Source organism: Chelon labrosus (genome assembly GCF_963514085.1).
Source record: "Chelon labrosus genome assembly, chromosome: 1".
Classification (NCBI taxonomy): domain Eukaryota; kingdom Metazoa; phylum Chordata; class Actinopteri; order Mugiliformes; family Mugilidae; genus Chelon; species Chelon labrosus.
Genome location: NC_140337.1, coordinates 13,139,169 through 13,352,726, shown reverse-complemented (window position 1 = coordinate 13,352,726; position 213,558 = coordinate 13,139,169). Strand labels below are relative to the sequence as shown.

The window sequence follows — 213,558 nt, the reverse complement described above, 5'->3', positions numbered from 1 at the left end:
TCTAGTGCTGCCACAAACAGGTAAAACTTCCACTCATCCAACACTCGAGTTCATGACAAGATGTCTGGCATGATAAATGGACAAGCCCCAACTTCAACTGATAGGAACTCAAAAGCGCTTAGATGCTTTTAAAGTTGGAAGAAGATGCAAGAATATGTTTTTTTTTTTTCTACAAGATGAAAGTCCTGCGTTTAAAATATCAGGATATATGTAGTCGTTGTGGAAGAAGCGCATTTCTACTGTATTCTCTCGACTTATCTCTTTAGAACCAGTTGAATGTAGCCGACTGAGATAGAGCCAATTTCCAATGCTTTTAATTTAATTAATACTTACATTTCATGCACAATCCACACATAGTTCATCCCTATTCTGTACTTTTAGTATTAATACTTGTGTGATATAGTATTTCACCTAGGCAGGTAGAGAAGTAGCATACATTTCAACTCAAGTGAGATACAGCTATATAGAGATGTACAATTCTTGAGTGAATGTGCTTTGTTGTACTGTAGTGTCCTTGATATTTGCCGCCCTCAGATGAGTTCCATTCATCTGGACCAAAGGCTTGACGTTTAAGTGGTATCATACCGCTGCTAGGTAACTGTTGGCATCTAGAAGTCACCGAGGCTAACAGTTTAGCAAGCTAATGGCTAGTATAGGAAATGCTAGGCTGTAACAAAAGCACGATTTCGAGGGAATAACAATATTTTCATCAGACATACTGGAATATCACAAAGAAAACGCTATAAAACTCTCGGCCAGAGAGCACTACTGCGGTGAAACTGCTGGCATCTAGACGTCTCCGTGGCTTAAAGTTTAGCAAGCTAACGACCAGATGACTTAACGTAGAAAAGCAGATGCATAATCGTCAATGCCCCCCCTTTTTTTTCAGGAATATAAAATATGTTTAATAACAATATGTTAACTTAGCATCTACATCTACCACTTCTGAAACTGTTAGCAAACACCTCAACTCGTGACCTATGACCTTAGTGTCAGTTTTCATTGAGAAGGGTTGTAAATGCCGCATGAAGGAGGTGTCTCCTTGGTTTCTTCTTGTGAACCCAGCGAACATTTGAAGGCATTAGTACCGCATGCTTAATGTTAGCGTGTGCCTGCAGACGTCAGTGTTTAGAAGTACAGATGCGCTAATTGTAGCATCCTGGCATGTTAGCTTAAAGCACGGCTACAGTACCACTATGTAAATTATTATCTGGAAGCTGACAAACGGCAGCTGAGGCTGCTGGATGTTATCTGAGACCTTGCACTTCAGGCATGCTGAATTACAGCGTGACCTTTTCTTTGGAGACGCACTTTAAACTTGTTTGCCTGTGTGCAACAAAACATTACAGCCTTGAACTTTGGGACACTTGTCGAAGTTAATAAAGAGAAAAATAAACGGTCTATCTTGTCTTTCCCCTATGCGTATTTTAGTGCACATCTTTGTTGTTTGTGTTTTGATATTTAAAGAACTTTTTTTCATAAAATCTCTCTGATTATGTTTCTTAAGTGTTTTAGTGTTTGCTGTATTTGACATAAAGTGCTTTTAAGTTTTATACTGTCTGTGTAATTGTGTTAACTGGTCTCTGGAAATAGATTTTAGTGTATCTATGTAAGGATATGTAAGTTGTAGTATAAACTGTCAATCCAGCACAAAACTCTAGATATAACCGTTGTGCTGTCGGTATATACTGCAGGAAAAAAAAACAAAAACACATTGAAATGTGTTGTCATTTTTTAAGAAACACATTCTGTTGGCATAAATAAAGTAATTCTCTTCAAATTTTCTCCGTAGCGTCTCTGTTCTTTTCTGCATCTAGAAATTAAATTGAACTAACAGCTCATGCTGACAGGCAATAAATAACTTAGCACCTCTGTATGACTAAATGAATTGATTTCCCCAAGCGGTGACTCACCGGACACATTTAATTTTCTTCAGGTTGCAGACAAAACTGTGTTTTCTTCACGAAGCAGAGGAGATGTTTAATGTTGCGAGTGCTTTGTTTTGAATAAATTCTGTGATTAAATCTAATGAATCATTTTCTTTTTTTAAAGCGCATAAAAATCAATGATTATAGTTAAGTATACAGTACATATTTTCCATAATAATCTTCTTTTGAATCTCTCTGGCTGTTTTGTTTTAGATTTTTGGGACTTGATGTTGCATATAATTTACATGGTGGCTCACTGTAGTGATATTGGTCCTGGAATAATGTATCCGTCTGTTCCCTTTTGAATCCTGTCACTGAATGGAAAGGAAGTTTGATCACAGGTGCACTGCACATCTGTTCTCCATTCATTTCATTTCTGTGCATAAATGCTTGCCTTTTTCTCGAAGAAGTATAAGCTTTGCAAAACCATATTTGAAAAAAAAATATGAGATGGGCTATTGTAAGTTTGATGCTATTTGATAGTGAAGAGCTTTTTTTTTTTTTAGTCACACTCCAAAATCTCTGAAAGCGATTCAAACATTTGATATTCCACTCCAGCGTAGCATCTGCATTTTGGAGAGAATTCCTCCCCCTCCACTGACTCCTCTGACATCTGACTTTCAGATTCTACGCATGCTCTCGCCGCATGGGTTTTTTCTCTCCCCCTCAACTTCGGGGTCTGCATTCAAATGGTGCATTAATACCTTCAAACAATCATTGATATTCCACTGGGTACACCCGCGAGCCAATAAAGCAAAATGCTTTTGAAGGATATCGAGACACATCAGGAAGGATGGATGACCTCGCACAATCAAATCAGCATAATCAAATGAAGTATCCCAATATTACATCAAAGCCAGCTCCCACTGCGACGGCAACTGCACCACGATCAACAAGCTCAATCCTGTCGGGGGCGTCCATGCTCTCTCACAGAAATATTGTCGTTGATGGACTCGAGTGAATATACTTTGCAACTAATAGGAGGTTTAGTTAAATCTGTAATATTGTGAGTCTTTTAAATGTTCATGTAATTTGTGGTTAGCGTTCAATCAGTAAACATGAATGATTCCCACTGAATTGGGTATGCAGACCGCAACACTAATCTGTAATGCTACACAAAGATTTAGCACTCCTTTGAGAATTAATAGCGCTAGCAGTCAAGATAATTATGTGAGCGTCAGAATATATTTATTTTCTACATCAGTAATGTGGAAAGCTCATTTGTGCACAATAACTCTAGAAAGTGCTTTAATGTCAACTAAAATACACATTATTTAGAAATTTTTGTGCCCTCGCATCCAGCGAAAAATAAATCTCAAAGAGCTGAAGTGATAACTTTCAACTTCAACTAGTTTTAAATGACTGTGAAGAACTTGAAATACCTTTTTTTTTTTTCACCAAACATACATATTTAGTGATTAGTAATAGGAAATTATATTACTGATGTGCTATTATATTTCTCATGTTGATCCTGCATGTAAGTCTGACCCAACAGCGTTATCTATGTCACTACTATGTCATGCTCGACAAATTTAAAGAGTATCTGAACATAGAAATAGACAAATAGCCAGGGCTGTCATGAACACCATGGTGTTTTTGCAAGTACAGTCTTTTTGAGTTTAATCTTGATGTTAGTTGTTCAGTCTTATGCCTTCTGAAGAAACCCCACCCCCCTCTGATTGGACAGCTTCGATGTCCTGAACAGACCCTGTCCTTACGTGTTTGAGCTGAGCCATGTCTGCTACTGAAGTACTGTTTCATTGGTCGCACAATTAAAACACGCCCCCAAGTGCAGGATGAGTCATCAGTGTAAATTGTTTAAAATGATGACCTATTCAATTCCACTTACTAAAAAAACAATGTCACCATTAGGTCAGATATTAGCATAATCAGTTAATTATGGGTCAAATATAACATTAACACCTTCACATTGAATTTGATTTAACTGGGACTTTCAACGCCTTTAAAGATTTAAAATGATAAAAGTAAACGAAAGCCATTCTAGTTTCTGTGAACTAATCACACTCTCTGCTCTGGCGCTGAGCTTTAAACAGCTGCTTGGTTATAGTCCCAGCTGCACTATGAACGGCAATGGACCACCAAAGTGTCCCCGGGACACATGATAGATCACGGCGCGCAGTCCTGCGACTTGAACGTTTTACGATGCTAGGTGAAGACCGCGCCAATTGTGCCGGGGGTTGGAAGACGCTGAACTGTCAAATCCTAGTGGGGAGTCATTTATTTATTTTTATTTGGATGATTTATTTCCTGCGGAAGCACAAAAGGACCGAGCCAAGTAAATTAACTTTTGTCAGCGTTGTGATAAAACTGTCAAATTGCTTCCCACCACCAGCTGGCAAGCAATTGTATTACATAAGTAATTGTCAAAAGGAATGTCAAGAGAGGAGTGGATTGCTGGGTGAGTTTCTGTCAGTCTTTGCATCAGGGTTTACATCACATTCCTTTCTTTAGTTGAATAGACTTGTGGTGTGTTTAAACTACATTATAGTATGTGGTTGTTTTGGGTAATAACTGTGTAGATAGTGGAGTCATGCAACTTGGTTTGTTTCTTTAGGCTTATGTTTGCTGACATGGTCCTCACTTGAAGAACTGGACAACCCTCCTTAAAGTTAATAAGTCAGACATATGATGGTATTGTGCAAATCGCTCAAGCTATTATACAATAGGCATGAGTCATGCAACCGACACACTGATCCACACTAAAGCTTATCCCCACAACACCCCTTCAAGTTCTAGCTCCTCTCCTCTTCTTCATCTCATCATATGAATGCAGTGCTATTTCAGTTCAGGTTCTCGACAGCCAATTAAGCCGCCAGCGTCTGCTTTACGCTTCCACAAACTGATTGCTTATCCCTTGCTCTGATTGTGAGGGGTTACACAGAAAACCGTACTTTTGCGACTCAAATGGGGCTTTGATGTGAAAACAATCAGAAGAAGCGGTTTTAATGGCGGCACGGAATCACCGCACGTCTGAATAGGGAGAAGGTGTTTACAATGAAGTCTGAAAAATAGCTGTTTTCTCCGGCAGCTCATGTTGGGAGTTTCGCTGTTCATTATAATGGGGTGAACTCTAACAACGAAAGCACAGAGTACAGCCGGCTAGGGCTGGGTAATGGAGGTTTCTTGCTTTAATTCACTGACTGCTGCTAATTCAAGTTGTTCAGCAGTGTTGTGCTTTAACATCGCACTTAACAATACAAGACCAAAACAATAACCAACAACAAACACCAGTCTGCCAGCAGTCATTTTGATATGGAGGCTAATGGAAACAGAAATGTGTGTTTGGACAAACTTACGCGCGGCTGTTGTTAGTTTTAATTTGTTTTTTTGTCACATCCAGCATTTGGCTGATATTCAGCACTGCTGCATATTAAACATCAAAAGCATAATTGTACACTACTATAATATAATAATATACACTAATCAGCCACAACATTACGACCACTGACAGGAGAAGTGAATAACATTGACCATCTTGAGACAATTCAGTGCTCTGTAGGGAAACTTTTGGACGTGGCATTCATGTGGACGTTACTTACAGTAGACATGTACTACCCGCTTAGACCAGACCAGGCACCCCCACCCCATAGCAATGGCACTCCTTGATGGCAGCAGCTATCCCCAGCAGGATGCAGCCTGACACAGGCACACACAGAAAAACGGTTTAGGAACAACTAAAAAAACAAAAACATGAAAAACAGCACAAGGTGTTGACCTGGCCTCCAAATTCACTAGATCCCAAATCCACAGAGGCCCCTCCCCTCAACCCATAGGACCCAAAGGCCCCCTCTGACAACATCCTGTTGCCAGACACCACAGGACACCCTCAGAAGACCCATGTCCATTCTCTGATGAGTCACAACTGTTTTGGAGGCACAATATTAGGAAGGTGGTCATAATGTTATGCCTGATCGGCGTATATAATAATGACTGCAAAGTTACAGAGGGCTAATTCCTCATCTTGAACTAGCATGAGACATGAACATGAATATTCAAGATTTTTAAAGTGACAAACACAAGGATCTCAATTTTCTAATCTTTGAAGGCACATGTGGCAAGTGTTGACCTGTTTGTGTTAAGTGTTAAGCACAAAAAATGGTAGTTATTAGAAAGAACCTGTACGTATTTTTTGGCAGGTGTGTTCAATTTTAAAGCTCCAATCCAAAATGAAAGGGGAGGGCAGCGTGCCCTTCATTGTGATGCCTATTCCGCTCGCTTAATTAATGAACCTCTCAAGTTGTGCCTTTGAAAGTGCGCTCCTCATGTCTGTAATGTTAAAGCAAGCACAGATTCAATCGGGGATTTGGGGACAGATGTTAAAATGTCACTCCTGGTACGTACCTCAGCAGGAACAGGTGTTGCCGGGCCGCCTGGTAAATGGAGTCAACTTGCTGGGAGGAAGGGAAGAGGCTGTTTATCTCCGCGGCGCCTGGAGCTTCTGGACCAGCTCCACTTCATCAGGACCTGCGCAGCTCTGCCTGAAGCGGTAAGTGTGGCTCCACATCGTCAGTCATTTGACGGCACACTCGGGGGGGAAACAATAAAACGCCTTAGCGTGTGTGTTTGTCACAAACAGCGCAACCATTTGCTGCAGTGTTGACGGGCAGAAATGTCGCCGTCAAACGAATTTGTGTGGTTATGAGCTTAGGAAATGAACTTGGAATTAATCAAGGTGAGTTTGAAGTGATTCTAACATTAATCAACCTTTGCCAATCTGGTCCAACCCAAACTAATCAGCAGCAGGCAATGCAGCCCCTAAAGACTTCACAATTGAGCTTTTACGCTATTTTTCCGGCAAAGATGAATTGACTACCACTTTGTGCAATTAAAGGTCATATGGAAGTGATGAGTCACTTCAAAAATCAACATCTTAAAACCAAAAGATCCATCATGACTCATCCTGTATTCACAGCAAAGGTCCGCCGATTATAGTGCTCCTCAATATTGATAGCCTCACCTCTACCTATTCCTAGGTGACTCATTAGTCACAGAAGTAATGATATGTCATAAAAGAGCAATCAGTGTTCTGGATGTGAGTGATGACTGTGGCTTTAGACGTGCAAAGCTGTGATGCAGTACGCGTCCGATCGGGCCAGCTTTGATATTTGCAGCCGGGGCCGGAAGCATGGCCCCCTGTATCTACGTTGTCTAGAGGTAAACAAACAACATCCTGTCACTGAGGGTTTGACTCTGCATTCACCAAAGCATTATTTATTTATTTTAAATAGCCGAGAATTCATAGCGGCCATGTTGGACGTTTCATCAAAGCTTTATCATCCTTACACCAGACTCATTACATGGTTGCAGAGATGGCATAATAAAACGTGACTTAATCAAGACCAAGCAGGCCTCCAGAAAATTGGCTCCCCACAGCTGAATATGTGAAACAATCGGGCAGGGGCTACTGTTGTACTTAACCTCATCAAGGTCCTCGTTTAGGTGATGGAGGACACAGGCGCTGAGGCGAAGGGCTGCTAGGGGGCTGTTTGTTATTTTCAATTTATGCTTGATGAAATGACTCAGCAGTTTAGAGATAATTACAGCAGTACATTTTATTATGTCCCGCATTCTCATTCTGTATTAAAAGCTGAGCACGGTGTAATTGTTTTTCAATGTTTCCAGATGCCTGGGAGCTTTTTGGACAGCAGCGTTTGCTTCCTCCAAAAATCCCTTTTTCTCCCCCCTACCCACCACCACCACCACCACCACAACAGTTTCTTGCACTGAAAACTATCTGGACAGCGTTCGGCGCTGCACAGAATACACAGCTTCCACAATAAGCTGCTGCAGACACAGCCTCGCAAAGATTCAGGTTTCAAGTTTGAGCAGCAGACATTTGCAGTGTTTTTATGCTGGGGTGGAAATCTTCCCCGAAAGCTTTTCCGAAGTGATGTGTAAGTGTCTGTTTCTGTAATGGGCTATGCCATGGAAATGTTTCCATGGTAACATGGCAAAGGCGCTAGTACGGCTCAATGCCACTCTCTGGGGAGTATCTGGGGAGCTTCTGCTTACTGGGAAATGATGATAATAGCGCAGAGTGTTGGATAAAACTCAACTGGGGAAGACTAACCCCCTTCATATTGCAGTGAAAAGAGACGGCGTTCATCTCCTTTTGCAAAGTCTTTTGCCGGCTTTTTCTTTTTAACAGCTTCCCTAAGTGCACCAGTATGTTCTATCGCATGCATTTTTGTAGTTTCATGTATCGCGCACGGACAGACAGTGCAAGTAATTCTTCAAGTGTAAAGAAGACACAGTCATGCCGGTCAAACAGGCCTTTGGAGCGTCACCTGCTACAAAGTACAGCGAAATACGTCAGTGGGTGACAGCATCATTCTCCGTGACTGCTTTTAAATTCAGACCGACATGCTCAAGAAAATGTTCTGGGTGGAAGTGGCTGCATATTTTGTGGAAAACAGTTGAAAATCCTCATACAAAATTGAAACATCCATGCATAATTCCTCACGCGGTGGTCTTAGAAAGAAGCAGCTGCAGACTGGAAGTCTATTTGACCCGCTGACTCCTCTTGCTGGGAGAAACCTCGCCTCAAATCAGATACCTGTTTCTGCCCCACCGGCGCTCTGTTGCTCTTTTCCCGGCGATGAAATGCGCACAAGCGTGTGTGTGCGCGTCTCTGTGTGTGTGTGTGCCCGCGCTGTTCAGCTTTAGATGTCAGATTCCAAGCAGCTTAGAAAACACAGCTTTGTATTAGATCACAACTGTGCATAAATTACACCCATAGCGATTATTAGATGTGGAGAAAGACTGAAACTCTTTGGAGTTGAAAATGTCACATTAATTTCAAACACATTACCCCCTGCCGGAAGACTTAATGAAGAAGCCCATTAGAATGTCATACCTACTTACTTGTGAATTTTTGTCGAAAGTTTATTTGATATGTCTGAGTCAATTACCCAAAGTCTTTGTGATAAGAAACTGTTCAGTGGACCTGAACCTCCAGTTCTACTCGGGGAGCACTTGGATATTTTCTACACGGCTGTGCTTTGAATAATTTCTCGGCAGAAATTCTCTCCTCTGCTAAGGCACTCTATTTTCCCCCTGCCAGCTTAAAGGTTTTGTCCTTGACGTCACTTTGCAAAGTGCGCGCAACTGATATGGAATAAAGTCTTAAAGATGCGTTTTAAGGGGGAGCCTCGGCTGCTTTGGCTGCAAATAAAGAGACTGACAGGTTCGGGCAAAAATACAGCCGAGTAATGGTATCATGACTTTTAAATAGAACAAAGAGCAGTTTTCACTTTTTCTTATGAGCTCCATTTTCTGTTTTAATACTAATTTTATTCCACGGTGGAACAGTGTGGGAATATTCTTCATGGTTTAAAGGGATAATTTAGCATTGCACTTCTGTTAATTCTGGAAGAGGTTTTTTAAAGGTGAAAATGAAAGCAGCAGAGGCCAAGATATCCAGATTTTTATTACCCAGTGAGGGTTTAACCCTAAAAACGTTATATTTTTACCACACTAGAGTGGGATGGTATTCTGGTGTCGTCATGCACCACGTCACCCTTCTACCAGATTATCAATTTGGCAGTAAAGGCATTACTCTGATGGGCACGCACACAAGGGAAATCTGCTTCCCACACCCAACGCTCGTGTGCAGGCTGTGTTACCCACAAGGCAGCCAGCGTTATATACATGTGGTGGCCGCACTTAAAGGTGAACGCTAACACAGTTTATAAAGCGAGACAGCATGTACATCAGCAAAGCAAACCATCGAGGAGAAAAGTCCTGATTTTCTGAAATGAGAATGTTTTCGGAGCCTGAACCAGGTGGAGAGACTGAGGCGGAAAAATTGGTTCCAAAAAAAAGTGGGGTACTTCCATGATTTGGAACTTGTTCGGCTATAAATCATCTGACAGCACACCGGAGAAATAAATTGCAAAGGAAGCTCTGTGTGCCTGTGGCTTGGAGGAAGCACATCGCTGTTGGTAAGACAATGCTCAAACCCCGTAGCCTAAAATAAGTGCTGGAACAAGTACTGCGATTTTTTTTGTTGCAGTTAAAAGCAGTACACCAAAGTATTCATACAAACATATTAGCACCACAATAAACTTACCTGAAATAAAAGTCTTCATTATGAAGAATGGCACATTTCACAGTCGCAAAGGCCGTATTATAGTAATCAGTAATGCATTTATATATATGACTCTCTCTCTCTGTATAGATAGATACACCGATCAGGCATAACATTATGACCACCTTCCTGAAATTGTGTAGCTCTCCCTTGCGCCTCCAAAACAGTTGTGACTCATCAGAGAATGGACATGGGTCTTCTGTGGGTGTCCTGTGGTGTCTGGCAACAGGATGTTGTTAGTGGGGGGCCTTTGGGTCCTATGGGTTGAGGGGAGGGGGATCTGTGGATCAGGATCCCACAGATGCCTGATCAGTTTGGGATCTAGTGAATTTGTTCTTTATGTTTTTGTTTGTGTGTCTGTGTAAGACTGCATCCTGCTGGGGATGGCTGCTGCCATCAAGGAGTGTCACTGCTACGGGGTGGGGGTTCCTGGTCTGGTATAGGTGGGTGCTACATGTCTAAGTAACATCCACATGAATGAATGCCAGGTCTAGGAGTTTCCCAGCAGAACGTTGTATTGTCACAAGATGATCAATGTTATTTACGTCTCCTGTCAGTGGTTTTAATGTTGCTGTTAAAATTAAAGTTGTATTTTGGCCTTTTTATGCCTTTATTTGATACTAATACAAAAGATGATGTGTGTGAGAGAGAGAGGGGATGACATGCAGCAAAGGGAATAAAACCTGTAGCCTCAGTTTAAGACGCACCCAGTCAAGCAGGTGAGCTGTCAGGGCGTCCCACCTTAACGCATAATAATACATTTGTAGTTTATCAGTTCACCCTTTACATGAATGATCTAAATCTGCAAAGGGACGAGTAACCTCAATCTCCCCAGAATGCTCCTTACTGCTTAGACCCAGGTTTCTCATCAAGACAGCATGGCTGGAAAGGAATGAAATGCACTTTGGACCAATCAGAGCTGTTGCTGTCTGTAGTTACATATTTTTGGAGGTCACATCAGCTGATTTAATCTCTGAGAATGAACCAAAATTGCATTTTCTAATTACCTTTATTGTGGAAGCCTACACATAATTGTCATTCCTGTTTCTTAGGGAATAAACAAGTCCATTTGATTAAAATAATTTATCTGTCTTGAGATCTGTCCACTTACATTGGCAATAGAGAGAAATAAACTGATCGTTGTGTAAAATTGTAATACTATGCTAACCCAGACCCCAAGAGTTTATGAAGATTCATTCATTCACTGATGCTCCTTAAGTGATGAATGTGTATACAGTGTATACAGCTGTGTTCTGCTGGTAGTTCATACACTGTATAAACCTGCATCATACAATTTTTTATTTTTTTTTTGTACAATATTTGTGTTGAGTTATTGTGACAACGGGCCTGGTTGTGTTTTAAACTCCATCGCAGTCATTTTTATTTGTCAGCATCCTCGCCGCAGAGTTTGCCTCTCTGTGGACGTGCAACGTTTTATGTCCTCCTCAGACACATTGCAGGAGTGCTGGGACAAACACCGGATGAGTGACTAAGAAAACAATTCCCCAGGATATGCCTGTTGTCTCGCTCTTCCCCTCTCTCTCATGCTCTCTCTGTGTCTCTTTGGGGTTGAATCACATTTCTCTTGCTTCCCTCCGATGTGTCTCTGTCATATATAGGGGCATGGGCGCACGCACACGAACACACACACACACATATGCGCAGACATCCGCTCACTCCTCTGACACACACTCACACACACACACAGTCTGACAAATCCCCCCTTCTGCCAAAAAGTCGATAAATAAATGCATTGTCTCTTCACTTTCTGCTGTTGGCATCAGCCTGTCTAAATTGTCTGAGAAGGCAGTGGAGTGTGAAATTGAGTTCAGAACTGTACGCCGTGTGAGGTGGCACAAGATGAGCGTATGTTTGCTTATTTATTCATATTGCACCAGCGTTCAGTCGCGGGCTTGCAAGGAAGGGTCAGTTAAACACGTCGAGGTGTTGTCGGTGGAAATTTGACAAGTTTAAAGGAAGAAGCTTAGGCGACGGCTTTTTGCCCTTGCGAGGGGAGCAAGAGGTTATTCATCTGAGGGGTAAATGAAGCTTTAAAGTGAAAATGTGCGGTTACAATGAGTCCGGTTGCCTTTTTCTTTTTTCTGTCTTGAGCCCCTGGGTGCTGTGAACCAGGACGACTTCTTTTTGACAGTCGCTATCATTGTTCTAAATGCCACCTACACTTGCGCCCAGTAGTTGCATGCAAAGCAAAAAAGGTAATTTTACTTGAATCACTAGGTGGTGATTGAATAACTTCACAGTGATTTGCGCTCTTCTGTTTCTGAAAAGATGAATTTCTCTCCCAAAGCCGGAGAGTTCACGCGAGAATAATAGCACCTGCCCACACTAATTTGCCAAGAACAAATGATTTTGCTTGAGAATGTAACTTTTGTGCCGCTTTCCCGGAGATTTAATCAGAGGTATTACGCAAACCCTCCCCTCCTCGGCTCTTTCTCTTGCCATTCTGTGATGAATGTGTTGTTACCGGATGATGTATGTTTATAGATTGCCAGGGATAACTGCTGTTTTGAAGAGTTATAGCTTCCTCTCACATCACAGAAAGTGCCTTTGTGCGAAAATCATTCAGGGATTTCAGGTTTGTCTCTCAATTTCTCCGAGCACAACACATGATGAATGTGCATGTGTTTAAAAAGAAAACCCGCATCCCTAAACTTTGTTTCCAGACTTTTTTTTGGACAAGGCGGTTTGAATGTCAGTCCCCACTGCAGATTCTGGCACTTGGGGAAAAATGATTCACCTTTTCCCGTTTTTTTTTTTTTTTTTAAGATTAGCTGCACTGGTTGAAGTGTCCTTCACTGTCAACAGACTCCCCAGTATGGAGGTCACCCTCTTGGACGTTTTTATTTTGGAGTGACAGAAATTGGAAAGGCAGCATAAATTCCGTCAAAGTCTTTGCATTCTCAGCAGTACCTTTAAGACCTGTCCAGAGGTCACCTCACAGGAGCACCTACGTTTTTCTTCCCCAGTTTCACACACACTCTGTATGTATCTCCACAACACTAACACATGTCTCTCAGCATCAAAGCAATTAGCAGCATTTGCTGTATTCAGATCTGAGGGAAAGGCTGTGTCCGCCACTTTCAGGTCAGCAACTATGAGCGCTAACCTTCGCTTACAGGCTCCGAGGAGAACTCTAAATTGTTCTAAAGTTCTGGTGAGTAAAATGAATCACATTTGCATATTTTAATAATAATAATAATAATAAATTTTATTTATAAAGCACTTTACATCAAATATCTCAAAGTGTATATTTTTGCCATTTATTGCTTCTGCTGGATTTGATGTATGCTGGTGCGCAGCTGCAGCACAGCGGTGGCCGCAGTGAGTGAGAGGAGACTTTTTGAATCATCCTAATAGGCGGTTTATGCTTCTGCGTTAAGTTGCTGCAGAGGCTACGGCAACAACGCAGACACCTACGCAGAGCCTAGCGCCATAACTGACATGCCCCTCCCCAGAAATGCAACTACACGCCGCGGTGACGCCGAGTGCAAGAGCTGTGATTGGTCCGCTTGGTAGTAGCGTGTTTCTGCTTTAGTATTTCCAGTTGCTTCTCCATCTCTGCAATTTTTTAATTGATTGTATTAGATCAATAAAGAATCGGTAAGGTTAACTGAGGAAGTTTGGAGATACAGACATTTGTGTGACTTGAAAAGACAGCGCAGCGTTTGGGTGGCGTTGTTACAGAGCGAGCCAGACTGACGAGCGCACCAGTTTAAATGGCTCATACTGGCGTAGGCTACGTGCGTAGGTTATGGCATCTAGGTCCCGCAGAGGCATAAACTCTGCTTAAGGTTGGAGGGCATTGAAGACCTAGATGGAAAATGCACGGCCCGCCACTGCATTCTGAATAATATCCCAGTGAAATGAAAACCTTCATGTAACCATCTCGGAGGAATCAGCGCCTAATAACCATGTTAACACAATCAGATTGTTTCTCTGTGACTGCAGTACATTTTCCATTATTTCTGCGCATGCCTGATTGATGTGGTGTAAGCGGAAGGGACAGACATGTGGAGCGTGATTCAGCGTTCCACGGCGGCCAGAGCGACTTCGCACATGTCAAAAACGCCCTATTCTGAATTAAGTTTTGGGAAATGTGAGCACGTTCATCGTATTGTATCATTTTATTTAGTATCCTAGCAAAGAGTTTAAAAAAAAACAAAACACGAACCTGCAATTACCACTCATCGCCACAGGTGCCGCCAGTGATAACAAAATGAATATCGTCGGGATGCATCCTTAAATTCAGTCACTAATGTGTATTCCCTTCCTCATTAAACACTGAGCTTGAATTTAAATTCTGTTAGCCATCTTCATCACTTGGATAGCATGAAACCATACTCCCCATGGTGCCTTTAGAAAAAAAAAAACACTTAATGCAACTACAAGTCTCCATTCCCCTTATATATTTTATTTCTGATGTAGTTATTCTAATATTGAACATAGTGTACTGAAACTCCAGGCTGAGCCTTGACAGGCAGTGTGACCATGTCTAAATGAAAAAAAAAAAAAAATCTCATTTTATGTTAATCGCACTACCTCAAGGACATGTTGGCCTATTATCTACTTATAAGCATCTGCACCCATTAACTGAGTAAATACACAATTACTGTCATGCTAATTAACATGTCATTTGGACCTGTCTTTAATTCTCAAAGAGCTGCCATCTCCTGTTGCTGCGTTACTATGACATGGAAACTAGCGGGCTGCGTTTCGTCCTATAGAAGTCATTTGCCCTTTTCTGAAATGCAAAGCCATTTTAATGTGCTTAATGGTGTAATTAGCGGTTCTTTTAAAAAAAAAAAAAAAAAAAAACATTCAGGGCTCGACGCCTGTTTGATCTCCTCTGTCACATTGAATGCGGAATATATAAATCTTCCCTGGCTCCGGGCGAGCTGAGAACACGAAAAAATGTTAAGTGCATAATGAGCACGAGCATTTAAAGCTGTTGTTGGGTGATGCTCTTTAAGCATATGGTTGTATAATGTAGATCATAATTTGACTGATTTCATCTGTTTATCTAACATGCTATGCCGCTGGAACGTGAAATCAGTTTACCAGCGAAGCCTGCGATCTCTAAAACGATCCAGTGTTCGCTTCGACCTTTTGCTGTTCGTTAAAACTTTGAGTATGTGCTGCTGTGGAGAGTAGTGATGAAAGGGTGTCCATAGGTAATTATCTGTGTTTCTTCTCACCTCAGCTTTAAAGACATTAAATTTAAAGTCTAGTCTGTATTCTTTCGTGCGCCTTTGAGTCTCGGGAAGCCATCAGCAGCCAGACACTTTGCCATTATACCAGTCCCAGGCAGCAACTCCCTTGAAGTTTACTTGAATCAATATTTCAGCGCTGAATGGCAAGTTCGTCCTTAAACAAAAATAATTTTCCTTGACAACCTGGACAAGCGTTAAGCCAGTTAGAGGAGGTTTGCCCTCCTCAGAGCCCATTAAAAGTGCTTTAATGAGGGGAGAGTGGAAGGCAGCAGTGGACCCCCTACTGGCTTTTGATACAATGCACTGTCACCTCATTAAATCCTGATGATGTTCAGCAGTATTCCAGGACAGTTGTGAAGCCCATGTGTTACTCTGTGGACGCCCGGTCGCCATGGGGGCACTGCTGTGGGGGGGCTACGGGTACCAGCTGGACTTGGCATCGCAGCTTGGCCCTAGACGGTGATAATGGCCTCCCTGCTTCTTGTTCACATCACATTCTTTGTCACTTTAAACTGCTCTGTAATGGCCTTTATGGGCTGCCATGAATTGGGCAATAAAGAGAGGCATGTGGCAACCCAAACAGAATAGTAAGCAAGCTGGGATATTTGCTAAGGAGGTCTGTTCCCTAATGCAGTGGTCTACAGTCTTTTGCTGCCGTGTCTCCTTCATTTGTTTATGCTCTTATTTTACAAATTTTAAGACTTTATTTTGGCTGCCATATGTGCTGATGAGCATGACTCTTATTTTTTCATGTGTCAAATCTTTTTCCAACTTGTACTTCATGTTAGCTAACTTGCTAACAGTACACCTGTGCAGATTCTGAGTCATCCAGGTCAGGGTATATCGAAGGTAATTGGAAATTTCACCTCTCATCTGAAAGGCTTCTTCAGATCGAGCTAACTCGTAAAATGCCTCGGACATTTGCATCCCGGGGTCGCCGGGGTCGGTCTCATGTGAGTCATTGACCCACTCAGCTATCATTAATTCTGTACGGCAACATGAGTTGAGGTGCGAATTAATGTTATGCTGTCTGATCTGTTATCCTTCGTGAGTGTGATTAATTTTTATATTCGGTGGCAGTAACTTTCTATTCTGAGCTAACTAGAAATAAAGCTGCTGAAGTGTTCACTCCGCTGAACTTTCATGTTTTATTGCTTTATGACAGACTCCGAGAAGATTATATGTGTAGTGTTTTAGCAATCGGAGGAAATGATCTTTCAGGGGAAATGGATTTTGACAAAGTGATGCCTTAGAATCTCAATTTCCAGAAACAACAGAACCAGAACTTCCTACTTGGTAGCTCATGAAGGATTTTTCCCAAAATGGAAGTTTACAACATCAGCAGTGTCTAAAAACAGCTTCTCTACTTTTAGCAAGTATGCCTCGCGTGAAAATAAACCAATATCACGAAAGTTCATTCTGATGTTAACTTGACTTTATGTGCATTCTGCGTTTGATTTTGGCTTTGTGTGCCTTTCAATAAATAGCCACAATTCATACAAACACAAAGCCAGAATATGAAAATATAGAAGCAGCAAAGAAAATCTGGAGGAAGCCATGTTTTTTCACCACTTTGTGTAATGAGCATACAGATGTTGGTTTGAGTCATTTTGAGTTTTGAGAATCAAATGCAGCATCACCCCTCAATCGTCATCACTGGTGCTGCAGTTTGTTTTAAGAAGTGACATAATTAGTTAGAGATCGTCTGCATAAAGTCGAATGTTTTCAGCTGATTGAATACAGTGGATGGAAGAGATATATTTTTAGTTGCTTTAACATCTACTTAATATCTATAAAGTATGAAAAGGCAATTGGAAAGCACAATATATAAGATTACTGGTACATATAGACAATAGTGTTGAGATAATATTTAGATTTCTTGTTGGCGTGTTTTTATAAGTGGTCTGAATTGATATGTCTGTAGATGTACTGTTCTGTAAAAATGCTGCATTAACTCCACAAAACTATTTAACTCTTATCAGATCTTTGAACTATGGCAAAACCAATTGGGTAAAAATGAAGTAGACCTCAAGTATGCATTATATTGTCAAACTATCATCTGCAAGGTCAAGGATGAACATTTATGGTCAAGTTTGTAATAGTGCTAAGTTCTTATGATGTTACTGGCTTTAACTATTGTGCTTGTATGAATAAAGTCAGTGATTCTGTAGTTTAATTAATAACCCTAAAGGTTATTTCTCGGCAACGAGAAAGTCCTCAGTCACAATTGAGTTGTAAAAAAGCCAAATCAGAGAACGAACTGCACACCACAAAATGTTAGCACCTCAACATAAAACTACACGTAAACCTAACTTAAATCTAAAAGAACTGGCAAATAAAATCACACTTCCTATTCGCTTTGTTCTGAAACACGTCGTTCCAGTGCAGAAGCCTTTGATAAATGTATGTCTAGACAAAAGGAAGCAGTTCAGCCTCCCTGCTTTGGCTTGTGGACAATTTTTATTTCAAGTCTGTAAACTGTCCCAGCTCCTCGAATTAAGAGCTTCTGAGCCCTGAGCATTACCATTGCTGCAAACAAGCATGGGCAAATCATGTCACTGTTATGAGCCTACATTGTTCCTCAATTTGAATTAGTGCCTAAATGAAGCATTATGATACATGCGCGCAACCTCTTCGTTCATTATCCCGGGCTTTTCTGCAGTTGGTGTTGTTTTAATCACATTGAAGCATGGTTTAAGCAGAATAAGAAAAACAAACGGGGAAGCTAATTTTAACAGCCTTCGTATTTCGTTTGTCTCAACCAGAAGGTATATTTAAGGGCTGCTTGTATTTTGCCTGCGTGTTGAATACTGCGATGCTGAATGTCTTGAGCCTCTCTGGGCTAAGCAGCGTCACACTATAGACATGATAGAAATGTAATTTGTCTTCAACATTCGCACTTTGTCATAACAGCTCTGTTCGTCTTTTTACACAGCCCCAGACTGTATACACGAGGATATAATGAGGTATTGAAATACAGCAGGTGGATAAAAGGTAATAGAAACACAAGGCAATACGCTGTGTGAATATCATCTACCAAGTAAGGAATAGGGCCACCTTTCGCCTTCAGAGCAGCTTCATTCTTTCTGGTAATATCATACGAGTGTTGAACTGTGTGCACGGGGAAGCTGAAGCATCCCTTAGGAAGGAAAAGCTCCAGTTCTTTGAGTGATGAAGGAGGCAGAAATCTGCACTGCACTCTGCGCTCCAGAAATTCCCATAAAGGATTATTCCAGAGCGATCGGAGCGTTGGCTTATTTCCTGTCTCCCTTTATTGGTTTACATCACTTTATTTTTGTGTTATATTTGCCCCGATTTAGTGATCTTCCTTGCAGAAGGGAATGGTTAGAGCTGCTCCCAGCAGGGAAAGATAGCAAGCTGATGCTAGTCGTGTATAATTTGGTAAAGTGGGTCTGTTTGGGGACTGTGCAAACCGACAGAAGGCAGGTTTAAATGAAACCTCAGAGTCTTTTGGTTTCATTTTGTAATTTAGAACATGCAAATCACAGTTTATCAAACTGAAGTGAATGGAGTTGGGCTGAAGGAGAAAATTCAAACTGTTGCCGCAGTTTATTGTGCTAGTAATGCAATTTAGTCGTTCTTACTCATGACCTAAACCAAGTATGACACAGTTGTGACAAAATACCTGATTAACTTGTCTTATCTTACGCATACACACATCATGCAAATAATCTAACTTAAGCATTTAGTGACTGCCAGAGGGGGTCCCGTATATCGCTGCTATGGAGACTAGAAAAATAATCTGCACCCATTCCTTCATCTTAATTATGTGCAGAGGGTTTTGTAACGTGGTGGTGGTGGAGAAGAAAGGCAGTTTGTCTTTGGCCTGGCAAAGAAAAAGAGCTAAGTCGAGGCAAACGTAGACAGAGGGAATTTAAATGACATTACTTAAGGTAAAAAAAAAAATAAAAAAAAATGAAAGTTGCAAATTTGCCTTTTGGCTAAATTTGACACATTTACAGCATATTGATTTCACCGTGTGATAAATATATGATCAAAGTAAATGTTGAGAAAAATAAAGCGTAAACATACTTGAGCAATGAGTCTCAAAAATAACTACATGCCCTCAAGCTAATCTGTTATCGAGAGAGCCCAATTTCATGTTGCAAGGGTTGTTTTACTGCAAGAGCATGATGAATGAATCTTACGTCATACTGTACTTGTGAACCAGCAGTCAGTAACTTGGGGGAAGCTGAAACCTGCTAGCTGATTTAACAAACATGCTAGCGTACAGCGGCCTGTATTACACAACCACCAGACGCGGAGCAAGATTAGCATTCTTCTGGAGGTCAATGTAAGCACAAAGTCGACCTTCAAGTGGAACTCACGGCCTTGTGATTACCTGACAGGAAGTTGTGTGTACGAAAAGGTTGTCGTTCAAGTGTTAGCATCAGCTGCTAGTCCTGAGACCACCATTGCTGAGCAATTGAAGCTACAACAAGTTAAGCTAACATGCAGCTAACAGAATGCAGGAGCTGCGGAGTCACAGTGAAAAGATGAGGTTGTTGGGAACAGTTACAACACTTACAACACCGAAAACATGACAAGACACACCGTAATGAAGAGCGGTTCCTTCAAATGGGCTTTTCTTGTGAATATATTAAAAATAAAACCATTTGCAGGAGCATACATTCCTTTATGTCATATCTTTAGCTGAAATTTAGCTAGTTGCTAGCTGATATTGTTTTGTGTTGGGCAAGTAGCATATACAGCAGACCTGTAAATGGCTAAAACACTTGTCAGAACTGAGGGGAATTGGATATTTCTAATCGTCATTATGTTTCTTACCTACACATGGGTCTTTTTGCAGTGAACATGATGTGATCATTTAATTAAAAACATCAAATGGAAATGCTTTCAATAGCCTGGATGTTTTGCATTATATGCTTTTGGTTCAGACACTATTTCAATGATTTGACTCAAAAACTCCCATTAAAAATGTTTAAAGCATACATATACTGCATACTGTGTGTCGCCAGTCTGTAGGACCTTGATTAAATAAATTGGATTTTATTTTGGCTTCCGTGTGTACCATTTACCATAATATTGTAATGTCTATTAATTAATATTCATAGCTTTTTACAGTAGGGAGTCGTCTGCCTAATTTCCCAGTTTACAGGCATTAAACTGTCTCCATTTGACAACAGATTTGCCACGTTGGCATTTGTGGCAGCAAATACATGTGACTCTCCTTTTTTTTATTCTTATTGCTTTTCAGTCATCTGGACAAAGACAGGGAAGGAGTCATTTCTCATACCATTCTGCATGCCCACTTGCTCACTGTCACAAGCTCTGTTCGTAATTAGACTAGTATTACTGTCTGCCAAATTAGTGGTTGTTTTTCCTTCACAAGCTCCAAATCTTCATATGCCTACGTTTGCCAGTGTGAAACTGAAACCACTTTGTCCATACTGGGAGAGATGCATAATTGATATTGTGAATTTCACTTGAAATATGGAGCTTGGCTGAGAACCTGTTCCTGGCTGCTGGAGATTTGATAAGCCTCTTGCCCTTTTGTCAAGTTGAACAGACTGTAAAAGCAGAGAGATGTACCCCGGGGACCAATGAACAGCTAAACAGATGACATGAATCCGAGCAAGAGTTCCAATGAACTTACCTTGAACTAGAGGCGACCGGTGAACCATGGCCGTGCATGGATCTCTCCTTTCTCACCCTTCCTCCTTTCCTATTCCACTCCTTGACTATAACTACGCTCTCTGCTCCCCCACCCTATTTCTCTTTTTATTCATTTTCCCAGCTCTCTCCCTTCTGAGAAGGAGCCAAATGCAGTGGTAGTTCTTAAGCTAAAGTCACTAACAAGGCACCGTCACAGAGCAGTGCCACTTCACTGCTTCCCCATCATGTGGGATTTTGGTTTGAAAGACGGCAGTTCATTTTCCAACGTGTGGGCTTTCTCTCCTAACATCCCACCAGCTCTCTCCCACTGACCAGGAGTGTTCCCAAGCCACTGGTTTGATTTATCCACTCTGCTACGGCAGCAAGCAGAATATACCACAAAGAATAAAAATCCCTTCTACTGCTCAAGATAACCTTTGCTCTATTTTTTATTTCTGAAAGTATTGCACAATTTATATGTATCAGGGAGCTGGTGACTTTTTACGTGAGAGCCTAGTAGCTTGTCATGAATAGTTGGCGCAAAGGTGAGGCACTCTGCACACAGACACGGTAAAGGCTTGAATAATGTACCGCTACAGCATTTACAGCTGTACATGTGGTTTGAATATTCTCCCTATTTTTACATGACATGATCCTCATCCGTTCGGTCGTCCTTTTTTCATGAGTGCTTTACCAGTCCAAGGTCATTCTGACATTGTGTTGTTAAAATGTGCCATGCCTAACTGGTGGCTTTTATCCATGCAGTCCTTTATTGTGCATGTCTGTGGCTCTCCAACAGGGGGCAGTGTAGGAGTTCATAATGATGCCTCTTTTCTCTCTCAGCCACAGCCTGTCCTTTCAGGTACACAAAGGAGCTGGGAGGTATTGATTTTACATACATCACTGGTGTCTTTAAAATACTTTTCAAACACTCATAATCTCCATGTCTACTCTAAGTTTAAAAGAAAAAAAAGACAAGGAAATGCTGTTCAAATACAGGATTGCGATGCTGTGAATGTGGACTAATATTGACTAAAATGCCCTATACACCTTTCAGTCCATGCTTCTAAAATACATTTTCTATACTGTAATCTAACAGTGAATCCAGCGGATTGTGAAGATTACATTTCTATGGTTTAACTTGAGGCAGCTGGGATATTCTGTCAGTAAACCTGCACGAGTTGATGCCGCATGAAGCACCTTCAAACTTCCTCCTGAACTCCAGATCAATTTATTTACTTTATGTTATGTTTTGCTTCCTTTGATTGTTGAATTCTTCATACTAAGATTGATGTTGCTTGTACAGCAATAGGGAATTGGAGACTGAAACAGTCTCACGCATTGTGGGTAAAGATGTCTAAAAAGGGAATGCAAGGGTGTTTTAAAGTGCAATACCACTGATGGTCACTGGGTGTTGGCTCCAAAAGACGTCCAAAAGACCCCTATTTTAAAATCATAAACAAGAAGTACAAACTCAACAAGTTATTGTAATGTCTTTTGTTTAAATTCAACTCTCCTGATCTATATTCTGGTGCTCAATTTGAAAATATTCTCAAATATCCAGTAGATATTGGGTCATTGACGAGCCTCTGCAACAGTTTTATGCAGGTTGAGGATAATCATTTATATGATTATACAGTAAGTGACAACTCAAATCACTGTTGCTAAACAGATGTGATTGAGCATATGACCCAAAGATTAAAGTACTGTACAACTATAGTCTCGTTGTTATGGACTGGAGGTTTTTACAGCAATGGCAAACTTCTGTATTCAGTTGCTGCTAATGTAATATATGTAAATGCAGAATGGTGAACTGTCATTAGACAATAGCCAACAGATTGCCGCTAACGAAAACTGAACATTTCCCGCTGCTGTTTCATTATAAATGCATGCAGAACTAGAAAAACAACAAGTTGGCTTTAATTACCAAGCAGCTACATGAAATGCAACGAGTTTGTCAGTGAGCTTCGCACACACCATTACTGTTAATCAAAAAATGCATCTGTGAAACAAGACAATTAGCATTTTGGGCATTTTTTCAACAGCAGATTGGTTTGAAATATTGTCGGGAGTAATGGAACAAAAAGGAGCAGCCACAGTGAGCTGTTAGATGAAGAGCTGCAGGTAAACCGCTACCTCAGAAAGGTGAGCCCTGCTGTTTTCAGACTCATGTCAGCATCTCACATAATGATGGGCAAATGACTTATTTCATAAAACAACAGTAGTGCTGTCGCCAACAGTAATTAATTACTGATGTCACTAAATCAAACCAGATTGCAATATTTGAGGATGCCACTTTAACAATTGAACAACGAAGCTAGCTAATGAGAGAAACCTTTTTAGTGCCCAAAATAATATACAGTGGTCTCTAGGAAGGACTGCATGAGGAAGTTTGTGTTAGTGCTGAACCATAACTTTGAGTAAAATGTTAAATGTTAAAATGATCTTACCCTTTTTTTTTACCAAAAAAAGCTCAATAAACATTAGTTTTCCGTTTGGAAAGGTCATGGACACTTATTTAGTTTTTTTTTTGTTTTGTTTTTTTTGTCTGTTGACACCTGACTGATACTCAGTTGTCTGCGGTCACTCTGGTCTCTGTCTTGACATAATCTTGATGCTGGGCCTGGTTTTGATTCACAACGGCATCATGCAGGAGAACACTTCCCGAGATGATTTGTTGGCATGAGATTTCTACACCTGTCAGTGCTAATATTTAATGTAAGCAGTCCCTCAGGGTGTAAATGTCACACTTGTTTGCAAGTCCCCAAGTGTCTCGCAGTTTGCCGAATCCAAGGGGCAGACCCCAGAGGAATGTTGGACTGGTACAATATTTCCTCATAATGCTTCCTCGCGGGCATAAACAGTGTATTAAGAGAGATATTGTAATGCTTAATGATGAGTAATGAATAGATGATGAAGTATCACCTTAGCGTCTAGCAACTCATTGAGCCTCGTGTGCGCTGGAAGCTCGCTGCAATTATTAATCTAACGTAAATCGTAATTATGGACTGAGTGGTGAATGGAGTTTTCAGGGTGCCGCAGCAGGCAGATTATCCACAACCTCCCCATTACAGATTTAATTGATCTTAATTGTTGCCAAGTAACTTTAATCATTTACAAATAAGCGACTGCACACATTAGGCTACAGTAGCACCCGAGAGGAGCCTTTTTTTTTGTTTTAGAGTCACAGTCCTCAGAGTTTTAAAGCTTAAACACTAAAAAAAGTGCTTGTTCCGAGTTCTCCTATAAAGAAGTTTGTATGAGGGTAATGATCTAAATATCTGGGCTCTAACAGAATAGTGCGAGAGAGCAGAAAACAGTATTATGATTCCATTTTTAATCAGATTTGTGAAAATTACTTGCATCTTCTTGACAAGGAACTCTTGATTGAACTCTTGGTGTTTGTCAGAGGTAGATTTGAGAGTATTGTTGTGGTGTCAAAACTCAGTGCAAATGGTAAACAGTCTGCACTTAAATAAATGCTTTTCTGCCTTAGTGGTGCTCAGCCTGCTTTATAATGTTTAGCGTTCACACGCATACCCACACACCGATGGCAGTAGGTGCTCCCCCGCCACCGGGAGCAATTTTTAGCCGAGCGTCTCGCCTAAGGACACGCTGGCGTGCGGAGGCAACCACCGACCAAGCGATCAGCGGACAGCCCGCTCTGCCACCTGAGCCACAGCTGCGCGACGCTCCCTGTGACCGCTGCTAACATCACATCGCGTGCACTTCACCAGTTTCTGTCAACGTTGACTATGACCTGAAGCAACTTAACAAAGTTGTTCCAGTAGCTTAAAGTTCACATCAGAGGTGGCAGAGTGGGAAACTTTCATAACAATTAACTACGACAATTACAATAGCGCTTAACTTGATGATACAACTAAATCATATTGTCAGGAAATGAGACTGAATGCAGTATGACATTGTGTTTTTTTTGGTATACTGTATCCGACATTTTAAGCTCTGTGAGTCACTCTTTTTCTGACATATTAGATAGTATATGAGTGTGGGTATTGGCACACTGCCAGAGATTTAAGTTGTGTTCCTGGTGAAAGATTACTGTGGCCTCTCGCGGCAGATAATGCGTTATTTAGAGGCTGCGTCTCGGTGCCCCGATCACTCTCGCTATATGGATATACGCTGATCTAATTATTTCCTAAACGAGTGCAAATGACACAAAAGTTATATTGGTGAGTAAACGATCATATTTTATGCCAGAAATAAGGTCCAGGTTGTAAAAAACAGTAGTTCCCCTTTAATATATGAAATGAAAAGGCCTGATAAAAGGACGAGGCTACTGGACGCATTAACATTTTCAGTGATAATATGAAATTAGGAAGAAATCAATGTTTATAAATTCAAACTTATTTCTGAAAACGAGCTCTGACCTTTTTGAAAATTGAGTGTTTCTATGAGCCCGAGATGATGGTATCCTCTTCTCCCTGTACCCTCCATAGTCCAGCAGTCTAAGTTACCAACCTCTGGAAGCCAGAACAGGCTTGTTTAGTCTTGTGTTTTTCTTGCGTTTGAGCAAAAAGTAACTTAACAGAAGACGTCAGTAGGTTCTCTAATTTTAGACACTGAACCCATGCTACATGTAATTGTTAAAACATCATGTTGTGCATGTGCTTAACAGCTGAAATAGTGTAATGTGTCAGAGTATTAAATGTCAGTGAAGATTTTTAAAAAAAGAAAAAGTATTATCTGCACTGCAAATATGTTCCATGGAAATTAATTTGCCGCTGGCAATGAAACAAGTAATATCTAAAGGGCATTTATTTTTAAAAAAACACTGACGCCCGTCTCGACTCATCTGTTACTGTTTAAAGTGACGCTTTAAGACACATTAGAAATCATTACAGGTCTGTTTTGAAAATAGTCACCAGTGAGCAATTATAATTCCTAGAACTGGCTCTCTCTCCAAGTGTTTAGCTTACATCACTTTTTGTCAAGCATTTACTGGCACGATGCATCGTGAAAAATTTAGCTACTGTGGACTGACACTGCAGGGACAGAGTAGTGGGTACGGGCGGACTGGCTCGAGCACTGCTTCTCTCGACTTCCCGGGGCCACGGGAAGCTCCATTTGGGGGATTAAGGCCACACTTTCCCTTATCTGTACTGCAGAGTCCTCCCTTCAGCCAGCTGGTCCTTACAGATGAGATCTGGAGCGTACTGCCTCCGACAGCTAGATTGGCAGCTTATATCGCCCCGACTCCATACCTCTTATCCTGAGCCGTCTCATAATAGAACAGAAGGCAACAAACTGGACGAACTGAAGCTAACTAGTGTAAGCCCAGAATCCCCACGTTATCACTGAGACACAGCTAAAACAAAAAATACAATCCCTGCAAATACGGACAAGCAAAATCAAGTTAATTTTATTTACATATCTCAACATTACAAGAATATACAATACATATACAATACATACAATACGTTCTGTATTTAAACTGTTAAGTTATATAGGGACTAATTAATTGTCAATTTAAATCTTGACACAATGGAAGAATCCTCCATTCTTCTTCCTAAGTGGACAAATATACAGTAGTCATTGTGTTTATAGCACAGAGCAACATTATGCAATATGGACAATCAGGGTTATAATATAATTAAAAACCAAAACCAGAAAATGTTCAATAATGTCCCAGTCCTGCCAAACAGATAGATTCTCAGTGACAATTATCTTAACTGGTGTTGTGACAGCGTTGACAATGCTGCTTGTGGCAGGATACACGAAGGCATCGGGGCTTTCACCAGTGACAGTATAATAGGAATCATTTAACAAACAAAAAAGTCATTATTACATTTTGCACCTCTGTACGTGCTGCATTTTCAAAACAGCATTACGAGCAATTAAAGCACTTAATGGATTCTTCAAGCCATTAATGCAAATGCGTGCATTCAGATTAAAGGGATAGTTCACCCTAGAATGATATTTCGCTCATTATCTACTCACCCTCATGTTGACTAAGGGCTGGAAGAAGTTTCAGAGTCCTCCGTCCCTTCTCTGAGTTACAGGGGGTCTTGGTGTAGCAGTGCATTTCAATGCAACGGTTGTAAAGGGACACCAGAGCTCTTCGTAAAAAAACACACACAAAAAAACATCCAAATACCTCCATGATGCTCGTATGTAATGTCCGTCTTGTGCTGAAGCCCCAAATTGCGTAATTGTCCCGAAAAAAATTAAATAAGTCCACATTCCAAGCATGTTTGTAGCATTAGCTCCGAGTGTTGTTGTCCCGGCTCTTCCGCTGCCAGCGCGCATGCGCAAGGTTCGCACTGAGACTCGCTTCCTTGTTTACCCCGGCGAAGGACTAGAAGCAGCCCGTAATAGCCTGCCTTGCACCGGGACAACACTTTTTCGTGCAATTTTAGCCATGGCTCAATTCGCCGGGGTAAACAAGGAAGCGAGTCTCAGTGCGAACCTTGCGCATGCGCGCTGGCAGCGGAAGAGCCGGGACAACAACACTCGGAGCTAATGCTACAAACATGCTTGGAATGTGGACTTATTTAATTTTTTTCGGGACAATTACGCAATTTGGGGCTTCAGCACAAGACGGACATTACATACGAGCATCATGGAGGTATTTGGATGTTTTTTTGTGTGTGTTTTTTTACGAAGAGCTCTGGTGTCCCTTTACAACCGTTGCATTGAAATGCACTGCTACACCAAGACCCCCTGTAACTCAGAGAAGGGACGGAGGACTCTGAAACTTCTTCCAGCCCTTAGTCAACATGAGGGTGAGTAGATAATGAGCGAAATATCATTCTAGGGTGAACTATCCCTTTAACTCCGGAGCTGAATGGCAAAAACAAATATCCCGTTTTAGGGTTTTAGTTTCTTTACACTCATTCTCATGTAATAATGAGGCTTTAATATCTGTGTGTTTACCGGTGTTGCTTTAAAGTGGCTAATGGCTCGTCCAAGAGTAAATGAGTAAACAAATATTAATAGAGGCTTGTTTTGATGTATGAGAGTTGAAAACGTCTGGACGCAACGTGTAGGATTATAAAAATAGTTAAACATGTTGACATATTATCTTCATTTTGGCAGTTGCTTTACAACTTTTCTGTAGAGCTGTTATAATATGTTGATTTCAGATTTTCCTGTATCTGCAAAAAAACAAACTGAGGAGTGATATATCAAAATGAACTGCAGGAATTTAAAGGGGAATTACCATTTTTTACAACCTGGACGTTATTTCTGGCATAAAATACGATCGTTTACTCACCCATATAACTTTGGTGTCATTTGGAGTCGTTCGTCAGATATTTAGATCCACGTATAGTGGGAGTGACTGGGGCACCGAAACACAGCCTCTAAATAACGCATTATCTGCCGTGAAATTCGTTCATTTCACCAATATTTTGTTATGATACACTAGTGCTATTCCCTGTTGAGTCCATAGTTACCTGTTATCTATTCGCGGACGTGCAGCAGTTTGTTGTTCTTTGGCCAGCTGTTCCTCTCTCTGCCTCCGCATCCTCCTTTCAACGAGCTCCTCATCTGTATATTCTGGCTCAAAGCGGTAAGGACGTCCATCATAAACAAAGTCGTCGTCTACTACCTCAGAGTCGGAAAAATATTCAGCCATGTTGCAAAAAACTAGCAGTAGCAAATAACAGGTAAACAAGCCGGCGCTCAGAGATGACATCATCCAGGTCAGAGGTTAGTAGGTCAATCTACAGACCCCGGATGATGATAACAGGTAAGTCCGGACTCAACAGGGAATAGCACTAGCGTATCATAACAAAATATTGGTGAAATGAACAAGCTTCGCGGCAGATAATGCGGAATTTGGAGGCTGCTTTTCGGTGCCCCAGTCACTCCCACTATATGGATATACGTGGATCTATCTATCTATATCTGACGAACGACTCCAAATAACACCAAAGTTATATGGGTGAGTAAACGATCGGATTTTATGCCAGAATTAAGGTTGTAAAAAACAGTAGATCCCCTTTAAGGTAAATTTACCTTATTTTTCCTTTATTGTACAGCAGTAGTTAAAAGATACGGCAAAGGTTCCCGGCTAGATTCAAAACAAAGGCGTTCCAGTTCAATGTTGCTGTTTTAAACCCTAAAACATAAAAGGTTTCCCCTTAGAATACAGTCTATTAGGAAGCAAAGATACTGTATAACTCTCCACTTCAGCCTCTATAGCTATTTATATGTGCTATTTATAAATCCCTGTCTTAGTCATGAAATGGATTTATACTTTACAGTATCTTCCCCTCTCATCCGCTCTGCTGGCCTTCTCGTCTGCGTTGGAATTTACCTTTTGTGACTAAACTTGGGCTGTGCTGTCTGCGACTCCCTGTATGAACAGGTGGTGGATGTAGATGGTGTAATTCTCCTGGCACCGTCCAGCACAGGGGCAGTTCCGGGCTTTTCAGCTTCACCGCTGAGCCTCAGATGTCGTATTCATGCTTCATTTGTATACACACATATATATATATATATATCTTTGCCTGACATTGTTGTGTCAGTGTTTCTCTTCTGCTTCATCAATAGTTACTTCCTGACTTGTTCTGTAGATGACGAAGCAAATGAAAACTACGGCGCTTATTGCAGATTTCTTATCTCTTAGAACAAGTGCCGTCGCATTGCATGCAAATATTAAGTACTTTGTATTGTCCTGTTTAAAGTCCGTATAACTTATTCAGTTGGAAACTCAATTATAATGTGTTTAGATGTGTAAACCTTTTTTTGCTATTTCTGACTTGAAGGTTGCACGTATTTTTTTCCCTAATGCCCCTTATCTAGTGCGTCATTGCTTTGAAAAGTACACGGACACGTCACTTAAGAGTTTCACTAAGTGAATAAAATGGGAATTATCCAGCCTCCCTTTTGTGGTTTCTGTATCTAAAGCTGTGTGGACAAGTTCATAAATCACTCACTTAGCTAATGTGGATATCCTTTTTGGAGAAAATGACTATGGATTTGGCGGTGATGTGATTGTGGAATAAAAATAAGCACATTTGTCATTGTTATCATTCAGGCTGGTGTTGGTCACTGAAGATGGTATTCAGGAAATAATGAGACCCGGGGACTTAAATAGGCTGAGCTGGGCCAGCTGAGGTAAATAGAAAATGCACTTAAATTCAGCCATTACACGCGTTAGCTCTTCTTTTTAGGCGCCTCCGGTGCGGCTGGATGAATGGTTATGTAATGGAACATGTGAAGAAAAGGTCAGTAAATAATTTTAAGCACGCAGTATCCATAGGTGACGGCAGGAAAGATATCAACAAACCACCCCGAGATTACACATTTCAAAGGGCCGCTTCAGTCGGAGCCGCATCACCGCGCGCGATGCCGTCTACATCCAAGACGCTTTCAAGTTCTCACTTGAAAGAGGCTGGTTGGAGCTAATGTATTTGACAGTCGCATCGTTTGGAAACTAGAAGGGGTTGGCTTCTTAAAACACATCCACTGTCAGCGATTTTTAAACATTCGCTTCTGTTGCCTGTGGCAAGGAATAAAGTTTACCAGGAATTCTTATTTGTAGTATCAAATTGACGCGGCTCCATTAAACATAAAGATGATACAGAATGGATTTCTGTGTAGTAAATATTTGAAAGCTGTGTCAACCACACTGTTGGCGGGGAAATATGATCTGACACGTCAAAGGTTAGGGTTGGCTTAGGTTTTAGATTTAGCTTTCTCATCCTGGTTGCAGCAATAACCACTTTGTTAAGGTTACACCAACATTATTAGATATGAAAGCTGCTTGACATACACATTGAATATGTTCAATAAACCAGTTTCAGCTAATGGTAGGAAACAAGAAGCTATCCACAGCAGTGTGGTGCCTCACAGCAAGAAGGTTCTGGGCTCGAATCCATCGGCCGACTGGGCCTTTCTGTGTGGAGTTTGCATGTTCTCCCTGTGTCTGTGTGGGTTCTCTCCGGGTACTCCGGCTTCCTCCCACCATCCAAAGACATGCTCATTAGGTTAATTGTGGTTCTAAATTGGCCGCAGGTGTGAGTGTGAATGGTTGTCTGTCTCTCTGTGTTAGCCCTGTGACAGACTGGCGACCTGTCCAGGGTGAACCCCACCTCTCGCCTAATGACAGCTGGGATAGGACCCCAGGCCCCCCCATGACCCTTACAGAAAATGAATGAATGAATATTTCTTGGCCTGTCAATCCACCCCAACCTCCTCCTCTGCAGACTCTGACTGTGACAATGTTATGGTTTTTTCTACTTTGTCAAAGTACTAATATACATTTTTTTTGTATTAGTTAGTATTCTGCAACACAGTGAAAGTGATCCAATTTTCCGTTGAGCAAAAAGGAAGTCGTCTGAGAGGCTTCCGAGGATCAGGGTAAAGAGTTTAATTCATTCCGTAACAATGTGAACACAGGTGATCATTTTGACTTCCAGTTTTCATCATACAAATATTTACCTGTCTGACTATTTGTCTTGGAGTTATAAAATCCTAATGATACCGAGTACAATATTTCTCTTTCACTGCACTATGAAAATGACAGGGCACGGCCACTTTCTGTCGGCCCGTATGAAAATAAACTACAGTGACTTCCCCCCTCTAATGCCGTTCCCATGGGCCGCTGGAGAGAGGAGGAGGAGGGAAAAAAAAAAGTTTTGACAAAATCAAATTTGATACAAATTGCATTTGCTCCCAAGGAGGAGACATCGAAACCTTTTCGCAAGAATAAGCTGACAGTGATTTCATTTGTCTAAGCAGATAAATCATACATATTGAACTTGTCTCTCACGGCGTGTCAATGTTCAGACCTGATTTAATTTCCCATTTTCCGGGGGAGCGAGAAGCCATGCTTAAACATAGAAACTCGGAAGGTTACACCATTTCAGCATTTTAATTAGTCGCTTAGTTCACCTCCCTTTTTTTTTCGCGAAAAGACTTCAACTGAATGAGTAAGAGGCCATAGAAATGTCTTTCTTTGCCCACCTTGATCTGACAAAGTGACATCATGAATAGTCATGAACTGATATGTCTCCTCTGACATGAACTGACGTGAGTTATTTTCGTGGCACGGAGCATAGCTTTGGAAATGTATTTCATTAACTTGTGCATTCACCACATATCTGAAAGACAGTTACAAAATCTCATCTTTTGATTTATGTACGTCGACACAGGTTTCCGTTTTTTTTGTTTTTTTTTTACACTTGTTCCTCTCGTCTGGTCTAGTGGTTGCTCTCGGCATACATATGACTTTCCCCCAAGTGACTGGGGTTTGAGCTCCATTTGGGATCATTACTATTTCATTTTTACACTCGCTTTCAGTTGCTGCTTGTTAGGTCTAGCCAACGAGAGCACTTGGTTAGGTTTGGAAAAAGATCACGGTTTGGGTTAAAATACCACCTTGATGCAGGTGTGAAAGTCACTGCCTCACCTGAAATTCATTACTTTCAAAAAGAATTCACAGTCTCCCATGAGCCTGGGCTGCTTTTCCTGTCCAACGCAAACTTTTCAAATGACTTTAAATTTCAGATCACCTCACAAAAAAAAAAAAAAAAGGAAAAACTTAGCATATTCTTGTCAGTGACCTTTTGAAAGCTTGGACATCTGTGATAGCTGTGTGCATCCACTGCTAACTGTGACGGTATTGGGGGTTAAAAAAAAAAAAAGGAAGAGAGAATTCCAAGCGCGCCTGAGAAAACGCTCTGTGAATTGGGTGGGGTTGGTGGGTTCAAGTGCACCTGATGGGAGATCAATTGTATTGGAGTGCGGCACTAACACTTATGATGCTCTCTGCAACAGGGTGGGGGCGGCGGGTGCCATGTCTGACAAGAGGACAGAAGCAGTCACAGGAAAACGCGTCGATGAAAGACAAACCATTTGTGCCCACGACTGATTTCTGAAAGCTATATTTTACGGCTGCTATTCTACCAAATTGCTTTTGTGCGTTGGGGTGGCTTTTTAAATAATGCAATCGGTTAAAAGCTCTCTGTAAATGCTATGCTTGTATGGCGTGGGAAGCCGGAATGGAATTGAGTGCGTTTTTAGGAAAGAGGGTTATAATTTATGCACCATTGAAATACGGCCACTTTATGTTTTTCTTAGCCATTTTTATTCAATAGGGTTCGGCATGTACACAATCTGTTTGAAGATGAGTTCAGGGACCCTTTTGTCCAGTGTCTTTAATAACAGTCATTCACATGAGTCCGGACTGTGCGATAGTGGGGGGAGGGGGTTTAAGAGTATTATGATATGATGATGGCAACATGTGGCCTTTGCTTCATTTTGCCTTTTCAGACCAATTATTAAATTTCACACCGTTAGTAGAGCACCATTACTGACACGGCAGCGTTTTGTACAGTGCTAATACCGACGCTAAGAGCAGCACACATCTCCCTCACCTCTGCCTCCTCCTTTGTTGTAATTAAAAGCTGTAAGTGGCAGTTGTTAGCATGGTCACGCATTCGCCGGGGAGGCATAGCTCGTTGACCCCTCCCCGTCCCCGCTGCTATTGCTGCTTCTCATTGGAAAAACCCATGGCTCGCCCTCTGGATAATGGCTGACAAAATGATGGATCAGTTCTTCTATATTGGCTTGTTGATCCACAGTCACCCCTCCCTTTGCCCCCACCGGCAGAGTGGATATTGGCATTTGCCACTCAAGTGACTGCGTCCTCGGGTCCCATAACTGCTGATTAGTCAAATGAGTCCTGGCCCGTGGAATAATTAACATTCGGGTCTTTACTCTGTGGATGATCAAATGGCATAGAGGTGAACCCGGCGATGGGGATTGGACAGCAGGGGCCTGGCATCCTGGGAGGAGGGAGGCTGCAGTGTGATCAATGTTAATGCTATCCCAGGTTAACCTTAGCGTGCTTGTAAGTGGCTGCGCCGTGAGGTCGAGGGAGGGACTGGTGTCTGACATTGGACCTATCCTTTAATTGTCTATTAATTCATTTGTTTATTGCTTATTGGATCAAGGGGGTATTTATAGCAGCAAGAAGGGAGAGGGGCCACGTGTGTTTTTATGTCATGATGACTCTGAAATGTCACCAAGACTTTTTTCACGCTGGATGTTTGTAGTGACAGCTACAGTACATAGCAACATAGCAACATGGTTGAAAGGATGACAGTTACTGCTGCTGAACCCACCGGTTGGTGGACTGAAGTACCGGATGGATTCCTATTAAAGGTTTGCACAGATAGTCCTGGTTCCCAGAAGATGAATCCAAGTGATTTTGTTGTCCCTTCAGTTTTTCTCTGAACCTCAAATCTTTGGGGCACTTTGGCCTTCAGCGCCTTTGGTACCAATATCTGGGTTAAAACATCTGGAGATAGTTCCTCAGAACACATTTGGTACGGACATTCGTGCTCCCCTGAGGAGAAATCCTTTTCAATCTGGTGATCTGCCGACTTCTCCTACAGAACCCTAGGTCAGTTTACATTTGTGGTCCGACGTGAAATCTGTGCACAGCACGGCAGCGGCTCGTTAGACGATTTGGTGCAAACATTCAAGGTCTTTGTGAACTTTGGCGAACCCTGAATTTGTTGAACGCGGCGCCGTGACGAGCTGCTACCCCTAGCCTGTTTGATTTCTGTCCATTAGCGTGATAATTGTCATTTTAAATTACTTTTCAGCAGAAACTCCTCAAAGTGAATATTTACTTGTTTCCTCAGTCAGACCATTACTAGGAAAAACAAGGTATTTAAAGATGTCACCTCGGTAACACTGAGGCATCGGGTTGGCGGTTTTTCCTGTTGACATTTCACAACAGCAAACAATTAATTGCTCGATGAATATAATCCTTAGCTGCTTCCCTTAAATGCATGCAGACTTTTTACCTTATGCCCTCTTTTGCTAATCAAAGTAGGCTGATCTCATCCGTTTGTGTCATTGCTGGTGATGCATCACGTCTCTATTTCCAGGATCGTAGAGGAACACAAATAAACACGATGATCTCAACGCGATGAAGAACACAAAAAAAAAAAAAAAAAACCACAGAGGAGAAACTCAACCCTCCTCATATTGTAAACGCCGCATCTGAAAGTCGCTCCGAATGACTTGCAGGTATGTTTGAATTGGGCGTAGTATTTTTCATTTTGAAGTAATGAAATATTTAAGGGGCAGACAGAACTCCGTGCTACAAGCTTGACCTTCATAGCAGAAAGTCTGCCCTGTTATTACAGTATTTATATGGCCGCCCCAACCCGCGTAAGCGTGGATATAAAAATATTTAATTACTCAATTAACCGAGGTGGAATATGACCCTGTAGGAAACAGGTGAGGGAATAGGGCGCACGTGAGCAGATTCAACAATAGGGGGAAGCTCACAGAAGAAGAACCCTGCAAAGGAGAGCGTGACTTTAGTGTTATGTCGTATTATTAAGGTAATTTACATGGTGGCTGAGCTGAAGAAGAATATCCGTTAAAATCGAGCCATCATCCCGAGACAGTTCCCCATTGAGATGACACCTCTGAATTACGGAAGGATAATGGTGGGCTCAGTGGTCGGATACCAATGGATTCCTAAATGGATGAGAGCGCTGTATTGTTTTTCGGTCTGTGGACTGAGAACATTTTCTCTCTTTAGCTCTGTCACCGCACTTCACCTGTGATGTTATGGATTTATGGGTTAAGAGAACGTTCATATCCCAGACGGGGGGCTCTAATGTGGCCAGATTCAGTTCATTATCGATTGTTCTCCCTTTTGACCGCACCGAAAGCGTTCAAAGGAGTGATGAGGAAGGGATTACCGTCAGTGGTTCGGGATGAAACTTTCACGGGAGCAGTTTGCTGTTCCTTAACGCTCGAAGCTGCTTTGAAAGTAAAATTCGGAATTTACATTTTCAGGTTGCTTCTCTAACCGGTCTGAGACTGCCCCGTACAGAGGGTAGATAGTGTTTGTCTGAGAACTCACAAAGATGGAGGATTATTCTAACAGCTCACAATGCATGTCTAGTTATAAAAATATGCATTAATATACTGCAGAATCATCAAAACGTTGGTATCTTGCGACTATTTGCACCTTACCAGGGAAAAGAAAATCACCTAATGTGCTTTGAGTATTTGCAATTAATTCATCATAAAACACTTATTTATTTTTTATTATCAGGCAGCTTCAGTCTTTTACTCTGTATTTTCTGAAGTGCAACACTAGACATTGTGTTACTAAGTGCAGTTTATATTGAATTTTACAAAAGTATTTGACAGTGCGTGTCAAGTAATGATGATAAATACAAAAGCGCAAGAAACTAAAAAAAACTTAATTGTAATCTGCAATTCTACAGCAAAGCTCATTAGAGTCAAAGCTGACAAAAGTCACACTTTTCCCTTAGAAAACGTAGGATTATTTTTATTTTTAATTTTTTTCCTGTCTCGCTCCGACATTGATTAATCATCTCTTGAAGAGTTTGAAGGTCCATTCATAAAAAGGCGGCTCCATTCCGCAGACTTTATGGGAGAGATTAATCATGTTTTGATTTGTTAAAAGACTGCTGACTTGAAGTTGTCACAGCCTCCCATTTGATCATTTTTTTCCCCCCAAGCACACTTGTGCTGACTGCAGACAAATTCAAAATAAAATCTTTTATTTTGCAACTTTGAGTTAAGATAATAGTACACATGAAAAAGGGCATCAGTATACCTTTGTAATACTGGACATAGCAAAGAAGATGCAGATATTGGTGTGTTTCATGAGTAATGCCTAAAATTACATGTTTGGCCTAATAGTGGCACTATTAGAGCTGCTACATGGTCACTTTGATCAAATCCAATTACCGGAACAACAACAACAGTATTGGACACTTTTTGATGACCAACATTCATGTGGCTATGTGCTTTTATTGAGTTGAGTCCATGTAAAATCTCCTTTTTTGTTGCATGTTCGAAAAAATTTGCCTTGTAACTAGCTAAACAATGAGGATTAGGGATGTCCCAATCAAGTCTTTTTGCTCTCCAGTCTGATCCTGATCATTTAATATTGAGTATCGGCCAATCCTAGTCCCTGTTCTGATCTACCGAAGGGAACTACCGTTTTTTTACAACCTGGACCTTATTTCTGGCATATAATACGATTGTTTACGCACCCATATAACTTTGGTGTCATTTTTAGTCCTTTGGAAGATATTTAGATCCAGCGGAGCGCCCCGTATATCCATATAGTGGGAGTGACTGGGGCACCGAAACACAGCCTCTAAATAACGCTTTATCTGCCGCGAAACTCGTTCATTTCACCAATATTTTGTTATGATACACTAGTGCTATTCCCCGTTGAGTCCGGAATTATCTGTTATCTATTTGCGGTCGTGCAGCGGTTTGTTGTTCTTTGGCCAGCTGTTCCTCTCTCTGCCTCTGCATCCTCCTTTCAACAAGCTCCTCATCCGTATGCTCTGGCTCAAAACGGTAAGGACGTCCATCATAAACAGAGTCGTCGTCCACAACCTCAGAATCAGAAAAATATTCAGCCATGTTGCACAAAACTAGCAGTAGCAAATTACAGGTAAACAAGCCAAACGCCGCAGAGAGAGATGACATCATCCAGGTCAGAGGTTAGTAGGTCAATCTACAGACCCCGGATGATGATAACAGGTAACTCCGGACTCAACGGGGAAAAGCACTTGCGGCAGATAATGCGTTATTTATCCACTATATGGATATACGCGGCGCTCCGCTGGATCCAAATATCTTCCGAAGGACTAAAAATGACACCAAAGTTATATGGGTGAGTAAACGATCGTAGTATATGCCAGAAATAAGGTCATCCAATTCCACAAACTACTCTAACCCTATCTGTAATATTTATCATATTTTGATGCTACAAGGACATGGTTTGGTTTATGGCAGACCCAATACAAATAACTATATTAACTGGCTGAAACCCGATCTGATTATTTTGAAAATGCCTGAATCGGCCCCAATACCGATCTCCCGATGCCAGGGACACCTCTAATAACCATGATCTTTTTCTAAACCTTTCAAAACCAAAAGCAGTTTCTGTGCCTAAACCTCAACAAACGGCAACTGAAAGCATAAGTAATCATCCAGAAAGGAAGTAATAATAAGTCATCAATGTGAACAAGAGGTCAGACATGTCTAATGGATGAAGGTCTGGTGTTGGGCTAATGCCACTATCCACTCCTCCTCCTATGAAAGGAGTCATTGTCCGCCTGTATAAACAGCATATGTTGTTTTTGTTTTCGACCTATTCTGTCGTTTATGTATGAGGACGTCTTAGTCTAACTGGGGGTTGATTTCATGAAAACTGATCACAGCTTAAAAAGGAAACTCTGGTCCTGGATGAAAAATCAAGGAGGCTGCCAGAAACATTACGGCTAATCCTCTGGAGAGCTTGAGCATACCGTATTTCAGGGATATTGGGATCAAAGACGATATCATATCTGTTGGATAAACTTTCAGATGGATCAATATTGCCTAAGCCCTGATTCTTGGGCTTGAATTAGCCTGATAGTGGTACAACAGTTGTCATCATGGAAAGACATTCAAGACGTTTGTGTAGCCGTGAGGGGGTATGAACACCCTTATTCGTCTACACTAGCTTAGATATGAATTCCCAACAGTACAGTAAGAGCACCGCGGTCTCGTTTGTGACGGACGGTATCATGTAACCCAGGGCTTTGTCCAGGGTGACTGAAATAGCATTTCATGTTCATGCATCAAACCACAAAGTGTGAGAGAGGCATGATCAGGAATATATTAACGCTATCAATCCCTACATCTCCTTAGACCTTAGTACAAACAACGTGAGAACTAAACTCAAGTTGGGATGTAAAGCTCACATCTTGCATATCAATAGACTTCCTGGAGCGTCCTTTGCACATCCTCACCTTGGCCGGTCAACAAGAATGACATGCGATCGACATGTTTTCTTTAAAGAGCATAAAATACTACACATCTTGCAACTGCATATTCATAATAGGCCATGTCAAATATTTGCAAGCTAAGGCCAAAACAGTCAAAAGCTAGAAGCAAAGCTAAAGGAGATTTTGTGTGCGTTCAGTGTGCATCATACAGTATCCTTGCTGTTACATTTGGAAGGCAGTCTTACCCAAACCAATTTGTTCGGGAGGCCTAATGCCAGACAGCTGCGCAATTACACCTCAGCACAAAGCTAAGCCAATCTACTAAAGACAGTAATGGCTTGCATTGATATGCCTGTATCTGCCTGAACAGTACCCACACACTGAATTGTCAACATAATGTCACACTCACATCTCAGGTTGAGCGGTGAAGCATAGTTTTTTTTTTCCTCTCTCTCTCCAGCGCTTGTTACTTGATAATGAAAGCGAGATGATGGCAGTGAAATGCACCCATATTAATCTCTCAGCATTTTCTACCATGACAGCACAATTTTCAGTGCCTCCTCGAACGATCAGCCGCCTCAGTGTATATGTCCCTCAGAGCAGATGCAGACTGCGCTCACATCCACCAGATCCAATTTGGATATAATGTTTAACGTCTGTCATTGTGAAAACGGGAGAGAGATAGAGTATCGGTGACATGAAACAAACTTTGGAAAACATTTAACTTTTCAGGGTTTTTCTTTCGTTGCTGTAAGTGAGCTCACTGTTACAAAGTGTACTGAAAGTGTGCTTTCAGGGCTACTACACACACACATATATATATATATATATATATATATATATATATATATGATATTGGGGTGGGACTTGATTAAAAAAATAATCTAATCTCGATTAATCACATTTTAATCGCAAAACAATATTTGCCCCAGAAAGCAAAATTTTTCAATTTAAATGGATTAACAGCTGGGCTGCCGACACATCTTGTCCGTGCTCGGACCGGGACTGCTAGCACTAACAGCTCTGGCAGCAGCACCGTAGGGTTGAAGTGTTTTGGTGGTATACAAACTCCTTTTTTGTGTGTGTGTTTTTTGCACAATTTTCACAAAACCTCACTTTTATGAAGGCTTCCATCAGGTAGTTTTTTTAAATAAAACTTGCCTTCCATCAGTCCTAGCAATGTGTTTTCATCCAATTACTCCGTTTTGATAGCCGTTAGGGTTAGCCAAGCTCTGACGTGTGCATCAGTGTAATCGGTGTACCAGGAAACCATGCACTGACAAAAGTTCCACATTGTTTGTAATGCAAACTACGATTAAATGCATTTTTTGCACTACATTTTTTTTATTAATCGTAATTAACGTGTTGAAGTCCCACCCATATATATTTCAAATGAGAGATAGAGAAAGAAATTAGTCCAGAAAAGACTGACATTCTTTGGTTTTCCTTTTTGCATGAAGTTATTAGTTGAGGATATCAGAAAAACAAGTAATTTCCATGTCTGTCCTGATTACTTGCTGCTTTATTATTTGCTTCCACAAATTGAATGCAGTCCAAAATATAGCTCCACTCCTGATGAAACATTCATCCCTTTCCCTTTTAGAATGCACACTTTGTTCCAACTGGATTCACATTCTCTCTCATGGACTGTAGTAAACAAAATGATTAAGTCACACTCTCGCTATTCATCCTACATAGAGTTGTGTGCATGGACTGTATAGAAAAAGATGGACGACATACATAAAGATCGACCATTTGGGTTTCCTGAAAATCAGTTTTAAAGCTCAAGATGAGAGGCTCTGGCCATCGCTATCTTCAAAGTGCCTGACTCGGCCTAACCTTTGGCTACTTCAAAAAAAGGCAAAGAGGTGGACTCTTAGTGGGGCTAAGGCAGTGGGTGATGCCTAGGCAGGCCCAAAGCAACTTGTGACAGCACCCATCTTAAAGCAGCCACGCCCTAAATTATGCAAATTGTTTAGCTATAAGGTTATCATAAGAAATGCGTTATATAAAGTTATATAAAAAATGACCTCCCGTACTGTCATGATTGCAGAAATTACTGTAGCTATAGAGACCAAAACAGTTTTTTGTACCTGGTTGAAAACGTGTTTATTTTTGCTGTGAAGTTCTGCATTTTGACACGGAGGTCTATGGGGTTTGATTCGCCTTTGAGCCACCCTCAAGTGGCCATTCGAGGAACTGCAGTTTTTAGCACTTCGTATTTTTCATCCCTGGGGATGATATGATTTGTGATGACACGATGACTCACAATTCCAGTCTTCCAATAAAACCACAATAAAGGCACCACATTTGAGGTATGAAAAAGATTACATAGCCTATTCAAGAATCAGCAACAACAGACTGATGCCACTCACGTTGTTTGTCCAAAAAATAATGGAGGTCAAAACTGCTGAATTTCACTGTTGCACTGGGTGATATGTTCCTTCAAATGAGGATGCTCTTTATTTTTAGGTACCCCACATGTGCCACCTTATTAGCTGTAAACACTCACTAGAAAAAAAAGAAAAAAAAGCTCTCTTTACACCAGTCAAAGTAATGTTTACTAAAAATCTACAGAGCCCAGCTGTTTAAGAAAATTACATAACATTCGATGCATTTCTAAATATGTATGCAATTTATCTCTTCGGTGTGAACAGATGGGATTGGGAGTGTTGTTGCTACAGACAGGGTAAGGGCGACTGCAATCATTGATGATTTTAATCATGTTATGGGGGATTGTTGACTGTAAGAGAAATACAGACAAATGGGTTCAGGTCTCTCCAAGCAAGATAAAAACATTGACACGTAATGTAGCTGCAGCTTTAAGGACGTCACCCCAAGTTTGTTTGCCATATCGATAATAGTCACTAATTTTGTCTCTTTTGAGGATAATGGTGTTTCCAGTGGGATATTTACAAATTTCTACTAGGTTCTGCTGGTTTTTGCTATAGTGCGACACAAAACATCATTATAGCAGCTGGTGAGATACAGTAAGTGGCTAGCAAGTTAGTTTCACGACCTGTGCTGAGGTAGTTTCCCATTATTATAAAATATTATATCTTATTTTTCTGTGTTTTTTACATATGCGGCACATTTATTTCTCTACCAGTTGTCCAATTATTGCTCTTGTGACAAGTGTTGGATACAGTGAATGCAAGAAAAACTAATTACCGCAAGATTCCTCTCTACATAGGTAGATGAATGCGCTGCAAAAATAAACGTCTGAGAGCCGCGGGTTTGATTATGTAACACCACACAGCGAGGATGCTGATATGTTAGTATGCAAAGAGTTTAATCAGAATATATCCTGTTGAGACGAGTCAGTGTTTTTTTTCCCCTTTTAGCTTATTGCTTGCCCTTTTTGTTTCCTTACAGTCTAACCTGACATTGGATTGCTATAAACTGGAAATGACTGAGGCCTTTTTCAAAGCCGACCTTTTTGTGACGCTGAAAAGAGCAGGGTAAAGAGGCACTTTACGGCTTTGTCAGTTTGGAGCAACAGAGATACCTTGTATAGGGTAACAGCCGGCCGTGGTGTCTCCTTGAAAGACAACATATAAGTAGGACCAGCGGAATTACAATGCCCTTCTTCTCTCAAAGTATTCAAAGAATCAATAAGAATAAGCCATTTTGGACAAACAGCTTCTCACATAATCTCGCCATGGTGTGGTGTGCACGTATACGTCGAGGCCATGATTGGCTTTCTGTCTTACTCACGGGCTGAGATAAATGGGATGGGACTGCAGACATAAAGACAAGTCAGAGGAAGCAACAACAATAAAATCTACACCGTGGTTCTGTCTTTAGGTAAAGACTGGGCTTTGATATTTCCCATAAAGGTTGTCTGCCTTCCTCGGTTATCTCCTCTTCTTCTTACTCGGTCTCTTATTCTCACTTTAGCTTTCTCTCCCTCTCCACACCTTATTTCCAGGGACCATTTTCTGACAGGAAACATTACCGCCATTACAGATCACTAGATACTGTTCGCTGGATGTCAAAAGAATCAGATTGATCACATGGCACGACAGATGTGTTGCACTGTGGCAGAGGGGACAGTCAAATGGCAGAAAATAATAGGGTGCTTGCCAGGCCTGACAGATAACTTGGAGGAAGCCATACAATAGGCGAGCAACATGGCTGAGCTCCACAATGGAACAAGCAGGAAATGGCTTTGCATTTCAGTCGTCCTCTCATTTCAGCTGACATCTCAGATAGCATATGTCACACTGTAGAAAAATATCTATGCAAGGATACGGTGAATCACAGCTGCAGGCAGCCGGCGAACTCCTATTACAGGCAAACCTGCAAAATGTGCAGATATATGGGGGAAAAAAAACCTCCGTGGTTTATTTTCGGTTGCTTCCAACACAAGACGACTCCTTGATTTACGCTCAATTAGCTTTTAATTAGAAATCAATCTCATTTGAATAAAAACATCAATCCCCATTCAAAATAAGTAATTTATCTGCAATTACAAAGCCCATTAAAGCATAATTAGAGTTTCACACTAAAAAAAAAAAATAAAAAAAAATCGCATCAAGATAAAACAGAGCATTTCTAGGTTTATAATTTCAACGCGCGGTAGTGAAGTGTCATCTCCTCTGGTAAACGAGGCTTAATGGTGGCAAGTCATTAGAGCTTAGTCATGTATTGATTAGTGCCCCAGCAGAATATTAATAGGCAACAATGAAGGTTATTGATAGTTTGGGTTGTTTTATTTTACCATCGGTCAGCAGGTCCACCACGTTTTTTTTTTCAAAATGAGTAAAACTGTTTAAAAGATTGCCATTAAATTTTGACATCCGCTGTCCCCTGAGAATAGATCCTGCTGATTTTGATTACCCTCTGGCTTTACTGTAGCACTATTAAAACACTGATGTAATAAGTTTTGAATAAAATGGCTTGACAACTACAAGATCGATTTCCACAAAATCTGACAATATTAATGTTCCCCTTTAACTAGGATTGGGTGATACGGCCAAAACAGAAATTCTGGATCTTTCTGTCTACATAAAGTACATGAACTAAAGACAAAACATGAATAGTAGGGTATAATATAACCTAATATGCTGCCTTCCACCCAAATTTTGGGTTATGTAGTCATTCATAACAACTTTAGCTGAATATTCTTCTTCTGTAATAAAATGAAGCTGCCGGTGAAGAATGACATGAGAGCAGCAGCACATGCAGCTCTTGTTGTAAAATGAAGGTCAGGCTCATGTCAGGCTGAATAGTTGTGTCGGTCCAAAGATTTGTTGTTGTTGCTGAGTAAAACGGCGGCGGCAGCAATGCTGGCTGAACTTTGGGTAGAGACTGAAAGAATGGCGTAGCAGATACAAGCGTCTGAAATGCGGTTGCTCCGTAGGGCGGCTGCATTCAGCCTGAGAGACAGAGCTGCTGTTCCTTTGCGTCGAAAGGTGCCAGCTGAGGTGGTTGGGGAGTCTGGTGAGGATTTCTCGCTATGGAGGTTTACCTGGGTAGACCCAGAATTCGCTGGAGGGATTATCTATCTCACACCCTGAGATCCCCCAAGAAGAACTAGAATGTGTTGCCAGGGGAGAGGGACGATGGAATTCCCTGCTTAGCCAGCTGTGCTGTGACTCAATCTCGGAAAATCCGACGAGAATGGATGGATGGGTGGGTGGGTGGATTAAATACTGTTTGCTTTTCTTTACCTGAGTTTTGCTGGTTGTTGACACCGGTGTCTCAAAGGAAACTGTGACAGCCTACCTCTCTACAGAGAAATGGCTGCCGTTTAGGTGACAGCAGAGTGATGCATAATCACGATATTGCAAATTAGGCATTTTTCACATCTTTATCCAAAAACAAAAACTCAGATCAAATAAATTCAATATATTGTTTAGTTTATTTATTTATTTATTTTTTTGCCACCGCTACATAAAATATCCTGGAAATACACTAAATAGTATGCAACTTCAGTGGGAGTGACTGGGGCACCGCAACGCAGCCTCTAAACAACAAACCGCTGCACGTCCACGAATAGACAACAGGTAACTCCAAACTCAACGGGGAATAGCACTAGCGTATCATAACAAAATATTGGTGAAATGAATGAGTTTCACGGCAGATAATGTGTGATTTTAAAGGCTGCGTTTCAGTGCCCCAGTCACTCCCACTATATGGATATACGCTAATCTAAATGTCTTATGAACGACTCCAAATGACACCAAAGTTATATGGGTGAGTAAACGATCGTATTTTATGCCAGAAAATACGATCCTGAGGGAAACTTTGGAGGGAACCAGCTACTAGATGGTCCAGGTTGTAAAAAACGGTAATTCAACTTTAAGGCATTTTAATATTGTTACGTGCCAGTTTACGGAGTTCAGTACTCTGCAAGATGAAGTCATATGGCACCAGACTGACATAATGATAAGGACAAAATGAATTCATGATCAAACATCTAGAGTTTTGGAAAAAGTAAAAATGTATCAGCTCCAGTGTTTCACATAAGAATGTTTTTTAGTTCTTAGCTTTAGATGTCACAATATTTCACGTATAAAATAAATATGACCAAATGTGAGCCCAACACTTTCTAAACTGCTGCCAGGCGTGTAAATAAACATGAAAGAAATCTTTGTGGCAAATTTTATGACCATTGATTTCCATTGATGGCGAGATTAATGAACTGATTGTGAAATGCTTCACGCGGTGAGCACAGTCAATTCTGCGCAGGGCGTGAGATTGATCATTGTCTACAGTCCGTCTTCTAAATGCCTCGGTCATCACATCCAGTCTTGCGGAGCTTCTTGGACTGTGCAGTTGCAGCAGCAGCAGCAGCAGCAGCAGCAGCAGCATGTCCTGCAGTAAAACCCAGAGGCTTCTGCTCCGTGTGGGCGTTGGCGTTTCCCTCCCCTCCTGTCATAAAAAAACACTCAGCTTGCGCCATTTAACCTTGAGCTGTTTCTACCCGGGCACATATCACCTTTGCAGCCCCCTCGGCCACCGATATCAATCAAATCGTCCGCCGCGCCCTTTCGGATGATTCAGCAGTTTTGGGAGATTGATTGAATTTTATCTTGATTTCATAAAACATTTAGACAAACCAATTAAAGAGGTGGCTGACTGCAGCCACCAGCACTTAATCCATCATGCTGTCAAGGGGATAAAATCAGATTGACACTAATGTAGTCGATATGTTGGTGTATTTGCAATCTGGTACAATAAAGTGGAAGTTAATTAGAGTAACCCGAGGAAAGAGTCATGATTGCTTTGAAATGGCAGCACGTTCGACAGCGAGCCCGGATTGTTTCGGAGCACGAGGTGTACACTTTTAACCGCGTTTGTTTGTCGTGCCCAACTTCCTTGTCCCCTTTGACTCCACGCCTTCAATTTCAATGTATTCCACCTCTTAATGCAGCAAATCCCTTGCAGGCCAATGGCATTATGCTGCACTGCGGTCCAAATATTATAATAAGATGGATGCCTGCTGCACATTTTCCTGGAGCACAGGCTTCCTTGGTCTTGGCCTCCAACTGCAGGTGAAATACGGCATGGCCATTAACATGCAGTGGTTCTCCCCGGAGTTAACGGCGTACTCCCGCAGAACTCCTTCTCTCTTTGTTTTAAGGCAGCCTTCTTAATTACTAGCTGTCCCATTCAGGTTGTAAATGGCCCTTTATTGCCATTCTGTAATCAGAATAAATCCTCAAGCCTATTCACTGGCCTAATGCCCCTCCATTGATTTACAAATGACCCATGTATTATTAATCCAATGTTTTTCGCCGTTTTTACCCCATTATAAGGCCTATCTGCAAGTAAAGGGCACCTCACTACAGCTTATCACACATAACGGAGTTTCTCCACAAGTCTCTCCGAGGTCTGTTTCCCAAAATGATACGGCGGTTGTGTTGATAACAAAGAAGAGGCAAAGGGAGCGCCGCGTTATCAGTGCATCCCCCTGCAGTTAATACACAGCCTATCGCCTTCATCTGCAGTGCCCCTTTGTTGCGTTTTCTTCTTTGCTTTAACCTTTGTCTTTGTGCAAAGACAAAAGTACGCGGCGGCGTGGCTTTTAGGCAGGAAATTATAGCCATCTGCGGCGGCGGCGGCGGAGGCTTTTCCGGGGAATACAAACAAAATGAGACTTCAGCTGCTTTGATGAACGATATGGGGCTGAAATTTAGTGCCAGCCTCTGGGATATGTTTTATGAGAAGACCTTTTGATAATGGCTTTACATCTTCGTGCGTAACATCCCTCTTAAAGTCGCTATCTAATATTTTTTTACCCAGCGATATGAATTATAACTTCATGTCACGACCTGAAAAGGACACTAAAGGATGCCGGGGACATGGACGAAATGTGAAATAAAAGTAGCGCAGTCCAAAGGGAACTGTCATTAAAAACCAAGTAAACATCTCACTGCAGCTACAGTGTCACCAGCTCTTAAATGAAACCGAAGATGGGTATCTTGTAGATGTACGTTTTCAGTTCCTAAAAACCACTGGACCGACCAAATATGGGGAATGAAATAAGACATCTTTATTGACCCTTTAGTTTCACATTACGGCCCAGAATGAGATCATAGGAAAGATAGAGGCTCTGATCAATGCCTCAGTGGAGCACTGAAATTAATAAAAGTCGCGGCCGTATTGACAAAGCCTTTGGCAGATAAAGGCTGTCTGGGAAGCCAGTCAGAGATTTGTTTTTGCACGGGAGCTTTCCTATCAGCCTGTGCGAGCTGGCGGGCGTGTACACTCGCACCGCACTTTGACAGATAGTTTGACAGATTTAACGTGTAGCAAGAGGAGAAGGTAAACGCTGAGATTACAGAGCAGCAGGAGTCGAGGCGCCTCTTAATATCACAGAGTTAGATCAACTCCGAAAGCCATCATTAGCTATCTTAGCTCGTTATATAGCAGTAAGGAGGCGGTGTGGGACAATTTATATTGAGGCTGGTCTAAATTAGAAGGCAGTCTTCTGAGCTTCTATAGGAAATTACCATGACAACATAAGAGTTTTTTTTCTTCCACTATGTGACACAGAGGAGAATATGGAAATAGAATGGGATTAAAACAGAGCTTAAATAAGATGAACTGTTTTTTCTTTGAGGTTTCAACATAAGCCGAGATGCTCAGCAGTTGTCTCGTTGTGCAAGTAATGTACAGAAGCTGAATGCAGTCATCAATTCTAATCAACACGCTGCCTCAAGTCCATTGTGCTCACGGTTTCATCTCCTTCAATTACCACGGCAAATTGGCTCTGAAGCCTGGGAGTCAGCCGAAGCAGTTAATTCTTAATCAGCCTCGTGAAAGTGGGTGTGGCACGCGCCGGTCGCATGAACTCATTTATTATCTTTCGCGATATTGCATTTGACAGGCGAGCGTATTTAATATTACCTGCAGCCGGCGCGCCGTTTTCGGGGAGCACGCGTTTGAGGTGTTTGTTAATATTGCACACCACGGCTTGTTCAGGCGATGAATAAACAAAGAGGGCTCAAGGAACTTTTCATACGGAGAGCAAAGAGAGCAAAGACACTTTACATATCCACAATCTGTCAGAGAAATAAATAAATTACCCCGCTGCCTCTTCAAAAACAAACAGCTGTCAAAAAGTCACTCTGGGGCGCCTCGCACACACCTCTCTCCCCCTGGAAATCAAATCCCAGCAAAGAGGATTCTCTTATTGTATTCTAGTTTTCTTTATTGCTCCATTCCTTTGTATGTTTCCATCTTAGAACCAAATCAAGCAAATAACATCCTCGGAGCTGTCTGTGTTTTAATGTGATGTCTGCTGTGCGGCGTCTCACTACAGAGTAATCCTTCTTTAGCCCTAGGATGTGCCTGTGATCTCCGCTTTGAGAGAGCCAAGGAGACTCGGCAATAAAAATGTCATTATTATCATGTAGCACCTTCCGCTAAATGCAAATAACATAAATTAAGGGGGAGGGAGCAGTTTGTACACAAATAAAACAGTCAAAGATGTAAGCTCCTCTCTTGTTTTCTGCACAGCGGAGCGATTTGCATGTCCTCTGAGTCTGACTGCATGTCTGACTGCATGTCTGACTGCATGTCTGAAGCAGGAGGAGTTGCTGTCTGTGGATTATGTGCACCTTTACCTGCTAACATTCAGAAAACATTATATGACGGTAAAGCAAACATTCAGTGTATTTATTCTTCATTACAGATAGGTAATGTTTAAGTTATTACACGTGATATTTGCTTCTGCTATCTGCGTAATGTAATTTCCGTTTACTCTACACCGATCAGCCACAACATTAAAACCACTGATAACAGAAGTAAATAACATTGACCATCCTGTGACAATACAATGCTCTGCTGGGAAACTTTCAGACCTGGCGTACATGTGGATGTTACTTAGACATGTAGCACCCACCTAGACCAGACCAGACAATGACACTCCTTGATGGCAGCAGACATCCCCAGTAGGATGCAGACTGACACAGGCACACACACAAAAACCCTTTAGGAACAAGTCAAAAAACATTAGGAACAGCATGAGGTGTTGGCCTGGCCTCCACATTCACTAGATCCCAGACTGATTAACTATCTGTGGGATGATCCACAGAGGCCCCTCCCCTCAACCCATAGGACCCAAAGGCACCCACTAACAAGTTCAAGTTCAAGTTCAAGTTTTATTATAGCCATTTCAACAATATAACAATACAGTTGATAGGAATGTGTTTTGGTATGCTCACATGTAACACACATAATGACAACACAGCATCACAGTACTAAAGCCAAAAAAGAATAGGCACATAAATAGCAGAGGTAACAACACTTAACACACATAGAAAAAGTGCACGGTGTACAGAAGCAGCAGTAAGGTTGGAGGTAAACCAGGTTATGGAGTTAACTCATAAAGTGCTTAGTGCTTAGTGCATGTTCAGGTGGCAAATAGCTTGTGGATAGGTACTATCCCTAAAACGTGATGTTTTACATGTTATGCTCCTGAACCTTCTCCCTGATGGTAACAACATCATGTTGACACCCTCAGAAGACCCATGTCCATTCTCTGATGAGTCACAACTGTTTTGGAGGCACAAGGGAGACCTACGCAATATTAGGAAGGTGGTCTTAATGTTATGCCTCATTGGTGTATGCTCTGATATGGCACCATATGGGTGAAGAAGGATCCTCTGAAGTATTTTCTTATCTAAATCAGGGGTATATGTTGAATGGATTGTACATTTCCTGTGTCAGTTTTTGGCTATATGACTAAGCCCAGCTGCATGAAACAAGGAGGGCAGGCTAGTCAGTGGTCTTGAGCAATCCTTAGCGACTGCCCTTTAAACTACACCATAACCTGTTTAACAAACCTTTTCATACAATAACACAAGAAGAAGAGTTAGTTGCTTAAAGTTGATATTCCCAACAGCCTCATCATTTCATGATGCCTTAGCATTGTCTACATGAAGTAACCCAGTTGCTAGCTTGCTAAACGGTCAGGCCTCCACACGCCACCGGTTGCTTAGCAGCGGTGTTCTCATGACGTGTGGCTGAGGTTGCCACTTGAACGCCAAGCATTTTGTTTTGCATGACTTACTATTTTGTCACCACAAGCTCACGAGTTACATTTGAAGGCTGTTTTCTGTACAGCTAGAAGGTGAGAGTACGAATGAATGAAAAAATAAAGAAATCATTTTACGCTGGTTGGAAATCTAAAAAGGAATTAAGTGTAAGGGTCTATACAGCTTCCGAACATTTCTTTCTGTTACCTGTTTCCCATTAACAGCAACATTTCCTCTTGAGAAGTGGTAATTTTCAAGTGACTCAGAACAACATGTACAGTACGTGCACAAACTAATGCTCTAAAATAGAAAAAGAGAGCATCTCTTCTTATGTATTAACAAGGTTACACAATCGTGCCCAATTAGGCATCTCTGTATTGAATATGTGCTCGCTTTGACATCATTTTGTCCATTTTGTAATGTGCGCATGTCTAAAAGGTCACTGAGGCAGGTGACAGCACTCCGGGGCCTTCACTACATTACGCTGTCTTGCACTAAGGTGCTCTGCAAACACACTTCAATCCAGCCTGACAACATCATTTTCATCTGACATTAAGATGACTGCTGGCTCTCAGCGCTTCACACCTCCGCGTAATGAAGTCACCTATCCATGGAAATCTAGGCTGCGTGGAGTCTTTTCGTGTGCATCGTGCAGTGGAAAACGGGAATAATTCCGACACACTGGGCTGAATGAGCAAAAAGGTCAAACGGCCACTGAATATCTTGTAAACCAAGCGCTGTCTCTCTTTTTTTTTTTTTTTTTTAGCTCCAGCGCACGATTCATTCATTCCTTTATTTCCACGTTTATTCATCCAAGTACAGCAAGGGACAAATTTAGATAAGGCCTTGAGAAGAGGAGAACGTCATACTATAAAAATTACATTTGGATGTAATTCAGTTTGGAGCTTTTCCTGCAGGGAGTGGTGTTGTTTCTGGATAGAGAGGAGCGAATTAAAGGGATAACTCACTGATTTAAAAGAATCCGGGAGTGCTTCCCGTCCCCTTGAGGTTAAATAAAAGTGACAGAATACAGATAACAGTGTTTAAGCCCTGGGCAGATACAGTAGAATGCACTGTACTCCGCTGTCAACCAATGTACCTATTAGTCCTCCGTGAGAGCAGGAAAACCTGGGGGGGTTAGAACATTTGCTGATGCTTCCTGTCCTGGGTTTTTAAGGGTAAATCACCAGTGAATTTAAGCAGGTGTTCTCCGTCAGCCGTTGATGGCAAAACAAAAGCTTTTACATGTGACTGGGGTGTGGTGAGAGGTGCAACATGGTGCCTACACAGCAGGGTAGCAGCAGCAGCAGCAGTCCTCAGCCTGGTTTAATATAGTGTGGACGCCTTTTATAAGCATTTGGTAGTGAGCAACAAGGCGAACACCGTTTTAACTAATTATTTTTAGCAGAAGAGGCACATAACACAAGTAGCGCAGGTCAGTGTTTAATTCATATTAAGACCCTGCCATAGATTTATGTCTAATTAAATGAGAAAGTTATTTCTGGTTGTTGGTAATTGAAAATCTAGGGTCTAACCCTGTAGATGAATCACTCTCAATGCTGTTAAGTATTACACCATTAACTGAAAGGGATGCCAGTTGATTCCCTTAAATTTTAAATTATTTTTTTTTTTCATCTTAAAGCTGTCTGACTCTACAAGTCAAATACAGACTCAGTTAGATGACGGAGCTCTTTCGAATCTTGTATCTATTGCGTCAATTTAACGCATTTTAGCCAATATACGTGCTTGAATTAGAAAGTCCAACTCGGTTTACAGTCACTTATATCTTCAATTTTTATATACAAGAAGAACTTCCATCTTCGCCGTGACATGCAGCCCAGCGTGCAATGCGGGGCAATTCTCCAGTGTCGCTCAGTCGTGCTGCTTTTCCTTGCTGTGCTCTCCGAGCAGGCCGAGAGAAAGCAGCTCATACGGTGGACCTGTGCAGCGGTGTGTCCAGATTTCTGGGGACAGGAGGGTGGGCTCGGCCGTGGAGGGAAGAAGGCATCTTGAATTATGGATTTCCACTTATGCGTGCCTATTTCACGAGTTTAGGGACCTGGTTGTGGAAGAAAGTTTGGATTTAATTTTTAGACAGTGGCGGGAGGTTAGCACCTAGGCTGGTGAGCTCTCTTTCGGGGGGATGCACATCCTTTCAGCCTTGTATAACCACCCCTGCAGAGCAAGACTGATTACCAAATCACCAATGAGGCTTGAATGAAAGCATCGGCCTGTGTTATTCCATAAAAAATTTAATGCTTTTAATCCATTAAGGCATAAATTGTGGTTGTGAGGCAGAGATAGAATACAGATACAGACAGAATACGCTGTACACCGTGCAAAATCCTGATCTCACAATCGTAAAGATTGGTTTGGTTTAACAAATATGTAATTGTTTAGGGAATCAAGAAGGCGTGGTTTCTGTGTTCTGGCTCTAATGTGGTGAAACCTTCAGCACATAATTGCCTTTCAGACAAGATCCATTGTCCTTTAGTGTCATCTTCTCACTATTGGTGGTGGGAAGTAACTAAGTATGTTTATCCAAGTACTGTACGTTTATGCTACATTAATCTTTCATTGCACTTTTATTAGACAGCTTAAGACAGATTGATAAAGATTACCCCACTGGTTTCTAATACATTTTGGAGTCTGATTTCTTACAAAATGGGAGTGTAGTCTGGATCATATTTCAGGTTTTAATTCATTGTTAACAGCTCCCACCCTTTAAACATCTCACATGGTTTCATTTCATTAAACGTTCAAATTATCCAATATCTCACCAACAATAAAAATTCCCAAACCACATTTGTTATCAGACCGTTCCTTCTTTAAGCACAGTTTATACTCCCACAACGCAGAACTAATCCCGTAGGGGACTACGCCTACAAAATCATTTATACCTGTGCACCGGTGTGTCACAGTTGTTCCGTAATTATTCTGCTGAAACACTAGTTGGAGACTAGTCAGCTGTGTTGACTTTCTGTGTGTAAATCATTGCAAGAAAGAAAAGAGAGAAGACAGAGTGTTTAGGAGGCAGAAAGACGATGAATGTGAATTTTCTGTGCTTGTCCAGATGCTGAGACAAGTGGACAAGGAAATGCATTTTGGACCGGCATCACCTTGACGTTACGTATACCTAAATTTCCCGGTAGGTTCATGTTAGGCTGCGGCGTAGGCTACAGAACTTTGCCGTACGTAAGCGTCGCGCAAATATGAGTCAAGCTTTACTCTCCCAGAAATACTGATCCGTCACCTCTGTTTATACCCTAAAAGTGGACACAAAATAGCCCAACCTAGTCCACATCAATCAGCTACAACAGTAACGTGCTGATCACACAGTGATGCTTCAGTATTGACAATCTAAAGACGTCATATATAGTAATTTAATACTCACAGTGACCAAATTATATTTTGCACATGGGAACATACTCATGCTCCTTTACTCTAGTACACAGGTGTCCAACATACGGCCAGGGGGCCAAACCTGGCCCATGGGATGAATTTGTGAAAGTGCAAAAATTACATTGAAATTGCAATTTTTCTTAAGTTGTTCATTAAATGTAAACACTTTCATAACATACTTGTACTTCTTTGCACTAAAACAAAGGGAAACATTTGGAGTTACGCTATTGTGTTAGCAGTCCGGCCCCCTGGAGATCAAACTGGGCTGTATGTGGCCCCTGAACTAAATTTGAGTTTTACACCTCTGCTCTAGCAGATTTTCAGTCTTTTACTTGTTGTAGAGTATTTTCACATTTCTCATACTGGTTAATTCCATTCTTCCAACACCTTGTGTGAAAAGATCTGAACCACTCGGTCTGGTTCTTTTTAATCCTTTTGTCGCCCTTTAGTGGCAGTCAGTGCCGGTAGAGAGGAGAAACACTTAATGACGCTCCATCACTGACCATGGCATTGTCTTACTGGAAGAATCCCAACTCATAGGACTGCCTTACGGTGGAAAATGAATATTTAAGGAATTCAGCCATGCTTAGTACTTCCTACACCTGTTTGTAAGTCCTTTATCTTTTATCTGCAACCAGTTATTATGTGTACGTCTGTTTGTTGTAATTAATTATGGAGACTTTGGTTTCAGTGTAAACAGTATGTACACTTTACTGTGGTGCTCGGTATCACGAATGTTTGCTTTGCGTTATTTTATCCTCTGCAAGTTGCAGATAAAGAAATGTGCTGTGGCCTCTGAACTTGCCTCGGGGGAACATGGTAATAAATACTTGTTACATGCAGAAGAACAGTAATTAGCCTTACTGCTGACATGTTGATCTCCTTTACTAGTAATATTTAGACACTGGAACGTCAATTATGGCATTACAGCCTGCGCTTGTAGGCATGACATATGATATTTCTGAAACAATGCAATGAGTCTGCGTTACAAATGGTCATGAGCAAAAATTTAATTTCCAGTCTTGCGAAATGGATGGCAGAAAGGAATCGATGGAGAAAATGTGAAGAAGAGGGAAGGAAAATTCAAATAAAGTGGAAAAAGTTCTGGCACATCAATCCTCTCCGCCAGCTGTCGGAGGTGACATTTCATTAGTACACTTTGTCAATAGAGAAATCGTCTGCAGTGAAAGCGGTTGGGTGTGAGTAACAAGGACGAACAGAGACGTACAGGGGAAGAGAAAGCCTGTGGAGATGGGGAAAAGAGCACAGTCCTTTTTCATTAGACCCTTCCTGATTCCAGCTCCTGGAAATTACGGGCGCTCTGGATAAAGGCGTGAAGAGAGAGAAGGTGGGCGTCCCTCGTCCATTTTAAGTCTCTATCAATCATCCTCCCTTCGCTTTTTACCCCCTGCCGACGTGGCATCTCCAACCCACGTGTCTCTCTCTGCCTGTTCGGGGTCCAAGAAAGTTGTCGTTCATCCTTCCCTCCGCCAGCCAAGTGGCAGATACGTTTGAGGGAAAATCACCACCATAACGACTCCTGCCATTTCCCGTAACGTCCTCATCCATCAATTAAGAGGTTTTCCAGTAAGCGTGAGATGGATATGGCAGAATAAGGGCAGACTTTTTGATGACTCTAGCACAGTGGGAATTATGGGCCCAACCATTACCCCCTATAATCCCACCGGTAGCTGCAGGCAGGTTGAGACCAGAAGCGTACTATTGATCACAAGACTTGTCCATTTTGCACACGGCAATGGCTCGTTATCACTAAATGATTTTGAGGCCTGAGAGCACGGAGTGGTAGATTTTTCTGTCCAATATCAAATGCCGAAAGAGTCCGAGTGACACTGAAGCTCCAAACATTACATTATTACATTACAAACTTTTCCGTTGAACTTCTCCATCTAAACAACACATAATACTGTTTGTTACCAACGTGATTATGCATTTCCTTTTGCTATTTCGGTGGTCATAAAGCAGCAGTTGTGTCTGCTTTGTGATAATGGTTGTGTCGCCATTCAATCAGCAAAGACTAGTTGTAGTGTAGCTATGGCACCATTCATGAATAAATGAAGAATTTTGATTAAATTGATTAAATTTAAGTCATTTATCAAGCCAAAATACTCTAGCTCTTTATTTTCTTTCTTTACTTTTAACCCTGTAAATTGAATGTCTGGCTAAAGAAGAATCTGTCATAATAAGTCTGTTTACAACACCTTGTTTCCACTTAGCTCTGTGGATGTGCAAATGAGTCAAAAGGAAGTCCAGTCATTTCAAAGTGAATGTGTTCGTGCCACTCCCTCCTCCATTTCATTTTTTTTTTTTTCCAGTCTACAATTTGCCTCAGGTACATTGAGAAGATGAAGGGGTTTAAAACGGGATTAGCTAAGAGGCTAACAAGCTAGTTGCTATGTTGACAGTCAGACTGTGTAAACTAATTTAGTCAGAGTGCCTACTGAAAGCTCATGGTCGCTCACACAACAAAGTAATTATCAAAACACATTCACAGAACCTGAGACGTAGCTGGCAACCCGTTCAATTTAGCAAACCGGAGAAAGAATTTCTTTCCCAACGAAGTCATTTCAGATATGACCTACCTTGCGTTGAACACGAGAGGGCATAGCAAAACAAAACTATTAGGCGTAAATGAACTGATGAAAATACTCAGCCCAGTATGAGTGTGTTTTTGCTGTTGGAACTTGAACGTTGAATGAGGTCACACAACAGATGTTAGCCGGTGGTTAGCCGTTTCATTTTGCAATACATTGCATTAGGAACTAGCTCTAAGAGACATTACCAGCTGTATAGTTTAATATAACTGACTGTAACAGTATGCATGACTCCATCTCTCACACATTTATAACCATCCATATATTCAAATGGCAGCATCAAGCCGCTAAGTTCTACTTCCAAGTGTCCCGATCATTTTACAGCCTGCTTAGCCCATATTCCCCCAGCACTCCAGCACTGCCTTTGCTGTTAATAGTTCAACAGCGATCCCCGTTGACTTCTCCTAAACTGCCTGCGCTCAGAAGCTCGCGAGACGCACTTCATAGGCAGCAAAAGGGGGAGAAGTCGTCAGTTTTCAGTCTTTTTCAAGTGCAGAGCGGAATACCTTGAGGCTCTCACCGGGTGAGACGCCATTTCCAGATCGAGAATTTCCTCCTCCCTCCTCGCCTTTCATGTCGGTCCAAGATGTTTTTCTCTTATTTGCCCACCATGCTCCGCGGGGTCTGCATCATGCTGGGACACACAACATAGTAAAAAAATACAAAAACGAAATAATCATCATATTTTTTTTCTTTAAATGGCTGTGTCGAAAGCTTTAGTTTAAATGTTTAGGGTCTGGGACCTGGCGAAGGAGCTGAGTAAAGACACTGCAGATAATTAGATCTTCTGGGGTGAACAAACCAAGCGTTTTGGAACAACTGGTGCTGTCTAATATGTTAATTTGCATCACTTTACGGTATAAATAATAATTAAGTGGCTATAATCAGGATGAGTGTAGGAGATTTGTATTGTCCCTGAAGGACCCTTGGTTCTGAATATCTGTGTCCATTGATAAATGCCCTTTAGTCCTGTGTTTTTGTCGCCTCTCACTAACTAGTTGCTTCACTTAAAGAGATAAAGAAATACAGCATGAGGCAACAACAGGTAGGCGTAGCATTTTGAGTTGTCACCATTTTCCCGTATAATTAATACGGCAACACAGCGTAGCATTGTTTTCCAGCTATTCATTTGACTGTTGACAGGGAAAGAGATAAAAGCGAACGGTTCCAGTTATTAAAACCGAGAATTGTCGGATTGCTGTAGTCTCAACAAACTATTTAACAGCAGCATTAAATTAGAAATAGCTGTCAGGTCTTGTCATTGCACGGTGTACATTTACAGTGAAGGTATGAATCTCTTTCAAAAGCTGAAGGTGAGCTGCTCTTTTCAAATTGTTCTTGAAATTTCTCAGGCTGTGGCTCAATTTTTGCGACACATATTGTGGTGCAGTGTGACTGAAGTTTTACTCAACTGCTTGAGCGTCCTTTACTTAAATATGCGGTCCGGTGCTCTGGCAATCCGCATGTCTATTAGGGTTTGCCATTATTTGTTTCCTTTGTTATTGACGGACGCTGGATGGCCAAGTAATCTCTGCAAATCCTCAGATGTTGTCTACTTTCATCCACAGTAGGGGAATCAGGAGACCAGAGAAAGACTGACCAATGTGGGGTTTTAAGCTGTAAAGATGGCACTTTTCTTTGAGGCAGTCAGAATTATTCATAAAAGTTTTAATCAGCTGCATTTATGAAATGAGTTAGAACGCATATTGTTTTGTCAAGCGCTCTGACTTCAATTATCTAGCCAGTTCTTGATACGTTTTCTGTACCAATGATTTAGTCCATTTTGGGGCCTATACGGTGGAAAAGGCAGCTTGTGTAGAGTCTACAATGTTGTCACATTTCTACTTGTGCCCCTGTGTGTCGGCATTGTTCCATAGTTGGATTTTTGTGCCATTGTATATCTTTGTGTTCTTCAAACAATGCCATACTACTTTTCCAGAAATTGCTTCACTGCAGAAAGACTAAAAACAGTGGAGCAGAGGAGCTGAATTTTCTGTGCTTGCCCAGCCACCGAGGGAAATGGACAAGGAAATTAAATTTGGACCAGTCACAGTAGTTATGGTTTGCATCAAGTCAGACTACAACGATAACAATGGCGTAGGGTTGCGGATTACTCTGCAGCAGCATAAATCTTGCTAAGACATATTAAGGAGAGACTGCCTTTCTGAAACAATACTGAGGGTGAAACTCTTTTGTTTTAGGTTGTCAAAGTAGAACGATGACTCTGGTTCCTTACAACTTTTGTCTTTGGTCATATTTTCTATTTTAGACACAGACTTTATTGTCATTCAGGTATGCAACAAGTGTACACACAGAATGAAATTCAGTTGCATTGGCTCAGCACTGTATTAAAATATATAGCAGTATACTAGCTATGTATAAAAGTGGATATGGTGATTGCAAATTCTCGTTCAGGAGATGGACAGAGGGATGCACAACCATTAACATGCCATAGTGGTAGTAGCATACTAATCATTGCATGAGTAGTAACAGAGAAGAAATTACAGGGCAGGAGCTGAGTTTGAGAGGGAAGAAAGTAGAAGACAGGTGCTCAGTACATCATCCCCTAGCAGCCTAGGCCTATAGCGGCATAACTAAGGGATGGTTTAGTGTCACCTGAGCCAGTCCTAACTATAATCTTTAAAAAAAAAAAGACAAGTCTTAAGCCTAAACTTTAAAAGTACAGAAGGTGTCTGCCTCCCAAACCTACTCTGGGACCTGGTTCCAAAGAAAAGGGGCCTGGTAGCTGAAGGCTCTATCTCCCAGTCTACTTTTTTGAAACTTGAGGAAGCACAAGTAAGCCTGCACTTTGAAATCTCCGCGATCTACTGGGATGATATGGCACTATGAGGTATGAAATAAAGAGCAGAATATTTCCAGACTATGGAGGTCAGTGAGAGAGCCCAAAGTGAATGTGTCTCTAGTGCATAGGAGGGTATAGTGATTTAGTAGTTGATACCGAGGTAGTAAAGAGTTGAGTAGAATGTCCATTAAGTGTTCAGCAGTCTCATGACCTGGGAGAAAAAGCTGTTACAGAACCTGTTGGTCTTGCAGCGAATGTTTTATAAGCACAAAATTAATTGTTTGCAATCAGAAAACAAAGACAGTATGTATACATTATTAGCATTAACATCAGCTTTTCTTATCCTCTTTAAAAGCAGCAACAGGGGAAACTTAGGAGTAGGAGAGTCAGATCTTGTTGAGAGAGAGGAAAAGGTCGATTGTCATAAGTTATAAGAAGTCCACGTCCAAATAGACATCCTTAGAGTGTTATCTGTTATATCCACTGTTGCTTTATGGATGGCTAGCAGGGCAAACATCTCCTGATTGCATTGTTTGTTTCCCTTTTTAGGTATTTATTTAACAGTTTACCTGTACAGTGAACATAATATCAGGCATTATCTTAAAGTGATTCCCTGTAGTGTTGGTTCAAGCTCATCCTTGCAGTTTACGTTCACATTAGCATTCTGCTAGCTGGACTGCTAAATACATTGTTGTTTCTAGTGTCACAAGATTATTCAGTGTGCCAGTGTCCAATAAACCGGACCGCTGTTGCATCAGCTGTCTCTGCCCCCTCATTTTGACCACGGAGACACACATGTCACGGCCCATTATGGCGACTTAGCAAATTCCAGATGATGCATGTATGATTACAGCCAATCAGTGGTCCTGTGAAGTCGTTTATATCACAACCTGACATGACGAACACGTTCAGATTAACCTTCCCTTCAGAACTGACTCCCTTTATGCCCCGAGCCCTCTGCAGAGAGCTTCAGTCTCCCGAATGAATAGACTGTGTCTTTGAAACAAATGTGCGACTGGATAATGGAGGGACTGTGAAAAATGTTTCTCGGGTTTGCGCGTTGTGTTAAGCCACCATTTAAAGTCCTGTCAATACCTGCAGCAAAGTATTGATCTCCCGAGTCTTCCTGAAGGCCCAAAGCTTTACAGCTTATTGATAGATTATGTAGATTCACTTTGTGGTGTTTGGATGAGCTGTCCTGGCTATGATATAAGACCGCGACAACAGTCTCATCTATTTATTTGATCGGAGCTGATGTTATGAATTTAAAAACGGGCATGTTTGCTGCCATAGGCAAAGTACATAGTGATTTTAAACAAACGGCTGATGAAGAAGACAATATATACAGGCCCTCTGATTATATAGACTAAAGCGTACACTGCAGTGGTGCAGTTAGTCAGAAGGGATTCTGAGTTTCCTTCAAGTAATGCAGGTGTTGGAGCGTCTATGAAGGGCGAAACAGGATTAAGGAGTAAAGTAAATTGCTCTGTCACTTTGTGATGGGTACTGAGGCCGTATATCCCTGTGACATGCCTGCTACACTGACTGACTAAAAAACAGATGACAAGGTGTTGCTATGGAGACCTTAGCGAGGGAACCCGAGGCAGCCTATCCGTGGACAGTTTATGCAGACACTAGAATATCTATAGCACTGTTTAGTGGAAAACATTGGAGGAGGCCATGTTAAACAGTCTCTCAGAAACATTAAAACAAAAAAGCAGTGTTATAACACTTTGTCTCGCAGGTGACCATGACACCAAAGCAAATATGATAAATGCTACACATCGATCAGCCACAACATTAAAACCACTGACAGGAGAAGTAAATAACATTGATCATCTTGTGACAATACAATGTTCTGCGGGGAAGCCTTTGGACCTGGCATTCTTGTAGTACCCACCTAGACCAGACCAGGCACCCCCACCCCATAGCAATGACACTCCTTGATGGCAGCAGCCATCCCCAGCAGGATGCAGCCTGACACAGGCACACACAAAAACGGTTTAGGAACAACTCAGAAAAAATGAACAGCACAAGGTGTTGACCTGGCCTCCAAATTCACTAGATCCCAAACTGATCAAGTATCTGTCGGATCCTGATCCACAGAGGCCCCTCCCATCAACCCATAGGACCCAAAGGCCCCCACTAACAGCATTATGTTGCCAGACACCACAGGACACCCTCAGAAGGCCCATGTCCATTCTCTGATGAGTCACAACTGTTTTGGAGGCACAAGGGAGACCTACACAATATTAGGAAGGTGGTCACAATGTTATGCCTGATCAGTGTATCAGTGTTTCTATTAACTTACTGAAAGACAAATGACATAAATAAATCATAGACGGCTGCGTGATAGAGATGTAACAGGTCTCTGGTATCATTACGTCTAAGCTGTATAAAAAATCATGAGGTTTTCAGTTGTAACTAGATCTTGATCAATCGACTGATCTTCCACTATTACTGGTAGATACTAGGGTATCACCGATACATGACAGTCCGCATGATGCAATCAATCTCCCAGTTAGTTGGTCATTCGATCCACCACTTTTGTCCTGACTGAAATATCTCAGGTCTCCTCCGAACATGCACAAGTATTTTCCATGTGTTTTGGTCTTTTGTTCAGATGCAAACCCGGCTGCACTTCAGTGAAAATAGACATTTTGTATGAAGCTTGCTACACAAATTTTTATATAAAAGATTGACAAAAGCACAGTGACATCATCCGAGTTTGGCATTTAGCCGTCACTATCATGGTGTGTCTATAGGACCCAGAGATTGTGTTTGGGTCCGGCACGTTAAGCAGTGTCGCACTAGCTTCATTTTTTAGATCTGGTAGATACAGAAATAGTGTAGCCATTTTTTTCTATGTCTGTTATACATAAATGTACAGTTTTTCTTCCTCTATAATGAGCAGCAAATGCTTCAGAAAACACTATTTAGGTCACCCCTACATAATCTAACATCTCCACCATTGTTGGTAGTCTACTGCTTTTTTCAGGCTTCTGATTGCCCAACATGGCTTCAGGTTTATGTTCCCCTTTGTCTGTTAGAAATATGTCTATCCACGAACTTTCCAGCATACTGCTTATGGCTTAGCAGTGTTACTGGGGATGAATTGCTAAGACATTTTTCAATGGTGGGGACTCCATTATTTAGACTATGGTGTTGGGCCTGGAGCTACGGGCCTGGGTGTGACGCAGAACCATAAATCTAGCTTTAGCCTGTGTCTACAAAACAACTGAATGGATGAACTTTTAGTCAGTTGCATAAGAATTAATAGCCGGAAAATATTGTTCGTGAGTCAGCAAAGCTCATTTAAAAGCTCTAGTATAACGATTTTGTCAAATGGGAAAAGATCAGAAAGAATGGGGGACACTTTCCTCATGTTGTCTTGTAGCCTGCGGAGGTTAAGGATTCTACCTAACCTGTAGATTGAGCTTTTCACCACAAGCATCCCCTTGAATATATAACTAATGTTTGATGTTTCTTCCTCAAACTCTGAATTTCTGTGAGAGAAGCCAGAGCAGTGTATTTGTCCGTGTTCGTAACCTCCAAAAGTCAGCCATTACACATGTAACGGGCCTTCTTTTCATAGACAAGTCACCATTTTAAGACATTCTTCACAGCTTCAGGTGTACTTGCAGCAAGTGGAAGTTTGCGACACGTAAGCATGACCCACATAAAAAAACACAGTTTCTCTCTTCATTCCTCTTTGTTGGTAAAATGACCTAAAAATTGAATAATTCTGGAAACTATGCAAATACGCAAAGCAAATGACCATTATGATTATGCATCATTGAAATTCAGATGAAAAAGATGAAGCCCCTATTTTGTAACATCCATCAATATGGTAATTTTAACATTTACTCCCCCTGTTCTCCATTTCTTGGTTCTACACTCTGAGACTTGAAAGCACTGCAGCTGCTTGAAAGCGCACGGGCGCGAACCACGCAGTACACACAAACACACACTACTGCACCAGCAACAGAATGATGCTATTTAGGTAAAGTGGCCTTTTTTTTTCCTCCTTACCTACTTATTCTGGTATTAACATTCCAAAATATTAATCACTGAATTATCTTTGGCGCAAAGTTTCATTTAATTTGCTCCCGGCGTTCTGGTCTCTAGATAATCCCTGATGCTCAACCAAAGTATGCAAATAGCGGAGGAGTCTTTGTAATAATTAAAGGGGGGGAAAAAAAAGAAAAAACATAGTTTATCCTTTAACACAGAGTCTTTTCAAAGCATATTGTTGCCTAATTTGAACTGAGGAGACTCGGCAGTGACACTGTGAAAGACAAACTGCTGTTTTGTCACTCTTTGGGACATTTTGCCGTAGTGGATATCGGTTTTGATAGATTATTATCGGTTTTAAGATTAATGTGTCCACGGCGGAGAGAAGTCTGAACAAATATCAGGTTATCTGATGTTTATTCAGCAGGGAAATGGGTGTGACAAAGACGGATACATCCATTATTTATAAGGTAAATATGTTAAATAGGTGAATTTATTTGTGGTCTTTTTGCACCGTTGATTGATGGTTGGATGATATTATGTTGTCAAAGCATCTGTACGATAATATTAATTTATTCAATAGGGCATTACATTAAGTATGTTGGAAATCTGAGTTGATGTGGTCACAACTCCAGCAAGACTCGTAGAATAAGGAAATATAAATAAGCTTTTAAAGGAGAAATAAAAACAAAAATACAACTAAGTAAAAGTTTATCTCAAGGGGAAATGGATGAGGACTTCCCAGTTAATGAGACTGTGTTGTGATTTGTCGTAGTGTTGTAGCGTTTGGTTTCGGCGTGTCCCCTGGTCCTATTGAGTAAACTACTGCTATAGGCCTAGGCTGCTGAGGGGCTCCCATTGATGCTCTGAATCGTCTACTCTTTTTTCTCTCACAATGCACAGCGTGTCCTTAACCCTCTCAATCCTTGACTCTCTGCGAGTGTCTCCAGCCTGGATCTCCATGTTTCTTATCTGTGGAGCTGCATGTTTCTCATTTATGACCGTGATCCCACCAATCTGCTCAGTGTTCGTTGCTTACAGTTATCGATTCCCGCTCACATGTTTTCCAACCGGTTTATGATACCATATACATTTGTGAGGGACCTCTTATGTAACTACTGTTGTCACTGACATCGTTTCAACCCTTTGTGCTCTTCTTTATTCATGTAACAATAACACTATGAGCACACTGTATACCCACTAAGCGCTTCTACAATGAATAATTTAATGCAAGCTCAGTCCATTCATTTTATCCTTCAACAGTCTCCCATGTATCATGCATCAACTAGTATGTATGTATATATCCCACATACGTGCTCTATCAGGGTGCAATATATCTGTTTGATTCTGCTGCTCTCTTTGTCCTCTGCTCTATCTCTCCCTTTTGTTTCTGTCTCCATAGTCGGCGTCAAGCACGGAAATCTGTTAAAAAATATTTTTTTCTTGCCCCCATTGCCTTAGTGCTTGCTCCAGGTTCCTGGTTCTGTCAAGCATCTGAAGTGGATGTTATTTTGTTATTTATGCTATACAAATGAAATTTAATTTATTTTGATTTAATTAAAACAAATGCATCTGGAGTTTTCTTAAAGACGCCTAAATGACAAGCAGGAAGTTTAGATTTCTATTTTGGAACATCTGTGGGTGGTGCTCACCTGAAACTCACATGTCTAGGGTCAATTAACAATCCAATTAGTGTTTTTTATTTTTATTTTTTATGACTGGTGGTTCCCTAATCTCCGATTAATAGCCAGCAACATTCCAGATTCAAGGTGGCGGGTGGGATGCCATTTAGCTTTCTTTTAGATATACCATGACCTGGATGATTGAGAAGCGTAACAGGCAAATTATAGTCTATTATTAGCCGGTCTGCTAGTGGTCATGATTATTCGTTCTTCAGTATTTAACCAAAATTGACGCTACCCTTGAACATTCCTGCTTCTGTGCCAACAATAATGTACTAAAAACTACTTGACCATATACTAACCAACCTCTGTAGGTGCCACATTTGTTGATATGTATATATGGAAAGGTATATGGTTAGTTGTTTTACTTTAACCATGTTTCTTTATGACGCTGAAGATGTCAGTGTTCACTGATGTTATGACATACCCAAATAATATCAGAAAATTCAACCACTCTCAGTATCAGTGTTCCTAATATTGTGTAGGTCTCCCTTGTGCCTCCAAAACAGTTGTGACTCATCAGAGAATGGACATGGGCCTTCTGAGGGTGTCCTGTGGTGTCTGGCAGCAGCATGTTGTTAGTGGGGGCCTTTGGGTCCTATGGGTTGAGGGGAGGGACCGCTGTGGATCATCCCACAGATACTTGATTAGTTTAGGATCTAGTGAATTTGGAGGCCAGGTCAACACCTTGTGCTGTTCTTCATGTAGTTGTTCCTAAACCGTTTTTGTGTGTGTGCCTGTGTCAGGCTGCATCCTGCTGGGGATGGCTGCAGTCATCAAGGCGTGTCATTGCTATGGGGTGGGGGTGTCTGGTCTGGTCTAGGTGGGTGGAACACATCTAACATCCACATGAATGCCAGGACCCTCTGCTATAGATTTTATACATAATTGCTACATTTATTTTTACTTTTCACAATATTAATATGACTGAAAGGCACAATGTAGTAGGACATAAATGCCAAAATGAACTTATTTTTTATCCAACAGCGCTCCAAAGAAACCAAATAATTTGTGCAGTGTTGTCATTATAACAATATCACGGTGAAAAGACCCACATTAACAATGTATTAGTCGGTCTCTAAATCGCCCATTTGTTCCAACTGAAGACAAAATGTGTAAATGTCGTCTCCTTTAAAAAATAAAAATAAAAATGTTACTCAAGAAGGAATGAAGAGTGTTTTTGTTGGGCCTGAATTATACATATTTGGTTCAGTAGTGATTAATGCAGTGAATGAAGGAACATGAACATCCACACTAATGGAGGTCTCTGGCAGCATATTCTTTTTTCTTTTTTTTTTACTTGAATCAGTTCATTGTTGGTTCTCATGGAAACGACCAACATTTTCCTTCAACAACCTCAAAAATATAAAAACACTGAAAAACAAATCTCTAATTCACCAACAAGAAATGCAATAACCACATTGTTAAGGCCTACGATGATTTGGCTCAGTAGGAATGTAAACAGTTTAAGCCCTTATCCAAATGCATTATAGATATTTATGGTATTTTGTTTGTTCAGGATACCCATGCACTAGCATCAGGGCCGAGATGGAGTCATTTCCTGTCATAAAGAGAGCTTAAGTTTACGCTTCAAGGGACAGAACCAGCGTTTTCTCGCCGTTCATCAAAATAAAAGCGGCGATAAGGTAGAGTCCTGCTGGGAAAATTGTTGCAGGGCTCTCTGCGTCAACAACGCGCGGTTAGTTTTCTCCTCTTCAGCCTGACTAAAAATAAAGCTGAATTGCAGCCAGGGAAGGTCAGTATGGATTATGGAGCACCGCGCTCCCCGTGGAAAAGAGTTGTTTGTTGTCCGTCCCAATGTCAGATCGAGAATCAGGAGGGGAAAGTGCCTCTCTCAGCAGGTCCAGACTTCCTGTCAATGATAATCCGATGGAATGGCTGATCCGGGCTATATGGACCGAGGCCAGACTGGAGGAGATGAGCCAGAGAGCCTGGATAAAGCTCGTATAGTGCTCAGAAAGTGTCCAGGCTGATAAAACAAGTACAAGAAATTGATTGTTTACATAGATTGTATGCTGTGTATGGCCTCTTTTATTTAATTTTTTTTTTTTTTTAGTATTTCAAGATAATGCTGTTAAGCGACAGAACATTCATCAGTCAGTGTGTTCTGTGGTTTTAAGTAGGATTTAAATCTTTAAACTAAGTGATGTTAGGGTTTCTCTGCTTTGGAGAAAGCAAAGTATCTTGCACCCTTTCAGTCAGCTCAGGCAAGTAAGACTCATTCACTGTAGGATCACATCACAGCTCCAGGGTGAAGGCGACACTGACACCTACCGTGCCTCGCCTGTGGGGGACCAGCATTAAAGTCATTGATACATCCTCTCCAGTCGATTCTGAGATAGCCAACCAGAGTTGGATTTATATTAAGGAACTAAGGGAAAGACAAAACGATTCATTTCAGGACATAAAATCACACCAAGTGGAGTTTGTCAGAGATGCCCTGCGTTTGTCATGTCATTATGACGTTAGGAATAGCAGACCGATCTTTAACCAACGGGTCCAAGACCTGTTTGTGTGTTTTGCTTGTTAGACTGGCCCGGTAGCAGCTAGATTAATGCAGGAGGTTTGAGGCCCAGATGAGGTGCAGACCAAACAACCAAGTGTTTGTTCACCAAAAAAAAAAAAAAAAAAAAAATGACCATCACAAAACTTACGAGACAAATAAAAAATAAATCACTGTAGGCCATCGGTGGCATACGATCTGAGCTGCTGCAGCAGCACCGCCATCATCATCATCAATCATCCTCCCAGTGTGCATCGACTCCCTTTTATATGCTGCTACTATTCAACCCACAAACCCTACCAATCCACCAAAGCACTCCTTCACCATATTCATAATACTCTTCGAAGTAAATTACAAACACATATTCTTATACCTGTTATCACATTTACCACTACATTAATAACTTTATTTAAAACTATTACATACATCACATCCAGCCTGTTAATTTGAACAGGCTGGAGTGAACATTTGAACATGTGCTATCCCCCTTCTCAACCATTGACTTGGTTTCTCCCAGAAACTTTAAAAGGCATTCATGCCTCCTGGTGACTCTCTCAGCCCAAACACCTGAGAAAGGAGACCCAGCAGATGTAAGGAACTCGGAATATGGTTCTAAGGCAGAATGGTTCCACACTACACCACCCTGTATCTACACATTCTTTAAAGGGGAATTACCGTTTTTTACAACCAGGACCTTATTTCTGGCATAAAATACAATGGTTTACTCACCCATATAACTTTGGTGTCATTTGGAGTCATTTGGATATTTAGATCCGCGTATATCCATATAGTGTTAGTGACTGGGGCACCGAAACACAGCCTCTAAATAACGCATTATCTGCCGTGAAACTCGTTCATTTCACCAATATTTTGTTATCATACGCTAGTGCTATTCCCTGTTGAGTCCGGACTTACCTGTTATGTTGAGTTTCACGGCAGATAATGCGTTATTTAGAGTCTGCGCTTCGGTGCCCCAGTCACTCCCACTATGTGGATATACGCAGATCTAAATATCGTCCGAACGACTCCAAATGACACCAAAATTATATGGGTGAGTAAATTATCGTATTTTATGCCAGAAATAAGGTCCAGGTTGTAAAAAACAGTAATTCCCCTTTAAGGTTACTAAAGATTGCGCCATTAAAATATTAAACATTTTCTTAAAGATCTAATCAAATCTTCTCAACCAACGTGTGTTTCTTTCTTCCATCGAGGTCATAGTAGGACTGAAGCTAATATTTTGATTTTGTTATAGTTATTTTACTCCAATAAATGCCCAATTGGATGTTTTCAGTTGTCTTGAGTTGTCTGACAAATGGTTCAAATCCCAAACATGCTCCATTTATAATGATATAAAACTGGACCCAGTGAATATTCAGCACTTTGGCACAGACATGTTTCAAGGAATGCTTTTTCTTCATACAAAATGTCGCGTGGAGTTGTGCTTTAAAGGCCTGGAGCTAGTTGCTGCAAGACTGAAAGCTTTAGCAATATTTACACTTGCTAAACACAATCAAAAACCTTGACTACACATTACTTCTGCAGCCCACGGCTCATACTGCTGATGATGTGCGGGTTGGGTGGGGTGGGGTGACCAAGCAACTGATGACCAAGCAACTGATGACAAGCAGCTGATCTCATAGCCACAAAGCTGACATTCACGTAGATGTAGCACCTGTTGTGGAAAGAGCTTTCAGCTTGCGCTTTCAGTACCCCTCCTTCAGGAAGCCGGGTTTCTATTACCAGACTTTCACAAAATGAGGCGCCGAAAATTCACTGCGTTGATGCCGAGAAAGGAGGCTCACGTAATTGTGCAAGTGAGTCATTGAATAAATTACAGGATGTGCTGAACACCCATCGCTCAACCACAAGAACACAAACACACTTCTTAAACGCATTCTGAAGCTCGTCCCTTGTGTTCGTCTTTGTGTTGGATTGTTTGGCTTCCCACCATGACAGAGCATAAAGTTTCTAAAGTTAGCAAAGCAAAGGTGACCCCACCCATTTGTGTTCACCTCCGTGTGGTTTGGCCACTTAAGCAGCTGCAGCCTATTTCCTTGCAACGGGAATGAGAGCGCGTGTGAGTGCGCCCTTGACTAATGCAAATGCATGCTTGAGTGATTAAGTAGAAATCAATAAGTAAGCCTGTTCAAAATGAGACGGAATGATGTGCCTTATGGTGTTTCTTACTGTATAATAATCAGCAGCACAGCCACTTGTATTGTTGATGTTTGTGAGCAGAATTGTAAGAGGTTTACCGCAGTCATTATACAGCATAATAAAGCAACAGCAATGGTTGGTTACCTAATGTCCAGTGCCAATTTCCCACTCTGTGTATGTGCTTCATCTTCCCTGCACTGCATAAACAGCTTCAGCAATGTGATTCATTCTCGCGTACGAGTGTGCTCCACCATGTCAGATGAGACATGAGCTGTGTCCAAATTTGTTAATTCTCTCAATTCCCAATCCTCTTAGATGCCGTGGCGCTGTAGATTCTGTTGTTACACAATTGTGAATCGATTTACCGTCTTAATTTCTGCATCTGCATTGTGTTTGCTTTAGATCACTGCTTGGTTTTTACTGTCAGGTTTTAACTGAATTGAAGGTTAATTTAATATGAATATGAAAATACCTTATATATTAATAATTAATCCAGTTCAGGCAACAAATGACTGAATCACAATATCCTGCTTCTTGCTTTATTTCGTAATGAATATTCCTATTAAGCAAAGGTAAAATTACTTTAAACGTAACTAAATCTATTGCGTATTATTCTGAACGTCACACTTCATGTCCAATCCCAATGTTAGGGTTAGTGACTGCCCTAGGGTTAGGGTTAGTGACTGCCCTAGGGTTAGGGCAGTCACAGATCAGAGAAGATCTGTGTTCTCCGAGATGCTCGGAACAACTGTGCACCAGTATACCTTGAGGAATTGGTTTTGTTTTAAAGGCAAGGAGTGATCATACCGAATATCAATTGGATTTCGATTTTCCGCCCGTATTTCATGGTATTATTATGAATTCTTAAATCTGGAGTCCGTGGCAACCTGTGCTGACAAACTTGCATCAAAGTGATTCATGCCAACCAGCAATGATTGTTTGCAAGAGCTCACGTGGGATACAACCACAATGGAGACGGAGAGGCTTACAGTAGTATGGCCGAGAAAGAAAGTTACCAATGTAACTTGGGTTCTATGAATTCACCATTCTGTGAATTTCTGATTCTCCAGGTCAAAAAGAAGTTTGGTGTTCAGAGGAAGGATTGCAGTCTAAACAAGAAAGCGATTCCTGTTTCTGTTCCATTTCTCTTATGGATTAGCAATAAACTGAGGGACCTTAGACTGTATGTATACACCATGTACACATGCCCAGTGTGTAAGTGTTTGAGTAGTTGCTCACACTGTCAGACTGGAGAGAAAGTTATACACTGTAACTCTGATTTGGTTCAAAACTATTGACTGCATTATTTTTGAAAGCATCCCCACTTTACTTTTAGTGCCTGAAACTTTGCACAGTGCTGTATGTGTCCTCTGCTCGGCAAATGCTTAGGTCTTGGGAGTTTGAAAAATGGAGTGAGAAATCCAATATACAGCGGTATACACAGAGACAGTGTCTAGCGACGTGTTCAAATAGAAGTCTCAGAAATCTGCCTGCATTACTTGCCTACCGTGCTCTGAGTGTGGTGCCCTCATAGCACTGTTCTGTTTATATCAATGTCATCCATGATGGCAAAGAGGTTCAACATTATGACAGCCAGCCTAACTCCACAAGACAGCCTTTGCTATATTACCCTTCACCTGTGATGAGTATTGAAATTACACTGACCCATGATGACCAATCCTTTATGTCTGTTGTAATTGTACGTTCGCATTTCCTCAGGTGGCAGCTTTAATTGCAGAGCAAGAAAAAAAAAAACCTTGAAAGGACAAAAGTTGAAACATTTTCGGAAAGCAGGCCATTAATTATGATGTGCTGTAATTGCAGATCTTTGGGGCCGGCCAATTATAAGATTGAAGTGAAAGCTGGCAGCCCCAGATCCCCTGTGTTTTGGAAATAACTGACACTACTAACTATTAGATTGCCACTGCTGTGACACAGTCAGATCACATCAGATAATGTTTACCATAAATAGAGCCGGGGTTGGGAGGTTGGAAATGAACACATGTCACATTGCATGATAACTTCAGTGACTAATTACATGCAGTTGAAGTTTTCTACTTTGGGAAGTTTGCACAGGTTTCATGATACTTCCATGTTTGCCAAATGTGTGAAAAAGTTCACTGGTGGTTTTCAAATATCTGTTTTTTCCTTTCACTATTCTCATACATTTTAAAATTAAAATTTAATCAGCACAATTTTGAACTTTGAAAGGAGTCATGGACATAGAGTGAACATTACAATGAGATAAATCTGGGTAAAATTAGTGTTCAAAAATGAAAACTAGTTCATCTTTAGATGGGTAGGTAAAAATGACCCAGCTGGTGTGACCAAAATCTTTCAATATTTGTTAGTCACCCTAATTTTCAAACACCCTGCGAATTTTTCCTCATTCAAATTTCTACTCCATTTTACTTTTCAGTTAGTTTGTGAAAAACGGCCTTCAGCGGCCCTTGATCCCAAAGGACGTACATAGAGAGACTTCATATCCTTCGAGTCTTGAAATGCAACAAAACTGGGAAAAAGAAAATTGCTGCAAGAAAGAATTGCTCCACCACCAGAAAAGCTCTTGCACAATAATGGAAGCAATCTGCGTAAGCAGCGATGTTACCGATTGCAAGCTCATCAGGCTTATCATTGTTATGGGCCTATTTCTGTAGACCATTGACGCCTCTTCAGGTGTGATACATTATTGGTTGTTCCTCTGGAGTTGAACCACGTTTACCTTCACTTTTGTGCTTTTGTGTACTAGTTTTAATATTTGGAGCATTTTAGTGGTATCGTTTCATTCGTTTTCAAAAAATACTTCCATTGCATTTCAGATAGAATACACAATAACTGGTGTTGTGGAGGATTTTAAGAGATTTTAATGGTCAGGAAAGACTGAAACAAAGACATTTTCATGATGCTGGTGCAGAATTAAGAAAATACTTGAAATATAGATTAAAGTACCGGTTTTGTGACTTACCTAACACTTGGTATTTAATTGCTTAAGTATTAATAACCAGACCAATAACAGTGACATAAACACAATGCTGTAAATCCCACAGTTATATTCGTTCAAGTCTATCATGTATGACACAGATGTGTTGGCTTTGTGCTGCTTTGACTGCCACTGAATGAAAGCTTGTTGCAACTTCACTATGTACATTCATGATTTCTTCTTCTGGGATGTTTCTTTGTTGATTTCATACCCTTCAGACCTTCAGCACCTCCTTATTCTGTTTCCCCATGCTCTTCCCAATTACAATTCTTCAGCTTTCCTCAAGCTTTTCTCGTAGCTATGCACAAGGCTTTTGACATCCCCCATGTGACCTGACTTGGGGCCCTGCTCGCACCCTCCATAATGGGAATCAATCGTCCTCAGTCACTAAACAATTTCAGTGGCCTATTTTGAATTTCTAACGTGTTCAAAACGGGGTGGCCTTCGCTGGCTGATTAATTTGCCATTCATCTTTGATCTCGTATCGAATGGATTAGTTTACACACACCAATCCCTTACGGGGGATCAAACGCTGCCACCGGCCCTCCTGTCTTTTGCCGCTCCTTGTGAACACACATCAGTGACAGGGTGATGAGAAGGAGGCATGAGTGCCCTTTCCTCTACATCTTTGTGACCTTTTTAAAATTTGGAAATAGTGCTCTGGGCTCTCAGCTGCCAAGGTCGGGGTGTGGTGCTGAGAAATGCATTTAAAAGGAAGGCCTTGGTAGTACGTGTGGCCAGTGAGATAGAGGGTATGATGAAATTGCTTGGAAAACAATCCTCACAGTGAAAACACAATACACCACCCTCAAGCCAAAGAGAATATGTGGGTCTTTTCACTTAAATTTTGTCAGGAAGTTCACCCCAAACTATAAAGTTTTGCGCACAAAATATCTGCTTTCTTTCTTTTCTAATGTTTTATGGGTTTATTATATATATATATATGTGTGTGTGTGTGTGTGTGTGTGTGTGTGTGTGTGTGTGTGTGTGTGTGTGTGTGTGTGTGTGAACAAACACTTTTAAGCTGCAGACCTCTGGGTGGGCTGTACCCATGGCATGAGTTGAGTGATATTGAGAGCCACTGTTGCTAAGAGATATATGAACTCCTACGGTGCGCTACTGAATAGAGAGGCTTGGAAAATGATCTTTTAAACTGGCAAACATCATGTACTGCATGTAATTCACGACAGAATCCAGTCAGGATCAAAAAACTACTTGTCTTTCACTATCTACTAGCATAAAAATTCTTCCAAAGTAATCGTTTTTTCATTCACTCGAGGATAAGCTAACAAGAAAAAGCTAGCTCACTAGATTAGCAAAATGGCGGGGGTTGAAATAATTTCATGTGTATGTTCTTATACTATACCCCAATCAGGCATAACATTATGACCGCCTGCCTAGTTGTCTAGGTGGGTGGTACATGTCTAAGTAACATCCATATGAATGCCAGGTCCAAAAGTTTCCCCGCAGAACACCGAATTGTCACAAGATGGTCAATGTTATTTACTTCTCCTGTCAGTGGTTTTAATGTTGTGGCTGATTGGTGTATGTAATGATAATAAGGTTGAATCTAATATAATATTGTTTGCCCAAAACTGCAAACTACCTACACCTCACCTGTCCTGCTCAGCTATAGTCACCCTCTACCTCTTTGCCCATCTGTGAATTACCCAAGATTTAGGAGGAGTCAGGCACTGCCAAGATGGAGATGTCTGGAGCTACCACACCGAGCTTCAAAAGCTTTCCAGTCCACGGAAACAAAAATATTTATTCACACCCAGGAGAACACTAACGTAGGTGCAGCTAATTTGGTAATGAGTACACAAACAAGACTGTAAATAACGACTCCTTAGAAAAATGAGTCACTTGCCTTTATACATATGGCTAACTTGTTGTGTTGCTAACATCGTTAGCGCCCAGTATTGGATTTGAACTCGACCACTGCGGCTGTAAACACACAATCACCAGCTAATGTCGGTGCTGATGTTCCATTTCAGTGACGGAAACCGTGCCTCCCATGGCGGCTCACTTAAACACACTTGCCCTTTCAGCCCCACTTACCTAATAGCTGTCGGCACATTGATCAACCCCCATGCTGTCTGTCACCTCCCGTGTGCCGACCCTAGGCGCTGATGAGCTCGGACAGACAGCGCCTCTCGCTTGGCGCCCCTCGTAAGGTACAGGGACCCGTGACCTTTACGAGTTTGGATCACAATTTAGCGAAGATTAGCTGAGTCCAACATGCAAATGAATACAGAGAAAGGGCAGGGGAATCAATTTCTCTTTAGTTCAGATATTACTGTATCATCTGCGAGGAGGAGCACTGGGACAGAACAGAAAACAATTATGAAGATTTGAAAGCACAACGAGGAGGGCGTTGAGAAAAACCGAGATGGAGGGACGTGACCTTTTTAGTTTGGAAAGTAAAGTCTTTTAAGAACTGTGCACAACTTTTTAGAGCCTCTGAACAAACTGATAGGCTTGCAAAGATTTTAATTTATCTTCACATACGTTGGTTTTAGCTCTTAGGGTTAGGGTTATGCATTTTCTTCCATGCAATTAAGTCAATATATGTTCTCCTTCTGCATCATGTCAACTCCTTAATAAAGCACACCCCGCTAAAGCTGTTGACCTATGCCATGAGATGTCCTTTACACAGGCGTCATTTACATCCATAATCACAGCGTTCTCCTCTCATGAGGCCTTGCTCTTTAAATCCTCTGGCTAGGTCTGGATATCAAGCATTGATATGCTCTCCCCCAACGGCAAGGCAATACTTTTTAAACCAATTAGGTGGCCCTGCCTCTCAAGACAGCCCCATTGACAAGTAGCCAATGCAATTTCCATAACAGAGCGATTGGCACCCTCAAGGCCAGTTCCACAGCGCCGGGGAAGGTGCCGCCATGCATCTTGGCTTTGTTCTCATTTGGAAAGTTACATTACCAACCAGCCAAACACTTGCCTAGAAAGATTAGAGTCAGCAAAGTTTCCAGCTTTAATTGCCAGTCTGTAATAATGTCATCAATAAAACTCATGACCGGCTTGATGCGCATTACTCTACCAGTGGTGTTTCTCAAGGACACTTACCAGTTCGCCTCCATCTCCCAGCGTCTGAGAACACCGCGGCCCCATATTACAGCGACGCAGTGAATCAGCTTTATTGGATTACCTCCCAGCCTTGACCCAGCCTGTCTGTGGAGGAGGAGACCATCTCAGTATGGGAGCTCATCTCCCACTAAACTGCCTCAGCCTGACACTGTACTCCAGTAATGTATTACATCCTTCGGACTCTATGGTGGTTGTTTATGTTGATCTCTGATCGGGCTAAGTTGAGGTAAGGGATGTAAAAAAAAAAAAAAAAAACTCCAAATGAGAAGATGCAGAGGACAGATATTTTATCATTGAGAATTAGCCACACCAGTCACTGTCCACAGGCTCTTTTAGCATAAAATATATGGATTTAGTGATGCTTTAAAGGGGCAAATTGTAAGATTGTCAAAAAAACAAATGACTGTTGTCAACAGAATATGGATAAAAATGCCTGACCTTATATCAGGCATGTTTATATACTATTTAAATTGCAAAGATATCTACTTAGGTGAGCGGCACAGTGGTGTGGCGGTTAGCAAAACTGCGTGGGTTCTCTCCGGGTACTCCAGCTTCCTCCAACCGTCCAAAGACATGCTGGTTAGGTTCATTGGTGATTCTAAATTGGGCGTAGGTGTGAGTGTGGTTGTCTGTCTCTCTGTGTTAGCCCTGCAATAGACTGGCGACCTGTCCAGGGTGTATCCCGACTCTCACCCATTGAGAGCTAGGATAGGCTCCAGCCCCCCCGCGACCCTCCACAGGACATGCGGTTACAGAAAATGAATGAATGAATGAAGGAATATACTTAGGTTAACTTGCTAACTAGGTAGTGCAAACCAGTCATGTCCCGTAACACCACTTTGTACCTCAAGACTGACTAGTGAGTCAATGTATCGATCCAAAATGAGAGGAAGAAGATGTAGCTGTCAAGGGTGCATATTTTTATTTTATACAGTCTAGAATTTAACCAGAAAGAACAAGACATAGAACCGGTGTCAGGCAACACCAAGGCCTGGATACCTGGTCCCCGCAGAAAGCAGAGACTACATAGTTAGCAGATGATCTTGCAAGATGGTTGTTGGGCGATCACAGTTGTGCTTAAAGAAAAAACAAATCGATTCTGAATGAAAATTCAACAGTGCTTTTTGTAAAAGTTGATGTTTTGTTAGCCCGTCCATTCACCCCAACCTCCTCATTCTTTTCGGTGCTTAAATGACTGGTGCTGTGGATATTCTAACATGTTTCTCTTCAAAGACTGCAACCGCCTCGCCTGAACATTCATATATTTATTCACAGAGAATATCAAAAGAAGCAGCACACTTTTATACACAGGACAAAAGTGATTTTTTTTTTCTCTCTCTCTCCCCACAATAGACTCCTGTGCCAGCTCAAGTGAAAACGGAGCGCGCACATCTGGCGGAGTTGTCCCTTTTGTCGTGGATTGTCACGAAATGTCAAGATTCAAACGTGCGTTTTCTTCTCGGCGGTCACCCCCCCTGCCCTTTAGAAAGCCTGAAAACACACGGCAATTCACCAGCTCAGACCATCACCACGCGAATAGATATCAAGAGATGTTATCGCACAACATTTCAACCTTTTTGAAGTATCAAAAGCCTGCCTAAACATGTCTGAACACGCGGTTGAATTACTTAGCCCTGCCAGGACTCCACTGATGTCTTTGATGAGATGTGATATCCATGTAATCAATCCAGTGTGGGCTCCCCGTGCTCCGAATGCAGCTTGTGTCATAATTTCTATAGATATACTGTATAATCAGGGTGACCCAGACAGAGGGAATCCGGGGGGAGATGAATGTGCAGCAGATTTTACATGCTTTGTCCCTTTTTCGGCTTTATGATAAAAGCATGTGTTTATCAGTGGTGGATAGCAGGACGCCATATTAACAATACTAATCTAACTGAGCGAGGACTGTGTGAAAAACTAAACAGACGACAGTTTTTAGTCACATAATCTTTGACAGTGGTCAGGACTCGTCGCTCTGACACGGCCCCCAGACCAAAAAAAAAATAAAACAACTCTATTGAAAGTCATTTCAAAACAGCAGGAGAGCACTGTAACAAACTTTCAAGGCACCGTCAGCGGCGAGAGCTGCTGCATCCACAGTCTCGGGCTCTTCAATTGAGCCTCTCTAGTCACGTAAGGTGCGTGGGCGAGTGAAGGCTCCGGTTTCTACGTCTTCGCCGGCCTGTCGGTTTCATCAGCGGGTGCGCCGCTCTGTTACTCGACATCCTCCTCCAGAGAAGACACCTGCTGTTTTCATCTTGAAATCTCATGTCGGCCTGTGATCAATCACTCGCTGTCAAGAGAAAGCAATATTGATCCGTAGCCGTAGTGTTTGGCAGTTTTGAGTGTGTTGATTTCGCCGCAGCTTACAGTAACTTGGGGTTGTTCGTCGTTTGCATGCGGCTTCCTAGTATCAATCGCGGCAAAAATATCAAGAACTGACATGTCTAAGGAGCAAAAGCGTCGTTCGCTGCTGCTATCCACTGCTTTCCAGGTTGTGTGAAGACAGAAAAGTGTATTATTTCAGGTAAAAGCGACCTTCAGATGTGCCAAAGAAAGTAAGTAATAGAGGACGGCCCTAAAAGTGGGTGACTCTTCTAGCTAATGGTACTGTCAGTGGCTAATCACACTGTCAGCAGCCATTACCGTTAAGGTGACCATCTCTATATTCTGCTTTAGCCTGAACTTTAAAACCCTTGAATTCTTAGATGGACACAATTAGGCTAAAAAGTCCTCGCAGAGAAAAATGTACTGCATTTCAGTGCATCGTTTCCAGGTTATTACTATTTGTTTTACTATATTATGCTTCTTGTTCTCCTCGCCAGTTAATAATCAGTTTTAAATTTGTACTGCTCTTGGCCCCTGTGGGTAAATGTGTCCTGTACAGCTGACCCTTTGCTGCTATGTAGGAGCAGTATGCAGTCACACGGTGCCTCCTGGGGAGCAACTCCAGTTCTGAGGCCAGCGTCTTAGTCAAGGGCAAAGACCTAACATGCATGTCTTTGGGGTGAAAAGAAACTGATGCAGGCACGTGGAGAACATGCGACCTCCATATAGAAAGATCCCCCGAGGGGGGGTTCGTAACCCAGGACATCCTTACCGCGAGACGACAAACCGACGACCTTTTGTGTCACGCAGGGATATAAATGAGGATAAGAGAAGGACGTAGTAGCAGTTTTCTGTGGGCGGTTATGGTGTCATCACAGCTGACAATCAAGATTTTCATCCATAATTTGTGTCTGTGTGCGTGTGTGTGAAAGACGGTGAGAAATCAAATGAGAGAGACCACATGTATGTAATGACTAAGGAAAATGTCTTCACGATTATTCACTGTTTCCCAAAACTCAAGCCAGCATCAGTGCCGACGCTCTAATCGAAAAGATAATTATACTGTAATTACTTTGTCATAACTTGGGTCAGCCCTTCATGTTCCGTCTAGCGCCATCATCAGGTCAAAAGCGTTACATGTCCGATACCTTGGTTTCTGATCAAATACCCACACTTCACATTTAGTGCTAATTTGCAAATGCGAGCATGGACACACCAAAGCAAAATCTAAGAAGCATCGGCAACTAAGCCGTCACTGTGAACACGCCGCAAAGACGACAGCCGACAGCCGACTAGCACATACGTACGTACTCTTTCTACCAGCAGGTGGCAGCAGCCTGCGTTTGTCATTCAAAAGTGTAAACTGGTGGTTGATGGTTTTGAATTTTATTTAGTTAAAGTAGAGTTTGGCGTTTTTTCAAATTACTTTTTAGTGCTTTTTTGACATAAAACCAAAGTGCATTACTCTTCCGAAGACCGTGGCTTAAAGGTAGCCAGATTTAAATAGCGGTGGTGGTCGGTGGTCTGAGGTTTTGTCGCTAGATGATTTCTAGGCTTCAGCTGCAATGTTTTTTAAACTACTGTAAGCAACCTGGGTGGTCTTAGTTATTAAACTACACATCGATATTCGATTTGTGTACATGACCATGCAATTTCGTTGTACAGTGTTGTATAATGACAAATAAAGCACTTTAACCTTTACCATACAGATCTTGAGATGAAATAAAAGTAGGACTTGGTTGTTTAGTTTGCTTTCGTCACCCAAGTCTCTCTTCTCTTGCGCCGGTTCATTAAGCTGATCAGCCAATCGGAGAGGTCTCTTTATGACCGACTTGTTCCGCTGCCGATTCAATATGCTGAATTGGTTGAAAAGCCCTTCAAACAGCGGCAACGGTGCAGGACAAACTCCATAAACTAGGGGTCACGGATGGTGACCGACAGCCCATTACCGGCAAACAGCTGACGGTCTGCTCGGTGTGTCGGAGCCTGCCGGCGTACTGTATATATATAACGCCGTATTTATCGATACAACATACTTAAATAACACTGCTCGTGTTGACTGAAGCGTGTCTCCGAAACTATTTTGCATCCTCAACAGATCAGAAGAGCCAGCCCCAATTTCGAGGATGTGAGACGCTGTGTCAGATTTCTCTGCTCCTTTACAAGCCACATGAAAACAGCTTCTAAATAGATTCCTCTCCCAAATCCATGCAAATCAAACATGGCGGCTGTTGTTTGTCAGTATGCCGCCGTCCGTGGGCTCTTATTAATCTCTGTAATTTCGGCAGACATAAGTGGGGATGCTATCGTTTTTGTGTCACAGGCTGAGCGCTGGAACATCGGCTTATTGGTTATGGTTGAATTATTCATTTGAACCACAGGATTGCTGCTTGGCTATGTGGTCCATGTCAATGACTGTCTAGGGGATGACGGGCCAGAGTGCTGGCAACGCTGCAATGATAGGAGAGTGAAAATGATCCGTGCTCTTTCTGCTAACTTTTCTTGATCAGCAGAAATGCTACCCTTGTTTTTTTCTTTGTTTTTTTTTTACCAGCACAATAGATATTGGCCTCCATCCAGCTTTGCTTTTTTCATCACCGGCCATATTGCACAATAAAACATTTTCACCATGCTCAGATATCTGCTGATGAATTGATCTCTGCTGCCGTGGCAACATAGCAGTATGTCATGATGATGCATGTTTTGGTGGAATTGATCATCTCAAACCACTAAAGCTAAGGCAATTTATGTCAGCCGCCTGACAGCCGCATATATCCAAAGGTCTTCTTTGCACAGGAAAAGTTCCAGACAAGGTGAAACTGTCGCTGTCTCCGAGATGAAACTTTGATTGTGCTTGTTTCTTGTCATGCAATTCTCACTTCTGAAAGCTGATGCGCTAATAATAAGGAGTCTCGGGATGAAATGACAAGATCCTCTCTTTCTTTTGTCGCGGTAAACTCGGGTGACCCTTTTACTTTATCGGGAGAACATTTGGCAGTCGTCTGAATTCAGAACACTTTCTGAAAGGTTTGTACACCGATCAGGCATAACATTATGACCACCTTCCTAACATTGTGTAGGTCTCCCTTGTTCCTCCAAAGCAGTTGGGACTCATCATGGGCCTTCTGAGGGTGTCCTGTGGTGTCTGGCAACAGAATGTTGTTAGAGGGGGCTTTTGGGTCCTATGAGTTGAGGCGAGGGGCCTCTATGGATCATCCCACAGATACTTGATAAGTTTGGGATCTCGTGAATTTGGAGGCCAGGTCAACACCTTGTGCTGTTCTTCATGTTTTTTGAGTTGTTCCTAAATATGTTTTTCTATAAAACACCCACTGATCAGCTATACTAGAAATAAGGTGATAAATTTTGGGATAAAAGTTAGACAAGATTTAAACAGTCACCATGAAACCAACCAAGAAAGGCCCTATATAACAGAGTAAGTTTGCATAATACAGGCTGTAATATAAAACCCTTTCACAAACTAAATACTGTGTAGTTTCATTGGTATCCTCTAAAACATTTACATTGTGGGCTATGGGCTAAACCCACATCCTTGCAATAATCCATTAAGTCTGCAGTTGTAAATTTTCATACATGGATTTTTGTTCCGTAGCAGATTTTTTGTCGACGGTGAAGGACGAATTGGAGGCAAAGTCTCAAGACATTTGGTAACTGATTAATCATTTAAATAATTTATCAGGCGAAAATGTCAAACTTCATCGGTCCCAGCCTCTCAGTTATGAGGATTGCATTCGTTCATCTCCTTTCTTTGGCTTTTCGAGACAAATATCTTTTTTTTTTAAGGAAATAAATATTAAGACGTCAGCTCACTGCTTTTAATTACTTCTCTAAAAGTATAACTGGCACGCTAATTAAATAAGGAAGAAACAATCTTTAGATCAAACCACAAGCTTTCACGACCCACAAATGAACAGCTGATACCTGATTTAAAAAAAAAGCATTATTTGAGCAAAAGTCTTAATTACAAGTTAGTAAAGATAAAATGGTTCCAAATATATCACTTTTCCAGCCTGGTTGTCATACGATATGTATATTTAGCCATTATTTGTGCACAGCCAGTTCTGTAATGGACGTTCCACGTCGGTGCCAGACATGTTTGGCACCGTCCTTTGAGCTGATATGGAACTCAAATTCTACATGTTGACTAAACCGAAGGAATTGCTGGGCCCTTAAGCCCACCAATGATAATGCCAAATAAAATGTAATAGCCCTAGAGCCTATGATTCATGTCTTGATCCCTGCAGCTACATTAAACAAGCATTGATCGTCCCCAACGCCCACCCTAATCCTAATGCAAAAAATAAATACCGTGTAAATTCCCCCAGCAGATATTCCTCCGCTCTCTCCGAGAGACGGCGCAGAGTGCGTGCAATCAATACAGGCTTTTGGGTGTAAAATAACCTTTTGATGACCAGTGAGGAAATGCGAGCCATTCAGACCATTTCTCACATACCCTTATTGATTTCCCCATCTGTGTGTTGTTGTTTTTTTTTTTTTTCCCTCCCCCCCTTTTCCTCCCCTAGCTCCAACACGCCGCCACGGTCTCCTCTTTATTCGGCCGTTCGGCGGTAGTCCTCTTTCTTTACAAGCACACGTGGAGCTGTGAGTTTAACTGCACATGCGGCTGTGAACACAAGGCGCAGGGGGGGCTGAGCCCGGCTCCACCCAGTCTCTCTGCCCCAGAGGTTTTAAAGGTTAGTTCGGCTGCTTCGCTCGCAAATACGTCCCGCTGTGCTTACTCAGCTGAGCAACCATGGCTACAGTCCACTTAGTCATTTCTTCTCCTATTCAACGCTTTCAGAAATGTCGCTTTGTTTAGGTCAGTGGGGAGGGTGCAGCAGAAAGACGCCGGTCGCTGGCATTTTCCAACACCTTTCAACACCAATTCTTGAACGATACACAGTTTTAAAATGACAATTTCTGGCTTTTCTCTTTCTTATATGAGTTTCCATTTTGTACTCTATGTGTTCCACAAATCACACTGTTTTTTCTGTTATGTGTAATGATGCTTTACTGTTCCTTTTTTTCATTAAACCCCCCTTCCTGCATCCAAATATTTGAACCCACGCTCCCCGATTGTTCAATATATTTAATGAAGTATGGAAATAAATCTCCCCCTTACACCGAGGTAAGCAGACTCCTGCTGCACACTCAGCTTTCTTTGTGGACTTTGGCGGCGGCCAAATAAGATTTGTGCCCCACACCGTGGGCATTTACTTTGTCTGACGGCTTATTACCGTGCCCGTGTTGCGGCATAATCTACAATGGAACGGAAGGCAGAGATTAATTTGCTAGGTCGTTAGGTTAAGGGTAAAGTTATCACGGGGGAGGAGAGTCTATTGCAGATAAGCCAGTGGAAAATACAGATGATATAGAGTGAGTGAGGAGAAATAAAGTATGAGGGGAAAGTAGACGCTTTTGTTTTGCAATCTGAAACATAAGAAGGAGGGATTTGTTTTTAATGTAGCTTCTAGGAATAGCTGCAGATCATATCAGATTTTTCTTACAAGTGTGAAAATCTGCAGGTAAACTGATCAATTCCCTCATCACTTGGATGTGCTGGCGTACACGTGCAGGGTCCCTGACGTTAGTGTCTGAGTCGATATCAGCCATTGATTGTACATGCGAAGAGTGCATGAACCTTTGTTTGGGGGTAGGCAATGAAAACCTTAAGTGCCTCATGTAAGGCACTTAAGGTTTTCGGTTATCGCTAGTGTCACGACGTATGCAGGCTCCTGTTTCGTCAATTTGCGCAAAATCTTTTTTGGATATTATAGCTCATGTGTCTGGTAGCCTGTGCCGTACGGGGCCGCGTGTCTAGGACCTCTCCAGCACGTCGGCGGGCAGGGCGGGAGGAGCTTGGCTCTCATCTCTTGGCGGAGCCGTCCCTGCAGCAGCTGCTCCAAGACATCGTCATCACTCTCCCCATAACGAGCCCAGGGTGAGATGGGAAGGTTGGGCGGTAGGGGTGGGGAGTGCCACTCGGCATTGAGGGAAAAACCCTGCAGTGACACAAGCTGTCTGCATGGACACGTGTGAGCGCCAGACTTTCAAAGGCTCCTCAGGTGAGCCGGTAAAGTGTCCTCATTAATGGAGTTTCACGGAGCCTTTACTTTAGCAGACTTAACCTGATTCTTTCTATCTGTCTGTGTCTGATATCATAGCCAGGACTTATAGTTAAATGTCACATACTACACTGATGATCTCATTGTCAGCGTGAATACACAAGTGTCATTTGTAAACCTTTAACGGTGCTTGACAATTCTGCCACAACACATCATCATTTCATGCCCTCTCGCCTCCAGTCGTTTCATAGCGGGCGATGACGCCTAATCGGCCGCAATTGTTGTTAATCAATGCAAAGATCCCTACAATTTCTTAGCCGCAAACGCTTCTTTTCCCCGTCTTCCTCTGTTTCTGTGACCCAAGAACCTGGGCAGAGAAAAAGGCAATTAAGCTAATGCAGTATGGGTGTCATAAGGTTGTAGATATTTCAAGAGCAGAGCAATTTACCACTTGGAGAAAAAAAAAAAAAAAAAAAAAAGGAGAAGGCTTGCATAAAACATTCAGCTCTCTCTCGCAGATTTATTATGCTTTTAGTTGTGTTATATGTGATACAATTAGCGGTAGGTGCCAATAAGGCTCGCAGCTCAAGGACGTGGTCATCGCCTGGCCATCTGTCATTAATTGCATTCTCCCGTTATGCGGCAGGCGGGCGGGCGAGTGGGCAGGCCCAAGGGGGAAGAGTTGAGCCGAGTGTCACAAGGCACATCACACCACAGGTGTGGATTGAACATTTATGTCACTGTGCTTTAGTGAATAAAAAAAAAAAAAAAATAGGACGGTGGACATGTCCTAGAAACGGCTCCAAACTTAGGAACTAGGCTCCGAATGTTCCTCTGATTGCAATGAAACTGCGTGAGCCGATTCTTGGGGAATTTAAATGTTTGACTTTGGAGGGATTCAGAGAATATTCAGAGTTGATATCTTATATATATATTAAAAAATGGCCGTTTTATATTTATAAGAAACGAACAATGCTATCAGAAACAAAACTCCAAAAAGCCTGTCCAGTTGAGATTGAGACGTTGTCGTACAGCTTGCCCATTAGGGCCTTATCAGCTCATTTGGCTGTGTCATTTTCATTAAGAAGCAAATGGGTGCAGAACTGCAGAGGGCAGCAATGATATGTGCAAGGAAAGCCCCCGAGTGCCATGTTATCTGTGAAAAGGGAGGGGAAGACCTCGCCGTGGTGGTAACACGCAGCGGCAGCATCTATGACTTATGTCCGTGGAGCGGCCAAGTTGGCTCTTAATCTACTCTTTTTAATCAAGAATCTGGGTCTGGCTTACTTTATGGCCTCCGTTTTATGGGCTTTGCATTAGTGCGTAGTTTAATATCTGAGTGGGAACAGCGCCGCACAACACGCAGGGAATACAAAGCACTCGGATCTTATTTGTCCTGCTGCAGCAAATGGACGTGCTTTCTTTCTTGTTTCTTTCCGGAGAATGCCACTGATATCGGTGTTCCTAGTGCTTTTTAACAGCTTCTCTCTGTGCCCCAGCGGCATGACAGTAACACCCTTTATCAAGAGCTGTTAAGGTGCCCTGTGAAAATTTAAAAGCAGGTGTGAAAAGCATCCTATAGGTCAGATAAAACCAGTGTCAGAGGGATGTGGTCTACTCTTCACAGTCTTACTTGAGAACATTTTCAGTTAAAACATACTTTTCTTCAAGAATTGGAGCTGCCATGTCAAACACCGGGCTATACATTTTCTCTGTTCACGCACTGTGCAGTTTGCATTTGAGATTTAAATCATGTAAGAGCTGAAATATAGCGTAGCATGGCAGCTATGCAAGTTAAAGAAAATGCACAGAGTAGAAAGTACCTGCTAAAGACTACAGCGCATGAACTGACTGACTGAGTCCACACCCTCCAACAGCGTGTCACTGATGTTTGCAAGCTTAATGGGATTTGATCTAAATTTAGCAGGATCATGTCTCGCTTGTATTTAAAATTTGGATTGCAGATACCTGGGCTAAATTGCTACTTTTTGCAGCGTTCTGACAATGTGTCATGACAAGGAAGACTCGCTGCTGCCAAGAGGGACACGAGACACGGGGGTCTATTTTGGGGTAATCGGGAGGGGAACGCCACCGTGTGCCCCTCTCATCAATGAGCGCAAGTAAAAGCGAGATGGCACCCCGTGGCGCTGTTGAAGGACAGGTGGGAAGATGAGTTCCTGACACACTTTGGCACGAGTGCGCAAAACCGCTCGTCATGTCAGGGCTTGACAGCGTTCATTTTGTCGGTGGGGGTTTGACTTGACAGGCTGGCAGAGATGCAAATGATCATTTCCTGCTTTTTTTTTTATTATTATTATTTCCTCCATGAAAGCCAAAGGTTGGCAGGCGGATTTGCTTAAGCATTCGGGGCTGCAAGGCTGTATGTCTGGCCCATCTTTAGGTGGGCTGATGGACTCGTGATTGACAGGATTTTATGAGTGAATTGGCAGAGTACATGCAAACAAATAGACAAGGGGCAAAGTCAGCATGTTTGAAATCCTAGAGGCCTGGGAATCCTGCTTTTTTGGATTGACTCAGCATTTAGCAGAAAAGCTGGTGTTAATAACAGTGTTTTAATACATAGTCAAATGGCTGCGAAACTCAATATTCTCATCGCGCATTAATTCAATAAATGTGCAAATCTGAGACACATTGAGATGTAGGTGTTTCTTGAAGGGGGCGTAGGGGGAGATAAACGTATTTGCTAAAGGGGGTGCAGAAGAATGGGCACAGAAAGGGTCTGATGGGCTGGGGAGCAGGAGACTGGGATACACCATCTGGCCTATTCTGCATAGTCTCTCCATTTGAATTGCAGATTGGAGGTAGACAGAAATTTTGGAATGTGATCGGTGGCGGACCTCACGGGGAAACGACCAAAGTAGAAACAACAAACCGTTTGAAGGCCTCGATGCTAGTGACGAATGGTGACAAGCAGGAAAAAAACTACAAACACGTGACTTTTGTTTTTGCTTATTTATCCACTGCACACGTTCACCGGTTGCTTTGAGATGAATAAAAGGGCACGGAGAGAGTTGGGGTTGTAATGCAAGTCCACGTTTTAAGGATCGCACTATTTAAATGTAATTTAATATCAAAAATGTGCCTCCTACATGTGACTTGTGGACTCTTCCCAGACATTATGACAGTTCCCATACTGGGAACCGCTAAGGATGCCATAGTCGGCCACGATCATCAGTAATGAATGAATGAAATTCCACGTGAATCCATTTTAACCACTGACTTTTAATATTTAGAATCAAATCGGCCCAGCTCCATTAAAAGTTTGAAGTTGGGATGAAGTGAACACCAACGATCTGGAAATATAAATTAGATATCTAAAAATAATGAATTTCAAACTGCAATTCAATGACGCGCCCGACAAAGTCCAAAGTATTAAACATGCACAGGGTGCAGTCTTCCACAGTAAATAGCCTGTAACATTATTAATCTCTTTAATGCGGACCTGAATTATGTTGGTTTTATGTCAAATTAAATCTACATGAGGGATTCAAAACAGCTGCTCGGCGAGAACAGATGTCCACAAATACTGTCGCACCGAACTTTATTAGTCCAGGAAATTTCTCAGTGTTTACCGTCACCGCTAACGTGTATTTATACTCGGAGCACTTCATCAATTTAGTTTGAATGTTGTTGGGAAAAAAAGTGTGTAACCATCCTGATCCTGAAGGTTAGCAGCATTAGCACCTAACGATAATGTTGCTGTCTCACATGCAGTTTCTGGCCTGTGTTAGCATTTGTTTAGCATTAGCATGTGCGTCACACAGCTAGCTAAAACTGAGGCATCAGACATCTTTTTCGCAGCTTTAGTGTTCATTAGTACGTATGCCGCAGTTAGCATGGCTTTTTTTTCTGACTTGCATGGCGTAGGGGTGCGCTCGTTTTACAGTTTGTTACAGATGGTGGGCAACACCAAGGGAAATTAGAGGCTGCACCTGGTGGCACAACATGGTATTACAGAAAAACTATGATGCTTTTTCAGACTGTTACTAACTTTGTCTGCTGCTTAATCCATTTCCCAACCTCCGTTAGCATTTGAAAATGTTAGATTAGCATTAGCATAGGTTTCCGATAACTAGCTAAATCAGATGGCAGACGTCTTTTTCACAGGTTCAACTTTCGTCACAGCCGCAGTCAGCATAGTCAGCTTTTTTCTTATTGCCCCCATCTCTTATTCAGTGTCATAGATGTGCACTCGTTTCAGTTTATTTTAGGTGTTCGCCATCTCCTGGGACAACGAGAGGCTCCATCTGGTGGCAGAACATAGTATTACAACAAATCAATGATACATTTTCTGACAATAACACTCCATGTAACTTGTCTGCTGCTTTATCAATTATCGATTTATACATTTTTTAATTGATTAATCAGTTAAAGATGTATTATTAACATTCCTAGTTCTTACTGAACCATAGATGAGAAGATTAATGCTACATCATATCTCTGAGTGAAGTCGCATAGCACTGCATGGGAAGTCTGGTAGTTTGCTTGATTCGATACCGTTTAATTGTCACTGCAAAACTTTGGATGCAATTTAGGAAGCGTTAAGTTGGAGGCCCCTGTTTCTATGGTTATAAACTCCTGCACCTTTATCATTGGCCTTAATAATTACAACAGTTCCATTCACAAGGGTATTAGCTTCACTTTTATCTGAGCCGTGTGTGGATCCGAGACGCCCACATTGTGGAAAATTTCAAGGACTTCGTTTTACTTAACGCTTTAAAAATGTCGGCCGTAATGTGCAACTGTGGTCAATGTTTATGAACAACCATAAAGGCAAACTTAGTGTAGTGTCACAGCCAAGCTATTATACAATAAAAGTTAACGTCCATGAAGAGAGGAGAAGAGAGGAGAGGACAATGCAACCATTAAAGAGGAAATTACTGCTGTGTCACTCAAATGAATGCGGCGCATAATAACGACACTGTAGGTTTTAGTGTATGGGCAAATGCAGCACAAAACCAATCTGACAACATAGCTGTTTTTATACGAGCGGAGTGGGGAGACTGCATTTGGATCGGTTGGAAAAGACAAATGAAGAGTTCATACTGCGATTTCTCAAAAGTAAAACACTTAATAACACCCCAAGGCATCGAAAGAACAGATCTTTAGATTAGTTTTGAGAGGGAGCCAGAATGTATGAAACTCTCCAAACTTGGCCACTGACTCAGAGCAGACATAAGAAAAATCAATAAGAGCAGATGGCCTATTTTCCCTTCGTCTTGAAAACACATATATATAAAAAAAATCCCTATCCTCAAAGGTTAATGCCTGTTCTCTCGGCCCATGTTGGAGCACTTGAGCCTGGGGACACGAGGTCTGATGGAAACGGGGGAACTGGGAAGGGAGTGCACATGGTCAGGAACATCTCTGGCATTTCATCCTCCTGTGGAAGTGATGCAACGCTGCCCTGACATTACTCAGCCCTGAGAAGATGAATTAGGTGCACGCGGAGCCCGAGCCGTAATGCAGTGTCTGGTTTTTGAGGCCATAAAAGCGCCGCTGTATTGAGGATGAGAAGTGGATTTAGATTATACACACGGATTTACGACTGACTTATGAAAACACATTTAAAAATAGAATTTAAATGCTTCAACTCAGGTGATGCTTTTTTTTTAATCTGCGACCAACAGGTTTGTTTATAAAAAAATAAAAAGAAAACACTCTCAGCCTTCGAAGTATTGTTCGGCACTAAAAGCCATACACAGAGATAATGGAAAATTCCTGTTAGGTCAAAGAATATAAATCTTTTCTTGGCCTTGACCTAAAAGCTTTGCTGTATTTTAAGTTGCCTGCTTTAAGAGGCTGAAGTAATAAGAGACATTATCTGAATGAGTATTATTGGGTTCCAAGTAGGTTATGGCCACTTGATGTGGGTGGCTTTCATTAGGGAGAAAATACAGTGTAGCTGTACGCATCAAGTATTGACGGTAACTTTTTCTTCTCCCTGGTCCAAGGTCCTAGCTACTGTATATCTTTTAGTCAACCGTAACTGCATAAGAAGAGCTTTGCATAACATATTTGTTTGCTGATTGCATAAAGCATTGCATCCCACGCTTCCCAGTGGCAGGTCCAGACCACCTACTTGTTAACAAATGCTTTGGGGAATGGCACTTTTAAAAGAGCAATTATTAGGCACCTTCAGTGTGCAGGAAATTATAATCACCTAGATTATTTCAGGCAACGTGTCATAGTTAGAATTTTGATGCCCTGAGCTTTCTGGACGGAAAGAAAAGGCTCACCTGCAGACGGAGGCTGAAGAGCAGGATGACCCCAGAAAAGGACATACAGCTAGCTGCCACAGACAGCAGATTACACTTTATCACATTTAAAGGACTGGGACCTTGAAATAATGCACCTTTAATATAATTACCTGCCAATAGCGCAGGAAGGGAAAACACACACACATACACACACACACCCTTTGAGTGTCACCTCATATCTGTCCTGACCCTCGGTGAGCCACTTAGAATTTCTGCGGGCGGAAAATCTTTTGTCCTCCCAAACTTGATTTTCGTCTGAATTGGAGACCATAGGTGAAGCCAAGGCTTTCAATCCAAGACCCAACCATTTAATTAAGTCTGTTTCTTATCAGTACTTTTTGATAAGGTGTGTAGAATTGCTTCATAATGTATACTGATTAAGGAAAGTATGGAGAGAAAAGATAAGATATCAGAATAAAAAAAAGGTATTCCAGTTAGAAAAGCCTCATTCAATGTTTTGCAGATGCGAAAGAAATTAAAGGAAACATTATAATTTAAAATTTTAGGGACCTTCCAAATATAATTGTTTTCTTACCAGTCTCTAGGGCCGAAAGATGAAGCTGACATGAAAGTGCCAAAAATTGCAGTTCCTTAAATGGCCACTTGAGGCTGGCTTCAAAGGCAACTAAACCTGTCATGTTGACAGGCTGATACAAATAATGGTTTTGGCCGTCTAAAACAATCTTAAAGCCAAAACTTAATCACGATTAGGGCGTCATCTTCCTCTTCCTGAAATCTGAATTAGCTGGAGTTAGGCTAACATTGCGAAAACACCATGAGGGGGTGTTCCTCCATCTTTATGAACAGTCAATGACAACAAATAATATTTGGGCTGAATTGCCATTTTGTTTGGCTGGCTTCATTTTGCATCACATTGTGTTTTAGTTAGCTTAGCTTCTTGTCTAGGGTTAGCGTCAGGGGAGTATCATGCATCCATCCCAGTAGCTAGTTGGCGGAGCAACTAGCACATCCTGTGTCACTGAAGGAAGTTGTCAGAAGTGCGCTTGGTTGCTCCTGTGGCCCAACAATGTTGTCACAATGCATTGACATACCCTAAAGTACACTTCACAGTAGGAAGGTGAGATATTAAGACCCTGGACATCAGCTAGGATTTAAATCCATGCCTGTGTTTGCTTTTGTGTTTTCATTAGCTCATTTTATTGTCTAGAGTTAGCATCAGGGGACAGCTTTGTTTTTGTTCTGCCCTGACCTTGAATCCATCCAACCTATACAATTTTCACTTAATACAAAGGTGACAAGCAATAAAGTCTGTCAGTCTCAGCTGCTTGTTGCCTTTCTGTTGCTATTTTTCATGAAGTGTTAAAAAGCTAGCTAGCTGAGCCGCTAGCACATTATGTGTTATTGATGGAAGTGGTCAAAAGTGTGCTTTGCTGCACCTGTGGCCCAACAATGGTGTCACAATGTATCGGTATACCTGAAAGTACACTTCTACATCTCACGAGAAAGGTGAGATATTAAGCCACTGGGCATCAGCCAAAAGTATTTTTAGCTAGCAATAAATCAATCTCTGTTTTATGTATTTTGAAGTAACTATCCAGTTATAAGTATCTTGCTCCTAATATATACCTGGAGAACTTTATTTTAAAAGCCAGTATGTACAAAGTGAATCCTCCAACACTAATCAGGTCCTTTTAAACATTACCTTGCCAAGCTTCATGTATTTGCAACTGCTATTCTTGTTGAGACCAGCTGGATTAAAACTTCACTGGCTCTGTTGGTAATGGTCTGCATTAGCTCCATTATTGGAAACTATAAAACTCGGCAGAGGCTCCATCTTGTTAATATCAATTTCCTTAATGTTAAAAGCACTGAGGTAGATATCTAAGAGGAGATGTAGCGGAGAAACAGAGAGCGAAGGGGAAAAGAGATGTTCAGATGCAATGCAGCAAAGCGAATGCGTATCTAATCTGACACCTAGAACTCCTGGCTAATGTCTTGATAGGGCATAAGTGGATCATTTCTGCCCTCAGAAAATTTGCCCTAGTGCAGCTTGGAAGAAAGAAATTGAAAAATCCGTGTGCCTTTTGGCTGAACTGTGCCCCTTGTTCTTTTACTGTTCCTGCTATTTCTCCTCTGTCTCCAGCCTTATTGATTTCAGATTACAGCTGCTTTATGTTTCCCTGTATCCTGTGCTTCGTTACGGTGTGATACCTCACAATGCTGCATGGGATTCCGGCTCATCTGGCCAGAAAGTGCTGTTTATAGTTCTCTGTGGCATCGGTTCAAATGTCAACACAAATTCTTGCCCAAGTAGATGAAGCAGCGGGGAGGAGCATGGGCATCCATCACATCTTTGCTTTGTCACGACTGAAAGGAAAGTGTGTTGTCGGATGTTTAAGGTTACCCTGGTTCCCGGCAGCAGCACAGACGTCTCCGTTGTACCGTAATATCCAGCTTCTTTTATACTCTACAAGGTCAAGATAAACAAATCACATCTTTTTTTTTGCTATTTATAGAATCTTATCTGTGCAGCGGAGGTTAAACCACAGAATATTTGCCAACTTATTCCCCTCATGAATCTGCTTTGACATTGAAGTGAAGCTAGAGCGAATGCTTCATCAAGCAAGTGACTCACCCCTTAATGTATGCTTTCACATATAAATGTTTGACCAATAGATCATTTAGGAAACCGCTCCTTTTAGTATTCGCCGCAATAATCACATATAGGAGGTGAGAGCCGACAATGCTGCAAAGCTGCAAGTCAACAATTACCCGACGGATGGTGGAAATGACAGGGTAGACGTCAGGCGTTCCTGTGTCCCCACTCACCACGATTGATGAGTTCATTTATCCCTCCCTGGCCTGTCTTCTGCTTTTTCTCCCCTCTGTTGCTATGAAAATGAATAGCCCCGGTAAAATGGAGAAATTGTGCCCTGAAAAAAACCTGTCTTTACAATACCACAGAGGCATATTTATTTCATCTTTAAGGGGAGGTTTGAGGTCACCCTCCAGTCCTTCCCCAGTGACATTTTCCGACTTGACATTCTGTGACATTTCCAGTTAAATATTGCTGATATTCCTGCAGAGGAATTAAAAGCACGTCTAAAAGGGACACCGGCATTAAAGCTCTTTCTCTCCCTCTCTATCTTCCTCCCTCACTCCTTCCTCTCTGCCTCGCCGTCTCCTCTCCTCGCAAATACTCCCTCCTCTTCATGCAGCAACACGGGCTTACATGCACTACCTACTAAGTGTGGTTGACTTGCATCTCCAGGTATTAGAAGAAGTCTTTTTAATCCAAAAAGGATTACCAAAATTTCTATCACCCGGAATACGTAAGAGACAGACACAAAGTGTGCGAGTGGAGAAAGCTTATGATGCTATTTTGAGCAAAAAATTCAAAGATTAAGATGCAAGAACATGCCAAGAAGCACACGCGCAAGAGAGAAAAATAGCTTTATGTCCTACATACATATGGACTAGCTGACAAATAGGAAGAATCTAAATTCACTCTGCGGTGCTAAATCAGTGCATGACACAAATATAATCAAATGCACGTAGGCATTACTTTAGGGATACCGGATTAAACTGATATCTGAATTAGGTCATTGTTGTTGATCAAGTATAGCCTGTAAGTGTTCATTAAGTGAAGATACTTACAAAGAGATTAGTTGTTATTAGGACTGTTAATGCACTAGCTGGCTTAACTGAAAGAACTAGCAGCTTGCTAATAAATTACCTGGTTAGACTAAAGCGTAAAAGAGGTCAAATACAGCTCGTCTGGCACAAAATATGTCTTAAAGTACATAAATAACCCAAATATGGCAAGAATTGTAGTATTCACCGATCAGGCATAACATTATGACCACCTTCCTAATATTGTGTAGGTCTACCTTGTGCCTCCAAAACAGTTGTGACTCATCACAGAATGAACATGGGCCTTCTGAGGGTGTCCTGTGGTGTCTGGCAACAGAATGTTGTTAGTGGGGGCCTTTGGGTCCTATGGGTTGAGGGGAGGGGCCTCTGTGGATCATCCCACAGATACTTGATCTGCTCGGGATCTAGTGAATTTGGAGGCCAGGTCAACACCTTGTGCTGTTTTTCATGTTTTTTGAGTTGCCTGTGTCAGGCTGCATCCTGCTGGGGATGGCTGCTGCCATCAAAGAGTGTCATTGCTATGGGGTGGGGATGCATGGTCTGGTCTAGGTGGGCGAACATCCACATGAATGCCAGAATATTGTATTGTCACAAGATGGTCAATGTTATTTACGTCTCCTGTCGGTGGTTTTAATGTTGGGGCTGATCGGTGTATTGTTGATATGTCATCTCAACAGGCCCAACAGCCAGGCTAGCATATAAACAGATATGTTTCTTTATGAGAGTATATGTAATGAAAACCCACACTTAACTGCTGACAGGTCACCAGTCTATCACAAAGGAATGGTCAATTGGGATGTTAGGTCAATTGACAATCACCAGTTGACCTAACATCCATGGCTTTGGACTACGAGAGGAGTGGTAGCCAGAGTTCCTGGAATAAATCCATGCAATCAGTAAGAGATCAGTACCATTTTAATAGTCAACATGAACAAAGACCTTTACATCCGTGCACATGGTGAAATGTTAGAAAACAGAGAGGAGGCAGTGCAAATGGTGTGTTTTGTCCATGAGTCACTGGGCGTCTGAGCTGGCCAAGCAATTGTGTCAAACACCAAACCTCTGAGAACAGGTTCCCTACAATATAATGCAGCGAGTGAATAATGCAGAAGCTCTGTGTGGGCAAGTATGTGAACAATTATGGACACGACACTGCCCGTTGTCTGTATCAACACATGGTTAACAATCAAGCATATCTCTCAGTGGCAACGGTTCAGAAGTCCCTTAAGAGCTTCCCATCGATTTGTTAGAATATCAGATCTGAGAACCCTTAAAGCCGTTACAGACAGGTTATCAACACCTTTCTGATTTAACCTGTGATTCAAATGTTCTCCCACACTCATATGTATGAACTCATGCTACCGTTGCTTTAGTGAAAAGTCATAACACATGAACATAATAGGTATGCAAGAGACACACACGAGCAAAGGAAGACAAAAAAGCCTCACACACTATATTGCCAAAAGTATTCACCCATTCAAATAATTGAATTTGTGTGTTCCAATCACTTCCATGGCCAAAGTGTATAAAATCAAGCACCTAGGCATGCAGACTGCTTCATTTTGAAAGAATGGGTCGCTCTCAGGAGTTCACTGAATTCCAGCGTGGTTCTGTGATAGAATGCCACCTGTGCAACAAGTCCAGTCGTGAAAGTTCCTCGTACTAAATATTCCACAGTCAACAGTCAGTGGTATTATAACAAAGTGGAAGCGACTGGGAACGACAGCAGCTCAACCATGAAGTGGCAGGCTGCTATGAGGTGCATCGTGCGCAGATCGCCAACTTTCTGCAGGCTCAATCGCTACAGACCTCCAAACTTCATATGAAGTCTTCAGATTAGCTCAAGAACAGCGTAGAGAGCTTCATGGAATGGGTGTCCATGGCCGAGCAGCTGCATCCAAGTCATACATCAACAAGTGGAGACGCGTTCTCTGGAGTGACGAATCACACTTCTCCATCTGGCAATTTGATGGACGAATCTGTGTTTGCCGATTGCCAGAAGAACTGTACTTGTATGACAGCATTGTGCCAAGTGTTAAGTTTGGTGGAGAGGGGAGGTTATAGTGTGGGGTTGTTTTTCAGGAGCTGGGCTTGGCCCCTTAGTTCCAGTGAACACTGAATGCTTCAGCCTACCAAGAGATTTTGGACAATTCCATGCTCCCAACTTTGTGGGAACAGTTTGGAGATGGCTCCTTCCTGTTCCAACATGACTGCGCACCAGTGCACAAAGCAAGGTCCATAAAGACATGGATGAGTGAGTTTGGTGTGGAAGAACTTGACTGGCCCTGACCTCAACCTGATAGGACACCTTTGGGATGAATTAGAGTGAAGACTGCGAGCCAGGCCTTTCTCGTCCAACATCAGTGTCTGACCTCACAAATGTGCTTCTGCAAGAATGGTCAAATATTCCCATAAACATACTTCTAAACCTTGTGGAAAGCCTTCCCAGAAGAGTTGAAGCTGTTATAGCTGCAAAGGGTGGGCCGACGTCATAATACACCCTATGGATTAAGATTGGGATGTCACTTAAGGTCATATGCGTGTAAAGGCAGATGAGCAAATACTTTTGGCAGTATACTTATGATTTATTTAAAGTACCCTTGTTAGACATCGTTTGGATTGTGATTATGACTCAAATAAATGTCATACTTTTATTTAGTTCCGTATACACGATATTTAATGAAGAAATCTAATCTAGTCATGCTCCCTGTAGCTCTAATTTGGATTCTACACACTCCTCATGGAAACATTCTTCTAATTAGCTGGTTCATGTTTTAGTGTGTTTACTAGGAGGACTTATGGGCAAAGTTGAACCAGCCGCATCTTCTGGTTGGCACATGTTCAGTCCTGGACTGCGTGGTGGGATGTACCCGAGAAGTGAAACCTTTCATAATCTATTATTCATGTGCTTTGTGTAGTTCAGGAGCTAAGAGATGGGAAACCTGTTTGATAGTTTGCCAGGCTATGGAACAGGTTAAGAAATCAATTGGTGTACTTTAGGTGCTGTATCCAGGGGTTCAACAAGCAAAGACTGAACCAAAACAGTAAAGATGAGGGCCATAAGACCAAGACAACGAACTCAAGGTCTCTTAAGGCATTATTCTCTGTAGATTTACCAATTAGAGTAATCTAAGTAACCCCTTTCACATTACAAACAGTCATCTTACCAATAATAAATGACATATAAACATTGTTATCGACATAAATTGGTTCGGTGCATCTCGATTGTCACAAGAAACGTTTGCATTAACATGAACCTGTTGGAAGTTGGTCTCCAGCTCCATGTTGTGACTTGACTGTTGATCATTATGCTCTTTTTGTCCTTGGTGACAGCACCGGGCTCTGTATTCATCCCCGACTGATTCACGTCCCGTGTCTCCACACCCCACAAATCATTCACACCCATCGCGGAAAATCTTTCTGTAAATAATGCACGATAAATGTGATGAATATTATCCCATGCCCACCTATAAATCTTTGTCATTAGAGACTTTCCACCCCCAGCTAGATAAAGGAACGTGGCCTAGGTTCAGTGAGAAGAGAATTTCAACACTTTTAAATGCTTACTTTTATCAGTGTCCGAATTTTTTAGAGTCCGCAGAGGCGAGCATTTTTAACATTTGGACAGAACCGCAGATTCAGATCTTTGGCTGCAGATAGCAATTGATTGTAATCAAAATGTAAAGTAAGCCGGAGCTGTCTCACTAATGGATCTAATAGTTTATTTGACTGGAGAGGTGAATCAATCTTAAAGTATTGACCACGGGATCCTGAAGGATTAGGTACGGGCCAAGGGGTCGCAGGGCACACCAGCTTGTTTGTGGCAAGAAGGCCAGCGCTTGGATAAAGTCCTCGGTTCTAAGCAGTTTAGCATATTGAACGGAAATTAACCTTCCTCTGCGGGAGAGCCCAAGACAAGCAAATCCTCTTTCATTTGTTAATTCATTAATTAGGCCAGGAATGACAGGACTGCTAAAGCTGCTGCGATGCTCAGTTTGCAAAAGTTTGCAACAGACAAAATTCTTTCAGGAACTTAGGGAGCTGTTTACATGCTGCCAGTAGGAGGTCATTAATATTGAATAGGTTTCATTTTGAAATGCAAACATGGAAATTAAAGCGTTTATAGCCCCACTGTGGGAGAATCAACCGGGCTTGGCATCAGAATTATGTGTGCCTCCTCCGTTGCCAGGGTCCACTGTGAATATTTCCTTGAGGACAACGCTGGATCAAGCGCTCATGATATTGACACGGTAAGCATGGTGGTGATGGAGGGCCTCAGCAGTTAGTAGCCCTCTACGGAGCACAAACAATAACTTCTCTTGCAGCTAGTGTTAGAACCAATCAATGGCACAGTAAAAAAATAGAAAAGAAAAACGACATCCAGTGAATACAATATGGATTATGAGAGCTCTCAGTCTTCATCTCACATCCATAGGTGCAAATGCATGTGGCATATATTCTCAGTAAACGGAGACAAACCACCAGCAGGTCTATTTACGTGCTGTAGACTCTGGCGCCCGACCACGCAATCAACACAGAGCACTCGCTTCACTTTGCAAAAAAAATTCTAAGTGAAATTTTTGATTGTGCTATTAAAGAGGGCCCCTCATTAGGACTTGGCAAGGACAATTTGCATGCTCTAATCCACAGAATCTGAATGAGGCTCCAATCAATTATACTCATTATCCAGGCAGCTGATTGGTATGTGGTCAGACGTGCACCCTGTCGTGGCGGCGTCCACCGTTACCGGGCAGGCTAGCCAAACACACGCGCGCACACGACGGAGGACATAACTTCAACAGCTGGGCTTTCAAAGTAAAAGAAACAATGCATGTGCGACGGGAGATGATGACAAATTAATTAGCAATGTGCTGGTTCACCCAGGGCTTAGAGGTCAGAAGCAAGAGCTGGGAATGGCGTCACACCCGCTTTGAGTGCATACCAGTACAACATGTCAGAAAACCAAGTGGTCCCCAGACAGTAGTTGGACGGTACTGATTTACACAGAAATAGACTAAAATGCTAATGAACATTACTACAGCATTTACTACGGTTGTGCAGAGCATCTTGGATTTTGAAGTCAGAGTTGGTGAGGTTCTTCTGAGACGTTCCAGTCTAAATTTCCTGCTGGGAACTTCAAAATGAATGCACCATGATGCGTATATTTAAGCCAGTAAGCAAAAATGAGGAACCGTCATTTATTTAAATCTGTTCTTTGTTTTAGGTCTTGTAGACTGATATCTTTAAAAGTTCTTTAAAACAATATCCACACACGGGTGTTGTACAGTACTGTGCGTATGACTTATTTAATGACAAACAGACAGAGCTGCTAACAGACACTAGGTTACTGCAGTTTGTGTATTTGCACTTGTTGTCATGCTCTGTAGAATGAATCTCAGACCAGACCAAGTATTTGAGTTTTCTCTTTGATTCACAGCTAAATGTCTGTTTTGTTTTTTTTCTTTTTCTTTTTGCTGGTCGGAGAAAACGAGAAAATATAAGTTGGACCTTGGACCTTGGACTCTGTGCAACTGTGATGGACATTTTGATAGGCGGATCAGAGAGTGGGATTGCATAATAGCAATTCAGAGACGCACAAAATGAACTTTTCATCCATTCTTCTCTGCAGCGGCACTTTCGTCGTGATCACTGCCACTAATCGTACTTGAACTGAAAAACCGCGGCATAAGACCATTACGCAAGGTGTCACCGGTGTCTTTATTAGAACCGATGGCCTTGTTGCCTCTGTGCAATGTTAGGCTTGCATCACATGAAAGCACTGTACTACTTTGACAGACATACTGTGCAAGAAACTCACGGATCAGGGATAACATTATGACCACCTTCCTAGTATTGTGTAGGTCTCCCTTGTGCCTCCAAAACGGTTGTGACTCATCAGAGAATAGACATGGGTCTTCTGAGGGTGTCCTGTGGTGTCTGGCAACAGGATGTTGTTAGTGGGGGGCCTTTGGGTCCTATGGGTTGAGGGGAGGGGCCTCTGTGGATCATCCCACAGATACTTGATCAGTTTGGGATCTAGTGAATTTGGAGGTCAACACCTTGTACTGTTCTTCATGTTTTTTGAGTTAGATCACTTTTGTGTGTGTGCCTGTGTCAGGCTGCATCCTGCTGGGGATGGCTGCTGCCATCAAGGAGTGTCATTGCTATGGGGTGGGGGTGCCTGGTCTGGTCTAGGTGGGTGGTACATGTCTAAGTAACATCCACATGAATGCCAGGTCCAAAAGTTTCCCAGCAGAACATTGTATTGTCAGAAGATGGTCAATGTTATTTACTTCTCCTGTCAGTGGTCATAATTTTGTGGCTGACTGGTGCATAAGCACTGTAAAACAGAGAATTTACCAAACATATAACATGATATTACCTAATATTAGAGTATTTGCATGCAGGCATGCCTCAGAATGTGCTATTGTATAAGTCAGTATTATTTTTATCAGGGAATCTCTTAGCAGTGTTGTACTGTAACTGCTGGCAGACATTAAAAAGGTTACTCCCACCTACACGCTCTATCTCTGCTGTTGATGAGAGAATTCTCCCCGACCATGAAAAAGTTGAAATATCAACAACAATATAAGCAACATGTGTTTTTTTGTAGCTTCCCAGTAATCCCCCATTGGGCCTCCCCTAATAGCCAGGAGAAGTGCTCGCGAACATAGCATCCGCCGACACTTTGCCAACTTGAGGAATGCCTTGGCAGTTATTAGATAAGGCTTCCTTCCTCGTTGTGGTCGTAACCAGACTGCTTCCCTTGCCACCGGCACAGCTAGGCTGCGGGGCAATATTTGCTCTCATGAGTATCTCCAAGATCACGCTGCTATTGGCGGGTTAAACGACTGGACGGCATCCAAACGCACGGTGGCCCGCCGCAAATCAGCTCGGGGCCCTCTGGCAGATAGGCTCGCGAAGAGAGGAAGCTGCATTTTAGCATTTGTGGGAAGAAAAAAACAAATAAAACGAACAAGAAAAAACACAACACATCGGCCTCGGTAATCAATGCTGGATTAACCTCTCTCATCAGAGAGAGATATTTGCAGCCTCAATTTAAGCTACCCGATGCTCATGTTTTGTGCATTAAACCACAAATGCCATGATTGCTTTGCCCGTTTGCGCTCGTCTATAGAGTTCTTCTTGTTGACAGAGCTATTAGTCGGAGAGATACCACAAAATTTATCATAGTCACCCTGCGGTTGTTTCACAAATTCATCATTTCATTACTTTTCCACGGGGAGGGGGGGCTTGCGGAGACGCGGCGTGGTGGCGCGCGATGGCGTCAAATTCCCAGAAGAAAACAAAAGCACAGCGGCGCAGCCAGGGTGTGGTGTCGGTATATAATCTCCAGTAAGTGCCTAAACAAGAGCGGGAATTAATATGTAAATTCACGAGTGCTTGGTTAGAGGGCCTAAAAAGGTTTTCATTATATCTTGATCAGAAAGCCATTTATCTCAAGGCTCTCAATAAGTCTGGCCCCCTAATCTGCCGGACAGATAATTAATATCTGCTTATTGAGTAAATGAAAGTCATTATCTTGATTTCCTTGAGATAATTTATCTGTCTGTGCTTCACACTGAGGACATTTTATGGCGCGGGCCACTTTACCTCAGCGGGTATTGATTACACACTTAATATATGCTCTCTGTTTTGTTTTTTTAATCAGATATAAGGTCAAAGTAAAAAAAAAGTTATCACGCAAACGACATTCAAACAAAAGATCAGTAGAGATTCAGCAAAACTGTGAACGAACCTCCTCCCCAAATGCTCCTCCTTTCTTCCATCACACTCTCAAATGTGGATCTCAACTCACAGCACACATCAGGGCGAAGAAACCATGGCAACTGACATACATACATGCATTGATCGGCGCATCCGCTGACTACATATGAGCAGTTTATAAATTGTTTTTGCCGTGTTGCCAGACGAGAAAGAAAAGGCTGCGGCGGGGCGGGGGGAGATGTGTTTTTAAATGATGTCGTAATTACCGACTTTCACGTTGGAGATTAACGTAATAAATGCAGCCATGCTCAACTGGTATTTCGCAGCTCACTATCTAAATGTCACACACTGGTCTGCATGAGTGGTCAGCGATTCAAGTGATTCTTTCATCCGCTTTAAAGCTGATTTTAATGGGAACTCTGCGTGACAAATTTCTGCGGTGACTTTAAATGCATGAATATGATGCCGGATTGCCGTCGGTCGTTTTTCTGCTTTTGTGTACCGAGACTTTTAAACAAACAAGCCAAAAAAAGAAGCCAAGGATACAACTGGGGCTGCTCATTGTAATTCATCTCGTCTCACTGCCTTTTTGGCATTTGTGCGGCGTTTTATTTCAGATCACAGCCAAATCATGACTCCACGTTCTAATTTAGGCTTAAAAACAGGTATACTCACCCATAAAACATTCACAAGGGTAGTTTAAATATGTAACACCGTATCTCTTTAACATACATTTGTACTTTTATTCCCCCTCTTCTTACTCGTGGGATTTGGCTGTGCCGAGCAGAAGAGCAGCGAGTCTGTATCCACGTCCTGCTGTGAGCCCTGAGGGGTGAGTGGAGTCTGCGGTGCTTATCGCCCAGGTGGACATCCAGCCAGAGAAGCAGTCGCCTCAGCCTGGGCCAGGCAGCCCCATCCCCCCCCCCCCTGCTGGCAAGCCTCTGGCCGGGTGCCTTGGCGCGGCTGCTCCCTGTCGTCTGCCTCAGCGGGCGGGCAGCAGTCGGCGCTCAGTGACGGGGGTTGTCCCGCTGCCCAGCGGAGGCAGGGGTGGAAATAAAAGCAGTGTGACTTCTCATCTAATGGGCCGAGGCATTACCATGAGATTGTGCCACTGATGGTGCTGTTCACACTTGTGTTCAAAGCCAAGCAAACATGCAGCTGGTGGCTGTCAGGGTTGCGTGGGATTTTCACGCCTGGGGCTTAAATTTAAACCCACTGTACAATAGTAGCCATCGGAGCCGTCCTCCTTTAGCCTACATGTGTCCTATATTAATTCTGCAGACAGTTCTTTTTTCTTGAGCCCAGCCTGTACACTGTCAAACTAAATGCTTTCACGCAACTAGTTGCCAGACTGCTACGTACAATTTGCAATCACTTAAAGGACAGGCAACTTGATTTGTCATTGTCAAAGCATTCAGACAAACAGTTGGGTTAATCGGAAGGTATAAAGACCAACTATGACATGCAGAGACGCTAGTTATATAAGCTCAAATAGCAAGTTTGTAGATCATTTGCTCCAATCATTTGCTATTCAACATTGAGGAAAGAGCCTTGTATTTACCTTTAGATGTGGATGTAAGTGTTACACAAGCTGTGGTTTGGTTTTTCTATCACAAAAATCTTTATGTTTAGCAAAGGTAACTGTTGGGTGGTGTCAGTCCTCTCATCAAGAAACTAACGTCAAGCCATCAGGTGACCTGTTGAGCTCAAATCCTGAAAACAGCTGCCAGCAGCCAGAGGGGCACCGTCAGAGCATGCAAATCAAGCTATTATTTTGAGCCCCATGGAAAGAATAACAATGATGGCCCCCAGGTTGCTGCTTTTTGACATTTTTTGCAATGACAACCAAAATCCTGACTTTCTTTGAGGGTAAAAGTTGGTCTGGAGCCGCTCTGTCAGGAACTCATTATGCCCTGGAAAAGGTTCGCTGGGCTAGCCATGTTGTTGGGTGGGTTTTAGGTGGTGATGGACAGAAGAGTAACAGCGACATAGTTAAACATGTCACCTTAGCACCAATCGGTTGATTTTGTCTACAGCTAAATGGCTCTGATTGTTTTTTTTTTTTTCTTGTATCGAGTAAATCATGCCCCATAATCAAATCTGAGTTACTAAACCTATCTAGCTACGAAGACTATGAAGGCCCCCAAATGTATCAGAAATCCTGTTTCGGACTGGGGGATTGCACAAGTATATCTTTGTCTGGGCCCCTCAGAAACTAGGACCGCCACTGCCAACAGCTGATTAGCTGATATTAGTCTAATTTGCGTGATTTACACACAAACAGAAATGTAAAAACCAAAAAGATTACAGCACACGTTCAGTTTGGTGTGCTTTCGGAGAGGGCTAGCATGCTAGCTGTCGCTCTCCGTTCCTGGTCTTTATGCTAAGCTAACAACCTGGCAGCAGATCTCTGAAGCTCTTCTTGATCGCCTCGTCTACCTCTGCAGAAGAAATCTACAAGTATTTCCCAAAGAATCAAACTATTCCTGTAAAAAATGTCCAGAAAATAATGATACCCAGTGGTAGAACCGGTCCCTGCAACAAGATTGAGAAATCTGCCCGGAGTGAAAAGGCAAAAGCTAAACCAGTCCTGGAGCATTTTCTGTCACTTTGTCATCTCTGTCCTGTCTGCAGAAGCCAAAACCCAAACGATACCACAGCTTCCTAATAATTCTGTCTCTCTTTTTATTCAAACAAAGCAGTCTGAGTGTGAAAGAGAGGCTAAGGAAGATGAAGAAGAGGCAAGATGTCTGTGTCTCTTTACAAAGCTGATGTTTGGCTTCTCTAATGTGGAGGAGCTACAAGACATTTAGGATCTCCTCTGTCCTGTCTGCAGGGCCCCTCGGGGATAAAGGGTGGTGGGGGCTGGCAGCGATGGTGGGCAACACTTGCCGGAGACTGACAGGAAGCTTTATCTCGACATATCTGTCACTCACACGCATTAGACCTTCCCTCTGCGTTCGGGAAGCTGTCATGCCACGGTTTGCTGCTCGGCTCCTCCACGCCCCACTGCCGCCGCCTCCCCCCCCCCCCCCGTTACATAACCTGCCACCCCTATCACAAAGAGCCGTCACAAACCCAAGGCCTTACAAACACACAAACTGCACAGTCAATGAGATCCGACTGCTGTGAACGCGCGCCGTAAAGGGCGCTATAGAATATGTGGGTGAATGAGGTCCACCGCGGCGATAATACTGATCATACAGTGCCGGAGTCCAAAGCAATTTCCTCCTCTCTCCCCAGCACCGCCGTCTCTGTATCGGACATAACATCCTGAGACAGCGGAGATTGGTGGCCAGGATGCTGAATTTTTCATGAGGCAGGAAAGGTTAGATAAGATCCTCCCACGTTCTGGAGATAGTGCACTTACAGATCTGTCCTCGCGGCCGAATGGTAGAAAATAAATTTGCAAGGCTGAGATTTTGAATGCGACCCTGCATTTGAAAAGTAGATCGAGAGATTAAATGTTTCGGAGCTCGCAAGTGTCCAGACAGGTATTCAGTTCTCTACCACGCATTGTGGTACGTAGCCGAGCTTGTGACACAGCGAGTGTGGTGAAACTTTTAAGTTTGTGGATGCATAATAAAAACCTAACGCTAAAAGGAAAAAAAAAGGCAATAAAACTTCCCCCAAAACTTAACATTTTTGTCGTGTCACATTTAAAAGCCTATTTTCTCTGCCTACGAATTATAATAGGTTACTTGCCAATTACAGCAATTGTGTAGCATAAAGCAAATGTGCCTTTTCAGTTTAAAAAAAAAATGCAAGAAATAGCCACTTAAAGTAAAAAAAAGGAGACAGAATTCTGATTGTTGTGATTGTTATTATAATTTCTCATTTGCACTGAGGAGGCATGAAAAGAAATGTATAAATTGACCACAAAAGGCATAATAAGGCAAAACTGACTGAATGAGTAATGGTGTGGCTCAAACAATGGACGGTTCTCGATCAAGAAGCGATTTCCTAAAATTATTGAATGTATCGGATTAAAAACTGAGCTGTCAATTTAGTTTATTTTCAAAGTTTTGTAAAGCATTTCATTCCATCAACTTCTTATGACTTTGCTCTGTGATTGTAGTCACTGGGCCAAGAAAAGTTTGATAGCTGCTGCACGTTTCACAATGTTTTGTAAGAGAAGAAATACGTTTCTTTAAGAACAGAATCTCTTCCCCATGGTGATGCTTCTGTTTTACTCGAGATGATTTGTGGAGGAGAAGATTACAGGCTGAGGGACATCAACAAAGGCACACCAGGAAGAATCCAATACAGAAACGGGAGTTGGACGGAAAAAAGGCATGATGGTACGCTTGGTAAATGCTCACTTGGGCTTCCTCCAGGCGGATACATCTACAAATATTTCCATAATCACTGAAAAGCCCGGTGACTGCCAGGCCCAAAGCCCAGATGTAGCAGACAACATGTTTGAGCTCTTAGTCGTAAAGGTCAGTAGCTGCTTCTCAAACGTGGATAAAAAGCCGCTCTGCCATTTCAGTCACATACTCAACCACAGGTTGCAGTCTTTTTCGTGACAGGAAGAAGCTTCTTTCGTTCTCCCAGCCAACACGAGATAACATCAGAAGGCCGGAGGGGTGCGAATCGTGTGTGTCACTCAAACTTCCAAGCAGTTTATAGATCAGCCTTTACTTGGCAGTAACGTGGTGCAAATTTGGCCAGTTTGTTTTGGACCGCGCCGTTTAAGAGTTTGTGCGTGTGCATGCATCCGACGTAATTATCTCGCAGTATGAATGTCATATCCAGACACCTCTTTTCCTTGCCGTCGTACAGTAGCCCACCTAATCAGCTCAATCTCGGCTCAACCGCTCACTGCCTCGCTGGAGGCCCTTCAGTCGAGGACATGTTTTGACACGCGGGTCAGCACTAAATTAAGCTTGCATGACACCAGCAATAATCAAGAAATGGCATTCCATTTGTGTTAAACTCTGCTTGTTGAGCTGACCATTAACCGACTGTGACTCACCGCTTGTTTGGCAGCTACAATGGTGGGTGCCAACTCTTTTGCAAATAATGATTAAAGAACTTTTATTGGAGTTGAGCTTTTCATGTTGCCGGATAAAAATGACCTTTGAGTGCTTTTCAGAGCTGAAGAGTTGTCAAAGCATAATGTGGGAGGGTGAGTTGATGGGTATGTAATTTATGGGAACGCTATGAATTTGTTTTTCGCATTGGTGCCGGCAAAAAAAAAAAAAAAAAGGAGAAGAAAAAAATCTAAACTTTCTGTTTTCTCTGAGCCCAAGGAAGACAGCTTTTAATAATTCTGTTGAACCAGTCAGGATTATGTAGAATATGTGAGTTCAGTGCGTGGAGCATTTAACCTGAGCTCATTTTACCTTATTAAGGAGCCCTTTGATAATAGTTGAAACTGCCAAGTCAAGAACTGGTAAATATTCCCCAAGTGCAGGTATTCACCTCCTCTGACACCCAAGGACGTATTTCGGTATAAGCAGGCAGGGGAGCCGGGCGAGAGTCCGCACGACTCATTTCATGACCCATACAAATGTGCTTTGATAAATATGTATGTGTTAGTAGTGTTTTGTGCAGTCAGGCAAGGTTACTATACAAAGGTGAGCATTTGTAAATCCAGAACGGACACAGGTCAAGTTGTTGCACGCGGCGATTAGACAGTTTTCCCCGCGCTGAATAAAGTGACCTCCAAGAGGTTGAACTCCTTTGTCACAACCAAGGCAGCCCAAGGGAGGGGATGGATTGTACGTTAAATGAGGCATCGTACTTCAGTGTCTGCATTGGTGATGTGTAGCAGTTGGGTGTGTTGCTTATGAATGTGTTTCTTCTGAACCATTAAAGATAAATAAATGTGTATTCAAAGCAGTTCTATTTTACATCCAGTTTCAAGGTGGTAAAATATTGCTTTGCTTTAAACAATGTTTGTCAAATTTTGTATCCTTCGCTAGATCTCAACAGTTTACCCAGCTACGCATTTTAATCAGTGAATTGCTACGTTAATGAAGTTTAGAGAATAAGAGCCACTGTGAGGTTGTTGGGGTGGATGGGGGACATACAAAGCACTTGTATACCAGATGCACTGGTATGTGCAACAGATGCACTTAGAATTTAGATGAGAGAAATTGATATCATTTTCATAATAAATGTTTTTTTTTCACCTCAGAACCATCCCTTTATATCGACATTAGAAGCAGGTTGCCTTCCATGGAGTCCACTATGTTTCTACAGTATCCCAGAATGGACAAACCAAACACTGGCTCTAGGGTGGATGCATTTCTCACATTTTTGTTTCCACCCTAGGTTCTTCTACACGCTTAGAAAGGGAGGTTTAAGGAGAACTACCGCTTTTTTCAACCTGGACCTGATTTCTGGCATAAAAAACAATCATTTACTCACCCATATAACTTTGGTGTCATTTGGAGTCATTCGGGAGATATTTAGATTCTGTGGAGCACCGCGTATATCCATATAGTGGGAGAGACTGGGGCACCGAAACGCAGCCTCTAAATAACACATTATCTGCCCGCGAAACTCGTTCATTTCGTCAATATTTTGTTATGACACGCTAGTGCTGTTCCCCGTTGAGTCCGGAGTTATTTAAAGGCTGCATTTCGGTGCCCCAGTCACTCCTACTATATGGATATACGCGGCGCTCCCCTGGAGCTAAATATCTTCAACTCCAAATGACACCAAAGTTGTATGGGTGAGTAAACGATTGTATTTTATGCCAGAAATAAGGTCCAGGTTGTAAAAAACGATAGTTCCCTTTTAAGTGAGGCATATATGGCTGTTTGCAATTGGCAACCTCACCACTAGATGCCACTAAATTCCTGACACTGGTCCTTTAAGTCTGTATTTAGCCGAACCAAATTCTTTCTCTGACCATAACCAGCTGCATGAGTCATGAAGACGAGCGTTTAATAATGTTTGTACAATGTGACCGATAGGCTGGATATTTTTGATGGATAAAAAAAAAGTTTTCAAGTAAACACATGGCTAATGCGACTTGCCAAATATGTATAAATAATAGAAAAAGTTGTCCTTTAAAATTTCCCTTTTAGCTGTTATTACTGTTGCTTATTATAACACTAAATCCATGTATAGTTTGTTAAATTATCACAGTTTTCCCAGCGTATTTGTTGAATCAATTCAATGAGTCCAATTGTTATCTTAAGAAATACAAAAACCTTTCACTTTCACTTTCTAATTTTGGATATGATATCAAAAGACTGAATGACAAATTTTTTAAGCTCGTTCATAGTTTTGATGGTGGAACAGTAGCATTAGAACAAGCTTGCTGGCTTGTGATGAATTTCAAAACCATATTAACTTGATTTTTCTCAGCTCACAGCCTCCATTTAAATGGTTCTCGGTTATAAATCTATGAAAGCTGGTTAAGTTACTGTATTTACAAATTTAGTCTATTCAGTTATAAATGTTGAAACAAATTCAAAAACTGAAGTTCACTGTTGTCAGAGGAAATTCTACCTGCTTTCTCCCAAGCTTTCAATAACATCTGCTGGCCTGCATCTGTGGATAGTCATCGTGGTGATACTATAATATTAATATAGTAGAGTGTTCCAGTGTTATTTTAGCATCCACCGTCGTGTGTGACATCACCGAAGAGCGTTACTGTCTCTGATGTCACTATGGCAACACCAGTGACGTCATGTTGCCGTGTCATTCTGCGTGAGTCATGACTGACGGTAACTGCGCTGCACATGAATAATCTAACATTCCTGCGGCAGCTTTAAAATGCCACCTTAAAGTTAATGAAAGCACTATATATTCAGTGCATTGTTTATTCCATAGTTACATACGTGGTTATTTTTTATCTGTGGACAGAGAGGAGTGTGACTTTCCTTCGATCACATTGACAATACGTGGCCTTCTCAGATCCCACGGGGCTAATCACTACATTTCCCAGTGATGACTGCTTGGCTAAGCAGTTTTAATACACAAATCAATTTTGCATTACCCCCTTCTGGCTGTGAGTGCTCATAGTGTGAGAGGCATGAAAAATTGATGGGCCTTAGCATGCAGATTGCAACCCCAGTGAATCTTAAATCTGTCTGGGGCCTCTTTTATTTTTTTTAACAAGACAATGTCAAAGGGGTGAGTCGACTGTTTGTTTTGTTGGTAAAACTGTTGTTCTTCCTTTTCATTTGAGTAAAAAACAAAAAAAAAAAAAGCAAAGACAGCTGCTCCAGTGGAGAAATGATGTTGAGAGGCACAGCATGAAAAAGTACGAGATGTGAGGCGAACACGCAAACTGAAAAATATTTCCGTAACCCCAGATGACATTCACGCGCACAGACAACAGAAAGTATTCTTCCCACTTCTCGGTACCAAAATGTCATGAATATAATGACCAATATCTTAAAGAGCATTTGTTTTCACCACTTCAATTATATTGTGTCATTTGGCGCGCCGCTTTGTATTTGACCAACTGATGACTTGACTGCTGAAAGAAATTATAGCTCCCATAATTAGCTTTCACTATGAAATGAAGCTATCATGGGAGAGAATGAGGAAATTTCACACCTTGGAAATTAGATTTTGCAAGGTGCTGTGTCGATGTCCTTGAGTATAGGCACATCAAAAGCCTTTTTTTTTGTTCCACTCTCACTCAGTCCCCTCTTTGACAAATACTGACAAAAATCTGCAATGGACAGCAAATTGAACAGCAACGAGGCTTTTTGAGGATCTAACCGGCAAATTTGTTAATGTAATGATTTCATTCAGTCCTACGGTAGCACAAGAGAGCCCTTCGCTCAGTCCTCGCTTTTGAACTTTGGTAACGCAATTAAGTTTTTCTCAAGCACGGCTTTGATATTTTATTGTGCGAATTACGTCAGCATTGGATCACTTTAAATTAATTGGGAAGTTGTCTGACACACAGCGTTCAGGTAGTATTCATTTCCAACTAGTATTAGCCTGGTCCTAGTCTTCTTCACTAATATTGTTGATGTACTCCTTCTGCATTACTGCCTCTAACTGTTTATCACCAGAACAGCATGGATCCAGCATGGGTTTCTGCACAACAAAGACAAAATGCAAGGGTGGTATATGGAGTGTCCAAATTGTGCATTAAGCTTAAAATAAGATTAAAAATAAAGTGTGCAGATATAGTAAACAAAACTATAAAGCATGTCAAAGTCTGTCGTTAATATTTATTTAAAATAATATGAGCGTCAATCCGTGTTGGCAGATGGCTGAAGACTTGGACAGAATGCTCTGAACAGACTAAAACACAAACATGTTGGCACATGTTTTTTGTTCTATAGGCTGTTTGGAACCCTTTAGTGTGCTGGAAAAATTCCTTTGTGGTATAAATCGTGATTTGTTGTGTGCACAAATAGCCCGAGCTGGATGCATCCGACTCCAAAACGCACACCCTGTTTTCTCCATGTTGCTGCAAGACCTGACGGACCATTCAGGTGAATAGCATCAGTTCAATTCTCAACGCCTCACGCCTGTTTCGAACAATTGACCACAGAATCCCTCAGTTTCTATTAATTTTTTTATGAAGCTGAAATATATTTATGATATAAACAGACTTCTCAGGTCTTCTTCCACAGGTCTGCTCATACTGCCCCTAGAGTCTAAACTAAATGCAGAGAAGCAGCGTTTTTGTTTTTCTGCTCCACATATCTGGAACACACTTACAGAAAACTGTCACTGTTTTAAATCATGGCTTAAAATATTTGTTTGCCATTGCATATTATTAAGCTACTTAAGGGCATATTTACTCATATGTTGAATTTATTAAGTTTCCGATCAATCTTCATTTATATTTCCATCCTATATTGTATTTACTCTATTGAAATCTTATTTATGCATGTTTTATATTGTTCTATATATGTATTACATTCCCTTTGCATGTCATTAAGAGTCTTTTATATCTAGGTAAAGCATTTTCCACTGCCTTGTTGTTGAAAGGTGCTTTACAAATAAACATGCCTCGCCTTACAGTTTCTCTATGAAGAAGGGAGTTTGTTGCCATGACAATAGTAATGTCACTTCAGTGGCAGAGATGTTAAGATGGCGGGTGTGTTGCATTTCATATGCAGGTGCTATGCACAGAGGAGAAGTGATACAGATAATGGAATCAATTTCCTGTGATTTCTGAAGCAGAGAGCTCGCTGAAAAATAATAAAGGAATTAAATGAGCTAGAGCTAAACATCATCCACCGGTTACCGACGGCTATTTGACTGCAGATTGCTACTTAGGCGGCAGAATTGAGAAAAAGCCAGACTTTGCTTCCTTTCATTATTTGCTGTGATTCCCTATAAGCTTTTTACCTTATGAGCAAAATGCACAAGGGTTTCTGCATCTCTTTTCAGTTTAAGAATCGTAAGGAAGCGGGGTGTGTATTGACAACCATTGTTCTGGGTGGAAAGTTACTGGAAGGAACTGAAGGAGGGCCTTTACCCTGAAGACAAGAAACTAAATCACCTTGAAAACCCCCCCCGGGCTAAAATAAAGATCTGTAATTGACTCCACAATGGTGATAATGTTTCCCATTTAACGCATGGCTTAGTTGCAGGTCTTATTATTGCACATACAGTAGCAAGTAATCTGATAAGTTTGCAGCTGTATTCGGCCATCTGATAGTTTGTTGCGGGTCAATGACAATGATTTTTTTTCTTGCCATCTGCCTGCTCAATACTAACATGCTTATCTTGTACTTTTGACCCGCTCAGCCCTGAGACCAGAAGTGTCCACAGCAAAACAAGCATCTGTCACAGATTACATTTGGCACAGAAAAATAAATTCTCCGAAGGCTCGGCTGTATGCACTTTTCATTGAATCCGTTGTCAGCTCAGAGAGGTCGAAGCACGGAGCATAAAACGTAAAAAATCTTTTGGGTAGACAAAATACATTCACATTTATGAATGTGTATGGCTGAACATTTTGTTTGCTTAAACCTTCCCGAATTTACCTTTTATACAGTATTTGAGCTTCACTGCACACCAGTACCCACTTGTGCCAGGATCTGTCTTTACATGTCAGGCTGCATGCTTGTTGTTGCAGGGAGGCGTCCCTGCTGGATTTCTACATTTTAAGCAATGTGTGCTGAATGCATTGTTTGGAATTGCTTTCTCTGGCTGCAATACACAGTACAATAAATGTCTAAAATAAATTAAACATAATTATTGTCTGTGGTGCATTCCTTATTAAAGGTCAACTACCAATAAGGAGGCATAGATAAAGAGGGTAGAATTAAAGCTTCCCCTATCAATATTTTCACATTTTCTTTTTTTCAGCTTGCAGCTTTAATGTTTTGGTTTACTATGACCACTTTTAATCTACATTTTAATGAAAAAGTTCAGATCAAACCCCAGCGACCAAATCAGCACGCAAAGTTAGCAACTAGCTGCTGAAGAAAGTGAATATTGACTCTAAATTTCACTTTGTGTCTTCTGTGGTAATTTAAAAACTTGTTTGATATAAGGACGGAGCACAGCGCATCAGATGCTGCCTTCAAGTGGTGTTCAGGAAGTAACATCAGCCTTTAATTGAACTAGAACCCACTGATGCTAACAATTCAGCAAGCTAACGGGTAAGTAACCGAAATTCAACAAGCTGTTGAACATAGTCAGTCCCTCAGACGTATAAGATATAAACATATTAAATTAAGAAACTGAAGCTAATTCCAAAAAATATCAGCAACTCGTGAACTTCGAAGCTTTAAAACTCACTCTTCTCCAGAATTTGGTATAAAAGCTGACAAAATGTTAGCTAAAAACATTAGTAGCTAGCTAGATAGCAAGCTAGTAGCTAGCTAGTAGCTACCTAGCTACCTAGGTTTTACTATAGGATTGTTTCAGCACCCTGTACCAGCTAATGTGCTAGCAAACTAATGTGGGCAGCTAAAGCACTTGCAAACACAATAATTCCAGCTTTCTGATTTGTCCATATTTCACTATAGCTCAAGCTGTCAAAGCGTTTATTTAAGCAGCTACTGTATTTGAAAGTGCTTTGTGTTTCTACCGACAAAACCCCATTTTTCTTGTTGGTGTCTCACAACTTATTGCCTGTATCTACTTTTGTCTCCTTATAAGCTTAGTTCATTGGTTTGGCAGCTTAATTCTGAGTTTTTTACGGTGGCCGGTGGGTTTAAGGTCTTGCAAGCAAACAGTAACACCTTCATGCAGCACAAAGTCAGTAAAAGCCATGTTTACAGCTTGTTACTCTGCCACCTAAAGGCCAAAACCATCATTTGGTACAGCTTTAAAGGCAACTTTAGAATTAGGATGTTGATAATATAATAGGAAAAATCAGGCCGATAATTATAAGATTCGGAATATTCAATTTATGTCTTAAATTATAACTTATAATATTAATTCAATTCATTAATTGATTAATTTGTCCTGTGAATTGTCAGCATTAATTGTTCTCTCGTATAATAGATATGTATGGCCTTTAACTTGACAGCACTGATCTAATCTGATCTTATTTCACGGACTCCTCCTACATTATAGCTCTCTGTTTGTTTACACTTTTTGCAACCTTTTCAGTAATTCCATTAACTCTTATAACTTCTTTATAAGGCCAATATACCGAGCCCGGTGTCTGCTGTGTTTCCTTGTCTGTAACACTTTTCAATTATGTGTGCGGTATCTGGGAGTAGCTGGGGGAATCTATCTGCTTCATCCTCCTCTCAGACCAAATCCTGCAAGCGCCAATTCGGGGTGCTGCAATAAATTTAGCTCACCATTATGAAACACCGACTCATTTGGCTGCAAGGTGGCCCGGTCTCCCATCACTGGACAATCCCATTGATTGGACAGTCCTCTGAACATAATTTTAGACATGTTGAAAAGGGCATTAGCTGCCTGTGCAGGCTGTTCAAGGGAATATTAGTCCTCTACATCAACTCAAAGTGGCTGGTCAGCCAAGCAATTTTCTCTGGCTGTTCAGTGACAGTGAGCCACATTACGGTAACTTAATGTATGGCGGTTGCTATGTTTACAGCGTCCCCGCACTTCATGTGTCACTTCAGCGTGTGATTAGTGTGGCAATTAACAGTTGACACAAGTGACACTGTTGTGCATGAATTGCTTTTTTTCTTCTCCGTGTTTTTTTTTCTCCAGTTTAGTGCCTGGATTATCTAAATGATTTTTAAGCTAAATGAATGAGAGGTTTCAATTCTTTTATGCTTGGAAAATTGATTTTGATTGGCTTGAATATCCATCAGATTTCGTGTTTACTACATGAGTCAAAGAATATTAAATATTTAAAGATCCATGTTAGATCCATTGATTTCTTCATCTGGGCAGGCCTTGCCAGTAACAGCCATAATGGGGTTATAGTGAGCTTCATAGCTTTGCCCTCCATCAGTAAACCAGGGATTATCTTATCACATCATCAAACTGTGCATAGGGGACTGTATTGTATGGTAGAAAATTTCCATTAGCAACACGTACCTCAGTATGATTGTCCTATCAAAGGTGGTTTAAACAAGCTCCTGAGTTTCAACATATCTGCAGCAAAACGGCATGTATAACTGAATAAGGTATTCATTCATTCATTCATTCAAGTGTGTTTACCGCGGAAAGAGTAAAGAGCTATATGCAAAGAATACGCATCATAAATATCTGATTGTGTCTCCACTCACAGAGTGGCTGCTAGTCCTCCTGGATTCACATAAAATAAAGCTGGAAAAAAAACTAAATCAATGAGGTAACTGGAAAAACAAACCTAAATATACTTATTAGGTTGAAAATGAACTGATGTCCCAAAGGAAGTGATAAACAGCGGGAAAAAAGAAATACTGAATGAATAAATGAATCCAGTGAAGGAAAATTAGTCCCAAATAACCACTAAAATAAAAGTTATACAGTAATGAAGAGCTAATTAGTTTGTTTATAAGTATATAACCTGTACTTTCTCCAATAGTCTCGCTTTATCGAGAGCTTTTATACAAGAAAGGCCTTAGAATTGATTTCTGTTAGATAAGAATAAACCAGTTCAGTCACATAAAAGCAATCATCGAGACACGGTAGTTAAAAGGAATCCAGAGGAGTTTCAGTCCAGTGGGAAGGTGCAAAACACTAAAAGGTTAAAGGCTACTAAAGTATTTTGCTTTGATCGTCATTCTTAGTCAACAAATGATGTGTTTCCACGAAGAAAACTCTGCAGTTATACTTCTAAAAGGTCAATTCTCTCTTCCCTTTGCTTTCTGTGTGCACAGAGCGAAGCATTGTGAGAATCAATCCAACGCTGAGGCTGAAGAAACATGCTTGGGTTTAGTCCTCTAACAGGAGCAACGTCACGTCACCACTGGGTGAAGCCGATTGGTTGAAACTTTGACTTGAACCATGGAACCCAAAAAACAAACGAACAAGGAACAGGCACATTGTGTTGACATAGCAGCAACACAGTGACACACTGGAGTCTTAAGTATTAGCAATCATTTAGTGACGAAGCATTCCTAATACCTTCACAAAAAAGTTATCTATCTATCTATCTATCTATCTATCTATCTAAAAAAAAAGGAAAGATACATAGAGCAGTGATAAATCACTTGTCATAGCCATTTAGCATCAGAATTAATTAGAGAGAATACGTTAAAGTTAATCATTTGATTGTTTTTTTATGACTTACATATGTAGGAAATAATTATTTGTCATTAAAGTAGTCCAGCAGTCGGTTCTCTCTCTTTTTTTAATGTACTGTAATTTTTAATTCCATGTTAACTCTTCATTAATTAGCAGTTAGCTCCTGACTTGTTCCCATTCATGCGCCGCTAACACCAGATATTGAGCAGCCTCCCCCGTACAAAGGTTACGCATTTAACGTATCTGAAGCGTTTTAGAAGCCGGCCGAGAGGGATAATGCTGGTTGTGGCATGTGCTATATTTCTACGAGTGTGTGTTGGCAAAAGAGGGGCGATGTGAAGAGGGGAGAAGAAGAAAAAAAAAGAAAAACGGTGAAGGAGAATGGGAGAGATGTGAGTGGCCCATCTATGAAAGCGCCATTAAATTGTCAGTTATGATGGATGTTCCGCCTTTTCTGCATTAACTGGTACATTAGAAGTCATTAATTCTTCAGGATGTGCACTGGAGATCAGAGCCTCCCAGGGGGTCTCACTGCCTCGATAAAGCAGGGGGGGAGAGAGAGAGAGAGAGAGAGAGAGAGAGGGATGGAGGAAGAGATAAAGAGGGTGGAGTGCACTAGCTGGTAGAAGAAAGCCAGAGAGATACTTGCAGTGTGATGGCCGGTTTAGATTTTGATGCCTGTTTGGTTTATTTCAGTGGCCTTTTGCAGATATCCTACCGTGAGGGTGACTCTCCCTCTCTCTCTCTCTCTCTCTCTTTCTCTCATAGCCTCTAATGGACATCTGATAAGCAGCTTTTTGTTTTGACAAGGAGAGACAAAAAACACAATTAGCACCATTTACAGCATTTTTCCTCCTAGCGACAGATACGTCTCATTTTGTCTCCTAGAGCAGAAGGATGCTTTTAAGATCACGTACTATCCTCGTCCTCTCCTTTCACTCTGTTAGCTGCGGCTACGAGTGAAACCTCGAAAGATGGTAAACAGCAGCGCGGCACTGAATTATGTCTTATTATAAAGCGGTGCGTTATCAGAAAACAACAATTAGCTCGCTTAGATTTTCATAAGCATAGAGGTGGATGGAGCGGGATCAGCGGAGTCGCCTCCCTCCCAACGTCCTTTTGCAAATTGTCAAACCAGAAAACAACATTTCACTGCCAATTAAACAACAATTACTGGACATGGTGCACTTTGATGGGTGACTAGGAATTGCTCACAACATCGCTAATGTGTCTCTCTGACTCTCCCACACACGCGCGGGCCAAGGCAAACATCACGAAAAGCAATAAGACGAAGCAAACGAATAGAGATTGAGCATTTCTCCAGCCCGCCTTTCTGAGGGCAAACCAAAAACTAAATAACGCAACGCCCTCAGGATTTGAAATTGCTCCGAGGCTCCTTGAGATTTTATTTTTGTGACCTGCTCGGTACAAGAGCCACCCGGCCATCTGTTGTGTTTAAATGCAGTAAATATGTTGAATTAGGGGTCGACGGGGACAAATAAGGCAAGTTAGCGCCTCATGCCGGGCCGAAAACAAACCTCCCATCAGTGTCCCACAACCCCAGGTTCCAGCCGACTAAAACCAGCAGCAGGTATTTATCATGCCGCGACAGGAGGTCACAGGGAGGTGACACAACTATTGTTGCTATTCTCTGAATGTACTGTCAAAGTCTCCAGGCTGAAGGCAGAGTTGCTTTTTCTTTGGTTTTTTGATTAATGTTCCTTCCTCACTGGAAAAAAAAAAAAAAGAGCAGAAGAGAGTGAAAATTGCCATAAAGTTGGACAAAATAAGTTAAGTATGAATGAACTCTCAGGGCTTACCACATCAAAAACATTTATCTCAGGTTATCAATGGGCAAAAAGATTCAGTGAGCCATGTTTTGGCTCTCTACAGCTGACCTCACCACAAAGCTTACTAACCTGAAGGTCATCATTTGGTATAATATGTCTGTTATTTGAGAACAGCATGGCAGCCCCAAGTCTAATTCAAATGGCAACTTCCAGGGTTGAAAATGTCAAAGTGCCAAAAATTGCAGTCCCTTAAAGGGGAACTACTGTTTTTTACAACCTGGACCTTATTTCTGGCATAAAGTACGATTGTTTACTCACCCATATAAGTTTTGTGTAATTTGTAGTCAGTCTGGAGATATTTAGATCTGCATATATCCATATTGTGGGAGTGACTGGGGCACCGAAACGCAGCCTCTAAATAACACATTATCTGCCGCGAAACTTGTTCATTTCACCAATATTTTGTTATCATACGCTAGTGCTATTCCCCCCAGTCCAGAGTTACCTGTTATCATCATCCGGGGTCTGTAGATTGACCTACAGACCCAGGATGATGTTTTCTGACCTGGATGATGTCATCTCTGAGAGTCGCGCAACTGCAACCGTTGACTTGTTTACCTGTAATTTGCTACTGCTGTGGTTCATCCACAACCTCGGAATCGGAAAAATATTTAGCTATGTTGAAAAAAAATAGCAGTACTAGCGTACGATAACAAAATATTGGTGAAATGAACGACTTTCGCGGCATATGATGCGTTATTTAGAGGCTGCATTTCGGTGCCCCAGTCACTCCCACTATATGGATATACGCTGATCTAAATATCTCCCGAATGACTGCAAGGTATAACCCCGTGTTAAATTGCCCGAAAAAGACGGTTGTTCCGAGGTGGATTTTTTTTTTCATTGTTTTGGAGCAAACTTGCCATTCCCACTTGCCTCCAGTTTTCACTCGGGTAGGTGTACAAAGATTGAAGTTGGTATTAATCACTTTCAGTCTTCATGTTTGTTATTGTGTATGATTAACAATTCTTGCTCAACATGTTGATAAAAATGCCCACTTGGCCATTGACCTCTATTTTAAAATGGATTACGATATGTTTACAGCCTGGTTAAAAAAAAAAAAAAAAGCAGATTATAGCTAATTTGCCCATTCGTGACAAGCTTCATGCAGCTCACCAGATTAAATTATCTCACAGCCTAAAGTCATACATAATTACGGGCTTGTCGCTTTGCGTGACAGTTAGATAGTCGTTGTTGCTAGCTGGCTGACTAGGCGTCACCCGGCTTCACTCACTCTCCCCTCTCTTGGCCCATTTTTAGAATAGCTGGGAGCTGAGCAGAGCTGAGCGGGCGCTGCCAAGATGGCATCTACCGACACCACCACGCTGCGCTTCAAAACTGCTCCTCAGGAAACCTATGGCTGATGATTTGAACATTTAGATACAGTCCATGGCCTGGTTCTCCATTTAATCACTTTTGGACTTAAATCCCCAACTTATAACTCTAACTAAAGCAATTTCTTTGAACATTTTACTCTTTGTGAAAAATGCATACTCTCAATTGCCATATCCTTCATAGAGGAAACTCTTGAACCATCATACTATAATTTGTTTTACACTACTCTCTTGCTTTTTTCCCCCAAGATACAATTTTCAACATCAGTATATTAAGTGTATATTAAGAGGATGTATACACAGACTGTGTTTCTCACTTGGTTAGCCTATATGCAGATGGCTAAATCAAATTTATGGATATACCCAGAGCTAGTGCCTGGAAGTCAAAGACCAGCAGGGGGAAAAAAATAAAATATCACTCAATCAAGATGACATTTCATTAGTCACTGTACAAATTATTTCATTTTTATTTGACATGCCATCATTCAAATACAAAAACGCTGTTTAAATTTACACTGCCGGTACGGTAGCATATTTTCTACCAATTAAAATGTAAAGTCTGCTCACATTTAATTTTATTAACATAATGGCTGTGTTATACTGGTACATGTGCACGCAAATGGCAAGTACTGTTTTAATTAGACTGACTGCTTTTATTTTAATTTTGGCGGTCTCGGACCTCTGCAGTTCAAAGTGCCCCGATCATTAAAAATGGATGTTTGGTCGTCTTATTAGACTAATACAAGGAAAAGTTTGATTCACATCAGGCGATCAGACAAAAAGTGTGACCCGCTGTAGATCCATCTTGGCTGGAGACGCCGGTTCTCAACTTGTTATCCGACAACACTGCATGTACAAGTGTGCGCGTGCAGTAATTACGCTCCTTTCTCATTCAAGTGGAAGTTACCATTAAAATCCCCCGTATTACAAACACTGTGAGGCTTCAGACAACCATCACAATCGCTCATTCTCACCAGTGATAACAGCCTCTCTGAGTCACATTTTACTTTTGCTCTCATCAGCAGAAAGCCATATGGCCGAGAGCTCAGTGTTCCCACCTATTAAAATGTGTCAGAAATAGTTCGTATCTATTACGCAAGCAGAAGAAAAAGTTATCTCCTAGACCTAGTTTGACTGCACGCCACATGTGGATCTTTCTCCCCTCCTCTCCCACCATCTTGAATCTGCCATCTATGATTCAGTAGCAGCGTGTAAAAGGAGAGGAAAGCCCTCCCAGTGATCATGTGTTTGCCTTTATGGTTCCTGTCTGATGATGATCGTGGCTGACCTCGGGGGCGTTGAGCGTGCCGAACCTTCACTCCATTACTCCACTTCAATGCAGCCCACACATTCTGAGCTCAGAGTTGAATGGAGAGAGGGGCTCTCTAAGCGCTGAACCCTCCACTGAGCTGGCTGACCTGTGGCAGATTTCTCTCATCTCCCAGGACCTTCCTGGAATACACACTGGGCTTGACTAATTACTCTTAAAAACAAGTGGGATGTGGGTGGTTTGTAATTGGCAAGTGTCAGCATCCAGTGAAAGATCACTCGTCTTGAGGGCATGTGTGTCTGAGCCTCTCATTCATGTAGTCTCTCCTCAGCCGGCTGATTTCTATGCTGCTGCGCTTCCCCACTGTTTTATTCTGCACGCGGCGAATTTGTTTAAATCCATGATTTTTCTAATGGCAAAAAGACGGAAATTCAGGTTGTGAATATCCAGGGTAGGGATAAAAAAAAAAGAAAAAGCCTGTGTGAAAGAAAAAAGCACATTGTTGATTACAATTACAACCTGTTACAAACACTTTACATGCTGCAGAGAGAGAGGGGGGGGAAGGGACGGGCAGCTGTTTGAACTTATAGCTGCAAATTGGCCAGCCAGCGTGCCCGAGCGATGAGGAAAACATTGAGCTGCGGTGTGATCTGCGAAGTGAGTGGGTGGGATGCCATACATTACAAGTGGCATATCCACTGACAGGAGGCAGCCCGAGCAGGGCCACTCTGTTTCCAATTAGAATGCAGCACTAGCCACATAGTAGGTAGTAGTAATTATATGGACCGTGGTAAGGAAGGATTTTTCTTTTTGAAAAAAGATATTGCTGAATAGTCTTTTAGTTGGGGCTGGAGCACCTTCTTAGTAATCCAACAATACAGCTCCTCTGGGAACGTCTTTGTTTGCCCTATATTTGAATTGAAGTTGTTTTACTTGCAATGACAAGCAGTCGTATTGACGTTCACCGAAACCTCCTGTCCTGAGAACGTGGGACGCCATCCGTAGATAATGTGAAATCTGTTTCCCCACGCTGGACGCTGAGGCGGGAGCCGAGGCCGGCTGTTTAAGTCAGCGCTCCCCGGTTCATCGTTCTCAATAAAGCCGAGCGTCCGATACCCTTTTCAGGGACGAGGTGTAATTACAGTGCATTCAGTGTGATTATGCAGGGGCCGCGAGATGGCAGGCAAATAATAAAGGAGATTTCACTTTCGCTGTCACACGTCACGCTGCTGAATGACAAAAGGAAAGTTAAAAAGAAAAAAAAAAAAGAAGTGCATTTCAAAAGACGTATATGAGATATGCGGAGTACATCAAGAGCGACCTTAAACTTTTAAAGGGAAAGATATTGGAAATGGAATTATGAACTGTCACGGGCGAAACTAGTAAGTCATTTCCTTTTCCCCCCATGGCCATTCTTGGCCTTTGCAATGACTCTAATATTAGAAAATATTACTGCAAGAATTATTTTCTGACATTCAAATGTTATTGCTTCCACTGGAGTCTGTGCGTTGCTGCTCCCTTGTTCATTTGGTTCCTTGACAAGTATGACACGCAGAAAAAGACGAGCCTCGCTGGGTTTTTCTTTTGTTGTTTTTAGCCAGTAAACCTCACGCTGTCCTCCGCTGGCCTAACTCCCTGCAGCGTCTCGGACAGACCATAAACGCATCAATTATTGAGCGTCTCACTAAAAAGGTGGGGTGTGGGGGCATTAAAAATTTTATGGCCCGTCATTATGCCCCCCTCTAACACCACCGCCGACACACCTCAGCCTTTCGCTTTTTCCCTCAACGGTGCCTCTCGTCCTCTCTTGCAGGAAACGCCATGATATGGAGACATCTCTCAGGAGCTAAGTATTCCCACCACGCCCCCAGTCAATGCTCTCATCTTCGCTGGAGCTTTTAGAAGCTACTGAGCTCCGCTGGAAAACCATTAGAAAGCGATGCGTAAGGAGATTTTGTGTTGGGGAACAGTGCTGTTTCTTTGCATAAGTGGATTTATCTTCCTTTAAAACACATTCATTGGTCTTTTATATTTATTTTTATAAATATTATTTCATGCATTTATCCACACTTTTTTAAAAAAATAATTACTTTCTGTGGACGTGGTCAAACAAGCCCCAAGTCTGGGTTTTCAAAATGTTTATTTTCTGTGTACTGTTGTTCTTCTCTGTACATTGTTTGAAAGCAGACGTTTTCACATTAGCTGCTAGCTTAATTAAGTGTGGCTACTACAGGTTGTACAGACTAGTCGACTAGTCCGTTTGTCGACTTTACTGCTGTGCCATGACGCTTCAAGCATCATGTTGAATAGTCACTGATCACATGACTGTAAAAACATGGACGCCTCAAAGACGACAGGTGAGGAGCCCAGTGGGTTGTTGAGACAAACTAGCCGCAGTTCATCAAGTGTGTGGAAATACTCGACTAAAGATGAAGCCCATACTACTGTGACATGCAAAATATATAAGTCAGTCCTGATATACAACAGAAGTACTACTGCAATGCAGACTCATCTGAAAAGGCATCTGCTAACGCCAGCAGAGAACCGGTCCAAATCCTCTCGACAGCAGTCAGTTAACAATTTTACTAGACGTCCTGCGGTAACAGAGAGAATGAGGCTGCAAATCATTAATTTGATGGTGGATTTAATTATTATTAGACCTTTAGCTGCTATACACGTAAAAGGCTTCTGAGAAATATCTGAGTTTTTTTTTAACCCAGCTATACTATCCCATCTTCAAACATGCTGTGGAGCACCATTAAATGCTATAGATGGTGCTGATGTGCTGCCTGTTTTTATACAGGCTATACATATCTGTGCATGATTTGTCAGTTCTCAGCACATGTATTCAGGTCAAAACATAGATTTCATTGTTGGAAAGCATTATTTTCTACTGAGTTTTTATTAGTCATCAGCGACTAGACGGTGTCGACTTTCATCATATGATAGTCGGCTTTAAAAAATCGGAACTCTTGCTCCCCCTAGTGGCCACATCAGGCTAAAAATCAACGTTATTAACTACGAATAGTTGATAAGTAGTTTCTTTTTTTCATTATTGTTTATGAAAATCTGCTTAAACTCTATTTGAAACTCATACACAGTCAAATGTGACAACTAGAGTATATATCTGAAACCTTAAAAATATGGTGTTTGTTTCACTTTCATAGCAATGAAAACAGGCAAACCCTAAAACAAAATCTCCGAATCCACAACACTATCAGTCAGTCAATTATCATGAGTTATAAAAGACAAAATAACTGAAAAAATATACAGAAAACTTCCTAAAACGCTTCCTAGAATGCATGCAAGCAGACAAAATGTAGAAAGTGGAATCGGCCACTTTGCTTTATAAGTGTTCATCAAGCTGAACTAATTATGTAAATACTTGAGTGCCGGTGCATCAACAAGTCAAGCGGTAGTAATACAATGTTGTGTCTAGACGCAGCATTTAGGTTTTTCGTTTTTTTTATTTATTTGGAGGGGGGTTTGGTCGGTCAGACACTCAATAATTTATAACTGTTTTTCCATTTTCTCCTCCTTGGTGTTTTTGGCAAACAGGCCGTGCCAAAGTCATCTCTGTACATGTGTGATCTTCAGGTTTTATTGTGCTAGAGAACTGTGTGAAAACATCTTGCTGTTAAAAAACACACAGCCGTGACTCACTGCCGTGTTGTCCACACTGCCCAAATTAGGTTGCGAAGCGTTGTGTTCATTTGTCATAATTGCTAACGGTACAAACTGTTCCGCTTGTACTCAGATTACAGAACTTTCTCCTCCCTCGAGTTATTTGAGGTGAAACGGGAAGACATCGTGGCCGGCTTCTTCCTGCTGACCTGTCTTGACAGGAGGCCATTTACTTTCTCCTGGTAGGTGTCAAGTTTTCTATTTTTTGCGCTTCATGGTTTCTCTGTGTGTAACACTGTGACATGGTGGCCCTTGCATGCTCACTGGAGCATAACATTCTGTCGTTAGAGACAGCAGGACTTTGGTACAGTACCTGGTGTTTGACAGCTTCTCACACTGTCTCTGCATTTGATGACAGTGCTTTTGTGCAAGACGTTGGTTTTTGGTCTTCGGCACGCATACAGATTGTGACTGCGTGCCTCTTTGCGGGACCCCTACCCCCAGAAAAACTGTCAAATGTTGAGTTTTGTGAGGCGAGACTCGAAAACTCCCACTTCCACCACCAGGACTCCGGGACTGCATATGTTGGGGGTGGGTCTATACATATTTGGAGGAGGAGGATTCATGTGTGTTCCTTCTCTCCACAACCAACAGAGGCTTTTGTTTTCAAACTGTGGGGGCGATGCCTCCCCGAGCGTGCACTGCACTACCAATTCCCTCCAGAAACAGCCCTGCTAGTGCGTCGGTGGGTCAGGGGGATTCACCCAGCAGCTTGTCATGCCACAGCTTCCAATTACTTGTCTTTCACCCACCCATCCCTCCATTGAAGCTTTGTTTTATCAGCACCATTCCCTGAAACATACCTGAGCTACACCAAACCTGTCAGTCGAAGGGCTTTTAGGAGCCCACTTTGCCCTTCCTCTTCCTCTCTTGTAACTTTCCTCCCCCTCTGCCTCATTCCCAGAATCCTCCCCTCTACCTACACTGCCTGTGTGTCATCCTTCTGTTCTAATGAGAGGCAGGGATCAGCAAGGCAGACCCCTGGAGTTTGACAGAGCTACCTGTTGTGCCTCCGTATTTCTTCCTACATAGTTTGTTCTCTCGCTCTCTCTCCCTCCCTCTCTCCCTAAACACCAGAGCTGTCGACTCCTGGCAGTTTGATTCTAAACTGTTCCCCCATGTCGGCAGTAGCTGCCATGACAGAGAATAAAACGAGTGAAATGTAGAGTTTGTAGTGAACAATGTGAGGTTTGGCTTCGCCCCCTCTACATAGCGTGTGCAAGGCCAGAGTATTCTTTTTCTTTTCAGTCTAACAAAGATGTAGGGAAATAGTTGACACATTTTGTGTTAATATACTTATTTGCTTTCCTTCCAACACTATATTTATGTTGGTCTCATGCCTCCCATGTGTGTCCACTTCGAACAAAAAGTCTGAATTTCTGAATTCCTAATAGGAAATTTTCACTTCAACAAGTCTGATTTCAGACACAGAAAGTTTGAAGAACCTCACCAACCGTGACCTCAGAATCTAAGATGGCTGCTCCACGCATGTAGCCGTTGGCCATTTGCATTTCTGTCTATTTTTTGTCTCAGTAAATGAACTGTACACACAGGAGTGTCCAACATTTATCAGTACACATGTTGCCATGGTGTTTATATGCTTAGACTCACTGCTATCAACTGTTATTGCAACCAGTGGCTAACCTAGCTAGCAAGCAACCCCGCTGTGCTGCATCTTGATTTTCCGACTTGCGCTCGAATGGGGCCAGCTCGGATGTGACGTCATTCCCAGCTCCACCTGCTGAGGTAAATAAAATGAGTTTAGAGTTGGAAACAAGGGTGTTTGGCCTAGCTTAGCATAAACACTTAAATTAAAGGTAAATAGCTAGCCTATCCCTATCCCTATCCCCAGCATCAACCACAAACAATTGTTCTGACATATCTCCGTGTATGCGTGAGGAGATACTGTGTGCTTTAAAATGACAAATTGATCATTATTACTTTGAGTTGTTGCCAGGTGCATTTTTCTTTCTGTCAGGACTAAGCTAGTAAGCTAGCAGTATGCTGCTGCCACCAGTTTTCATGCTAAGCGAGGAGGAATGTGAGGTTTGAGATTGACGAGATTTAGAACAGCAGTTTTTTTAGTCAGCCCGGGACTTCCATACAGCACTACGGCTTTAGTGAAAGCAAGCTGCAACTCCTGATGCTGAAAAAGTAGGCCAACACAAATAACCACTGACTAAATGACTAAATCGCCACAGAACTCTATGGTAAAATTCCCAACTTTACAGTAGAAACAAGCACATTTACGGCCTGGTTATTTTCTCTGTATCATATTTTCCCTTTCATGACAAGTGTAATTCACCTGTTTAAATAATATCCAAGTTTAAAGTTATGCATAATTAAAAGACATGGCCACTTTAAGTAATAGTGAGTGGCCTCACAGGACGCTAGCTGTTTGCCTCGGCATCACCTGCCTGCCTCAGCTCCACCGGCGCTCCACGTCTTTTCCCATTTTTTTTTTATTAGCCAGGAGTTAGGAGGTGTCAGGCGCTGCCAGCATGGCGACAGCAATTCAGTGAGCACAGGGTTTGGCCTCGGCACAGGTACGATGGTACCAAACCTGGCAACCACACAAGATACAACATGTAAATACGATATCTTTACAGGAGCTGATAGAATGATTTTAACCTTGGACACAGCTAGACTTGTTAGTTTCTCATTGATACATACAAGTTAGGATGGTATCAAAAGGCTTTTTTCCACAAAGAAAAAATGTCATTGTCCGTATGCAAAAATCAAAAGCCAGATGTGCCCAGCTATCAGAAAAAGTATAAATACTGCTGTTTTGCAATAAAAAAACTCAAATTGTCAGCAATACACGTCTGTTTGTGTATGGACTAAACCAACAAGACACAGTTTTAGTGGTGTCTGTGAGCACTGTTTTCCTCAATCATCTCATCGCACTCAAAGCAAATTGACATGTTTCCACAAACAGTTCAGCTGTTAATTTTTGACTCCAGTCTGAAAACCGATCAGAAGAAGAGAAAAGTTGCAGATTAGCTGCAAACCAGCGTCGTGTAAGATTTGTCTTTTTGGATCAGGCTCTGTGTTAAATTCCTAAATGTCACCATTGCAGTGAGAAATCCCAAAGTAGCATGGAAGGCAAACAAACTGTAGGATTCAGTTCCCGCCTCCACGTATTCTTTCACACATCACACAGATTGAGAAATCCCTCCGCAAACTGTGGAGTCCCATGTGTACCGTCGAGCATAAAGTCGTCCGGGTATGGCCGAGAAAACACTACTATTTTTTGCGTTCAAATGTACAACTGTAAAGTTTTTTAATGGGGTTTTTAGCCCTGCCGGCTGTTACCATAGCAGCCATATAATAAGTGACAGAGAGGTTTTGAGCAGCAATCAGTGCGGTGCGCTGTTTAACGCTGGATATTTCCAGAGTTTATGCAGGTTTGTTGGAGGTCAAGCCAGATTATTATTTGACGCTGCATCAGCTAAACTATCCCATCTTTAATATTCCACATAATCAACACACATTACTGTATTGATTGTAAGAAATCTCAATAAGCTGGCAGAACACATTACTGCACAGTATCACGTGTATCAGTGACGCCCCAGAAAACTTTGCTTTATTTTCTTTATAATCTGTGATGTTGTTTTATTTCATTGAAAGTGCTTCTAATCAGATTAAAGAACAAAATAAGAGCTAAGATATTTAATTAGACTCATAAAATTGATTCAGAGTCAGAGTTAAATGCGTCTTTGTCCTTTGTGGCCATCGGTCTATGTCTTTTGGTTGCTCTGGCACATGTTGTGAGTCGCACCATGCTGCAAAACACAAAATGGAGAAGGGGAGGAAAGGGGGGAGAGGAGGCAGACACTGACTTCCCAAGCTCTCACTGTTCAGCTCACCGCTGTCAAGTAGGTCAATGCGACAGGCTTGACTGATTTCTCCTCTGTAGTGTTTTTGTTCAGGCTCTTTCTCCCACTAGGTGCCATGGTGGATTCACCTGTTTGATAAAGCTTACACAAATGCAGAGTGAGCTGCATGTCTGATCGAGTGCGGAAAGAACTCGGTGGGCTTCCTTTAGCCAAAGCAGATTATTCATTGACCTAAACACGCAAAGGAATTGGCAAATAACAAAAAAAAAAAAAAGGAACTTGAAAGACTATAATGAAGTTCATCTAAAGTTCATCAAATGCCACTGGACATGTGATGCTCTTTAAGCTTGGTTGCTTTTTTTAGGGGTAGATAATCTCCATGGGGACCAGCTGAGCCATTCTTATTGAAGTCATCTTCCCTCACAATTGTACATTTTGCAAAATGATGAGCGTAATGACTTGCACACTCCACTTCACGGGCCCTCTTCCTGCACACTCAGCTGCTTCAAAAAGACCACATCTGACTCATAATAGACCTCATTAGACTTGTATTGAATAAGCTCCGAGCCTGGCGTAACTTAGTCTCAGTGTTAGCTGCTTTTTGCCTCTCTGTGTATTCTCCATTAGAGAATTAAAGATTAATTGCCAAATTTCTCCAGTTTAAAGCATTGATTAATTACAGCGAGGATCGCTGGTGGATCCAGAAGATTAATGTCGAGAGATTTGCCCCTTTTAGATAGCTATTGATTTTGATTTGCTCAAAGATGCCTGTCTTCTCTTCCCAGGAGGGCGGAGGCTGCATGGAGCACAAGCAATGTGCCAGGCAGCTCTAAATTACATTTTGTGAGGCACGGCTTAAAATACGGGCGCTGTGAATTAACATTCACTTAATTGGGCAGCAAGTGGTTGTACTAAAGAGGTTACCAATGGCAACAAAGAATCAAATGCTGCATTACATAGAAATTGTCTATTCAAATCAGGCATTAGCAAGGCACAGATAGATTAAATGTAGCCTCGGTTACACTTTTGGTGTCAAGGGCCTCTTCCTCCTTCTTTTTGCTGAGTAGTTTGTGCGAAATTTCTCCTTTAAGATTCCATTCTTTGGATCTCCTGCTTGCGTCGTCTCCTGCTGCTCATGAACAATGCACGGCATACAGTAGCACAGTCAAAGATGAAGACAATTGCATTTTTTTTTGGTTGTCACATTTTTGCCGTTCAATCTCGGTCACAACAAATCTGAGCGACTGAAGCGTTCCATCTGTTGGAGACACAGGGTTCTTTATTATTTGCGCGCCACCAGTAGGTAGTCTTCCAAACACGGGATTACGCCCATTGTGATCCGCCTAAGCACACCGCATTAGCCATATTCTCATGAAATCACATGAAAGCCACTTTGAAACGTAGGATGCGTCTGATATTCCTGCATCAGGGGAACGCGTGCCATATCTGCCAGTACGTGATCTCGGATTCAATTATGGTACCATTTTAAATTAGATATCTTTGCTGTGAAAAAAAAAAAAATAAAAATCCCAGATTGCACCGCTTTGAAATGGAAAGGGAGTAATTCATGAGACCTGTGTGTGATCTGCAAAAAAGTGTTGTATCAAATGGATTCGCAATGCCAGTCTCTGTAGAGTATTCATCCTCGTTTTCAGCGCGAGCAGGTACATTTAACATTGCATGAGTATGGGGGATTGATAGGAGAGCATACATGAGAATGTGTTGATGGAAAATTGCAGATGCACAGCTGCTCCGAGTGTAAAATGAGAGGTAATGCTTGTATTTGGAAGCCTTGGATTTGGGCTCAACACGACTGAGGTTGACTGGGTGGATAAGAATCTCCCAAATATCTTTTCTTCTTCTCTGCCCCCTCTTTTTTTGATTCTCTGTTTGTTATTACTTCAGTGCTTGAATATAATTCTGCAATGACAACAACTCATGGCAACAACAAAAAAAAGTCTCCTCCTCTCTCTACAGGCTCTGACATAGCTGCAAGTTTCAAGTGGCTGTCTGCAAGGACCACCATCCCAAACCTGTTGAACTCAATCAATGTAGCTAAGATGGACCATTGGTTGCAGGTCACGTAAGCTATGTTGGGGGAATGTTTGTCTCCGTGATTGAGCTGTCCCCTGGGCTTACATTAATTGAGCTCCCAGTAATCACACGCAGGTCCATATGATCAGCGTCTGCAGCCCTGTAAAAGGTGGTTGAGATTATCCCCTGTCTGGATGTTCTGTTTCTCCACTGTAATAGAAATAGATTTTTGTCTTCCACATGTTGATGCCTAAACAGAGATGCTTCATAATAAACTTTTGGTTCAATGTTCAGTAAGGGTTTCAGTCTTTTGGATGGCAGCATAGGTTGGTAGGCCTTTGATTTGGCCTTGACTAAAATATCTCAACAAATTAATCTCAGACATTGATGATCCTCACAGAATGAATCCTACTGACTCTTTGTTTTGCCTGACATTTTCTTCAGCATCACTCGCACATTATATCTCAGGGTTTCACTTCCTAATCCATGTATAGTGATCTAATTAATGGACTGAGAACGTTTCTTTAATAAACATTCATGTGTTAGATAGTACATCCTCTGAAGATTCCTCTAGTACCTCAATGAGGTTGATTTCTTTGTTTTTTTCGAGTAACATTGCAGCAATTATTGGAGTTGGTTTTGATCAAAATACCAACAAACCAAATGACAGTAACATCAGCCTTAGCCAGGTATCTAATTAGCAAATATTAGCATCCTAACACTCTTGCCTAGGGACTACAGAATTGTCACTGCATTTAGCTCACTGATGTTAGCATTTAGCTCAAAGCACATTTATGTCACACAGAGCGTCTAGCTTGTAGTCTTGCTATTTGATAGTCTGAAGCTGTGCAGAACAAAAACCTACCTCCTTTTTTCAAATGCCTCAAGTTTGCCAACGAAATATTAATGGAACTATCAAGGTGTTTTTAGCTTGTCTCCTCTGTGTTTTCCTATGGCATCTCAATGAGGTTTTTCAACTAACATCACAACAGTTGTTTGATGGATTGCCATAACATTTTGTATTTGTGTAATTTATTACTTTCTGGATAATTTACCACAAGCAATTAATTTGTTAAGCTAAGCCATGCTTTTGATGCAATTAGCAAATGTTAGCATGCTAATACTCTTAACTAAGAAAGTAGGGATGTAACAAATTACCGATACGAATCGGAAATCGGTTTTGATTTAAAAGATGTGAGTGCATCGATACACAAGCCCCTGGACCGATCCAAATGTACCACGAACCGGTCGATGGCCCGATTACAAAGTTATGAATCGGGTTATTACCGTAATTTCCAGACTATAAGGCGCACCTGAATATAAGCCGCACCAGCTAAATTTTGGGGAAACTGATTGTTCCATATATATATAAGCCGCACCCGACTATAAGCCGCACCCAAGCCGCTGGTGTTTTAATGTTTAATTACCGTAAGGGTTTCTTCTACCACGGAGAGGATTGTCGGGACAGAAATGACTGTTTGGAAACGCAAAGCGTCCCATTATTTACATTTGAGAAACACAATAAATCTTTCAATCAATCGATCATCTTACAAACAGCATTCGTGCAGTGCACAAATAATACAACGGTGCGCTCCTAGCGTAGTGCAGTATAAGAAAAAACAAAGCTTACAACGCTTGACGAGGCAATAACGTTAAATGGCTAAATTTAATTTGTTTGTAATAGTGCTTGCCTAACACGGCAGCAAAAGTGCAGTAACCCGGCTGCTCAACAAAATAACCAGCATTTTTTTCGAAAACCGCCAACACAGCAGTAAAGGTGCAGTAACACGGCCGTTTACTGTATCAAAATAACCAGCCTACTATACCAGAAAAGTCAGCCAGATCGATCGCCTTTAACTTAAAAGCAGCTCTCGTACTGCATTTGTTTTGCTCTCGTTACCTGGCGCAAACTGTCTGTCTCGCTCCTGCGCTTCCATGATAGTGCGCCCCTGGTGACCGTTAGCTGTAAAAATCCATAATTCGTTGTATAAACCGCAGGGTCCAAAGCAAGTGACAAAAGTAGCGCTTATAGTCCGGAATTTACGGTATATCAGCAATACAGCTGGAAGCCCCGCTTGCTTATTCTCTTTCTCTCTCTCTTTCCCGCAAAAATCTCGCGAGACTCTATTAAACTTATCACTATGAAGGTAAACAATATCACATTTTTAGGATTGATTTTGGATCATTCATAATGTAAAATGTCTACTTTAAACAAGGAACTATATCGGATTACTCTCTAGGCAATTGAATCAGGTCAACTGGACTTGGTTTTTGTCTGTGTCTTCGGGCTAGTCAGACTTGCTGTATCTCTCGAACTGATGAAGCCACTTGGATAAGGAGCGAAACGTCTTCACAGACAAAAACCAAGTCCAGTTGACCTGATTCAATTGCCTAGAGATGCCTTTGACCTGGACAAATGAGAATTTGCACAGACTCATCGGATTACATCATATTGCACTGAATCGTACCGAATCGGATCGGATCGGATCGGATCAAATCCTACCGAATCGGATCGGATCGGATCAAATCCTACCGAATCGAATCGAATCGAATCGGTTGTTTTTAAATTGTATCCTTCCTGAATCGTTTTGTACCCCATGTATCTAGATACGTATCGAATCGTCTTATATTGGAGAGATGCACACCCCTATAAGAAAGGTCTTAAAAGAACAGCATTGCTACTGTCTGCTAGCTTACTGATTTTAGTATTTAGCTCAAAGCACCTTTGCCAAACAAAGCTGCCTAGGAGGAAGCTGCACAGAAAAAAATGCTCAGGTGAAATTTTCTGTTTTAAAATGCTACAAGCTTGCCACCAAAATATTGTTAAATGTAACCACCAACATGTGTTTAGGTTGTTGGCTTTTTGGTTGTAGGGTGTTGTTTTGGTGGCAGTATTCCAGAAAAGTAGCCAACTAGCTAATTCACAACTAGCTAACTCACAGCTAGCTAACTTACAGCTAGCTAATGCGTGTTTTTTTTAATGTAGCTTCCCTATTTTTTCTTTCTGTGGATGTATAACCAAAAGACATGTGTGTATTTTTCAGTTTCAACACTCTGGGAGTTAATTGTCATTTCCTAGGTTACAAAATACATTTACATTGATGTTACATGCAATCGTAACGCTTCTAAAATGTGTTTCTATGTTCAATCTGATCCTATACTGAGAGTACTCAAATATCAGCCTGAACAGTAAGTTATACCTCATATTTTGAGGACATGTTCAGAATGGACACCAGTTTATTTTTTTAAAAGGCTTCAGGACAAACTAAACTCATTTTTGTGTTTTGTAACTAAATAAATGGAGCTGAATAGAGAAAAGATAAGTGGACGGAGAAAACCATGTCTCTTATCTCTCTTCCAGTTGGTTACAGTTTAACATCAATTGAAAACAGATATATTTATTCTGACTGTGAATAAACTGATGTGAATATAGGGGACTCTGTTCAAGGCCTTGGACCAAAGCAAATGAATGAGGCAGTTCTCTTTGTCCTCTATGTATGTGCTACCAGTCACATCCCAATAAATCCCTTTGTAATAATGAATGAGATACATGCTTAATTCATCTTCCCAGTAAACCTGGGCGGTCTAATTTGTACAAATATTTCTATGGATGGAAGCAATTAACTGTATGATGCACAAAGGTGACACTGCAGAGCTAAATCATTCCTCAGATGGTGAACCAGAATAGGACTCAACATGTTTCTCTTTAGTTAAATTCATCAGGGCGGAGAAGCTATTACCTCAGCAAACTGCCACGACTGAATAATTAATCTTCCCATCTCTTGTTTGTTTGACCCGAATGTGTAACATCTATCCCTCGCTCTTTGCCTCCTAATGAAATCCTTTCTTTAATTTGAGAAAAATGTTGGCCCTTCATGTTTAGCCCAGCGAAGTCCTTGCTGACTCTTGATTTGTCTAATGCATAATAAATTGCAGTTATGTGGCACTTTTGGACTAGAAGGTCGTGGACACCTTGAGAAATAAGAAGAGGCTTTTCAAAGTAATACGTAAGTAAAAGTCTTCCTCTAAGAAAAGAATGCATTGTGAGAACTGGTGACTGTTCAGCTTGGACCGCCTTGAAGTGACACCGTTGCCACGTCAACGATTCTGTGACGTTGTCCTGTAAGTAGTGAACGGAGTATTCTGACCTTTTACTTTCATAAAAGTAGTGATACTGCACTGTAAAATACTACATTACAAGTAAAACTGAAACTCAGAGAAAGTGATAGTAGAACAGAAAATATCCCCCATAATCTTGCCTGTTAGATCATTATAGCATCCTCACTAACACATTGATTCATCTGTTTGTTCTCCATTAGTCGCTTTGGAAAACTAAACTATGAAGACGCAGACTTAGATTTTGTTATTGTCATTTAAAGCTATTCACCAGCAGTGCACATTAGATTGAAATTTCGTTTTGCTGACTCACACAAGCAGCTTTACACAGTCAGGAGGAAAAAAAAAAAAAAGCTAAGAACAAAAAAAGAACATTTTGTGTTAAGGAGTCTGAGGACCTGTGGGGTGGAGTTGCTCCAGAGGCTGCAAAACCTCTTCCCAGAGTCTAGCAGGGAGAACAGTCCATGTTGGGAGTTGGTTGGGTTATGAATGATGTTTTAGGTTCTGGACAGGCAGAGTTTTTTTTTGTTTTGTTTAGTTTTGTTTTGTTTTTACCCCCAATGTCCTAGATGGGAGGAAGTGATGTGCCGATTATCTGTCCTCTGCACCGACTTCTTGTCATTGCTGCCATGATTTGCCCAAGCAATTGTTCAAACCCCTGAATTAGCCAATCAGTGAACAGATTAATCACCACTGACTGGCATTTTTGTGGATGTTACTTAGACATGTAGCACCCACCTAGACCAGACCAGGCACCCCCACCCCATAGCAATGACACTCCTCGATGGCAGCAGCCATCCCCAGCAGGATGCAGCCTGACACAGGCACACACACACAAAATGCTTTAGGAACAACTAAAAAAAAAACATGAAGAACAGCACAAGGTGTTGACCTGGCCTCCAAATTCACTAGATCCCAAGCTGATCAAGTATCTGTGGGATGATCCACAGGTTCTGCCATCTTGGCAATACCTGTCTGACTCATACGTAGTTAAAACAAAAATGCATAAAGAGGTCAATCATGAGTGACCTGAGACGACCACACCCACAAATTATGCACAATACCGTATCAAAGTATAATACAAAATATATTTAGTTACCTTTCACTGCCAGGCTCTTTCAGAAAACTTTGATTCATTTCTTTCCTTTTCTGTATTTTTGAACCACTGTCTTTTTGTTTGTTTGTTTCTGAAGAGCTGACATTTTGAAGCGGCAGACCAAGGCTTTCACATGGCAACGGTCAAAGCGCCTCAACAATAGCGGGCGAAGGTTAAAATAGATTTTGGCAGACAGAAACCGAACCTAATCAAGCGCGTGGCTGCGGTCGGATGGCGTTTTCATGCTTTTAAGGCCCAGTAAAGTCAAACTGAAACACCCTCCGCGCTCCGACGTGCCCCCTCATTTTCCCCAGATTGATTTTTCTTATTGTAATTGATTGGTGGGTAAAACGACACGAGGGCTGGCTGCGCCGTATGCTGGCGAGTAAAACATGAGTTTTAAAAACACAGATTGTAAATTGACCCGTGTTTTGTCTGCCAGGTTGGAAGCTGTGAATAAACAGCCTTTTAAAGGATTGTGCTATTCATTCGAGCACTGGCAAAGAATTGTTTAATGAGCTTAAAGAAATGCAGTAATCTAAAACAAATTAGCTCATGATTAACTTTCCGCCGGTTAGAGTTTTACCCCTGTGTCTCCAGTGTTCAGTGCACTATGATGCTCTTGATGAAACAACACAAGCCTGTGTCATTAAGGAACAACTTGCAAAAGCGTTTCTGTTCTAATATCACGATGAGGATGCCTTATAGGCCTTATACATAACAAATACTGGAGACACAGAGAAGAAGAAGTTCCTGCTAATCAAAGAGCTCACTTTCAGAAAAGTCTGTGTCTTACTTGTGTGAAGACTTGTGCCAGAGGCTGAAGGCGCAGACAATTGGCTTTCAATCAGACGAGAGCTCAGAAACTCCCACTTCTTCTCAGACGTTTGGATTTCAAAGGGAGGCGAGGATCAAATTGCACTTAAGAGACAAAGTGTGAGCAGTCTGGAGTCAGTGTTTAATGATGCCCTTTGTTTGTTTTCTGGGAAATTTACTTTCTAATCTCCTGGACTCTGCAAAGATTTGCCAGGGAGCGGTGCCACATAAAAACCCCCTGATTTCTTATTTTATCCGTGGACAACCAAATCGATCGCCGTCTCCCCGCTGCACCTGCTCACCTTCATCCTCCGCACCCCACCCCTCTGAAAGAGATAGGCCCGCGCTGTCCATCCCGCTCTCCAATCAGACTGTTTAGACCAGGCTATTTCAGGGGGAGAATGAGGCACCGGGTGGTCAAGCGCCCCTCAGTGTCAGTGTCTCCCTGAGACAAGTAGGTGAGTTGAGAAAAAAAAAAAAAGCATTGAAATTTCCCAGGATCTTGACACGTCTAATTGAGATTTCATGGCCTATTTTCCCAGAGATCCGACCGAAACCTCGCTCCCTTCTACCGCGAGCAGTATTTCCCCGAGGATCGAGATGAAAGAAATTGTTTTCAGGTTTTATTTGGTTTTTGTTGCTTTAAGGGCTTTTTCTTTTTTATCACGCCAGAGCTGCTTTTCAATAAAAGTGTTTGTTTTTTTTTGTTCAGTAGACAAAGTGACTACGGTTGACGGGAAAAAATTGTGTTCCAATAAAGTTTCAGTTCCTTCCATCAGAATATTTCATTTGACTGCACGCATGGATTTGTCGTGATTGTACCAAAAAGGAAAAAAAAAAAGAAAAAAAAAGACCACAGTACTAATTTGTATTCATCACAGAACGCCTTCAGCTGTTATTGGCTTCCAGTCAAAATGTTTGACAAGGTACTGGAGATATTTGACCTATAAGGACATCAGTTATGTCACAGTTGATGTTATTTTTGCTTCAATAACATGTCTTCTTTCCGACTAGTGCAAAAAACAAAATCCGAAATACCCATTAACTGCATTTATTAAGATATTTTTCTCCAAACCGTAAACAGCTTTCCAAAATGTAATTTTAAAATGCATCCCTTAATGGTCGTTTTTGCAAAATTTGTTTTTATTTCTCATATTCTAACCCGAGAAATTTCCACTTCTGTGCATCTTACATACATCAAACTGTCCTGTTTTAATCCAACTTTTTTTTTCCTCCCCTAAAAATTGAAAATAGCAGCATGTTTACAGAGGAATTTGTTTGGATTTTATTTTGCAAAACACTGCATATATATATACTGTGTGTGTATATATATATATATATATATATACTGTGTATATATTTTTTGTATTTTTGTATATTTGAGAGCCAAGTTTCTTTATTTTATTTTATTTTATTTTATTCTATTTTATTTTATTTTATGCGTAATGCGTGCAACAACACCAAAGCAAATTCCTTGTATCTACAAACATGCTTGGCAAAAAAGTCTTTTCTGATTCTGATTCTGATGTAAAATATTTATGTAGTTATACAAAGAGGTATCCAAAATAAAACAAGAATTTTTAACTTGGTTTCATCTAAGGCTCTGGAAATAAAGTCTCACGTAGGTAGCGTAAAGGGATGGCCTTAATTTATCAACTAGTTTCATGGTGATGTACTGTATAAACTGACTAAGCATAACATTATGACTACCTTCCTAATATTGTGTAGGTCTCCCTTGTGCCTCCAAAACAGTTGTGACTCATCAGAGAATGGACATGGTCCTTCTGAGGGTGTCCTGTGGTGTCTGGCAACAGAATGTTGTTGGTGTTGTTAGCCTTTGGGTCCTATGGGTTGACGGGAGGGGCCTCTGTGGATCATCCCACAGATACCTGATCAGTTTGGAGGCCAGATCAACACCTTGTGCTGTTCTTCATGTTTTTTTAGTTGTTCCTAAACTGTTTTTGTGTGTGTGCCTGTGTCAGGCTGCATCCTGCTGGGGATGGCTGCTGCCATCAAGGAGTGTCATTGCTATGGGGTGGGGGTTGTCTCGTCTGGTCTAGATGGGTGCTACATGTCTAAGTAACATCCACATAAATGGTAGGTAAAAAAAAAGTTTCCCAGCAGAATATTGAATTATCACAAGATGGTCAATGTTATTCACTTCTCCTGTCAGTGGTTTTAATGTTGTGGCTGATCGATGTATAATATAATATGATAAAATAAAAAGTCAGATTTTACATATACAAAGACATACAACATGAAAAAAGGATTACCCAAATAAAGCCTCAATCATATTTGTGTTAACATAAGTGTCAACTGTTAACACCTATTTTTATAAATCTGACTCTATTCCTCCGTACTGTCTTGCCTTACAATACACCAAATAATTCATATTCAGTAAACCCCATTCCCCCCGTACCACATACATTCTGTATTATGTGCTACTGTGTCACTCTGCCATCTTTGTCTCTCTGGCGCTCTTGCAGTGACATCACCTCATCTTACATTACATAGCCCATAACAGCCACAGTGGGAGCGCAAGCTTCCCAGCAGGGCCCATATTGGATGGTCCGCAATCGGTGACATCATGCACAAGCGTCAGGCTCAAATACCACAGGGAAATATTCAGAAGTGGAAGTGCTCTCAGACCCACTAAGACTTTTTTTTTTTTTTCTCTTCTGGCTTAAAGCAAGTTACATGACAGAATGCCATTAGGATCACAAGAGCTAAAGACATTGAGTGATTGCGTTCATCAGAGAGATGATGTTCTTTCTGTCTTTTTTAATGCTCATACCTTCAGTGTTCACCAGCTGGAACTATTATACTTTTGTTTTTTTTAAATATATAATTGCTTATAACACTACGTGCTTCTATCAGTGTTTGGTAAGACTACTTGAAGGTATCTACAGATTTTCACAGATTTTCTTAAGGTCTCCATTCTGGTTATCCCTCCTTTTGCCTCAAATATTAATAGTCGTTCTTTTCTGTTTGGTACAACTTGACACAAAATTGGTTAACGGGGTTATTTTTAAACCTTCAAGGTCAGCGAGAAGCGGTTAAATGTTTTCCATCCGCATGTGGTCGTCCACAAGGCACTGGGGTAACAGAATTACTAACCGCTGATAGGAACGGGATTAGCGAGTCATTTAGAAGCGTAGCGCCGTGACTGGGCTGACCCCTGATTCATGGGTCGCGTAGGAAACAAAACCACAGTTCGGTTCAGTTTTCCCTCGTTTGTCATTTTCTGCAGGGTCAATAAATGTATTTAGTGCTCCACAGAATCTTTAAGTATCTTTAAGGGATATGTTTATTTCCTCAAATATGGATTGTGGATTTGCCGATGTGGATTTTGTTTTTAATTTATTTTTTTTGCACAGGTCTTGTATTTAAGATTAGCTTCTTATGTCTTCATTCATTGATTGGACTAAGGTACACTGATGCTCTCTTGTTTCTTGTCGCTGCTATAGTTGGACATGTATGCACTAATGCATAGCTCCGTTTATCTTGAAACTGAATGTGCAACATTATCTCCAGCGGTTCAATGCAGCTGAATAGAGTATTTAAGTATAATTTTCACGTATGTGATCATTTCCATTTATGCCACATTATACCTCTTAAGTAGTCAGGCAAACTCAACCCTGGAAAAACACTACATCTGTATTCAAATATGATGTGTATTTCAACGGATAGTAGTTGTAGTTGTGGACATATTTCAGATTTCTGTGAGTTAAGAGCTCCACCAGATAGTTGTTTTTTCCCTTCCAAACTTTTTTGAAACTGTTTTCAGTTCAATAAATCCTGAAGTTATCCAGTATCACACCAAACAAAAAAAAAAAGTCAAAGATTAGATGAAGAATATTGAAAACAGATTTGTTATTTCCTGCCCCATTGACCCCCTAAGGTTTACAACATCTCCCGTCTCTGTATTTAATACTGTAAAGTGGTTCAAAGTAGCTCCACCTCCAGCAACTTTACCATGCTGCTTAAACACTGATGGTTCAGGATACATATATAGTATATAATATAATCTATTGTTATGATCTAGTTGGTATTTTCCATTATAATACTTCTTCCAGTGCTGGTTATCTCTGAAACCTGGAAAGACTGCTCTGTAATCTGATGCATGTTTAGGTCCTTGGTCAAGAACTCAGATTTCACATTCCAGTCACAAATTAAATGAATGATGACGTAAGAGGAGAGATATGAGTTGAAGCAAATAAGGGCGCAATGGCTGTTTTATTTTAATAAAAATAAATGTAGGATTCAAAAAGTCCTTGGAAATAGCTCCACTTTAGACAGGCCAGTTCATAGAAATCTGTACTATCTCATTTAGCATTCTGCCTCAACGCTTCTTTCTGATCATAGCAATCTTTTTGCTAAAAGAGGAAAAAAGGCACATTCAAAGAGATCTTTTAGAGCAGTTTTTGCTTATTACCCTCTTTGGCAGTCTTTCTCTGGGCTCATCTCGATGCAATTTTGTCCACTCCCAGCAGGGAGCATTAATAATCACCTCCGTGCAACACTGGGACCATTGTCATACAAGAGGCTCCAGCCCAGGGGCCGTTAATGTCTCAAAGGAAACGCTATCGACACTTTTGCTGGAATCTATCGGAGAGTGGGAACGCCTGCGTGTGATAAAATGCCGGCCGGGCGCGTGCGGGGAGGGTGTGGAGGTCAGGAGCGCTCACCCTTGACACTTAATAGCAGGAGGTGGGGCCCAGCGGATCAGTCATACAGATTATCGATGAACAGGGGGCGAGATGAGAGGATCCAGATGGAAAGGAAGTGGGGATATTTTATGATTTGTACAAGGGCATTACTTTCGCCTTCCTTAGCGGTGTCAGAAAAAAAAGCAAGCAGAGAAAGAACAAAATAGGATTAAAAAAAACTCTTTCCATGAGGTTTGGAGCCAAAAATCCTACTGTTTGCTCTCATTTGGATCAATTATGTGCATTTTCCCTTAAAGACTACAGTGGTGGACAAATATTTTAACATTTTACTGAAGTAATCGCACGTTAAACTCACTCACTTACAGTTACAGAACAATTGTTAGGTCATATTTTATCATGAATGTAATGAAAACATGTTATTTTATTTCTGAAATTAGTATAGCATGTGGGTGGTGCATTGTCAGAGTAGGTACAGACCACAAAGATATGTAGTCACCCAGAGTCAGTGTCTAATTATTAACCCACAACAAGCTTCCCAGTCCTTTCTCCTCAAACGCTTTGAGACCTTGGTGTCCACATTACAAAGATGGATCAGGTTAATGACCCCATCACCGGCCGGCGTTCCTCCTGAGGGGAGTACGTATTCCACATTTGTTCACATTTGTGGCCCTGAAATATAGATGACTATATCTGATCCCTGGTTCGGGTTGGGGACGGCGGCGCTTTCTCTCCATTAGAGTTATAGTGCTTCACAGTAAGGAGTCCCCTGATGAATCTTGTTTGCCACCTTTTACTTTAAGGCCGCTAAGAACTGTGAATATTGTATTCAGAATCCCTTCAGTGCTATTCAGTATTTATTCACTTCTTGCTTTGATTGTGGTCTTTTTTCATCTCAAAATAAAGGCAGCAGAAAGTAAAAATGTTTCAGGATGTGGACTGTATTTCTTTCTTCTTCTTCTTGCAGGTGTTCCTTTAAGGCCACGCCCCCTTGCACATTCAGGAAATGGCTTGCCACGCCCCCCCCTTGGCAGGTTTCTTTGTGACCAGGAAGCTCAGTTGATGCAAGCAACAAAGATGGTTGCCAGCTTACAAAACAAGAGCTCCTGCTACTGCTGGCAACGTGGATACGAGCTAATAGCTAAGAGCTGCTGGCTGAACACTTGGCAACGTGCTAACCACCGTCTCAGCGTTTTGCTAACCGTGCAGATGTCAGCACTACAGGCAGAGGAGGAAATGTTAGCTGGTCCAACACTATGAGGAGCATTAAGGCCTCTTGGACAATCATTAGCCTCAGATTGTTCTTAAAAGTTGCATGATTTTTAATGTGTTTCATTCGATCACCCAGGGGATGTTGCTAACTAGCAAAGTCAAAAATGTCCTCTCTCCCACTCTGTGTTGTGCTTCTCCTTCTCCTTAGTGGAATCAAGATTTCTGACTGCTCCCTGGGTATAGTGTGGTTGGCCAGGAGCATGCTGTGAGGGCCTGACAGGAAGATAGCGCTGGACCAAAGCTACAGGAGTCTGGTAGATTTGCTAATGATTGTTGCCTTGGCTGCCACGCAGGGAATTCTCCCGAGTAGCATAATATTTAATACGCCTGCGTTCAGTGAGTGTTTGTTCAACCCCTCGCCAAAAATCACGGGCTGCTAGACTGCGACAATGTCTGGATATTTAATTCGATGTGAGTCAGGCTTTAAGATGGAGCCCAGCTGTACCTGAAGTGAAAAGAGTTGACTTGTTTGTGTGACAAGAAACGATTAGCCGCCACGTAGTCAGGTTTTAATTTGCTGCCTCCATATTTTCACTGCCAAATTCTATTACCGGAAACGCAGAAGACGTCGTTCTGCTTCTTTGATTTATCCCAATTCACTGACCCCTCCTTGTGTCTGATCTTTTAAATACAGTCTGCCTGCCTGGTAAGTCTTCCTGACATTCTTTTGAGATACACTTTCACAAATCACCATTTTTTTATAAAAAAGGAGGGGGCCGATAGGTCCATGTTCCCTTTCGCTTTAAGATTTCTTATATGCTATCTAAATGCTAATGATCTAATTGATATTTGTGGTCACAAAAGCCAGAAACGTCATTGTCATCAAGATGTACGGCCCACATCCAACACTGGAACAGGAAACTACTACTTTTTTATGTTCAATGGCACGCGCCTGACTTACGATCATTGTTGGTGCACTTTTTGGCAGCTACAAATACCAAAAGAAAATTGATAAACTGTGTTGTTTTATGCTCGCTAAAATATTTATATTTTCTCTTTTATTTAAGTTCAGAGCTGTCACCGCCGCTGTCAGACCACCATCAGACATCTTTAATCTATCTACCAGCTGTGAGTAGCTCTTCCTGGAGTACTACGCCGAAGGCAAACTCGGTTGCTATTTGCTGACACCTACAGATATTGTATCACCTGGATTACTTGGATCACTCCTCCGTTTGGATTGAACACTTGGAAATAAGATTTATGTAAATCCCCCTTGTGTCAGAACAACAAGTTCAATTCAATGCGTGGAAGTGACTTCCTGATTTAAAAAAAGTGTCACTTGAAAGCCGAAGAACAGCTGTAAATGTATTTCTTATTAGAAATGTATCTTCTAATTAGAAGCACTTACACTCACTTGCCAAAACATTAGGTACAATAGTGACAACATATGCATTCTAATATAACTGTCTGACACTAAATCCCCCTTTGTGACTGTTATTTTGTTGTGTTAATGCAGAATCAGAGTCAGAAAGGCTGTAATTCAACTGTATGGTCATTCTGGAGGATGTAGTTTGTGGTGCTGTTTAACTGGATCTGTTATTTAGCCTAGCCCGCCGACTAAAACTGTGTCATCAGAATTATAGAAATGCATTGGTACAACACAATACAGTTCAATGGTTCTACAAAGCCTCCAAAGTGAAAACAGAGTTAAATCTCTGTTATTGTAAACAAATACTGAATACCACAACCATCATGAAGCTAAGATATGATACAGGACTGTTATATTAGAGTGCATTAGGTTTAACTAGTGTACCTAATGAACTGGCAAATGAGTGTGTGTACTGTACATACAGGTTTGCACATAAGTTTGTTGTTTTTTAAAGATCAATTATGATCATGAGATCATTTACACTCAACTTTTATTTTTTTGTTTTTGCTCCACATCCTATAAAAGTAGCAGTGGGTCTAACGTATTGTTATGTTTTTTTTTTTGTTTTTTTTCCAGCCTTCCATTGTGGAATGTTGGCGACTTAAGCGTTAGCAACGTTCCAGAACCCCGGCCTGTTTCGTGTACTCAAGCGTTAACGCAGGAACGTGGAACACACTCACAACAGAGATCCAGAGAGATTCATTTATTGTGTTTACCCTACATCCTGGGGCCTGCACCTGTGAATTGAGATGTATTGTTTGTAAACCATTTAAAATAGACAACGGTTGCAGCAGTTTGTGACGCAGGTTTGAACTTTTTTGAAACTTTTTATGTGAATTTTCAATTAGCTGAGTGTTTTAATCATAGCTACCGTGGTGTAAGGCTCGAGAAGTGAGAAAAGTATGCATCTGAATATATTTATGGGTTTATTTAAAAAGAAAAAAAATCGGTTCTCTGCAGGTCCTGCTGTGTTGAAGGTTTTTAATTTTACCGTGCTGCTGTGTTTGAAACACCAGTGCCACCTTCCTAGAGTTGACAAAAGATTATGCATGGGTTAGCTGCTGTAGTATTAGCTTTCGGCTGTAGTGTCGGGGGGGGGGGGGGGGGGGGGTGCCCAGATTAACGCCCATCTTTGTTTCAAAGCCATAGGTGGAGTATACTGGGGGCTGACCGCTGACTGGAGGTCTGTGGACGAGGCAGACAGGTGGGAGCGTGTAGGCAGCGCTCGTTGTGTAGCGTTGGAGGGCTGCGCTGTCCGTGGTGCTGAAACCTGCTGAATGCAGGGAGACGCTTCAGCGGTGCCAAGAACGCAGCAAAAAAATAAATAAATAAATAAATAAAAATACAGGCGCTGATTTCAGATATCTTGACAAATGACGATGTGAGGAAATGGCGCAGACAGAGGAGAGAGGATTATGCAGGAAAGTAAATAAACAGACAACAATGGGGAGTGATGCTGCCTTCCTATAGGGGAATGTTATTGTCTTTGTGAGGACTGACGTGGAATAAAGCCTCCAAGTAGAAAAGCATCCCCAACACGTGAACGCAACACGCACCGCTAGATATTTTCCCTTTTCTTGGATGATGGTGTGATGTAAAACAAATCTGTGGGGTAAAAGGGGTAAAAAAAAAAAAAAAAAAAATGAATATACTGTGAACCTGTGGTGTTGCTCCTCCTGCTGCACTGCCCGTGTCTCGGCGAAGGCGATGTTTGACTTCAAATGCCATATTTAGGAAAAATAAATAAATAAACTGATCGGTGGCTTTGACTGACTGGGGCGAGGACGAATGGCATCTTGTGATCTGGAGGACAGCGTTAGAGCCAATAGCGTTGAAGGGCTCCTGTGTGCATAAGCGGTGGTCGGAGCTACTCTGGGTATACTTCCGCGTCCAATGCATGTTCATGTGTAGGTTGAATGGATGAAACGGAGAGTGCGGAGAGGTATAGGCATGCTGTGATACGGCCCTATATATTTGCCGGCAGGACTATCTTCCTTTTAAAGACAACCTCCTCCTTGCCTTGGTTTCCACTCAGTGATGTCGCGTATTTGTGTGGCGCACCTGTAAAGAGCGAGACAGGCAGAAGCCGGCTTTTTTAATTATTTGATTCCTTTTATTTCTTCTGTTCTTTTTTCCCTTTTGTTTCCATGCATCTGCTGAAAGGAACTCATTTCTGTGTTTTGATTTAATAAATATTTCATTTCCTCATTTTATCTTGTTTGTGTTGGCTTTTTATGTTTCCAAGTTTGAACTAAAGAAAGCGGAATTCATCATTTTACGAGCTATTGGCCAGGTGTTTCATTCAGAGATTGTTTGCCTAAGGACGTCCCTAACTTTCATTTATAGAAACGGTAAGATATTTTTTACACATTTGCTCATTCCAGCTGAAACATTTTTTTTTATTTTTTATTTTTTTATTTTTCCAGAGTCGATATCCTAGCTCTTCTTTCTTTGAGGACAGTGTGCGGAGCAGATCGTGCAGTCACTGTATGTCTCGGGCTTATCTTATTGCATGCAGACGCGATGGGGTTGAAAAGTGGCCGTGATGCATTCATGTTTTCCACTGGCGGATGATTTTTCCCCAACTCTGAATTGGCATACGAGGGACTTACAGCAGGCTATCTCCGCACATGTGCTCAATTTTTTTTTTTTTTTCCAGACATGGACGGACGCATGATCGCTGTATGTGTAGAAATACAGGCCTTAGTGGAGTGCTGAAACGTGGGATCCGCATCCGCTTATTTTGCCGCATCTAAAGGGAAAAAAATTGTTGGAAATATTACACTAGTGGCACCTTTTTTATATGCAAAATCTCACATTAGTGGTTAAATAACATGCAGAAATCAAAACATCCATATTCAAGCTGTTAACATAGCAAAACTTGCATGTTATTTAGAATATAGACGTGTTTTTTTACTAATGTGATTTTAACTTGGATCAGTTTAAATTGTAAAATAGACAATTTGGCTGTAGCTCAGAAAGGAGTAATTCTATGTAGGTTAAGTGCAGACTGCGTGTTGTGCTACTTGGAGTTGCTGGATGAAGTTCTGCTATCACAGGCATATTTCTAATGCTATTTCTGGATTTCCGTGCAGGTTTAATTTGGAAAGTGTACACAGTTGCTCTTTCTGTTCTTTAAAAAAAAAAAAACAACAACACTGCAGATTTAGATCCCGACCTTTCTCACGCCTAAGCACTTGTCAGCGTCCCCGTTTTGGTTACACCTCGCCTTCTCCCAGCCCATCTATGACTACACATGTCTGGCGCAAAAGTAACAGTGGATGTGGCGAGAATCTAGAATAGAAACAAAGGCTTTTTATATTGAAATCGCAGCGGATCAGATTAAAGTAAATTGGCTGGATTTCCCTGATCGCCCTGTTGGGACCCCGGTGGCACGCTGACGCAGCTTTTGGGAGCTATTGCATAGTTGTGTGTTTTTTTTCCTTTACACCGCTCCGAGCATCACTCACGTTACTTAACAGTAAGCAGCAGTGCACCTGCAGCAAATCAATTAGTTATTAGCCCATTTCCGGGGTAGAGACTTGGGGGAAGGGGGGGTCTCCGCTGATTGGCCAATGGGGTGATTAGTTTACTTAGCGTGCCCGCGTTCCCGCCACCGCCCCTATTCTGCAGCGCAAAGACTGCGACCAAAAGTTAAGATTTCTGCTGACTTTACCTCAATAAATACCCGCAACGGCGATTCGACACTTCAAGGTAAGCCATCTCAAAGGAACAGTGTTAAAATATGAAGTGCCAGCATCAATTGTGTATAAAAGTGCAGGCATGCAAAAAAAAAAAAGGGCGTTTTAAGAAGTTGAGGTAGCTAGCAAGGTCAAACGGGAGCTAGTACACCTTGGACATCGTGCTTGCAGAACTCCATAGGAGAATGTGTAAATTCTAACGTGATATGTTGTAGCTTGGTGTTGGATAACTTAAAACGGACCAAATTCATACTTTTTGTAGTGGTGAGCGTAGAGCACAATTCGGGTTGTAGCTAACCCGCAACTACGGCGATATATTGGCGAAATTAGCCAAAAATTAAACGCCGCAGCCCCGCAAGGAAGCCATCTTTTTTGCCGGTAGCTGTTAGCTAACGCTGGCTGCTGGAAGTTGTCCAAACCACGGTCGGCTAAACTACCACCGACGCCAACGCTGAAATAGCAGACATTAAATGCTACACACAGTTTTAGCATTTAGCGCTTTGAGTTTTAGGAGTATTCTCGTTCGGGCAGAATTTACTCGAATTTAATTTAGGTTTTACTTGATGGGAGTTTTGTTGCGTAGTTTTGCTCGCAGCTTGCACAGGTGCCGCAGATTAGCCAATCAAACATGGAGGCTCCCCACTCTCCCCCCTCTTAAACCACATCAGGTTGTAGGTTCAGCTAATTAGAGACTCCTTACCGGAAGGCAGCTTTATTTTTATTATTTAAATATAGTAGGGTAATATTTTTAATAATTTTTTTAATAAATTTTTACTTTAAAGCGACAGCACATTTCAAAAAGTATTAAAATGGGGCAAAAATTATTAGTTTTTTTAATTTTATGGTAATTAAAATTGGCTTGATCTCATGGCGAGTTGGTGCCATTATTCAAGTTAATAATCGTCAAGAAAGATGGATTTGTTTGGGAAAGTGCATCCAAGTAGTCTGTGGGTGTTTTTGTGCTTCTTTTCTTGTGTGGATATGATTGTCACACCTGTCCTTGAATATTGATTGAGTGAATCTGCAGAAGTCACAGGAGTTGTAGTTTGTCATCAGTTGAATTGCTTGCATGTCATGGTGTCAGCAGCGAAAGGCATGACCAGTCAATTTACCAAGAGGTTGCAAACATCAGTGGATGTAGGGGGAAGCAAATGTATTTTTGTTTTTATCTCGTCTTGTCTCGAGCGGCGGTCTTTCCTTAGCTTCAACGTGATGTATAAGTTTGTAGAAGTGTGGTTAACGGTCTGGATATGCGGATGAAATGTGGCCCTTTTGTCAGTTCGCCTGATTAATTGTAGTACTGTTTAAATATAGCATCCTTATGTGGAAGAAAAAAGATTTAATATTTATTAGACGGTGCCTGAATCATCCTGAGTTTTATTTGGTGCCTTGGTATTTGATTTTGAGAGCACTGTTGGATAAGTAGTGATGGCACATAATTTTCCTTTTAATATCAGTAATGTTGAGAAGCACAAGAGATCTTAATTCAAATGAAGTGTCACTGCAGAGCTCATCAAAAGCAGGTAATGGATATGTGCTGCTTTTAGGCGTTTTTCTTCCTCTCCGTTCGTGCGGCGTCCACAGTTTCAACAACCTCTGTGCTCCTGAGAAGGACAAGATAAGAGCGGTTGTCTTTATGTATTATTGAGCCCACATGTTTGCCTTTCTAAATAAAGGCTGCTGACAGAGTGACTAAAATGCAGGACAGCGAGTGAACTTCCAAAGGCCACACATCACCGTTCTCTGTGCAGCAATGTGTGCTGCTGTCAGAACTGGGTTACTATACAGTGGGTGGCTTTAGCACAAAAGCAGTTTTGCTCCCTTTGTCCTTCTTAAATGTCCATCCCATCCCCCTTTCTTCTCTTCGTGTTCTCGCCCTCTACTCCCCCCCCCCTGCAGTTGAGCTAGTCTTGGCTCTGTGGATGTAGCACAGGGCTGTTTTCATGCGACCCTTTATTGTCTGTCGGCCACAGGGTGGCCCTCCCTCTGCATGTGTGGCTCATTACTGGAGGCCAGCAATGCATCGCCCTTGAACCCCTGTCACAGCAGCGCAGTGGCTTTTATAGATTACCATGTCATGCTCTGAATAGGTGTTATGTATAGATTTGTGTAGTTAGCACTGGTGTGTAAGCACATGATGAGAGGTGCAAATATGCCTAGTACTGTCTAAATATTTACAACACTTATTCATATAATATTAAATTAGTATATTGGATTTATTTAAATAAATGTATTTTGTTTTTTAAATTGGGAAATCTACCAGGTTCATCATTGGACGTCTATTCTAAGAGCTGAGACACTTAAGAGGCTGAAAAATGAGCCAGTGTTACTTTCCAGCATTTTAAACATATTTTAGTTTCATATTTGTGGTTTGTTTTGTGTTATTTCCAGACATTTTTTGGGGGCCATGTGTATCGGCATGTAATTATAAGGCCAGTTTTGCTGTACACTCAGCTTTTTCTATTTTGAAGGAATTCACGTTTTTTGTTTTTAGTGGTGGAAACGTCAGTGTCTAGTAGGTTTCATTCTCAGTACTATTTTAAAGTCCACTGTTAGCACTATTAAATGTCAGCCTTGGCATGATTTACAATTTAGTACTCAGCAGTGGCTCTTAATTAACATAAAATAATTTGTAAAGACTATATATTAAACAACTGCAAGAATTGGCTATTCATTTCTTAAGATATCCCTTTTCTATACTTTATATTTATCAGAAAATGTGAAGAATCAGAAGCCATGACGCACTCAAGCTAGAAGGAATAAAATCCTTGTCAAGATATCAGAAAAAGTCAATATTGATGAACATGTGTTCCAGTCTCTCAAGCAATACAAACTACCCAGCTGAAAATTTCAGTAGAATTTTTTTCTTCTAGCAACACTTCTGGATTATTCCTTTTTTTCCTGAATTGGCGATGAGAAATCGTGCATTTCTTCTTCGGAGGCTCGCTGCCAATTATAACTCCGAATTGCATCACTTTCCAGTATTATTCTGACATGCTCTGGCTGGCACGGAGGAACTGCTGCATAACTACTCCGTTCTCTACTACACACTGTAGCTTTGCACCATCAGGACAAACTTCATCAAAGAATTCAAGAGTACATTTATATAGATATGGATTTTTTTTTTTTTTTTTTTGCTCATGTTTAAATGTTAATCTGCAATGAAAGCTGACTTGCTGGTAGAGCAAAGATGCAGTGAAACTTGAGATGTGGACTGCAGAGCTGCACAACTTAGACCTGGGGTAGTTTTGCCCTCACATGATGCAGAGCACATGTGTGGCCCAGAAGATGATTGGAGCAGAGCGATATTGACTCAAAATCAGGTTGTTGTGTTTTCAGGCTCATAGACGAAATACGTGTCTTAGTATTTTCTAGTGGGTTAAATGTTCAGTTGTTAGTAGAAGCCTACATATGAGAAAACGCACACATGCAGACAGAGTTTCCTTTGGTTTATGTAGCATTTAGCGTAGCATGTTGTCATTCTGCCTTGTGTTAGACCTTTACATTTTGCTTCTCTTCTACTCTGCTCACATACACTGTATTTCACTACCTGTTTAACATTTACCAGACAAGGAAATTAGTATGAAATGGTGACTGAAACCTGGTCCATCAAGACTACCCATCAGTCACTTTCAAGCCATTTCTGAGCCGCTGTGCTGCTAAAATCCTAAATTTTTATGACTACAGCTCTGTCTGACAAAGTCATTATACACCTAAGTTAAAGTTAACACTTTGATTTTTGGATATATTCACACGTAAAATGATTTGAGATAATGCAACTCATTCATTTTTTTCCTGTCAGCTGGAGTGCAGTCAACTGAATAGGCTTCTGTCAGTGAACCACGTAGACCCAGAGGTGTCGGCCCGAAATGTAAAACCTTGCACTTGCTTGCAGGGCAGTACTGGCTACTGTATTCCATGGAAAGCAGTTAAGGGTTGTCTGAAGTCATTATGTTTGTCCCTAGATGCCTTTTTGGGAGGGAAGGGAAAAAAAAAAAGTGGCTCAAGGGGTCATAACAATCGCTAAGAAGGCAACAGTGAGAACTTAAGCAAATTTGTTTAGCAGGTTTTCTTGCTGATGTAGAGTTGGGTGTGTGACAGAGAGATGCACCACTTTTGAGAAGAAAACATCAAGCTGTGTTGATATGAACAATCAATATTGTCTCATCCTATATCATTTGAAAATATATCGGTACCCGCCCCTCTCGAAATGTAATGTCTTAACTAATACCTATTCTCGTCGTTTTCACGTCACTAGGGAGCCATGACGTTACACCTTACTTTTCTCTGCAAGGTACATGAAGTCCGAACCTTTATTTTTTTGAAGCATTGTTATGTTCTAGCATTTACCTTTAGTGGGTGGGCAGATGGGTCACATCTGTGTTTTCAGCTGGGATATTTTGAACCGTTACTTGTGGGCTTTTAGTTTTCAAGGACAGGTTGTGCATGTCAGTGTGTGCACTCTGGACTTCTTTACTCTGCAGCGTGTCACGCATACTTGGTCAATTTAATCCTCCGAGGAGCTCGTAGCAGAGATTCGTGCCTCCTCGCTCTAAGTGCTCAGTGTCACATCGGTACACGCTCATCTCAATGTTGCCTTCAGGTTTAAGTTAAAGAAGTTCTGTGGTCGATGAGGACATTGGCTAAACGTTGAAGCTTTATTCTACCGCAGTTCCCGTAATGAATGTCGTGTTGCCCGGAGCAGATCAAGTGGGAATGGCTGTCTTCAGGAATGGAGGTTTTTTAAAATAAATAAATAATAAACAAGCTGACTCATGTGGAATGCAGTACCATCAAGAATGAAGGTGCTGTACATTGAAACTAATACACCAGTCAGTGTCCTCAAGTGGTGACTTCTGTCATCAGCTGGAATATTTTTTCTTTAGATCTTTAGAAAGGGCTTTCTTATTCTTGATTGTAGGCGACATGTTTATTCATTGAACAGCCAAATTAATGAGAAGTTGTGACGATAGTTTTAGGTTGCTTTTCTTGTGGAAAGGCCAGTAGTAGTAGTAGTTGGTAAGTTAGTAATTTTCTTTCAATTAGACTCCAGGTCGATGTAGAGGTGTATTGTAATTCTGCAGCTGTGATGTGAAACATTTTATAAAAACATAATTCAGAAAAGATGCTGTTGTTTTAAATACTCTTATTCAAGCGTTGCCAACAAGTCTGTGATATATATTGCTAGCACATTGAACAGCGACCCCATTATTTTTCCTTTGTAGTATAATGTTAACATACCCCTGTCCCTGACAACCATCATTTCAGATAAGATATTTATTTTTTTGCTAGTTTTGCAAGCTAGCTAATCAGCTATGGTTTGTCACTGCTGCATTTTTTGACTCCCTGGAAAAAATGCTGTGCTCTCTACACTGAATTTCCTTTAAAACAGCACTGTGTGTGTGTGTTTGTGTGTGTGGAGCTTTTCCTCCCCCTCGCAAGAAGGCTGTCGAATCTGAAAGTACCAATAACTAAACACGACACACCTTCAGTAGTGGGGTAAAATTGTGGATGGGTTTATCTCGGCAGTGATGGGAAAACAAGAAAAACCGATACAAACCTCGTGTCCTTTATCTGGGCCTTGTTTCTGATGAAAAGTGTGGGGCAAAGCCTCCAGGGGAACACGACGCTCTGCACTAAGAGGAGGCTGCTGGCTGGCTGCACACGGAAATTTTTTGGGAGGAGGTGTCTTGCCAAGCTTCCTGATCCAAGTGTTTATCTAATGAAATATTTCTGCCTTGTGGCACCATCTCAAATGGGGCAATAGCCAGTGTTTGTGCTTGGAATAAAAGGTGAAACATGTGAAATAGAGATTGAAGTAAGTCGGTATTTTTTCAACAACAATATGTTCTCTTTTGGCCTGCTTTTCTCTCCGCAATGTACACATTGGAGAGGCTGCTTGTGGAGCAGATAACTGCTTAGAAAAGACACTTCTGGCTGAATATCCCTAATGTTTGCCTCTTTTTTTTTTTTTTTTTTTTTTTTAAATGCTGTCCTTGTGCCCTCTCTGTAATGTTAGCAAAGATGCAAAAAAATGTCTTGCAGTCACAAGCTGGTTCACAAATAACAGATGGGGAGAGCAGAAGGGGATTTTAGTTGACCTGGGAAGTTCAAAACCTCAGCCTTCTGCAGCTTGAAAGCCTGCAGTGTGTATGGTGTCAGAGTTGACTGTACTCGCCACAATTAGTGATTTAATCATTTGAAGCAGAAAACTGATGGCAAATCTTCATATGCTCCGTAGGACAAGTGGTGTTGGGGACCTTAATCTAGCAATTGGCCAGAATCCTTCAGCCTGTTCTAGTGTATGGCCGTAACGACGTATAATCATTGAAATTGTCTTGTTTTTTTTGTCCTATATACGCCATAAAAGTGGAACACAATCCGTTGCCTTTTCCCTTGAAATATAAAACCATAGTGATATATTTACATTTACGACGTTGCGGTCTAGAGTAGAATTTGAGTTAAAGAAAAAAAAATTGCGTTAATTTATACCTGCTAGTCCTTGAGTGCAATGAGAGGAGTGTCTGCAGCATTGAACTGTGCACCAAGATAATTTACGCACCACTACTGCACTCGGTATTCTTCATATGGAGCAAATTTTACACATCTTCACTCAGGAGTCATAGGAAATGCTCCTATGCTCAGGTTTCCTGTGTGTGAGAATAATGGTGGCCTATTGTACTGTCATATTTCTATATCACCGCATTAATATGTATTGTGGTAGGGTTAATATTCTGGATCAATTTAGAGCCTTTACACATGAAATAACAGGCGCCCAGGTGAAATGATGTGGCTCATGATGACTTGTGATACTAATGTGTTATTGGTAATGCTTATAAGAATATGTAGAGGCATAAAAACAAAAGGATTGTAAAAGAAATGCAAAGATTGCTGCCATTTTCTGACACTTGCAGTGAGAGTACCATGCCAAACGCCAAAATCTGCTGCTGTATGGCTGTAATTTCTATTTTTGCTTTGGTTATGTAGTCACTGCAGGTTTTGACCTTGGTGTAGGTTCATGCGAGTGAATCTAATGACTCATGTGTTTGCAGTTATGCAGTGCAACACTGGCACTGCAGATTATGTAGAGTACATGCAGGAGCCTGAAAACGGTACAGTAAGGCTGGATGTATTTCATAAATTAATGAAAATATGAACCCACAGATGTCTTGCACAACATGCAAGACATGCTGGCTTCAACGCTTCTTCCTCTGTAGAAAATATGAGACACTGGCATTCATTCTCACAGTTCCACTATTAAGAAATTATTAATTTAATCAGTGGAGCACATTTTTTTTTTGTAAGACACTGCCATTTATCATTTTTTAATCTTATTTTTTTAGTCTAAAATAAAACAGATGTCTATAAGATAAACACAAGGATGAAGATTTTTGTTTTTGAGGGGGAGGGAGGGAGATGGGTGGGGTCCAAATTATGTGCCAGACAAATCTGATAATGGGCTTGTAAAACCAGAGCAACAGTTGTGATGAATCAAGAAAGAACAAGTTCGTCAGTAAGCTCAGTTATTATGAAATGGGAAGCCGTTTAGTAAGGCTGCTACTGTAAACTGTATTATCATATGGACCGTGAAACAATCTGTGCATCGCTGCATTTTACACATGGGTTCCAGTCTGTCAAATATCTGGAAACAATAGGATGAGCATATCGTCTGTGACGGGATGATTTAACATACAGCTGAGAATGCTGTGTTGTCAGATGCTTCTTGCACCGACTTCACCGCTTGAACGTCGTCAGCTAAACTACAGAGTAGAATTCACTGAACTTCCAATACAGTGGAATTGACGTTTTCATCTTAATAGCTGGCGTGATATGCGTTGTGAGAGGACGGGTGAAGATGGCAAAGTAAAGGTCAAAGTGTACTGTGAGAAAAATCAAACGGCCGGAAATGCGAGCCTTGTTTCCACCCAAGGTACCTGGTTTCTTCAGAGCATTGGTTGTCTGTTGATTAGGCAAATTAGTTCATGGATATAGAAATATTTTTTTAAGTCTTTAAGCACAAAAACTTGGATCAAGTCCTGTTGGTGGCGGTAATTTAGGAGCATGTACAACAATTTTATTAGGATATGAAGTGAAGGACAGGTCTGGGTGTAACGCTGCATCGGCGGTAAGCATTGATGGTGACTGACTGCTTTGAAAATGGGATCAATTAATGCTGGAAAAGACAGATTTTAGGAGCGACAGTTTTGCAGAGACCAATTAGAAATGTTGCAGCACTGTAAGCCCAGCCTCTAAAATTACCTCTACTTGAGTGCATTGACTGTTGGGGGTAAAATAATTCCCTCTGAGCTAAAGTTAGACCCTGGTCCTTGTGGTGGAAATGTTTCCTGGGGAAATGTAGCGTTACCAGTTACTAAAACTGTCTAAAAGATGTAGCAGACACGTCCTAAGGGCGTTTTAGGCTTTTGGTGTGAATGCTTGGGGAGTGTTTAGTGCACTTTTATGCACCGACAAAAAAAATAAATAAATACACATTCTCACTTGGTCTGTGTATGAATCTAGAGCAGAGAGATTTCTTAATGTATACATGAATAACACTGTTATGTATAATGTTTTTTTATTTGGTCAAGCAGTCACTCTGATCACACAAACTCACAGTACACCTCCAGTTTTTCACACTAGGTCATAATTATTTTCTAATTGAGAATCCAGGGCTGTCGTGCAGCTGTTTGATCTGACTGACACTGAGCTGCTTGCAATTTGTCAATTCATGTGTATTTATGAGCATCTTAATCGGTGTTGGCAGTTTATGGATTTTCTTGTGGGGCTTTTTCCAAATTTTAAGACCACCCACCTCAAGAGATCTAGTCCCCAGAGAAAAGGAGTTTGTGGCGAATCTAGTTTTTAGAGATTTGCACTTTTCGCTTTAACTCCTTTCCCTTGAGAAGAGTCACTAATATTTCTCTAAATATTAGTGTGAAAGTGCTTAGAGCTACGTAAGGTTTTTGAAATTAGAGGCAGATATGATGAATATGTCTCCTACTGATGGTTGCTCTTCATGTTCTTACAAGTGATACACTTATACTTGAATGCGGACTACCATCATTTACTATGAACTTTTCACATGAGCTTTAATCTTTGCATTGAAAATAACAGTAAATGAAAAAGAAGAGGCTTTTGTGTAATAGTCGACGTCTTAGTGGAATTATGAAAAGTCAGAGGGACAAGGTTTAAAAGCTAAAGTGTATTTTGTTTTGGCTTGAAGATAATAGTAAAAGAGCATGGCATGCATTTTAGACGGTAGATGAAATTAGAAAGAAATCGAGAGCAATCAGAATGATCTCCTTTAGGATTTATGAAAGGTTGGAAATTAAAATTCTGTTTCTAATTCACACATCGTCTGTCTCTAAGGTCGAGTGTGGTCAAACGTTAAAAAAAAAAAAATGGCACATTGACAGTTTTGCAGACACTTCCCTAAGAAATATTGATCAGATTTATTGGTTTTTACCTGTCTGCCTGTCAATTGCTATGCTGTTCATTCATTGCTTGAGTAGAGAAAATCAATTAAAGTTTGAGCTGTGGCAGGTTGACATTTTTACGAAATGCAACCAACAGTGAAGTGAACAAAATTGACAAAAGGCGCACTAAATGCTCAGTCATCTGCGAAGGAACTTTTTTTTATTTTAAGTAATTTTGTAAAAAGAAGACTTGTGTGGATTTATTTATCAAATACGTAATGTGGAACAATCGTATCCCAAATGTAATACAAGTAGAAGTGAGTGAACTGTTTAATTACTGTAATTTCAACAGTAAAACCCTGAAAATCTTTTGTATTTTGGCAAATAGGTAGGTTTTCTGTGAATGTTCAGCAGCCTGACCCAAATGTTTAATCGGTGTCGCCACTGAATTAAATTCGTGTTAACTGGAATCACTTTGTTGCTCATTCTCATTTTGCAGATTGTATTTATTTTTATTGTTGAATGGTGATGTGAAAGCCATGCTGTGGCAGTATTTTTTTTATTTTTTTAACCTTTGTTTTGCTTTGTGCAGTCAGTTTTGTGGTTGTCTTTTTTGCTGCGCTGCTTGTTGATCAACCCTGGCTCTATATCTCACCTTGATGAACTAGTTGTTTGTTTTTAAGTAAATTTGAAGATTATTTCGCACCTTTAGCTCTTTGTGTGTGTGCCTAGGTAACAAATGCTGGAATGTGTCGGCTTAGTTTAAGCATCAGCTCAGTTGCTGGATGTGTTAGCGGTCCAATTGATTCGGTGAGCATCTTTGTGCAGCACTTTCATCCATTTTGCTAATTGCCATTCCTCATGCTTATTGTCTCTGTTGTTGCGGCCGGGTTTCTATCTCGACTGAACACTCTGCACTTCTTCGTTCTGCTTTTCTCTCCTTGTTGTAGATGAATTGTGACTAAGAGAAACATTGCCTTTTGCTTCTCCCTGGTTTCATCCAATCTGCATGGACAGCCAGTTGAAAAATGTAGCCTCCTTCTCTCTCCCCATCCTCCCCCTATCCCCAACAATGACATGTGATCATCTCTGACTGTTGCTTTTGTTCTTGTTGATCTAACATGAAGTACTTTCTTGTGTCCACATTTTCAGACGGCAACTCCAAACTAACATGGCAGTCAGACTGTGCGATGTGGCTTCTCTGCTTAGAAGTGGTTCGTGGGCGCCTGAGCCTTGGACTGGGGTCTGTGGCACTTTATTTTACCATCATTTGGCCAGACAGCCTGCTTTTTGTCTCAGGCCATACCAATGACGTTTGCTCCCGGGCATATTTTGACGTTCATTTCAAATTAATCACACGTAAAAAAAATAAAAAATTTGGAGGGAGGGGATGCGTATGAAAAGCTGTATTGGTATGGTCTAAAACTGTCTGCCGCTGTCTAACCTGACATGTTTAGCTCATAGAAATTAAAAAGCATTGTAGCCTGATATAGTATCACTATGTGGAGAATAATATGGATAGTGTTGTGATTTCACCGACTTGCCTTTTCTGCACACGGTGAATCTGTTAATTAAGGATGACTCTTCATACATTCATTTGTTACTGGCTGCCTCAACTGAAAGCATATTGTTTAGGGGTTGTTGTCCGACGCTAGCATACTGATGGCTGCAGATCTTGTGCTGCGTTAGGCTTGGCATTGCAGAGTTTATTTTGCAGAATTAATTGTTTGACTTTGGTTGCCGCATTTAACCCTGTAAGATATGTTTAAACCACCACTTACTGACTTTAATATGCATTAAATTGTTGAGCTTTATGAGAGATTAATAGACTTTCTCATTGCTTTATCAGTAGTCTCTTCTGTTTTCCCAGAAACAGCCATGAATACCAGATAAGGAATTTATTGTGCAGTCTTTTTTTTTTATTTTATTTAATCTGCAGCAGTAATGTAAGATTTAACGTTTCGACAGGCGTCAATGCTAAAGTCACAAATTTACATAATTGAAATCCTGCTTCAGTCTGTTCTGTGGTTTTGACCTTCACAGCATTGCGGCGTCTATTTTTTAAAAAGCTAATATAATGTTAGTCCTACAAGGCTGCACTAAATTATGGTAATGCACAATATTAAAAAATGAATAAATAAAAAAACAGCGTCACGGCACCATGAATCGTTTTGACAGTCAGTACTTTGATCTGTTTCCTAGAACTTGGTTGCCTGTCTGTTTTTGTGTTGAGGTAAAAATGCATAACAATTTTGTTCTGTTTAAAAAGTTTCATTACACATTTCAATGTGTGAAGAGCGTCCTTTTTTAACTGTTTCGTATTTTGTTGATTTTGTGTGATCTACATGTGGTTTTGACTCGATTTTTGTTTTTCTTTCTGTCTCTTTAGCAGGTAATTGCTGCCATGGAAACACAGCTGTCCAATGGGCCAACTTGCAACAACACAAGCAACGGTCCCTCAACAATCTCAAACAACTGCTCCTCACCTGTAGAGTCAGGGAGCATAGAGGACAGTAAAACTAACTTGATAGTCAACTATCTGCCTCAGAACATGACCCAAGAGGAGCTGAAGAGCTTGTTTGGGAGCATCGGAGAAATTGAGTCCTGTAAACTAGTTCGAGACAAGATAACAGGTAATTGTTTGATTTGCTATGCTTGGTTAATGGCGGTGTGTGATTTCCTCTTTGTGTATTTGAAATTCATCATCAAATGATGGACCTTTTACCCCCCAATAAATAGACACAGAGGCATTCATGTTGAAAGACCTCCAAGCTTTGCACATCTCATTATGTAGAAAAGCTGGCACATTATAAAACCTAAGCAACAACATAAGGGCTGTTATTGCTGTATATACACACACTGCTTTAATGTCTAGGATTAAACCAGCACCAGCAGCAAAAAGGCATTTCTAGAAAACTTATTCTTCCGTTCAGTTCCTTTTATTTGGGTAGGCAGATGACGGAGGAATTCAGGTTGTTGCGCATGTTGCTATGGTCTGTGTGTCATGGCTGCTGTATCCCTAATACTTGATGCCGTGGTCAAGGTTACGGAGACCTCTCCCTCCATCTGCTTCTCATAACACAGTCCGACGGTCAAGCACGTGAACGCCTCAAATTAAACGCATCTTTCATTTGCATTCAGTCGTTGCCAAACCTCCTTATAGCTTCTGACAGTCTGAAATCTAAAAATGCTGTCAAGCATGTTGAGCTAAACGGTTTCGTCTCCTTGCTTCTGTGACGACACGTTGCTGAGTGTTAGCTCAGTCGAAGAACCATATACAAAACCATAGCTTTCATATTTTATGACTTTGGAAGTAAATGGTAGGAAAGGGAAGACCACAAGCTGAGGTTGGCGTGTTTGTGGCCAAGAAGGCATGGGGGGGGGGTCTCATTATGTATTTACTGAATTTAGACTTTTTGCACGCAGCGATGATGAAAATTGTCAAGTGTTTAGCCTTGCATGGGATAAATGCCCTCGTGTAGCCATGCATATAAGAAATGCATTTGATTGTTGGCGTGTGAAATGGGTTGAGCTGAGTTGACAAGTGATCCTTGTTTAAAATCAGTGTTAAGCGCAGCCTGATTGAACATAAACAGGGCTTGATGGGCTGCATATTTAGTCAAGCAAGTGTGAACGTAGCACTCCAAGTAAATTTAAGAGCAAGAACTGAACGAAAGCAAGTTCTTTGAAATCAGCTCGCACATGAAATGAAAATGATTTGAGTTGCTAAATATGTCCTGATAGTTACATGCAGCAGAAGGAGGGAATTCGAAATGAAGATTTTAATACGGCAAGAAACAGAGCTGACCCTCTTTATGCTTTTAGCAGGAAAACAGATTGCAGATTAGATGCTTTAAGTGACCTGTGATCTAAATAAATATAAACATTAATTGATGAATAATAATGTCAGAAGCGCGTGGCTCCATACGTCTCCTTGTTACTCCAAAGAAACTAAGGTTCACTTGGTTTTCGAGCTCTTCTGCTCGACTGGATTGGGGATTACTGTTGTACAAGCATCTTTAATAAAACAAAGTGTCCTGCTGAGGTCTGTTACAGCAAACACCAAAACCTCTCTGTGCCAATGGCTATTTGATTTGAAGTAATTATTTTTTATTTTTGTCGAGGAAATAAAAATGCAGCCGGCAAGAAAGGGTGGGTTTTTATTTCTCCAGCTGTTGGAAGACAACACTTAAACCCTTTCCTAAGGTAACTGTATAATAAAACAAATTAAAATTCAGGAAACAATGTATGTATCCCAGCAGTAGAGCTGTAGTTTCTGTCTGATAGTGCCTTTATAGTCAGCTCTGCACATTAACAGTCTCTAACCAGCATGCTGTTAGATATATTATAATTAATAGTTGAGGTAAAAGAAAATATAATGATTAAAATCCGTTCTAACTGGTAGAGTCTTGAATTGGGTGAGAAAGACTGGCCCTTAATTTTATTCAAAGCCTCCAAGTCATTTCTCAGGAATGGTGCTCTGGTTTCAGTTCTACATAAAACCCCATCCCCTCCAGACTGTGTTGCTTTTGTCTCTGCCTAGGCCCGGTGGCGATGGATTTAAGCCAGCCTACATCTGTGTACTGGTGCTACATCAGATGTTAAGTAATCACCAGAGAGATGCACGCTTCCTTTTTTGCTTTAAAATGTTCACGCTTTGGCTTCTGCTGCAGAAGCAGCTTAGTCTTTGTCACTTTCCTCCCACTACGGGCAGCACTAGTGGTGCAGCTTTCTGTTTGAAAGTATATCCCAGCATGTCTCCTCTGTTCCTTAATGACGGCTAAAAGCCAGCAAGTTGTTTGTGACGAAGCCTCCTCGTTATAGCGGTCGATGTGGCTGATATTAGACGTCCTTTAGGAAGGCGTTGCTGTAAGGCTTGGCCTGGTACACCACAACACAGCAGGCATTTTGCCCTCCAGGCTTCAGGGAAAGTGTCATTTCACTGATTAATTTCAAAGGCTTGGCATATTTCTCCTGGCTACAGCGGTCTCTGACATGCAAGGTGAAATTAAGTTTATGAACTTTACTTGATCACAGCAGAGCAACCCATGAGAGCAGTGAGTCATAAATGCATGTAGAGGGTGTTCAGCTGTTCAGAAAACCTAACCTAAATGGCATTGCAGCAAGAAATATTTGACAGTCTCTGGGTTTTTTTTATACAGGAATACTAGGCTTGTGGACAAATTCAGGGTTGGTTGTTTGTGTACCTTAGTGGTGTTGCCAGGATGTTTCTGTTTCAGGAGAGAAACTTGACATTGACGGTCGTTTTTAATTTTGAAAAAAACAAATTCAAGTTGAGTCATGAGACTTTGTATAGAAAATGCTTTTGAAGACGAGAGCGATATTCATTAACACCCACTTTGCTGCGTGACCTTGGTTTGTTAACGCATCTGTTAGGATCAAAACTAACCGATTAACACTAAAGCTACACTATAGCACAGTCAAACTAAGCAACCATCAGACCTGCAGTCTTGTCAGTGGAGTCTGGTGGTTAGAACAACGTAACTCTCGGTTCTTGTATTTTTACAGCTGATAAATGCACCAAATAAAGGAAGTATTACTTTAAATGTGCGTAACTTATACTTAGTATTATTGATAGTCACATTAGTAACTTAAGAGAAGGACTGTTTAAGTATGATATTTCAAATTCAACACATGGGTGCAGCAGATTATAACTCAGTCATCGGTGAAATGTTCTTGTTTCTTGGTTGTAACGTTTCATTCATTAGAGAATCTAAAACCAGCACAAATATCTGGCATTTTCTACAGCTTGAACTGCCCAGAACCAAGCGGCAATATGGCAGCAGCAGACACACACACACACTCACAATATAACACAGGCTTGATAAGATGTCTACATTCACACTGCGGACGGTCTCGGTCAGCAGAGAAGTCGCAGGTTGTGACTGTGCTACTGTTGACAGACATCTACTGGTCTGCAGCCAAAACTTTCTTAAAAGAGCGTATACACTGTGATTTCCGAGTGTGAGTACGTACATAGAGTTTATGACTTGTGCAGATTAGCAAAGGTCTGTTCTCCACTCGGTGTATTTCGGTCGCTGAAACCTGAAACTAACCTGATGTTTCCTGTTGAGTAAATGTCTGTAATTTCAGAGGATTGTGGATGTATTTATTGTTATTTTCCAGTTAATGCATTTCTTTTGTCAGTGACTTAGTCTGAACTCATACTGGGAAAAAACAAAAACATTTTTAATCAGAGACGCTTATACAATATAATCACAAAGTGATAAACCAAACAAAAACACAATTTAATGAGTGCTGTAAGTTGAACTATATTGAGTCTTATGAGAACAACCGCCAGAGAATAAAGAGGTTTGTTAACTTTCTTCTAATCTGAAGTAAACTTTGAGATAAAATTCCGGTTGCTTATGTATGTATTGTATTAATATGCTGAAACTGCTCGAGCTGTGAACTTGACCGGCAGTGCAATTGCGGAGAAACCCGGCAGTGTGGGTGGAGGAAATTGAATTGCCTCTGTGCACATAAAGAGTGGGTGTCAATCTATTGTACATTTTAGAGATAAACTGCAGAGGGAGGGGAAACGCATCGAGCTTCAGCTACTTGACTGTGTCATAGATTGAGTTGGTGTGAAAGCAGAGCGATTGCTTGTCATTTTTAATTTAGAACTTGTTTGTCAATGAGCTGGTTTGGGAATTCACCGCAGGTTTTAAGTTAAATGGGTAAATCGGCTGCGTGCTCTGCTAGATGAGAAATAAAGACTGTGTTCATGCCATTCACAAGAGATTGATGAAATTATTTTGCCTATATTTAGTGTCAGTGTGATGTTTAAATGTATTTTCTATCTTGTGATTACAGGCCAGAGCCTAGGCTATGGATTTGTGAATTATGTGGACCCGAAGGATGCAGAAAAAGCCATCAATACCTTAAATGGCTTGAGACTTCAGACCAAAACCATCAAGGTAAGATGCCGTGTATCCGTTACCACTTATGACCAGCTGTTAAAATCCAGTCTATGCCGCTCAGGTTTCTCTATGTTGGAGTTGCAGCATAATGAGGCTAGAGCAATGTGGGGTGGAAAGGGAGCCTATTGTTAATCTGGGCACAGGCGCCTTTGCTTGGACCTCAAGTAGAGCAGAACTGTTTCTATGGTTGCATGTGCTGTAGCACTGCTGTATGCCTTTACAGGGAGGTGGCTGCCATTAGCATTCATCAGGCAATGTAGCACTCAATGTGCTGGTGGAAAAACTCATTTGCTTCATATAGTGCTGCAGGATTTATGGATGGTGCAGACAGATTATTAGATGTGATCATTTTTCTTCGTAGGGGCCTTACAACGAGCTAGCCTCCTTATATCAGAGAGGTATCAGAGAAAATGTCCGTGGGCTAAAACACATTTTAGGTTTGAATAGGACCAGATTTGGAAGCTGCGTGCTTGATTATTTCTGTATTGAACATTTAAATTTTGTGCAGATGAGGCATGTAATGACGGCGAAAGGTACGGCGTTATGAGCCAAAGAGAGCACGTCTTTGTCTCCGCGTCTCTGCCTCTCCGTTCATACCTCTGCAAGTAGATCATGGTAACATTTCTTTATGTATCGCACATCCAAAATTCTCTAGCTGCTCTGTCTGAAGTGCAAATAAACCCTAGTGAGGCAGAGGAATACACTTTGCAAATATTAGCATCAAATGAAATGTGAAGGTGAGGCTAGTAGGGAGGGAAGGAGGGATGAGGAGAGGAGAGGCGGGAGTCTCCTGGCTGTGGGCAGAGAGCTTGAGCTTTTACTCTCACTTCATTAGCTTTACGTTCAGGGTAGGAACAAGTTTTAAAGGTGTGGTCGTCGACTGGGCACAGCTCATTTTGAAAGATTAAATTGAGTTTGTTTGTTTTTTTTAAAATACAATCAGTTCACAGTATTGCAGAGAGGGAAATGTTATTGGATCATTTAGCAAATCTGACACTAATTTCAAACACTTCCAGCACTGTTCAGGTGAGTAACAGTTAAGTCTGGAGCAGATAAAGGAATAAGAAGCACAGCAGGTTTTGTCCCGTTATCTGTCTCTCTCTGATTATTTCGTTCATTCCTCCACAAATCTTCCTCCAATACTTCTTACATCAGCTCCAACATTTTGGCCTGTCTGAGTTCCTGCATCTAATTGGATAAATGTCAACATGACTGAAAATGGGATGGTGCATGGAGGAAAAATGAATTTATGACTACTCAGGGGTGTAATGATGTATTGATCCTCACGACCTGGTAGATGATTCTTTGGTTCCCCCTCTTGATTTCTGTTACCCGTTTGTGGATAAATGTTTATTTATGCTGCATATTTATCCAGCTTGCTGCTGGAGAGTCTCCAGAAATGTTTTGACTTCGGAGATTGGAACGGGCAAGATCACTTTTAAGAGGCAGTCACACTGCTTCATTGTCTATACTAATTTTTCAAGATGGCTTAAGCTTATTTTTGAATCTGAGCTCTTTAGACGGGCTTGATGCTGAAAACATTTCTGTCACGATTCTACGTTGATGGACAGAAAATGTTGAACTCTCTGGAAAGGCTAATTTGTCACTGTCCGTTACACAGATTAGTGCTGTTGTTGAAGAGGGTTGAGGATTTTTTGAGTCGCCATTTTCTCATATTTTGTCCCACAAATGTGCAACAAAAACCAGTCAGTGTGCTCTCTGACAGATTAAGGTAAAACAGAAGCACATTTTAGTTTTCCTTCTATTTGCGTGAATTTAACAGCTGTGGAGTATTTGTGCAGTCTGTGTTTATTTGCTACAAACAGCCAGCGACTGCAGAGATGTTTGCTGTACTGTGTGTATTTCTGTGTGTGTATGTGTGAAGTGCCTGTTTTCTCCACAACTCAGACTAATCTTAATTCTTACCAGGAACTCCATTAGTTTATTTTCCTCCAGAACCTCGCCTTTTCCTTTTGGCTGTACATAATGGACTCCCACAGCTTTGGGATAAACAAGAACTTTTGCAGAAGTTGAAACGTAAAAGTTGCCAGATGGATTATGCCTCAAGTTGTTCGACACGAACCCGATAGTCATTTGTCATGTGTTTTTTTTCCACTGATCATTGTTATGAATGCACATGTTCATGTCTATATTTGCTACCTTAGGTCTGAACAAGCCTATAGAGTTATTATCCTCTGAGTCACACATAATAATAGTAATTATTTTTCCATCTAAAAAGGACAGGTTTAATTTGTTTTAATATAAGTAGACGTATATACAATAGTTTTGACGCATGTGTCAAGAAATTAAAGATGGTGGAAATGAAGTGCATTTCTTTGCATAAGACATTAGAGGTGATAACGTTGGGCTTGTTTACAGTAAAGCTGTGCTAAGAGTTGGTGTTTGCATTCTCCCTGCTATAAATGGGTCACAGCATCGGCCCTTTTTGTGTTAGGCTCAACAAACGTACCCTGATTTTCAGACTGTACTGGTAATGTCTGAGTTTATTAGTATACTATGTAGTGATGGTCATGATGTCAACCGTCTGTGGCTTGTAGGTTTCCTATGCGCGTCCAAGCTCCGCCTCCATCAGAGATGCAAATTTGTACGTCAGTGGCTTGCCAAAAACAATGACTCAGAAGGAACTGGAGCAGCTCTTCTCTCAGTATGGACGCATCATTACCTCACGCATCCTGGTGGACCAGGTGACCGGTGAGTAGAACACGACAGCTCCCTCCCCCCTACTCCTTGTTCCTTCCCTACTTTGCCACTTTCCTCCCTCCTTTTCTCTTGTGACTGCCGAACAGAAAGACACAGCTAGGCCTGAGAAATGCATCAGAGGTGGTGATATGAGGCTCCCCAAAATGCAATTTTCCACTCGAGGTGTTCATAAATATGCATAGATGGAATATAAAAATGGGTGTAAAGTAGCAGGACTCAATGCTTCATAATTTCTTTTCCCTCCAATCTCGCTTCTCCCTGCACTTTACTTTCTTTTGCCTTTTCCTCTCTTTTCTCTTCCCATCCCTGAGGTATACATGCCTGTTTTATGGCGAGAAATGAAATGCATTTAGAGCAGTTACATTCTCTATTTCTCAACTGTCATGGTGAAGCAGAACCCTTATGAAACACTAATAAACAGAATCTCTCTCTGATATTTCCCAATGGCTCTGTCCCCGTGTGAAACATATACTCCCTTCGGCATGTCTTTATTTTTCAAACATGAAACCGCTTGTTCCTAGAGAATTCACTTTCAGTTTTGCTTTAGTATTAATGGAGCAATCTGTTATCCAGCTGTAGAGAAACCCAATCACCAAAAAAAAAAAAAAAAAAAAAATCAGGATTACAACCTGTTATTGCTCACAAATCTAACAGAGTAACACTTCAACCAAAGTTGCTCATGCTTTCTAATGCCTTTGTGTGCATACAGTAGCTCCCAGGACAAAATGCTTTAAAGCACAAACTCTGACAAGCCTCCAAAAATCAAACACTGCACGTACTGGAAAGCATACAAAATTCAAAAGCACCAGGATTAAGATAAATGCGCTTAACGGGGAACGAATATCGAAAAAGGGCCAGTGTGCAGCAAGAACATGGGAGGCTGGACCACTCTACTGGACTTGGCATGGGCTCTGAAGCTCAAGGCTCATTGGCAGGCAACAGGAAGGAAGAAGACCAAGAGAGAAATGACACGAATGAGTGTCTTGAGGGCAGGAGGAGGTAAATAGGTTAAAGGAATAACTTTTAATATTAATCTTTGAATATATTAGAAGGAACAAGTAGCTTATCCAACTACTCTGGAAAATTAGTTGGCAACATCTGCCTAGCCTGATGTGAGCTCCACTTGACTCAGAAAATCTAGCAGAAGTGAATATAGTTCATTCATTTTCTGTATCTGCTTGTCCTCTGGAGGGTCGCAGGGCAGCTGGAGACTATCCCAGCTGACATTGGGCGAGAGGCGGGGTACACCCTGGACAATTAGTGTAATATTAATCTAAATATATGTGAAGTTTCATTTACTGTGGTCTTTAAATTATGTCCTTACTACTTCGCCTCTTTCTGCTTTCTTGTGATGTGTCATAAAAACAGACGGCCACTGTTGTTGGTTGTTGCTGACAGTCAGTCAAAAGGGATATTGATTGAACGTACGAACACATTTCACTCAAATTTTTAAGTTGTGTCACTGCAGATTATTGGCGTTTATGCTGACGGCTCTTCAGCGTATCTCTAATCTTAGTTGATGTTCTCGGCTCAGGCGTTTCCAGAGGAGTTGGCTTCATTCGTTTTGACCGGCGAGTTGAGGCTGAGGAAGCCATCAAAGGTCTGAACTGTCAGAAGCCGCCTGGTGCCACCGAACCCATCACCGTCAAGTTTGCCAACAATCCAAGCCAGAAGACCAGCCAGGCGCTGCTGTCCCAGCTGTATCAGTCACCCAATCGAAGGTACCCAGGACCCCTCGCACAGCAGGCACAACGCTTCAGGTAAAAGGGGCACACCAAAAAAATAACAAAACAAACAAATAAATTAGAGTCTAGTTAATACTGCTAGTGGTGTTGATTCTGTTGGCCCTCTGAGGCTGTTTGAAATTTGCATTTAAATTGTCTCACAGCAGTATTGTGATAATATTCTGTGTTGGAGCTCATCAATACTCTGGACAGAATAATTCATCCCATATTCATATTTCTTGACTTTGCTGTGTTCCTCCTGTTGCAGACGTAGGCTACCGACGCAATAGGGTTTGAGCAGATTTTTGACAAATATGGAAATGAGATGAGCGGTGGATAATACAATAGATGGAAAGAAATATACAAATTAATCCAGAAATGTATTTGATTTCCCGACCACTGATTGATCTCAGTTCTGTGCATATAACCAGTTTGTAGGAGCTGAATGTTATTCGTGACGTGCTGTTTCAGCTGCAGTATTTCCAGCCTGAAACCTTTCCTGTCTGAACCGTCTCCTGTTGGCTGTGTTGTGTAGGTTGAATATTGAAAAACAGGTTCAACAGGTTAATAGGGACATAACAGTCTTGGGACTCACTCTAATCATGATATCAGAACGATTACTCATCTCTGTCACCCTGTCAAAATGCATCAACCTCCTTAAAAAGGTCTCTTTATACTCAAATTAGTGTCTGTATTTTTAGGTTGGACAATCTGCTGAACATGGCCTATGGAGTCAAAAGGTAAATTGATTTTCTTTTTTAGATTTCATCGTCGGCTTTAATTGATCCTGAGGGAAATTCAGAGCGAACACGAGGGAGCTGCTGGGATACGTTTCTTTTCTGTTTTGCCCTCTGTTTATGTTTTCCTCTATGAGCACTTGGCAATACTGCGTAGGTGGAGAACGCTGCTTATGGTAGCGCTGATTCAATATGAGATTGCTGATCAAACAAAATGCCTTTACTGTGCATGCACTGGTGCTCTCAGACAAATTCATTTATTCAGTTGGTGTGAGTGGGTTTGGCGGTTTGTCTTAACAGCATGTGATGATGTAAATATTTAGCAGTTGCGCAAGATGCAGGAAAAGGTGTGTGTGGTAGGAGTAAAGAAGGAAAGGGGGCCAGAGCCTCTTGTGCTCTTCACAAGAGACAGATGAAAGGTGTCACTAAAGACTACCTGCCCCTCTGAGCTTTCAATCAGATTTATTCCAGAGCCTGTTTATAGTGGATCTTTGGGGCCAATACTATTTGAAGGAGAGAGAGAAATCGCATGTTTTACCAGAGTTGATGTGACTTGGCTCAGGAGGTAGAGGAAGTTGTCCACGAACCAGAGAGTTAGCGGTTTGATCCCTGAACAAAGGCGCTATATAAAAACAAGACCATTTACCATTTTATTCTCTGATGGACGTGAACATTTATGCTCTGCTGCTTAAATAACATACATGACAAGAGCCAAGATTGCAATTACTTGAACTTGTTTCACCTTTTACTGTGTGAAAGAAAGATTTGTGGTGTGACTCCAGCGACGCCATCTTGTTGTTCTCATCTTCTGCTATTTAGTGGAACCTGAGGGGATAATTAAAGCCACTGTTTATCTGGAAGTGTTTAACTTTTAATATTCCACCAACCGCATATCAAAGATAATTTATTGACATTATCTTCATGGATTTAATTTAGTTTTTAACAGATTCACTAACCCCGGTCCACAGCGGCAGCAGTCCCGTCCAGGAAATAGTCTGAAGATCAATGTGACTACCAGATGCCGTTAAACTCATTTAGGGGTTAAAAGAGGACAAAATATTTTAAATAATGCAATAGTTCAATAGATCATTTATGCCAATTATGTTTATGACAATAATTCAAGTGAAATTTCATGAATAGAACAGTTCTACAGCAAAACAACATTAGAGCAAGTGGAGTAAAAACTTTGGACCTGCTCTTTGATTGGTTTTAGCGATTGATGACTGAGGATGCTCTAGGGATGTCAGGCTCTGGGCTGTGTAAAATGTCTCAGGACTATTTCTGTTGGCGCTTTCTCAATAGAAACAATAGATATAATAGATACGTGCAATGTTAACACTGAGTCTCTGATGAAGATGACCCTGATACTCGCCAGGCTTAACATGCGCTTTTATTCCTTCTGCACAGTTCAGTTCAATATGGAGAAAGTAAAGCTTTGTGCTTCAGACTTAATTTGCATTAATCATTTCACATGGAATAAGAGAAATGACTTTAATGTGAGGTTAGAGACAGTGATGCAGTGAAGTGCTTTAATCTATATGTAATGTCACAACATGTCAAGATTAAAGCACTGTCTACACTGTTTGTCTACATACCAAAGGACAGACTTGTACAATCTTACTTGCTATTGCACTAAATTGCATACTTGTATTTTGAGCTCCATATTCGTACCTTGATCTATTATGGACAGCGCTGTCCTGTTTTAAACTTTGTTGCATCAGACATCTTTCAGGATTCTCGAGGATACCAGTTTGTCTAAGTTGATTTTTATGAGACTGTTTTCCTCAAGTGTGATTGAAGTCCAGTTCCCTGAAAGCTCAAAGACCCATCACCGGCAACAATAGCCTTGTGATTTTTCTTCTGCCTCGCTCGTTGGCTGACGTCTTCGTTGCCAAATCTCTCTCCGGGTCCTTGATGCTGGGAGCACACCTGTCAGAGTAGATGTTCCCTGAGAGACCAACTGGAGCAGCTAATCTTATGTGACACCTACTGCAATAATTCATAGGCTTTCCATGCACTTTGAATTTTGTTTCTTAAAACTGCAAAACCACATTTACCAAAGGCCAGGGCTTTTCTCTGCCCCTTTATTCTGGTCCTGGCACAAACTCTAACTTATGTTTGTGTTTATTTAGTTTTTGATTTGGAGTTTATACATTTTTTTTTTTTTTGGTTTGTGCTGCTGTCTTTGTAGGCAGAAACTAGCTTCTCTTATGTATGTAGGAAGTGTTAAAAGCTGATTGTTTTAGCTCTAGATCAGTAAATGTTGTCCAGCCCTTTAGCTGCACAGTCAGAATGACTGCTCAGTTTATTTTACAGGTTTTTTTTTGACTTTATAGCTTATTGCCCTGCTGAGGAAAAAGAATATTGGTTGTCTAATGGTGTGAATGAGTAGTTTCTTAAATTGAAGAATGGTGCCAATACTGTATATCAACATAAGCATGGCTCAGGATCCCTGTAGACTTGTCAGGTTCTGTTAGGCTTTTGGCTTTTCTCTCGTCTTATAAAAAGACCCGCTTTGTGCTCATTTGGGTCTCTTTGCTTAAACCATGTTGCTTTTTGTGTTTCACAGCAGGTTCTCCCCCATGGCCATTGACGGGGTGACCAGCTTGGCTGGCATCAACATCCCGGGGCACGCAGGCACTGGCTGGTGTATCTTCGTCTACAACCTGGCTCCAGACGCAGATGAAAGCATCCTCTGGCAGATGTTTGGGCCGTTTGGTGCCGTCACAAATGTCAAGGTTATTCGCGACTTCAACACAAACAAGTGCAAAGGATTTGGTTTTGTCACCATGACTAATTACGACGAGGCAGCTGTGGCCATCGCCAGCTTGAATGGATACCGCCTCGGGGACAGAGTTCTGCAAGTCTCATTCAAAACCAACAAAACACACAAAGCCTAATACCCACTGAGATTGTTTCTAGAAAACTCACCAGAAAATGGAAGCAGAAAATGGAAGCGTATTGACCGTAAATTTCTACGTTAGTAACAACAGCTTTGTAAATCAGTGTTGCAAAGAAAAACAATATTTAGCGTCCAACAATGTGATTATTTTTTTTTTCATTGCTACGCTTTGAATCTTAATATACTTTAAAACAAGAAAAAATACTGCAGGTTTCAAGGCCTGTGAAGTTCTCTTGCTGTCTTAACAGATGGACCATCTAAAACGTTACTCTAGGTTTTGTCATTTTGTTGCACATCTGCTTTGAAACAGTAAGTCTTGTACGGTTATGTGTAGTGATTTTCTTTGTACTTTCTGTGTCCTGATTTGCCATAGGTGCGTTTATGCCTTCAGTGGTTAGCAAGTACTTACTTTGAGCTATTTGCGGTTTTGTTGATTTTGTAAGTATTCCGTTTATTGTAATATCAGTTGGTTATTTGTTGGCTGCATAATGTTGCTTATTGTAAACTTAATGGATAAAAAGACAAAAAAAAAATTCTTAAAGCAGTACCTTGCCAAAGAGCTAAGAACCTCTTTGATGTGGGTTTAAAAGCATCTATTTTTATAAAAAGAAAAATTTGGAGAAACTTTTTACTGGACCTGGAACAAAATATTTTGACTTGGATACTTTGAGAAATATCTTCATATGACACCTTGTGAGCTTTTGAACTTTACAAGAAAGTTTGCAGTGGTTGAAATTTCTGGAGAGATTTATGATGTAAAAGATACCTTTTGAGATCTTTGTATTATCTTTAGATTATAGAATCAGTGGCAGTGCTGGTTTCATTTGTAAAATCATCTGTGGGGTCCCCCCGTCATCCTGGGTGTTAATGATGAGCAACTCGCTTTCCGATTTGATTTGGAAAACAGACAAAACTACAAAGGTTTATTTGCAAAAAAAAAACAAACAAACGTGCATGCAAAATTATAACATGGAGATATTTAAAAGGTAACTGGGGGGATAAAAATCAGTTCTTCCTCTTAAGATTCCCTTCAGATGGAGCTCATGGTGTGTTGTGGTGTACCTACGATATATCATTAGACTGATTTTGTCTTAATATCAGCCAATAAGGGTTTTTACATACTTTGTATGAAAGATTGAGGACAAGCCAATGAAGGCAGCTGCTTAAAAAAAAACAAATGAGTCTGAAGAATAGAGCGGATTCCTCCTGAGCTTTGAGCTGTGTAAATAAGTCCTTTTTTATGTTGAGTATTTGGCAGACTTCTTTTGGTTCTAGTTTGGACTTCACTGGAAAGTGTGATATTATTATATATATCGTTTTGATTTTTCTTTTCCTTCATAGAGTATGTAAGGTATTTTCTTTTTTGGATATTAACGTTTTGATTTCAGTTTGCCTTCCGTTGAAATACTTGATTTATTGTCCTATGGACTAGCATTACAGTGCATCATATTTGTTGGTTGTTTGGTCTGTAGATAGTCTTGCTTCGTATAAAAGAAAAAAAAAGTATTAAACTATAGACATTTGTTTTTGTTTTTTATATATAAACATTATAGATATATATTTATGTGGTAAAGAATGGATATAAACCACAGTTTTGAACTATTTGATTACTTTTTTTTTTGTTCATACTCATATATATACGTAATGCATATAACCTGTCTTTAAAATCGTAAAAAGGTGTATATTGCTTTATTCACTTTGGGGGGAAGGACAGTGAAGCAGTTCCATTAACAAAATTGGTTGCAAACGTTTGTGGAACATCTAACTCATCCTGAACAAACGGAGGCCAGTTGAGCCTTAGATGCACTGAACACTGCACCTGCATCCTGCTTGGTATCTCAACCAGTTACTAGTCATGCTTCCCCTTAAATGAGCAGTGTGCTATGCATTATATAATTATCTTTGCAACTGCTTTTTCTTGTTTATCTATTCCTTCTTTGTGTTAATTGTAAAAGTTAAACTTTAAGTCTAGATGAGTTGTGATACTATGCTGCTGTGGGGGTAGAGGCGACATATTTCTTTTTTTTTTTTTTTCATGCCTGACCTGTCATTGTCAGAAAAAAAACAAAAAAAAAAAACACTTTTTGTAACCTCTTCATGATGATTTGGTCTCGGCAAATTGTGCAGATGGTCCAGCATGGAGAAAAAAAAAAAAAAAAAAAACATTCCCTCCCGCCCCTCTTATCTCAATTCCTAATATGAGAATGATTATTTATTTGAAGTTGTATTGTCTTACTTGGTTTGCAGCATTTTTGGAATAGAATATCTTTTGAGTATTTAAAAAGGATGTACATGTTTTACTTTGTGTTTGGATACTTTGGATTTTTCCCATGTTCAGTACATCAATAAATAAGTTGAAGGGCAATGCAGCTTTGTGAATGGATCCTATCATTCCTGTTTACTGTTGCAAACAGACTTTACATATATTCAGCTGTTTTACATTCTCTGCTCGTCAGTCATTTAACATCTGGCACAAATAATCTAGCACTTAGCCCTAAAAAAAAAGACACTCAATTATATAATTACACTTTTTTGAATGTTTATAATTTCCATAAAAGCAATTTCTGTTTAATATAACCCTCAACAAACTTGTACAGTAGCCTGACATGAGCTGCCTTCTTCTAGTCAAGGCATTACTAAGCATCCAATAGCACGGTGTTTTGTTGTTTTAATTGTACTCGATAGTATTTCATACTTTCTAAATATGGAAAGTTACATTTCCGACCTTTCACTGTAGCTGTTGTGTTTTTACCTTTTCGTTTCCCAAGCGTGTCAAGGTTAAAGGAAGAATTAGTTTAAATGCACTGTATTTGAAAGAGCTGCACTTTAAATGTCTCCCAAAATGCTAATCTATTCTCAAGTTACCTCCGCAGATAATTGGGGCACAGTTCAGGTGCTGACTTGAATGTGCCGTCACAAAGAGCAGCACGAGGCTTGAAGGAAGACGCCCGATATAGAGTATTGATTTCCCACCCCCCACTCTTTCTTTCTCTCTGTTTTTTTTTTTTTTTCTTTTCCTCACGCTCCACTTGAGGCTGACAGAGCCGCTGAAGATGAAATGGCCTGCTTTGAAGTGTGCTTCCCCTACTGCGCAGCCACCTCACACTGTCATTTTGGGGGCATTGCAAGGACTCGGATTGGAGCCGCTGAAGAAACCACAATGCCGTTTTGAAAAGGAACCATCAGGGGAGGGAGGGAGGAAAAAAAAAAAAAAAGTTCCAGCACATTGCTCGGTTTAATGAAAACAATATTTATGGCATGCTCAATCATGTTCTAGCTCTCTGTTTGGCTCCAGCAGATAAGGGAGCTACTCTGTGAGCTGCTTAAAAAGCTTTCAGCCTCCTCGATATTTACTGTTCCATTAGCCTGCGTGTTGAACGGGAGCCATCTTTCCTGAAAGCGGTTTTATAAAAAGATTCATTTCTCTGGTCTATATGTCAAGATTTCATGGCGCGTCTCTGGTTTGTGGCGCTAAAAAACATTGATACTGATGTGAGGAGTTTTGGCTCGGGGACAACACATTTGGTTCATCGTGGCTGACAAGTTATGTGTAATGGCATCTTTTTGCTAAATGTTGGGATGACAAAAAGGGGATTAAGCTTCGGCAGTAAAAGGCCATCAGAGAGGAGTTGGCGTAAACTGATGCCACATCCTCCTGAGTTATTTGACTTTGAGTGCAGTAAAGTAAATCATTACTGTGACTGTTTTTTTTGCTTTGGACAAGTATTAATTCGGATAACGTGACGCACAAGGAAACAAAACAAAGCTTTTTAACCGTTTAACACAAGGCCATAGAACTGTACATTAACACAGATCTGTGTATTCAAACATTGTTGTCAGACAATCTCCAGAGCGAAATTTTAAATATTAAAGCAGAAAAATGTGCTTGCAGAAGTTGCATGCAGTGGAGCAGATGAGAAGTCGTGTTGGCTTCTTTAGACAATCATACGTTTGATTAAAATTATGTCCATGAAGAATCTTTTCTAACGATATTATTTACGAGGTTTGTCCGATATTCATCTATTGGAACAAAAGTGCACCTTAGGCATCAAACCCTAGCACTGCCTACATTAGCATCTTGCAGGTGTTTTGCATAACCAGTCTCTCGCATCAGCTTGGCCGCTCTTCCATGTAAGTTCCTTATGTTCCATCTCTGAGCTTTCACCCGTCCGTTGCATTTAACCTCTAATTCTTTTTTGAGCAGGTGGATTTTTTTCTTGTACTCGGTGTGCTTAGGATCGATACCCTGTCCACTTCGGGTTCAACTTTCAGACAGACAGCCTCACGCTATCCTCGAGCACTCTGTTGTATAATGCAGGCTGCAGGCCGACCGGTCCCCGAGGCGCGTGATTCCAACAGAGCCGGCCTCTGCCTATGTGTTCATTGACGAGCTGTGGCTTTCCTCTAATGTTCTTTTTAGACGGCAAAGGCTCCTTCCTGACATGCCTCCCACGCGGGTCAAACGCGTCCAATTTCTTTGTGATTGTAGACGAGTGAACTTTGACACCAGCTGCTGCAGAGGTACCTGATTTTTTTATTTTATTTTTTATTTTTTTGGGTCCTTGGAGGACGGTTTTTGCATCTGATAGTCTGACCTTTAAGATGAATTTCCTGGAGCATCCATCCGTGGACAAATTGGCAGTCATTTGAAATGTACACCACTCTAGGAAATAGTTTCTTAGAGTGGAATTATTTCTTTCGCATAATTTCGAGACTTTTCTTTTTATATATAGTGAGCTCTTAATCTTGGCATGTTGACATACTTTAAGTAGCAAACAGAGCACCAGATGTCAATGCAACATTCGTTTCTCTGCTATTATTATGGCACTGTATCCAAGAGGATTGCTTATTTCTCAAAAAAAAAGCCGTTAATATATAGGATGTATCACTTTTTCACATAAAGTGTATGTTGTAAAAATAACAACTACAGTACAGCTAACACAATCTGAGGCAGGAGCTGAATCCTTTAACTATTTATCCCTGACTTTTAGTGCACTATTAATACCTCTGCAGCACACAGTGTTCAGGTGACTCAGTTTAAAGCCTCTATCTATATATATAATTTAATTAGTTTAGCTACCCTTTCCTGCTGTGAAGTGTAGAAGCACCCCCTGAGGTGCCCGAGGAGAAACCCGTCATTGGGGGTAATTGGCCCGAGTAGAAATATGCTTGATGCTGTCTGTGCTGTTTTGACGAAGCTCTTAGTCTGTTGGTTACATTTTCTAGCCTATATATAAAAAAACAAAAACATAATCCTGTTTGTCCTTGATGTACAGCTGTAAAGTTGTGTAGGTTTGACCTGCAGCTCCCACGTGGCCAATACGAGAACATTTGAGCTCCGGCAACACGTCCTTTACACATTTTCTTCTTCCCAGTTTGCGTTACTGAAGAAAAGGGTCACGCAGATGGTCTCTCCATTACTGTGACACCTACTTGCCACTCTCACCCTTATAACCGTGCCCCTTCCCCTCCCTTGCACTTGTGAAAGCTGACATACTGTAGCGTGGTACGTTCTGGGACGGGAGATAAATAAAATATGCTTGTACGTTTTGTCCGGAGCTGCTGATGTCGGCAAAGGCGCACGTAAACACATTTGCATAAGGTCCGTCTGCTGATGTGATTTATGGCCCACCAGCTTTACTGTTATGCTCATTTATAATTTGCACCTACTCTCCTGTTCATATTCCCCAGCATCACTGAGGCACAAAGGCCTAGCTTGTTCCGTGTTGTGTGTGCTGAGGGCTCGTCTTCAAGCACGCACAATCGACACAATAGGAGTTTCTCAGAGACACTGCGTTCAGCACAGATGACGGCTTTCTAAAAATCTTGGACTTAACCAAAAGGTATGACGGCTGTCCTTTATGTGGAATATGAGGCAGGATGCTTTTTGTTTACCTTTGATCCGTATTGGTCAATCATCTCAGCCACCAACTTGCCATGATTCAGTTTTTATGAATGGGGAGATGCAGGCGGTGGTCCAGGTATGGAGGAGGTTGGGGTGGATGGACGGGACAACAAAACATTGGGCATTTGCACATTTCCACAGGAGACTGTCGATCGGGTCGTGCTTCAAACTGAATGCGAACATTACTTTTAAGCTCAGGTTCTCAATGTTTATTACCGTAACCATGGCAACAAAGACGATCGTTTTCAACAGAAGTGAAGCATGAATATTTATGGGCAGAGACGAGAGACCTGCGTAGTGGGCCCGCCAGTTGGGACACGACGTCCGGATTAGCTTCCTGCTACCTGACGTTGCAAGCGCGCAAACCTCACTGCTTGAAACCTCTGGGCGTCCGTTTCACTTCCTCTGCTCTGCAGTCGCCCACCATTGCCTTTCATCCACAGATGCTCTCGACACGTTAAAGTGAAAGGGCCCTTTAAGCTGATTGGGGTGGAGTGGATGAACTGCGGTGCTTTATGCGCCTCGTATATGATCCCTTTTAATGGCCCTGCGTCGCAGTTAATCACAAGTGCCTTCTCTGCGCACGAGGTTCGTCCGCTAAGTACATCCTGGAATGTTCTTTTTGACAAGGGAAAAGGGGGTCGGACGCGTTGCCGTCGTCTGTTTGAGAGGATAAGTGGTGATCAGTGGTCCTTGTTGATTGTGCACAAACGAGTCAATTGCAAAGTTGAAAACAGTGTAATGGAGTTAAAGTAGCATTTGTGACTGGCTTGAAATTAATTAAATGTTGAGGGTCAAACAAAATAAGGCCCTTTTTTTTTTTCAGTGCGCTCCGCTCAGAAATGTCCTGTTCCGGCTGCTGCTGACAGAAATGCAGCATGGCTTTCATAGTATAATACCGTATGCAGCGTTGAATGCTTCTCTTTTGCATCATATTTCCATTTGACAGACATCAAAGACATCCAGCTCTGTGTAGGACCTTGTTCTGCCGTCTTCCCATTTCTTGCAGTCCACGGTCAAACATGTTCAGTGATTGGATTTAAGTTCTTACATCACAAACGGTTGGAGCACCAACGCTGACTTCCATCAGCGAGGCATCATCCATCTCCCCTCACGATTCTCAACCGTGCTCCATGTTATTCTCCCTATGAGGCCTTGGCACCTCCTCTCCATAATGAGGCGGCGAAGAAAAGGGGCGCAGATTAGAATAACAGCCTTAACTAATCCATAACGGGCCGATGAGGCGCCACGTTTGGGGAAACCGTGTCATTTCTCATTTTGCAGCGCCGTGGCAAAATCTCTCCTCTCTCTCAACCCCCACGCAAAAACAAGCCCCGAGAATAGCGGCTGTGGCAAGCCGCCGGCACAAGGACGGCAATCAACAAACCATGGCTCCTTCTCTTGTCTCTGTTTTCTCTCGCTCTCTTTTTTTTTTTTTCTCAGCTCTCGCCGATAGTCGAAAGAGAACAGAGAGGAAATCCATGCCTCTGACTGTTGACTTTGGAAATCAAAGATGAGTTACAGTTCGAAGGAGACTGCTGAGGACTTCAGCTCCCTCTTTCAGGGACAGAGGCTGCACTGCCAGTGACTGTTATCGACGAGTCTTGTTCTTCAGTGATGGGCAAACAAGGTGTTCTTGAATTAAGGCAACTTTCCAGTCAGTGGATTTTAAGAATGGATTCAAACCTCAAGAGTTCTGGTGTTCACAAGGGGTCCCCTTGGCCAATTTTATTTTAAAGTGTAAATCTTGATCATATCGGTCTTGGTTGATTTGGGAACACCAAATAGATAAATCCAAGGGTTGCAAAACAAGCTATTTTCAAAGGCAGTAATTGGCCATTTTCTATGGTTATGTGAGCAACTGTGATCTGATTTTGAGCTCCACACGTCATCGGTCTCTGAATAACTGCACAGCAAAATGAATTGGTAACCTTGCTGAGAAGCTGTGCAGCTTGTCGACTGCAGCTCTTCATGTAACAGCTCACTGTGGCTGCTCCTTCTTCCTTTACTCCTTGATCTATTCCAAACTGATTCACAGCCAAAAACATGCCAGATTTTTGGTTAAGGATTAGCGGTTAGCGGTTACTCACTGACTAACGCATTGCTTTTACTGTGTCTACATTGAGTCAGCCATGTGAAGCTACAGCAGGAAGGAAATGTTCGGTTTACATTAGCAGCAATCTGATTATCATTCTACATTCATACCCAGATATGTGAATGTTGTCACTGACACCTATTTCTTAATCATGCAAATATATAATATACCGCAATACTTTCACCTTTGTGTTACCTCTTCCGGCAAACAGAGCGGAGATCCATTGAAATAAAACTGTTTGAGATTCACTGACACGCAGTTAATCTGAAAAGAACACAAAGGATTATGTGCGTTATGTTGAATATATTTTAATTCTAGCTAAATTTGCATTTTGGAAAGACTCACTGAGCAGCAGGAACCCTCTTTTACGAGAGTGTTCACATATTGTTCTATATCTGTTCGGGCTGAGCATTAGAAAATATGCTGATGACACAGTCATATTCAAGATAAACGCAAAAGAAAAGAGGCACTAAAATAGATCCTTGAGTAACTCCTTTGTACCAACACTGCTAGCTATGACCAATAAGACAAATAATCATGATATCAAAGCAAAGCAAAAGGACAAAAGCGTTTTAAAGAACAAATTGTCATGAAACACATGAGACTAACAAGGTTAGTGTGTAGGTGATTGTAAAGCTTACTTAACAAACGCTATAACAGCTTGTGGAGCGGGTGCAAATGAAGTTGTGATAATAAGATTTAATCATCCCTAAGTGACTTTTAAATATCCTATTAATATCTATACGGTAGTATCAAACATTATATTAGCAGAAAATAAACCACTGCACTGTTGTGATTATCTCCTCTAACTAAAACCTGTCACAATGCAGCACCCAAGTTATATATCCAAGAAATCTTTTCAGGTAAAAGAAAATTACACTGCTGTAGCTAGATTCAATATGAGTCACATACTTTCATTGCCACAACACAGAGTGAGGAACTGCTGCACTTTTGGCCATTTTCTATCACTTGCACAGCAGCTGCAGGTAATACTATGAATGCTGATGCTGGTCTGTGTGGAGAACCTTCTGCTGCGTGCTTCTGTCCAGCTTACGGTTGTAATTCCTTTTTCCTTTTCCCCATATAGGAAACATTTTAGAATTTCATTCTCTAAGCTAAGGATGGGACTGGAAGCTTGCAGAAGCCCTGACAGATTGCAACACCCCGCTGTGTGTGTTGATATATGCATGAGGCCTTGATGAATGCTCAGCATGACTGTGTCTGTTTGTTGCAGGAGTCAGCTTCTGTGTTGCACATCTGGATGCACTTTGCATGTTTATGATGTGTCCATGCATTTATGCGACGCAAGTTTTGCATCATTTTGTTTACATGCGTGCCAGGCGAGGGGTGAAGTAGCTGCCGGCTGCCGCGCCAGCGTCTGTTCTGCTGTAATAAGGCCTGATTTAAGGCTGACCGGAGCGCACCGGGAACACTGCCTCGTCCCTCATTTCCTCCGCAACCAGTGAAGATGAGATCTCTTCACAATATTTACCCAGGGAATAATGATGTTTGATATGACTCGCTTCTGGGTGTGTCTCTGCGAGGGCTATTTTCACCCACTGCTGCCACGGAGAGAGAAAACAGACAGAAGCTATGTCCACAGGAAAAAAAAAAAAAAAACCTCAGATCATTGTTTATGGATGATGCTAGGTCGGTGTATTTCTGTGCTTGGCCTTCAGAATGAAGAGCTGCTGTGTTGCACTGCTGGTAGCGTGACTCACACTCGGTTTCGTAGCTTACTGCATTTCGCTTAGATGCTCCTGACCAACTGATGATGGCTTCAGAGTGAGATGCTCAAGACTCAAACGGCATAGAAAGCCTGGGCACAGTCATGCAAAGTCCATAGGAACCAGACACCTTAGACTGAAAGAAATTCCCAAGGCTGTTCCTTTTTTGTTGTCCTTTGTCTGGTTTTTTGTGTCTCCTTTTTTTATGACTATTTTGATTGTCTTTTGTAATTTTGGATATATTTTTTGTGTGCTTATGTGGTTATTCTCTGCCATTGTTTCTTTTTTGGCTGTGTTTGCGTCTTTTTTTTTTTTTTAATACGTTTTGCATGTCTCTAATACTATGTCATTCTGTGGTTTCTGTAGTAGTTTTCCATCCTCAACCCACGCATAATACATTCACTTTCCAGAACATAAGGTACACTAATAAAAATTAATGCATTCTAATATAAATCTTGGACTAAAGCCCCTACATGACTGTTATAATTGTAGACGGTATAGTCCACAGGTGTCAAACATACGGCCCGCGGGCCAAATGCGGCCCGCCAGAGGGTCTAATGTGGCCCACAGCGTGAACTTGCAAGGTGTGAAAATGACATGCTTTTCCTAATTTGTCCACTGTTATAGTAAGAGACGTGGACAGCACACAACACTGAGACCCAGGACTAAACACAGCAGAAGAGCAATGTGCCCAAATTGCACTTGTTTTTCTTAAGAAATTTCATTTTTTTAAAAGGATAGTTTATTGTTAATTTACTTCTTCTTTGCACTAAAACAAATGGAAAAAGTCTGGAGTTGTCGATACTTATAGGTTATTATCCCGTTGTGTTACTGGTCCGGCCCGCTTGAGATCAAATTGGGCTGTATGTGGCCCCCGAACTAAAATGAGTTTGACACCCCTGGTATAGTCTGTGGTTATAATGTTGTTTATGTTTAAACATTGTCATGGAGGTTTTGTCCAGCAGGGGGCGGTGATGGCGCCGCTGAGGAAAAAAATGGCGCCTGCTTCCTGATTAGAGTAAGAGACGGGTGCTAACCAATGGTGCTAACCGGCAACAGCAAGAAGAAAACAACTTGTGTGGAAATGATACGTAAAAGGTTAATGTTGCACCGTGGAAAGAAAATCAATCTTAGGTGAGTAATAATGAATAACTGGCCCAACTCCTGCCATAACTGACAACGACTCATTGTCCTGTATGTGCCCGTCACTCCGATGTTAGCTATGCTAGATGCTAATGTGCTAGCTAACATGGCAGAGCTCGAAGAGTGAGAAATGTCTCTGAATATATCGTTTAGCTCAGCTGTTTTATAATATATCACATTTTCTTGATAGGTATTAAACACCAGTGGAAAGTAAAAATGATTTAATGTATGCTGGCCATGTTATTGGGTGGTATGCTAGCGCCAGAGTTCAGTGAAGAGGATTGGATCTAAAATCTTAATCTTAATCTGCATGATGCTATTCAGAAATGTAGGTTAAGACTAATCCTAGTTTGAGATCCCTTATTGTGAAGATTTAGCATCTTCTTTTCGTTGTGTGCCTGTGGTAATTTAAGTCTGTTGTGTTACATTTTTCATCACATTGTAAATGTTTTGCATCACTTTGCATCTTGCAGTCATTGCACACATATATGTGTTTTTATTTTTTATTTTTTGTGGGGTTTTCTCAAGTAGTTTTGCATAGTTTTGTGGTTATTTGTTGTTGTTTTTCCCCCAACTGTATTGCATCAATTTGTACCCGTTTGTGGTTGTTTGAGTCTCTTCACAAACGGATTTAAAAGACCAAGAAGTGACGCAAAACATTGTGTGCATTGTTTTGCTTCTTGTGGTTGTTGTGTGACTCTGTTGTGGTTGCTTTGCATCGGTTTCTGATAATTATTTGTGTCTTCATGGTACATCTCTTTGTGAGTGTTGTCAGTCAGTTTGCATCTTGTCCTGCAGGTTGATTCTGAGACACTTTGGGGTTGTTTTGTGTCTCATTGCAGTTGTTTTGTTGGTCTCTAATCGCTTTGTGTAGTTTTCCATTTCTTTATGATCGTATACTGTGTGTTCCTGTCTTGCAATCGCTTTTGCATCTTGAGGTTGTTGGGCATCTCTCTGTGGTAATTCTGTGTCTCTTCGTGGTCTTTAAGCTTCATTTTGTGTCTCTTTGTGGTCATTTAGCTTCATTTTGTGTCTCTTTTTGGTCATTTAGCTTCGTTTTGTGTCTCTTTGTGGTCATTTAGCTTAATTTTGTGTCTCTCTGCTGTCGGTAGTAAAACTCATTGCACTCCGGTATATGTAGACGGTAAGGAAATGCGGATGCCTTGGCTCTATTAAACCGTTACTGGTGATAATGTGTGGTGAGGTAAATATGACAAAACATTTCCAAAATAGGTAAATCATTTAAAACGGTGTTAACAGGGCAGTTTGTTGAATATACAGTACATCAGCTTTTCCATGCTTGGGTATCTTCTAGGATTGTGTGTTTACCCACCTCGAGTTTCCTCAACACTCAGATGTTGCTACAGTAACACGGTGTAGTATTTACCTCTCTACAGTCTGCTCCCTCTCTGAGGAACAGAGTCATTTGCATGGCTGTTTGTCAACCCATGTTAATATTGACAAAGATTTGCAACCATTTTAATCATGCCACATAAAAGGTATACAAAGTTGTTTATGACTGCTCCGCCGCGGAGCAATAGGCACATTCCGTACTGCTGTGCACATTAAAAAAGATTGCGCTTTCTTCCGAGCAGCAATTGCAAATCACAGACGTCAGAGAGGCGCAGGAAAAATAGATGACTGCGATGGCAGTTTGAGTCTAACGAAAATGCATTTACATATTAAACCGCACAGCAGCGCGCGCGCGCGGGGCGAGGCTCTCTTTGGATTGCACGCTGCCGCCTGCCTTCCCCTCGCTGTAAGGAGGAGCAGGGGCCTCGGCGCTGTGACTGCAGTACCGTAAATTTGAAGTTGTTTACGGATGCTGCCATCTTGGTGCGCTCCGGGAGGGAAACTTGGAGCGGGGCCTATTACCGGCAGCTTGATGAGAGTGCAGTGAGGCGAGTTAATTAATACAACATCTCTGGGCCCACAGGCTAGGCTGCAAAGCTAACCCAGGAGGGAAGGAGAGGTAGACAGTGAAAAGGGACAGAAGAAAGGACAAATCATAAGTAGGATTTATCGCTATATATATATATAGATATATATATAGATATAAAAAAAGGACTGTGAAGAGGCTACAGCACCTGCCGGCTCAACAAAATGAAATCACACGGCAGTGAGAGGTACCGATAATGTTGAGTTAGCCGTCTTCAGATTAAGCCTTAACTCAGCCAAAAATCACTTCCCATCCTTCTCAGCAGTTGATCAGGGAGCGACTTCGCCCGTCCATCTGACAGCCCGAACATGGAAATGTGTGATTACGGTTTCATGAATCAGAGTGAACCATCCACCTCTTCTTCCCTCCCACTCAGAGGAAAAATGTCTGTGGGCGTTCAGCATACATATGTGTGCGCGGAGGGTTACGTCGCACCTACATGTGTCATTAATTTTGGCTCCAGTTGAGAGACAGGGCTTTTTTTTTTTTTTTCTGTCAGGACATTGTGAGGGTGTCCCAGATGCTGTGTGGGACGTCTTCCACTACAACACACGCACCCCTCATCAGATTGCGTTTGACTTTGATTTCCAGACCCGCTGTCGAGGTTCCTTCATCAGCTGAGACAAAGACGACTTTAAAGAAGCTTGTTGCAGACCTTAGTTATTGCTAGAAACCACCCACACATGTTCCTAATAGATACCCCAATAATTCTCCACCTGTCAGGTAGATCTGAAGAAGCTGTTTGGATGAACGATGAATCATCTTCAAGAAATTTAACAAGTCCAGTTGCCCTAGTGTCAGCTTTGATTTTCTCTATACCTTGAAGCTTCAACAGCTTCGGGCTATTATTCCATTTAATGATTAAACCATACTCCATTCGGAACAAAAAACACCTCAATTGGAACAGACTGGTCTTGTCAAAAGGAATTTCTTGTATGTGGACCAGTTTGTGCACGTCAAAAAAAAAAAAAAAGTCCTGATGAAGGTTTTGGAGCTCATCTAAAAGATGGTTTGGCCTTAATTTAGCATCTATGTAAACAGTTCAGCTGTAATCTCTGATCAGAAAGATTTCAGGCTGGTTGAGGAAATATCATCGATCAGGCATAACATTATGACCACCTTCCTAATATTGTGTAGGTCTCCCTTGTGCCTCCAAAACAGTTGTGACTCCTCAGATAATGGGACATGGACCTTCTGAGGGTGTCCTGTGGTGTCCGGCAACAGGATGTTGTTAGTGGGGGGGCTTTGGGTCCTATGGGTTGAGGGGAGGGGCCTCTGTGGATCATCACACAGATACTTTGTGATCTAGTGAATTTGGAGGCCAGGTCAACACCTTGTGCTGTTCTTCATGTTTTTTTTTTGTTGTTCCTAAACCGTTTATGTGTGTGTGCCTGTGTCAGGCTGCATCCTGCTGGGGATGGCTGCTGCCATCAAGGAGTGTCATTGCTATGGGGTGGGGGTGCCTGGTCTGGTCTAGGTGGGTGCTACATGTCTAAGTAACATCCACACAAGTTCTAGGTCCAAAAGTTTCCCAGCAGAACATTGGATTGTCACAAAATAGTCAACGTTATTCACTTCGCCTGACAGTGGTTTTAATGTTGTGGCTGATTGGTGTAGCTTGAATTCACCAGCCAAAGTACAAGCTAGAATATGTAGAATAATTTTAAGTTTTACACCCCTGCTCCAGTCCGACTCTTCCTTCTCTAATCACTGGATTCACAACTGAACGTACAGCGAGGCTGACAGCAGCTCTCCAGCGAGACACACTACCACGGTCCATCCCACTCCAACACAGTCTTGAAACAAATGGATCGATTGTCCTCCTTCACCTCTTAAACAAACCAAAAAAAGGAGCGACTTTGGTTTCCCTTTCCCTGCAACCGATTTTCGGTCGGCTCAGATGCTGTCAGCGAGGGCACGGCGGTTGTTGCTTCCTCTTAACTTTGCCTCCGTGTGAACAGCTCGCGTCTGTTGAGCTCCATCAAACAGGAGAAGAACTTGCCTGGAGACAGAGGAGTCCGTTGGGAGGTCCTCGCATCCCCCCTCTCGCTCTCCCTCTTCATTTATTCCGGCTGGCAAATAACACAACTTTGGGACCAAGGTTGTCAAACAACCCTGCTTTTTTTTTTTTTTAGTTCCCCAGCCGAGGGAGTAAAAAAAGCAAACAACAATCTGAAAACCCAGCTTTCCAAGAGTATTTTTTCTTTATTATTGTAATTCAGACTGAATCCATATCTTAATGAATGGCCAGCGCTGTCTGAGGCTAAACAATGATAGCGTTTTTTTTTAATGATGAAGCTCCCTCATTCAAGTTTATCACGTTTGCAGATCAGCCAAGTGACGGCAGCGGAATACTGTAAATAGCTCGCCTCGCCAGTAGACACAAAGGAGATAGGGGCTATAAATACCCCCGAATAAATCCTCCTAATCAGGAAGTGAGAGAAGCGTGAGTCGAGTTGATACGGGAAACCGGTGGCTCAATCCCATTTTAAATGCTTTCGCCAGCTTTTTCCTTTTGGTTAGTGTTTAGAATTCACTCGATAATTACCGTATTAAAATGCATGTAGGAGTCTGTGCAGTTGTGGTGGGAAAAGATAAGACTGCGAGAGTAGGGAGGGGAGGAAAAAAAAAAAAAGAAGAAGTAAACCGGAGGCCTATCAGTCAGTGCTGAATTGCTTTATAATTACTAAGATGCACAGACATAATTTCCTTCTAAAAATAATGCAAAGTTTCGTTTCCCTCCCTTCCCTTAATAATGTTGTGCGTACGGGTTTTTGGGGAGGCGGGGGTGACTCTCCCGCTCTCTCCCTCCCTCCCCCTGGTTGCATTAGCTTAACCTCTTCCTGTATTAGTCGGTGTGGTGCCATGTTAAGCACAGTGTAGCCTAGTTTCTGCACAGCGTGAGCGTCGCTGCCTCCCTGTTTTGGGATCGGAGAAGAATCCAAATATTCTGACACATTGGGGTTGTGTTCATGAATGTGACACACTGTCTCTCGCTAAAGTTTTCTTTCAACTTGTTGGAGCTTTATTTGCGTGGACGGCTCATAAGTTTTAATCTTTTGCGCACGCAGACACATTTAGTGGTATTTTTAAACACATCCTTTTGCAGAGATAACGTTTCCGCGCGCCGAACGCTGGGAGCCGACGGTAACGTTTGGCCTTAATTAGAGTGAACCAGATGGCTTAATGGGCTTCGTGATGGACGTTCGGTTATTAAAGTTTAGGACGGTTTTTGAATTTTTAGGCCGCGTGAAGTGTTCTGTTTATAATCATTACTTTGTCAAGAGCTTTTGGGTTTGTTTCCAGTGTTACGAAGAGGTCAAGACTCCAGCAACACTTGCTGTATATGGAACAGCTTTATTAGACCGACATGTTTCGGCTCGTGGCACCAGCGTCATCAAGGCCACGAGCCGAAACATGTCGTATTAATAAAGTTGTTCCATATACAGCAAGTGTTGCGCCGCAAATACAGTTTTTTTTCTTCTGTTTCCAGTGTTACCCATTTAAGTATAACCCCAGCTGTTATAGAGAGAAGAAACTGTTGTATAATGTGCAATAAATATCTGAAAACAGCCTTGACTACCCATTTGGGTTGGAAATGCCTTATGGGAGATGTGTGATTGTACTTCAGCCTTGTTTAAGCCATGAATGTACGCTGACAATGTCTGTCAGCAGAGGTTGAATCCCAAAAATGTTTGTGATCCTTCACATTGGCAGCTGTGGTTCAGGTGGTACAGTGGGTTGTCCAACAATTTCAGGGCTTTCTTTGAAGTGTCGTTGGGCAATGCGTTGAACCAAAGTTGCTCCTGAGGGCAGAGCATTGCTAGCCTGGTCGTCACCATCCTACGTTTCCGCCCGAAATTTGATTTCGGTCTGGCACGTTAGTCTGGCCAAACTGCCCTTCTGCGGTTCGCGTGTAACCGCGCCAATCAGCGCCAACAGTTGAGTGATGACGCAAAACTCACATGCCGAGTTGCTTGTAGTCCAGCGAAGCTTGTAGTTCAACAGCATAGCAACAATGGCGACAGAGGAAGAGACGCTAGAAGCTATCCGCGAAGTTGTCTCAACTCTCGAGAGCATCACGGAATTAAAACCAGAACAAGAGGCTTGTCTTGTCAATTTTATAAATGGCAAGGATGTCGTAGCTCTCCTTCCAACTGGCTTTGGGAAAAGTTTGATTTATTTAACTGGAAGCGGAAGTGGTAAGCGTAAGAGCCTGAACTCCGGCGCACAATATACGTCATTACCAAACATTGCTGATTGGTTAAGGGAACTCCAATGATTTTAAACCTCAAAATAAGCATCCGCCCATTACGGAGACAGATTCCTATTACATTGGGCCAGACTAACGTGCAGACCGAAATCAAATTTCAGGCGGAAACGTAGGATGGTAACGACCAGGCTAGAGCATTGCAGCTCCGCCAACAGATCCAACGATTTAGCATTTGACTTTTCTTTTAGCACCACCACCAGGTCAAAGTTTCCACGTATCCTGTGGTTCCCAGAGGATTGAATCTTAATGACTTTAACATTCATAAACCATCATGGAGGCAACCTCATGATGGTTTTTATCATGATAAATGAGCCTCATGCATTAGTTTGAAGGTGTTACCTGCTAAATTAATGACATTCTCATTTGTTTGGGTGCTCCTGGCCCAGGTTTTGCAGTGTTTCTTGCACACTTGGCACTAATCAGACCTGTGTTGGTGGCTTTTTGGTTGACTGAGCATTGAACTGGCGGCAGAGATCACTAAATCAGATCACTGTGATTGGCTTTTCAGCTTAGAGGACCCAGTGCACAAGGATTGGGTGGGAAGTAGTGAAAGCAAGCAGACACAGACTACTCGTTTTCCCATCTTCTCTCAGCTGAATCAGGAATATAAAACCAACTGAACAGAAAGAGTCAGGAGACATAACTGATAAATTCAGACCTGCTGCTGTGGAGCATTATTTCCTCTTACCATATGTTCTAGTTGGCCGTTGGCTGTAGTCTGTGTTCAAGTGCAGATTTTATATAAGGACGACATGAGGAGACGCCACGGTCAGCCTTGGACGCTGCTGTATCTTTGATGTGGCTTTGGTGTGTCTGGGGCCTTGCATGCTAAATTGTGAGGACGTTAAATGCTAATGTCCTCGTGGGGCTGCAGTGTAGATATAGACTCTTCTGGCTCTTCTTACTAAGCAGAGTTTCAGAGCGTCTGTTCAAGGTTTTACAGCCGTTGTTGAGTTCACCGAAAACGTCCCGTTCAGGCTCAGAATTAGAACAGAAAACTGTCACTTTCAGCAACCAGGGGTGTAGCATGATGTATGATTTATAATCACCACAGTCTGGGAAAATCTTGACTGTTCTTAAGGCGGGTACAGTAACCTAGCCTAGGACTGAAATGGAAGAGAATTGGGAAGGTTGCAGGAGGAAGGGGGTGTGTGTGCAACGACCGACAGGTTCTCCTATGATGAAATATTGATGGCGCTGACTTTGATTCTGCAATAGGCACTTTTTGATCCAGATCTGTCGCGGCAGAAGAGACCCCCCCCCCCCTCCCCTCCCCTCGCCACCCGCCTTCCTCATATTCTTCCTCAGGTGTATCGTTGGTCTTTTCGAAAAAACACCATCCACCCTGGGCTGTCTTTGATCAAATGTGTAGACTCCTGAAGAAGAACTTATAGAGATCAATGGCGTGTGTATACAGGCAGACAGACACTGTAGGTCTATAACTCAATATGTTGCAGCGGTTGCTGGATGAGCGCCAATGACGGCGCTTTGCAGTTAGTCAGTTGTTGACTTTTATTTATCGCGACGGCTGCTGCTGTAATTGATGACTGAATCAACACAGTCTGGAACAGCAACCGCTGACTTCTTCGCTTTTTTTTTTTTTTTTCCGGCTGAACAGCAATCTCTTTTCCCTCTCAGCACTCATCTGAAATTTAAATCCAATACTTCCAAAAGAGGAGGGGGTTGGGGGGGGGGCAAACTCTATTATTTAAAGACAGCGATTTCATTAACAAAAACTGGGGGCATTGTTCCGGCTATGAATCCTCAGGCTGCACTGTCTGTTGTTCATCTCTTTGCACATTTGTCGGCTACCTCTATTCATCCCTGCATGCTTTTCTGCCTCTTTTATTCTCTTAAAAGAGTCAAGTGCTCTTTCCTTTTGTCTGCCCGTGTGTGTGTGGAGTGCTGAGTGTGGTGTCCAGTGCAGCGCTGTGTCCCTGTGTAATGGAGCAGAGAGCCATCTGTCTGTCTGGCCAGCCATCCGTCCACATCCCCAGATCCTATCAGTGTGTCTCACCTGCTAATGAGAAGCTAGCAGGTACTCTGCCGCAGCCCTTAAAATGGATGACTTCCCTTTCACAGCGGAGGCTGCCGTGAACGCTCGCCTCCCGCCTGACTCTTCTTCTTTGTCCCTTTTCCTCTGTGTTCCTGTCCACGTCCTCCTAACGCTCAGCTCTGGCCGTCTTTCCGTTTGATTATTTTAAAGGGGCCGCCGCTGAATTTGCAGCGCGTGAGCAAATATTAGCTGCGGCGGGGAGCTAGCGAGGCTACGGTTTTCTTCCTCTTCCCAAATAAATTCTGGTATCGGTTTCAAAAAAAAAAACTAAATTGGCTCCTCACTGTTTACCCAGAAGAATGCAGCACTTACGTTTTCCTCCCTCTCCCTGGAAACCTGTGTTATACAACACAAAAGTAATGGCCCAGCGCGGCCACGCCGTACGTTTGAAATGCAAAGCGGCGCCGCATACTTACAGCTTCGTTAATAATTGCCATAATTGTATAAGTATGTGGAAACCGCTACACAAAATGGAGCAATGACTATTATCAGGTTGATAACCAATAATTACTTACAAACTCTGTGCTCATTAAGCAGCTCCTGCAGAGAAATTGAGCTCAATATAGCCCTCCAGAATCCCCTCCCCTCGCCCACCAGGATCCCGCTGCTCTCCGTCTCCCTCTCGTTATACATCCCCGTTTTTCTCCTTCTCCTTCTTTATCCACACTCTGCCTTTCATTCTTGTTGTTCAATCACTTTCTGTGTCTTCACTCAGTCCCGCTCTCCTCTGTCCCTCTCTTCTCCCGGGCCTTTCCATCCTCTATACCGAGTGGTGATCACCGTAATTCTTCTTCCCTCCACACATTTTCCTGCTACATCCTGTTTATTTATGTACCGGGCACGCTGGTCTCCACCTCCCTCCTCTCTCTGGTCTTTCTCTCCCTGAAAGATTAACCATCCCCTCTGCATCTCTTCTCATCTATCATCCTAATGGGGGCTACAAGAGGGAAAAAACAACAATTTGCAGAGGGAGAAGCAGCCGCGGAAGGGCAAGGAAAGTGTCTGGATTGCCACTGTCGATCAAGTTCAAGTCCGTCACCGGTTTAATTTGCGCGGCGCCGTTGCCACGGAACAAGACCTCATCCCGACTGTCATCCGCAACGGCGCGGCGACATCGTTCACCGCGCGCGCGAACACGCTCCAACATGCTAATACCTAAATGACATTTATGCTCGTGTTAAAGTGGCGGGCGCCGGCCCATTCCTTTTATTATTGAGCGTGATCCACAGAGACAGCGACGACGCCGCACCAGTCGAGTTTGATGATGTTTGCGGCAAACGGGGAAAAATGAAAGTAATACACTGGAATATGTGGAGGGGAAAATTGCAACAGAACCCTAAACATGCACATCTAAAGTGGTCCGATCTTTCATGTTGGGAATGTAAACTGTATGTGAAAGATGGAAGTAACCACCAAAGCTGAATAAATAAAGCCAATGCTGAAGTGGCTTAAAGTGTAATACCTCTTATTGCCACTTGGTGATGCACCGAAACGAAACATTTTTGTCCGAAACCGAAAATGAGGAGGCCGAAATTATTACGCCAACAAAATCCCACATCTTCTACGACAGAGAACGGCTGAACATCTAAGGCGAGGATTCCCAAAGTGTGGTGGGGGTGCGCAAGCTGCCTCTCGGGTAGCCTGGTCGTCACCATCCTACGTTTCCGCCCGAAATTTGATTTCGGTCTGCCACGGAGTCTGGCCAAATTGCCCTTCTGCGGTTCGCGTGTAACCGCGCGGTCTTAGCCAATCAGCGAACAGTTGAGTGATGACGTGAAACTCGCCTGCCGAGTTGCTTGTAGTCCAGCCAGCGGAGCTTGTAGTTCAACAGCATAGCAACAATGGCGACGGAGGAAGAGACGCTCGAAGCCATCCGCGAAGTTGTCTCAACTCTCGAGAGCATCACGGAATTAAAACCAGAACAAGAGGCTTGTCTTGTCAATTTTATAAATGGCAAGGACATCGTAGCTCTCCTTCCAACTGGCTTTGGGAAAAGTTTGATTTATTTAACTGGAAGTGGTAAGCGTAAGAGCCTGGACTCCGGCGCACAATATACGTCATTACCAAACGTTGCTGATTGGTTAAGGGAACTCCAATGATTTTAAACCTCAAAATAAGCATCCGCCCATTACAGAGACAGATTCCTATTACATTGGGCCAGACTAACGTGCAGACCGAAATCAAATTTCGGGCGGATACGTAGGATGGTATCAGTGCCACTGCCTAGAGGGGGTGTGCGCAAGATGAAAAATGTAATGGGGGAGAAGAAGTTATCTTCTTCTACGTACTGTTTATGTGCACCTGGTTGAGCCACCTGTGCTGCTCTTGAAAATCTGTGATTGGGATGTTTGGATTTCAGGTGATAAATTAGACCCGACGTGGAGAAATTCTTTGCAGATGTGCCCCACTCTTGAAATGTCAGCATTACACATTTAGCAAATTGCTATCTGTGGATCTTACTCAGATATATTGAAATACGTCCAGGCAACGTTTTTTTTTGCTCGCGTCATTACAACATCCTGTTTCGGCCGTGTTGTTTCGGTGATAAAAGTCTTTCAGACGAAAACCGAAAATGCACTTTTGGGCCATTTTCGGACGAAATTTTTCGGTGCATCCCTAAAAAAAAAAAAAAACTATGGCTCCTATCAACTTTCCTCCTGAAATACTAAGTCAATTAAATTTACTTCCTTATGATTCTATAATCAAGTCGATATCAGACCTGACCCAAGATGGCGACGACCAAATGTCAGACTCTGAACTTCAAACCAGGGAGCGAAGTCACCGTGGTTATGTCCGTCTATCTGGCTAGCTGAGCTAGAGCAGGTTGTCGATTTTAATACCCGAATCTACCACTTTTGGGGTCAGTCAAACTAATGTTTTTTTAAAAATAAGTAAGATACATTTTGGTTTTATTTGCTAAAACTATGGAATTAATGAATGAATAAATTTCCTTTAAATTCAACTAAACAGCCCATGCACACTTTATTTTATTTTTACTTATTCGTGGAGACCCTTGCACATAATCAGCAGCTTACATTCCCATCTCCCATCTATCTGTGACCTCTCCTCATCACTACAGTAAACAGGAGCAGTAAAGCGTGTCCAGAGTCGAAATGGATCTATCTAACAAAATAAACAAACAAAAAAGGATCATTCGTGGAAAAAGGTGACACCAGCCAATGGCAGATGGTGAGTTCAGTTCCTGTTTTCTGATTCTATTTGTCTTTAAACACGCTAAATCCCCGCTGCAAACGTTGCGACAAAGGTATGACATTATGAGGCTTTATGCAGATTGGCAGCGGCTCGTTGCGTCCCCGTTGGCTAATTTCAATTTGCAGCCAGTGTTTGTTCCTTTGTGTCAGCGCCGTCTGTCCTTGTTTGATATATGTTGTTATAACTCAAACTGTTCCCATGACATTAGGTTTTTTTTAAGCCGTGCACCTGCACTCTGGGCGCACACGATTTGGCCTCTTTCGAGCGAGCTTCTTGCTGGTTTCCAGCCACAAACTGGCTCGCATTTGCGTTATTAAATGTTCTGATGTGGATCGTAGGAAATTGAAAGACGCGTTCCCTGTCTTCCCAGACCCTGAACTCGCTCTCAGCCAACCTCCTCTGCTGTAAGTGGGAGAAGCCAACTGCGGGAGGCTCCTGGTAACCACATGCTATCACAGCTCGGCCTTCCAGCCTCCAACCGCGACACGCTTACACTCATCCACTCCACAGGGGAAGTGTTGAGCCTCGCTCGCCGACGTGAGAGCACAAACACAGAAACATTCACCCTCCACTAGATAGGCTGCACTGCTTATACCCCCCTCCCTCCCTCTCCCGGTTTCACATTTCTCTCTTTCTCTGCTCCTCCCATTTCTGTTTTCTACTCGGTTAGTTTGTCTCCCTCCTCCTCTCAAAGAGCAGTTTTCCCTCTAGCGTCGTCCCTGTCTCTGTCATTTTTGTTGCTGTTTATTTGTCTGAGTATCTTCCTCCTCCTCCCCCTTCCCTCACCCGTCCTCCTGTCAATATTAGTCTTTGTTCATCTGCATCTCTAATGCGCTCACTCCTCTTCATTCCTGTGTGGTCTCTGGGTGAGGCAGTGCGCGATGCTGATGCTTCAGTTTACCTGCTGCTGTTTTGACGTATTGTAGATTTCGAGCTAATTCCTCAGACTGTTGTTCCACTCTGTTTGCCATTATCAGGGCAGAAACATTCTCGTTGTGTTGTTTTTCTGAAATATTATGCAGTAGAAATGGAGCCATCCAGTGCAGAAGGCTCCTACGCTTCTCAAAATCGTAGTTATACATTGATCAGGCATAACATTATGACATAACATATTCCTAATATTGTGTAGGTCTACCTTGTGCCTCCAAAACTGTTGTGATCAGAGAATGGACATGGGCCTTATGAGGGTGTCCTGTGGTGTCTGGCTACAGGATGTTATTAGTGGGGGCCTTTGGGTCCTATGGGTTGAGGGGAGGGGCCTCTGTGGATCATCCCACAGATACTTGATCAGTTTGGGATCTTGTGAGTTTGGAGGCCAGGTCAACACCTTGTGCTGTTCTTCATGTTTTTTGAGTTGTTCCTAAACCGTGTGTGTGTCTGTGTCAGGCTGCATCCTGCTGGGGATGGCTGCTGCCATCAAGGAGTGTCATTGCTATGGGGTGGGGGTGCCTGGTCTGGTCTAGGTGGGTGCTACATGTCTAAGTAACATCCACATGAATGAATGAACGCCAGGTCCAAACGTTTCTCAGCAGAACAGTGAGTTGTCACAAGATGGTCAATGTTATTCACTTCTCCGGTCATAATGTTGTGGCTGATCAGTGTATAGGAACAGTGTCAGTTCAGTGTCCTGCAGTAATAAACAGGCAAACTGTGTGAACTACGTAAAAGCTGCCTGGACACGATCCTAAAAAGAGAGGTTTCATAGTTACATGGAAGAATTAGAGGATGTTAGGGGACTCAGACAGGGGCTTACATAACCAACATATCAGACAAGTCGTCTGTTGCTCCACCATGAAGAGTTTGAGATCTTAAAATGCTTTAACTGTTACTCCCCTGTAGTGCAGGGGACTGTTTCCAGTGAGTAAATACGCACACAGATGCTGTAAGAAGCTAAAGAACCAGATGAAAACAGAGCCAGAAAATTAAGACAATGAAAAAGTTGCTTCACATCTCAACAGCTTTGGATAATGTGTTCTTTATGCTGCCTCCAATGGGTCAAGAAAAGGTTATTTAAAGGAACAGTATGTAAGATTGTGGCCAAAACTGGCCAAAACTGGTACTGCAATCACTTTCAAAATACTGTAGAACGGTGTATCCCCTCCAACCTCCCCCCTGACTCGAGGTTGCCAGGTTACCGAGGTAACGTTAGGCTACTCAATACGTCTCAATTACGTTTCACATTGCCATAATCGACGTGCTAATGTTGTTTTCCTCGGCGTTTCAGCATAATGACAGAGAAACGGGCTCATAATGCATTGCTAATGTTAGCAATGACGACTCGCCGTTTTTATTTCCCAAACAATTCCTCACCTTTTCAATTCAATGACCCTACTCCTCTGTATGCGCTAACGCAACGTTACTTTGCACGAACATGCATAACTTTGTTCGACTGTCGTGAATATTTTAAATGTCCATTTACATTATGTACAAGTAAGTTAGCCAGGAGAAAATTAGCAACGTTGGCGTCTGTCTTCAAATTCTTCTCCGTTTTCAGCCGTCTCCATCTTTCAAAGGCATCTCCTACAAATCCTTGTTTTATTTCGGACTTTGTCACGACGTAGTTCGGATTCATAACGAGGTCTTAGGTTTAGTAACGTTATACATGTTTTATCCGACACGTTCGTAGCTGCAGCTGTGGTAACTAGAGCAGAGCTGGCAACCCGGAAGACGAAACTATACTGACTTCGTGATTGGTCGATAGGTGAAGGGTGGCGCCTCAGACCAAAACACAACATGACAACATCAACATCAGTTGAGGGCTGCAACTCTCACTTTTAAATGACAATATCCTGGCCGGACCACTGTTGTCAGTGATATAAGTATTTGAAATGAACATGATTTCTTCATGTCTAGTGACATATCAGGGCCATTTTATGATTAATTGAAATACATTTCTTACATACTGTTCCTTTAAGATGTAATATAAGGATTTTGAGCTGTTTGGTTGAGGGTAGATTATAAAGAAAGCAAAACACAATCACAGACAGTTAAAGCAGAACATTATCCATCACTTGAAAACTTAAAATAGCTTTAGAGTTATTGTAGGAAAGCAAGAATATATACACTGTATGCACTGTGTTCTCAGAAACGCCTTTAAATGGTGTTGTTTGCACAAAATATGTAGGCTAGAGGCTGAGTGTGAAGCGTCGGTATCGTGACTGAATAGGTTGGAGTAAGTGCGGACGTGAGGGAGCTGGATGTGACTGTCGCACGCCGACTCAACGCCAGGGCCCTTTTTCTTTTTCTTTTTTTTTCTCCCTCTCAGCCCCGAGGGTGTAACTGGCCTCCCTTCAAAGGAGGAAGCTTAAAAACAATCTCCAAAAGAGTGAAAGCGACGCTGGGTTGTGGTGGGCGTCAGTCAACCAGTCAGTCACTAGTCAGTCAGTCAGTCAGTCAGTCAGTCAGTCAGTCAGCAGAGGGGCTTGCGGTCTCCCACTCCAGAGAACAGGTACCTTGAACTAGTTTCTACAAAGCTGAGTCGGAGATTTAATGCAATATAAAGCCTCTGGGCCCTTTTAGCAATTTGGAGTCAACACACAAATACGCCCACGCGCAACTGGAAAGTCTTTCCATCCCCGGCCCCTTCATGTGCAAATGTGCTGAATGGAGGTGTGTAAGTAGCGCGTGTGTGCTCAGCGTGCGCTCGGTTTCCCGTCTGAATCCTTCCCACTATTCCCTCCTTCCCTTCTCTGATCTGCAGCGGCACATCACTGGCCAGTCAGTGTAAGGAAAAAAAAAAACAAAACAAAACCACACTGCTGTTTTTTTTGGAATAACTGTCCATTTAAACTGTAATCTTCCAATGTGGTTCCCGCCCACGCTGTGTGGGGTGAAGCACGCAAGTAATTTAACACATGATGATCATTCAGTAAAGTGAGGAGCTGTTAATACCCTGCAGACTGTCAAATCTGTTCCTTTGTGGGAGCAGGTTTTTATCCGAGGAAAAGTTCTCCGTGAGACACAGTCGCGCCGGTCGCCATATGGCGATGCTGCAAGATGAAGTTTCTCTCCAGATGCCGGCAACGTAACGCCGCGCCTTGCTGTTCTTGACTCTTGCCTGGGTGATTGGCAGCGGTTCCAGCTGTTGGTGGTGTTATGCTGACATCAGCTTTGGCATCTGTTGCACATTTGAATCAGTCGAACGAAGGCGAGGATGAGATACTGCTGCGTTTCCTAGAGATTGTGGGGAATCGATGTGGATCATATTCTTGAAATAAATAATGTTTTTGTCTTGCCAGCTCAGCTGATCGATTGCGGCGCTTGCCTTCGTGGATGCAAGAGGAACGGGGTAATTGAAATCTGAACCGTCCAAAGTCTTGGTGTAACGTTAGCTCTGAGGCGTTTTGTCTGACTTCGTCGGCACATTTAACAAAATTGACCATTATTCTGCGAATCGAAGGTGAAAGCAAATAGTTGGAGCCACAATCAAATAGAGTGTGTGGATGGGAGCTGAAGCCGGATAAATAAAAATCAGCAGTCCCTGGGCTACAGGGCCTCGGGCTATTGCATTGCTAGCAGGCAAACCGCCACCCAGCTGCCCCGGCAGAGCAGGAATATATCAGGCAGCCTATTGGATACCTGACAGCTGATGTAGCTCCCCCTTAATGAGCAGAGGGCTCCGCTGCACAAACCCCACAGTCTGTTACATAACAACATCATAGACGGCGTGCTCAGTTAGAGGCAGGCTGCTAATGCCGGCTGAAATCAAGAGATGTTACTTTCACTGTACGACAGTAAATGAAAGTCTGTAAATATTGTGAGGCCACATATTAATGTGGCTGTAGTGTATTAATTTACACTACGCGTACATCAGCTGCAGGTCTGTACTTTAATACCTGTTTTCCAGAGAGTGGATTGAAATGATTATGAATAAACAATTTATTACAGGTAACTTTATTTATTACATTATTTACACAAATTTACACTTTACTGGATCTTAATTGTAAACATACTAGAATATACTGCTGAGAGGACAACACTCTAATACTCTATGGCAGACTGTCTTTGTATTTTTTTTTTCTATTGACGAGACCAAAATCAAAAATACGTGGATCTTCTCCTCGGGAAGTTCTCTTTCAGTTTTGGTGGACACATGTTAAATAAACGAGCTGCTTGGAGCTCTGCTCTACCTCCACCAGTTACAAAGAAATGTTGGACTGTACACATTTTTAAATTATCATTTTTTTTTCTCACAACTCTCACAGTCCCATGGGACCACTTTACAGAGCAGTTGGCATGGCAACTTGTAGTGATCATTGTCACATCCTGTCTCTGTAGCGTCAAATAACTGGCTGAAACGAAACACTATATTAAATAACTACCTACAATGACCTGAATGTATTTTAGATTGGCCCCAGTCCCATCCACTAACATGGAGGAGGCGGAGCTTATGACCTATACTGCAGCCAGCCACCAGGGGGAGCTCTACTTGCTTTGGCTTCACTTTTGAGGAGCTGTTCCGCCGCCCATCTTTATACAGTCCCTTGATCCGAAGGCTTTGGATCAAGGGACTGTAGATTTTTCCTACCACTCATTACATGATCTCTCTCTATACATTACTTTCCTTCCCTTGGTGGCCCCCCTCTGCCCCGCAATCATTGTTCGAACTGGTCCCAAACACATAACTTCCAGACTTTGAACTATTACCACAGTAGAAATAAAACCTCGTGCAGAGTTAGAATGTAAGTTGTAAGTAACAGATGAGAAGTTGCATTAATAAAGAACACTTCTCTTGATTGAATACGTTAAGGGATTTCACTGTTCCATATGTATTTGATTTAATGTGCGAGTAGCTTTACTGATGTTGGCTTGAAGGGTTTCCTCCGCTTCTGCTAACATTAGCATACATTTAACATTAAATTATACCGGTGTCTTTCAAGGGAAAAGGCCTTATTTGTGTAGCACAGGTCATAAAGCAGGCTCAGCATGAAGTGCTTTACAGCAGTGAAAGTAGAAAATAATAATAATAATAGTGATAAAACAAAACACAAAAGCCTGTATAAGGAATAACTATGGTAACCTGCACGAAATGATGTAAAAGCTACGTAGACGTTAAAAAAAAAAAAAAGTTACGCAACAGGTTACGTTTGAAGCTATTTACAGAAGACGTAGGGTTATATAACCAACATAGTACAAAGTTACTAACAGATAGTTTCAAGACTTTAAACCATTATTAAATTACCAGGTGCTGCAGGTTTCAGCAGATGTTATATTCGTTGGGGGCAACACTGAACGGAGGATTTACTACAACGGACTGAACCTAAAGAGTGAAGCTTCCTGCTAAGCTGGAGCAGGACTTAGCTAAACGCACGGTTCTTCTAGAAAGATCACGTCATTGTTGGTTTTGGTCTTTCCAATTGATTAGGAGAGAGTTCCTTTGATTGTGCTTGTGAATAAGCAGTTATTTAAAACAGTGACTACAGTAACAGCAGTGTCCTTAGACCCAACAAATGATCTAGTTTTGCTTTATTAATTAAACGACTTACACCGTAGGCTAGCTAAGGTTAACCCGTAGCAGGACTACACGGTAATGTTAAGAATACTAGCGTTGAGTCAGACCAAGTAAAGTAGAACTGTAACAACCCATGAAAACTAAAGTATTGTAGGAACAGTGTTGCTGAGAATCAGACTCTGACCTTAGCCAGACTTGCTTGGAAGTACATACGTTCTGACAACACAGATGTCTGCGAGGACCCTCAGGACCCCGGCCTGTCACCGCAGGCTAGCCAAGGAGGAGGTGGGGTCCAAGTTATTCTAGGCTCGGCCAGTAAGGGAAGGGGTCACAGTTCACTGTGTATACCCCGCTGCTTCAGCACCGGCTGACAGGCCACAGGAGTCTGAAAGTCCATGATGTACTGGCATTTGCTGGGCTCCTTCACTGATCGCAAGGCTGTCTCCGTTCCGCATGTCAGTGTGACCTAGAAAAGCACAAAGAAAGAAAAGTTGAGGTGGTGCGGGGAGAGGAGCCATTGTTAGAGCCATGCCAGTTTCATCTCACAGAGGGAGCTGACTGAAGTTTGTCCTGCCTCTTGTTTTAATGATTTCCCAACCTTCCTTTAAACTTTGATAAAGAAACAGGGTTCGCTTCAAACCGCGAAGAATCACGCGGAAGACATCGAGTGACTTGTTGCGACTTGAATATTTTCAGGTCGGGAGCGTGCCAGTCTGCAATCAGAGCGTACAAAGTGTAGCTGGGACTAAGGGACGGCGAGGCATTACGAGACATGACTGCTGTCACGCCACATGTGAGGGGAGCTGGATGTGACTGTCGCATGACTTCAACGGGCGACTCTGACGCCCCCTGCAAGAGAGCGGAGGGGAAAACAACTTATTTTACTTCCAGGCGGTTTCCATAGCAACCCCTCACATCACACTGCACCCTGAACAAAAGCACCTGGAGAAGCAGAGAGATGGGAACTTGACAGGTGGCATTGTGCTGAAGTTTGAGGCTGGTAGAGCTGGTGATTTGGTTTTGTCCCGCGCTTCAATTAAAAATACAGCCTTTTGTTATGTCACTTGGTGTCTGGTTGCACAGAGATATTAAGTGGGTGTGTGCTGCTTAGTGAGACAATGAGTTTTCTTGTCTTCATGTGGTGTATTACTAGGGGATCAGCCATAGATCAGAGATTGGGGCGATACTTTAGACTCATCAGGTTAGTTTGAAATCCTTTTAGTTCAGATATTAAACAAAATGTGACGTAGCGCTGTGGGAAATCTAGTTCTAATCTAGGGACGAAAAAATAAAGATGCATCACATTTATTTAAGTACAATATATAAACTTATTAGGGATTCACCAAATATCCGGCCACCGAACATTTTCGGCCGCAAATTTCTGGTGGCCGACTTTTATCGCCGAAACAGGATGTTGTGATGGTGCAAGCAAAAACCGCTGTCAGCACGGGCATGTCTGCCATGTGGACGTATTTCAATATATAAAGTATTATATAAATGTTATATAAATACCCACTGATAGCGATTTGCATTTAGTATATCACTTGAACTCCAAACATCCAAGCAAGGAAGTTTCCCAGGTGCCAAGGCAAAAGGAGTCTTCATTTTCGGTTTTCGGTTTTGGCCAAGAATTTTCATTTCGGTGCAACCCTAAAACTTATAAAGGCTATAAGTTACCCCTGGAACTACTCCTTCTTTTAGCCTTCACTGATTTTCAACATGCATTTGGTTTAGCAGATGGATGCACTTGACTAAATGAGCAGGCTCAAACCTGGTTCGTTATTTTTCCAGTTTTGGCCTTAATTTCTTTTTTCAGTAAAACCAAAAGAAGCTTGGTGAACAGGGCTATGGTGAGTGCACTCCATATATTGTTAAATATAACAACACCAACCCTTCTTTGCAGATTTCTGCATCCAATCAGGTGACTGCAATAGAACCAATAGACGTACATTAGAATCACCAAACAATGAGAGAAGTTGGTTTTGAATCTAGTGAAAGTGAAACAGCCGAGTTCCCCCTCCCCCACAGACTCGTAAGATAAACTGCACACTGCATGAATTTGGATTACATCAATATGACCCAGTGGTCCCTCTGCTGAAGTAAAAATTTTAGAAAGCGAGAGCACTACCCAACGCTGAGGTTCAGCGTTTCAGATATAATGAGCGCCTACTTCTGACGAGACTTCATTTATGCCGTCTGCACACGGTTAGGGGGTCGTATCAGAGAGATTCAATTTAGTCTTTTCAAAGGGGGCCCCTGGATCGCACGGGTACTTACATTTGCAAGCGACATTTATTGGACTCTGATTTGAAGAAGGGGGCCAGGCAGAGAGAGTAAGATGATTATATGTGTTACATTTTTAATAGAGCAAATTCTCAAACAAAATATGTAAATGGGCGTCTTAAAAGTGACTGAAAGAGGAGGGGGACCGAGAGAACGAAGCAAACGGGGGGAACGTTAACCAGAAAAACCACTGTAGACAAAGAGGGGGAACGCAACAGGGCTGGAAGCCAACCAGACTAAATTGTGATCAGCTGAAATCTATTCTCAAACCAACTGGTGAGTGAACTCACTGATGCAGGATGAGGCATGCAGGGAGTGGCCGTAAGCTAAAGGATAAAGGAGAGCCCAGGAACTACTAAGAGTCTACTTGCAGCAACAAAAATGTGCTAGTCTAAAGACATCTACCTCCACTCTACCTAACATGGCAAACATGGAAAGACAGCTGCAGCAGAAGTGTGAGCTTTCAGACCAGGTTAAACAGACGCGGCCAGATTTCTCAGGCTATCAGACAGCGTAGCCAGATAAATGCAGCTGTTAAATATTAGCGTCGTGAGAGCCCCAGGAAAGAGGACACTTAGGAGACAAGGCTCTAAATATTCCCTGATTAATGTGGAGGGAGGTGCCTCGTCTCCTTTCCACGTCTTCTTTGCACATATAAAGAAGAACTGCATTTATTTTTAAGGCCGATTTGCTGCATTAATTGTCTACAATATTATTGGGGCTCAGAACCTGTCCACAGCAGAGACCACGTTTACATTTTGTCTTAATAAATGCAGCTATGTGTCTGTTCACATAAAAATAATTCTCTCTATGTCTTGCTCCCTGTCTGAGTTTTGACTCTTGACTTTTTCACATTTTGCTGTTAGCTTAGCATCAATCAGTTTTACAGCCAAAAGGAAAAAAAGACAGGTCATGAATTGTAACAATACATTTGTTAAAAAAAGAGAAGCATCACTCTATTATTAGCGCCTGCCTGAACGATTTGATTGGCCTGGCAGATCTTTTGCCAGAGCATAACTAGCTCCCAACGGAGCCGTTCCAGACGACAAATGATTTGTGGGCGGGGACGTCGGTCTGGCTTCCAGGGTGTGACAAGAGTATAACACGCTGTACCGACAGAAAGAACCGTGGTGAGTTTTTCCGAGACAGCAGGTGAAGAACAAATTGGGTCTAACTGCAAATTAAAAGTGAGCAGAGCAGAAAACAGAGAGGCTTCTAAGATGAAATGCTAGTAGAAGCTTGGTCCTGGAGTTTATAGCAGTGTGTTTTCTAATCAAGTTGACTGACACTTTAAATCGTTTTAGTTTCTTATTGAGTACTTCTACCACATTGTTCCATGAAGGAATCTGAACCAAAGCTATGTCCTCACTGCTGTATTATCTATGAATGTAAATATGGAAGATAAAAACCATAGATAATTCAATTATTTAATAACCACCTGAGCTAAAATCCAAAGAGGTTCTTCAACGCATCTTTTATTCAAGATAAAACTCTTAATGAGTCGAGCAAAGACTCTCCTCTTTGTCTGACAGCGTGTGTGTATGCCATGTGAATATCAATTAGTTTATTCATGTAATTCACATGCTTCCAGGGCTGTGATGGAAGTGTCTAATGTATGTTTGTATTACGCGTGTAGTACTTACCGTCGTACTGCGTGAACCTCCTTGCCAGCAGGGCTCTCCGCTCTCGTACACCATCTGATTGTGCTGGTTCTTCGGCGTTCCTGCCCACATCCCCCACTTCCTGAAACACAAAGGAAAAAAGGAATTAAGGAAAAAAATAAAAATGCTTCTTTTGATCCTCCTGTGGAAACCGAGCTTCTGTCTGTTGATCAAAATAGTCTATTAAGAAAAATTGGGACAAACACGGAACAGAAAAAAAAAACACAAACACGTCCTCCCAGAAAAAATAAAGAATCGGCCAAGATGGCCAGTCTGGCAGTGCCCTTCTTTGGTTCCTGGCGCCGGCGCTCTCACGTCCCCTCAACAATGGAGCGGAAATATTAATTAGCATTTTGAGTTAATACTGTGTGCAGTAACACGCGAGGGAAGGAGAGGAGAACAAAAAAAACAAAACAGCAAAGCCTGTCTCCAATGAGTGTGTGCCTGCCCAGCGCGAGCTAATTACATTCTCACCAAACATTTCAAGGGGAGTTTGGTAAACCAAAGCAAACCAGGGTGCCAGTGGACACTGTCCAACACAGTGCCGGCAGATGCCATTTCATTATGCCTTCGCTGGCTAACTTCTCTCTGATCTTTCGTCGAGCTCAAGCAGCCTCTTTGAGGTGGCGTCAACTGCTGGCGAGTATTGATTTGTGTAAAACATTGTAATCCTGTTAGGGGGGGAGAAAAAAAAATCTTTTCTGCAATTGGTGCGTGGCTGACGGGAGAGTTTACTGAAACGTCTCTGCTCTGATCTCTTGCCCTACATCAGCTAGCAACTATTTTCTGTCTGCCGTACGCGAGACGGAGCATAAATAATGAAATAAGTCTTCGCGCTTTCAGGGAAACACATGCAGTAAATGAAAAAGTAACCTGCAGGTCTTTTGTTCGGCGGCGCTCCAGTCGTCTATTAATCATTGTGGATAAAGAGCTGTAAAGAGCTATAAATTCTAAGTATTGTTCTTTTAATTTGCCTAAGTACCTTCCTCAGCGGTGCCAATCCTGCCACAAGTATGCAGCACTGATCAATGTGCCCACACTGACCTTTTCGCGGGGATTGAAGCAGCAAGATCTGCTCTGATCTTTGAATGCGGCTTTATTTCATTTTTATTGGTTCTCTTAATTGATCACAATTGGATGTTGTACTAATGGCCCTGACAAGGAGATCCTCATTTGCATATAACTCTAAAGCTCAACACCAAACCAGTCATCAAGTATTCGTTAATGCTTTTTGATCTGTTTGTTTTTTTTCCAACATAAAATAAATCTCAAATCTGACTGAAGAATTTAAACGTTCTATCTGGGAAATAACCTCTATGTTCCAGTTGGTGTGATTAAGGCGAAAATTTCTTTGCACATTTATTTTTTTTCTTTCTCGTTTGACCTTGATGAGGGCAAACTTGGAGATATCCAAAAAAAAAAAAAAAAAAGCACTCTCCAGCTTTACACGGCTGTCTTGGGGTCCCGGAGTATGACTTCTCTGCTGTTCGCGATGTGCACGGCTTATTTAAGATGCCTGAACGGGTCAGTCGGAGGTGAATTGCTCACACGAGTGGAAGCCGGCTGGGCCCGAGCGTCTTGCCTTTTTCCTCGGAGCCTGTTTGATTGGGTTTTAGCACTCTGTTAGCAGCGGGGGGCCCTCAAATGGATTGCTGTCAGAGCCAGCAGACATGGCAAACAGAGAAAGTGACAGTGCTCCGGCTCTCGCTGCTAGTTGACTAGGGATCCCTCGCGCATCACTTCCTCATCCATCCCCCTCCCCTCCGTCCCCCAACACACACCTCATTCCCTCCCCTCACCTTCGTTCACTTCCTTCCTTAATCTCCATTCTCGCTCTGTCAGCCCTCTTGTGCCCCAGGGGGCAGCGTAGGCCCTGTCAATTAGGCTTGAGTTATCGCTGAGATGTGGCCAACACACTCCAGTCCTTCGGACTCACAGGAGTCACGAGATGGAATTTTATTGACAGATCATTCCCCGTAATAATACCTACTTGCACTCGGTATTGGCAGGCCATTTCCTACAGTCATTCTACAGTTATCACCAGGCCGGTGCACAGCTCCTTATTTACACCTGTGGAAAGCACCACACTGAGCCTCACAGCTTAATGTAATGGCACCAGTCTGCATAAACAGTACTATATGTTACCCTGACCCTGTGACAGACAATATAGCTCAACTCAAATGTGCAAAATGGACCCCTCTGGCTCAGTGACAACTTCATTTTCTCATCCAATTTGTCACAGTTTGGCTTTAAGCTGCAGCCACGACACAAATCAAGCTTGCTTGCACTTGTAGCAGCAGCAGCAGGGTCAGTCCCCTTAAATAATGCGGGTTACTACACACCTGTAGTAACCCTGCTGCACCTGTTGTCTGCTGCATCCCGGGTTTTGCCCGTCCGACAAAACAGCTCGACGTTACCGACAGCGGTCTGTGCTTTCAGGAAAATAGCATGAATTAGCATAACTAGATTAATACTGGGAGGCAGAGGCTGAATCTTTTTTAGAAATCCATTTCCAGCCACGTGGAAGCCCAGGAGCTTGGCTGGCTTCCTTTTAATGATTAATGATGCAAGATATTGAAGAGATGCTCCCCATTCTGGCTTAAAACGCAGAGAATCTTATTTACAGATGTCTGGTTTGTGGTTCCTTCTGTGTCTGGCATTCTCTAATGCCATAAAATGCACCTTCCATCAAAGATAAACCCGTAATAGCAGCATATCTAGGCAGCTAAACGCATTATCCATACATTTACTTTGCATCGTGGGGGAGATAGCGGGCCTCGGAGAACTCAGACATGCCTCCAGCCGCACACATTAGGGAGCCGATCTCATTTAATTTTCTCTCTGAATTGCTAAGGTGTGATTTCTATTGACACGAGGCACAGCAGATGGATTTGTGATTTAATTATAGCCAGTGAAAAATAGCATTCAAATCACAGTTTCAGCTCCATGATCAGTTTACTGCAGGGTTAAATTAAGATTAATGGAAAAAAAAAAGTGTAGATTATGTCCAAACCATCACTGTTGGAACTGATATTGTTTTACAGATTTTAAAAACATATTTAATCTGATCCTCAAGTAGAGTAATTAGCATTAAAAAGCTGATTAGCTTCCTTTTCTCCTTCTGATAATGGCTTGAGCTGATATAAGCTCCTCTTACTTCTTTAAAACGACGTGGTCGCCAGTGATTCTGTTTTAAACTCCATCGCAGCGCTAATCCACGCGCCTAGAGCGATAAATCCCGAAGATCCACGGCTAATCTTGCCCAGCACCAAGAGTACAGTTACCCCCTCTGATACAGCCACAAATCAACCTTTCAGAAGCAATTATCATTTCTGCTCTGGTGTTTGAACACCCCGCAGATATTAAAAGACGGGGGGAGGCGAGAAAAATCTGGGCCAAAAAGGGTTATTTGTGCGTGCCTTGATGTGTGCGTTTGTGTGTTTTGAGACCGTGGGCCTTCACTGGAGAGAAAGTGGATGAACAAAACCACAGGGAAAAAAAATGAACACAATGGTTGCCCCGTTTGGTACGACTCCCGTTTCCTCGAGTAAACAGAATATAAATCTGCTCATCTGCCTTCAGTGAGTTTTTTGTACATTTGTAGACATTAGAAACCATGATGTAAACTCCTCTGAAGCACCATCATTATCTCCTACCAACACATGAAAGTATTCATGTATGAAACATGCATGTGTACTGCATGCTTACTTCATAAAACGGAATTATATTTATACTTGCAAATGAAGAGACAGAACAAACTAGGGCTGAGTGTCAAACATTTAGACTGTGGTACTGACTGTTGGAAGCATAGACTGTATATAAATATGGACAATGCGTCCCCACTTCCTTGCACTGGCCAAACTGACGCTATTTTCCCGGGGATACGGGCGGCGCCATCTTGTGACTTTGGAGCCAGAGTCTGTGCAGTAAAGTTTGAAAGTGGAACCACATGGAGCCGTGATATCAATGACCCACCCACACGTCTGCCAGACTAAATCGCGTTTCGTTTAATACTGCGCTCTGCTCTACCTATAGCAGTTACAAGGAAATGTTGTATTATACATTGTATCTATTTTTAAAAACTGTTTTTACAACTCTCACGGCCATCAACATTATATTAACTACCTAAAATGACTGAAACCATACTTGAAAAAAATTATTTGATGTGTATTTTATTGTTTTAGTTTGGCCCAAGTCCCATCCACTAACATTGAGGGGGTGGAGCTTGTGACCTATACTGCAGCCAGCCACCAGGGGGAGCTCTACTTGCTTTGGCTTCACTTTTGAGGAGCAGTTCCACCGTCCATCTTTATACAGTCTATGGTTCGAAGTAAATCAATCCAAAACTGGAGAACTAACATAAACCACATAAACAGTATAAATATGTCCTTCATGCTACAAAGTAATGTACCAGAATAAGCTCATGTTTTTTTTTTTTTAAGCTAGTGCTGTGACTTTCTAGATGACCTTGCAGCAGAAGTTGAGCTGGAGCTCTGCCGTGCCAACACTGTGGTCTAATTGAAATGAATGGCGCTGTATTCTCACACTGCTCTAATGCCTGAACTCGGCCTTAGTGCCTTTGACTGATGTTTCCTCATACTTTTGTTCATTTCCAACTGCATTTTGTTTTACAGAACGACTGCTTTGTGTTTAAACAAAATCAAACACTGTTGCATTTGGTTTGGAACCATTTGTTTTAGACTCTTACTACTAAAAAAAATGTCATTTACAAAAATGTAAAAATAAAAAGCAGATTTTTTATTTTTTTTATCAACCTAAACAACAAATCTATATATGAACATATCTGCAAAACTGCTAAGGATTTAAGAAGCAAAGTGTCCTTTTCCCGACAGCCACTTGCAGCAGCAAACATTAACGTTTTTATGGTTATTCTGGGCTCTTACTGCACTTGTTTAATGTTTAAGTCAAAAGCGGGCTGAGGCATAAAAGAGGATGTGTTCGCTTTATTAACATTTAACCACCGTTCCTTTTCAAGAACTTTGACTGAAAGTGCCCTTGTTGCATAAACCCTAAACCTGACCACACAAAGAAAAGTAAAGTACAAACATAGTTCCTCAAAGAAAAACTGGTAGTCAGTCAAAAGACTCAGATATTGACTGGGATGTGGCTGACACAAGCCACCAAATACAGACCAGGGGGAAGTGTTTGTATTAACAGTGGGCGTGGTTCAAAAAAGGCTTCACGCAAAATATTACTAAAAATATGATGAAGTATTACTATTATACTTAATCTAGTGTAAGCCTGCCTCAAATAAAAGCCTGTCACCTTCAGCGGTTGAGGTAAATAAAGGTCACCGTTTGAGGAAATACAGAAACTGTCATGACAACTGACTCCAGCTTCAGAGGCAACTCCCGTCACTTTCTGTTACAGGGAGCATCGACATCAAGCCAGGTCCTTCAAATACACTCCATACATTTCCAGCTATGAAGAGACAAGAGCTGTCAGATTAGATGTGCCAACTCAGCATCAGATTACGTATAAATGCTTCTCTAACCACCAGTTCCTCGACTCAATCCTTGTGCAATACTAATGAAATACAGTACCTGTGTTAAGACGGCGTAACGTCTACACTTATTACTGTCACCTTCCCGCTGTAGCATCCGCTCATTAGCTGCCACGGCAATGAATTATACCTCACCGCTATGCCTTCCGTTGCTTTAACAAGGGGTCTGGAGCAGCAAGTTAGTCCCCTCACTATGCTGTTAATGCGCTAATCATTTACAGCATGAGGCGCGGCAACGCACTGGCAGGTAGAGAGAGTCATTTGGGAGCTGCTGGTTAATTTGGATTCGGTGGAGCAGTGCTACTAAAAAAAAAAGGCCTGGCTCTCATAGCCGAGCAGCACCAAGCATCGCTAACCTCTGCCACCGGTGTCAGGTCACCAATCAGAGAGCGGCGTTCCGAGATGAGCCCAGGCACTGTCATTACTGTGCCAGTCACTGATGCTCCTCTCACCCTGCTACCACCCATTGTGCCCAGCACCTTAATAAATAATTCATACTCACAGGAACATATGAAGGGCACATGCTCAGTCAGGGCTTAGCTTTCACTCCATCTCACATGAATGATGCACAAAGACGACATTTACGCCTCCGTTTTCTTCAGAATTTTCTAGGGGTACAGATGAGGATTTAAATATTATACGCAGTAACGTGTGAATAAATTAATCAGCATGTCCGCTAGTTAAATTTGAAGCAGCGCGCTGGATTTGTTGCGGAGTTCTCCGACGTATGTCGCGCTGACCCACATAATTACTGTGAGTAACATCCGTGGCACATGTTGTTTTGCGCTGGCTGCATAAACACAAGACCGGGGCCATTTTCCGTGCCGTTATAAAACAAACTCGGGGTGCATATTTCATCAACACCTCCTGACAGATATGAATCAGGGCTGATGTCAAACCCAAATCAGTATTCCGTTAACAGCTCACTTGTGCCTCATTAACGGCTGGGCTAGATGTTGCCATGACTACCCGGCAGAAAGGCCATCAGGGGTTCACAGTGTCAGCTCCCCCCGCTCGCTCCCCTCCCTACCACTTTAACCCTCTCCTAAGACACACAAGAGTCATTACCCCTTCGCCTTGATAACCACATAACATGTGGGCTGCTGGAGACCATATATCATAAACACATCAGGAACCGCCTTCCATTTCCTATAATGGGGAGCGTGTTATATAAACTCATTTCTATATCTCCCTTGCTTCACTGTGCTTCACACTATGGCGCGCTCCTCCTGAGTATTGGGCATTAAGTGGCTGCCATGTTTCCAGGTAAAGAGGGGCCCTCTCTTCACTAATGGTACTCCAGTGAATGACCTTGACAGCTTTAAAATGAGCGCATTAAGTACAACACTTAAATGTATAATTATGCACTTGTTCCAGTGGAACTGTCGCCGCTCTGTAGGTTAAATCATTACGGTTTCGAAAACCATAAAATAACCCCCTCCCCCTTCTTTTTTTTTTAAATGCCCATCAAAACAATTAAGGGATTGGCTTTGATATGAACACATGAAAGGGAGCATCACTGCACTCATTAAGTGAGCACATTGGAAAAAGCAAAGCAGTGGAGAGAGAAGCAACAAATAGTCAGTAGTTATTTTGCTAAAAAGAAATGCACATGGAAATGTGATGTGGACAGGTTGAACAGTTTTGTTAGATATCACATCAGAACGGCAATACAATGGTGTAATACCTCTTAAGACGAGATCTATGTTTAACTACACTCATACTGAAATTTAAAATAATATGCACTTGTTATGTTCAGAGAAACTAACCTGCTTTAAAGGGGAGTTACCGTTTTTTACAACCTGGACCTTATTTCTGGCATAAAATACTTACCCATATAACTTTGGTGTCATTTGGAGTCGTTTGGAAGATATTTAGATCTTTAGATCTACGCATATCCATATAGTGGGGGTGACTGGGGCACCGCAACGCAGCCTCTAAATAACGCATTATCTGCCGCGAAACTCGTTCATTTCAATATTTTGTTATGATACACTAGAGCTATTTCCTGTTGAGTCCGGGGTTACCCGTTATCATCATCCGGGGTCTGTAGATTGACCTACTAACCTCTGACCTGGATGATGTCATCTCTGAGCGCCGCAGGTTGGTTTACCTGTAATTTGCTGCTGCTAGTTTCTTCCAACATGGCTGAATATTTTTCAGATTCCGAGGTTGTGGACGACGACTTTGTTTATGATGGACGTCCTTACCGTTTTGAGCCAGAGTATACGGATGAGGAGCTCGTTGAAAGGAGGATACATAACAAAATATTGGTGAAATGAACAAGTTTCGCAGCAGATAATGCGTTATTTAGAGGCTGCGTTTCGGTGCCCCAGTCACTCCCACTATATGGATATACCCGTATCTAAATATCGTCCGAACGACTCCGTAATTCCCCTTTAAATGTGCTCTAATAAAGCTTTGACATATAAAGTAACACCCGTTACGATCAGGCCCTTGCCTAAAGGGTTCCCTGAGTGATTCTGCCTATCAGTACCAGGTATATCTCTACACCAGAGTTTTAAATCTTGTGTCTGTAGTGACATTCATGGACCATCACACCTGTACCAATGTGTTCAATATCAACCATTAATCAGAGTATCCCATAGCCAAGCCATTGACCGTACGTAAAAAAGACGAACCCTTAGTGTAGGTTTCCCTCTACGTAAAGCTTGGTTTATACTCCTGCAACTGTGGTGTACGCGTTTATACTGGTGTGTTGGCATGATTCTGTGAAAACGCCACCTATAAAAAGCTAATCAGTCATTTGAGCTTAACACGAAAGAGAAAAGACAACCGGGTAGATATTGTGCAGAAGGTAGAAGGAAGGCGAATTGTCTCTGCTTGTCGGGCCTCTGAGAGACATAAACGAGGAAATGCATTCGGTTCCAATCAGAACTGTTGCATTTTTGTGTTGCGTGACATGTAGTTACATGTCTGGGGAGGCGGCAGCCCAGATCTGACGCGGAACCATAAATCTGACTTAACTCGCGGCTAATTTGAAAATGGGCCGCGACGCAAGTAGAGCAGAGATGGGGACGCCAAAGCTTTCACTGATCTGTGCTGTTTTCCGCCAGTTTTTTTTTTTTTTGGAGCAGGTGGTAAACATGTTTATCTCTGCTGTAAGGTTGGAAGGTTTAAACATGGAGGTCTATGGGGTACGCCATGAGCCAGCCTCAAGTGGCCATTAGAGGAACTGCAATTCTGCGTGTTCGCTTAATTTTTAGCCGCTGAGATTGCAGATTGGAGGGAGTGGGGGAGGTGTCCAAGAACAGTTTGTGATGGTCTAGATAAGAAATAAAACTGGTTTTGAAGAAGGATTATAGTCTATAAAAGGAAGCGATCATCATCGTCGGAGAGCGCTGAAAGAACGAATACAACTAAAGTACTTTAGACTGTTCTACAGTACAACTGTTAGAAGGGGGAGATTTACACTGTTTAACCATGTCGGGTGTCGGAGGATTTAAATTATGCCGCAACAGTAGTAAGAAAAAAAACAATGCTATACATTTGTCACGTAGAGTCAGTGTGAAATGGGGAATTCTGGGTAGTATCCCAGAAATATAAATCACACTGATATTTATAATAATGCAAATAACAAACAACACAGCCTCATTTAACAGATTTAATTGCTTTCAGAACATCTTGTAGTTGAAAATTAGCCAACTGGCTAAAACTGGCACATTTACAGAAATGTTGATTAATGTGTGTTGTCCTTCTACATAAAAAAGAGAGAGAAATATGTGTATAATGTGTA

General features: G+C 41.8%; 2 protein-coding genes across 2 annotated transcripts in view; one reads left to right on the top strand and one right to left on the bottom strand.

Annotated features, from left to right (window-relative positions):
* The first annotated feature begins 26,371 nt into the window (after positions 1-26,371).
* Positions 26,372-173,919, top strand: LOC311490318 (ELAV-like protein 2). Its single transcript, XM_084547748.1, has 11 exons — positions 26,372-27,649; positions 129,994-130,094; positions 141,713-142,271; positions 143,025-143,085; positions 157,656-157,746; positions 158,893-159,136; positions 163,341-163,444; positions 166,006-166,159; positions 167,703-167,928; positions 168,594-168,632; positions 171,199-173,919. The coding sequence occupies exons 5-11, from the start codon at positions 157,675-157,677 to the stop codon at positions 171,527-171,529; spliced, it is 1,170 nt and encodes a 389-aa protein (XP_084403874.1). The 5' UTR covers positions 26,372-27,649; positions 129,994-130,094; positions 141,713-142,271; positions 143,025-143,085; positions 157,656-157,674; the 3' UTR covers positions 171,530-173,919.
* A 24,871-nt stretch (positions 173,920-198,790) lies between these two features.
* Positions 198,791-213,558, bottom strand: part of LOC311490313 (glucosidase 2 subunit beta-like) — a 134,858-nt gene continuing 120,090 nt past the window's right edge. The window contains exons 14-15 of the mRNA XM_084547739.1: positions 204,260-204,359; positions 198,791-200,799 (exon numbers count right to left, since the gene is read on the bottom strand). Of these exons, the coding sequence (XP_084403865.1) occupies positions 200,662-200,799; positions 204,260-204,359 (238 nt within the window). The 3' untranslated portion in view covers positions 198,791-200,661. The remainder of the gene's footprint in view (positions 200,800-204,259; positions 204,360-213,558) is intronic.

Coding starts and splice junctions, on each gene's coding strand:
- LOC311490318 (XM_084547748.1), top strand. CDS start 157,675: ATGGCAGTCAGACTGTGCGATGTGGCTTCTCTGCTTAGAAGTGGTTCG. Junction 157,747..158,892: donor CGCCTGAGCCTTGGACTGGG/GTCTGTGGCACT, acceptor CTGTCTCTTTAG/CAGGTAATTGCTGCCATGGA. Junction 167,929..168,593: donor CAGCAGGCACAACGCTTCAG/GTAAAAGGGGCA, acceptor CTGTATTTTTAG/GTTGGACAATCTGCTGAACA.